Source organism: Crinia signifera, unplaced genomic scaffold (genome assembly GCF_055691185.1).
Source record: "Crinia signifera unplaced genomic scaffold, ASM5569118v1 HAP2_SCAFFOLD_131, whole genome shotgun sequence".
Classification (NCBI taxonomy): domain Eukaryota; kingdom Metazoa; phylum Chordata; class Amphibia; order Anura; family Myobatrachidae; genus Crinia; species Crinia signifera.
The window spans coordinates 64,585-352,942 of record NW_028142024.1 but is presented as its reverse complement, the minus strand read 5'-3'; the positions used below and the strand labels follow the sequence as shown (position 1 = coordinate 352,942).

General features: G+C 48.6%; 1 protein-coding gene, 1 long non-coding RNA gene and 1 pseudogene across 10 annotated transcripts; 2 read left to right on the top strand and 1 right to left on the bottom strand.

Moving 5' to 3' along the window:
* Positions 1-50,866: 50,866 nt before the first annotated feature.
* Positions 50,867-148,087, bottom strand: LOC146053253 (uncharacterized). 8 transcript variants are annotated; one of them, XM_083167961.1, is made up of 4 exons: positions 147,892-148,039; positions 146,612-146,680; positions 140,408-140,600; positions 50,867-52,959 (listed from the first exon to the last, which is right to left on the bottom strand). In XM_083167961.1, exons 3-4 carry the CDS (start codon positions 140,589-140,591, stop codon positions 51,260-51,262), a joined length of 1,884 nt encoding a protein of 627 aa, XP_083024087.1. In that variant the 5' UTR covers positions 140,592-140,600; positions 146,612-146,680; positions 147,892-148,039; the 3' UTR covers positions 50,867-51,259. The 8 variants fall into 8 exon arrangements, with proteins under 8 accessions (XP_083024087.1, XP_083024082.1, XP_083024083.1 ...); XM_083167956.1 differs by lacking the exons at positions 140,408-140,600; positions 146,612-146,680; positions 147,892-148,039 and adding exons at positions 56,384-56,618; positions 60,105-60,191; positions 62,876-63,584 and having other exon boundaries at positions 50,867-52,962; XM_083167957.1 differs by lacking the exons at positions 140,408-140,600; positions 146,612-146,680; positions 147,892-148,039 and adding exons at positions 56,384-56,618; positions 60,123-60,191; positions 62,876-63,584 and having other exon boundaries at positions 50,867-52,962.
* Positions 69,546-187,995, top strand: LOC146053256 (uncharacterized; annotated as a pseudogene). The gene is made up of 6 exons (XR_014467705.1): positions 69,546-70,297; positions 71,481-71,580; positions 156,255-156,352; positions 156,446-156,602; positions 182,223-183,704; positions 185,475-187,995. The product of XR_014467705.1 is annotated as an uncharacterized LOC146053256 (transcript).
* LOC146053257 (uncharacterized) lies at positions 147,729-153,885 on the top strand. Its single transcript, XR_014467706.1, has 3 exons — positions 147,729-148,129; positions 153,718-153,817; positions 153,872-153,885. It is a non-coding gene; the product is annotated as an uncharacterized LOC146053257 (long non-coding RNA).
* Positions 187,996-288,358: the final 100,363 nt, after the last annotated feature.

The following is a 288,358-nucleotide window of genomic DNA, read 5'->3' as shown; positions in this document are numbered from 1 at the left end:
GGCCCCCAAAGCGGAAGTGGGCGGGTCCAGGCCCCCTTAAAGCCCCCTGCCATGCCCAGGGTTGCCCTGGCAACTGTTGCTGGCCCCCAAAGCGGAAGTGGGCGGTTCCAGGCCCCCTTAACCCCCCTGCCATGCCCAGGGTTGCCCTGGCAACTGTTGCTGGCCCCCAAAGCGGAAGTGGGCGGTTCCAGGCCCCCTTAAGCCCCCTGAAATGCCCAGGGTTGCCATGGCAACTGTTGCTGGCCCCCAAAGCGGAAGTGGGCGGGTCCAGGCCCCCTTAAGCCCCCTGCCATGCCCAGGGTTGCCATGGCAACTGTTGCTGGCCCCCAAAGCGGAAGTGGGCGGGTCCAGGCCCCCTTAAGCCCCCTGCCATGCCCAGGGTTGCCCTTGCATTTGTTGCTGGCCCCCAAAGCGGAAGTGGGCGGGTCCAGGCCCCCTTAAGCACCCTGCCATGCCCAGGGTTGCCCTGGCAACTGTTGCTGGACCCCAAAACGGAAGTGGGCGGGTCCAGGCCACCTTGAGCCCCCTGCCATGCCCAGGGTTGCCCTGGCAACTGTTGCTGGCCCCCAAAGCGGAAGTCGGCGGGTCCAGGCCCCCTTAAGCCCCCTGCCATGCCCATGGTTGCCCTGGCAACTGTTGCTGGCCCCCAAAGCGGAAGTGGGCGGGTCCAGGCCCCCTTGAGCCGCCTGCCATGCCCAGGGTTGCCCTGGCAACTGTTTCTGGCCCCCAAAGCGGAAGTGGGCGGGTCCAGGCCCCCTTAAAGCCCCCTGCCATGCCCAGGGTTGCCCTGGCAACTGTTGCTGGCCCCCAAAACGGAAGTGGGCGGGTCCAGGCCCCCTTAAGCCCCCTGCCATGCCCAGGGTTGCACTGGCAACTGTTTCTTGCCCCCAAAGCGGAAGTGGGCGGGTCCAGGCCCCCTTGAGCCCCCTGCCATGCCCATGGTTGCCCTGGCAACTGTTGCTGCCCCCCAAAGCGGAAGTGGGCGGGTCCCCTTGAGCCCCCTGCCATGCCCAGGGTTGCCCTGGCAACTGTTGCTGGCCCCCAAAGCGGAAGTGGGCGGTTCCAGGCCCCCTTGAGCCCCCTGCCATGCCCAGGGTTGCCCTGGCAACTGTTTCTGGCCCCCAAAGCGGAAGTGGGCGGGTCCAGGCCCCCTTAAAGCCCCCTGCCATGCCCAGGGTTGCCCTGGCAACTGTTGCTGGCCCCCAAAGCGGAAGTGGGCGGGTCCAGGCCCCCTAAAAGCCCCCTGCCATGCCCAGGGTTGCCCTGGCAACTGTTGCTGGCCCCCAAAGAGGAAGTGGGCGGGTCCAGGCCCCCTTAGGCCCCCTGCCATGCCCAGGGTTGCCCTTGCAACTGTTGCTGGCCCCCAAAGCGGAAGTGGGCGGGTCCAGGCCCCCTTGAGCCCCCTGCCATGCCCAGGGTTGCCCTGGCAACTGTTGTTGGCCCCCAAAGCGGAAGTGGGCGGGTCCAGGCCCCCTTGAGCCCCCTGCCATGCCCAGGGTTGCCCATGCAACTGTTTCTGGCCCCCAAAGCGGAAGTGGGCGGGTCCAGGCCCCCTTAAAGCCCCCTGCCATGCCCAGGGTTGCCCTGGCAACTGTTGCTGGCCCCCAAAGCGGAAGTGGGCGGGTCCAGGCCCCCTTAAGCACCCTGCCATGCCCAGGGTTGCCCTGGCAACTGTTGTTGGACCCCAAAACGGAAGTGGGCGGGTCCAGGCCCCCTTAAGCCCCCTGCCATGCCCAGGGTTGCCCTGGCAACTGTTGCTGGCCCCCAAAGCAGAAGTGGGAGGGTCCAGGCCCCCTTAAGCACCCTGCCATGCCCAGGGTTGCCCTGGCAACTGTTTCTTGCCCCCAAAGCGGAAGTGGGCGGGTCCAGGCCCCCTTGAGCCCCCTGCCATGCCCAGGGTTGCCCTGGCAACTGTTGCTGGCCCCCAAAGCGGAAGTGGGCGGGTCCAGGCCCCCTTAAAGCCCCCTTCCATGCCCAGGGTTGCCATGGCAACTGTTGCTGGCCCCTAAAGCGGAAGTGGGCGGGTCCAGGCCCCCTTAAGCCCCCTGCCATGCCCAGGGTTGCCCTGGCAACTGTTGCTGGCCCCCAAAGCGGAAGTAGGCGGGTCCAGGCCCCCTTAAGCACCCTGCCATGCCCAGGGTTGCCCTGGCAACTGTTGCTGGACCCCAAAACGGAAGTGGGCGGGTCCAGGCCACCTTGAGCCCCCTGCCATGCCCAGGGTTGCCCTGGCAACTGTTGCTGGTCCCCAAAGTGGAAGTGGGCGATTCCAGGCCCCCTTAAGCCCCCTGCCATGCCCATGGTTGCCCTGGCAACTGTTGCTGGCCCCCAAAGCGGAAGTGGGTGGGTCCAGGCCCCCTTAAAGCCCCCTGCCATGCCCAGGGTTGCCCTGGCAACTGTTGCTGGCCCCTAAAGCGGAAGTGGGCGGGTCCAGGCCCCCTTAAAGCCCCCTGCCATGCCCAGGGTTGCCCTGGCAACTGTTGCTGGCCCCCAAAGCGGAAGTGGGCGGGTCCAGGCCCCCTTGAGCCGCCTGCCATGCCCAGGGTTGCCCTGGCAACTGTTTCTGGCCCCCAAAGCGGAAGTGGGCGGGTCCAGGCCCCCTTAAAGCCCCCTGCCATGCCCAGGGTTGCCCTGGCAACTGTTGGTGGCCCCCAAAGCGGAAGTGGGCGGGTCCAGGCCCCCTTAAAGCCCCTGCCATGCCCAGGGTTGCACTGGCAACTGTTTCTTGCCCCCAAAGCGGAAGTGGGCGGGTCCAGGCCCCCTTGAGCCCCCTGCCATGCCCATGGTTGCCCTGGCAACTGTTGCTGCCCCCCAAAGCGGAAGTGGGCGGGTCCCCTTGAGCCCCCTGCCATGCCCAGGGTTGCCCTGGCAACTGTTTCTGGCCCCCAAAGCGGAAGTGGGCGGTTCCAGGCCCCCTTGAGCCCCCTGCCATGCCCAGGGTTGCCCTGGCAACTGTTTCTGGCCCCCAAAGAGGAAGTGGGCGGGTCCAGGCCCCCTTAAGCCACCTGCCATGCCCAGGGTTGCCCTGGCAACTGTTGCTGGCCCCCAAAGCGGAAGTGGGCGGGTCCAGGCCCCCTTGAGCCCCCTGCCATGCCCAGGGTTGCCCTGGCAACTGTTGTTGGCCCCCAAAGCGGAAGTGGGCGGGTCCAGGCCCCCTTGAGCCCCCTGCCATGCCCAGGGTTGCCCATGCAACTGTTTCTGGCCCCCAAAGCGGAAGTGGGCGGGTCCAGGCCCCCTTAGAGCCCACTGCCATGCCCAGGGTTGCCCTGGCAACTGTTGCTGGCCCCCAAAGCGGTAGTGGGCGGGTCCAGGACCCCTTAAGCCCCCTGCCATGCCCAAGGTTGCCCTGGCAACTGTTGCTGGCCCCCAAAGCGGAAGTGGACGGGTCCAGGCCCCCTTAAGCCCCCTGCCATGCCCAGGGTTGCCCTGGCAACTGTTGCTGGCCCCCAAAGCGGAAGTGGGCGGGTCCAGGACCCCTTAAGCACACTGCCATGCCCAGGGTTGCCCTGGCAACTGTTTCTTGCCCCCAAAGCAGAAGTGGTCGGGTCCAGGCCCCCTTGAGCCCCCTGCCATGCCCAGGGTTGCCCTGGCAACTGTTGCTGGCCCCCAAAGCGGAAGTGGGCGGGTCCAGGCCCCCTTAAAGCCCCCTGCCATGCCCAGGGTTGCCCTGGCAACTGTTGCTGGCCCCCAAAGCGGAAGTGGGCGGGTCCAGGCCCCCTTAACCCCCCTGCCATGCCCAGGGTTGCCCTGGCAACTGTTGCTGGCCCCCAAAGCGGAAGTGGACGGGTCCAGGCCCCCTTAAGCCCCCTGCCATGCCCAGGGTTGCCCTGGCAACTGTTGCTGGCCCCCAAAGCGGAAGTGGGCGGGTCCAGGACCCCTTAAGCACACTGCCATGCCCAGGGTTGCCCTGGCAACTGTTTCTTGCCCCCAAAGCAGAAGTGGTCGGGTCCAGGCCCCCTTGAGCCCCCTGCCATGCCCAGGGTTGCCCTGGCAACTGTTGCTGGCCCCCAAAGCGGAAGTGGGCGGGTCCAGGCCCCCTTAAAGCCCCCTGCCATGCCCAGGGTTGCCCTGGCAACTGTTGCTGGCCCCCAAAGCGGAAGTGGGCGGTTCCAGGCCCCCTTAACCCCCCTGCCATGCCCAGGGTTGCCCTGGCAACTGTTGCTGGCCCCCAAAGCGGAAGTGGGCGGTTCCAGGCCCCCTTAAGCCCCCTGAAATGCCCAGGGTTGCCATGGCAACTGTTGCTGGCCCCCAAAGCGGAAGTGGGCGGGTCCAGGCCCCCTTAAGCCCCCTGCCATGCCCAGGGTTGCCATGGCAACTGTTGCTGGCCCCCAAAGCGGAAGTGGGCGGGTCCAGGCCCCCTTAAGCCCCCTGCCATGCCCAGGGTTGCCCTTGCATTTGTTGCTGGCCCCCAAAGCGGAAGTGGGCGGGTCCAGGCCCCCTTAAGCACCCTGCCATGCCCAGGGTTGCCCTGGCAACTGTTGCTGGACCCCAAAACGGAAGTGGGCGGGTCCAGGCCACCTTGAGCCCCCTGCCATGCCCAGGGTTGCCCTGGCAACTGTTGCTGGCCCCCAAAGCGGAAGTCGGCGGGTCCAGGCCCCCTTAAGCCCCCTGCCATGCCCAGGGTTGCCCTGGCAACTGTTGCTGGCCCCCAAAGCGGAAGTGGGCGGGTCCAGGCCCCCTTGAGCCGCCTGCCATGCCCAGGGTTGCCCTGGCAACTGTTTCTGGCCCCCAAAGCGGAAGTGGGCGGGTCCAGGCCCCCTTAAAGCCCCCTGCCATGCCCAGGGTTGCCCTGGCAACTGTTGCTGGCCCCCAAAACGGAAGTGGGCGGGTCCAGGCCCCCTTAAGCCCCCTGCCATGCCCAGGGTTGCACTGGCAACTGTTTCTTGCCCCCAAAGCGGAAGTGGGCGGGTCCAGGCCCCCTTGAGCCCCCTGCCATGCCCATGGTTGCCCTGGCAACTGTTGCTGCCCCCCAAAGCGGAAGTGGGCGGGTCCCCTTGAGCCCCCTGCCATGCCCAGGGTTGCCCTGGCAACTGTTGCTGGCCCCCAAAGCGGAAGTGGGCGGTTCCAGGCCCCCTTGAGCCCCCTGCCATGCCCAGGGTTGCCCTGGCAACTGTTTCTGGCCCCCAAAGCGGAAGTGGGCGGGTCCAGGCCCCCTTAAAGCCCCCTGCCATGCCCAGGGTTGCCCTGGCAACTGTTGCTGGCCCCCAAAGCGGAAGTGGGCGGGTCCAGGCCCCCTAAAAGCCCCCTGCCATGCCCAGGGTTGCCCTGGCAACTGTTGCTGGCCCCCAAAGAGGAAGTGGGCGGGTCCAGGCCCCCTTGAGCCCCCTGCCATGCCCAGGGTTGCCCTGGCAACTGTTGTTGGCCCCCAAAGCGGAAGTGGGCGGGTCCAGGCCCCCTTGAGCCCCCTGCCATGCCCAGGGTTGCCCATGCAACTGTTTCTGGCCCCCAAAGCGGAAGTGGGCGGGTCCAGGCCCCCTTAAAGCCCCCTGCCATGCCCAGGGTTGCCCTGGCAACTGTTGCTGGCCCCCAAAGCGGAAGTGGGCGGGTCCAGGCCCCCTTAAGCACCCTGCCATGCCCAGGGTTGCCCTGGCAACTGTTGTTGGACCCCAAAACGGAAGTGGGCGGGTCCAGGCCCCCTTAAGCCCCCTGCCATGCCCAGGGTTGCCCTGGCAACTGTTGCTGGCCCCCAAAGCAGAAGTGGGAGGGTCCAGGCCCCCTTAAGCACCCTGCCATGCCCAGGGTTGCCCTGGCAACTGTTTCTTGCCCCCAAAGCGGAAGTGGGCGGGTCCAGGCCCCCTTGAGCCCCCTGCCATGCCCAGGGTTGCCCTGGCAACTGTTGCTGGCCCCCAAAGCGGAAGTGGGCGGGTCCAGGCCCCCTTAAAGCCCCCTTCCATGCCCAGGGTTGCCAAGGCAACTGTTGCTGGCCCCTAAAGCGGAAGTGGGCGGGTCCAGGCCCCCTTAAGCCCCCTGCCATGCCCAGGGTTGCCCTGGCAACTGTTGCTGGCCCCCAAAGCGGAAGTAGGCGGGTCCAGGCCCCCTTAAGCACCCTGCCATGCCCAGGGTTGTCCTGGCAACTGTTGCTGGACCCCAAAACGGAAGTGGGCGGGTCCAGGCCACCTTGAGCCCCCTGCCATGCCCAGGGTTGCCCTGGCAACTGTTGCTGGTCCCCAAAGTGGAAGTGGGCGATTCCAGGCCCCCTTAAGCCCCCTGCCATGCCCATGGTTGCCCTGGCAACTGTTGCTGGCCCCCAAAGCGGAAGTGGGTGGGTCCAGGCCCCCTTAAAGCCCCCTGCCATGCCCAGGGTTGCCCTGGCAACTGTTGCTGGCCCCTAAAGCGGAAGTGGGCGGGTCCAGGCCCCCTTAAAGCCCCCTGCCATGCCCAGGGTTGCCCTGGCAACTGTTGCTGGCCCCCAAAGCGGAAGTGGGCGGGTCCAGGCCCCCTTGAGCCGCCTGCCATGCCCAGGGTTGCCCTGGCAACTGTTTCTGGCCCCCAAAGCGGAAGTGGGCGGGTCCAGGCCCCCTTAAAGCCCCCTGCCATGCCCAGGGTTGCCCTGGCAACTGTTGGTGGCCCCCAAAGCAGAAGTGGGCGGGTCCAGGCCCCCTTAAAGCCCCTGCCATGCCCAGGGTTGCACTGGCAACTGTTTCTTGCCCCCAAAGCGGAAGTGGGCGGGTCCAGGCCCCCTTGAGCCCCCTGCCATGCCCATGGTTGCCCTGGCAACTGTTGCTGCCCCCCAAAGCGGAAGTGGGCGGGTCCCCTTGAGCCCCCTGCCATGCCCAGGGTTGCCCTGGCAACTGTTTCTGGCCCCCAAAGCGGAAGTGGGCGGTTCCAGGCCCCCTTGAGCCCCCTGCCATGCCCAGGGTTGCCCTGGCAACTGTTTCTGGCCCCCAAAGAGGAAGTGGGCGGGTCCAGGCCCCCTTAAGCCACCTGCCATGCCCAGGGTTGCCCTGGCAACTGTTGCTGGCCCCCAAAGCGGAAGTGGGCGGGTCCAGGCCCCCTTGAGCCCCCTGCCATGCCCAGGGTTGCCCTGGCAACTGTTGTTGGCCCCCAAAGCGGAAGTGGGCGGGTCCAGGCCCCCTTGAGCCCCCTGCCATGCCCAGGGTTGCCCATGCAACTGTTTCTGGCCCCCAAAGCGGAAGTGGGCGGGTCCAGGCCCCCTTAGAGCCCACTGCCATGCCCAGGGTTGCCCTGGCAACTGTTGCTGGCCCCCAAAGCGGTAGTGGGCGGGTCCAGGACCCCTTAAGCCCCCTGCCATGCCCAGGGTTGCCCTGGCAACTGTTGCTGGCCCCCAAAGCGGAAGTGGACGGGTCCAGGCCCCCTTAAGCCCCCTGCCATGCCCAGGGTTGCCCTGGCAACTGTTGCTGGCCCCCAAAGCGGAAGTGGGCGGGTCCAGGACCCCTTAAGCACACTGCCATGCCCAGGGTTGCCCTGGCAACTGTTTCTTGCCCCCAAAGCAGAAGTGGTCGGGTCCAGGCCCCCTTGAGCCCCCTGCCATGCCCAGGGTTGCCCTGGCAACTGTTGCTGGCCCCCAAAGCGGAAGTGGGCGGGTCCAGGCCCCCTTAAAGCCCCCTGCCATGCCCAGGGTTGCCCTGGCAACTGTTGCTGGCCCCCAAAGCGGAAGTGGGCGGGTCCAGGCCCCCTTAACCCCCCTGCCATGCCCAGGGTTGCCCTGGCAACTGTTGCTGGCCCCCAAAGCGGAAGTGGGCGGTTCCAGGCCCCCTTAAGCCCCCTGAAATGCCCAGGGTTGCCATGGCAACTGTTGCTGGCCCCCAAAGCGGAAGTGGGCGGGTCCAGGCCCCCTTAAGCCCCCTGCCATGCCCAGGGTTGCCATGGCAACTGTTGCTGGCCCCCAAAGCGGAAGTGGGCGGGTCCAGGCCCCCTTAAGCCCCCTGCCATGCCCAGGGTTGCCCTTGCAACTGTTGCTGGCCCCCAAAGCGGAAGTGGGCGGGTCCAGGCCCCCTTAAGCACCCTGCCATGCCCAGGGTTGCCCTGGCAACTGTTGCTGGACCCCAAAACGGAAGTGGGCGGGTCCAGGCCACCTTGAGCCCCCTGCCATGCCCAGGGTTGCCCTGGCAACTGTTGCTGGCCCCCAAAGCGGAAGTGGGCGGGTCCAGGCCCCCTTAAGCCCCCTGCCATGCCCAGGGTTGCCCTGGCAACTGTTGCTGGACCCCAAAACGGAAGTGGGCGATTCCAGGCCCACTTAAGCCCCCTGCCATGCCCAGGGTTGCCCTGGCAACTGTTGCTGGCCCCCAAAGCGGAAGTGGGCGGGTCCAGGCCCCCTTAAAGCCCCCTGCCATGCCCAGGGTTGCCCTGGCAACTGTTGCTGGCCCTCAAAGCGGAAGTGGGCGGGTCCAGGCCCCCTTGAGCCGCCTGCCATGCCCAGGGTTGCCCTGGCAACTGTTTCTGGCCCCCAAAGCGGAAGTGGGCGGGTCCAGGCCCCTTAAGCCCCCTGCCATGCCCAGGGTTGCCCTTGCAACTGTTTCTGGCCCCCAAAGCGGAAGTGGGCGGGTCCAGGCCCCCTTAAAGCCCCCTGCCATGCCCAGGGTTGCCCTGGCAACTGTTGCTGGCCCCCAAAACGGAAGTGGGCGGGTCCAGGCCCCCTTAAGCCCCCTGCCATGCCCAGGGTTGCACTGGCAACTGTTTCTTGCCCCCAAAGCGGAAGTGGGCGGTTCCAGGCCCCCTTGAGCCCCCTGCCATGCCCAGGGTTGCCCTGGCAACTGTTTCTGGCCCCCAAAGCGGAAGTGGGCGGGTCCAGGCCCCCTTAAAGCCCCCTGCCATGCCCAGGGTTGCCCTGGCAACTGTTGCTGGCCCCCAAAGCGGAAGTGGGCGGGTCCAGGCCCCCTAAAAGCCCCCTGCCATGCCCAGGGTTGCCCTGGCAACTGTTGCTGGCCCCCAAAGAGGAAGTGGGCGGGTCCAGGCCCCCTTAGGCCCCCTGCCATGCCCAGGGTTGCCCTTGCAACTGTTGCTGGCCCCCAAAGCGGAAGTGGGCGGGTCCAGGCCCCCTTGAGCCCCCTGCCATGCCCAGGGTTGCCCTGGCAACTGTTGTTGGCCCCCAAAGCGGAAGTGGGCGGGTCCAGGCCCCCTTGAGCCCCCTGCCATGCCCAGGGTTGCCCATGCAACTGTTTCTGGCCCCCAAAGCGGAAGTGGGCGGGTCCAGGCCCCCTTAAAGCCCCCTGCCATGCCCAGGGTTGCCCTGGCAACTGTTGCTGGCCCCCAAAGCGGAAGTTGGCGGGTCCAGGCCCCCTTAAGCACCCTGCCATGCCCAGGGTTGCCCTGGCAACTGTTGTTGGACCCCAAAACGGAAGTGGGCGGGTCCAGGCCCCCTTAAGCCCCCTGCCATGCCCAGGGTTGCCCTGGCAACTGTTGCTGGCCCCCAAAGCAGAAGTGGGAGGGTCCAGGCCCCCTTAAGCACCCTGCCATGCCCAGGGTTGCCCTGGCAACTGTTTCTTGCCCCCAAAGCGGAAGTGGGCGGGTCCAGGCCCCCTTGAGCCCCCTGCCATGCCCAGGGTTGCCCTGGCAACTGTTGCTGGCCCCCAAAGCGGAAGTGGGCGGGTCCAGGCCCCCTTAAAGCCCCCTTCCATGCCCAGGGTTGCCATGGCAACTGTTGCTGGCCCCTAAAGCGGAAGTGGGCGGGTCCAGGCCCCCTTAAGCCCCCTGCCATGCCCAGGGTTGCCCTGGCAACTGTTGCTGGCCCCCAAAGCGGAAGTAGGCGGGTCCAGGCCCCCTTAAGCACCCTGCCATGCCCAGGGTTGCCCTGGCAACTGTTGCTGGACCCCAAAACGGAAGTGGGCGGGTCCAGGCCACCTTGAGCCCCCTGCCATGCCCAGGGTTGCCCTGGCAACTGTTGCTGGTCCCCAAAGTGGAAGTGGGCGATTCCAGGCCCCCTTAAGCCCCCTGCCATGCCCATGGTTGCCCTGGCAACTGTTGCTGGCCCCCAAAGCGGAAGTGGGTGGGTCCAGGCCCCCTTAAAGCCCCCTGCCATGCCCAGGGTTGCCCTGGCAACTGTTGCTGGCCCCTAAAGCGGAAGTGGGCGGGTCCAGGCCCCCTTAAAGCCCCCTGCCATGCCCAGGGTTGCCCTGGCAACTGTTGCTGGCCCCCAAAGCGGAAGTGGGCGGGTCCAGGCCCCCTTGAGCCGCCTGCCATGCCCAGGGTTGCCCTGGCAACTGTTTCTGGCCCCCAAAGCGGAAGTGGGCGGGTCCAGGCCCCCTTAAAGCCCCCTGCCATGCCCAGGGTTGCCCTGGCAACTGTTGGTGGCCCCCAAAGCGGAAGTGGGCGGGTCCAGGCCCCCTTAAAGCCCCTGCCATGCCCAGGGTTGCACTGGCAACTGTTTCTTGCCCCCAAGCGGAAGTGGGCGGGTCCAGGCCCCCTTGAGCCCCCTGCCATGCCCATGGTTGCCCTGGCAACTGTTGCTGCCCCCCAAAGCGGAAGTGGGCGGGTCCCCTTGAGCCCCCTGCCATGCCCAGGGTTGCCCTGGCAACTGTTTCTGGCCCCCAAAGCGGAAGTGGGCGGTTCCAGGCCCCCTTGAGCCCCCTGCCATGCCCAGGGTTGCCCTGGCAACTGTTTCTGGCCCCCAAAGAGGAAGTGGGCGGGTCCAGGCCCCCTTAAGCCACCTGCCATGCCCAGGGTTGCCCTGGCAACTGTTGCTGGCCCCCAAAGCGGAAGTGGGCGGGTCCAGGCCCCCTTGAGCCCCCTGCCATGCCCAGGGTTGCCCTGGCAACTGTTGTTGGCCCCCAAAGCGGAAGTGGGCGGGTCCAGGCCCCCTTGAGCCCCCTGCCATGCCCAGGGTTGCCCATGCAACTGTTTCTGGCCCCAAAGCGGAAGTGGGCGGGTCCAGGCCCCCTTAGAGCCCACTGCCATGCCCAGGGTTGCCCTGGCAACTGTTGCTGGCCCCCAAAGCGGTAGTGGGCGGGTCCAGGACCCCTTAAGCCCCCTGCCATGCCCAGGGTTGCCCTGGCAACTGTTGCTGGCCCCCAAAGCGGAAGTGGACGGGTCCAGGCCCCCTTAAGCCCCCTGCCATGCCCAGGGTTGCCATGGCAACTGTTGCTGGTCCCCAAAGCGGAAGTGGGCGGGTCCAGGCACCCTTAAGCCCCCTGCCATGCTCAGGGTTGCCATGGCAACTGTTGCTGGCCCCTAAAGCGGAAGTGGGCGGGTCCAGGCCCCCTTAAGCCCCCTGTCATGCCCAGGGTTGCCCTGGCAACTGTTGCTGGCCCCCAAAGCGGAAGTGGACGGGTCCAGGCCCCCTTAAGCCCCCTGAAATGCCCAGGGTTGCCATGGCAACTGTTGCTGGTCCCCAAAGCGGAAGTGGGCGGGTCCAGGCACCCTTAAGCCCCCTGCCATGCTCAGGGTTGCCATGGCAACTGTTGCTGGCCCCTAAAGCGGAAGTGGGCGGGTCCAGGCCCCCTTAAGCCCCCTGTCATGCCCAGGGTTGCCCTGGCAACTGTTGCTGGCCCCCAAAGCGGAAGTAGGCGGGTCCAGGCCCCCTTAAGCACCCTGCCATGCCCAGGGTTGCCCTGGCAACTGTTGCTGGACCCCAAAACGGAAGTGGGCGGGTCCAGGCCACCTTGAGCCCCCTGCCATGCCCAGGGTTGCCCTGGCAACTGTTGCTGGCCCCCAAAGCGGAAGTGGGCGGGTCCAGGCCCCCTTAAGCCCCCTGCCATGCCCAGGGTTGCCCTGGCAACTGTTGCTGGCCCCCAAAGCGGAAGTAGGCGGGTCCAGGCCCCCTTAAGCACCCTGCCATGCCCAGGGTTGCCCTGGCAACTGTTGCTGGACCCCAAAACGGAAGTGGGCGGGTCCAGGCCACCTTGAGCCCCCTGCCATGCCAAGGGTTGCCCTGGCAACTGTTGCTGGCCCCCAAAGCGGAAGTGGGCGGGTCCAGGCCCCCTTAAGGCCCCTGCCATGCCCAGGGTTGCCCTGGCAACTGTTGCTGGCCCCTAAAGCGGAAGTGGGCGGGTCCAGGCCCCCTTAAGCCCCCTGCCATGCCCAGGGTTGCCCTGGCAACTGTTGCTGGACCCCAAAATGGAAGTGGGCGATTCCAGGCCCCCTTAAGCCCCCTGCCATGCCCAGGGTTGCCCTGGCAACTGTTGCTGGTCCCCAAAGTGGAAGTGGGCGGGTCCAGGCCCCCTTAAGCCCCCTGCCATGCCCATGGTTGCCCTGGCAACTGTTGCTGGCCCCCAAAGCGGAAGTGGGTGGGTCCAGGCCCCCTTAAAGCCCCCTGCCATGCCCAGGGTTGCCCTGGCAACTGTTGCTGGCCCCCAAAACGGAAGTGGGCGGGTCCAGGCCCCCTTAAAGCCCCCTGCCATGCCCAGGGTTGCCCTGGCAACTGTTGCTGGCCCCCAAAGCGGAAGTGGGCGGGTCCAGGCCCCCTTGAGCCGCCTGCCATGCCCAGGGTTGCCCTGGCAACTGTTTCTGGCCCCCAAAGCGGAAGTGGGCGGGTCCAGGCCCCCTTAAAGCCCCCTGCCATGCCCAGGGTTGCCCTGGCAACTGTTGGTGGCCCCCAAAGCGGAAGTGGGCGGGTCCAGGCCCCCTTAAGCCCCCTGCCATGCCCAGGGTTGCCCTGGCAACTGTTTCTTGCCACCAAAGCGGAAGTGGGCGGCTCCAGGCCCCCTTGAGCCCCCTGCCATGCCCAGGGTTGCCCTGGCAACTGTTGCTGCCCCCCAAAGCGGAAGTGGGCGGGTCCAGGTCCCCTTGAGCCCCCTGCCATGCCCAGGGTTGCCCTGGCAACTGTTGCTGGCCCCCAAAGTGGAAGTGGGCGGTTCCAGGCCCCCTTGAGCCCCCTGCCATGCCCAGGGTTGCCCTGGCAACTGTTGCTGGCCCCCAAAGAGGAAGTGGGCGGGTCCAGGCCCCCTTAAGCCCCCTGCCATGCCCAGGGTTGCCCTGGCAACTGTTGCTGGCCCCCAAAGCGGAAGTGGGCGGGTCCAGGCCCCCTTAAGCACCCTGCCATGCCCAGGGTTGCCCTGGCAACTGTTGCTGGACCCCAAAACGGAAGTGGGCGGGTACAGGCCCCCTTAAGCCCCCTGCCATGCCCAGGGTTGCCCTGGCAACTGTTGCTGGCCCCCAAAGCGGAAGTGGGTGGGTCCAGGCCCCCTTAAGCCTCCTGCCATGCCCAGGGTTGCCCTGGCAACTGTTGTTGGCCCCCAAAGCGGAAGTGGGCGGGTCCAGGCCCCCTTGAGCCGCCTGCCATGCCCAGGGTTGCCCATGCAACTGTTTCTGGCCCCCAAAGCGGAAGTGGGCGGGTCCAGGCCCCCTTAAAGCCCCCTGCCATGCCCAGGGTTGCCCTGGCAACTGTTGCTGGCCCCCAAAGCGGAAGTGGGCGGGTCCAGGGTCCCTTAAAGCACCCTGCCATGCCCAGGGTTGCCCTGGCAACTGTTGCTGGCCCCCAAAGCGGAAGTGGGCGGGTCCAGGCCCCCTTAAGCCCCCTGAAATGCCCAGGGTTGCCATGGCAACTGTTGCTGGCCCCCAAAGCGGAAGTGGGTGGGTCCAGGCCCCCTTAAGCCCCCTGCCATGCCCAGGGTTGCCCTGGCAACTGTTGTTGGCCCCCAAAGCGGAAGTGGGCGGGTCCAGGCCCCCTTGAGCCGCCTGCCATGCCCAGGGTTGCCCATGCAACTGTTTCTGGCCCCCAAAGCGGAAGTGGGCGGGTCCAGGCCCCCTTAAAGCCCCCTGCCATGCCCAGGGTTGCCCTGGCAACTGTTGCTGGCCCCCAAAGCGGAAGTGGGCGGGTCCAGGGTCCCTTAAAGCACCCTGCCATGCCCAGGGTTGCCCTGGCAACTGTTGCTGGCCCCCAAAGCGGAAGTGGGCGGGTCCAGGCCCCCTTAAGCACCCTGCCATGCCCAGGGTTGCCCTGGCAACTGTTGCTGGACCCCAAAACGGAAGTGGGCGGGTCCAGGCCCCCTTAAGCCCCCTGCCATGCCCAGGGTTGCCCTGGCAACTGTTGCTGGCCCCCAAAGCAGAAGTGGGCGGGTCCAGGCCCCCTTAAGCACCCTGCCATGCCCAGGGTTGCCCTGGCAACTGTTTCTTGCCCCCAAAGCGGAAGTGGGCGGGTCCAGGCCCCCTTGAGCCCCCTGCCATGCCCAGGGTTGCCCTGGCAACTGTTGCTGGCCCCCAAAGCGGAAGTGGGCGGGTCCAGGCCCCCTTAAAGCCCCCTGCCATGCCCAGGGTTGCCCTGGCAACTGTTGATGGCCCCCAAAGCGGAAGTGGGCGGTTCCAGGCCCCCTTAAGCCCCCTGAAATGCCCAGGGTTGCCATGGCAACTGTTGCTGGTCCCCAAAGCGGAAGTGGGCGGGTCCATGCCCCCTTAAGCCCCCTGTCATGCCCAGGGTTGCCCTGGCAACTGTTGCTGGCCCCCAAAGCGGAAGTAGGCGGGTCCAGGCCCCCTTATGCACCCTGCCATGCCCAGGGTTGCCCTGGCAACTGTTGCTGGACCCCAAAACGGAAGTGGGCGGGTCCAGGCCCCCTTATGCACCCTGCCATGCCCAGGGTTGCCCTGGCAACTGTTGCTGGACCCCAAAACGGAAGTGGGCGGGTCCAGGCCACCTTGAGCCCCCTGCCATGCCCAGGGTTGCCCTGGCAACTGTTGCTGGCCCCCAAAGCGGAAGTGGGCGGGTCCAGGCCCCCTTAAGCCCCCTGACATGCCCAGGGTTGCCCTGGCAACTGTTGCTGGCCCCTAAAGCGGAAGTGGGCGGGTCCAGGCCCCCTTAAGCCCCCTGCCATGCCCAGGGTTGCCCTGGCAACTGTTGCTGGACCCCAAAATGTAAGTGGGCGATTCCAGGCCCCCTTAAGCCCCCTGCCATGCCCAGGGTTGCCCTGGCAACTGTTGCTGGTCCCCAAAGTGGAAGTGGGCGGGTCCAGGCCCCCTTAAGCCCCCTGCCATGCCCATGGTTGCCTGTTGCTGGCCCCCAATGCGGAAGTGGGTGGGTCCAGGCCCCCTTAAAGCCCCCTGCCATGCCCAGGGTTGCCCTGGCAACTGTTGCTGGCCCCCAAAGCGGAAGTGGGCGGGTCCAGGCCCCCTTAAAGCCCCCTGCCATGCCCAGGGTTGCCCTGGCAACTGTTGCTGGCCCCCAAAGCGGAAGTGGGCGGGTCCAGGCCCCCTTGAGCCGCCTGCCATGCCCAGGGTTGCCCTGGCAACTGTTTCTGGCCCCCAAAGCGGAAGTGGGCGGGTCCAGGCCCCCTTAAAGCCCCCTGCCATGCCCAGGGTTGCCCTGGCAACTGTTGGTGGCCCCCAAAGCGGAAGTGGGCGGGTCCAGGCCCCCTTAAGCCCCCTGCCATGCCCAGGGTTGCCCTGGCAACTGTTTCTTGCCACCAAAGCGGAAGTGGGCGGCTCCAGGCCCCCTTGAGCCCCCTGCCATGCCCAGGGTTGCCCTGGCAACTGTTGCTGCCCCCCAAAGCGGAAGTGGGCGGGTCCAGGTCCCCTTGAGCCCCCTGCCATGCCCAGGGTTGCCCTGGCAACTGTTGCTGGCCCCCAAAGCGGAAGTGGGCGGTTCCAGGCCCCCTTGAGCCCCCTGCCATGCCCAGGGTTGCCCTGGCAACTGTTGCTGGCCCCCAAAGAGGAAGTGGGCGGGTACAGGCCCCCTTAAGCCCCCTGCCATGCCCAGGGTTGCCCTGGCAACTGTTGCTGGCCCCCAAAGCGGAAGTGGGCGGGTCCAGGCCCCCTTAAGCACCCTGCCATGCCCAGGGTTGCCCTGGCAACTGTTGCTGGACCCCAAAACGGAAGTGGGCGGGTACAGGCCGCTTAAAGCCCCCTGCCATGCCCAGGGTTGCCCTGGCAACTGTTGCTGGCCCCCAAAGCGGAAGTGGGTGGGTCCAGGCCCCCTTAAGCCCCCTGCCATGCCCAGGGTTGCCCTGGCAACTGTTGCTGGCCCCCAAAGAGGAAGTGGGCGGGTCCAGGCCCCCTTAAGCCCCCTGCCATGCCCAGGGTTGCCCTGGCAACTGTTGCTGGCCCCCAAAGCGGAAGTGGGCGGGTCCAGGCCCCCTTAAGCACCCTGCCATGCCCAGGGTTGCCCTGGCAACTGTTGCTGGACCCCAAAACGGAAGTGGGCGGGTACAGGCCCCCTTAAGCCCCCTGCCATGCCCAGGGTTGCCCTGGCAACTGTTGCTGGCCCCCAAAGCGGAAGTGGGTGGGTCCAGGCCCCCTTAAGCCCCCTGCCATGCCCAGGGTTGCCCTGGCAACTGTTTCTGGCCCCCAAAGCGGAAGTGGGCGGGTCCAGGCCCCCTTAAAGTCCCCTGCCATGCCCAGGGTTGCCCTGGCAACTGTTGCTGGCCTCCAAAGCGGAAGTGGGCGGTTCCAGGCCCCTTGAGCCCCCTGCCATGCCTAGGGTTGCCCTGGCAACTGTTGCTGGCCCCCAAAGCGGAAGTGGGTGGGTCCAGGCCCCCTTAAGCCCCCTGCCATGCCCAGGGTTGCCCTGGCAAATGTTGCTGGCCCCCAAAGCGGAAGTGGGCGGGTCCAGGCCCCATTAAAGCCCCCTGCCATGCCCAGGGTTTCCCTGGCAACTGTTGCTGGCCCCCAAAGCGGAAGTGGGCGGGTCCAGGCCCCCTTGAGCCCCCTGCCATGCCCAGTTTTGCCCTTGCAACTGTTGCTGGCCCCCAAAGCGGAAGTGGGCGGGTCCAGGCCCCCTTGAACCCCTGCCATGCCCAGGGTTGCCCTGGCAACTGTTGCTGGCCCCCAAAGCGGAAGTGGGCGGGTCCAGGCCCCCTTGAGCCCCCTGCCATGCCCAGGGTTGCCCTTGCAACTGTTTCTGGCCCCCAAAGCGGAAGTGGGCGGGTCCAGGCCCCCTTAAAGCCCCCTGCCATGCCCAGGGTTGCCCTGGCAACTGTTGCTGGCCCCCAAAGCGGAAGTGGGCGGGTCCAGGCCCCCTTAAAGCCCCCTGCCATGCCCAGGGTTTCCCTGGCAACTGTTGCTGGCCCCCAAAGCGGAAGTGGGCGGGTCCAGGCCCCCTTGAGCCCCCTGCCATGCCCAGTTTTGCCCTGGCAACTGTTGCTGGCCCCCAAAGCGGAAGTGGGCGGGTCCAGGCCCCTTGAGCCCCCTGCCATGCCCAGGGTTGCCCTGGCAACTGTTGCTGGCCCCCAAAGCGGAAGTGGGCGGGTCCAGGCCCCCTTGAGCCCCCTGCCATGCCCAGGGTTGCCCTTGCAACTGTTTCTGGCCCCCAAAGCGGAAGTGGGCGGGTCCAGGCCCCCTTAAAGCCCCCTGCCATGCCCAGGGTTGTCCTGGCAACTGTTGCTGGCCCCCAAAACGGAAGTGGGCGGGTACAGGCCCCCTTAAGCCCCCTGCCATGCCCAGGGTTGCCCTGGCAACTGTTGCTGGCCCCCAAAGCGGAAGTGGGCGGGTCCAGGCCCCCTTAAGCACCCTGCCATGCCCAGGGTTGCCCTGGCAACTGTTGCTGGCCCCCAAAGCGGAAGTGGGCGGTTCCAGGGCCCCTTGAGCCCCCTGCCATGCCCAGGGTTGCCCTGGCAACTGTTTCTGGCCCCCAAAGCGGAAGTGGGCGGGTACAGGCCCCCTTAAAGCCCCCTGTCATGCCCAGGGTTGCCCTGGCAACTGTTGCTGGCCCCCAAAGCAGAAGTGGGCGGGTCCAGGCCCCCTTAAAGCCCCCTGCCATGCCCAGGGTTTCCCTGGCAACTGTTGCTGGCCCACAAAGAGGAAGTGGGCGGGTCCAGGCCCCCTTAAGCCCCCTGCCATGCCCAGGGTTGCCCTGGCAACTGTTGCTGGCCCCCAAAGAGGAAGTGGGCGGGTCCAGGCCCCCTTAAGCCCCCTGCCATGCCCAGGGTTGCCCTGGCAACTGTTGCTGGCCCCCAAAGTGGAAGTGGGCGGGTCCAGGCCCCCTTGAGCCCCCTGCCATGCCCAGGGTTGCCCTTGCAACTGTTTCTGGCCCCCAAAGCGGAAGTGGGCGGGTCCAGGCCCCCTTAAAGCCCCCTGCCATGCCCAGGGTTGCCCTGGCAACTGTTGCTGGCCCCCAAAGCGGAAGTGGGTGGGTCCAGGCCCCCTTAAGCCCCCTGCCATGCCCAGGGTTGCCCTGGCAACTGTTGCTGGCCCCCAAAGCGGAAGTGGGCGGGTCCAGGCCCCCTTAAGCCCCCTGCCATGCCCAGGGTTGCCCTGGCAACTGTTGCTGGCCCCCAAAGCGGAAGTGGGCGGGTCCAGGCCCCCTTAAGCCCCCTGCCATGCCCAGGGTTGCCCTGGCAACTGTTGCTGGCCCCCAAAGCGGAAGTGGGCGGGTCCAGGCCCCCTTAAGCACAGTGCCATGCCCAGGGTTGCCCTGGCAACTGTTTCTTGCCCCCAAAGCGGAAGTGGGCGGGTCCAGGCCCCCTTGAGCCCTCTGCCATGCCCAGGGTTGCCGTGGCAACTGTTGCTGGCCCCCAAAGCGGAAGTGGGCGGGTCCAGGCCCCCTTAACCCCCCTGCCATGCCCAGGGTTGCCCTGGCAACTGTTGCTGGCCCCCAAAGCGGAAGTGGGCGGTTCCAGGGCCCCTTAAGCCCCCTGAAATGCCCAGGGTTGCCATCGCAACTGTTGCTGGCCCCCAAAGCGGAAGTGGGCGGGTCCAGGCCCCCTTAAGCACCCTGCCATGCCCAGGGTTGCCCTGGCAACTGTTGCTGGACCCCAAAACGGAAGTGGGAGGGTCCAGGCCACCTTGAGCCCCCTGCCATGCCCAGGGTTGCCCTGGCAACTGTTGCTGGCCCCCAAAGCGGAAGTGGGCGGGTCCAGGCCCCCTTAAGCCCCCTGCCATGCCCAGGGTTGCCCTGGCAACTGTTGCTGGCCCCCAAAGCGGAAATGGGCGGGTCCAGGCCCCCTTAAGCCCCCTGCAATGCCCAGGGTTGCCCTGGCAACTGTTGCTGGACCCCAAAACGGAAGTGGGGGATTCCAGGCCCCCTTAAGCCCCCTGCCATGCCCAGGGTTGCCCTGGCAACTGTTGCTGGCCCCCAAAGCGGAAGTGGGCGGGTCCAGGCCCCCTTAAAGCCCCCTGCCATGCCCAGGGTTGCCCTGGCAACTGTTGCTGGCCCCCAAAGAGGAAGTGGGCGGGTCCAGGCCCCCTTAAGCCCCCTGCCATGCCCATGGTTGCCCTGGCAACTGTTGCTGGCCCCCAAAGCGGAAGTGGGTGGGTCCAGGCCCCCTTGAGCCCCCTGCCATGCCCAGGGTTGCCCTGGCAACTGTTGCTGGCCCCCAAAGCGGAAGTGGGCGGGTCCAGGCCCCCTTGAGCCCTTTGCCATGCCCAGGGTTGCCCTTGCAACTGTTTCTGGCCCCCAAAGCGGAAGTGGGCGGGTCTAGGCCCCCTTAAAGCCCCCTGCCATGCCCAGGGTTGCCCTGGCAACTGTTGCTGGCCCCCAAAGCGGAAGTGGGCGGGTCCAGGCCCCCTTAAAGCCCCCTGCCATGCCCAGGGTTGCCCTGGCAACTGTTGCTGGTCCCCTCAGTGGAAGTGGGCGGGTCCAGGCCCCCTTAAGCCCCCTGCCATGCCCATGGTTGCCCTGGCAACTGTTGCTGGCCCCCAAAGCGGAAGTGGGTGGGTCCAGGCCCCCTTAAAGCCCCCTGCTATGCCCAGGGTTGCCCTGGCAACTGTTGCTGGCCCCCAAAGCGGAAGTGGGCGGGTCCAGGCCCCCTTAAAGCCCCCTGCCATGCCCAGGGTTGCCCTGGCAACTGTTGCTGGCCCCCAAAGCGGAAGTGGGCGGGTCCAGGCCCCCTTAAGCACCCTGCCATGCCCAGGGTTGCCCTGGCAACTGTTGCTGGACCCCAAAACGGAAGTGGGCGGGTACAGGCCCCCTTAAGCCCCCTGCCATGCCCAGGGTTGCCCTGGCAACTGTTGCTGGCCCCCAAAGCGGAAGTGGGTGGGTCCAGGCCCCCTTAAGCCCCCTGCCATGCCCAGGGTTGCCCTGGCAACTGTTTCTGGCCCCCAAAGCGGAAGTGGGCGGGTCCAGGCCCCCTTAAAGTCCCCTGCCATGCCCAGGGTTGCCCTGGCAACTGTTGCTGGCCCCCAAAGCGGAAGTGGGCGGTTCCAGGCCCCCTTGAGCCCCCTGCCATGCCCAGGGTTGCCCTGGCAACTGTTTCTGGCCCCCAAAGCGGAAGTGGGCGGGTCCAGGCCCCCTGCCATGCCCAGGGTTGCCCTTGCAACTGTTTCTGGCCCCCAAAGCGGAAGTGGGCGGGTCTAGGCCCCCTTAAAGCCCCCTGCCATGCCCAGGGTTGCCCTGGCAACTGTTGCTGGCCCCCAAAGCGGAAGTGGGCGGGTCCAGGCCCCCTTAAGCCCCCTGCCATGCCCAGGGTTGCCCTGGCAACTGTTTCTGGCCCCCAAAGCGGAAGTGGGCGGGTCCAGGCCCCCTTAAGCCCCCTGCCATGCCCAGGGTTGCCCTGGCAACTGTTGCTGGCCCCCAAAGCGGAAGTGGGCGGGTCCAGGCCCCCTTAAAGCCCCCTGCCATGCCCAGGGTTGCCCTGGCAACTGTTGCTGGCCCCCAAAGCGGAAGTGGGCGGGTCCAGGCCCCCTTGAGCCCCCTGCCACGCCCAGTTTTGCCCTGGCAACTGTTGCTGGCCCCCAAAGCGGAAGTGGGCGGGTCCAGGCCCCCTTAACCCCCCTGCCATGCCCAGGGTTGCCCTGGCAACTGTTGCTGGCCCCCAAAGCGGAAGTGGGCGGGTCCAGGCCCCCTTAAGCCCCCTGCCATGCCCAGGGTTGCCCTGGCAACTGTTTCTTGCCACCAAAGCGGAAGTGGGCGGCTCCAGGCCCCCTTGAGCCCCCTGCCATGCCCAGGGTTGCCCTGGCAACTGTTGCTGGCCCCCAAAGCGGAAGTGGGCGGTTCCAGGCCCCCTTGAGCCCCCTGCCATGCCCAGGGTTGCCCTGGCAACTGTTGCTGGCCCCCAAAGAGGAAGTGGGCGGGTCCAGGCCCCCTTAAGCCCCCTGCCATGCCCAGGGTTGCCCTGGCAACTGTTGCTGGCCCCCAAAGCGGAAGTGGGCGGGTCCAGGCCCCCTTAAGCACCCTGCCATGCCCAGGGTTGCCCTGGCAACTGTTGCTGGACCCCAAAACGGAAGTGGGCGGGTACAGGCCCCCTTAAGCCCCCTGCCATGCCCAGGGTTGCCCTGGCAACTGTTGCTGGCCCCCAAAGCGGAAGTGGGTGGGTCCAGGCCCCCTTAAGCCCCCTGCCATGCCCAGGGTTGCCCTGGCAACTGTTTCTGGCCCCCAAAGCGGAAGTGGGCGGGTCCAGGCCCCCTTAAAGTCCCCTGCCATGCCCAGGGTTGCCCTGGCAACTGTTGCTGGCCCCCAAAGCGGAAGTGGGCGGTTCCAGGCCCCCTTGAGCCCCCTGCCATGCCCAGGGTTGCCCTGGCAACTGTTTCTGGCCCCCAAAGCGGAAGTGGGCGGGTCCAGGCCCCCTGCCATGCCCAGGGTTGCCCTTGCAACTGTTTCTGGCCCCCAAAGCGGAAGTGGGCGGGTCTAGGCCCCCTTAAAGCCCCCTGCCATGCCCAGGGTTGCCCTGGCAACTGTTGCTGGCCCCCAAAGCGGAAGTGGGCGGGTCCAGGCCCCCTTAAGCCCCCTGCCATGCCCAGGGTTGCCCTGGCAACTGTTTCTGGCCCCCAAAGCGGAAGTGGGCGGGTCCAGGCCCCCTTAAGCCCCCTGCCATGCCCAGGGTTGCCCTGGCAACTGTTGCTGGCCCCCAAAGCGGAAGTGGGCGGGTCCAGGCCCCCTTAAAGCCCCCTGCCATGCCCAGGGTTTCCCTGGCAACTGTTGCTGGCCCCCAAAGCGGAAGTGGGCGGGTCCAGGCCCCCTTGAGCCCCCTGCCACGCCCAGTTTTGCCCTGGCAACTGTTGCTGGCCCCCAAAGCGGAAGTGGGCGGGTCCAGGCCCCCTTAACCCCCCTGCCATGCCCAGGGTTGCCCTGGCAACTGTTGCTGGCCCCCAAAGCGGAAGTGGGCGGTTCCAGGTCCCCTTAAGCCCCCTGAAATGCCCAGGGTTGCCATGGCAACTGTTGCTGGCCCCCAAAGCGGAAGTGGGCGGGTCCAGGCCCCCTTAAAGCCCCCTGCCATGCCCAGGGTTGCCCTGGCAACTGTTGCTGGCCCCCAAAGCGGAAGTGGGCGGGTCCAGGCCCCCTTAAAGCCCCCTGCCATGCCCAGGGTTTCCCTGGCAACTGTTGCTGGCCCCCAAAGCGGAAGTGGGCGGGTCCAGGCCCCCTTGAGCCCCCTGCCATGCCCAGTTTTGCCCTGGCAACTTTTGCTGGCCCCTAAAGCGGAAGTGGGCGGGTCCAGGCCCCTTGAGCCCCCTGCCATGCCCAGGGTTGCCCTGGCAACTGTTGCTGGCCCCCAAAGCGGAAGTGGGCGGGTCCATGCCCCCTTGAGCCCCCTGCCATGCCCAGGGTTGCCCTTGCAACTGTTTCTGGCCCCCAAAGCGGAAGTGGGCGGGTCCAGGCCCCCTTAAAGCCCCCTGCCATGCCCAGGGTTGCCCTGGCAACTGTTGCTGGCCCCCAAAACGGAAGTGGGCGGGTACAGGCCCCCTTAAGCCCCCTGCCATGCCCAGGGTTGCCCTGGCAACTGTTGCTGGCCCCCAAAGCGGAAGTGGGCGGGTCCAGGCCCCCTTAAGCACCCTGCCATGCCCAGGGTTGCCCTGGCAACTGTTGCTGGCCCCCAAAGCGGAAGTGGGCGGTTCCAGGCCCCCTTGAGCCCCCTGCCATGCCCAGGGTTGCCCTGGCAACTGTTTCTGGCCCCCAAAGCGGAAGTGGGCGGGTACAGGCCCCCTTAAAGCCCAGTGCCATGCCCAGGGTTGCCCTGGCAACTGTTGCTGGCCCCCAAAGCGGAAGTGGGCGGGTCCAGGCCCCCTTAAAGCCCCCTGCCATGCCCAGGGTTTCCCTGGCAACTGTTGCTGGCCCCCAAAGAGGAAGTGGGCGGGTCCAGGCCCCCTTAAGCCCCCTGCCATGCCCAGGGTTGCCCTGGCAACTGTTGCTGGCCCCCAAAGAGGAAGTGGGCTGGTCCAGGCCCCCTTAAGCCCCCTGCCATGCCCAGGGTTGCCCTGGCAACTGTTGCTGGCCCCCAAAGCGGAAGTGGGCGGGTCCAGGCCCCCTTGAGCCCCCTGCCATGCCCAGGGTTGCCCTTGCAACTGTTTCTGGCCCCCAAAGCGGAAGTGGGCGGGTCCAGGCCCCCTTAAAGCCCCCTGCCATGCCCAGGGTTGCCCTGGCAACTGTTGCTGGCCCCCAAAGCGGAAGTGGGCGGGTCCAGGCCCCCTTAAGCCCCCTGCCATGCCCAGGGTTGCCCTGGCAACTGTTGCTGGCCCCCAAAGCGGAAGTGGGTGGGTCCAGGCCCCCTTAAGCCCCCTGCCATGCCCAGGGTTGCCCTGGCAACTGTTGCTGGCCCCCAAAGCGGAAGTGGGCGGGTCCAGGCCCCCTTAAGCCCCCTGCCATGCCCAGGGTTGCCCTGGCAACTGTTGCTGGCCCCCAAAGCGGAAGTGGGCGGGTCCAGGCCCCCTTAAGCACAGTGCCATGCCCAGGGTTGCCCTGGCAACTGTTTCATGCCCCCAAAGCGGAAGTGGGCGGGTCCAGGCCCCCTTGAGCCCCCTGCCATGCCCAGGGTTGCCCTGGCAACTGTTGCTGGCCCCCAAAGCGGAAGTGGGCGGGTCCAGGCCCCCTTAAAGCCCCCTGCCATGCCCAGGGTTGCCCTGGCAACTGTTGCTGGCCCCCAAAGCGGAAGTGGGCGGGTCCAGGCCCCCTTAACCCCCCTGCCATGCCCAGGGTTGCCCTGGCAACTGTTGCTGGCCCCCAAAGCGGATGTGGGCGGTTCCAGGTCCCCTTAAGCCCCCTGAAATGCCCAGGGTTGCCCTGGCAAATGTTGCTGGCCCCCAAAGCGGAAGTGGGCGGGTCCAGGCCCCCTTAAAGCCCCCTGCCATGCCCAGGGTTGCCCTGACAACTGTTGCTGGCCCCCAAAGCGGAAGTGGGCGGGTCCAGAGTCCCTTAAAGCCCCCTGCCATGCCCAGGGTTGCCCTGGCAACTGTTGCTGGCCCCCAAAGCGGAAGTGGGCGGGTCCAGGCCCCCTTGAGCCCCCTGCCATGCCCAGGGTTGCCCTGGCAACTGTTGCTGGCCCCCAAAGCGGAAGTGGGCGGGTCCAGGCCCCCTTAAAGCCCCCTGCCATGCCCAGGGTTGCCCTGGCAACTGTTGCTGGCCCCCAAAGCGGAAGTGGGCGGGTCCAGGCCCCCTTAACCCCCCTGCCATGCCCAGGGTTGCCCTGGCAACTGTTGCTGGCCCCCAAAGCGGAAGTGGGCGGTTCCAGGCCCCCTTAAGCCCCCTGAAATGCCCAGGGTTGCCAAGGCAACTGTTGCTGGCCCCCAAAGCGGAAGTGGGCGGGTCCAGGCCCCCTTAAGCCCCCTGCCATGCTCAGGGTTGCCATGGCAACTGTTGCTGGCCCCTAAAGCGGAAGTGGGCGGGTCCAGGCCCCCTTAAGCCCCCTGCCATGCCCAGGGTTGCCCTGGCAACTGTTGCTGGCCCCCAAAGCGGAAGTGGGCGGGTCCAGGCCCCCTTAAGCACCCTGCCATGCCCAGGGTTGCCCTGGCAACTGTTGCTGGACCCCAAAACGGAAGTGGGCGGGTCCAGGCCACCTTGAGCCCCCTGCCATGCCCAGGGTTGCCCTGGCAACTGTTGCTGGCCCCCAAAGCGGAAGTGGGCGGGTCCAGGCCCCCTTAAGCCCCCTGCCATGCCCAGGGTTGCCCTGGCAACTGTTGCTGGAACCCAAAGCGGAAGTGGGCGGGTCCAGGCCCCCTTAAGCCCCCTGCCATGCCCAGGGTTGCCCTGGCAACTGTTGCTGGACCCCAAAACGGAAGTGGGCGATTCCAGGCCCCCTTAAGCCCCCTGCCATGCCCAGGGTTGCCCTGGCAACTGTTGCTGGCCCCCAAAGCGGAAGTGGGCGTGTCCAGGCCCCCTTAACCACCCTGCCATGCCCAGGGTTGCCCTGGCAACTGTTGCTGGCCCCCAAAGCGGAAGTGGGCGGGTCCAGGCCCCCTTAAGCACCCTGCCATGCCCAGGGTTGCCCTGGCAACTGTTTCTTGCCCCCAAAGCGGAAGTGGGCGGGTCCAGGCCCCCTTGAGCCCCCTGCCATGCCCAGGGTTGCCCTGGCAACTGTTGCTGGCCCCCAAAGCGGAAGTGGGCGGGTCCAGGCCCCCTTAAAGCCCCCTGCCATGCCCAGGGTTGCCGTGGCAACTGTTGCTGGCCCCCAAAGCGGAAGTGGGCGTGTCCAGGCCCCCTTAACCCCCCTGCCATGCCCAGGGTTGCCCTGGCAACTGTTGCTGGCCCCCAAAGCGGAAGTGGGCGGTTCCAGGCCCCCTTAAGCCCCCTGAAATGCCCAGGGTTGCCATGGCAACTGTTGCTGGACCCCAAAACGGAAGTGGGCGATTCCAGGCCCCCTTAAGCCCCCTGCCATGCCCAGGGTTGCCCTGGCAACTGTTGCTGGCCCCCAAAGCGGAAGTGGGCGTGTCCAGGCCCCCTTAACCACCCTGCCATGCCCAGGGTTGCCCTGGCAACTGTTGCTGGCCCCCAAAGCGGAAGTGGGCGGGTCCAGGCCCCCTTAAGCACCCTGCCATGCCCAGGGTTGCCCTGGCAACTGTTTCTTGCCCCCAAAGCGGAAGTGGGCGGGTCCAGGCCCCCTTGAGCCCCCTGCCATGCCCAGGGTTGCCCTGGCAACTGTTTCTGGCCCCCAAAGCGGAAGTGGGCGGGTCCAGGCCCCCTTAAAGCCCCCTGCCATGCCCAGGGTTGCCCTGGCAACTGTTGCTGGCCCCCAAAGCGGAAGTGGGCGGGTCCAGGCCCCCTTAAGCCCCCTGCCATGCCCAGGGTTGCCCTGGCAACTGTTGCTGGCCCCCAAAGCGGAAGTGGGTGGGTCCAGGCCCCCTTAAGCCCCCTGCCATGCCCAGGGTTGCCCTGGCAACTGTTGCTGGCCCCCAAAGCGGAAGTGGGCGGGTCCAGGCCCCCTTAAGCCCCCTGCCATGCCCAGGGTTGCCCTGGCAACTGTTGCTGGCCCCCAAAGCGGAAGTGGGCGGGTCCAGGCCCCCTTAAGCACAGTGCCATGCCCAGGGTTGCCCTGGCAACTGTTTCATGCCCCCAAAGCGGAAGTGGGCGGGTCCAGGCCCCCTTGAGCCCCCTGCCATGCCCAGGGTTGCCCTGGCAACTGTTGCTGGCCCCCAAAGCGGAAGTGGGCGGGTCCAGGCCCCCTTAAAGCCCCCTGCCATGCCCAGGGTTGCCCTGGCAACTGTTGCTGGCCCCCAAAGCGGAAGTGGGCGGGTCCAGGCCCCCTTAACCCCCCTGCCATGCCCAGGGTTGCCCTGGCAACTGTTGCTGGCCCCCAAAGCGGATGTGGGCGGTTCCAGGTCCCCTTAAGCCCCCTGAAATGCCCAGGGTTGCCCTGGCAAATGTTGCTGGCCCCCAAAGCGGAAGTGGGCGGGTCCAGGCCCCCTTAAAGCCCCCTGCCATGCCCAGGGTTGCCCTGGCAACTGTTGCTGGCCCCCAAAGCGGAAGTGGGCGGGTCCAGAGTCCCTTAAAGCCCCCTGCCATGCCCAGGGTTGCCCTGGCAACTGTTGCTGGCCCCCAAAGCGGAAGTGGGCGGGTCCAGGCCCCCTTGAGCCCCCTGCCATGCCCAGGGTTGCCCTGGCAACTGTTGCTGGCCCCCAAAGCGGAAGTGGGCGGGTCCAGGCCCCCTTAAAGCCCCCTGCCATGCCCAGGGTTGCCCTGGCAACTGTTGCTGGCCCCCAAAGCGGAAGTGGGCGGGTCCAGGCCCCCTTAACCCCCCTGCCATGCCCAGGGTTGCCCTGGCAACTGTTGCTGGCCCCCAAAGCGGAAGTGGGCGGTTCCAGGCCCCCTTAAGCCCCCTGAAATGCCCAGGGTTGCCAAGGCAACTGTTGCTGGCCCCCAAAGCGGAAGTGGGCGGGTCCAGGCCCCCTTAAGCCCCCTGCCATGCTCAGGGTTGCCATGGCAACTGTTGCTGGCCCCTAAAGCGGAAGTGGGCGGGTCCAGGCCCCCTTAAGCCCCCTGCCATGCCCAGGGTTGCCCTGGCAACTGTTGCTGGCCCCCAAAGCGGAAGTGGGCGGGTCCAGGCCCCCTTAAGCACCCTGCCATGCCCAGGGTTGCCCTGGCAACTGTTGCTGGACCCCAAAACGGAAGTGGGCGGGTCCAGGCCACCTTGAGCCCCCTGCCATGCCCAGGGTTGCCCTGGCAACTGTTGCTGGCCCCCAAAGCGGAAGTGGGCGGGTCCAGGCCCCCTTAAGCCCCCTGCCATGCCCAGGGTTGCCCTGGCAACTGTTGCTGGAACCCAAAGCGGAAGTGGGCGGGTCCAGGCCCCCTTAAGCCCCCTGCCATGCCCAGGGTTGCCCTGGCAACTGTTGCTGGACCCCAAAACGGAAGTGGGCGATTCCAGGCCCCCTTAAGCCCCCTGCCATGCCCAGGGTTGCCCTGGCAACTGTTGCTGGCCCCCAAAGCGGAAGTGGGCGTGTCCAGGCCCCCTTAACCACCCTGCCATGCCCAGGGTTGCCCTGGCAACTGTTGCTGGCCCCCAAAGCGGAAGTGGGCGGGTCCAGGCCCCCTTAAGCACCCTGCCATGCCCAGGGTTGCCCTGGCAACTGTTTCTTGCCCCCAAAGCGGAAGTGGGCGGGTCCAGGCCCCCTTGAGCCCCCTGCCATGCCCAGGGTTGCCCTGGCAACTGTTGCTGGCCCCCAAAGCGGAAGTGGGCGGGTCCAGGCCCCCTTAAAGCCCCCTGCCATGCCCAGGGTTGCCGTGGCAACTGTTGCTGGCCCCCAAAGCGGAAGTGGGCGTGTCCAGGCCCCCTTAACCCCCCTGCCATGCCCAGGGTTGCCCTGGCAACTGTTGCTGGCCCCCAAAGCGGAAGTGGGCGGTTCCAGGCCCCCTTAAGCCCCCTGAAATGCCCAGGGTTGCCATGGCAACTGTTGCTGGACCCCAAAACGGAAGTGGGCGATTCCAGGCCCCCTTAAGCCCCCTGCCATGCCCAGGGTTGCCCTGGCAACTGTTGCTGGCCCCCAAAGCGGAAGTGGGCGGGTCCAGGCCCCCTTAAAGCCCCCTGCCATGCCCAGGGTTGCCCTGGCAACTGTTGCTGGCCCCCAAAGAGGAAGTGGGCGGGTCCAGGCCCCCTTAAGCCCCCTGCCATGCCCATGGTTGCCCTGGCAACTGTTGCTGGACCCCAAAACGGAAGTGGGCGATTCCAGGCCCCCTTAAGCACCCTGCCATGCCCAGGGTTGCCCTGGCAACTGTTGCTGGCCCCCAAAGCGGAAGTGGGCGGGTCCAGGCCCCCTTAACCCCCCTGCCATGCCCAGGGTTGCCCTGGCAACTGTTGCTGGCCCCCAAAGCGGAAGTGGGCGGTTCCAGGTCCCCTTAAGCCCCCTGAAATGCCCAGGGTTGCCATGGCAACTGTTGCTGGCCCCCAAAGCGGAAGTGGGCGGGTCCAGGTCCCCTTAAGCCCCCTGCCATGCCCAGGGTTGCCATGGCAACTGTTGCTGGCCCCCAAAGCGGAAGTGGGCGGGTCCAGGCCCCCTTAAGCACCCTGCCATGCCCAGGGTTGCCCTGGCAACTGTTGCTGGACCCCAAAACGGAAGTGGGCGGGTCCAGGCCACCTTGAGCCCCCTGCCATGCCCAGGGTTGCCCTGGCAACTGTTGCTGGCCCCCAAAGCGGAAGTGGGCGGGTCCAGGCCCCCTTAAGCCCCCTGCCATGCCCAGGGTTGCCCTGGCAACTGTTGCTGGCCCCCAAAGCGGAAATGGGCGGGTCCAGGCGCCCTTAAGCCCCCTGCCATGCCCAGGGTTGCCCTGGCAACTGTTGCTGGACCCCAAAACAGAAGTGGGCGATTCCAGGCCCCCTTAAGCCCCCTGCCATGCCCAGGGTTGCCCTGGCAACTGTTGCTGGCCCCCAAAGCGGAAGTGGGCGGGTCCAGGCCCCCTTAAAGCCCCCTGCCATGCCCAGGGTTGCCCTGGCAACTGTTGCTGGCCCCCAAAGAGGAAGTGGGCGGGTCCAGGCCCCCTTAAGCCCCCTGCCATGCCCATGGTTGCCCTGGCAACTGTTGCTGGCCCCCAAAGCGGAAGTGGGCGGGTCCAGGCCCCCTTGAGCCCCCTGCTATGCCCAGGGTTGCCCTGGCAACTGTTGCTGGCCCCCAAAGCGGAAGTGGGCGGGTCCAGGCCCCCTTGAGCCCCCTGCCATGCCCAGGGTTGCCCTTGCAACTGTTTCTGGCCCCCAAAGCGGAAGTGGGCGGGTCCAGGCCCCCTTAAAGCCCCCTGCCATGCCCAGGGTTGCCCTGGCAACTGTTGCTGGCCCCCAAAGCGGAAGTGGGCGGGTCCAGGCCCCCTTAAAGCCCCCTGCCATGCCCAGGGTTGCCCTGGCAACTGTTGCTGGCCCCCAAAGCGGAAGTGGGCGGGTCCAGAGTCCCTTAAAGCCCCCTGCCATGCCCAGGGTTGCCCTGGCAACTGTTGCTGGCCCCCAAAGCGGAAGTGGGCGGGTCCAGGCCCCCTTGAGCCCCCTGCCATGCCCAGGGTTGCCCTGGCAACTGTTGCTGGCCCCCAAAGCGGAAGTGGGCGGGTCCAGGCCCCCTTAAAGCCCCCTGCCATGCCCAGGGTTGCCCTGGCAACTGTTGCTGGCCCCCAAAGCGGAAGTGGGCGGGTCCAGGCCCCCTTAAGCCCCCTGCCATGCTCAGGGTTGCCATGGCAACTGTTGCTGGCCCCTAAAGCGGAAGTGGGCGGGTCCAGGCCCCCTTAAGCCCCCTGCCATGCCCAGGGTTGCCCTGGCAACTGTTGCTGGCCCCCAAAGCGGAAGTGGGCGGGTCCAGGCCCCCTTAAGCACCCTGCCATGCCCAGGGTTGCCCTGGCAACTGTTGCTGGACCCCAAAACGGAAGTGGGCGGGTCCAGGCCACCTTGAGCCCCCTGCCATGCCCAGGGTTGCCCTGGCAACTGTTGCTGGCCCCCAAAGCGGAAGTGGGCGGGTCCAGGCCCCCTTAAGCCCCCTGCCATGCCCAGGGTTGCCCTGGCAACTGTTGCTGGAACCCAAAGCGGAAGTGGGCGGGTCCAGGCCCCCTTAAGCCCCCTGCCATGCCCAGGGTTGCCCTGGCAACTGTTGCTGGACCCCAAAACGGAAGTGGGCGATTCCAGGCCCCCTTAAGCCCCCTGCCATGCCCAGGGTTGCCCTGGCAACTGTTGCTGGCCCCCAAAGCGGAAGTGGGCGTGTCCAGGCCCCCTTAACCACCCTGCCATGCCCAGGGTTGCCCTGGCAACTGTTGCTGGCCCCCAAAGCGGAAGTGGGCGGGTCCAGGCCCCCTTAAGCACCCTGCCATGCCCAGGGTTGCCCTGGCAACTGTTTCTTGCCCCCAAAGCGGAAGTGGGCGGGTCCAGGCCCCCTTGAGCCCCCTGCCATGCCCAGGGTTGCCCTGGCAACTGTTGCTGGCCCCCAAAGCGGAAGTGGGCGGGTCCAGGCCCCCTTAAAGCCCCCTGCCATGCCCAGGGTTGCCCTGGCAACTGTTGCTGGCCCCCAAAGTGGAAGTGGGCGGGTCCAGGCCCCCTTAACCCCCCTGAAATGCCCAGGGTTGCCATGGCAACTGTTGCTGGACCCCAAAACGGAAGTGGGCGATTCCAGGCCCCCTTAAGCCCCCTGCCATGCCCAGGGTTGCCCTGGCAACTGTTGCTGGCCCCCAAAGCGGAAGTGGGCGGGTCCAGGCCCCCTTAAAGCCCCCTGCCATGCCCAGGGTTGCCCTGGCAACTGTTGCTGGCCCCCAAAGAGGAAGTGGGCGGGTCCAGGCCCCCTTAAGCCCCCTGCCATGCCCAGGGTTGCCCTGGCAACTGTTGCTGGAACCCAAAGCGGAAGTGGGCGGGTCCAGGCCCCCTTAAGCCCCCTGCCATGCCCAGGGTTGCCCTGGCAACTGTTGCTGGACCCCAAAACGGAAGTGGGCGATTCCAGGCCCCCTTAAGCCCCCTGCCATGCCCAGGGTTGCCCTGGCAACTGTTGCTGGCCCCCAAAGCGGAAGTGGGCGTGTCCAGGCCCCCTTAACCACCCTGCCATGCCCAGGGTTGCCCTGGCAACTGTTGCTGGCCCCAAAAGCGGAAGTGGGCGGGTCCAGGCCCCCTTAAGCACCCTGCCATGCCCAGGGTTGCCCTGGCAACTGTTTCTTGCCCCCAAAGCGGAAGTGGGCGGGTCCAGGCCCCCTTGAGCCCCCTGCCATGCCCAGGGTTGCCCTGGCAACTGTTGCTGGCCCCCAAAGCGGAAGTGGGCGGGTCCAGGCCCCCTTAAAGCCCCCTGCCATGCCCAGGGTTGCCCTGGCAACTGTTGCTGGCCCCCAAAGCGGAAGTGGGCGGGTCCAGGCCCCCTTAACCCCCCTGCCATGCCCAGGGTTGCCCTGGCAACTGTTGCTGGCCCCCAAAGCGGAAGTGGGCGGTTCCAGGCCCCCTTAAGCCCCCTGAAATGCCCAGGGTTGCCATGGCAACTGTTGCTGGACCCCAAAACGGAAGTGGGCGATTCCAGGCCCCCTTAAGCCCCCTGCCATGCCCAGGGTTGCCCTGGCAACTGTTGCTGGCCCCCAAAGCGGAAGTGGGCGATTCCAGGCCCCCTTAAGCCCCCTGCCATGCCCAGGGTTGCCCTGGCAACTGTTGCTGGCCCCCAAAGCGGAAGTGGGCGGGTCCAGGCCCCCTTAAAGCCCCCTGCCATGCCCAGGGTTGCCCTGGCAACTGTTGCTGGCCCCCAAAGAGGAAGTGGGCGGGTCCAGGCCCCCTTAAGCCCCCTGCCATGCCCATGGTTGCCCTGGCAACTGTTGCTGGCCCCCAAAGCGGAAGTGGGCGGGTCCAGGCCCCCTTAGCCCCCTGCCATGCCCAGGGTTGCACTTGCAACTGTTTCTGGCCCCCAAAGCGGAAGTGGGCGGGTCCAGGCCCCCTTAAAGCCCCCTGCCATGCCCAGGGTTGCCCTGGCAACTGTTGCTGGCCCCCAAAGCGGAAGTGGGCGGGTCCAGGCCCCCTTAAAGCCCCCTGCCATGCCCAGGGTTGCCCTGGCAACTGTTGCTGGCCCCCAAAGCGGAAGTGGGCGGGTCCAGGCCCCCTTAACCCCCCTGCCATGCCCATGGTTGCCCTGGCAACTGTTGCTGGCCCCCAAAGCGGAAGTGGGCGGGTCCAAGCCCCCTTGAGCCCCCTGCTATGCCCAGGGTTGCCCTGGCAACTGTTGCTGGCCCCCAAAGCGGAAGTGGGCGGGTCCAGGCCCCCTTGAGCCCCCTGCCATGCCCAGGGTTGCCCTTGCAACTGTTTCTGGCCCCCAAAGCGGAAGTGGGCGGGTACAGGCCCCCTTAAAGCCCCCTGCCATGCCCAGGGTTGCCCTGGCAACTGTTGCTGGCCCCCAAAGCGGAAGTGGGCGGGTCCAGGCCCCCTTAAAGCCCCCTGCCATGCCCAGGGTTGCCCTGGCAACTGTTGCTGGCCCCCAAAGCGGAAGTGGGCGGGTCCAGAGTCCCTTAAAGCCCCCTGCCATGCCCAGGGTTGCCCTGGCAACTGTTGCTGGCCCCCAAAGCGGAAGTGGGCGGGTCCAGGCCCCCTTGAGCCCCCTGCCATGCCCAGGGTTGCCCTGGCAACTGTTGCTGGCCCCCAAAGCGGAAGTGGGCGGGTCCAGGCCCCCTTAAAGCCCCCTGCCATGCCCAGGGTTGCCCTGGCAACTGTTGCTGGCCCCCAAAGCGGAAGTGGGCGGGTCCAGGCCCCCTTAACCCCCCTGCCATGCCCAGGGTTGCCCTGGCAACTGTTGCTGGCCCCCAAAGCGGAAGTGGGCGGTTCCAGGCCCCCTTAAGCCCCGTGAAATGCCCAGGGTTGCCAAGGCAACTGTTGCTGGCCCCCAAAGCGGAAGTGGGCGGGTCCAGGCCCCCTTAAGCCCCCTGCCATGCTCAGGAATGCCATGGCAACTGTTGCTGGCCCCTAAAGCGGAAGTGGGCGGGTCCAGGCCCCCTTAAGCCCCCTGCCATGCCCAGGGTTGCCCTGGCAACTGTTGCTGGCCCCCAAAGCGGAAGTGGGCGGGTCCAGGCCCCATTAAGCACCCTGCCATGCCCAGGGTTGCCCTGGCAACTGTTGCTGGACCCCAAAACGGAAGTGGGCGGGTCCAGGCCACCTTGAGCCCCCTGCCATGCCCAGGGTTGCCCTGGCAACTGTTGCTGGCCCCCAAAGCGGAAGTGGGCGGGTCCAGGCCCCCTTAAGCCCCCTGCCATGCCCAGGGTTGCCCTGGCAACTGTTGCTGGAACCCAAAGCGGAAGTGGGCGGGTCCAGGCCCCTTTAAGCCCCCTGCCATGCCCAGGGTTGCCCTGGCAACTGTTGCTGGACCCCAAAACGGAAGTGGGCGATTCCAGGCCCCCTTAAGCCCCCTGCCATGCCCAGGGTTGCCCTGGCAACTGTTGCTGGCCCCCAAAGCGGAAGTGGGCGTGTCCAGGCCCCCTTAACCACCCTGCCATGCCCAGGGTTGCCATGGCAACTGTTGCTGGCCCCCAAAGCGGAAGTGGGCGGGTCCAGGCCCTCTTAAGCACCCTGCCATGCCCAGGGTTGCCCTGGCAACTGTTTCTTGCCCCCAAAGCGGAAGTGGGCGGGTCCAGGCCCCCTTGAGCCCCCTGCCATGGCCAGGGTTGCCCTCGCAACTGTTGCTGGCCCCCAAAGCGGAAGTGGGCGGGTCCAGGCCCCCTTAAAGCCCCCTGCCATGCCCAGGGTTGCCCTGGCAACTGTTGCTGGCCCCCAAAGCGGAAGTGGGCGGGTCCAGGCCCCCTTAAGCCCCCTGCCATGCCCAGGGTTGCCCTGGCAACTGTTGCTGGACCCCAAAACGGAAGTGGGCGATTCCAGGCCCCCTTAAGCCCCCTGCCATGCCCAGGGTTGCCAAGGCAACTGTTGCTGGACCCCAAAACGGAAGTGGGCGATTCCAGGCCCCCTTAAGCCCCCTGCCATGCCCAGGGTTGCCCTGGCAACTGTTGCTGGCCCCCAAAGCGGAAGTGGGCGGGTCCAGGCCCCCTTAAAGCCCCCTGCCATGCCCAGGGTTGCCCTGGCAACTGTTGCTGGCCCCCAAAGCGGAAGTGGGCGGGTCCAGGCCCCCTTGAGCCCCCTGCCATGCCCAGGGTTGCACTTGCAACTGTTTCTGGCACCCAAAGCGGAAGTGGGCGGGTCCAGGCCCCCTTAAAGCCCCCTGCCATGCCCAGGGTTGCCCTGGCAACTGTTGCTGGCCCCCAAAGCGGAAGTGGGCGGGTCCAGGCCCCCTTAAAGCCCCCTGCCATGCCCAGGGTTGCCCTGGCAACTGTTGCTGGTCCCCTAAGTGGAAGTGGGCGGGTCCAGGCCCCCTTAAGCCCCCTGCCATGCCCATGGTTGCCCTGGCAACTGTTGCTGGCCCCCAAAGCGGAAGTGGGTGGGTCCAGGCCCCCTTAAAGCCCCCTGCCATGCCCAGGGTTGCCCTGGCAACTGTTGCTGGCCCCCAAAGCGGAAGTGGGCGGGTCCAGGCCCCCTTAAAGCCCCCAGCCATGCCCAGGGTTGCCCTGGCAACTGTTGCTGGCCCCCAAAGCGGAAGTGGGCGGGTCCAGGCCCCCTTGAGCCGCCTGCCATGCCCAGGGTTGCCCTGGCAACTGTTTCTGGCCCCCAAAGCGGAAGTGGGCGGGTCCAGGCCCCCTTAAAGCCCCCTGCCATGCCCAGGGTTGCCCTGGCAACTGTTGGTGGCCCCCAAAGCGGAAGTGGGCGGGTCCAGGCCCCCTTAAGCCCCCTGTCATGCCCAGGGTTGCCCTGGCAACTGTTTCTTGCCACCAAAGCGGAAGTGGGCGGCTCCAGGCCCCCTTGAGCCCCCTGCCATGCCCAGGGTTGCCCTGGCAACTGTTGCTGCCCCCCAAAGCGGAAGTGGGCGGGTCCAGGTCCCCTTGAGCCCCCTGCCATGCCCAGGGTTGCCCTGGCAACTGTTGCTGGCCCCCAAAGCGGAAGTGGGCGGTTCCAGGCCCCCTTGAGCCCCCTGCCATGCCCAGGGTTGCCCTGGCAACTGTTTCTGGCCCCCAAAGCGGAAGTGGGCGGGTCCAGGCCCCCTTAAGCCCCCTGCCATGCCCAGGGTTGCCCTGGCAACTAATGCTGGCCCCCAAAGCGGAAGTGGGCGGGTCCAGGCCCCCTTAAGCACCCTGCCATGCCCAGGGTTGCCCTGGCAACTGTTGCTGGACCCCAAAACGGAAGTGGGCGGGTACAGGCCCCCTTAAGCCCCCTGCCATGCCCAGGGTTGCCCTGGCAACTGTTGCTGGCCCCCAAAGCGGAAGTGGGCGGGTCCAGAGTCCCTTAAATCCCCTTGCCATGCCCAGGGTTGCCCTGGCAACTGTTGCTGGCCCCCAAAGCGGAAGTGGGCGGGTCCAGGCCCCCTTGAGCCCCCTGCCATGCCCAGGGTTGCCCTGGCAACTGTTGCTGGCCCCCAAAGCGGAAGTGGGCGGGTCCAGGCCCCCTTAAAGCCCCCTGCCATGCCCAGGGTTGCCCTGGAAACTGTTGCTGGCCCCCAAAGCGGAAGTGGGCGGGTCCAGGCCCCCTTAACCCCCCTGCCATGCCCAGGGTTGCCCTGGCAACTGTTGCTGGCCCCCAAAGCGGAAGTGGGCGGTTCCAGGCCCCCTTAAGCCCCCTGAAATGTCCAGGGTTGCCAAGGCAACTGTTGCTGGCCCCCAAAGCGGAAGTGGGCGGGTCCAGGCCCCCTTAAGCCCCCTGCCATGCTCAGGGTTGCCATGGCAACTGTTGCTGGCCCCTAAAGCGGAAGTGGGCGGGTCCAGGCCCCCTTAAGCCCCCTGCCATGCCCAGGGTTGCCCTGCAACTGTTGCTGGCCCCCAAAGCGGAAGTGGGCGGGTCCAGGCCCCCTTAAGCACCCTGCCATGCCCAGGGTTGCCCTGGCAACTGTTGCTGGACCCCAAAACGGAAGTGGGCGGGTCCAGGCCACCTTGAGCCCCCTGCCATGCCCAGGGTTGCCCTGGCAACTGTTGCTGGCCCCCAAAGCGGAAGTGGGCGGGTCCAGGCCCCCTTAAGCCCCCTGCCATGCCCAGGGTTGCCCTGGCAACTGTTGCTGGAACCCAAAGCGGAAGTGGGCGGGTCCAGGCCCCCTTAAGCCCCCTGCCATGCCCAGGGTTGCCCTGGCAACTGTTGCTGGACCCCAAAACGGAAGTGGGCGATTCCAGGCCCCCTTAAGCCCCCTGCCATGCCGAGGGTTGCCCTGGCAACTGTTGCTGGCCCCCAAAGCGTAAGTGGGCGTGTCCAGGCCCCCTTAAGCACCCTGCCATGCCCAGGGTTGCCCTGGCAACTGTTGCTGGCCCCCAAAGTGGAAGTGGGCGGGTCCAGGCCCCCTTGAGCCCCCTGCCATGCCCAGGGTTGCCCTGGCAACTGTTGCTGGAGCCCAAAACGGAAGTGGGCGGGTCCAGGCCACCTTGAGCCCCCTGCCATGCCCAGGGTTGCCCTGGCAACTGTTGCTGGCCCCCAAAGAGGAAGTGGGCGGGTCCAGGCCCCCTTAAGCCCCCTGCCATGCCCATGGTTGCCCTGGCAACTGTTGCTGGCCCCCAAAGCGGAAGTGGGCGGGTCCAGGCCCCCTTGAGCCCCCTGCCATGCCCAGGGTTGCCCTGGCAACTGTTGCTGGACCCCAAAACGGAAGTGGGCGATTCCATGCCCAGGGTTGCCCTGGCAACTGTTGCTGGAGCCCAAAACGGAAGTGGGCGGGTCCAGGCCACCTTGAGCCCCCTGCCATGCCCAGGGTTGCCCTGGCAACTGTTGCTGGCCCCCAAAGCGGAAGTGGGCGGGTCCAGGCCCCCTTGAGCCCCCTGCCATGCCCAGGGTTGCCCTGGCAACTGTTGCTGGAGCCCAAAACGGAAGTGGGCGGGTCCAGGCCACCTTGAGCCCCCTGCCATGCCCAGGGTTGCCCTGGCAACTGTTGCTGGCCCCCAAAGAGGAAGTGGGCGGGTCCAGGCCCCCTTAAGCCCCCTGCCATGCCCATGGTTGCCCTGGCAACTGTTGCTGGCCCCCAAAGCGGAAGTGGGCGGGTCCAGGCCCCCTTGAGCCCCCTGCCATGCCCAGGGTTGCCCTGGCAACTGTTGCTGGACCCCAAAACGGAAGTGGGCGATTCCATGCCCAGGGTTGCCCTGGCAACTGTTGCTGGAGCCCAAAACGGAAGTGGGCGGGTCCAGGCCACCTTGAGCCCCCTGCCATGCCCAGGGTTGCCCTGGCAACTGTTGCTGGCCCCCAAAGCGGAAGTGGGCGGGTCCAGGCCCCCTTAAAGCCCCCTGCCATGCCCAGGGTTGCCCTGGCAACTGTTGCTGGCCCCCAAAGCGGAAGTGGGCGGGTCCAGGCCCCCTTAACCCCCTGCCATGCCCAGGGTTGCCCTGGCAACTGTTGCTGGCCCCCAAAGCGGAAGTGGGCGGTTCCAGGCCCCCTTAAGCCCCCTGAAATGCCCAGGGTTGCCATGGCAACTGTTGCTGGCCCCCAAAGCGGAAGTGGGCGGGTCCAGGCCCCCTTAAGCCCCCTGCCATGCTCAGGGTTGCCCTGGCAACTGTTGCTGGCCCCTAAAGCGGAAATGGGCGGGTCCAGGCCCCCTTAAGCCCCCTGCCATGCCCAGGGTTGCCCTGGCAACTGTTGCTGGCCCCCAAAGTGGAAGTGGGCGGGTCCAGGCCCCCTTAAGCACCCTGCCATGCCCAGGGTTGCCCTGGAAACTATTGCTGGACCCCAAAACGGAAGTGGGCGGGTCCAGGCCACCTTGAGCCCCCTGCCATGCCCAGGGTTGCCCTGGCAACTGTTGCTGGCCCCCAAAGCGGAAGTGGGCGGGTCCAGGCCCCCTTAAGCCCCCTGCCATGCCCAGGGTTGCCCTGGCAACTGTTGCTGGCCCCCAAAGCGGAAGTGGGCGGGTCCAGGCCCCCTTAAGCCCCCTGCCATGCCCAGGGTTGCCCTGGCAACTGTTGCTGGACCCCAAAACGGAAGTGGGCGATTCCAGGCCCCCTTGAGCCCCCTGCCATGCCCAGTGTTGCCCTGGCAACTGTTGCTGGCCCCCAAAGAGGAAGTGGGCGGGTCCAGGCCCCCTTGAGCCCCCTGCCATGCCCATGGTTGCCCTGGCAACTGTTGCTGGCCCCCAAAGCGGAAGTGGGCGGGTCCAGGCCCCCTTGAGCCCCCTGCCATGCCCAGGGTTGCCCTGGCAACTGTTGCTGGCCCCCAAAGCGGAAGTGGGCGGGTCCAGGCCCCCTTGAGCCCCCTGCCATGCCCAGGGTTGCCCTTGCAACTGTTGCTGGCCCCCAAAGCGGAAGTGGGCGGTTCCAGGCCCCCTTGAGCCCCCTGCCATGCCCAGGGTTGCCCTGGCAACTGTTGCTGGCCCCCAAAGCGGAAGTGGGCGGGTCCAGGCCCCCTTAACCCCCCTGCCATGCCCAGGGTTGCCCTGGCAACTGTTGCTGGCCCCCAAAGCGGAAGTGGGCGGTTCCAGGCCCCCTTAAGCCCCCTGAAATGCCCAGGGTTGCCAAGGCAACTGTTGCTGGCCCCCAAAGCGGAAGTGGGCGGGTCCAGGCCCCCTTAAGCCCCCTGCCATGCTCAGGGTTGCCATGGCAACTGTTGCTGGCCCCTAAAGCGGAAGTGGGCGGGTCCAGGCCCCCTTAAGCCCCCTGCCATGCCCAGGGTTGCCTTGGCAACTGTTGCTGGCCCCCAAAGCGGAAGTGGGCGGGTCCAGGCCCCCTTAAGCCCCCTGCCATGCCCAGGGTTGCCCTGGCAACTGTTGCTGGAACCCAAAGCGGAAGTGGGCGGGTCCAGGCCCCCTTAAGCCCCCTGCCATGCCCAGGGTTGCCCTGGCAACTGTTGCTGGACCCCAAAACGGAAGTGGGCGATTCCAGGCCCCCTTAAGCCCCCTGCCATGCCGAGGGTTGCCCTGGCAACTGTTGCTGGCCCCCAAAGCGTAAGTGGGCGTGTCCAGGCCCCCTTAAGCACCCTGCCATGCCCAGGGTTGCCCTGGCAACTGTTGCTGGCCCCCAAAGCGGAAGTGGGCGGGTCCAGGCCCCCTTGAGCCCCCTGCCATGCCCAGGGTTGCCCTGGCAACTGTTGCTGGAGCCCAAAACAGAAGTGGGCGGGTCCAGGCCACCTTGAGCCCCCTGCCATGCCCAGGGTTGCCCTGGCAACTGTTGCTGGCCTTCAAAGAGGAAGTGGGCGGGTCCAGGCCCCCTTAAGCCCCCTGCCATGCCCATGGTTGCCCTGGCAACTGTTGCTGGCCCCCAAAGCGGAAGTGGGCGGGTCCAGGCCCCCTTGAGCCCCCTGCCATGCCCAGGGTTGCCCTGGCAACTGTTGCTGGACCCCAAAACGGAAGTGGGCGATTCCATGCCCAGGGTTGCCCTGGCAACTGTTGCTGGCCCCCAAAGCGGAAGTGGGCGGGTCCAGGCCCCCTTAAGCCCCCTGCCATGCCCAGGGTTGCCCTGGCAACTGTTGCTGGCCCCCAAAGCGGAAGTGGGCGGGTCCAGGCCCCCTTGAGCCCCCTGCCATGCCCAGGGTTGCCCTGGCAACTGTTGCTGGCCCCCAAAGCGGAAGTGGGCGGGTCCAGGCCCCCTTAAAGCCCCCTGCCATGCCCAGGGTTGCCCTGGCAACTGTTGCTGGCCCCCAAAGCGGAAGTGGGCGGGTCCAGGCCCCCTTAACCCCCCTGCCATGCCCAGGGTTGCCCTGGCAACTGTTGCTGGCCCCCAAAGCGGAAGTGGGCGGTTCCAGGCCCCCTTAAGCCCCCTGAAATGCCCAGGGTTGCCATGGCAACTGTTGCTGGCCCCCAAAGCGGAAGTGGGCGGGTCCAGGCCCCCTTAAGCCCCCTGCCATGCTCAGGGTTGCCATGGCAACTGTTGCTGGCCCCTAAAGCGGAAATGGGCGGGTCCAGGCCCCCTTAAGCCCCCTGCCATGCCCAGGGTTGCCCTGGCAACTGTTGCTGGCCCCCAAAGTGGAAGTGGGCGGGTCCAGGCCCCCTTAAGCACCCTGCCATGCCCAGGGTTGCCCTGGAAACTATTGCTGGACCCCAAAACGGAAGTGGGCGGGTCCAGGCCACCTTGAGCCCCCTGCCATGCCCAGGGTTGCCCTGGCAACTGTTGCTGGCCCCCAAAGCGGAAGTGGGCGGGTCCAGGCCCCCTTAAGCCCCCTGCCATGCCCAGGGTTGCCCTGGCAACTGTTGCTGGCCCCCAAAGCGGAAGTGGGCGGGTCCAGGCCCCCTTAAGCCCCCTGCCATGCCCAGGGTTGCCCTGGCAACTGTTGCTGGACCCCAAAACGGAAGTGGGCGATTCCAGGCCCCCTTGAGCCCCCTGCCATGCCCTGTGTTGCCCTGGCAACTGTTGCTGGCCCCCAAAGAGGAAGTGGGCGGGTCCAGGCCCCCTTGAGCCCCCTGCCATGCCCATGGTTGCCCTGGCAACTGTTGCTGGCCCCCAAAGCAGAAGTGGGCGGGTCCAGGCCCCCTTGAGCCCCCTGCCATGCCCAGGGTTGCCCTGGCAACTGTTGCTGGCCCCCAAAGCGGAAGTGGGCGGCTCCAGGCCCCCTTGAGCCCCCTGCCATGCCCAGGGTTGCCCTTGCAACTGTTGCTGACCCCCAAAGCGGAAGTGGGCGGGTCCAGGCCCCCTTGAGCCCCCTGCCATGCCCAGGGTTGTCCTGGCAACTGTTGCTGGCCCCCAAAGCGGAAGTGGGCGGGTCAAGGCCCCCTTAAGCCCCCTGCCATGCCCAGGGTTGCCCTGGCAACTGTTGTTGGACCCCAAAATGGAAGTGGGCGATTCCAGGCCCCCTTAAGCCCCCTGCCATGCCCAGGGTTGCCCTGGCAACTGTTGCTGGCCCCCAAAGAGGAAGTGGGCGGGTCCAGGCCCCCTTAAGCCCCCTGCCATGCCCATGGTTGCCCTGGCAACTGTTGCTGGCCCCCAAAGCGGAAGTGGGCGGGTCCAGGCCCCCTTGAGCCCCCTGCCATGCCCAGGGTTGCCCTGGCAACTGTTGCTGGCCCCCAAAGCGGAAGTGGGCGGGTCCAGGCCCCCTTGAGCCCCCTGCCATGCCCAGGGTTGCCCTTGCAACTGTTGCTGGCCCCCAAAGCGGAAGTGGGCGGGTCCAGGCCCCCTTGAGCCCCCTGCCATGCCCAGGGTTTCCCTGGCAACTGTTGCTGGCCCCCAAAGCGGAAGTGGGCGGGTCCAGGCCCCCTTAAAGCCCCCTGCCATGCCCAGGGTTGCCCTGGCAACTGTTGCTGGCCCCCAAAGCGGAAGTGGGCGATTCCAGGCCCCCTTAAGCCCCCTGCCATGCCCAGGGTTGCCCTGGCAACTGTTGCTGGCCCCCAAAGAGGAAGTGGGCGGGTCCAGGCCCCCTTAAGCCCCCTGCCATGCCCATGGTTGCCCTGGCAACTGTTGCTGGCCCCCAAAGCGGAAGTGGCCGGGTCCAGGCCCCCTTGAGCCCCCTGCCATGCCCAGGGTTGCCCTGGCAACTGTTGCTGGCCCCCAAAGCGGAAGTGGGCGGGTCCAGGCCCCCTTGAGCCCCCTGCCATGCCCAGGGTTGCCCTTGCAACTGTTGCTGGCCCCCAAAGCGGAAGTGGGCGGGTCCAGGCCCCCTTGAGCCCCCTGCCATGCCCAGGGTTTCCCTGGCAACTGTTGCTGGCCCCCAAAGCGGAAGTGGGCGGGTCCAGGCCCCCTTAAAGCCCCCTGCCATGCCCAGGGTTGCCCTGGCAACTGTTGCTGGCCCCCAAAGCGGAAGTGGGCGGGTCCAGGCCCCCTTGAGCCGCCTGCCATGCCCAGGGTTGCCCTGGCAACTGTTTCTGGCCCCCAAAGCGGAAGTGGGCGGGTCCAGCCCCCTGCCATGCCCAGGCTTGCCCTGGCAACTCTTGCTGGGCCCCAAAGCGGAAGTGGGCGGGGCCTGGCACCCTATAGCCCCCTGCCATGCCCAGGGTTGCCCTGGCAACTGTTGCTGGCCTCCAAAGCGGATGTGGGCGGGGCCTGGCGCCCTCCAGCCCCCTGCCATGCCCAGGCTTTCCCTGGCAACTGTTGCTGGGCCCCAAAGCGGATGTGGGCGGGGCCTGTCGCCCTCCAGCCCCCTGCCATGCCCAGGCTTGCCCTGGCAACTGTTGCTGGGCCCCAAAGCGGAAGTGGGCGGGGCCTGGCGCCCTCCAGCCCCCTGCCATGCCCAGGGTTGCCCTGCAACTGTTGCTGGGCCCCAAAGCGGAAGTGGGCGGGGCCAGGCGCCCTCCAGCCCCCTGCCATGCCCAACCATGCCCAGGCTTGCCCTGGCAACTGTTGCTGGGCCCCAAAGCGGAAGTGGGCGGGGCCTGGCTCCCTACAGCCCCCTGCCATGCCCAGGGTTGCCCTGGCAACTGTTGCTGGCCCCAAAGCGGATTTGGGCGGGGCCTGGAGCCCTCCAGCATCCTGTCATGCCCAGGCTTGCCCTGGCAACTGTTGCTGGGCCCCAAAGCGGAAGTGGGCAGGGCCTGGCGCCCTCCAGCCCCCTGCCATGCCCAGGGTTGCCCTGCAACTGTTGCTGGGCCCCAAAGCGGAAGTGGGCGGGGCCTGGCGCCCTCCAGCCCCCTGCCATGCCCAACCATGCCCAGGCTTGCCCTGGCAACTGTTGCTGGGCCCCAAAGCGGAAGTGGGCAGGGCCTGGCGCCCTCCAGCCCCCTGCCATGCCCAGGGTTGCACTGCAACTGTTGCTGGGCTCCAAAGCGGGGGTGGGTGGGGCCTGGCGCTCTCAAGCCCCCTGCCGTGCCCAGCCATATATCTCCAACAAGTGAGGGAAAAATGCTGCCATGGTGGAGTAGAGGAAAGCATATTAACAGGTACGAATCTGTACTTTCCTTTACCTCCCCATAGCAGCCACACATGGGTTATGCCCCAGCAGTATAATTTTTTTGGGTGGTGCAATGAAATAATATAAGAAACAAGGTTACTTCAACTTTTTTTTTTATATAACAGCAACTTTCCTACCAAATTTTGCATCAGATGAAGCAACGTCCACTCTATAATGCTTAGATAATGTATGCACTGACGACCAACAAGCTGCTTTGCAGAGTTCTTCTATTGAAGCAGTCTCTTTCTCTGCCCAGGATGCCGACATAGCTCTAGTTGAATGGGCTTTGAGGCCTACAGGTGAGTCCTTAACACCACCTTGTCCTCAAAAAAGTTCAAAAAAGGCTGCTGTGCCCACATAGCCTGTAATTCCGAGACTCTCCGGGCTGAAGTAATTTCCATCAGGAATACCACTTTAATCGTCAACCATTTAATAGACACTTCTTCTAATTGCTCAAAAGGGCTGTCTACCAAAGTATTGAGCATTAAATTAAGATCCCATGGGGCCAAAGGACAATGGAACACTGGTTTTATTCGCCTGGCCGCTTGCACAAACCTTTGGGTACTTGTTTCCTAGTACGGCGCCCACTAAGCTAATTGCTTAGTGGGCTATTCCGCATAGGAAAATAAGATGCAATTTAATTTATTTACTGCTCTGTCCCAGGGGATCCCATCGCATCGCACCTCCCGCATTACATTAACTATACAATAATATGATTGTATGACATACAAAGAGGTTTTAGGCACCCCCCCGCCACTATCCACGCCACCCTGACGCGTCCTCCGACGTTTTCATACCCCCACTATCCATGTCGGCGTGGAGTTGATTTTATATAGTGTGGCGAGCCACCAAGCCCGAATCGTGGCGCAGCGGAATACATGTGAAGTAATCGGCGTCCGCTCGCCACGCTTTGGGCTCGGTGGCTCACCACACTATATAAAATCAACTCCACGCCGACGTGGATAGTGGGGGTATGAAAACGTCGGAGAACACGTTCCGCTGTGCTTGCTTGAAGTCCGATGTTTGATATCGAAAAGATCTATTGAACGTGCCTCTTCTTGCTTTGTCCTGAGGAAGCCAGACCGATTTTCCTCCTGACATTTTAGTAATAATTTCGTCCAACTTGCTTCCAAACAAATACTGACCTTGTGTTTTGACTGGGTGTCCGCAGCCCAGGGTTTAAGCCATATTGCCCTTCTGGCCACGGCTGTGGTAGCATTCGCCCTAGCTGCTAACCTGACTACATCCAATGAAGCGTTGCATAAAAATTAAACTGCAATTTGAATATTTGGTACTTGTTTCCTAGCACGGCCGCCATCGCATCGTGTACCAGAAACCTAAATATGGTATGCGATGCGATCGGACCCGATCTTGTACAATTAAAAATCGTATAGCATCGTATATGCCATACAATGCGATGGTATGCGATTTTAATTGTATAAGCACCCTAATGGGTGCTTACAATGTTAAAAGCACCTCCACTATCAACATCAACCCAGAGCGTGGCGGTACGCGTCCTCCGACCTTTTTATACACCCACTATCCACGTCGGCGTGGAGTTTACTTTAGATAGTGTGAGCCCCGGGGATGCGTAATACATGTAAAGTAATACGCTGCGCTCGCCACGCTTCAGACTCGGTGGCCTGCTGCACTCGCCACACTATCTACAGTCAACTCCACGCTGACGTGGATAGTGGGGGTATGAACAGGTCGGAGGACACGTACCGCTGCGCTTGCCACACTTCGGGTTGGCGTTGATAGTGGGCGTGGCATGGGGGTGCATTATACATTGTAAGCACCCATTAGGGTGTTTATACAATAAAAAATTGTATTGCATCGCATGCGGCTATATAGCATGCAATGCGATACGATGCATAAGATGCCATACGATGCAAATCGTGGACGCCGTGCTAGGTAACAATTACCGAATATTTGGAATAACTTTTACCAGCTCTGACCTTTTGATACCGTCTAGGGCAGGTGTGGCCAACCCGCGGCTCTCGAGCCGCATTCGGCTCTCCCCCTTGTAAGGTGCGGCTCCAGCTCCCACTGCTGCCCGCCGCCCGTCCCCCCGAATCCATATTTTATAATCCATATTATATATTGAGGGGAGTAGAGCGCGCATCGCGCATCTCTCCTACCCCTAACTGTGCATCCTTGTGACTGGGCCGTCCGCCAATCAGAGCTCGTGGGCCGGCAGCCAAATAGGAGCCGGCACGCAAGCTTTGATTGGTGGACGGCCCAGTCACAGGGAAGTGAGGGGGGAAGGAGACGTGCGGTGTCCTGTGCTGTGCTCTCCTCCCCTTGGTGACATGACAGGACTGCAGGGGGACGTCAGACTGTCCTCTCCCCGCCCTGCAGCAGCAGCAACAACGGTGAGTGCTGCTGCTGGGAAATTTGCACTGTGGGGGCATAGCAGATTGTGGCACTGTGGGGGCATAGCAGATTGTGGCACTGTGGGGGCATAGCAGTTTGTGGCACTGTGGGAGCATATCAGTTTGTGGCACTGTGGGGGCATAGCAGATTGTTGCACTGTGGGGCCATAGCAGATTGTGGCACTGTGGGGGCATATCAGTTTGTGGCACTGTGGGGGCATAGCAGATTGTGGCACTGTGGGGGCATACCCGGCACCGTGGGGGGCATATGTGTATCTGGCACTATTGGGGGCATATGTATATATGGCACTGCACTATCGGAGGCATATTTGTATCACACCCACCCAAGGGGTCAAAATAGACCATGCCGCCTTTTTGGCGCACGCACATGTTGTTGGCTCTTTAGCTTGACTAGATATTTTTCGGCTCTTTACCTCTGACCGGTTGGCCACCCCTGGTCTAGGGTATCAGACTCCAGATCTTTGCACCAGGATCTTAAAACCCTGGCTGTAATTGCCATGGCTGAGGAGGCCTTGATAGTAGCCCCTGTGGTGACATGTTTCCTCAGGCTGACTTCCACCTTTCTCTCCATAGCATCTTTAAAGATGTTTGCGTCCTCCAATGGTACAGTGTTTTTTCTGGAGACTCTAGCAATGGCTGCATCCACTTTTGGGGCTTCATCCCAATTGCGGACTTGATCCGCCTCAAAGGGTTACATCTTTGACACCCTCAACGGTACGGCTACATTTTTGTCCAGGTGCCTCCATTCCACTTCCACAACCTCCTTGAGAGTTTTTAAAAGAGGAAATGTTTTCCCCTCTTTACTTTTTATCTTTGAAAAGCAGATCCTGCAGTTTTTCTTCTTCTTGAGCCTCCTCAATGTTCAGCGATTTATATATAAGTACTAGAAGATTTTCCAGCAATACAGGATTAAAGTTCATATCTGCTTTATCCTGGCTAAGATCTCCTTCCTCCAAATCCTCGTCCCTTACACAGGGACCTTCCCCGGAACCATCTGATTCCTCAGATAGAACTGCTCTGCTTAGCTAATACTTGAACCATATCTTCCTTCGTCACAAACATATCTCCTAGTGCCGTTTTTAGCATGGCTACCAGCTCCGTCATATGTGGCGCTACCACTTGCTGTGTTTTACATTTATCACAAGGTTCCTGTGCATTTATCTGACAGCAATTTGTCACACATTGTACATTTGGCTGCATGATGTTTTTTGTGCTTAGCCTTTGAATCCGGTTTATCTTTACTGGTGTCTGATCTAAAAAGAATATACACCCATAGTTACAAGAATCCTTCCTTTATAGCATAATGCCTTCAAATTCCTGGCTTACCCTGACTTCTTCTGCTGTGTCTTATCCTCCTCCATTATGTCTGCCAGATGCTTTAATAGCTCTGGACGTCTCTGGATCCGTCCGCACCTCCTACCTGACGCGTGAACGAGAGCAGGCACCCGGAGGGCGACGGCGTCAAGCGTGTTTTCTTCCTCAAATGCTGCTTACGGCTCCTGGCCCACCAAGCACCCACGATGCCGCTCCAAGCTGCTCTGGAAGATATCTCTCAGCAGACCTACAGGTAACCCCTTACTGCACTCGACAGCGGGGACCATTGCCTTATATCCTGCCTTATCCCCGACTGTTTTAGGCAGTGGAGAAGGCTACAGTGTCAGCTTCACCTACTACTCTGGAAAGAAAAAAAAGACACCGAGACCCAGGAGGGAGGGGCTTATATAGGGTCAGGTGTTCTTTTTGTTTCCTTTCCAGAATACTACCCTGCGGGACTTAACCCATTTGTGGCTGCCATGGGGAGGTAGAGGAAGAACAACGTAGGCAAGCTAAACTTCCCGTTAGGGATCTTCCAAGCCTCCCTGATGACCTTAGTCAAGTTCTTTGGTTTAGGGAATAAAACCAGATTATTCTTAAGGTGTTCGAATATAGGCCCCAAAGGTGCAGGCGGTTCAGCAGGGTTCTCTAACTTAAGCACATCTTTCACATCTGTAACCAAGAGTGGCACATCATTGACCATATTTTTATTCCATCCAAGCAACAAGTTGGATGGTTGGAGGAAAGTTGGTCTGATCTGTGGCCAGCATTAGGATTCTCCCTGACTGCTCATAGGAAGCTCCATCTGTCCTACAGCAGTCATTAGGATACTCATTTCCTGACTGCTACTAGGAAGCTCCCTCTGTCCTACGATGGTCACTAGGATACTCCCTCCCTGACTGCTACTAGGAAGCTCCCTCTATCCTATGATGGTCACTAGGATACTCCCATCGTGACTGCTACTAGGAAACTCCCTCTATAAATAAACGTACTACTACTACTATGGTCACTAGGATACTCCCTTCCTGACTGCTACTAGGAGGCTCCATCTGTCCTATGCTGGTCACAAGGATACTCCCTTCCTGACTGCTACTAGGAGGCTCCCTCTATCCTAGGATGGTCACTAGGATACTCCCTCCCTGACTGCTACTAGGAAGCTCCCTCTATCCTTTGATGGTCACTAGGATTCTCCTTTCCTGACTGTTACTAGGAAGCTCCCTCTGTCCTACGATGGTCACTAGGATACTCCCTCCCTGACTGCTACTAGGAAGCTCCCTCTGTCCTACGATGGTCACTAGGATACTCCCTCCCTGACTGCTACTAGGAAGCTCCCTCTGTCCTACGATGGTCACTAGGATACTCCCTTCCTGACTGCTACTAGGAAACTCCCTCTATAAATAAATGTACTACTACTACTATGGTCACTAGGATACTCCCTTCCTGACTGCTACTAGGAGGCTCCATCTGTCCTATGCTGGTCACAAGGATACTCCCTTCCTGACTGCTACTAGGAGGCTCCCTCTATCCTAGGATGGTCACTAGGATACTCCCTCCCTGACTGCTACTAGGAAGCTCCCTCTATCCTTTGATGGTCACTAGGATACTCCCTTCCTGACTGCTACTAGGAAGCTCCCTCTGTCCTATGATGGTCTCTAGGATTCTCCTTTCCTGACTGTTACTAGGAAGCTCCCTCTGTCCTATGATGGTCACTAGGAATCTCCCTTCCTGACTGCTACTAGGAAGCTCCCTCTGTCCTATGATGGTCACTAGGATACTCCCTTGCTGACTGCTACTAGGAAGCTCCCTCTGTCCTATGCTGGTCACTAGGATACTCCCTTCCTGACTGCTACTAGGAAGATCCCTCTATCCTATGATGGTCACTAGGATACTCCCTTCCTGACTGCTACTAGGAAGCTCCCTCTGTCCTATGCTGGTCACTAGGATACTCCCTTCCTGACTGGTACTAGGAAGCTCCATCAGTCCTATGATGGTCACTAGGATACTCCCGCCCTGACTGCTACTAGGAAGCTCCCTCTATCCTATGATGGTCACTAGGATACTCCCTCCCCTGACTGCTACGAGGAAGCTCCCTCTATCCTACGATGGTCACTAGGATACTCCTTTCCTGACTGCTACTAGGAAGCTCCCTCTGTCCTATGCTGGTCACTAGGATACTCCCTTCCTGACTGCTACTAGGAAGCTCCCTCTGTCCTATGCTGGTCACTAGGATACTCCCTTCCTGACTGCTACTAGGAAGCTCCCTCTGTCCTATGATGGTCACTAGGATACTCCCTTCCTGACTGCTACTAGGAAGCTCCCTCTATCCTATGATGGTCACTAGGATACTCCCTTCCTGACTGCTACTAGGAAGCTCCCTCTATCCTATGATGGTCACTAGGATACTCCCTTCCTGACTGCTACTACAAATCTCCCTCTATCCTACAGTTGTCACTAGGATACTCCCTTCCTGACTGCTACTAGGAAGCTCCATCTGTCATATGCTGGTCACTAGGATACTCCCTCCCTGACTGCTACTAGGAAGCTCCCTCTATCCTATGATGGTCACTAGGATACTCCCTCCCTGACTGCTACTAGGAAGCTCCCTCTATCCTTTGATGGTCACTAGGATACTCCCTTCCTGACTGCTACTAGGAAGCTCCCTCTGTCCTATGATGGTCTCTAGGATTCTCCTTTCCTGACTGTTACTAGGAAGCTCCCTCTGTCCTATGATGGTCACTAGGAATCTCCCTTCCTGACTGCTACTAGGAAGCTCCCTCTGTCCTATGATGGTCACTAGGATACTCCCTTGCTGACTGCTACTAGGAAGCTCCCTCTGTCCTATGCTGGTCACTAGGATACTCCCTTCCTGACTGCTACTAGGAAGCTCCCTCTATCCTATGATGGTCACTAGGATACTCCCTTCCTGACTGCTACTAGGAAGCTCCCTCTGTCCTATGCTGGTCACTAGGATACTCCCTTCCTGACTGGTACTAGGAAGCTCCATCAGTCCTATGATGGTCACTAGGATACTCCCGCCCTGACTGCTACTAGGAAGCTCCCTCTATCCTATGATGGTCACTAGGATACTCCCTCCCCTGACTGCTACGAGGAAGCTCCCTCTATCCTACGATGGTCACTAGGATACTCCTTTCCTGACTGCTACTAGGAAGCTCCCTCTGTCCTATGCTGGTCACTAGGATACTCCCTTCCTGACTGCTACTAGGAAGCTCCCTCTGTCCTATGCTGGTCACTAGGATACTCCCTTCCTGACTGCTACTAGGAAGCTCCCTCTGTCCTATGATGGTCACTAGGATACTCCCTTCCTGACTGCTACTAGGAAGCTCCCTCTATCCTATGATGGTCACTAGGATACTCCCTTCCTGACTGCTACTACAAATCTCCCTCTATCCTACAGTTGTCACTAGGATACTCCCTTCCTGACTGCTACTAGGAAGCTCCATCTGTCATATGCTGGTCACTAGGATACTCCCTCCCTGACTGCTACTAGGAAGCTCCCTCTATCCTATGATGGTCACTAGGATACTCTCTCCCTGACTGCTACTAGGAAGCTCCCTCTATCCTATGATGGTCACTAGGATACTCCCTCCCTGACTGCTACTAGGAAGCTCCCCCTATCCTATGATGGTCACTAGGATACTCCCTCCCTGACTGCTACTAGGAGGCTCCCTCTATCCTATGACGGTCACTAGGATACTCCCTTCCTGACTGCTACTAGGAAGCTCCCTCTATCCTATGATGGTCACTAGGATACTCCCGCCCTGACTGCTGCTAGGAAGCTCCCTCTGTCCTACGATGGTCACTAGGATACTCCATTCCTGACTGCAACTAGGAAGCTCCCTCTGTCCTACGCTGGTCACTAGGATACTCCCTTCCTGACTGCTACTAGGAAGCTCCCTCTATCCTACGCTGGTCACTAGGATACTCCCTTCCTGACTGCTACTAGAAAGCTCCCTCTGTCCTATGATGGTCACTAGGATACTCCCTCCCTGACTGCTACTAGGAAGCTCCCTCTGTCCTATAATGGTCACTAGGATACTCCCTCCCTGACTGCTACTAGGAAGCTCCCTCTATCCTATGATGGTCACTAGGATACTCCCTACCTGACTACTACTAGGAAGCTCCCTCTATCCTACGATGGTCACTAGGATACTCCCTCCCTGACTACTACTAGGAAGCTCCCTCTGTCCTATGACGGTCACTAGGATACTCCCTTCCTGACTGCTACTAGGAAGCTCCCTCTGTCCTATGATGGTCACTAGGATACAAAGATAGTATCACATTAATTTCTATTTAAGATTACTGGGATCAAAAATTATAATTTGGTCCCAGCTCCCAAACTGCAATGATCTGCTGGATATAGTATCCCCGGGTAACCACAATCACTCTGACATCATACAATAGGGCCCGGAGTATAAAAGGGAAACCATGCAATTGTTAGGGGCCACACAGTGTTGTATAAAGTTGGTTATATTTTAGGTTTTTATTAAGTACAATAAAAAAAGAACGGTTCTAGTACAACATGTATAATACAGAGTAATAATAAGGAATAGGCAATATAACAGCTCATACCTAGAAGACTGCATACACAAGGTTCTACCTCTCTATCTGCTCTATATCATGGCTTTTAGAAGAGTTCCACAAATGGCTATGAGTGCACCCAAGTTGAAAGACAGGTGCCGGGTGCTTCGGGATATACACCAGATTTTCCTGAGAGACGTCTCCCAGCTGTTGGGAGGGATGCTGATGTCATCAGTGGCCCCAATCTCCGCACAGCCATCGCAATCACAGCTGTGCACATGTGCAGGATTTTACTAGTGCAGAGCGGAGTTTGCCTGATTGCTGGGCTCCAAAAACTTACAGCCCAGAGATCTGAATTGGGCCCTTAGAACATGGAAATGGTTTCTTACCTGTGTGACTTCTCTCATGTCGGACAATACCGTATTTCTTCCTAAACCGTTTCCCACATTCTGTACATGTAAATGGTTTCTCACTTGTGTGAGTTTTCTCATGCATAACTAGATCTGATTTCCTGAGAAAAGATTTCCCACACTCAGAACATGAAAACGGCTTCTCACCTGTGTGAGTTTTCTCATGTCGGACAAGTATGTATTTCTGCTTAAAACATTTTCCACATTCTGTACATAGAAACGGCTTCTCACCTGTGTGAATTCTTACATGTATAACTAGATCTGATTTCCTGATAAAAGATTTCTCACACTCAGAACATGGAAACAGATTCTCACCTGTGTGAGATCTCTCATGTGCAACTAGATCTGATTTCCTGATAAAAGTTTTTCCACACTCAGAACATGGAAATGGTTTCTCACCTGTGTGAGTTCTCACATGTATAACTAGATCTGATTTCCTGATAAAAGATTTCCCACACTCAGAACATAAAAACGGCTTCTCACCTGTGTGAGTTTTCTCATGTCGGACAAGTATGTAATTCTGCGTAAAACATTTTCCACATTCTGTACATGGAAACGGCCTCTCACCTGTGTGAATTCTTTCATGTATAACTAGATCTGATTTCCTCATAAAAGATTTCTCACACTCAGAACATGGAAACAGATTCTCACCTGTGTGAGATCTCTCATGTATAACTAGACCTGATTTCCTGATAAAAGTTTTTCCACACTCAGAACATGGAAATGGTTTCTCACCTGTGTGAGATCTCTCATGTATAACTAGACCTGATTTCCTGATAAAAGTTTTTCCACACTCAGAACATGGAAACGGCTTCTCACCTGTGTGAGTTCTCACATGTATAGCTAGATCTGTTTTCCTGATATAAGATTTCTCACACTCAGAACATGGAAATGGCTTCTCACCTGTGTGACTTCTCTCATGTCGGACAAGTACAGATTTCTGCGTAAAACATTTCCCACATGCTGTACATGGAAACAGCTTCCCATCTGTGTGAATTTTCACATGTTTAACGAGAGATGATTTCAAGGTAAAGGCTTGCCCACACTCAGAACATGTAAATGGATTCTCTCCTGTGTGAGTTTGATGATGTATTTCTAGAGATGATTTATTAGCGTAAGATTTTCCACACTCAGAACATGGAAATGGCTTCTCACCTGTGTGAGTTCTCTCATGTGTGACAAGCTGTGATTTCTGGGCAAAAGATTTCCCACACTCAGAACATGGAAAGGGCTTTTCACCTGTGTGAGTTCTCACATGTTTTACAAGATCTGAATTGCTGGTAAAACATTTCCCACACTCAGAACATGGAAATGGTTTCTTATCTGTGTGATTTCTCTGATGTCTATTAAAACCTGACTGATTTATAAAACACGTATCACACTCAGAACAGGTAAATATGTCAGCACCTGTATGAGCTGCTCTATGTGCAGCAGTATCTGAGGTACCAGGAGAACAGTCCTCAGGATTAGAGGTATCAGGTGATGTATCTGCACTGTGATGCACTGGCTGTATATTTAGGGTAATGGAGGTGTCTTCTGGAGAATCCTGTGTGATGTTATCTTCTGTTTTATAATCTGGAGACAGAATAAGACGTCCCTCCGAGGTATTCCTGCTTCTGTGTCCATCTGCTGGAAATAACATACAGATATAGAGATATCGCTCTTCCCCTTTCCCCTCACCCATTTCATACTATCAGTGAGTACAAGTTATTCCGTTATAAATACTTTCCTACAGTACTAAATATCATGCAGCAAATAATGGGATTTATGTAGACAAGGTAACCCTTATTATATTCGTGCATCTGGTGATGCTGGTTCTCCCTGGGCGCCTGCTGTACTGTGGATGACAGGTGCCAGTCTGAGTATGGCAACCATCTCATCCTTCTGCCTCCCATCTGCCCAGTGCCCATGGTGATGACCAGTGCTTCCCCTTCCTGGTACCAGTATAGGTGGTTCTGGCCCGGTCCCTGGTGGCAGCAGGGAGATGTGCGTTGCTCTGTGTAAGATTTATAGGGACAGGCAGAAAACATGTAACTTCATGTTGGTGCCACATTAGTACCACTCCCTATAAAAGGTAGTTTCCAGGCACTACCCTGTGTCAGGGTATTAATGTTACCTCCTGTACTACGGCCTCCATACTACAATAGTTCCGTTGTTAATCCCTGTGTTCTGATCTGACTTTGCTCTCTCCTATAATACTCCTCTTAGTGATTTCCCAGTGTGACCTCTGACCTCTCTCTGACCTGGTTCAGGCTGTCCACTGGTATTGTACTTCTCATTCTGACCCTATCCCATTACCTATGCTATAATATGCACCATGACCAGTTTCTGTCTGCCCACAATTCCTTCTTACCCACTTACCCGTACCATGGACCACAGTCAGAGACCCGTGACTTACACATCGGGTTGTTAGAAGCCCAAACCCCATTGTGTGAGTCAATGGGAAAGGCCAACAGCCCATTAGCCTACATAGTAGCCAACCACATTGCCCAGCCAGCGTCACACGACTGGAAGCCTCTCTCTTGTCTGTTACATTGTTACACTGCAAATCTGTATTCACGTACCTGCTAAATCCTGGTTATATTTATACTTATTGTATCCAGGGATATTATATCTGTATGATGACCGCCCAGCAGCACAGAATCTGTGGTACCCTATACATACTGTAACCAGGGATATTATATCTGTATGATGACTGCCCAGCAGCACAGAATCTGTGGTACCCTATACATACTGTAACCAGGGATATTATATCTGTATGATGACCGCCCAGCAGCACAGAATCTGTGACACCCAATACATACTGTAACCAGGGATATTATATCTGTATGATAACCTCCCAGCCGCACAGAATCTGTGGCACCCTATACATACTGTAACCAGGGATATTATATCTGTATGATGACCGCCCAGCAGCACAGAATCTGTGGCACCCTATACATACTGTAACCAGGGATATAATATCTGTATGATGACCGCCCAGCGGCACAGAATCTGTGGCCCCCTATACATACTGTAACCAGGGATATTATATCTGTATGATGACCGCCCAGCAGCACAGAATCTGTGGCACCCTATACATACTGTAACCAGGGATATTATATCTGTATGATGACCGCCCAGCGGCACAGAATCTGTGGCACCCTATACATACTGTAACCGGGTATATTATATCTGTATGATGACCGTCCAGCAGCACAGAATCTGTGGCCCCCTATACATACTGTAACCGGGGATATTATATCTGTATGATGACCGCCCAGCAGCACAGGATCTGTGGCACCCTATACATACTGTAACCAGGGATATTATATCTGTATGATGACTGCCCAGCAGCACAGAATCTGTGGCACCCTATACATACTGTAACCAGGGATATTATATCTGTATGATGAGAGCCCGGCAGCACAGAATCTGTGGCTCCCTATACATACTGTAACCAGGGATATTATATCTGTATGATGACCGCCCAGCAGCACAGAATCTGTGGCACCCTGTACATACTGTAACCACGGATATTATATCTGTATGATGACCGCCCAGCAGCACAGAATCTGTGGCACCCTATACATACTGTAACCAGGGATATTATATCTGTATGATGACCGCCCAGCAGCACAGAATCTGTGGCACCCTATACATACTGTAACCGGGGATATTATATCTGTATGATGACCGCCCAGCAGCACAGAATCTGTGGCACCATATAAATACTGTAACCCGGGATATTATATCTGTATGATGACCGCCCAGCAGCACAGAATCTGTGGCACCCTATACATACTGTAACCAGGGATATTATATCTGTATGATGACCGCCCAGCAGCACAGAATCTGTGGCACCCTATACATACTGTAACCGGGGATATTATATCTGTATGATGACCGCCCGGCAGCACAGGATCTGTGGCGTCCTATACATACTGTAACCAGGGATATTATATCTGTATGATGACCGCCCGGCGGCACAGGATCTGTGGCGTCCTATACATACTGTAACCAGGGAAATTATAACTGTATGATGACCGCCCGGCGGCACAGAATCTGTGGCACCCTATACATACTGTAACCAGGGATATTAGGTTAATTAGTTTTTTTATATTAGAGAGGCCGGGATTGAGCATTTTTCAATCCTGATTCCCGGGATTCAAAAAATGCTCCGGGATTTGCATCCCTAGTCTGTACTGAGAGGAGGGTGCAGGATAAGAGGCCGCTGTAGTGACAGAGGAGGGTGCGGGATAAGAGGCTGCTGTAGTGACAGAGGAGGGTGCGGGATAAGAGGCTGCTGTAGTGACAGAGGAAGGTGCGGGATAAGAGGCCGCTGTAGTGACAGAGGAGGGTGCGGGATAAGAGGTTGCTGTAGTGACAGAGGAAGGTGCAGGATAAGAGGCCACTGTAGTGACAGAGGAGGGTGCGGGATAAGAGGCTGCTGTAGTGACAGAGGAGGGTGCGGGATAAGAGGCTGCTGTAGTGACAGAGGAAGGTGCGGGATAAGAGGCCGCTGTAGTGACAGAGGAGGGTGCGGGATAAGAGGTTGCTGTAGTGACAGAGGAAGGTGCAGGATAAGAGGCCACTGTAGTGACAGAGGAGGGTGCAGGATAAGAGGCCGCTGTAGTGACAGAGGAGGGTGCGGGATAAGAGGCTGCTGTAGTGACAGAGGAGGGTGCGGGATAAGAGGCGGCTGTAGTGACAGAGGAGGGTGCGGGATAAGAGGAGGGTGCTGGATAAGAGGCTGCTGTAGTGACAGAGGAGGGTGCGGGATAAGAGGCCGCTGTAGTGACAAAGGAGGGTGCGGGATAAGAGGCCGCTGTAGTGACAGAGGATGGTGCAGGATAAGAGGCCGCTGAAGTGACAGAGGAGGGTGCAGGATAAGAGGCTGCTGTAGTGACAGAGGAGGGTGCAGGATAAGAGGCTGCTGTAGTGACAGAGGAGGGTGCAGGATAAGAGGCTGCTGTAGTGACAGAGGAGGGTGCAGGATAAGAGGCTGCTGTAGTGACATAACAAGGAGAATACAGTATGTGACGCTCTGTAATAAGTGACCATTACTCACCTGTGCTGGTATCTGTAGGGATTTCCTCCTCCTTACACTGATGATCCCTCCTCACATCAATCTCTTCTTCTACCTTAATATCCGTCACATCCGTTGCTTCTTTTCCCTCTGTATCTTCTACCTTGATATCAGTCACATCCGTCTCTTCTCCCTCTGTATCTTCTACCTTAATATCAGTCACATCCGTCTCTTCTCCCTCTGTATCTTCTACCTTAATATCAGTCATGCCTCGACCCTAAATAACAACAGTAAATATTAGTGTACAGATGGGGCAGGTCCCATCTTGGCAGGGGATGGCGATGGCGACGCCAGCCGCCATCCCCCGCCAGCGCCATATCGACTGTGAGAAGGGGACACGTGCGCACGAGATGCGCGCGCGTCCCCTTCTGACGTCGCTTCCAGGTGCTCCCCCGGGTCCCCGCCGTTTTGTCGGCGGTAACCCGGGGTCCCCGCTGACGGAGATTGAGGTGCCCGTGAGACACACGCGCGTCTCAGTCTGATGGCTGGCGAGGTTGCTGGCAGATCGCCAGCGGGGACGTTCTGGCGATTCGCCAGCCAGGATGAGGCCTGCCCCATCTGTATGAGACACACACAGCTTCTCTACAGATCATGAAGGAGACACGCAGTGACTGAGGACATGGTATATATGTGCTTATCCTGGGAATACAGAGGACGGGGACATCTCTCTGGGGTATCTCTGTTACTGGGCCCATCTGTAGGAGACACGCAGTGACTGAGGACATGGTATATATGTGATTATCCTGGGAATACAGAGGACGGGGACATCTCTCTGGGGTATCTCTGTTACTGGCCCCATCTATAGGAGACACGCAGTGACTGAGGACATTGTATATATGTGATTATCCTGGGAATACAGAGGACGGGGACATCTCTCTGGGGTATCTCTGTTACTGGCCCCATCTATAGGAGACACGCAGTGACTGAGGACATTGTATATATGTGATTATCCTGGGAATACAGAGGACGGGGACATCTCTCTGGGGTATCTCTGTTACTGGCCCCATCTGTAGGAGACACGCAGTGACTGAGGACATGGTATATATGTGATTATCCTGGGAATACAGAGGACGGGGACATCTCTCTGGGGTATCTCTGTTACTGGGCCCATCTGTAGGAGACACGCAGTGACTGAGGACATTGTATATATGTGATTATCCTGGGAATACAGAGGACGGGGACATCTCTCTGGGGTATCTCTGTTACCGGGCCCATCTGTAGGAGACACGCAGTGACTGAGGACATAGTATATATATGTGATTATCCTGGGAATACAGAGGACGGGGACATCTCTCTGGGGTATCTCTGTTACTGGGCCCATCTGTAGGAGACACGCAGTGACTGAGGACATTGTATATATGTGATTATCCTGGGAATACAGAGGACGGGGACATCTCTCTGGGGTATCTCTGTTACTGGGCCCATCTGTAGGAGACACACAGTGACTGAGGACATGGTATATATATGATTTTCTGGGAATACAGAGGACGGGGACATCTCTCTGGGGTATTCCTGTTACTGGGCCCTTCTGTAGGAGACACGCAGTGACTGACATTGTATATATGTGATTATCCTGGGAATACAGAGGACGGGAACATCTCTCTCTGGGGTATTCCTGTTGCTGGGCCATCTGTAAGATACACACAGCGACTGAGGACATGGTATATATGTGATTATCCTGGGAATACAGAGGACGGGGACATCTCTCTGGGGTATCTCTGTTACTGGGCCCATCTGTAGGAGACACGCAGTGACTGAGGACACGGTATATATGTGATTATCCTGGGAATACAGAGGACGGGGACATCTCTCTGGGGTATCTCTGTTACTGGGCCCATCTGTAGGAGACACGCAGTGACTGAGGACATGGTATATATGTGATTATCCTGGGAATACAGAGGACGGGGACATCTCTCTGGGGTATCTCTGTTACTGGGCCCATCTGTAGGAGACACGCAGTGACTTAGGACATGGTATATATTTGATTATCCTGGGAATACAGAGGACGGGGACATCTCTCTGGGGTATCTCTGTTACTGAGCCCATCTGTAAGAGACACGCAGTGACTGAGGACATTGTATATATGTGATTATCCTGGGAATACAGAGGATGGGGACATCTCTCTGGGGTATTCCTGTTACTGGGCCCATCTGTAGGAGACACGCAGTGACTGAGGACATGGTATATATGTGATTATCCTGGGAATACAGAGGACGGGGACATCTCTCTGGGGTATTCCTGTTACTGGGCCCATCTGTAGGAGACACGCAGTGACTGAGGACATGGTATATATGTGATTATCCTGGGAATACAGAGGACGGGGACATCTCTCTGGAGTATCTCTGTTACTGGGCCCATCTGTAGGAGACATGCAGTGACTGAGGACATGGTATATATGTGATTATCCTGGGAATACAGAGGACGGGGACATCTCTCTGGGGTATCTCTGTTACTGGGCCCATCTGTAGGAGACACGCAGTGACTGAGGACACGGTATATATGTGATTATCCTGGGAATACAGAGGACGGGGACATCTCTCTGGGGTATCTCTGTTACTGGGCCCATCTGTAGGAGACACGCAGTGACTGAGGACACGATATATATGTGATTATCCTGGGAATACAGAGGACGGGGACATCTCTCTGGGGTATCTCTGTTACTGGGCCCATCTGTAGGAGACACGCAGTGACTGAGGACATGGTATATATGTGATTATCCTGGGAATACAGAGGACGGGGACATCTCTCTGGTGTATCTCTGTTACTGGGCCCATCTGTAGGAGACACGCAGTGACTGAGGATATGGTATATATGTGATTATCCTGGGAATACAGAGGATAGGGACATCTCTCTGGGGTATCTCTGTTACTGGGCCCATCTGTAGGAGACACACAGTGACTGAGGACATGGTATATATGTGATTATCCTGGTAATACAGAGGATGGGGACATCTCTCTGGGGTATCTCTGTTACTGGGCCCATCTGTAGGAGACACGCAGTGACTTAGGACATGGTATATATGTGATTATCCTGGGAATACAGAGGACGGGGACATCTCTCTGGGGTATCTCTGTTACTGGGCCCATCTGTAGGAGACACACAGTGACTGAGGACACGGTATATATTTGATTATCCTGGGAATACAGAGGACGGGGACATCTCTCTGGGGTATTCCTGTTACTGGGCCCATCTGTAGGAGACACGCAGTGACTGAGGACATGGTATATATGTGATTATCCTGGGAATACAGAGGACAGGGACATCTCTCTGGAGTATCTCTGTTACTGGGCCCATCTGTAGGAGACATGCAGTGACTGAGGACATTGTATATATGTGATTATCCTGGGAATACAGAGGACGGGGACATCTCTCTGGGGTATCTTTGTTACTGGGCCCATCTGTAGGAAACAGACACAGTCCCCAACAGACCCTGTAGCTGCTATGCTGTCCCGAGACAACCTAAATGGCGCAGGATATTGCGTCCACTCCCCACCGCACACATATCATCACACTCCCCCACTGTGACAGGTTACTGGGAATCGTGTGATTGGCTTAGAGGACACCAGGCTGCACACTAACCGTCTTCCCTGCATAACTTACTGACAGGAGCCGGCTGGTACATTGGTGACCAATGTGATTACGCTCCCAGGTAACTAGCTCTGTATTAGCACAGTAATGACTGCTGCATCCGTGACATACTGACCCGCGGAGCGTACTGTACCTGCATTCCTGCTAGCATTATTCCTCCACTGCCACTGAGGAGACCTACTATAAAGGCTGGCGATTATTGCTGGGACAAAAAAACAAAGAGAAAAGATGACTCTCTTTTTGGGGCACTCTTTAAATATTTTATATATGATCTATTGATAAAATGTATTATGACATGATAATTGACAGTTTAATTACAGCTGGGTGCATTCATATTGCCAGCTCAACACTTGACCACATGAGAAAAGTGTATAAATGTATCAGCGGGGATATTTGATGTTCCTCAGATTGCGGGTTAACACAACCCTATGAGACATTCGTAATCCCCAGCTGAATTTAATGTGCAAGTGATACAAATCAAGAGAATTAAATCATAAAAATAAGACGATTTTTTTATATTTTTCTAATGCAATTAAAAACTCGGCGAAATCTTAACATGCTTATGCTTTTTCTGATGGGATAGCCATGTTCATGACCCTCTTAATAGAGACATTCATGTAGTCATGCTTAGGGATTGAGATGAGGTAAGAATAGAGATAAATACAGCTCACCAATAGATTTCCCTTGGTGGACCTTTTATACTCAGCCGTGTGTCCAAAGGACAGTGAACGGAACTGAGAGGTTTTCCTCCAATTACCGGGATCTCTATTGGATGAGTGAAGGAAGATATGGGGATCTGCTGTTGCTGACAGAACCCAGGGGCACCCCTGTTAGTTAACCCAGTGCAAGGGTACTTAATCTGGGACTGGCAGCAATGAGAGTCCCCTAGTTTGACGAGAGAAAAGAGGACAGTAAATATACTAAATTTATTGGATAATTTCCATGGATACACCGGAATTGTTCCCTTTAAATCTCGTTAACAAATATTCTCTATAAAGGCTAGCTAATCTGGTAATCTCTAATAAGGATGTGAAAGTTTCAACAATGTCATATATGTGACAAACTTTGGGCTTTTGGATAGTATTGGTAGTATCTACCTAATATTACACAATAATTAAACTGGCAACAATTTGAGAAGAGGGTTCGCTTATATAGTGTGTATGTTTTTCAACCAGGCAATCTCCTCAAAAAATTGCTCAGTGTGTACGCCGGGTATTAGCGAGTAGGTCATACAAGCCTGGAGTGCACTGACAGTATTTGCATATATAAAGAGGAGAAGTGTGCCAAGTCGTCAAGAATGTGCTGCCCATTCAGCTGGTCTAATAGATTTACAAAGTTCCACATGTAGTGTAAAAATTGCTCAGTGTGTATGCAGGCCTAAAATACACAGGCTCTGGTCTATATACATATATGGAAGACTCTGTTGCCTAGTCGGCGGAGGTATACTGCTTACGCCAGAAGAATTTAGGCAGCTCTATTGACAAAATCACAAATATGTGCCACACTTAGGTTGCTTGGGAACGCAGACCCAAGATACATAAATAAACATTCCATCCAATTGGAACAAATGTTGCCAAATAAATAGTAAGATATCACCAAAGAATGTATCAATGCAATATGAGGATTAGAGAAACATTTTTACATACAAGCTGGATGTAAGCGGCTAAATTATACTAGCCTGAGATATCCAGACACGGATACACTCTATCCACAAACAATGTTGCCAAATTCAATGAGACACTTTCAACATTCTATACATAAGGAGAATCACTTAGCCTTTCCGTGACCCTGTTACGAGGTCTCCTCCGTCCCAATTCATGTGTAGGATCCCATCAGAGTTTAGGCATTTGCGTGATGGACGCGCGTTTCGCCTTGAATACTAAGGCTTGTTCACCCTGGGCGGGAAGCGCTGCTGTGCTCATTTTGAAAAGACTGGCCAGATGCTGATTGGCCGGACGCTCAGCCAATCAGCGCCCAGCCAGTCTTTCCAAAATCTGCAACGCTTCCCAACCGGCGGCAAACAGCACTACATCAAGGTCTGAGTCGCCGATTCCTGGACGGACCCCTCCGCCCGCCGCTGCTGCACATAGGGAAGGAGAGGGGGGTTGTGAGGGGAGGGGGCCCTCAAAATATTTTGCCATGGGGCCCATTATATTCTTAAAATGGCCCTGGGCAGGTACAGGTGCTAGGCCAGTGATTTTCAACCTTTTTACCTTGCAGCACACTAAATAGGACTTTAAAATTGCCAAGGCACACCCTAAGATCCCCACAGGGCAAAACACATTGGCCACCACAGGGAAAAAACAAACCTATTGGCCCCCACATTAAAAACAATCACACTGATCCCCACAGGTAAAAAAAAAAAAAAAATACATTGGCCCTTTACATGAAAATAAGAGACCAGCAAATAACATTTGAACTGGTGGTGGCTGTAAATGGGTTTGGGCATCTCTAGATGTGGGGGCACACTTGAGAACAGCTCAAGGCACACTGGTTGAAAAACACTGGGCTAGGCACTGGGAGGAGAGGATTAGAGTCAAGCTGCTGGGGGAGGGGGTTCAGGGGATGCCAACATTGTTAATCTGACCCCCAGTCATCTGTGTATATCCCATATTTAACTCCATATACATATCACTATCTATATATCCATATCTTATCTAAATACATCTCTTACCTAAATACATCTATATTTCTATACATTCCGTATACATAGCTGAGCACTACCCCCCAGCTACATCACATAAGAGGAATGCAGTGGCCACAAAGTGGGATCTGACCATTGCACCACATGAGAAGTGTTACTGCGCAGCAATAGACAGTGCGATAGGGAATACATGGCATGCTGCACTGCTGCAGAGTGATCATAGGCACCGGGACACCACTCACCCGGGAACCCGCTGCCGCTCTCACCGCTTCCCCTGTCCCTGCTGCATGACGCCCCGGAAGCGAGGAGGGGGCGGGGCTGCACGGTGACGAGCGTGGTACTCAGAGCGACGGCAGAATACGGGGAAAGCCTAACCAGGAACGCAAATTCCGGAAGATGGGTGGAACGCATAACCCGGAAGCACGGAACGCATAACCTGGAAGTGTGTGTTAGCGGACGGCGGCGGGTGAGTGTATCCATAGACAGGGAGGGAGTGAAAGATGGCAAATAGCGTGTGACATAGGTACACAATGAGATTTGGGAGCTGCTGCTGGGGAAACGGCGCCTCCCGGCCTTACACGTGTGCTGTGGGGCTGTGGCTGAGGGGGAACATAATAGCTGTATATCCTAATACAGTGACTGGGGCCCTGTCCCACCCTCTGCCATAGGCTTGTTACCAGCAGTTAGGGATGGACATCGGAAGCCAACCATCAAATGATGGCAGTGCTTCCACCATTGAAACTTTCGATGCGATGGTAACTAACCATCGAATCAAAAGTATTCGATGGTGAAAACTAGTTATATGACTAGTGCATGCGCAAAAGCCTGTATTGCCATTTGTAAGGTAGTAATTGAGTTTGGTGGCAGGGCCCAGGCTCTGAGCAACATATTACTTTATCATTGGACATTGTGTGTATAATATACATATATAATATTCACACAATGCCCAGTGATGAAGTAGTATAATAATTTTGTACACATTATTAACACTTTAACAGCAAGTAATCAAAATGTAATAAAATTAGATAAATTGTAAACTAACTCGTTTTAGGTTTCACTATTTTTCCAGATAGGGAAATGTCTATTTATTAAGGCAAGTGTAACTACACACACACACAAATAAGGGAGATGACGGTATAGTGGTCATCACATCATTTATATGGTGAGATAAATATTGCAATGAGCAGGGCTGGCTCTACCATTAGGCAGCTGCCTAGGGTGCCAGGATCTGTGGGGGCACCACTATAATGCTACACACTAGGCGATTCTAGCTTCCATCGTCAGCTATATGGTCGCTCAGTGACCATATTGCCGGTGATACCTAGCGACCTTCGCCGTGTGTGCGCTCCCACCGCAGCCCAGCGACGGTCGCTGGTCGCAGGAACTTGCTGGAATCACTGGTCCCCAGTAAAATACTGATAACCAGCAATTCGGTCACTGAGCGACCAATCGCTAGCGACAAGGTCACGTAATATAAAAAATAGTTCACTATATATAAAAACAGTTAAGGTGCCCCTACACTGAGGCGATTTGGTCCGATTGTGGCCAATTGCGACCAATCGACCCCTTAAATCGGACCAAATCACCTCTCCCTGACATGCTGTTGGGTCCCGTGCGCATCGGACCCGACCAGGTGCTCAGACCGGCAGGCAGCCAACCGTTCCTCCTGGCGGTGAGGCGGTGGGAAGCAGGGATGCATGCAATCTATCACAACGGATCGCATGCGTTCCTGCCGCCGGGAAGGTCCCTGCAGCCTGCAGGCTGTCCTGTGTCCGTACACTGCTGCGAGGCGTCACAGCAGTGTATGGGCACCTTTATCTTGGTTCATTCCACTGGTACCCCAGGACTGTGTATATTGTTCCTCACTATCTCACTTTATTCACAGAAACAGACAATCTCTGACCAACACTTCACTGATGATCATATAGTGGTTGCTGCCTGGTAATACTAATGCAGTATATTAATGAGTGTTGTATGTGACTGACATTCACAAATATCTGTAGCTAGTTGTATTGTGTACCTATTATTATTATTGTAGCTTGCCTGAGCTGGTATAACATTCAGTGACTTCTCCTCCTCTCTGAATCCTCCAGAGCTCAGTGTGTCTGTGAAATTTGCTGCTGTTTGAGTGACTGGTGCTGCAGGGTGAGGTTTGTGCTCTGATTGGCTCTCTGAGTCAGGGAGAGCCAATCAGAACTAGCAGTGGGCCCTGTTGCCTAGCAACTACAGCAACCATAGAGAGGGAGAGGGAGGGAAGCAGAGAGAAAAAGACAGCCTCCAACGAACCTAGGAAGTTTCCCTGACACAGACACAGCAGCCAGGGGAGGCATAGCTTTTGGGAATTACAAAAAATAAGCCACCATCGGTACACCATCGAATGATTAGCATTCGATGGTGACAAACATCGGAAGGTCACCATTAAATGGTAAAAACACTAACATCGAAAGAAAAACATCGATGTTTCCGAAACATCGACCATCGATGTCCATCCCTACCAGCAGTGTGTGGCCTGCCCTATCCTGGCTGCAGCCCTTCCCCCTAGGACAGGCATGTCCAAACTGTGGCCCTCCAGTTGTTGTGAAACTACACATCCCAGGATGCCTTTACATAGTTTTAGAAATTCATAATAGAAAAACTGGCAAAGCATGATGGGACTCGTAGTTTTGCAACACCTGGAGGGCCATTGTTTGGACATGCTTGCCCTAGGGCATGGGTCTTCAACCTGTGGCCCTCCAGATGTTGTGAAACTACATGTTCCAACTTGAAATGCCACATTTTTTCCTATAAGAGCATGCCAAAACTGTCTGGGCATGCTGGGACATGTAGTTCCACAACATCTGGAGGGCTCATCTGGAGGGTTGAAGACCTGTGCCCTAGGGTATTAGGGCAACCCCCCCCCCCAGCGCATAGTTGCCTACCCTCCCTGAAATACGGTAGCAGCAATCTCCCTCTCCCTCATTAGTCTAGCAATCTCCCTCATGCCACCCAGCCCACGTTACACTTTACATTTTTTGGGGGAAAAAAAGGAATGAGAGTCAGATTCATTTACATTGAATCATCAGCACCATTTCCCAGCACTTTACCAAGTACAGTAGCTCTTACGAACTGCTTTGGGGCTCATCTACATTTGGATATAAGTCATTTTAAAAGATTCCACTCAGATATAGCAGTAAACATCCACGCTTCTAGGTGCCACGTTCACAATCTCACTTCACAATCTCTCCACCCTAATGCCGCCCTGCTGGCTGCATTTTGTTTATGGACAACACTCTGGGGGATGTGGCCAGAGAGGTGACTGTTGGGAATGGGACATTATACAGTAACACCGGGGGATGTGACAGGAGGGGTGACTGCTGGGAATGGGACATTATACAGTAACACCAGGGGATGTGAACGGAGAGGTGACTGCTGGGAATGGGACGTTATACAGTAACACCGGGGGGATGTGACCAGAGAAGTGACTGCTGGGAATGGGGCATTATACAGTAATACCGGGGGATGTGATCGGAGAGGTGACTGCTGGGAATGGGGCATTATACAGTAATACCGGGGGATGTGATCGGAGAGGTGACTGCTGGGAATGGGGCATTATACAGTAACACCGGGGGATGTGACGGGAGAGGTGACTTCTGGGAATGGGGTATTATACAGTAACACCGGGGGATGTGACCGGAGAGGTGACTGCTGGGAATGGGACATTATACAGTAACACCGGGAGATGTGACGGGAGAGGTGACTGCTGGGAATCGGGCATTATACAGTAACACCGGGGGATGTGACCGGAGAGGTGACTGCTGGGAATGGGACATTATACAATAACACTGGGGGATGTGACCGGAGAGGTGACTGCTGGGAATGGGGCATTATACAGTAACACCGGGGAATGTGATCGGAGAGGTGCCTGCTGGGATTGGGGCATTATACAGTAACACCGGGGGATGTGACAGGAGAGGTGACTGCTGGGAATGGGGTATTATACATTAACACCGGGGGATGTGATCGGAGAGGTGACTGCTGGGAATGGGGCATTATACAGTAATACCGGGGGATGTGATCGGAGAGGTGACTGCTGGGAATGGGGCATTATATAGTAACACCGGGGGATGTGACGGGAGAGGTGACTTCTGGGAATGGGGTATTATACAGTAACACCGGGGGATATGACCGGAGAGGTGACTGCTGGGAATGGGACATTATACAGTAACACCGGGGGATGTGACCGGAGAGGTGACTGCTGGGAATGGGGCATTATAGAGTAACACCAGGGGATGTGACCGGAGAGGTGACTGCTGGGAATGGGACATTATACAATAACACTGGGGGATGTGACGGGAGAGGTGACTGCTGGGAATGGGGCATTATACAGTAACACCGGGGGGATGTGATCGGAGAGGTGCCTGCTGGGAATGGGGCATTATACAGTAACACCGGGGGATGTGACAGGAGAGGTGACTGCTGGGAATGGGGTATTATACATTAACACCGGGGGATGTGATCGGAGAGGTGACTGCTGGGAATGGGGTATTATACATTAACACCAGGGGACGTGATCGGAGAGGTGACTGCTGGGAATGGGGCATTATACAGTAACACCGGGGGATGTGACCGGAGAGGTGACTGTTGGGAATGGGACAATATACAGTAACACCGGGGGATGTGACGGGAGAGGTGACTGCTGGGAATGGGGTATTATACAGTAACACCGGGGGATGTGACCGGAGAGGTGACTGCTGGGAATGGGGCATTATACAGTAACACCGGGGGATGTGACCGCAGAGGTGACTGTTGGGAATGGGACATTATACAGTAACACCGGGGGATGTGACCGCAGAGGTGACTGCTGGGAATGGGGCATTATACAGTAACACCGGGGAATGTGATCGGAGAGGTGACTGCTGGGAATGGGGCATTATACAGTAACACCGGGGAATGTGATCGGAGAGGTGACTGCTGGGAATGGGACATTATACAGTAACACCGGGGGATGTGACCGGAGAGGTGACTGCTGTGAATGGGACATTATAGAGTAACACCGGGGGATGTGACCGGAGAGGTGACTGCTGGGAATGGGACATTATACAGTAACACCGGGGGATGTGACGGGAGAGGTGACTGCTGGGAATGGGACATTATACAGTAACACCGGGGGATGTGACCGGAGAGGTGACTGCTGGGAATGGGGCATTATACAGTAACACCGGAGGATGTGACGGGAGAGGTGACTGCTGGGAATCGGGCATTATACAGTAACACCGGGGGATGTGACCAGAGAAGTGCCTGCTGGGAATGGGACATTATACAGTAACACCGGGGGATGTGACCGGAGAGGTGACTGCTGGGAATGGGACATTATACAGTAACACCGGGGGATGTGACCGGAGAGGTGACTGCTGGGAATGGGAAATAATACAGTAACACCGGGGGATGTGACCGGAGAGGTGACTGCTGGGAATGGGACATTATACAGTAACACCGGGGGATGTGACCGGAGAGGTGACTGCTGGGAATGGGACATTATACAGTAACACCGGGGGATGTGACCGGAGAGGTGACTGCTGGGAATGGGACATTATACAGTAACACCGGGGGATGTGACCGGAGAGGTGACTGCTGGGAATGGGACATTATACAGTAACACCGGGGGATGTGACCGGAGAGGTGACTGCTGGGAATGGGACATTATACAGTAACACCGGGGGATGTGACCGGAGAGGTGACTGCTGGGAATGGGACGTTATACAGTAACACCGGGGGATGTGACCGGAGAGGTGACTGCTGGGAATGGGACGTTATACAGTAACACCGGGGGATGTGACCGGAGAGGTGACTGCTGGGAATGGGACGTTATACAGTAACACTGGGGGATGTGACCGGAGAGGTGACTGCTGGGAATGGGACGTTATACAGTAACACCGGGGGATGTGACCGGAGAGGTGACTGCTGGGAATGGGACGTTATACAGTAACACCGGGGGATGGGACCGGAGAGGTGACTGCTGGGAATGGGGCGTTATACAGTAACACCGGGGGATGTGACCGGAGAGGTGACTGCCGGGAATGGGACGTTATACAGTAACACCGGGGGATGTGACCGGAGAGGTGACTGCCGGGAATGGGGCGTTATACAGTAACACCGGGGGATGTGACCGGAGAGGTGACTGCCGGGAATGGGACGTTATACAGTAACACCGGGGGAGGTGACCGGAGAGGTGACTGCTGGGAATGGGACATTATACAGTAACACCGGGGGATGTGTCTGGGTGATGACTGTATCACTTTGTGTGTCAGGTTCCTATAAAGTGTCAAGATGTCACTGTCTATCTGTCCATGGAGGAGTGGGACCATATAGAGCCTGGATGGGGAACCTTCAGCTGTTCAAATACATATCCCAGCATGCCCTGCTACTGTTCTGCTATTTGGCCAAGCTAAAACTGTTGCAGGGCATGCTGGGATGTGTAGTTTAACAACAGCTGCAGGACCGAAGGTTCCTCATCCCTGATATAGAGGAACACAAGTGTCTGTATAAGGACAAGCTGTCTGAGAATCACCAGCCCCTCACATCGCTGGGTAAAAGGAAACATTCATGTATTTTAAAGTGACAGCAGTTGTATGGTCCATACTGCTACTGCTCTCCAGGCCCCCCACCCATCGCTACTCCTCTCCTGACCCCCACCCCCCCACCCCACGCTAATCGCTAGTCCTCTCCCCTGCACTTTAACAATCACTGTGCTATAATGAAAAGTACTGAGGATCTAGGATCTAGGAGTCACTATGGGAAGCAATGTAACAAAGCAATGAGGAAGACCAGGCAGATGCTTCCTTCCATAGGGAGAGGAATGAGCTGCAGACATTTGGTGAGTGTTGCTCAGAGATGTGCAGACAAGGCGGGCACTAGGGGAGGGATTAGGGGTAGGTGCCTCCGCTAGAACTGACGGTCACATAAGTGCCAGAACCCACCGCTGGTGATACCTCAGAGACCAAATAAGCGACCGCTGGGCCACTAGGGATGATGCTGTAGGTCCACATTTTCTTCTCGGTTTTGTTGATGGCCTAATGTGTTGGTAGAAGTGGGCTCAGTAACATACAGGGGGTCTGTATAGGACTGACAGAGCGGAGCAGCAGTAGAACCTTGTGCTGGGAATTCCATCTAGACAGTGCAAGCGTAATAGGTGGTAGTGGTGACAGCCTGTATAGGAGGAGACCAGGCTGGTGGGCTAATGGCTGGTGGGAACATGTCTGATGCTCTATGGATTGTGTTGGTGATAGTGCAGCCAGGATGAGATGGCAGAACCTCAGTAATGCAGCTAACACTGATGGTGCCAGGTCCGGAGAGAACGTGTGTATTATCCACATAGGGATAATGCTGATATCCACAGGAGCTGATCAGTTTTCCATGGCACACACTATAGATGGAGAAGAGCAGAGGTCCTGGGATTAGGCCGTGTGAGACCCCAACTGAAGAAGGCAGCAGCGGGGAGGATGCAGAGAAGCACTTTATGCTAGATCAGCAGGATGGGGCCCAGGATCACCAGCCTCCGCTGCAGCAGAGAGGTCCTGGGGAGTATAAGGGAGCAATTACCATCACAGTCATCCTCACCTGAGGAAGTGCAGTCTCTGCGGAGTGTTGGGCAGGAAAGCCAGGCTGATGAGGATCCGGTACCACGTGTGAGTAAGTGTTAGGGAAATGTAGAAGACTAGGAGGCAAATCAGGTGAGAGATGGGGCAGTAACTTGTGAGAGCTGGGATCAGATCTGTGTGTTCTCAGTATAGGAGTAATCACTGCGTGCTCCCATAGTGATGGGATTATAGCAGCATAGAGAGACCATATGTGAGGCTGGGATGTGCACAGGAGACAGGGATGGACTGATATGTGAGGGTGCAGGATGGAGAGGACAGGTAGCACGGTAGGAAGTAGGCACTGATAGTAGGGGGATGTGGGAGTGCTGAGAGATGGCAGTGTGTTACTTTGTGGTGTCGGGGGTGTATCGGTAGCAGTGGTGGATGGCAGTGTATGTAAGGAGGTCATGAGTACAAGATGGCCACCAATGATTGCCTATCTTGCGTACATCTAAGGAGGCGTTGTGCTGCTTTAGTGGCCTGCCATGGCTTATACTCACACCAGTGAGGAGTGGGAAGAATAATGGGAACCACATGATGAGAGGCTGTTGCTGGGGTTTGGTGAAGCTGCGGCACTGATATATCAGTAGAGCAGGATGTGCACAATCACCCGGGAAGCTTTGGCAGAGAGGTGGGAACGTTGTTGTGTAATCACACAGAATTCTGCTGATCTGGGAGGGAGAAAAGTCTGTTCTAGAGATCAGAAATAAGTCATAGTCTACAGAATCAGGCAGTGGCCACCCCAATGTCTATAAGAGTCAGTCCATAGGGACTGTCCAAGAGTGGAGGTTACAGAGAGTAGTTTGCAGGCACAAGGAGAATATCGGGATCTTGCAAGTGCCCATTGTGAAGAACTATTCCAACCTGTCTGCTTCCAAACCTGGAGGTGTGAGTGAGGTGGAGATCACTGTGTGAGAGGGCTTCAGGTGAGGCAGTGTCTGATTAGTGTGCGCCATGTCTCTGCTATAGCCAGAGGGGTGAGGTTGTTTAAGGGAGAGAAAACCTAGATGGTTAGTTTGTTACAGGGTCTGCATTCCATCCTGCACAATTAAAGGGTTTTTAAAGTTATAGGAGAAGAGGGATGAGTTTTATGTTTGCTGAATTCCTGTAGTATTATTAGATTTTCATCTAATAAGGAGGACTTACAGATAAATCCCCAACTAATAGAAGCAGAGGGTGAGAGAGATTATATTTATAAATAGTGACTGTAAGATGTTTGTGATTTTATTAGGGGGAAGATCTGTGTGATATTACGGTAGAGGATATAGAGGGAGAAGAAGAGATGGATCAGCAGTGTAAGGAGGAGGAAATCCCTACAGATACCAGCACAGGTGAGGAATAATCACATATATACCATGTTCTCAGTCACTGCGTGTCTCCTGCAGATGGGCCCAGTAACAGAGATACCCCAGAGAGATGTCCCCGTCCTCTGTATTCCCAGGATAATCACATATATACCATGTCCTCAGTCACTGCGTGTCTCCTGCAGATGGGGCCAGTAACAGAGATACCCCAGAGAGATGTCCCCGTCCTCTGTATTCCCAGGATAATCACATATATACCATGTCCTCAGTCACTGTGTGTCTCCTACAGATGGGGCCAGTAACAGAGATACCCCAGAGAGATGTCCCCGTCCTCTGTATTCCCAGGATAATCACATATATACCATGTACTCAGTTACTGCGTGTCTCCTGCAGATGGGGCCAGTAACAGAGATACCCCAGAGAGATGTCCCTATCCTCTGTATTACCAGGATAATCACATATATACCATGTCCTCAGTCACTGCGTGTCTCCTACAGATGGGCCCAGTAACAGAGATACCCCAGAGAGATGTCCCCGTCCTCTGTATTCCCAGGATAATCACATATATACCATGTCCTCAGTCACTGTGTGTCTCCTACAGATGGGCCCAGTAACAGCGATACCCCAGAGAGATGTCCCCGTCCTCTGTATTCCCAGGATAATCACATATATACAATGTCCTAAGTCACTGCGTGTCTCCTACAGATGGGCCCAGTAACAGAGATACCCCAGAGAGATGTCCCCGTCCTCTGTATTCCCAGGATAACCACATATATAACATGTCCTCAGTCACTGTGTGTCTCCTACAGATGGGCCTAGTAACAGAGATACCCCAGAGAGATGTCCCTGTCCTCTGTATTCCCAGGATAATCACATATATACCATGTCCTCAGTCACTGCGTGTCTCCTACAGATGGGCCCAGTAACAGAGATACCCCAGAGAGATGTCCCCGTCCTCTGTATTCCCAGGATAATCACATATATACCTTGTACTCAGTCACTGTGTGTCTCCTACTGATGGGCCCAGTAACAGAGATACCCCAGAGAGATGTCCCCGTCCTCTGTATTCCCAGGATAATCACATATATACCATGTCCTCAGTCACTGCGTGTCTCCTACAGATGGGCCCAGTAACAGAGATACCCCAGAGAAATGTCCCCCCGTCCTCTGTATTCCCAGGATAATCACATATATACAGTGTTATCAGTCACTGTGTATCTCCTACAGATGGGCCCAGTAACAGAGATACCCCAGAGAGTTGTCCCCGTCCTCTGTATTCCCAGGATAATCACATATATACCATGTCCTCAGTCACTGTGTGTCTCCTACAGATGGGCCCAATAACAGAGATACCCCAGAGAGATGTCCCCGTTCTCTGGATTCCCAGGATAATCACATATATACCATGTCCTCAGTCACTGTGTGTCTCCTACAGATGGGCCCAGTAACAGAGATACCCCAGAGAGATGTCCCCGTCCTCTGTATTCCCAGGATAATCACATATATATACCATGTCCTCAGTCACTGCGTGTCTCCTACAGATGGGCCCAGTAACAGAGATACCCCAGAGAGATGTCCCCATCCTCTGTATTCCCAGGATAACCACATATATAACATGTCCTCAGTCACTGTGTGTCTCCTACAGATGGGCCTAGTAACAGAGATACCCCAGAGAGATGTCCCTGTCCTCTGTATTCCCAGGATAATCACATATATACCATGTCCTCAGTCACTGCGTGTCTCCTACAGATGGGCCCAGTAACAGAGATACCCCAGAGAGATGTCCCCGTCCTCTGTATTCCCAGGATAATCACATACTGTATATACCATTTCCTCAGTCACTGCGTGTCTCCTACAGATGGGCCCAGTAACACAGATACCCCAGAGAGATGTCCCCGTCCTCTGTATTCCCAGGATAATCACATATATACCATGTACTCAGTCACTGTGTGTCTCCTACTGATGGGCCAGTAACAGAGATAACCCAGACAGATGTCTCCGTTCTCTGTATTCCCAGCATAATCACATATATACCATGTCCTCAGTCACTGCGTGTCTCCTACAGATGGGCCCAGTAACAGAGATACCCCAGAGAGATGTCCCCGTCCTCTGTATTCCCAGGATAATCACATATATACAATGTCCTCAGTCACTGTGTGTCTCCTACAGATGGGGCCAGTAACAGAGATACCCCAGGGAAATGTCCCCCGTCCTCTGTATTCCCAGGATAATCACATATATACCGTGTTCTCAGTCACTGTGTGTCTCCTGCAGATGGGCCCAGTAACAGAGATACCCTAGAGAGATGTCCCCGTCCTCTGTATTCCCAAGGATAATCACATATATACCATGTACTCAGTCACTGCGTGTCTCCTATAAGTGGGCCCAGTAACAGAGATACCCCAGAGAGATGTCCCCGTCCTCTGTATTCCCAGGATAATCACATATATACCATGTCCTCAGTCACTGTGTATCTCCTACAGATGGGCCCAGTAACAGAGATACCCCAGAGAGATGTCCCCGTCCTCTGTATTCCCAGGATAATCACATATATACCATGTCCTCAGTCACTGCGTGTCTCCTACAGATGGTCCCAGTAACAGAGATACCCCAGAGAGATGTCCCCGTCCTCTGTATTCCCAGCACTGTACAGAGGAGTCTCACAGGACCCCACAGGAGGATCAGGTAGGTGGGATTTACCGCAGTGCTATATGATCTGTAGAGAAGCTGTGTGTGTCTCATATACTAATATATTACCGTTGTTATTCAGGGTGGAGGCCTGACTGATATTAAGGTAGAAGATAAAGAAGAAGAAGAGACGGATGTGACTGATATTAAGGTAGAAGATACAGAGAGAGAAGAGATGGATGTGAGAGGTGACCAGCAGTGTAACGAGGTGAAAATCCCTACAGATATCAGCACAGGTGAGTCATTATAACTTATTACAAAGAGTCACATACTCCTTGTTCTGTCACTACAGCAGCCTCTTATCCTGCACCCTCCTCTGTCACTACAGCAGCCTCTTATCCTACACCCTCCTCTGTCACTACAGCAGCCTCTTATCCTGCATCTTCCTCTGTCCCGACAGCGCAGCGGCCTCTTATCCCGCACCCTCCTCTGTCACTACAGCAGCCTCTTATCCTGCACCCTCCTCTGTCACTACAGCAGCCTCTTATCCTGCACCCTCCTCTGTCACTACAGCAGCCTCTTATCCTGCACCCTCCTCTGTCACTACAGCAGCCTCTTATCCTACATCTTCCTCTGTCCCTACAGCGGCCTCTTGTCCCGCACCCTCCTCTGTCACTACAGCGGCCTCTTATCCTGCACCCTCCTCTGTCACTACAGCGGCCTCTTATCCTGCACCCTCCTCTGTCACTACAGCGGCCTCTTATCCCGCACCCTCCTCTGTCACTACAGCGGCCTCTTATCCTGCACCCTCCTCTGTCACTACAGCGGCCTCTTATCCCGCACCCTCCTCTGTCACTACAGCGGCCTCTTATCCTGCACCCTCCTCTGTCACTACAGCGGCCTCTTATCCTGCACCCTCCTCTGTCACTACAGCGGCCTCTTATCCTGCACCCTCCTCTGTCACTACAGCGGCCTCTTATCCTGCACCCTCCTCTGTCACTACAGCGGCCTCTTATCCTACACCCTCCTCTGTCACTTCAGCGGCCTCTTATCCTACACCCTCCTCTGTCACTACAGCAGCCTCTTATCCCGCACCCTCCTCTGTCACTACAGCGGCCTCTTATCCCGCACCCTCCTCTGTCACTACAGCGGCCTTTTATCCTACACCCTCCTCTGTCACTACAGCACAGCGGCCTCTTATCCTGCACCCTCCTCTGTCACTACAGCAGCCTCTTATCCTACATCTTCCTCTGTCCCTACAGCAGCCTCTTATCCTGCACCCTCCTCTGTCACTACAGCAGCCTCTTATCCCGTACCCTCCTCTGTCACTACAGCGGCCTCTTATCCCGCACCCTCCTCTGTGACTACAGCAGCCTCTTATCCCGCACCCTCCTCTGTCACTACAGCAGCCTCTTATCCCGCACCCTCCTCTGTCACTACAGCAGCCTCTTATCCCGCACCCTCCTCTGTCACTACAGCAGCCTCTTATCCTGCACCCTCCTCTGTCACTACAGCAGCCTCTTATCCCGCACCCTCCTCTGTCACTACAGCGGCCTCTTATCCCGCACCTTCCACTGTCACTACAGCGGCCTCTTATCCTGCACCCTCCTCTGTCACTACAGCGGCCTCTTATCCCGCACCCTCCTCTGTCACTACAGCAGCCTCTTATCCTACACCCTCCTCTGTCACTACAGCAGCCTCTTATCCCGCACCCTCCTCTGTCACTACAGCGGCCTCTTATCCTACACCCTCCTCTGTCACTACAGCCGCCTCTTATCCTACATCTTCCTCTGTCACTACAGCAGCCTCTTATCCCGCACCCTCCTCTGTCACTACAGCGGCCTCTTATCCTGCACCCTCATCATGCAGATATAATATCCCTGGTTACAGTATGTAAAAGGTGCCACGGATTCTGTGCTGCTGGGTGATCATCATACAGATATAATATCCCTGGTTACAGTATGTATAGGGGGCCACAGATTCTGTGCTGCCGGGCGGTCATCATACAGATATAATATCCCTGGTTACAGTATGTATAGGGGGCCACAGATTCTGTGCTGCTGGGCGGTCATCATACAGATATAATATCCCTGGTTACAGTATGTATAGGGTGCCCCAGATTCTGTGCTGCTGGGCGGTCATCATACAGATATAATATCCCTGGTTACAGTATGTATGGGGGGCCACAGATTCTGTGCTGCTGGACGGTCATCATACAGATATAATATCCCTGGTTACAGTATGTATAGGGTGCCACAGATTCTGTGCTGGTGGGCGGTCATCATACCGATATAATATCCCTGGTTACAGTATGTATATGGTGCCACAGATTCTGTGCTGCTGAGCGGTCATCATACAGATATAATATCCCTGGTTACAGTATTTATATGGTGCCACAGATTCTGTGCTGCTGAGCGGTCATCATACAGATATAATATCCCCGGTTACAGTATGTATAGGGTACCACAGATTCTGTGCTGCTGGGCGGTCATCATACAGATATAATATCCCTGGTTACAGTATTTATATGGTGCCACAGATTCTGTGCTGCTGGGCGGTCATCATACAGATATAATATCCCTGGTTACAGTATGTATAGGGTGCCACAGATTCTGTGCTGCTGGGCGGTCATCATACAGATATAATATCCCTGGTTACAGTATGTATAGGGTGCCACAGATTCTGTGCTGCTGAGAGGTCATCATACAGATATAATACCCCTGGTTACAGTATGTATAGGGTGCCACAGATTCTGTGCTGCCGGGCGGTCATCATACAGATATAATATAGCTGGTTACAGTATGTATAGGGGGACACAGATTCTGTGCTGCTGGGCGGTCATCATACAGATATAATATCCCTGGTTACAGTATGTATATTGGGCCACAGATTCTGTGCTGCCGGGCGGTCATCATACAGATATAATATCCCTGGTTACAGTATGTATAGGGTGCCACAGATCCTGTGCTGCCGGGCGGTCATCATACAGATATAATATCCCTGGTTACAGTATGTATAGGGTGCCACAAATTCTGTGCTGCTGGGCGGTCATCATACAGATATAATATCCCTGGTTACAGTATGTATAGGGTGCCACAGATCCTGTGCTGCTGGGCAGTTATCGTACAGATATAATATCCCTGGTTACAGTATGTATAGGGAGCTACAGATTCTGTGGTGCTGGGCGGTCATCATACAGATATAATATCCCTGGTTACAGTATGTATAGGGTGCCACAGATTCTGTGCTGCTGGGCGGTCATCATACAGATATAATATCCCTGGTTACAGTATGTATAGGGCGACACAGATTTTGTGCTGCTGGGCGGTCATCATACAGATATAATATCCCTGGTTACAGTATGTATAGGGTGCCACAGATTCTGTGCTGCTGGGCGGTCATCATACAGATATAATATCCCCGGTTACAGTATGTATAGGGTGCCACAGATTCTGTGCTGCTGAGCAATCATCATACAGATATAATATCCCTGGTTACAGTATGTATAGGGTGCCACAGATTCTGTGCTGCTGGGCTGTCATCATACAGATATAATATCCCTGGTTACAGTATGTATAGGGTGCCACAGATTCTGTGCTGCTGTGCGGTCATCATACAGATATAATATCCCTGGTTACAGTATGTATAGGGTGCCACAGATTCTGTGCTGCTGGGCGGTCATTATACAGATATTATATCCCTGGTTACAGTATGTATATGGTGTCACAGATTCTGTGCTGCTGGGCGGTCATCATACAGATATAGTATCCCTGGTTACAGTATGTATAGGGTGCCACAGATCCTGTGCCGCTGGGCGGTCATCATACAGATATAATATCCCTGGTTACAGTATGTATAGGGTACCACAGATTCTGTGCTGCGGTGCGGTCATCATACAGATATAATATCCCTGGTTACAGTATGTATAGGGTGCCACAGATTCTGTGCTGCTGTGCGGTCATCATACAGATATAATATCCCTGGTTACAGTATGTATTGGGTTCTTACAGATTCTGTGCTGCTGGGCGGTCATCATACAGATATAATATCCATGGTTACAATATGTATAGGGTGCCACAGATTCTGTGCTGCCGGGCGGTCATCATACAGATATAATATCCATGGTTACAATATGTATAGGGTGCCACAGATTCTGTGCTGCTGGGCGGTCATCATACAGATATAATATCCATGGTTACAATATGTATAGGGTGCCACAGATTCTGTGCTGCCGGGCGGTCATCATACAGATATAATATCCATGGTTACAATATGTATAGGGTGCCACAGATCCTGTGCTGCTGGGCGGTCATCATACAGATATAATATCCCTGGTTACAGTATGTATAGGGTGCCACAGATTCTGTGCTGCCGGGCGGTCATCATACAGATATAATAGCCCTGGTTACAGTATGTATAAGATGCCGCAGATTCTGTGCTGCCGGGCGGTCATCATACAGATATAATATCCCCGGTTACAGTATGTATAGGGGGCCACAGATTCTGTGCTGCTGGGCGGTCATCATACAGATATAATATCCCTGGTTACAGTATGTATAGGGTGCCACAGATTCTGTGCTGCTGGGCGGTCATCATACAGATATAATATCCCCGGTTACAGTATGTATAGGGTGCCACAGATTCTGTGCTGCTGAGCAATCATCATACAGATATAATATCCCTGGTTACAGTATGTATAGGGTGCCACAGATTCTGTGCTGCTGTGCGGTCATCATACAGATATAATATCCCTGGTTACAGTATGTATAGGGTGCCACAGATTCTGTGCTGCTGGGCGGTCATTATACAGATATTATATCCCTGGTTACAGTATGTATATGGTGTCACAGATTCTGTGCTGCTGGGCGGTCATCATACAGATATAGTATCCCTGGTTACAGTATGTATAGGGTGCCACAGATCCTGTGCCGCTGGGCGGTCATCATACAGATATAATATCCCTGGTTACAGTATGTATAGGGTACCACAGATTCTGTGCTGCGGTGCGGTCATCATACAGATATAATATCCCTGGTTACAGTATGTATAGGGTGCCACAGATTCTGTGCTGCTGTGCGGTCATCATACAGATATAATATCCCTGGTTACAGTATGTATTGGGTTCTTACAGATTCTGTGCTGCTGGGCGGTCATCATACAGATATAATATCCATGGTTACAATATGTATAGGGTGCCACAGATTCTGTGCTGCCGGGCGGTCATCATACAGATATAATATCCATGGTTACAATATGTATAGGGTGCCACAGATTCTGTGCTGCTGGGCGGTCATCATACAGATATAATATCCATGGTTACAATATGTATAGGGTGCCACAGATTCTGTGCTGCCGGGCGGTCATCATACAGATATAATATCCATGGTTACAATATGTATAGGGTGCCACAGATCCTGTGCTGCTGGGCGGTCATCATACAGATATAATATCCCTGGTTACAGTATGTATAGGGTGCCACAGATTCTGTGCTGCCGGGCGGTCATCATACAGATATAATAGCCCTGGTTACAGTATGTATAAGATGCCGCAGATTCTGTGCTGCCGGGCGGTCATCATACAGATATAATATCCCCGGTTACAGTATGTATAGGGTGCCACAGATTCCGTGCTGCTGGGCGGTCATCATACAGATATAATATCCCCGGTTACAGTATGTATAGGGGGCCACAGATTCTGTGCTGCTGGGCGGTCATCATACAGATATAATATCCCTGGTTACAGTATGTATATGGTGTCACAGATTCCGTGCTGCTGGGCGGTCATCATACAGATATAATATCCCCGGTTACAGTATGTATAGGGGGCCACAGATTCTGTGCTGCTGGGCGGTCATCATACAGATATAATATCCCTGGTTACAGTATGTATAGGGTGCCACAAATTCTGTGCTGCTGGGCGGTCATTATACAGATATAATATCCCCGGTTACAGTATGTATAGGGGGCCACAGATTCTGTGCTGCTGGGCGGTCATCATACAGATATAATATCCCTGGTTACAGTATGTATAGGGTGCCACAGATTCTGTGCTGCTGGGCGGTCATCATACAGATATAATATCCCTGGTTACAGTATGTATAGGGTGCCACAAATTCTGTGCTGCTGGGCGGTCATTATACAGATATAATATCCCCGGTTACAGTATGTATAGGGGGCCACAGATTCTGTGCTGCTGGGCGGTCATCATACAGATATAATATCCCTGGTTACAGTATGTATAGGGTGCCACAGATTCTGTGCTGCTGGGCGGTCATTATACAGATATAATATCCCCGGTTACAGTATGTATATGGTATCACAGATTCTGTGCTGCTGGGCGGTCATCATACAGATATAATATCCATGGTTATAATATGTATAGGGTGCCACAGATCCTGTGCTGCTGGGCGGTCATCATACAGATATAATATCCCTGGTTACAGTATGTATAGGGGGCCACAGATTCTGTGCTGCCGGGCGGTCATCATACAGATATAATATCCCTGGTTACAGTATGTATAGGGTGCCACAGATCCTGTGCTGCTGGGCAGTTATCGTACAGATATAATATCCCTGGTTACAGTATTTATATGGTGCCGCTAATTCTGTGCTGCTGGGCGGTCATCATACAGATATAATATCCCTGGTAACCATGGGATGTAGTTGGGTCCAAGGCATCCCAGAAGACCTCAGTACATCTTCAAGAGCCCACTAGGATACATTACACAGCACACTGCCTGAATATATTAATATGCACAATCAAAGAGAGGTATCTCTGTGTCCCCAGGACTGAAAACGGATCCGAACCGTAATTTCCTTTTCCTTCCTTTTTCTCTATCGTCCATCCTGGTGACACAGCTAAACATAGGACGTTCAATAGCCAGTCCTTTGGGAGGGTACGCCCGGGTCCACAGCACGCAAGACTGTTCGCCCAAATGAAACGTCCTTCTATGCGAACTCATGGAAACAGTAAAATCTGGTAAATGTGTGAACAGAGGACCAGGTGGCAGCCCCGCATAACTGCTCTGCTAAAGCCCTGTGACGCACAGCCTAAGAAGAAGCAACCGATCTCGTGGTATGGGCATTAACTCTAGCTGGAACCAGTCTACCGACCTTTGTGTATGCAAAGGCAATCAGTGACCTAAACTACCTAGCAATGCTTTGTTTGTAGGCTGGCTACCCTTTCTTATGTACATCGGAAAGCACCAGCAGTGTATCTGTCTTACAAAAAGGTTTAACTCTGTCCAAATACACGCGCAAGGTGTGAACCACATCTAACCTTGCCAACCTGTCTTTATTATAGCCTCCTCTAGAGGACTAATCACTGGGAGAACGGGATCAGTATGAAATTCCGGCGGTCGAAATCCCGACAAGGGGGAGACGTGGATCGCCCCCACTTGCGGGCTCACTGAGCTTGTCACGCAGCGGGCCCGGTGCCACACTACGCTCGGCACACTAATTCTCCCTCTATGGGTGTCGTGGACACCCATAGAGGGACAAAGTGCCGGGATTTCGGCTGTCGGGATTTTGACCGCCGTGATTTCAACTGCATCCCGGGAGAACAATCTCCTGGTTCAAATGAAAATCCGAGACCACCTTTGGTTAAAAACTTAGCAACCGTCCGCAAGATGGCCCTATCTTCATGAAATACCAGAAAAATAGGCTAACAAGATAAGGCTCCCAATTCTGAAGCTCTCCAACTGATGCAATTGCTAGTAATAAAGTTAGCTTCCACGTCAGAAACTTGATGTCAGCAGACCCCTTCTTTTTCAACAAGGCGGTTTCCAAATCCAGGCCATCAAATTCACCCGAACAAGGGCCTAATGAAAGAATGGACATTGTCTTAGCAGATTCATACCCAACGGGAGCCGCCATGGTGGCACTATCGATAACTGAAGTATGTCCGAGTACCAAGCCCTCCTGGCTCAATCCGGTGCTATCAGAATGAACTGGGTCTTCTGTTTTACTTTCTTCAGCACTCAAGGCAACATGGGAAATGGAGTAAAGACATAAGCCAGTTGGAAACTCCAAGGCACAGTCATGGCATCCACTGCCCAAGCCATCGGATCCCTGCTTCTGGAGCAAAACCGTGGAACCTGACAATTGTGTCGAGATGCTATTAAATCCACTTGGGGAAGCCCCCAGCATTCTGTCAACTCCTGAAACACCTCTGAGTGTAAAGACCACTCCCCTTCCTGCAAGTAATTTCTGCTGAGAAAATCCGCTTCCACATTCCGGATCCCCGTAATGAATATAGCAGACCGAGCCGGATCATGAAGTTTCACCCACTTTAGTATCTGCGAGACCTCCCGCATAGCCATCCAGCTGCAAGTGCCGCCCTGATGATTTACATATGCCTCAGCCGTGGTATTGTGTGACTGGATTCTTACCGGTGAATTCTTCAACATGTCCTCTGCTTATTGGCGTGCCCTCAGTATCGCCCTGAGCTCCCAATGCATTTATGGGAAGAGACGACTCTGACACCTGAGGAGTACTTTGAAAGAAACCTATATATGAGGAGTCGTATACAGTTGGTGTAAGCATCCGTGTGAGCACTTATTGTGGTCTATCTGTACGTGTGACTTTTGTGAATAAGTCTAAAGAAAGCGTTATATGTTTTCACAATCCTGAATGAATGTAAGCTTGATGTAAGCAAGTTTTTAAGTCTGCACTGGGGTGACCCTATAAGATCAATAAAGACAACACCACCTGGAAGGGGAAGACCTATATCCCCCATCTCAGAATAATTTTGATCCGAGACCTACTACACTATATATGGTTTTCTCTTTTTTTCCTCTCTTTATGATCCACCTTGAGGAAAGAACTAAAAAGAAAGAATAACGCAAAGGGCGAACTTTACAAAGAGGGGACTGTTACATTGTTCGGATCCCAGGTGATAAGAGCGCCATTAAAGGGCCATCCATTTTGTGTTTTTGTGTTTCCGTGAGCATTGAGTTGGGCGGCACACCTACACCGTCCCCAACCACACAGCCGGGAAACAGGGACACAAGAGAGCCGGGCGCTGTGCATGGAGAGAACTCTCCCATGCCAAAGCACCAGAACTGCCGTTTCACAGCTCGGCCGCGGACACAGCACGCTAACATGGCGACTGCACCTTCCTCCACTGGTGTGCCCAGGACCTCGGCAGAGGCATCCAGACCATGGCAGCAACAACAGACAGACGTTCTGCATACACCGCTGGCAGGCCCATCTTCTCCTCCGCCCAGATAGCCTTATACAGGGGAATGATGGAGGGGACATGGACACTGTGGCATACCAGGACATGGTGCAGGCTATTAAAGCCACTATGGCCCCCATGTTCAGGGAACAGGCTGAATCTTTGAAACACAGCTTTGCTGAATTAAAGGGACATATGTCACAGCTTTCCCAGAGGGTCTCCTAGAATGAATCACAGTTGGGGACAGTTTTTCATGAGGTGCAGGATCTCAAGGCCCATAATGATGACCTTCAGAAATCTGTCTACACACTGACAAACAAGGTCGATGACCTTGAAAATCGGTCAAGAAGGAATAATTTGAGATTGGTGCTGGTTCCGGAGTCACTTAAGGGACCCACGCTAGAACAGTAAAGATAATTTAATAATTAAATCAGGCATGATATAGAGGCATATTAATAATAAAATAATGATGAAAAGACAATTACATATAGTAAAAATAAATATCAGATAAATCTTCCACTTGGGCTATCGTGGCTTCAGTTTGATGCCAACAGATAAATATCAGGCTTATAGTTAACACTTTTTGTATGAAAAAAGTGTAGTCCCAGCAGCCTTAGACACTTTCTGTAGAATAGGTACAGGTGGCCACTTGTTAATTGGAGATATTCCTGGGCTCCAGATTCCTGGTTCACAGCTTTACTCTGGTTAACACTCCAGACTGCTCATCTCAGGGTCCGCCCACCGGAAGGGTAATCTCCTGTGTATCTATGAAACTGGTACCGAAAAACACCGACCCAACGCATTTATCTGGAAATAACAAATATATTGCCTTTCGGCAATATTCAGGCGCTGCGTGTGTTCTCCCTTTACAAATCAAGCAGCAGTTACGTTTAGGGATTGTCAGTCCCAATAAAAAGCAAAAAAGAAGAAAGAAATGGAAACTGCGCTGTTTGAGGAATGATTCTACAATCAATTATTAGAAAGGTGTAAATTTAATCACGTATATATTTTACAAATAGGATACAATTAATAAAATAGCAATATATAAAATTTACATACAGTGTACACTTAATAACCGGTTGGGGGATTGTATCTGTGCATAACTGGCACTTAACGGCTCCACTTGTGGGGTGGGCCCTTTTTCTCTGAATAAGCGGCCCCTCTTTATCTACCTGTTGGTGGATATAATTGGCTTACTCCTCGGACTGTGTTAGTGGGAAATGGGGAGATGCAGTCAAATAAAGTCACTCACATATCTGGGATAGTGTCCACTTATCCGGATAGTGCTTTTATGTGGTCCCCGTGAGTCGATGGTTGCTGCTTAGTCTCCTTCTTGGATCCCAAATGATGTTTTCTTGGTCCGATGATTAAGGAGTCCCGGGTACAATGGAGTTTACCCGATTTGTAATCCACAATGTAGAGGTAGAGTGGGGGCGCTGTACCTAACGCGTTTCGCTGGGGGGCTCCCAGCTTTTTCAAAACGCGTTAGGTACAGCGCCCCCACTCTACCTCTACATTGTGGATTACAAATCGGGTAAACTCCATTGTACCCGGGACTCCTTAATCATCGGACCAAGAAAACATCATTTGGGATCCAAGAAGGAGACTAAGCAGCAACCATCGACTCACGGGGACCACATAAAAGCACTATCCGGATAAGTGGACACTATCCCAGATATGTGAGTGACTTTATTTGACTGCATCTCCCCATTTCCCACTAACACAGTCCGAGGAGTAAGCCAATTATATCCACCAACAGGTAGATAAAGAGGGGCCGCTTATTCAGAGAAAAAGGGCCCACCCCACAAGTGGAGCCGTTAAGTGCCAGTTATGCACAGATACAATCCCCCAACCGGTTATTAAGTGTACACTGTATGTAAATTTTATATATTGCTATTTTATTAATTGTATCCTATTTGTAAAATATATACGTGATTAAATTTACACCTTTCTAATAATTGATTGTAGAATCATTCCTCAAACAGCGCAGTTTCCATTTCTTTCTTCTTCAACGCATTTATCCGTCTATAAAAATCCGTCTATCCGCTTCCTATCCCTGAGGAAGAAGCTGAGATTTTATAGGCGGAGAAATGCGTAAGCCCTATCCCTGAGGAAGCCGCTGAGATTTTATAGGCGGAGGTACGTGTAAGACCTAGCCCCGGGGAAGCCGCTGAGATTTTATAGGCGGAGAAATGCGTAAGCCCTATCCATGAGGAAGCCACTGAGATTTTATAGGCAGAGAAACGTGTAAGACCTATCCCTGGGGAAGCCGCTGAGATTTTATAGGCGGAGAAACGCGTAAGCCCTATCCATGAGGAAGCCGCTGAGATTTTATAGGCGGAGGTACGTGTAAGACCTAGCCCCGGGGAAGATTTTATAGGCAGAGAAACGCGTTGGTCAGTGTTTTTTGGTACCAGTTTCATAGATACAGGGTTTATCTCTTATAGTACCTCCGGCGCCCTCCCCCGAACTCGTTGTCCCCCTTCTTTCACAATTTAAAATTAACGCCCATTCCATTAAGTACTTGGGATTAATATTCCCAGCAAATGTCTCTCAGTTGTATAGATGTAACTTTGATCATATAATTGCTAGTGTTGTGAGACAGCTTGAAGCATGGAGATCCCTTCCTCTCTCGTTGCTGGGGAGGGCGGCGGTATTGCAATCTATTGTGTTTCCAAAGATATCATATTGTATGCAAATGATCCTTATTAGTTTATACAGCTTTTTTTTTTTATTTCTATGGCGGACAAAAAACTCTGTATTTTTAGAGTGCGTGAGTGTGTGTGTGTATATATATATATATATATATATATATATAGATAGATTGCTGATTGTTCGGCACTCTGTATAAAGAGGCAACTGCGAGCTGGTGCCTTCCTGTATGTAACAATATATAGACAGGATCCAGGGGAGCCTTGAATAGGTTTAACCCAGGAAATGAGGCGGCACTCAGTCGACAAAAAAAGACTTTTATCTGGATTACAGATCAATGCATAGCGTTATCCGTAACGTTTCGAGACTGCTTGAGTCTCGTCTTCAAGACGTGCGCTGGAAAAGTGCAAAGTGCATGTGGTATAGAAAGAATACCGAGCCCGTGGGCTCTCTTACCTAAAGTATGCTGCATGTGTTTAGGAGATCGCGCTCCCCGTTGTCAGGACTGGACTGTCAGCTTCCGGGTGTGCGGCTCCGCCTCCATGACGTGGCCGTTGCCAAGGCACCCTTGGACGCTGAGTGTCTGAGTACACCGGCGTCTGGGGAAGGCTTTCTCTTAGGACCAGCCGAACTGCTGGAAAATAAGTGCAAAATGTGCAGATCAAAAAAACGATTAAAAGCAAGTGAGTTGCAGCAAATAAAATACATTGGCTACAATTAAGGTATATGCGGAAACCATATGAATCGACTTGGAGATAGTATATGAGTGGGTCTGTAGTCCTCACTCTGTTAGTGGGGGCAGGCATCTAGCGTCCTCTGCACTTTTCCGTTCACCTCCACAACACAATTTCAATGACAACAAACATCAAAGATAATGTAGAACAATACTTGTTATTATTTATGTGTGGTCTCGTTATCCAGCAGAATGTCATTATCTAGCTGCTATGTTCAGATTTTTTACATGACTGGGATGCTGTATGAACTAAGGTGGTTTTGGGCAGTGATTTTAACTGGGTTGACGGATTTGGACATGTTTAAATAAATGAGTTCCAGGCAATTTTTTCATTTAATCCTGTTGGTGCTAGTGCGTTGAGTCGGAATATCCATGCCGACTCACGCTGTGTCAACAGTTTCTGTCGGTCACCTCCCCGAGGGAGTGGAGGAATATGGTCTATGATCGTGCTTTTCAAGCTTTCCAATTTATGGCCACACTGTGTAAAATGCTTGGCCACTGGTTGCTCTATTTTTTCACCGCTGATACAGGCTTTTATGGCTGAGCGGTGTAGCGCCATGCGCTCCCTAAATGTCCTAATTGTTTGCCCCACATAATATTTGCCACAAGGGCATATAATTATGTATATAATGTATTGGGACTTGCAGGATACCACATGATTAATTCTGTATTTTTGATTTAAAAAAATCCCATTTGTGACTACCTATACCCCTGCCAGCCTGGCACTACCTAGAGCCACCAAAGCGGTATGGCCTCTTGTCACCACGGATAAAACTCTGCCCATTTTCAAAAACAAGACAATAATGCCGAGCTATAGACGTGGAAAAAATCTACGAGACATGTTGGTGAAAACCAACATCCCCCCCAAAACCACGGAACCCATTTTTAATGTGCAGAGAAAAAAAACCCGGGTGTTACAAATGCCCTACGTGCACCACATGTAGCACAATGATAGCAGGTTCAGAATTTAACCACCCCAATACAGGTCAAAAATACAGAATTAATCATGTGGTATCCTGCAAGTCCCAATACATTATATACATAATTATATGCCCTTGTGGCAAATATTATGTGGGGCAAACAATTAGGACATTTAGGGAGCGCATGGCGCTACACCGCTCAGCCATAAAAGCCTGTATCAGCGGTGAAAAAATAGAGCAACCAGTGGCCAAGCATTTTAAACAGTGTGGCCATAAATTGGAAAGCTTGAAAAGCACGATCATAGACCATATTCCTCCACTCCCTCGGGGAGGTGACCGACAGAAACTGTTGACACAGCGTGAGTCGGCATGGATATTCCGACTCAACGCACTAGCACCAACAGGATTAAATGAAAAAATTGCCTGGAACTCATTTATTTAAACATGTCCAAATCCGTCAACCCAGTTAAAATCACTGCCCAAAACCACCTTAGTTCATACAGCATCCCAGTCATGTAAAAAATCTGAACATAGCAGCTAGATAATGACATTCTGCTGGATAACGAGACCACACATAAATAATAACAAGTATTGTTCTACATTATCTTTGATGTTTGTTGTCATTGAAATTGTGTTGTGAGGTGAACGGAAAAGTGCAGAGGACGCTAGATGCCTGCCCCCACTAACAGAGTGAGGACTACAGACCCGCTCATATACTATCTCCAAGTTGATTCATGTGGTTTCCGCATATACCTTAATTGTAGCCAATGTATTTTATTTGCTGCAACTCACTTGCTTTTAATCGTTTTTTTTTTGATCTGCACATTTTGCACTTATTTTCCAGCAGTTCGGCTGGTCCTAAGAGAAAGCCTTCCCCAGACTCCGGTGTACTCAGACACTCAGCGTCCAAGGGTGCCTTGGCAACGGCCACGTCATGGAGGCGGAGCCGCACACCCGGAAGCTGACAGTCCAGTCCTGACAACGGGGAGCGCGATCTCCTAAACACATGCAGCATACTTTAGGTAAGAGAGCCCACGGGCTCAGTATTCTTTCTATACCACATGCACTTTGCACTTTTCCAGCGCACGTCTTGAAGACGAGACTCAAGCAGTCTCGAAACGTTACGGATAACGCTATGCATTGATCTGTAATCCAGATAAAAGTCTTTTTTTGCACAAGTCGACTGAGTGCCACCTCATTTCCTGGGTTAAACCTATCCAAGGCTCCCCTGGATCCTGTCTATATATATATATATATATATAGTCCAGGGGGATGGCGGCACTCTTGCAAAATAAGACTCCACACTCAGGCAGATATCACCAACGTTTCTGGGCAGATTCGCCCCTTTATCAAGGTGCAGGAAGAACACTTATAAAATACAAACAACACGTATAAATACCTTACCGGTCGTTCACGCCGCCCGCCGTCTCCCGCTCTGGCGTCCAAATGATGACATCACCGCGCTGGTTGACGCTACGGGAAGCATGAAGGACACCAGTGCACAGAAGTTGCTTAGCAACCGAGATCAACAATATGGCCGCCGGCTCCCCGGTGACCAAACACTGCAAATACATGTAAACAAAGGAAGCAACATTAAAATGTGAAAAGGACAGTTACTGTAAAAAGACAATTAATATAAAAAGACATCATACGTGTAGCAACATGCTGCAAATTCATCTTCCTGTATTAGGGCTCAATTATAACACTGCTGTCGACTCGCGTGTCTTCCCATGCTATGTCGACCTGTGTTAATCTGCTACTGTAAAGCGCAACTAATTATTGGAACTCGTAATTTAACTTACTCAGTTGGAACAGGGCTATTAGAAACTGCTAATCTATTCCAAAACTGACTGATCACAGGAAACAAGATAATCCTAGGTGTTCGTTGAGCCCTTTTGGGCTCAACGTATCTAAGGTAAAGATCCATCGGCTCTCCAATTGGAGAAGCCGAAGGGATCTATCCCCTCCTCTTTTAAGAGGGGGAACATGGTCGATGATCCTGTAGCGGAGCATCGCCATGTTGTGCCGTGCCTCGGCGAAGTGACGGGCCACCGGCTGATCGCTGTGGCCCGAGGAGATGGCTGATTTTATCGCTGAGCAGTGGGCAGCCGCTCTTTCTTTAAATGACCTTTCGGTCTTGCCCACATAATGGCGTCCGCACGGACAGCCTATCATGTATACCACAAATTTAGTGTGACAACTGACTCTGTGATGGATTTTAAACTTTTTGCCAGAAAAAGGATGGAAAAAAGATTCCCCTTGTATCATATAAGAACACGTAGTGCACCCACTACATCGAAAACAGCCAGTTTTGGCCTTACCCCAAAACGCTGTACTTGACTTGGGGAGAGGGAAAGAGACTTCACTCTTAACTACATAGTCTCTAATACTTTTTCCCTTGGTGTATAAGTGCATGAGTGACTTCTTTTTCAGGGAATGCAGCATCGGGTCAGATGTTAGCAGGGGCCAATGTTTTTTAGCTATTTTACTCAACGCTGGACTAGCTGGATGGTAAGAGTTGACCCATATCAGTTTGTCTGCTACTGTCTTGGATGCTGTTTTAGATTTTAAAGCTTCCTCTCTGGAAAGTCTAACCACTTTTTCTCTGGTATCTGCAAGAAGATCCTGGTCATAACCCCTGTCACTGAATTTGGTTACCATGGTTGATAGACTGTTCTCTAATTCTGTTGGTTCACTAATAATCCTCCGAGCCCGGAGCATTTGGGAAAAGGGGAGCCCTTTCTTTAGGGAGACTGGATGAAAACTGGAACTCAATAAAATGTTGTTCCTATCGGTGGGCTTGCTGTATAACGCCGTTTCAATCTGCCCCGCCACAATTTTGATGTTTACATCCAAATAGTGTACAGAATGCACATCCATGACATATGTGAACTTAATGGGGGAACAGGTGGAATTGTGATCATCAATCAAACGTTTCAGGCAGTTGCTTTCACCTACCCAGATCACCAGGAGGTCGTCTATGTACCATGTGTACAATAGTAACGACCCCCTGTTGACCGGGTTATTGGTGAACAAGGCCTGTTAAACAATGAACATATAAGAGTTCGCAAATGATGGGGCCACTGAGGACCCCATCGCACATCCTCTCAGTTGGAGAAAAAACTTGTCGTTGAACATAAAATAATTTCGTTTGAGCGTCAATTCCAAGAGTTGCAGGAACAAACTTACATCAGGGCCAGTGTACAAGGGATTTCCCGTGATAAGTGTTCTCACCGCATCCAAGCCTGCACCGTGTGGTATACACGTGTACAGGCTTGTCACGTCTACTGTACACAGGGTACAATCCGGGGGGCATAGTGCTGATAGCTTTTAATTTTGTTAATAGACACGTAGTGTCCTGTAAGTAACTTATATCACCTTGTACACAGGGTTGGAGAAAAAAAATCACGGCATCCCCACGATTAAATGGCACATGCAAAACACTGACATGGCTATGGTCGACAATGAAAAAGGTTGACAAGATTTATTTTTCACTTTTTCAATGTTTTCATATTCATTCTCATGTGTCGACATGGACACCAATGAAGTGCCACACTTATGTCAACATTTACATGTGTTGACCTTTCTGTGTTGATTTTTTCTTGTGACGATTTGCGGCACCCCCGGTGACTCCCGCGATTCGCGGCCCCACTCCGTGACACCCCCCCCCCTGCAATTCGCGGCACCCCGCGACCCCCCCTCCCACGATTTGCGCCAACCCCCGGGCCCCCCCTCCCACGGTTCACGGTGCCCCCCACGACCCCCCCCCTACCTCGATTACCCACCCCTGACCACCCTCCTGTCATTGCGGCAACCCCCCGCCTCCGCGACCCACCCTCCTGCGATTCACTGCAACCCCCCGCGCCCCGCCATCCCACGATTCGCGGCACCCCCGCCCCCTGGAATTCACGGCATCCACCCACGGCCGCTCCTCCCCTGATTCGCGGACACCCCTCACCTCCTCCCTCCCCCCCCCACCCTAGCGCGTGATTCACGGCAACCCCAGGATTGAATGGCACATGCAAAACACTGGCACGGCTATGGTCGACAATGAAAAAGGTTGACATGAGTTTTTGAAGATTTATTTTTCTTTTTTTGAATGTTTTCATATTCATTCTCATGTGTCGACATGGACACCGATGAAGTGCCACACTTATGTCAACATTTACATGTGTTAAACTTTCTGTGTTGATTTTTTCTTGTAGCAATTTTTTTCCAGTGACAACTATGAACTGCACATCATCAACCAATTCTTTGTCTAATATATAACACCTGTTCTGTTTTACTGTAGGTGTTTTAAGTCAGACCTTTTACTGCTACTTTTACTGTTTATGTAAATGCATTCTGAATGACAGCAACATCCTACCATCCTTCTACAAGAATATATAACCAACTAGGTGATTCATCGCGCCCCGTGCCCCCCCTCCCGCAATTCACGGACCCCCCACGCACCCCCCCTCCCGCGATTCGCAACCCCCCCTTGCGCAATTCACGCCCCCTCCCACGATTCGCCGACACCTGCGCCCCCTCCCTCCCTTAATTCACGGCACCCCCGCGCCCCTCCCGCAATTCACGGGACCCCTAAGCCCCTCTTTAGTCCCCCGTATACTCACACTCCCCTATCACTACCCAGCTTCCTGCTCTCCTGAACCGTACCTTCCACCACTGGGGAGTCGCTGACGCTGTTTTGCCCACATGCCCCTATCATCTCTCATAGCCCAGCCTCCTGCTCTCATGCACCCGAACTCCCACCCAGTAGGAGGAGACACTGACTAAGGGCCACCATCCTGTACTGCCACGCTGGACCCTCACCCACTGGCAGAAGCTGCACAGTATCTCCCACCCTCCTCTTTAGTCCCCCTTATGCCCACACACCCCTATCACTACCCAGCCTCCTGTTTTCCTGTGTCGTGACCTCCGCCAGTGGGGAGCCGCTGACTCAGAAACACCCTACTATACTATTGCACACACACACCTAAACAACATGCACACACAGCCCCCTCCCACACCCACAAATGTCACTGTACCCTCCACACTATCAATGTACATCTTACTCTGTAACCGCTTTTTAGTTAAACAAAACAATACACCCCCCCCCCCCTTCCACATCATATGCTCTCTATTTAACACATTTCACCTATAACTGAAGTTGCAATACAGGGCATCTTTCATACAATTCTAACCATCTTTCTCATATACAAATGTTCACAAATTAAGGGGGCGCAGCCCCTTACGCCGGTGTGAAGAGCGCCCGTAGGGTGCAATGAATCACCTAGTATATATATATATATGACTCTGATATATATATATTCGGGTTTGCTCCGTGTTGACCCTAAGGATATATGGTCAGTAGTGGCGAATTCGTGGCGGACTGATATCCCATTGGTCGTGTCACGGGACACCTTGCAAAAACTATGAAAATCCTCCAAACAGCAATGTTACAAGAGAACATTTGAAAATCCTACCTAGGGCATATATGTCACAGGCCCAACGCAAGCACTTTGTACCGGGGAAATTAGGTTTATGCTTGAAATGCAAGAGTACCAACTCGTCATTTTTTCATAGTCTATATGTCTACATATTTTTCATATGTGCTACATGATATTTAGAACTGTAAGAAAGTATTTATAACTGAATCACCTGTACTAACTAATAGTATGAAATGGGTGAGGGGAAAGGGGAAGAGCGATATTTCTATATCTGTATGTTATTTCCAGCAGATGGACACAGAAGCAGGAATACCTCGGAGGGACGTCTTATTCTGTCTCCAGATTATAAACCAGAAGATAACATCACACAGGATTCTCCAGAAGACACCTCCATTACCCTAAATATACAGCCAGTGCCTCACAGTGCAGATACATCACCTGATACCTCTAATCCTGAGGACTGTTCTCCTGGTAACTCAGATACTGCTACACATAGAACAGCTCATACAGGTGCTGACTTATTTACCTGTTCTGAGTGTGGTAAATGTTTTATAAATCAGTCAGATTTTATTATACATCAGATAACTCACACAGGTGAGAAGAGATTTCCATGTTCTGAGAGTGGTAAATCTTTTATCAGGAAATCACATCTTGTTGTACATGTGAGAACTCACACAGGTGAGAAACCGTTTCCATGTACAGAATGTGGAAAATATTTTACCAAGAAATCACATCTTATTCATCAGCAAATTCACACAGGTGAGAAACCATTTCCATGTACAGAATGTGGACAATATTTTACCCAGAAATCAAGTCTCGTTAAACATGAGAGAATTCACACAGGTGAGAAGCCGTTTCAATGTTCTGAGTGTGGGAAATGTTTTTCCTGGAAATCATATCTTGTTATACATGAGAGAACTCACACAGGTGAGAAGCCATTTCCATGTTCTGAGTGTGGAAAAACTTTTACCCAAAAATCGGGTCTCCTTAACCATGTGAGAACTCACACAGGTGAGAAGCAGTTACCATGTTCTGAGTGTGGGAAATATTTTATCCAGAAATCACAGCTTGTCCTACATGTGAGAACTCACACAGGTGAGAAGCCATTTCCATGTTCTGAGTGTGGTAAAGCCTTTACTACAAAATCAGATCTTGTCCTACATGAGAGAACTCACACAGGTGAGAAACCATTTCCATGTTCTGAGTGTGGGAAATCTTTTGCCCAGAAATCAAATCTCGTTAAACATGTGAGAACTCACACAGGTGAGAAGCCATTTCCATGTTCTGAGTGTGGGAAAGCCTTTCTTACAAAATCACAGCTTGTCTCACATGAGAGAACTCACACAGGTGAGAAGCCATTTCCATGTTCTGAGTGTGGGAAATCTTTTACCCACAAATCACATCTTGTCATACATGAGAGAAGTCACACAGGGGAGAAGCCATTTCCATGTTCTGAGTGTGGGAAATCTTTTATCCGGAAATTCCATCTTGTCCGACATGAGAGAACTCACAAAGGTGAGAAGCTGTTTCCATGTTCTGAGTGAGGGAAATGTTTTACCTGGAAATCATACCTTGTTATACATGTGAGAAGTCACACAGGTGAGAAGCCTTTCCATGTTCTGAGTTTGGGAAATGTTTTTTATCAGAACTCAGCCTTGTTAGACATCAGAGCACTCACAAAGGTGTGAAACCATAGTCATTTGCGTCTTCTGAGTGTGACTGTTTATGAGCTGCTTTTACGAGAAAATAAATGTTAATGAGCTGACAGGTGTGAATAATTGTTTCCATTATTTAAATATTCGTGTCTGCATAATGATAAAGAGGCATAAATACAGAGGGCCTGATTCAGAGTTCAATATAAAGCAGTCACAATTGCAGAAACTTTATGTTTGGGAATAAATGTCATTGTTCACCATTATACAGAATTTCCTTGGTGATGAAAGTGGTCATCGCTATCGCCATGCGTTTGCACCAGCGCTATCCTTGTGCAAGAGATATATCAGCAGCTCTGCATGCGCACCACCCTGAATAGCCCCAATTCATCCTACACTCCCACAGTACTCTACACCCACTCAGCAGCAAGAGGAGATCTGTCCGGCTGCTAACAGTATATAGTAGCTCGGAGTTGTGTATACCGACACATGCACAGCTGCCGAGCATCATGGGATCTGTGCAACTCTGAAGCAGGGGCCAGTGTGTACAACAAGGATTGTTAGCAACACTGATGGAATGGAGAGTAATTGGACACACAGGTGTATCTGCCTCCTGGACTGCCTCTCTAGGTTATTGGAGAGCGGCTTCAGGTGTGTCAAGCAGGAGGTGGAGTTTAGCAGACACAATTGATTGGTGGAGGTGTGTCAAGCAGGAGGTGGATCTCAGCAGACACAATTGATTGGTGGAGGTGTGTCAAATGTTGTAATAAAGACCCTTGTTATTTCATTGCCTTTGTTGACCCTTGAGTACATGAAGGTTTCCATCCCGCAACATGTTGGAATAAAGAACACGTTGTTCAAAGTCTGGAGAGTGCCGCTAGTTTTTTCATGTCAATCTAGAATGGAGTGGTTCGTGGAGGGCACCAGAGTTATTTACTATCTATCTATATATATATGCAGGAGGTGGGTACTGTCCTTCGCTGCAACCCCAAGGTAGGTCTGGATTAGAAATTATTCCTTTTCTTGAAGGATCGTTCCTCCCTCTAGAACACAGTCCTGAATGACAGGCGGCCGCCAAAAATTCTCCTAATGGGACGTTGCTGATCCGTCTTAATGTGGGTAAAATGTAAAAAGTGATGAGAATGGCGCTCTATAGTGTAATAGATTAGTGTGTTCACTGTGGTTTAATTAAGGTTCTACGTACCATATAATGAAGAATAAAGTGCTCATCAAAATACTGTTATCCCCCCTTTGTTGGGCTGGTTACCAGGATCTTCCCGGCTGCTATCCAGATTGGACCTTTTATTTTTGGTCCCCCCAGTGAGTTCACAGTTGTGCTCCAATTTTGTGCAGTGGTGATTGCAAAAAAAGAGGATAACTCCAATTAAATTTAAATGAGTTTTTTTTAATAAGGTGCGTATACATAAAATAGACACATAAAGTGATTAAGGTGTGCGAATGAAGGTTGGGTAGAGGCCTCTCTATGCATTTCGTCTCTTAGGCCTACAAATCCAGGCTGGACTTCATCAGGAGAGCATGCTCAGTGGGAAGCCTACCAGCCCACCCTGCCATCACCTCTGCTCTGGTCCGGCGTTAGTACGCTGGAGCTCGGAGCTTCCCTGACGCCGTTTGTGTCCCAGCCGCTGCCGGTGTCACATTGAGCAGTGACGTCGGCATCAGGCTGGGGGATAAAAAAGAGTTGGTACATATCCTTCCAGGCGCATAAGGGTTCAAGTTCTCTCTGTTCCTCTCCAATGTGTGGTTTTATGTGGAGGAAGAGAATATATGCACATTCATAGTGAAGTACAGTTTAATATGGCTGGGGGATGTTCGCTGCGGCTCGGGAGGACTCGGGTGTCCGAGCCGCCCCGTACATCCCTGCGCCTGCCGCCGACATCACTGCTACCAAAAGCAATCATGGGGGCAGGCGGAAGCAGCGGAGGAGGGGGAGCAGCATTAGAAGAGCTCCGGCGTGTGATCGCCAGAGCACAGGTGATGGGGGGTTTGGGTAGTGATTGGGGAGGGGGGCTCTAGAGGTGCTGCACCAGTGTTGCACACCTAGACACCACTGGCGTGCACCTATTTGTGGTATGCCCGGAAATTTTCCAGGCATACCACTCAAGGGGTTAAACCACAGTGAGCACACTAATCTATTACACTATAGAGCGCCATTCTCATCACTTTATATATATATGTATAGTCCGTGGTTTCCTCCAAAAATCAGTGTGGGATGTGGAACACTCGCCAATATAACAAATAGAAAACTTGTTATAAAACTTTATAAAGTTTTTATTCCAGCCAAGTCTTATATTATTTGGAGACAATTATTGGTTCTTATGTAGTAGCCAGGTGCCCAATTAACATACGTATGCTTGCGCAAGGAAATCGCATTGCATGTCCCGTTTTAGTGCCATGCGACGCGATCTCAGTTTATATGGAATATGGGTGGATGCTTGTCTGTTAAGGTGCTCATACACGTACCAATTACCCAGTACTTTTTGTGCTAAATCGCATCGCGTCTCATTGCATGCGATCAAAAGACAGTACAAAAAGCACGTGCAGCACATACTTTTTGTACTGTGCGATGAGATGCCGCGGGAGCGCGCATCTCATCGCATAGGATTGCACCGGGAAAATCGATGCGTGTATGGGCACCTTTACCGTAGCTATGCTTTCAGAATAAGCTTAAGCTACGGAAATAGCCTAGTCAGAACTTGCGTAAGTGTTCCCGATCACTGTCAGAATCATTCTGAGGTGATTGGCTGACAGTGATGGCTGCTTCAGTGAGTGCTCAGAACGTGACAGTCATGGTAGGTGAACAACTCACCATGTTCACATTGCCTAATTCTGAGGAGGAGGCTGTGATGTTTTTTCAGCGACACCAGTTGCTGCCTGTCAGTCAGAATTGCGTGAACGGCCATCCAATGCGGATGTCCATGAGGGAAAGCACGTGGCGCTGCCACATAAAGTCATGCAGGAAAAAGGTCGATCTTCAAGCGGACCACTGGTTCCCGGGGTTCCGGTTAGCCTTCATGACCCTGGTCCAGTTCATATACTCGTGGGCAGAGGAGATGACCAGTGTGCTGTACTGCGAAAGGAAACTGCACATGTCCATAAAAACAACTGTGCAGTACAACAGTTTAATGAGGGAGGCTTGTGCCATGGATTTGCTGTCCCAGCCGCAGAGGAAAATTGGCGGTCCTGGCATGGTGGTAGAGGTTGACGAAAACCTCTTTGTCAAGAGAAAAAACACGTGGGGAGGATGCTGCCTCAGCAATGGTTTTTCCACGGGATCTGCAGGGAGACAGGTGCCTGCTTTCTAACTACAGAGGAACAGAGAGACGCCAGTACGCTGATGGCTGATCAACTTACATGTCGCTCCCGGATCTGCAATATACTCTGATTGCTGGAGGTCATACAATACAGACCAACTACAGCAGGCAGGTTATGAGCATAACAACTCTGGTTCAGAAAGAACAAACCAATCGGGCGCAATCAGTGACCACACCCCCTTTTGGGGAAAAAAAGGGGAAGGGGGGGTGGAAAATAAAAAATAGTAAAAAAACTGGAAAATTACACAAAGATTATTGAATCAATTAGATAAATATGGATGTAAATATGGTTGGCTGCTCCCAAGTACAAATAGGTATATTTGTAAAAGGACAATATGTTGAGAGACAAGATATAAGCGATAATTCGCATATATCTAGAGAGCGCCACAGCTGGATGAATTCAATACAAATTTATTAATATAAAAATAACACACAATAAAATTGTACAGACAATATAAGCTCATAAAAATACAAAAAAGTAAAAAGAATTGATATATTCGCACACACTCCTATTGACGATTTCAAGGGCTGTAATAGACAGCTAATTGTCCTTTAAATTGATCCTTAAATGGATTTGGGGAAATATAAATGTCAGTGGCTTACTCAGAGTATTTATCAATGATTAACCGACCTCAGATCCTTTGAAATTTGAACAGCCGAGAGAAAGGTTATGAGCATGAAGGGTGAATCATTGATATCACTTTGTTGACCAAGACTCAAGGGTCCACACCCAAAACATTGAGCGGCTTTGGGGGGCCTGCAAATGGAGGAACAAATGCCACAGAGGAACCTCCCGGCAACATTTGGAGTCATACCTCCAAGAATTCATGTGGAGGAAGAGTTTGGGTGCTGGAAATCCCTTTGGCCGTATTCTGTACGCTCTAACACTCCTGCCAAAGGTGAATTCATTTGCTTCTTTCTTCTTTCATTATCATTGTTAATTATCTTCATTACTGTTTGTATATGTAATTAATTATTGCCTTTTATTGATTAATCATTACTAAGTAAATTTACAGTTTACCGTTAACACTTGTCCTCAATACTGTGTCAGATGTATGGTAGTAGTAGTAGTAGTACGGCTGGTGTGAATGTGTTCCTAAAAAACCCCCACTATCCACGCCAGCCAGAAGCATGGTGAGCAGCGGCGGAAGGCTTCCTCCCAACCTTTTCATACGCCCACTATCCCCGTCGGTGTGGAGTTGATTTTATATAGTGTGGCAAGCGCAGCGAGGGGACGTGGATGACTTTATATGTACTCCACATCCCCTCAAAGGGCTCGCTACGCTCGCCATGCTTTGGGCTCGGTGGCTCTTTTGTCCACAGGTTTGTCATCATATCCAGGGGTCTTTGCTGTGCAATTTGGAAACCATCTGTTCACTTCTGCACATGGCTTCAAATACATGTTTTATAACCACAGTTGATAACTTATTGCTGGTATATGCCACATATTTCAAACAAACACCAGAGGACTGCGTGTGAGAGAGTGATCACATAGGTACTAAATATGTCCAGGGGGAATCGTGTATTATCCTTAATACTATGTGCAGCGATTTTTAACCATATAACAATATTTTATTATTTATGAGTGTGAGATATGAAATTTTTGTAGTAGAATGGCTGCACATGGGGTTCACATAATTATTCCACTTGGTTCCTATACTCTATTTAGATAATTCTGCGAACCAAAATAGTGGCCATACTATAATGTGGTGTACATGCAACTCGACTTCTACAGTCCACCCTTTGACAGTAAAAATAAAACTACTTTCAAAAATACATGTACTGTATAGAGCGCTTATCAAGGCTGGTGTATCAATAAGAGCAGCTTTAAGAGGGACTAGTCAGATCCCTTATTATAGATAGCAAAAAAAAAAGGGAAGATGCAGTGCTCGATTTAATGATGGTGAAAATTATAACAATAAAAATGTGTGTGTATATATATATATATATATATATATATATAATTAAATAACAAACATAATTCATATATGGATAACATAAATTATGAAAAAACAATGACCTAAAAATAATATAAAAACAAAGATACTGGGACCTAAGTGAATGATGCTCTGGACCAACAAATTCCCAAGATGGAGTCCAATTGTAATCCACATAAACCACTGTGTTGTGAAATCGCTGGAGGTGTCCCAATTCAATAGTGGACTTTGTAATAGCAGGGGGATCCTCTCTAAACTGCGTCCAGGCTTGGAAATAAGTTAAATTGACGGCTGGAGGTGTCCCAGTCCAATGGAGGACTTGTGAATGGGGGGGATCCTCTCTAAAGTGCGTCTGTGCTTGAAAGTGGCAATGTGCTCCAATGGGAAGAAGAGGCAATACCAGGGTCCAGATGAGTGGGCAGGTGAAATATAGCAAGTTGGATTAGGTTCCAGATCAAACACCAATGCGTTTCGCTGTCTCTTAGGGGACAGCTTTTTCAAGGTGACTGAGTTTTCTGTACGCACCAAATCATTTGATGGTTGGTGATCGTCGAAAGATTTGGTCCTCCCACCAAAGGCTGCAAATGTATTTTCTTTTGCAAAACATCCATTTGCAGCCGTGCGGGGAACATGTTGAGCGGCATTTAAATCACACGCAGCGTTTAAACCAGAATAAGGTCTTATATGTACTGATAATGTATGTAGGCAGTAAGTTACTTAGATGTTCCAATTGTTTCCATTAATTCTGATGGGTTCCTTCTGAGCCTTAATACATTCTTAGTTATTTGTGTCACATCTAGGTGATACTATAAATACATAATTATATCTATATTATGTCATTTTTTTTCATTTAAGAATAAGCAGCTGGAATTACAGTATTGGGCACATACGGATTTAACAGAACACTAACACTTTATAAAATTAACTCCACACCCACGTGGATAATGGGGTATGAACCATTATGTCTTAGCACAGCTCCAACTCCGTAATTTACGTAAATTACGTAGTTAGCATAGTGGTGTATTGGTATTCTCAATACACCACTACGCAAACTACATAACGGGCGCCCTGCTAATACATAAGTACCGGATACAAAATTCCCCCCACACCATACCAAATATTTGGTAATCAGCCACCCAGCCTGCTACATATAAAGTTTTACTGTACAAGTACCAAATAGAATCTAAAAAGGCAGGAAGTAAAGATGAAACAAATAAAAAATAAAACACAGGCTATGTAAAAGGCAACCAAAACATACAAACACATCAATCTGGCCAAACTTCAGCCGGTCGCATAGCTAAAATAGTCATAAGGTGCCCACACACTAGAAAGATCTGCGATCGTAAAGGCCCCCATACACTACGCAATTTGGCCCCGATTTCACCCGATTCTGGAGGATTGGGCCGAGAAATCGGGTGAAACTGGGAAAATTGCGTAGGGTATGTCATCTGATCCGATGCGCGGTCCCGTGCGCATCGGATCAGATCCGAATGTCGGACGGTCTGCACATAAGATAAATCATGTGCAGCCATCTGGGGGATTGGCAGGAGCAGGCTGGGAGTGGGGACCGGTCCGGGGAAGCGGCTCGAGATGCACCTGCAGGCAGGGACCGCAGCGCAGCCTGCTCCTGCCACTCCCCGGATCGGTCCCCACTCCCTGACGCTGCCACTCCCCCCCCCTCGGACCGGTCGCAGCTCCCCTGATTTATACATGTGATAATCGCATCAGATTTATCACATGTAAAAAATGGCACATCAAGTGCCAAATCTTCTCAAGCTCCCCTGGGGAGCTGCCGGGGAAGCTCAGGGGAAATCAGGGCTGACTTGTCCTTAGGACAAGTCGCCCTAGTGTATGGGGGCCTTAAGATGTGCGCATAAATTAGCCTTATAATCTTTTGTCCGTCCTGGACAAAAGATTTCAGTCCAGCGCACATCTTTACCAAAGATTTTTTTTAAGATCCCGTGTGCGTTCCTATGGATCTTTTGTTAAATCTTCTGGTCTTTCGTGCAGCACGTAAGATCAGAAGATTTAGCGAAAGATCCACGGGAGCACGCGTCGGACCGAAATCGGGTGATTTTCGACCGATTATCGGAAAACATCGGACGATATATCGAAAAGGACAAGAAAAAACGGAGCCGTAAGATCAGCAATTGCGCATTCTCCCAGGGACAGAACCACACCATGAAAAATGTAGAACTGATCCCTGGAGGCACCAAAACAGAAGCAGGCCATTTACACATTAATGGATTTTTGGGTCAGTAGTAGATCCATCCTGTAATCTGGATAGGGCTGAAACTGGTTCTGTTGTAGGAGGTCTGTAAATAGTATACAAAGCACTTAGGGGTGCAGGCAGCATAATAACAATCGTAGTGGAAATCCCAACAGGAGCAGGCCGTGTGTGCATTGAGAGGATTTCAGGCTCAGGAGTATAATCATCCTTTACACTGGATAGTTCCCTTGATAGCTTTATTGCAGGAGACCCAGAAACATCATCCAAGGCACTTGGGAAAACAGGCAGCAGAGTATCACATTTAGTGAGAAGTCTCACAGCAATAGCGTGGATAATCTGCTGTGAGGAGTAAGTCATCTGTCGTGTGTTCAGCCCAGCAATGCACAATGACCGCACCATAGGACGGATATGAACACAAACTGGTGATTGCAGATATTTCACCAGAAAGTAGGAGGAGAGGCAAGGAGATGAAATAGCAGGCAGCCAGTATTCAGGAGAAGGCCCTCGAGTGCTTACCAGAACGAACCAGTAGGTTGCAGCTACCACCAAAAGTCTGAGCGGGAAGGATCCTCTGCAGCGAGATGGCGGCGGCTAGCACGCCGCTAAACTCACCAGCAGGAAGCACGGCAAAAATGAGTCACACACACCAGCGGTAAAGCCGGCCAACAGCTCCACTCACCACCCGGGGCTTGCTAAGGATGTGGAGATCTTGAAGATAAGCAGAGGGCAGCCAGCATCAGAATGGCGGCAGTCAGAGAGCCTCACGCTGCAGATGGAACTGGCGGGCTCCAGAAAAGCCAGACACAGGACCTCAGGGATCACGGCAGTGGTACAGGATGTAATAGTGGGTAAGTGTCGGTTGGCAGGGCATCCACAGAAGCAAGATGGACCGGAGATAGATGCACTTGGCCTCCAAGATAAGGGAATATTGAGCACTTTTAACGTCCAAAACCTTGCAGCAAAAAAGAGACCGGCAGTCTTCCACAGAGCCTCACCCGAACAGGAGTTGATATTAAAGACAATATGAGGGAGAAACAGCCATTTACATTTATTGTCATTCATTTTTTACAAGTCTGTTGGCGTGCAATTATTTCATCGTTTACCGTTATATTTAAGGGTTATAAAGTAATGATACATAACTACAGACAATACAAACCATAGCAAGTACACACATGTTAATAATATAATGTCTAACAGGCATGTCCAAACTGTGGCACTCCAGCTGTTGCAAAACTACACATCCCAGCATGCCTTGCCATAGTTTTAGCATTCCCCAATAGAAAAACGGTGGCAAGGCATGATGGGACTTGTAGTTTCACAACAGCTGGAGGGCCATAGTTTGGACATGCCTGGTCTAGTAGATGCATCTAGAACTTCTTCATCACTTGCTGATAAAATACATACTAATGGTGTAAGGACATCACACGGGACACCTGTAGTTACCAATGTACTGATAACACCATTCCAAAGCAAAGTTACCCGAGGGCAGGACCAAGTCAAGTGCCAGTGACTTACCCCTAACTATAGTGATATGGGATTTGTCCCAGTTAGTCCAGAATAATGACCAAATGTATTAATGCTCTTAAGGACCTTGGGCGTAGACTAAGCATAGTCTCTTGTGCCCATTCACAGCCCTTGACTTTCAGTACTAGCCTGTATTAGGCAGGCCAGGGGTTTCATGGCAAGAGGGAACAAGGTAGGAGAAAGTGGAAAAGATAGAGAATTGTAGCCATTCACTGATACCCTTGCCACTGGGGTAAAGTAACCAAATAAATTGAATTTAATTTGGACCTATGCAAAATATGTTCATTGTTTTCCCCATGGTCGGGATGTATGATTTGGGTTATGACCTGATTGAATCTGGTAGATAAACCTTTGACCACGATTTTACTGTCTGTGGGAAGAAGTGATATATAGAGTGATACGAGTCAGGGTTTCTAGGGTCCTTTTCAGGCAAAGGTAAGACATGATGAATGCTTCCACCATTGCACAGGGCAGATTATATTTGGTTATAACTGTTATGCAAAAGTGGAAATTGCACCAAAACTGAGCGGAAGTTCACCTTATGAATGTATGGCCATTCTACCCATTGTATTTCCTGTGGGATACAAAGAATGTATAGAGGCATCTAGAGTGCAGTGTGCCCACCAAACAGTCTTTCCAAAACTTCTGAGCAGAAAACCATGCCGATTTAGAAGTATCTAAATACTGTATCTGCCAATTAGTTTGATTTTAAGATAGAAATCCTCTTACTCTGGGTTCCTCAGTGGTGGTGTCAAACTCATGGTCCTCCAGCTGTTGTGCAACTACAGGTCCTAGCATGCCCTGCCACAGGTTTTATATAATGGATTGCTAAAACTGTGGCAGGGCATGCTGGGACATGTAGTTCCACAACAGCTGGAGGGCCATGAGTTTGACACCACCGCTCTTCATACCAACACACTTGGACTTCCCCACTACTGGTGGACACTTAAAGGTTGACTATTCGTGTGCTTACATCATTGCACTGAGCAGACATTAATATGAATTTTTCTTAATTTTTTTAACTTGTTATTTTTCTCCCCTCTCATTAATTGTCATTTATGATCATTTTAATCTATTGCATGCATTGTTTATTGATGTTCTGTTTATCTATTCAATGCTATCAATTTTAACAGAAAGTCAATATATCTTGAATATATATCTATCGCAGTTTTACCCTTCCTGAACCTTTTTTTCAGCAGCTCCCTGTGGCCCCTGGCGCCCTTGAGAAAAGAAATTTACCAGGTAAGACATAAATATCTTTTTATTCATTGGGACACGTCAGGGGCCACAGGCTTTGCAGCAGGACGTCCTAAAGCAGCCACATAAGGGTGGGGACGTGCCTGTGCTGCAGCAAACACACTCTTGCAAACCTGTCAAAAGCATAAGAAAGTATCGGCGGATGACCAAGTCACCACCCTGCAAATTTTCTCAGCTGTTGCACAGCCCCTAACAGCCCAAGATGCCCCCACAGACCTAGTGTAATGTGCCCATACACCCGCCGGATCCGGGAGGGAGGCGCCCAAGTAAGCCTGCCTGATGACAGAGCAAATCCAGCGGGCAATAGTCTGATTAGTGGCAAGCCACCCTCTCTTCTGAAATGCATAAAGTACGGAGAGAGTATGACTTGCGGAATGTCCTAGTGCGGCACACAAAGATGCGCAATGCCCAGACAATATCCCAGCAGTGCCGTTCAAGAGAAGCATCCAACTGTCTAAAGGCTGCCCTGGTTGACATGAACGCTGGAACCACCTTTGGTAGGTGAGTAGGGATGGTATGAAGAAGTGCTCGGTCAGAATGGAAGACCATGAATGGGGACTTACAGGACAGAGCTGACAGGTCAGACTCATCTGGCCAAAGCTATCTCTAACAAGAAAACAGTCTTCCAGGTGAGCCAACACAGGTCCACAGACCACAAGGGCTCAAAAAGGTGGGCCCTGAAGAGCAGACAGGACTAGGGAGAGGACCCATGGGGCAACCAGGGAACAAAGGGAGGCTGGATATCCAAGACACCTTGCAGGAATGTGCACACATCTGGCAACAATCGCCAACCGTCGACGGAACAAGATGGACAAGGCCGAAATTTGAACCTTCAAGGAAGATAGGTGCAACCCAGCCTCCAGGCCCTTCTGCAAGAATGACAGAACCCGAGCCAGGAGGTAAATCCTGGGATTGAAGCGGCGAGTCTGACACCAGTTAAAGTAAGCCCTCCAAATTCGATCATAAGCCCCCACTGATGAAAGTTTCCTTGCCTTGAGCATGGTGGAGACCACTCTTGAGTTAAAGCCCCTAGCTCTTAACAGGGAAGTCTCAACAGCCACCCCGTCAAAGTAAGATGCCTCAAATCTGGGTGTAGACACGGACCCTGAGAGAGCAGGTCTGGAATAGGGGTAGATGAATCGGAGGGGACACTGACAGGGCCTGCAGATCCGAGAACCAGATCTGTCTGAGCCAATGTGGAGCCACCAGAATCAAGGTGCCAACATCCGCCTCCAGCTTGCGGATCACTCGCAGGAGGAGTGAAATCAGCTAAAATGCGTAAATCATTGTGAACGGTCAAAGGGCAGATAGAGCGTCCACTAGGCAAGACCCTGGGTTGTAAGACCTGGATCCATACAGGGGTATTTTGTGGTTGTGGTGAGAGGCCATCAAGTCCGACTCGGGTAGGCCCCACTGTCACACCAACATCTGTAACACCTCCGGATAGAGGGCCCATTCGCTGCCTTCCAGGGTCTGGTGGCTGAGGAAGTCCACTTCCCAATTCTGGACTCCCGTGATAAAGATTACTGAGAGAGCAATGATCTTCTTCTCCGCCCATTGAAAGATGCAGGATGCTTCCACCATGGCGGCCCAACTGCGAGGGCTGCCCTGGTGTCTGATATAAGTCACCGTCATTGAATTGTCCGATTGGACTTGCACCAGGCGACCCCTCATCCAAGGTTCCACCAGGCAGAGGGCCCGAAAGACTGCCCTCAGTTTGAGTATGTTGATGGACAGCTGGGCCTCCACAGCAGTCCAGAGGCCCTGGAACGACCTCTGACAAATACCCCCCCAACCACGGAGGCTGGCATCCGTGGTGAGAAGTGTCCACTGGTGGATCCAGAAAGGTCTTCTCCCACAGTGAGGTTCTGGTCCAAGAGCCACCAGAAAAGAGAGATGTACCATTGGAGACAAAGCTAATGTCGTGGTAGGATCCTAACCACTTAGAAAGAATCTCCAGCGGGCAGGAGTGGAACTGAGCATATTCTGCCATGTCGAAGGTTGATACCATCAAACCCAGGACCCCCATGCAGGCATGCACAGACATCTGCTGGGGAGAGAGGAGATGCCGGATTCGGGACTGCAGAGCCAGATGGCGTAGCTCCCGAAGGTACAGTAGATCCTCTGATGAACTGTATCTAACCTGGTTCCCAGATCAAACATAGACTGAGCCGGAAGTAGGGAAGCCTTGGGCCAATTGATGACCCAGCCATGATGCTCCAGGAGCTGCACCACTATGGTCAGGTGGTACTGGAGAACATCTACAGATTGCGCCAGAAGTAACAGATCATCCAGATAAAGGAGTATTCGGAAATCCTGGTTGCGCAGACTGCTGCCCATCACGGCCATGACTTTTGTTAACACGCAAGGAGCAGCAAACAGGCCAAAGTACTGAAAATGACGGTCCTGGAGGCCAAACCGCAGAAACCACTGATGTTCTGGCCAGATGGGGATATGCAGATAAGCTGAGGGCTAAGACTATGGAGTGCAAGGTTTCCATCCTGAATTTTTGGGACTCAAACAAACCTGTTGAGCCTGGGTCATAAGGATCTGTTGGGAATTTTGTCAAGAAAAAGGCCGGCATAGAAAACGGAACCCCTTTGAGCTAAGGGGATGGTAACATGACTTCTGACAGGTGAAGCTTTTGAATGGACTATTCCAAAATCCTGCACTAGAGGAGGCCTGTCCCAAGCCCTGAAAGCAAAAGGACTGGAAGGGAACCCGGGGCTATAGGGTAGAGGCAGAGGGCAGGAAAGCAGCCTTAGAAGCTGCTACCATAGCTAACAGTTTATCCAGCTCGTCCAAATAAGAGGGAACCCTCGAAGGGTAGAACTTCTAAAGTTCTTTAGAGTCTTGGTCCACCATCCAAGAGCGCAGCCATAGGGATCTGTTTGCAGTCACAGCCAAAGCTGACATTCTGGAGGTGAGAGTGGCAGAATTCAGAGCTGTCTCTCCCAGATAAAGTGCAGCCTGATGCACCAAATCAATAGTAGGTGGCAAGGTTTCTGCAGGCACCCCCTTCTGCCGCGAGGGTAGTTGTCGACTCAACAAAAGCCTTAGCCACCCAGGCAGATGCTAGGGCATGCCGATCCCCTGCACCGGAACTGGTGTAAATGAGCTTTAGGAAGTTCTCCAACTTCTGATCAGCTGGGTCCATAAGATATGCAGTAGAAATGGGCAGCGTACAGGATTTTACTAACTTTACCACATGTTCGTCTACTTTAGGGACCATTTCCCAGGGGAATCTGTCCTTCTGGTGGAGGGGGTAGAGAGGAAAGTACAGATTCTTACCTGTTAATATGCTTTACTCTACTCCACCATAGCAGCCACAAATGGTTTAAGTTCCGCAGGGAAGTATTCTGGAAAGGAAACATAAAGAACACCTGACCCAATATAAGCTCCTCCCTCCTGGGTCTCAGTGTCTTTATTTTCCTTTCTAGCTTAATAATACACATGTATCTCCAACAAGCAGTAGGGCACGCAGGGGAGGTTTCTGAGTACCCAGAAACCTCCCCTAGGCTGAAAGCTGAGGGTCTACCTTTTCCAAGGGTACAAAATTTGTAAAAATCCGCCCTTGGGAACCGGAGATATCTGACTGCAAAGCAGTGGTCCCCATCCAAGCATAATAATTGCTCTTCCCAGTCAGATATTTCAGGTTCTGTCTGACTTAGAGTTTTTCTGAGGGTATATTCCAAAAGCTGGACTCTCCCACCTTTGATGGACACTAGTAGCTTGTCTCTACTATTCCCAGAACCAGAGATATCAGCCTTCCAGCAGCTGGTTACTGCTCCAGCTCCACACACCTGGTATGTAGTTTTATATACTCATTGGCAGATTGCTCTGCCTCCTGACCTCTGATCTCCTAGTCCCCAATACGATTTGGTAGGTGGGATTTTCTAGTTTTTAATTCCATTAAATTCTAAGTAATCTATTTCCGGGAACTGGAGATATCTGCAGTCACGAAAGCTGTCCTCCCACCAGAAAATTATGGATAATAAGCCCACTCCACTATACAACCCTCTTCTGCATATTAAACTTCCTTTACCACCATGGAAGTTATGTATCAGGAGCTCTTCATTCAGCCCAATGCCCCCTTCTCCCACTTTATCGCCCACCATCTGTGCAGCAAAGGGGTAATCAGTGGAAATTACTGATCCAGGCCCTATATGCTGAGCAGTTGCTATAATACCCCCTACCACTCGCCCCCTGGACATCAAAGCTTCCCCCACCGCTACCGCTGGAGGATCAGTAGGGGCCCCAATACATTGCTATGACCAAGGGTCTACACTGCTGTTGACACCCCTGTATGTATTTATATGTATATATATATATATATATATATATATATATATATATAATTATTATTATTAATATACATTTGGTCTAGCATATACTGGGTCACCTAAGTGTCCATCTCTGTGCTTTGCTCCGCCCCCTTGGAAACCCCCTTCTGAAAATCCTGCGTTTGCCCCTGACAAGGGAGAAAAAAATGCTGCCATGGTGGAGTAGAGGAAAGCATATTAACAGCTAGGAATCTGTACTACCTCCCCATGGCAGCCACAAATGGGTTATGCCCCAGCAGTATCATTTTTTTGGGGTGGTGCAATGAAATAATCTAATAAACAAGGTTACTTCAACTTTTTTTTTTTTTGAGAATTTTTTTTATTGAATTTTTCAAATCAAGAATCCAATAAACATTACAACCAATAAAACAGATACAATGTTAAATATCAATGGGTGCTGGTTGATATTTGAGAAAGGTCTGAGAAGATACAATTCTATAAGAAGCTAAATAGACTTCTTTGCGTATAAAGACCTAAAGGTTGATCATGGGTAGGAAGGAGGGAGGGGACGAGCTGTGGGGAAAAAGGGAATGGGGGGGGGGGGGGACCTGAGGCAGGGACAGGGGGCGAAAAGGTGGAAGAAATGAAAGGGGGAGTGAAGGAAGAAGGAAAGTTAATCCAGTACATTAAAGATATCAACTTTTTTTTATATATAACAGCACTTAGAACTTTTCCTACCAAATTTTGCATCAGATGATGAAGCAACGTCCACTCTATAATGCTTGTATTGTATGCACTGACGACCAACAAGCTGCTTTGCAAAGTTCTTCTATTGAAGCAGTCTCTTTCTCTGCCCAGGATGCCGACACAGCTCTAGTTGAATGGGCTTTGAGGCCTACAGGTGCTGTCACGATCCGAGGTGTCAGACAGACTTTCCTACCGGCTAAGTGCCTCCGCAGGTTCAGCTTGCGGTCCAGACGTCATCTCTGCCAGCGTCCTGTCTCCCAGTGACAGTCCCCAGTGCACGGCAATCCACCTGTCTGCCGCCATTGCTCCCAGTATCCAGCATGGTGTGCACAAACACACTTTCCCGCCATAGCAGACATGGGGGCTGCCATGTTCTTCCCAGTCACATGTCTGTGCTGTCCAATCCTGTTGGTTCTGATCTCCCTGTCATACTTCCTCGGCCAATCCTGGCCACCCAGTGGGGATAAGTATGCTGGGAGCTCTCAGAACCATTGCTAGTGCTTCAGTTGTCTCCAGTGTATGGTCAGCTGTCCTTGTCTCCGTGCAAGTGTATTTCTCTGCTGGTGTTGTCTTCCATGCTGCAGTGTATTCCAGGTTATTCCATCTCCTGTGAAGTCCAGGTTATTTCATCGCCTGTGATCCTGCCTCGTCAGCCCAGCGACCAAGCCTAGCTCCGGGACTCTGGTCCTTCCGATGCTCCAGCATCATCCACCATCGATGTTTCATCGCTAGTCCGATATTCCGGATCTCCTGCTTCCGTCCGTCATTCCGGACCCACAGTCATCTCCCGTCCGTCATTCCGGACCCACAGTCATCTTCCATATCCGATACCCGGATCCGATGTTCCCACATCATCATCGATAGTCCGATATTCCGGATTTCCAAGCCAAGCTTCCGTCCGTCATTCCGGACCCACAGTCAAGCTCAAGTCTTCCGTCCGTCATTCCGGACCCACAGTCTCCACATCCGATGTTCCACCATCGATCCCACATATCATCACATCTGTAAAGTATTGCAATCTGCATGAACTGTCATTTCTCCTGCATACTTTACTGTCTGTTAATATTACAACCATCTGCAAATAAACTCCGGTTGTATTTTACCTCTGACTGCTTATTGGCTCTGGGTGCACTGTTGCGCACTCCATGCGCAAGGGTCCTCTCCAACCTCCCCGGTCCAGGTCCCCACCAGAGGTCTCAGTCTCGTCGACTGAGCCCCCTGGTGTGACAGTAAGCACTAGCCAAATGGATCCAGCCGCAAACCAAGCATCTCCACCCAGCCCTGTACAGCAACTGGCTGTTCGCTTGGATCAGCAAGAGGCTGCGCAGAGCCAAGTGATTCATTGTCTGCAAGATCTGTCTTCCCGGCTGGATAAGCTACAGACCACTCTCAGTGACCCTGAGCCTGTCAGAGAACTTCCAAGTCCCGTTCATCCTCCTGTAATGGCTGCTGCACCTCGCCTTCATCTCGCTGTCCCCACCAAGTATGATGGGAACCCCAAGACCTGCCGAGGTTTTCTCAATCAGTGTGAGATTCACTTTGAGCTGCAACCCAGCAACTTCCCTACTGAAAGGGTCAAGATCGCCTACATCATCTCCCTCCTGTGTGGAGCAGCGTTAGAATGGGCGTCTCCCTTATGGGAAAGATCTGATGCCATCCTGTCCAACTACAAGGACTTCGTGTCAACATTCCGGCGTATCTTCGATGAGCCTGGGCGATCAGCATCTGCCTCCACTGAACTCTTCCGTCTCAGACAGGGATCCCGCTCCGTCGGGCAATATCTGGTCCAGTTCCAGATTCTGGCGTCTGAACTCTCCTGGTGTGATGGGGCCTTATACGCAGCTTTCTGGCATGGCCTATCTGATCATATTAAGGATGAACTCGCTACCAGAGACTTACCCTCAGGTCTAAGTGACCTTATTTCATTGTGTATCAAAGTAGACCTACGCTTCCGAGAAAGGGCTGTAGAACGTCACAAGAGCGCTCCAGTTAAAGTGCCAAATTCTCCGCCTTCTTTACCCACTGCTCCTGCGGTCCATTCCAAAGAAGAACCAATGGAGATAAACCGTTTCCGTTTGTCTCCAGGAGAACGTCGACGTCGACGGTTGGCACAGCTCTGCCTGTATTGTGCCGATCCTGCACATCAAATTACTGCATGCCCAAAGCGTCAAGGAGAACTCCTCCTCCTAGCCCGTCAAGGAGAGGGTAGGCTAGGAGTAATTAAGTCCTCTCCATCAGCAACTGATTGTGTCCTTCCAGTTTCCCTACAAGTTGGTCAGCATTTCAAGACTGTCTCCGCACTTCTTGATTCCGGTGCCGCTGGCAACTTCGTTACTGCAGAACTGGTCCGCAAGTGGGGGTTACCCACTGAAAGTCTTTCCAAGACTGTCTTCCTTACTGCTGTGGATGGCAGTAGGATTCCTGATGCGACAGTCTCCCGCAGAACTTTGCCACTTACAGTAAAAGTGGGAGTCCTGCACACTGAACTTTTGTCCTTCCTGGTTTTACCCCGAGCCACTCATGCTCTGGTTCTGGGTTTACCCTGGCTCCGTCTTCACAATCCTCGTCTTGATTGGAAGACATCGGAAATCCTTTCCTGGGATCCTTCCTGCTCCGGTACCTGTCTCCAAAAGGTACTCCCAGCTCGTCATTCTTCAGCCGATGCAGCAGACCTTCCGCCTCTTCCCTACCAAGAGTACTCAGATGTATTCAGCAAGTCTGGCGCTGATGTCCTACCTCCTCACAGACCGTGGGATTGCCCTATCGAACTTATCCCAGGCAAAGAACCACCCAGAGGTAGAACCTATCCTCTCTCTCTTCCAGAGACTCAAGCCATGACCAATTACATCAGGGAAAATCTGGCAAAGGGATTCATCCGTCCTTCGACTTCTCCTGCTGGCGCAGGATTCTTCTTCGTCAAGAAGAAGGATGGAGGCCTACGTCCCTGCATTGATTATCGCGGCCTCAATGACATTACAGTAAAGAACCGATATCCGTTGCCCCTCATCACCGAGCTGTTTGACCGTGTCAGCGGTGCAACCATCTTTACGAAACTCGATCTGAGGGGTGCATACAATCTCATCCGCATACGAGAGGGCGACGAGTGGAAGACAGCGTTTAATACCAGAGACGGCCACTATGAGTACCTCGTCATGCCCTTCGGGCTCAGCAATGCCCCAGCCGTGTTCCAGCACTATGTCAATGAGATTTTTCGGGACATTCTGTATCGTCATGTAGTTGTATATCTCGATGACATTTTAATCTACGCCAATAACATCACAGAACATCGTTATTGGGTCAAAGAGGTTCTGTCCCGGCTGCGAGCTAATCATCTCTACTGTAAACTGGAGAAGTGTGTCTTCGAGGTGAAGTCTATACCCTTCCTAGGGTACATTGTCTCCGGTTCTGGTCTTCAAATGGATCCAGGAAAACTGCAGGCCATCCAAGATTGGCCAATTCCCTCTTCGCTGAAAGGTATTCAACGTTTCCTGGGTTTTGCCAATTATTACAGAGAATTCATTCGTAATTTCTCGTCTATTGTGGCTCCCATCACTGCCTTAACGAAAAAGGGGTCTAATCCAGCGAAGTGGCCGGCAGAAGCCATCGAAGCCTTCCATCTGTTGAAACAGAGGTTCACTTCCGCTCCTGTTTTAAGACAACCTGATACGACCTTGCCCTTTATTCTCGAGGTTGATGCCTCCTCCGTTGGTGTTGGGGCAGTCCTCTCGCAGAAAGCGCCCGATGGTCGTCTTCATCCCTGTGGGTTCTACTCCCGTAAGTTCTTGCCTGCAGAGCGTAACTATGCCATCGGTGACCAAGAGCTCCTCGCCATCAAGTTGGCATTAGAAGAATGGAGATATCTTCTAGAGGGCGCTGTTCATGAGATCACAATTATCACAGACCATAAGAATCTTCTGTATCTCAAGTCTGCTCAATGTTTAAATCCCCGTCAAGCCAGATGGACACTTTTCTTTTCCAGGTTCCATTTCAAGCTGTCGTTCTGTCCAGGGACACAAAACCGAAAAGCTGATGCCCTTTCCCGCTCATGGGAGCAAGAAAGTGAGTCTAAGTCCACACATCAACATTTCATTATTGATCCAGTGGCCTTCTCCGCAACGAGAGTTTCAAATCTCACGCCCCCTACAGGGAAAAGATATGTAAAGCCAGCTCTAAGAAAGAAGTTGCTCTGTTGGCGCATTCTTCAAAATTCGCTGGTCATGCAGGCATTCAGAAAACTTACGAGTTTATCACCAGGTCCTACTGGTGGCCGTCCCTCAAACAGGATGTACAGGACTTTGTTTCATCTTGTGCTAAATGTGCTCAGCACAAGACCAGTCGTCAGTCTCCTCCTGGGCAATTGATGCCACTGTCAGTGCCACATCGTCCTTGGACGCATATCTCTATGGACTTTGTAACTGATCTTCCAGAGTCTGACAAGTTCACCACCATCTGGGTGATTGTTGACCGGTTCACCAAGATGGCTCACTTCGTTCCCCTCACCGGTCTTCCGTCAGCTTCCAAGCTGTCCCAGCTCTTCATCAAAGAGATATTCAAGCTTCATGGACTGCCTCTTGAAATCATCTCCGATAGAGGAGTCCAATTCATAGCCAAATTCTGGCGAAGCCTGTGCTCCCTGCTTCAAATCAAGTTAAAGTTTTCCACAGCCTATCACCCTCAAACCAATGGCCAAACGGAGAGGGTGAATCAGGACCTTGAAGCATTTCTCCGCACATATGTCTCTTCTTCCCAAGATGACTGGGCTCAACTCCTTCCATGGGCAGAGTTCTGCCATAATAACCAATATCATTCTTCATCCAATGTCACTCCATTCCTTGCCAATTATGGGTTTCATCCTCGAGTTCCTGACTTCACTATGCAACCTGTGTCCTCTGTTCCAGCGGTCGACACGACCATCCGGCAATTCGTCAAATCCTGGAAGCTCATTCGTACTTCACTTCTGAAGGCTTCAAGCAGGTACAAAAAATTTGCCGACAGGAAACGCAGAGCTGTGCCAGCCCTCCGTCCAGGAGATCGTGTCTGGTTGTCAACCAAGAATCTTCGATTGAGAGTGCCATCGATGAAGTTCGCTCCCCGATATATATTGGTCCTTTCCCAGTTGAGCGAGTCGTCAATCCAGTAGCTTACAAGCTCAAATTGCCGCCCTATTTGAAAGTGCCAGCTACATTCCACATTTCGCTGCTCAAGCCGCTGGTTCTGAATCGCTTTCATTCCAAGCTCCCCAAGGCTCCTAAGGTTTGCACCCAGCGTGGAACAGAATATGAGGTCAGTAAGATCTTGGACTCTCGCATCCGATATGGTCGTCTGCAATATCTGATCGATTGGAAGGGCTACGGCCCCGAAGAGCGATCATGGACCAATGCCATCGATGTCCATGCTCCCAGACTCATCCGGGCGTTCCACTCCAAGTTTCCCCGCAAGCCTAAAAGGTGTCCTGGGGCCACCCTTAAAGGGGGGGTGCTGTCACGATCCGAGCTGTCAGACAGACTTTCCTACCAGCTAAGTGCCTCCGCAGGTTCAGCTTGCGGTCCAGACGTCATCTCTGCCAGCGTCCTGTCTCCCAGTGACAGTCCCCAGTGCACGGCAATCCACCTGTCCGCTGCCATTGCTCCCAGTATCCAGCATGGTGTGCACAAACACACTTTCCCGCCATAGCAGACATGGGGGCTGCCATGTTCTTCCCAGTCACATGTCTGTGCTGTCCAATCCTGTTGGTTCTGATCTCCCTGTCATACTTCCTCGGCCAATCCTGGCCACCCAGTGGGGATAAGTATGCTGGGAGCTCTCAGAACCATTGCTAGTGCTTCAGTTGTCTCCAGTGTATGGTCAGCTGTCCTTGTCTCCGTGCAAGTGTATTTCTCTGCTGGTGTTGTCTTCCATGCTGCAGTGTGTTCCAGGTTGTTCCATCTCCTGTGAAGTCCAGGTTATTCCATCGCCTGTGATCCTGCCTCGTCAGCCCAGCGACCAAGCCTAGCTCCGGGACTCTGGTCCTTCCGATGCTCCAGCATCATCCACCATCGATGTTTCATCGCTAGTCCGATATTCCGGATCTCCTGCTTCCGTCCGTCATTCCGGACCCACAGTCATCTCCCGTCCGTCATTCCGGACCCACAGTCATCTTCCATATCCGATACCCGGATCCAATGTTCCCACATCATCATCGATAGTCCGATATTCCGGATTTCCAAGCCAAGCTTCCGTCCGTCATTCTGGACCCACAGTCAAGCTCAAGTCTTCCGTCCGTCATTCCGGACCCACAGTCTCCACATCCGATGTTCCACCATCGATCCCACATATCATCACATCTGTAAAGTATTGCAATCTGCATGAACTGTCATTTCTCCTGCATACTTTACTGTCTGTTAATATTACAACCATCTGCAAATAAACTCCGGTTGTATTTTACCTCTGACTGCTTATTGGCTCTGGGTGCACTGTCGCGCACTCCATGCGCAAGGGTCCTCTCCAACCTCCCCGGTCCAGGTCCCCACCAGAGGTCTCAGTCTCGTCGACTGAGCCCCCTGGTGTGACAGGTGGTAGTTGATTCCTGATCTTATAAGCCTCTAAGATGCATGTTCTTATCCATCTTGATATGGTGACTTTACTGGTCCCCTGTCCTTTGTTTTCACCTTCTGTTAAAAGAAAGAGTCTCTCCGACTTCCTATATATCTTTGTTCTGTCTAGGTATATTTTGAGTGCTCTCACCACGTCCAATTTATGTAGTCTTTCTTCTTTACTGTTAGATGGGTTTGAACAAAGAGAAGGCAAAATATTTTATTGGTTGATGTGGAATGTTGAGACTACCTTGGGCAGGAACTCCGGGTTAGTCCTTAACAACACCTTGTCCTCAAAAAAGGCTGTTGTGCCCACAAAAGCCTGTAATTCCGAGACTCTCCTGGCTGAAGTAATTGCCACCAGGAATACCACTTTAATTGTCAACCATTTAATAGACACTTCTTCTAATTGCTCAAAAGGGCTGTCTACCAAAGTATTGAGCACTAAATTAAGATCCCATGTGGCCAAAGGACAATGGAACACCGGTTTTATTCATCTGGCCGCTTGCACAAACCTTTGGGTACTTGTTTTCTAGCACGGCGCCCACTAAGCTAATTGCTTAGTGAGCTATTCTGCGTAGGAAAATTGCATAGACTCGTATGGGCCATTTTAGTGCCGTGCGATGCGATGCAATTTTTTTAATATAATTTATTCACTGCTCTGTATGTCCCAGTGGATCCCATTGCATCGCACCTCCCGCAAAATCGCATGCGATTTTATAGGGTGTGCGATGCCATTACATTAACTATACAATAATATGATTGTATAACATACAGAGGTTTTAGGCACCCCCCCCCCCCACTATCCACGCCACCCCGACGCATCCTGCGACATTTTCATACCCCCACTATCCACGTTGGTAGTTGATTTTATATAGTGTGGCGAGAGTGGCGAGCCACCGAGCCCGAAGCGTGGCGAGTCCCACGAGGCACCGCGGAATAAATGTGAAGTAATCGGCGTCCGCTCACCAGGCTTTGGGCTCGGTGGCTCACCACACTATATAAAATCAACTCCACTCCAACGTGGATAGTGGAGGTATGAAAACGTCGGAGGACGCGTTCCGCTGCGCTCGCTTGAAGTCCGATGTTTGATATCGAAAAGATCGATTGAACGTGCCTCTTCTTGTTTTGTCCTGAGGAAGCCAGACCGATTTTCCTCCTGACATTTTCGTATTAATTTCGTCCAACTTGCTTCCAAACAAATACTGATCTTGAAATGGCAATGCCACTAACTTCTGTTTTGATTGGGTGTCCGCAGCCCAGGGTTTAAGCCATATTGTCCTTCTGGCCACCGCTGTGGTAGCATTCGTCCTAGCTGCTAACCTGACTACATCCAATGATGCGTTGCATAAAAATTAAACTGCAATTTGAATATTTGGTACTTGTTTCCTAGCACGGCCGCCATCGCATTGTATACCATAAACCTAAATATAATATGCGATGCAATCGGACCCGATCTTGTACAGTTAAAAATCGTATAGCATAGTATATGCCATACAATGGCATACAATGCGATGGTATACGATTTTTAATTGTATAAGCACCCTAATGGGTGCTTAGAATGTTAAATGCCCCCCCCTATACAATTTTTTATTGTTTAAGCACCCTAATGGGTGCTTACAATGTTAAAAGCACTATCAACGTCAACCCAGAGCGTGGCGAGCACAGCAAGGGGCGGCGGTACGCATCCTCTGACCTTTTCATACCCCTGTTATACACGTTGGCGTGGAGTTGAGTTTAGATAGTGTGGCGAGCGCAGTGAGCCACCGAGCCCGAAGCGAGCCCGAGGTGACGCGTAATACATGTAAAGTAATATGCTGTGCTCGCCACACTATCTACAATCAACTCCACACCGAGGTGGATAGTGGGGGTATGAAAAGGTCGGAGGATGCATACCGCTGCGCTCGCCACTCTTCGGGTTGGCGTTGATAGTGGGGGTGGCATGGGCATTTAACATTGTAAGCACCCATTAGGGTGCTTATAACAATTAAAAATCGTATCGCATCTCATGCGGCTATATGGCAAACAATGCGATACGATGCATAAGATGCCATACGATGCAATCGTGGGCGCCGTGCTAGGAAACAAGTATTGAAAATTTTGAATAACTTTTACCAGCTCGGACCTTTTGATACCGTCTAGGGTATCAGACTCCAGATCTTGGCACCAGGATCTTAAAACCCTGGCTGTAATTGCCATGGCTGAGGAGGCCTTAATAGTAGCCCCTGTGGTGACATGTTTCCTCAGGCTGACTTCCACCTTTCTCTCCATAGCATCTTTAAAGATGTTTGCGTCCTCCAATGGTACGGTGGTTTTTCTGCAGATTCTAGCAATGGCTACATCCACTTTTTGGGGCTTCATCCCAATTGCGGACTTGATCCGCCTCAAAGGGGTACATCTTTGACACCCTCAACGGTACGGCAACATTTTTGTCCGGGTGCCTCCATTCCTCTTCCACAACCTCCATGAGAGTTTTTGAAAGAGGAAGGGGGAAATTTACTAATATGGATTCGTAGAAAAAAGGTGTATTCGTAGGGAGAAATACACCTTTTTTTTACGAATTTGTATTTTCGGGATTTACTATCCCGAAAATACAACAATTCGTAGTCCTAGGGATGGAACATTCGTATTTGTATTTACAAATACGAATGTCCTACACCATCGATAGGATACGACAGGAATCACCATTCAAAAGAATGGTGGTTCCTGATTTACTAAGCAGCCGTATAGAAAATACGGCTGCTTTTGCCCACGAAAATACGGCAGAAAAATAGAACACCATTGTCCTGTCGTATTCTCGTTGTAGCCTGCACGGATCAGTCAGATCCGTGTAGGCTGCGGTGTAAAAATAAATAAAAATAAATAAATAAATAACAAAACGGCGTGGGGTCCCCCCCACAGCCGAAACCAGCACCAGAGCCTGAAGCCGGTAATTAAAAATCAGGGAACCCGACAAATAGGGGTTCCCTGATTTTTAATATCCAGCCCCAGGCTCCTGCTCTGGGGCTGGTTCCCAAAATACGGGGGACAAGTAAAGTCGGCTCCTGCTTGGCTAGAATTCATTCTTAGTCCAGACGTTGAGGAGGAGACATCTCTCCAGCTCTGAAAGTCCCGGGAGCCCGGCAGCGTAAAGAAAGAAGATAAAGAAATAAGCCCTGGAAAAGAAGACAGAAGACACAAGACCATCCATGGAGGACCTGGTGAGTAGGATTTCCTTCCACAGGTCCAACATGGATTAAATTCAGACAGGACGCCCACCCCGGAGCCGCCGACCCCGGAGCCAGCAACCTACCGACGGGATCAAGATAGGTAAGTATCAGTGTGTGTGTGATGTGTGTATTAAACTTTTATTTAAAAGTTGTGTCAGTGTGTTTTGTGTACTATTTTTTTAACTGTGGAACTACAAGTGCCAGCGGGCCCTTTAATGCCCTGCAGGCTGGGACTTGTGGTTCTTCAAGTCCCAGCTTGCTGGCACTTGTAGTGCCACAGTAAAAACCAATAGTTTAATCTTATTTTTACACTTGAATCAGTCCGATGCCCACCGCCCAGGGGCATCGGGGACAGTACCAGGCTTCAGCCTGGTCAGGTAAGTCTGGAGGGGCGGGGGACCCCTTTATTGGGGGTCCCCATTCCCCCAGGGCCCCTGGCCAGGCTGACTGGTCGGTAGGGTTAATGCTTTGGACGGGGGTACTTGCATAAAAAGTTTCCCCCCGGCTGTGGCATTACCCTGCTGGCTGGTTTTGCCTGAGGCTGGTTCTTAAAATACGGGGGACCCCCCAGTCATTTTGTCCCCCTTATTTTGGGAACCAGCCCCAGAGCAGGAGCCTGGGGCTGGTTGTTACAAATTAGGGAACCCCTATTTGTCGGGTTCCCTGATTTTTAATTACCGGCTCCAGCTGTCAGCCCGGTGCTGGTTTCGGCTGTGGGGGGGACCCCACGCCGTTTTTTTTAAATATTTATTTTTCTATTTTTTTTACACTCTGCAGCCTGCACAGATCTGAGTGATCCGTGCAGACTGCCTACACTCATTTGTATTAGCGGCCGTATATACGGCCGCTAATACGAATTCCTACGACATTGGTGGATTACAAAGCAGTCGTATATGACTGCTTTGTAAATGACCCTCCGGAACACGACTTTGCATACGACTGAAACAGTCGTATGCAGTCGTAGGGAAAATACTAATACGAAAAACTCTGTTTTTTATATGAGTAAATTTCCCCCGAAAGGTTTTCCCCTCTTTTCTTTTTATCTTTGAAAAGCAGATCCTGCAGTTTTTCTTCTTTTTGAGCCTCCTCAATGTTCAGCGATTTATATATAAGTACTAGAAGATTTTCCAGCAATACAGGATTAAAGTTCATATCTGCTTTATCCTGGCTAAGATCTCCTTCCTCCAAATCCTCGTCCCTTACACAGGGACCTTCCCCGGAACCATCTGATTCCTCAGATAGAACTGCTTAGCTAATACTTGAACCATATCTTCCTTCGTCACAAACATATCTCCTAGTGCCGTTTTTAGCATGGCTACCAGCTCCGTCATATGTGGCGCTACCACTTGCTGTGTTTTACATTTATCACAAGTGGTTCCTGTGCATTTATCTGACAGCAATTTGTCACACATTGTACATTTGGCTGCATGATGTTTTTTGTGCTTAGCCTTTGAATCCGGTTTATCTTTACTGGTGTCTGATCTAAATAGAATATACACCCATAGTTACAAGAATCCTTCCTTTATAGCATAATGCCTTCAAATTCCTGGCTTACCCTGACTTCTTCTGCTGTGTCTTATCCTCCTCCATTATGTCTGCCAGATGCTTTAATAGCTCTAGGCTAAAAGCGATACACAGTATAAGCATATACATAAGGCTGTCTCTGGAGTCTTACCCGGTCTGCTGAGATATCCACAACAATGTGCAACGGTCACTTCACCCAGTCTGACGTCAGACGCCGGCTTTCTTCTGGTGTGCAGCCAAATTTATTCCCCCATGCTCCGGCCGCGCCTCCTACCATACGCTCCCTTTGTGTCCTGCATGTCTCTGGGACCGTCCGCGCCTCCTACCTGACGCGTGAACGAGAGCAGGCACCCGGAGGGCGACGGCGTCAAGCGTGTTTTCTTCCTCAAATGCTGCTTACGGCTCCTGGCCCACCAAGCACCCACGATGCCGCTCCAAGCTGCTCTGGAAGATATCTCTCAGCAGACCTACAGGTAACCCCTTACTGCACTCGACAGCGGGGACCATTGCCTTATATCCTGCCTTATCCCCGACTGCTCTAGGCAGTGGAGAAGGCTACAGTGTCAGCTTCACCTACTACTCTGGAAAGGAAAAAAAAAAGACACGAGACCCAGGAGGGAGGGGCTTATATAGGGTCAGGTGTTCTTTTTGTTTCCTTTCCAGAATACTACCCTGCAGGACTTAACCCATTTGTGGCTGCCATGGGGAGGTAGAGGAAGAATAGGCAATGTACAATGTAGGCAAGCTAAACTTCCCGTTAGGGATCTTCCAAGCCTCCCTGATGACCTTAGTCAAGTTCTTTGGTTTAGGGAATAAAACCAGATTATGCTTAAGGTGTTCGAATATAGGCCCCAAAGGTGCAGGTGGTTCAGCAGGGTTCTCTAACTTAAGCACATCTTTCACATCTGTAACCAAGAGTGGCACATCATTGACCATATTTTTATTCCATCCAAGCAACAAGTTGGATGGTTGGAGGAAAGTTGGTCTGATCTGTGGCCAGCATTAGGATTCTCCCTGACTGCTCATAGGAAGCTCCATCTGTCCTACAGCAGTCATTAGGATACTCATTTCCTGACTGCTACTAGGAAGCTCCCTCTGTCCTACGATGGTCACTAGGATACTCCCCTCCTCACTGCTACTAGGAAGCTCCCTCTATCCTACGATGGTCACTAGGATACTCCCTTCCTGACTGCTACTAGGAAACTCCCTCTATAAATAAACGTACTACTACTACTATGGTCACTAGGATACTCCCTTCCTGACTGCTACTAGGAGGCTCCCTCTATCCTAGGATGGTCACTAGGATACTCCCTCCCTGACTGCTACTAGGAAGCTCCCTCTATCCTTTGATGGTCACTAGGATACTCCCTTCCTGACTGCTACTAGGAAGCTCCCTCTGTCCTATGATGGTCTCTAGGATTCTCCTTTCCTGACTGCTACTAGGAAGCTCCCTCTGTCCTATGATGGTCACTAGGATACTCCCTTCCTGACTGCTACTAGGAAGCTCCCTCTGTTATATGCTGGTCACTAGGATACTCCCTTCCTGACTGCTACTAGGAAGCTCCCTCTATCCTATGATGGTCACTAGGATACTCCCTTCCTGACTGCTACTAGGAAGCTCCCTCTGTCCTATGCTGGTCACTAGGATACTCCCTTCCTGACTGGTACTAGGAAGCTCCATCAGTCCTATGATGGTCACTAGGATACTCCCGCCCTGACTGCTACTAGGAAGCTCCCTCTATCCTATGATGGTCACTAGGATACTCCCTCCCCTGACTGCTACGAGGAAGCTCCCTCTATCCTACGATGGTCACTAGGATACTCCCTTCCTGACTGCTACTAGGAAGCTCCCTCTGTCCTATGCTGGTCACTAGGATACTCCCTTCCTGACTGCTACTAGGAAGCTCCCTCTGTCCTATGCTGGTCACTAGGATACTCCCTTCCTGACTGCTACTAGGAAGCTCCCTCTGTCCTATGATGGTCACTAGGATACTCCCTTCCTGATTGCTACTAGGAAGCTCCCTCTATCCTATGATGGTCACTAGGATACTCCCTTCCTGACTGCTACTAGGAAGCTCCCTCTGTCCTATGCTGGTCACTAGGATACTCCCTCTATCCTATGATGGTCACTAGGATACTCCTTTCCTGACTGCTACTAGGAAGCTCCCTCTATCCTATGATGGTCACTAGGATACTCCCTTCCTGACTGCTACTACAAATCTCCCTCTATCCTACAGTTGTCACTAGGATACTCCCTTCCTGACTGCTACTAGGAAGCTCCATCTGTCATATGCTGGTCACTAGGATACTCCCTCCCTGACTGCTACTAGGAAGCTCCCTCTATCCTATGATGGTCACTAGGATACTCCCTCCCTGACTGCTACTAGGAAGCTCCCTCTATCCTATGATGGTCACTAGGATACTCCCTCCCTGACTGCTACTAGGAAGCTCCCCCTATCCTATGATGGTCACTAGGATACTCCCTCCCTGACTGCTACTAGGAGGCTCCCTCTATCCTATGACGGTCACTAGGATACTCCCTTCCTGACTGCTACTAGGAAGCTCCCTCTATCCTACGCTGGTCACTAGGATACTCCCGCCCTGACTGCTACTAGGAAGCTCCCTCTATCCTATGATGGTCACTAGGATACTCCCGCCCTGACTGCTGCTAGGAAGCTCCCTCTGTCCTACGATGGTCACTAGGATACTCCATTCCTGACTGCTACTAGGAAGCTCCCGCTGTCCTACGCTGGTCACTAGGATACTCCCTTCCTGACTGCTACTAGGAAGCTCCCTCTATCCTACGCTGGTCACTAGGATACTCCCTTCCTGACTGCTACTAGGAAGCTCCCTCTGTCCTATGATGGTCACTAGGATACTCCCTCCCTGACTGCTACTAGGAAGCTCCCTCTGTCCTATATTGGTCACTAGGATACTCCCTCCCTGACTGCTACTAGGAAGCTCCCTCTATCCTATGATGGTCACTAGGATACTCCCTACCTGACTACTACTAGGAAGCTCCCTCTATCCTACGATGGTCACTACGATACTCCCTCCCTGACTACTACTAGGAAGCTCCCTCTGTCCTATAATGGTCACAAGGATACTACCTTCCTGACTGCTACTAGGAAGCTCCCTCTGTCCTATGATGGTCACTAGGATACAAAGATAGTATCACATTAATTTCTATTTAAGATTACTGGGATCAAAAATTATAATTTGGTCCCAGCTCCCAAACTGCAATGATCTGCTGGATATAGTATCCCCGGGTAACCACAATCACTCTGACATCATACAATAGGGCCCGGAGTATAAAAGGGAAACCATGCAATTGTTAGGGGCCACACAGTGTTGTATAAAGATGGTTATATTTTAGGTTTTTATTAAGTACAATAAAAAAAGAACGGTTCTAGTACAACATGTATAATATACAGAGTAATAATAAGGAATAGGCAATATAACAGCTCATACCTAGAAGACTGCATACACAAGGTTCTACCTCTCTATGGCCCTTATTCTGATCTGGGCGGTACGGCCCGCGTGCGGCCGTACCGCCGATGTTTTCGCTCTGCACATGCGCAGAGGTCACTCTGCGCATGTGCAGGGGAAATCGCCGCACAAAAATTTTATACGCCGCAAAGGGGGCGTATAGGGGCGTGAGGGGCTTAATAGCCTCATTTACCTATGAATACGCCCAGCGTTTCATGGGCGTTCCCATGCAAACGCGGGGCGTATGCATGGTAATGAGGCTATGACGCCAGTGATGGGGGCCGAAAGCTGACATCGCCGGATGTCAGCTCTCCGCCCCCATACAAGCTTTCACACGGACGATTGTCCGTGTGGTCTAAGCTTGCGGGAGCTGCTGGAGCGTGCGGCCCTGCCTTCGATGGTCGCCGACCATCGAATGCAGGGGGCAGCTCCCACCATGGTGGAGGCGTACGCCCCACCATTTTCATGCGGATCGCCAGCCGTCCGCGTACGGACGGCCGTGGCAATCCGTATTGTAGGCGGGGATTGGTTTGTGCGGCCGGAGCAACGTATGCGGCTCCGGCCGCACAGACCAGAATAAGGGCCTATCTGCTCTATATCATGGCTTTTAGAAGAGTTCCACAAATGGCTATAGGTGCACCCAAGTTGATAGACAGGTGCCGGGTGCTTCGGGATATACACCAGATTTTCCTGAGAGACGGCTCCCGGCTGTTGGGAGGGATGCTGATGTCATCAGTGGCCACAATCTCCGCACAGCCATCGCAATCACAGCTGTGCACATGTGCAGGATTGTACTAGTGCAGAGCGGAGATTGCCTGATTGCTGGGCTCCAAAAACTTACAGCCCAGAGATCTGAATTGGGCCCTTAGAACATGGAAATGGTTTCTTACCTGTGTGACTTCTCTCATGTCGGACAATACCGTATTTCTTCCTAAACTGTTTCCCACATTCTGTACATGTAAATGGTTTCTCACTTGTGTGAGTTTTCTCATGCATAACTAGATCTGATTTCCTGAGAAAAGATTTCCCACACTCAGAACATGAAAACGGCTTCTCACCTGTGTGAGTTTTCTCATGTCGGACAAGTATGTATTTCTGCTTAAAACATTTTCCACATTCTGTACATAGAAACGGCTTTTCACCTGTGTGAATTCTTACATGTATAACTAGATCTGATTTCCTGATAAAAGATTTCTCACACTCAGAACATGGAAACAGATTCTCACCTGTGTGAGATCTCTCATGTGCAACTAGATCTGATTTCCTGATAAAAGTTTTTCCACACTCAGAACATGGAAATGGTTTCTCACCTGTGTGAGTTCTCACATGTAGAACTAGATCTGATTTCCTGATAAAAGATTTCCCACACTCAGAACATGAAAACGGCTTCTCACCTGTGTGAGTTTTCTCATGTCGGACAAGTATGTAATTCTGCGTAAAACATTTTCCACATTCTGTACATGGAAACGGCCTCTCACCTGTGTGAATTCTTTCATGTATAACTAGATCTGATTTCCTCATAAAAGATTTCTCACACTCAGAACATGGAAACAGATTCTCACCTGTGTGAGATCTCTCATGTATAACTAGACCTGATTTCCTGATAAAAGTTTTTCCACACTCAGAACATGGAAATGGTTTCTCACCTGTGTGAGATCTCTCATGTATAACTAGACCTGATTTCCTGATAAAAGTTTTCCCACACTCAGAACATGGAAACGGCTTCTCACCTGTGTGAGTTCTCACATGTATAGCTAGATCTGTTTTCCTGATATAAGATTTCTCACACTCAGAACATGGAAATGGCTTCTCACCTGTGTGACTTCTCTCATGTCGGACAAGTACAGATTTCTGCGTAAAACATTTCCCACATGCTGTACATGGAAACAGCTTCCCATCTGTGTGAATTTTCACATGTTTAACGAGAGATGATTTCAAGGTAAAGGCTTGCCCACACTCAGAACATGTAAATGGATTCTCTCCTGTGTGAGTTTGATGATGTATTTCTAGAGATGATTTATTAGCGTAAGATTTTCCACACTCAGAACATGGAAATGGCTTCTCACCTTTGTGCGTTCTCTCATGTGTGACAAGCTGTGATTTCTGGGCAAAAGATTTCCCACACTCAGAACATGGAAACGGCTTTTCACCCGTGTGAGTTCTCACATGTTTTACAAGATCTGAATTGCTGGTAAAACATTTCCCACACTCAGAACATGGAAATGGTTTCTTACCTGTATGATTTCTCTGATGTCTATTAAAACCTGACTGATTTATAAAACACGTATCACACTCAGAACAGGTAAATATGTCAGCACCTGTATGAGCTGCTCTATGTGCAGCAGTATCTGAGGTACCAGGAGAACAGTCCTCAGGATTAGAGGTATCAGGTGATTTATCTGCACTGTGAGGCACTGGCTGTATATTTAGGGTAATGGAGGTGTCTTCTGGAGAATCCTGTGTGACGTTATCTTCTGGTTTATAATCTGGAGACAGAATAAGACGTCCCTCCGAGGTATTCCTGCTTCTGAGTCCATCTGCTGGAAATAACATACAGATATAGAGATATCGCTCTTCCCCTTTCCCCTCACCCATTTCATACTATCAGTGAGTACAAGTTACTCCGTTATAAATACTTTCCTACAGTACTAAATATCATGCAGCAAATAATGGGATTTATGTAGACAAGGTAACCCTTATTATATTCGTGCATCTGGTGATGCTGGTTCTCCCTGGGCGCCTGCGGTACTGTGGATGACAGGTGCCAGTCTGAGTATGGCAACCATCTCATCCTTCCGCCTCCCATCTGCCCAGTGATGACCAGTACTTCCCCCTTCCTGGTGCCAGTATACGGTGGCTCTGGCCCGTTCCCTGGTGGCAGCAGGGAGATGTGCGTTGCTCTGTGTAAGATTTATAGGGACAGGCAGAAAACATGTAACTTCATGTTGGTGCCACATTAGTACCACTCCCTATAAAAGGTAGTTTCCAGGCACTACCCAGTGTCAGGGTATTAATGTTACCTCCTGTACTACGGCCTCCATTCTACAATAGTTCCGTTGTTAATCCCTGTGTTCTGATCTGACTTTGCTCTCTCCTATAATACTCCTCTTAGTAACTTCCCAGTGTGACCTCTGACCTCTCTCTGACCTGGTTCAGGCTGTCCACTAGTATTGTACTTCTCGTTCTGACCCTATCCCATTACCTATGCTATAATTTGCACCATGACCAGTTTCTGTCTGCCCACAATTCCTTCTTACCCACTTACCCGTACCATGGACCACAGTCAGAGACCCGTGACTTACACATCGGGTTGTTAGAAGCCCAAACCCCATTGTGTGAGTCCCTGGTAAAGACCAACAGTCCATTAGCCTACATAGTAGCCAACCACATTGCCCAGCCAGCGTCACACGACTGGAAGCCTCTCTCTTGTATGTTACATTGTTACACTGCAAATCTGTATTCACGTACCTGCTAAATCCTGGTTATATTTATACTTATTGTATCCAGGGATATTATATCTGTATGATGACCGCCCGGCAGCACAGAATCTGTGGCCCCCTATACATACTGTAACCAGGGATATTATATCTGTTTGATGACCGCCCAGCAGCACAGAATCTGTGCCCCCCTATACATACTGTAACCAGGGATATTATATCTGTATGATGACCGCCCGGCAGCACAGAATCTGTGGCACCCTATACATACTGTAACCGGGGATATTATATCTGTATGATGAACGCCCAGCAACACAGAATCTGTGACCCCTTATACATACTGTAACCAGGGATATTATATCTGTACGATGACCGCCCAGCAGCACAGAATCTGTGGCACCCTATACATACTGTAACCGGGGATATTATATCTGTACGATGACCGCCCAGCGGCACAGAATCTGTGGCCCCCAATACATACTGTAACCAGGGATATTATATCTGTATGATGACCGCCCAGCGGCACAGAATCTGTGGCCCCCTATACATACTGTAACCAGGGATATTATATCTGTACGATGACCGCCCAGCAGCACAGAATCTGTGGCACCCTATACATACTGTAACCAGGGATATTATATCTGTATGATGACCGCCCAGCAGCACAGAATCTGTGGCCCCCTATACATACTGTAACCGGGTACATTATATCTGTATGATGACCGCCCAGCAGCACAGAATCTGTGGCCCCCTATACATACTGTAAACAGGGATATTATATCTGTATGATGACCGTCCGGCAGCACAGAATCTGTGACCCCCCTATACATACTGTAACCAGGGATATTATATCTGTATGATGACCGCCCAGCAGCACAGAATCTGTGCCCCCCTATACATACTGTAACCGGGGATATTATATCTGTATGATGACCGCCCGGCAGCACAGAATCTGTGGCACCCTATAAATACTGTAACCGGGGATATTATATCTGTATGATGACCGCCCAGCAGCACAGAATCTGTGGCACCCTATACATACTGTAACCGGGGATATTATATCTGTACGATGACCGCCCAGCGGCACAGAATCTGTGGCCCCCAATACATACTGTAACCAGGGATATTATATCTGTATGATGACCGCCCAGCGGCACAGAATCTGTGGCCCCCTATACATACTGTAACCAGGGATATTATATCTGTATGATGACCGCCCAGCAGCACAGAATCTGTGGTACCCTATACATACTGTAACCAGGGATATTATATCTGTATGATGACCGCCCAGCAGCACAGAATCTGTGGCCCCCTATACATACTGTAACCGGGTATATTATATCTGTATGATGACCGTCCAGCAGCACAGAATCTGTGGCACCCTATACATACTGTAACCGGGGATATTATATCTGTATGATGACCGCCCAGCAGCACAGAATCTATGGCCCCCTATACATACTGTAAACAGGGATATTATATCTGTATGATGACCGCCCAGCAGCACAGAATCTGTGGCACCCTATACATACTGTAACCAGGGATATTATATCTGTATGATGACCGCCCAGCAGCACAGAATCTGTGGCACCCTATACATAGTGTAACCGGGGATATTATATCTGTATGATGACCGCCCAGCAGCACAGAATCTGTGGTACCCTATACATACTGTAACCAGGGATATTATATCTGTATGATGACCGCCCAGCAGCACAGAATCTGTGGCTCCCTATACATACTGTAACCAGGTATATTATATCTGTATGATGACCGTCCAGCAGCACAGAATCTGTGGCACCCTATACATACTGTAACCAGGGATATTATATCTGTATGATGACCGCCCAGCGGCACAGAATCTGTGGCCCCCTATACATACTGTAACCGGGTATATTATATCTGTATGATGACCGTCCAGCAGCACAGAATCTGTGGCACCCTATACATACTGTAACCGGGGATATTATATCTGTATGATGACCGCCCAGCAGCACAGAATCTATGGCCCCCTATACATACTGTAAACAGGGATATTATATCTGTATGATGACCGTCCGGCAGCACAGAATCTGTGACCCCCCTATACATACTGTAACCAGGGATATTATATCTGTATGATGACCGCCCAGCAGCACAGAATCTGTGCCCCCCTATACATACTGTAACCGGGGATATTATATCTGTATGATGACCGCCCGGCAGCACAGAATCTGTGGCACCCTATAAATACTGTAACCGGGGATATTATATCTGTATGATGACCGCCCAGCAGCACAGAATCTGTGGCACCCTATACATACTGTAACCGGGGATATTATATCTGTACGATGACCGCCCAGCGGCACAGAATCTGTGGCCCCCAATACATACTGTAACCAGGGATATTATATCTGTATGATGACCGCCCAGCGGCACAGAATCTGTGGCCCCCTATACATACTGTAACCAGGGATATTATATCTGTATGATGACCGCCCAGCAGCACAGAATCTGTGGTACCCTATACATACTGTAACCAGGGATATTATATCTGTATGATGACCGCCCAGCAGCACAGAATCTGTGGCCCCCTATACATACTGTAACCGGGTATATTATATCTGTATGATGACCGTCCAGCAGCACAGAATCTGTGGCACCCTATACATACTGTAACCGGGGATATTATATCTGTATGATGACCGCCCAGCAGCACAGAATCTATGGCCCCCTATACATACTGTAAACAGGGATATTATATCTGTATGATGACCGCCCAGCAGCACAGAATCTGTGGCACCCTATACATACTGTAACCAGGGATATATCTGTATGATGACCGCCCAGCAGCACAGAATCTGTGGCACCCTATACATACTGTAACCGGGGATATTATATCTGTATGATGACCGCCCAGCAGCACAGAATCTGTGGTACCCTATACATACTGTAACCAGGGATATTATATCTGTATGATGACCGCCCAGCAGCACAGAATCTGTGGCTCCCTATACATACTGTAACCAGGTATATTATATCTGTATGATGACCGTCCAGCAGCACAGAATCTGTGGCACCCTATACATACTGTAACCGGGGATATTATATCTGTATGATGACCGCCCTGCAGCACAGAATCTGTGGCCCCCTATACATACTGTAAACAGGGATATTATATCTGTATGATGACCGCCCAGCAGCACAGAATCTGTGGCACCCTATACATACTGTAACCAGGGATATTATATCTGTATGATGACCGCCCAGCAGCACAGAATCTGTGGCACCCTATACATACTGTAACCAGGGATATTATATCTGTTTGATGACCGCCCAGCAGCACAGAATCTGTGCCCCCCTATACATACTGTAACCAGGGATATTATATCTGTATGATGACCGCCCAGCGGCACAGAATCTGTGGCCCCCTATACATACTGTAACCGGGGATATTATATCTGTATGATGACCGCCCAGCAACACAGAATCTGTGACCCCCTATACATACTGTAACCAGGGATAATATATCTGTATGATGACTGACCGGCAGCACAGAATCTGTGGCACCCTATACATACTGTAACCGGGGATATTATATCTGTATGATGACCGCCCAGCAGCACGGAATCTGTGGCCCCCTATACATACTGTAACCAGGGATATTATATCTGTATGATGACCGCCCAGCAGCACAGAATCTGTGGCCCCCTATACATACTGTAAACAGGGATATTATATCTGTATGATGACCGCCCAGCAGCACAGAATCAGTGGCACCCTATACATACTGTAACCAGGGATATTATATCTGTATGATGACCGCACAGCAGCACAGAATCTGTGGCACCCTATACATACTGTAACCGGGGATATTATATCTGTATGATGACCGCCCAGCAGCACAGAATCTGTGGCACCCTATACATACTGTAACCAGGGATATTATATCTGTATGATGACCGCCCAGCAGCACAGAATCTGTGGCTCCCTATACATCCTGTAACCAGGTATATTATATCTGTATGATGACCGTCCAGCAGCACAGAATCTGTGGCACCCTATACATACTGTAACCGGGGATATTATATCTGTATGATGACCGCCCAGCAGCACAGAATCTGTGGCCCCCTATACATACTGTAAACAGGGATATTATATCTGTATGATGACCGCCCAGCAGCACAGAATCTGTGGCACCCTATACATACTGTAACCAGGGATATTATATCTGTATGATGACCGCCCAGCAGCACAGAATCTGTGGCACCCTATACATACTGTAACCAGGGATATTATATCTGTTTGATGACCGCCCAGCAGCACAGAATCTGTGCCCCCCTATACATACTGTAACCAGGGATATTATATCTGTATGATGACCGCCCAGCGGCACAGAATCTGTGGCCCCCTATACATACTGTAACCGGGGATATTATATCTGTATGATGACCGCCCAGCAACACAGAATCTGTGACCCCCTATACATACTGTAACCAGGGATATTATATCTGTATGATGACCGCCCAGCAGCACAGAATCTGTGGCCTCCTATACATACTGTAACCGGGTATATTATATCTGTATGATGACCGTCCAGCAGCACAGAATCTGTGGCACCCTATACATACTGTAACCGGGGATATTATATCTGTATGATGACTGACCGGCAGCACAGAATCTGTGGCACCCTATACATACTGTAACCGGGGATATTATATCTGTATGATGACCGCCCAGCAGCACGGAATCTGTGGCCCCCTATACATACTGTAACCAGGGATATTATATCTGTATGATGACCGCCCAGCAGCACAGAATCTGTGGCCCCCTATACATACTGTAAACAGGGATATTATATCTGTATGATGACCGCCCAGCAGCACAGAATCAGTGGCACCCTATACATACTGTAACCAGGGATATTATATCTGTATGATGACCGCACAGCAGCACAGAATCTGTGGCACCCTATACATACTGTAACCGGGGATATTATATCTGTATGATGACCGCCCAGCAGCACAGAATCTGTGGCACCCTATACATACTGTAACCAGGGATATTATATCTGTATGATGACCGCCCAGCAGCACAGAATCTGTGGCTCCCTATACATCCTGTAACCAGGTATATTATATCTGTATGATGACCGTCCAGCAGCACAGAATCTGTGGCACCCTATACATACTGTAACCGGGGATATTATATCTGTATGATGACCGCCCAGCAGCACAGAATCTGTGGCCCCCTATACATACTGTAAACAGGGATATTATATCTGTATGATGACCGCCCAGCAGCACAGAATCTGTGGCACCCTATACATACTGTAACCAGGGATATTATATCTGTATGATGACCGCCCAGCAGCACAGAATCTGTGGCACCCTATACATACTGTAACCAGGGATATTATATCTGTTTGATGACCGCCCAGCAGCACAGAATCTGTGCCCCCCTATACATACTGTAACCAGGGATATTATATCTGTATGATGACCGCCCAGCGGCACAGAATCTGTGGCCCCCTATACATACTGTAACCGGGGATATTATATCTGTATGATGACCGCCCAGCAACACAGAATCTGTGACCCCCTATACATACTGTAACCAGGGATATTATATCTGTATGATGACCGCCCAGCAGCACAGAATCTGTGGCCTCCTATACATACTGTAACCGGGTATATTATATCTGTATGATGACCGTCCAGCAGCACAGAATCTGTGGCACCCTATACATACTGTAACCGGGGATATTATATCTGTATGATGACCGCACAGCAGCACAGAATCTGTGGCCCCCTATACATACTGTAAACAGGGATATTATATCTGTATGATGACCGCCCAGCAGCACAGAATCTGTGGCACCCTATACATACTGTAACCAGGGATATTATATCTGTATGATAACCGCCCAGCAGCACAGAATCTGTGGCACCCTATAAATACTGTAACCGGGGATATTATATCTGTATGATGACCGCCCAGCAGCACAGAATCTGTGGCACCCTATACATACTGTAACCAGGGATATTATATCTGTATGATGACCGCCCAGCAGCACAGAATCTGTGGTACCCTATACATACTGTAACCAGGGATATTATATCTGTATGATGACCGCCCAGCAGCACAGAATCTGTGGCACCCTATACATACTGTAACCAGGGATATTATATCTGTATGATGACCGCCCAGCAGCACAGAATCTGTGGCACCCTATACATACTGTAACCAGGGATATTATATCTGTATGATGACCGCCCAGCGGCACAGAATCTGTGGCCCCCTATACATACTGTAACCAGGGATATTATATATCTGTATGATGACCTCCCAGCAGCACAGAATCTGTGTCACCCTATACATACTGTAACCACGGATGTTATATCTGTATGATGACAGCCCGGCAGCACGGAATCTGTGTCACCCTATACATACTGTAACCAGAGATATTATATCTGTATGATGACAGCCCGGCAGCACAGAATCTGTGGCACCCTATACATACTGTAACCAGGGATATTATATCTGTATGATGACCGCCCAGCAGCACGGAATCTGTGGCCCCCTATACATACTGTAACCAGGGATATTATATCTGTATGATGACCGCCCAGCGGCACAGAATCTGTGGCCCCCTATACATACTGTAACCGGGGATATTATATCTGTATGATGACAGCCCGGCAGCACAGAATCTGTGGCACCCTATACATACTGTAACCAGGGATATTATATCTGTATGATGACCGCCCAGCAGCACGGAATCTGTGGCCCCCTATACATACTGTAACCAGGGATAATATATCTGTATGATGACTGACCGGCAGCACAGAATCTGTGGCACCCTATACATACTGTAACCGGGGATATTATATCTGTATGATGACCGCCCAGCAGCACAGAATCTGTGGCACCCTATACATACTGTAACCAGGGATATTATATCTGTATGATGACCGCCCAGCAGCACAGGATCTGTGGCACCCTATACATACTGTAACCAGGTATATTATATCAGTATGATGACCGCCCAGCAGCACAGAATCTGTGGCACCCTATACATACTGTAACCAGGGATATTATATCTGTATGATGACCGCCCGGCAGCACAGAATCTGTGGCACCCTATACATACTGTAACCAGGGATATTATATCTGTATGATGACCGCCCAGCAGCACAGAATCTGTGGCACCCTATACATACTGTAACCGGGGATATTATATCTGTATGATGACCGCCCAGCAGCACAGAATCTGTGGCCCCCTATACATACTGTAACCAGGGATATTATATCTGTATGATCTCTATCCAGCAGCACAGAATCTGTGGCACCCTATACATACTGTAACCAGGGATATTATATCTGTATGATGACCGCACAGCAGCACAGAATCTGTGGCACCCTATACATACTGTAACCAGGGATATTATATCTGTATGATGACCGCCCAGCAGCACAGAATCAGTGACATCCTATACATACTGTAACCAGGGATATTATATCTGTATGATGACCGCCCACTAGCACAGAATCTGTGGCACCCTATACATACTGTAACCGGGGATATTATATCTGTATGATGACCGCCCAGCAGCACAGAATCTGTGGCACCCTATACATACTGTAACCAGGGATATTATATCTGTATGATGACCGCCCAGCAGCACAGAATCTGTGGTACCCTATACATACTGTAACCAGGGATATTATATCTGTATGATGACCGCCCAGCAACACAGAATCTGTGACCCCCTATACATACTGTAACCAGGGATATTATATCTGTATGATAACCGCCCAGCAGCACAGAATCTGTGGCCTCCTATACATACTGTAACCGGGTATATTATATCTGTATGATGACCGTCCAGCAGCACAGAATCTGTGGCACCCTATACATACTGTAACCAGGGATATTATATCTGTATGATGACCGCACAGCAGCACAGAATCTGTGGCCCCCTATACATACTGTAAACAGGGATATTATATCTGTATGATGACCGCCCAGCAGCACAGAATCTGTGGCACCCTATACATACTGTAACCGGGGATATTATATCTGTATGATGACCGCCCAGCAGCACAGAATCTGTGGCACCCTATAAATACTGTAACCGGGGATATTATATCTGTATGATGACCGCCCAGCAGCACAGAATCTGTGGCACCCTATACATACTGTAACCAGGGATATTATATCTGTATGATGACCGCCCAGCAGCACAGAATCTGTGGTACCCTATACATACTGTAACCAGGGATATTATATCTGTATGATGACCGCCCAGCAGCACAGAATCTGTGGCACCCTATACATACTGTAACCAGGGATATTATATCTGTATGATGACCGCCCAGCAGCACAGAATCTGTGGCACCCTATACATACTGTAACCAGGGATATTATATCTGTATGATGACCGCCCAGCGGCACAGAATCTGTGGCCCCCTATACATACTGTAACCAGGGATATTATATATCTGTATGATGACCTCCCAGCAGCACAGAATCTGTGTCACCCTATACATACTGTAACCAGGGATATTATATCTGTATGATGACAGCCCGGCAGCACGGAATCTGTGTCCCCCTATACATACTGTAACCAGATATATTATATCTGTATGATGACAGCCCGGCAGCACAGAATCTGTGGCACCCTATACATACTGTAACCAGGGATATTATATCTGTATGATGACCGCCCAGCAGCACGGAATCTGTGGCCCCCTATACATACTGTAACCAGGGATATTATATCTGTATGATGACCGCCCAGCAGCACAGAATCTGTGGCCCCCTATACATACTGTAACCGGGGATATTATATCTGTATGATGACAGCCCGGCAGCACAGAATCTGTGGCACCCTATACATACTGTAACCAGGGATATTATATCTGTATGATGACCGCCCAGCAGCACGGAATCTGTGGCCCCCTATACATACTGTAACCAGGGATAATATATCTGTATGATGACTGACCGGCAGCACAGAATCTGTGGCACCCTATACATACTGTAACCGGGGATATTATATCTGTATGATGACCGCCCAGCAGCACGGAATCTGTGGCCCCCTATACATACTGTAACCAGGGATATTATATCTGTATGATGACCGCCCAGCAGCACAGAATCTGTGGCCCCCTATACATACTGTAAACAGGGATATTATATCTGTATGATGACCGCCCAGCAGCACAGAATCAGTGGCACCCTATACATACTGTAACCAGGGATATTATATCTGTATGATGACCGCACAGCAGCACAGAATCTGTGGCACCCTATACATACTGTAACCGGGGATATTATATCTGTATGATGACCGCCCAGCAGCACAGAATCTGTGGCACCCTATACATACTGTAACCAGGGATATTATATTTGTATGATGACCGCCCAGCAGCACAGAATCTGTGGCTCCCTATACATACTGTAACCAGGTATATTATATCTGTATGATGACCGTCCAGCAGCACAGAATCTGTGGCACCCTATACATACTGTAACCGGGGATATTATATCTGTATGATGACCGCCCAGCAGCACAGAATCTGTGGCCCCCTATACATACTGTAAACAGGGATATTATATCTGTATGATGACCGCCCAGCAGCACAGAATCTGTGGCACCCTATACATACTGTAACCAGGGATATTATATCTGTATGATGACCGCCCAGCAGCACAGAATCTGTGGCACCCTATACATACTGTAACCAGGGATATTATATCTGTTTGATGACCGCCCAGCAGCACAGAATCTGTGCCCCCCTATACATACTGTAACCAGGGATATTATATCTGTATGATGACCGTCCAGCAGCACAGAATCTGTGGCACCCTATACATACTGTAACCGGGGATATTATATCTGTATGATGACCGCCCAGCAGCACAGAATCTGTGGCCCCCTATACATACTGTAACCAGGGATATTATATCTGTATGATGACCTCCCAGCAGCACAGAATCTGTGGCACCCTATACATACTGTAACCAGGGATATTATATCTGTATGATGACCGCACAGCAGCACAGAATCTGTGGCACCCTATACATACTGTAACCAGGGATATTATATCTGTATGATGACCGCCCAGCAGCACAGAATCAGTGACATCCTATACATACTGTAACCAGGGATATTATATCTGTATGATGACCGCCCACTAGCACAGAATCTGTGGCACCCTATACATACTGTAACCAGGGATATTATATCTGTATGATGACCGCACAGCAGCACGGAATCTGTGGCACCCTATACATACTGTAACCAGGGATATTATATCTGTATGATGACCGCACAGCAGCACGGAGTCTGTGGCACCCTATACATACTGTAACCAGGGATATTATATCTGTATGATGACCGCCCAGCAGCACAGAATCTGTGGCACCCTATACATACTGTAACCAGGGATATTATATCTGTATGATGACCGCCCAGCGGCACAGAATCTGTGGCACCCTATAAACAGACAATGATGATTATAGTAGGGAGACAGAGGTGATAATAGACAAAAGGTGGTAGGGCAAAGGGAGAACCATGGGTAATGTCGCATGACCTTCCATACCATTGTACCCTGTACACTGCTATTATTCCTGTCCCTTCTACTGATGAAGTAGGGGAGTCCCTGGAGAACATGGGAGGATTGGTCAGATCTCTGGGCTGGTGGCAGACAATGATCTAATGTCCAGAGGAGAAGAGGACAATAATAGGGGCTGACTCCCCCACTGGGCAGATACATTCCCCTCATTAGTCTGTACTAGGGAGCTAAAATCGGTGGGATTTGAATCCCGGGATTGTCTGGAGTTGGGGGTGGGTAGGCATTTATGACATGTGCAGGGTGGGCAGTTTAGGGGGCGGGTTAATTTGTTTTTTATATTAGAGAGGCCGGGATTGAGCATTTTTCAATCCTGATTCCCGGGATTCACAAAATGCCCCGGGATTTGCATCCCTAGTCTGTACTGACAGAGGAGGGTGCAAGATAAGAGGCCGCTGTAGTGACAGAGGAGGGTGCAGGATAAGAGGCCGCTGTAGTGACAGAGGAGGGTGCAGGATAAGAGGCCGCTGTAGTGACAGAGGAGGGTGCGGGATAAGAGGCCGCTGTAGTGACAGAGGAGGGTGCGGGATAAGAGGCCGCTGTAGTGACAGAGGAGGGTGCAGGATAAGTGGCTGCTGTAGTGACAGAGGAGGGTGCGGGATAAGAGGCCGCTGTAGTGACAGAGGAGGGTGCGGGATAAGAGGCCGCTGTAGTGACAGAGGAGGGTGCGGGATAAGAGGCCGCTGTAGTGACAGAGGAGGGTGCGGGATAAGACGCCTCTGTAGTGACAGAGGAGGGTGCGGGATAAGAGGCCGCTGTAGTGACAGAGGAGGGTGCGGGATAAGAGGCCACTGTAGTGACAGAGGAGGGTGCGGGATAAGAGGCCGCTGTAGTGACAGAGGAGGGTGCAGGATAAGAGGCTGCTGTAGTGACAGAGGAGGGTGCAGGATAAGAGGCTGCTGTAGTGACAGAGGAGGGTGCGGGATAAGAGGCCGCTGTACTGACAGAGGAGGGTGCGGGATAAGAGGCCGCTGTAGTGACAGAGGAGGGTGCGGGATAAGAGGCCGCTGTACTGACAGAGTAGGGTGCGGGATAAGAGGCCGCTGTAGTGACAGAGGAGGGTGCAGGATAAGAGGCCGCTGTAGTGACAGAGGAGGGTGTAGGATAAGAGGCCGCTGTAGTGACAGAGGAGGGTGTAGGATAAGAGGCCGCTGTAGTGACAGAGGAGGGTGCGGGATAAGAGGCTGCTGTAGTGACAGAGGAGGGTGCAGGATAAGAGGCCGCTGTAGTGACAGAGGAGGGTGCGGGATAAGAGGCCGCTGTAGTGACAGAGGAGGGTGCGGGATAAGAGGCCGCTGTAGTGACAGAGGAGGGTGCGGGATAAGAGGCCGCTGTAGTGACAGAGGAGGGTGCGGGATAAGAGGCTGCTGTAGTGACAGAGGAGGGTGCGGGATAAGAGGCCGCTGTAGTGACAGAGGAGGGTGCGAGATAAGAGGCCGCTGTAGTGACAGAATAAGGAGAATACAGTATGTGACGCTCTGTAATAAGTGATCATTACTGACCTGTGCTGGTATCTGTAGGGATTTCCTCCTCCTTACACTGCTGCTGACCCCTAACATCAATCTCTTCTTCTACCTTAATATCAGTCACATCCGTCTCTTCTCCTCCCTCTGTATCTTCTTCCTTAATATCAGTCACATCCGTCTCTTCTTCTCCTTCTTTATCTTCTACCTTAATATCAGTCATGCCTCCACCCTAAATAACAATAGTAAATATTAGTGTACAGATGGGGCAGGTCCCATCTTGGCAGGGGATGGCGATGGCGACGCCAGCCGCCATCCCCCGCCAGCGCCATATCGACTGTGAGAAGGGGACACGTGCGCACAAGATGCGCGCGCGTCCCCTTCTGACGTCGCTTCCAGCTGCTCCCCTGGGTCCCCGCCGGCTTGCCGGCGGTAACCCGGGGGTCCCGCCGATGGAGATTGAGGTGCGGTTGAGACGCACGCGCATCTCAGTCTGATGGCTGGCGAGGCTGCTGGCGGAACGCCAGCGGGGACGTTCTGGCGATTCGCCAGCCAGGATGAGGCCTGCCCCATCTGTATGAGACACACACAGCTTCTCTACAGTGACTGAGGACATGGTATATATGTGATTATCCTGGGAATACAGAGGACGGGGACATCTCTCTGGGGTATCTCTGTTACTGGGCCCATCTGTAGGAGACACACAGTGACTGAGGACATTGTATATATGTGATTATCCTGGGAATACAGAGGACGGGGACATCTCTCTGGGGTATCTCTGTTACTGGGCCCATCTGTAGGAGACACAGTGACTGAGGACATGGTATATATGTGATTATCCTGGGAATACAGAGGACGGGGACATCTCTCTGGGGTATTCCTGTTACTGGGCCCATCTGTAGGAGACACACAGTGACTGAGGACATTGTATATATGTGATTATCCTGGGAATACAGAGGACGGGGACATCTCTCTGGGATATCTCTGTTACTGGGCCCATCTGTAGGAGACACACAGTGACTGAGGACATGGTATATATGTGATTATCCTGGGAATACAGAGGACCGGGACATCTCTCTGGGGTATTCCTGTTACTGGGCCCATCTGTAGGAGACACACAGTGACTGAGGACATTGTATATATGTGATTATCCTGGGAATACAGAGGACGGGGACATCTCTCTGGGGTATCTCTGTAACTGGCTCCATCTGTAGGAGACACACAGTGACTGAGGACATTGTATATATGTGATTATCCTGGGAATACAGAGGACCGGGACATCTCTCTGGGGTATCCCTGTTACTGGCCCCATCTGTAGGAGACACACAGTGACTGAGGACATGGTATATATGTGATTATCCTGGTAATACAGAGGACGAGGACATCTCTCTGGGGTATCTCTGTTACTGGGCCCATCTGTAGGAGACACACAGTGACTGAGGGTATATATGTGATTATCCTGGGAATACAGAGGACGGGGACATCTCTCTGGGGTATCTCTGTTACTGGGCCCATCTGTAGGAGACACGCAGTGACTGAGTACATGGTATATATGTGATTATCCTGGGAATACAGAGGACGGGGACATCTCTCTGGGGTATCTCTGTTACTGGGCCCATCTGTAGGAGACACGCAGTGACTGAGGACATGGTATATATGTGATTATCCTGGGAATACAGAGGACGGGGACATCCCTCTGGGGTATCTCTGTTACTGGGCCAATCTGTAGGAGACACACAGTGACTGAGGACATGGTATATATGTGATTATCCTGGGAATACAGAGGACGGGGACATCTCTCTGGGGTATCTCTGTTACTGGGCCCATCTGTAGGAGACACGCAGTGACTGAGGACATGGTATATATGTGATTATCCTGGGAATACAGAGGACGGGGACATCTCTCTGGGGTATCTCTGTTACTGGGCCAATCTGTAGGAGACACACAGTGACTGAGGACATGGTATATATGTGATTATCCTGGGAATACAGAGGACGGGGACATCTCTCTGGGGTATATCTGTTATGCCCATCTGTAGGAGACACGCAGTGACTGAGGACATGGTATATATGTGATTATCCTGGTAATACAGAGGACGAGGACATCTCTCTGTGGTATCTGTTACTGGGCCCATCTGTAGGAGACACGCAGTGACTGAGGACATGGTATATATGTGATTATCCTGGGAATACAGAGGACGGGGACATCCCTCTGGGGTATCTCTGTTACTGGGCCAATCTGTAGGAGACACACAGTGACTGAGGACATGGTATATATGTGATTATCCTGGGAATACAGAGGACGGGGACATCTCTCTGGGGTATCTCTGTTACTGGGCCCATCTGTAGGAGACACGCAGTGACTGAGGACATGGTATATATGTGATTATCCTGGGAATACAGAGGACGGGGACATCTCTCTGGGGTATATCTGTTATGCCCATCTGTAGGAGACACGCAGTGACTGAGGACATGGTATATATGTGATTATCCTGGGAATACAGAGGACGGGGACATCCCTCTGGGGTATCTCTGTTACTGGGCCAATCTGTAGGAGACACACAGTGACTGAGGACATGGTATATATGTGATTATCCTGGGAATACAGAGGACGGGGACATCTCTCTGGGGTATCTCTGTTACTGGGCCCATCTGTAGGAGACACGCAGTGACTGAGGACATGGTATATATGTGATTATCCTGGGAATACAGAGGACGGGGACATCTCTCTGGGGTATCTCTGTTACTGGGCCAATCTGTAGGAGACACACAGTGACTGAGGACATGGTATATATGTGATTATTCTGGGAATACAGAGGACGTGGACATCTCTCTGAGGTATCTCTGTTACTGGCACCATCTGTAGGAGACACGCAGTGACTGAGTACATTGTATATATGTGATTATCCTGGGAATACAGAGGATGGGGACATCTCTCTGTGGTATCCCTGTTACTGCGCCCATCTGTAGGAGACACACAGTGACTGAGGACATGGTATATATGTGATTATCCTGGGAATACAGAGGACGGGGACATCTCTCTGGGGTATCTGTTACTGGGCCCATCTGTAGGAGGCACACAGTGACTGAGGACATGGTATATATGTGATTATCATGGGAATACAGAGGACGGGGACATCTCTCTGGGGTATCTCTGTTACTGGGCCCATCTGTAGGAGACACGCAGTGACTGAGGACATTGTATATATGTGATTATCCTGGGAATACAGAGGATGGGGACATCTCTCTGGGGGATCTATGTTACTGGGCCCATCTGTAGGAGACACGCAGTGACTGAGGACATTGTATATATGTGATTATCCTGGGAATACAGAGGACGGGGACATCTCTCTGGGGTATCTCTGTTACTGGGCCCATCTGTAGGAGACACACAGTGACTGAGGACATGGTATATATATGTGATTATCCTGGGAATACAGAGGACGGGGACATCTCTCTGGGGTATCTATGTTACTGGGCCCATCTGTAGGAGACACGCAGTGACTGAGGACATTGTATATATGTGATTATCCTGGGAATACAGAGGACGGGGACATCTCTCTGGGGTATTCCTGTTACTGGGCCCATCTGTAGGAGACACACAGTGACTGAGGACATGGTATATATGTGATTATCCTGGGAATACAGAGGACAGGGACATCTCTCTGGGGTATCTCTGTTACTGGGCCCATCTGTAGGAGACACGCAGTGACTGAGGACATCTCTTATATATTTTGCTACATCTGTCACTCAAAGTGTGTCTGGAGCTAACACTCACATGACTGACTCACATGACAGAGAACCAGCCCAGTGAGCCCACAGACAGTGCCAGACACCCTCTGCCTCTCCATGTTACACAGCAAAGACACAGCTACACACCAGACACACCAGGTGAACGCCCCACACCTCCATACCTCCCAACATGACCCTCTCCAGGAGGGACAGAATGCTCTGTTTGTGGACTTCCATCTTAATTTATGTTTGTCATCACCTGTCATTTTAAACAGGGTAATTGATAAGAAAGGTGTTTAAGCACAGGTGATGGTAATCCATAATTTAAGAAGAAAGTCCAGAAACAGAGCAATGTGTCCCTCCTGGAGAGGGTCATGTTGGGTATGCACCCCCGCACCCCCCCCTCCCCCCATTCACGGCATCCCCACGATTAAATGGCACATGCAAAACACTGACATGGCTATGGTCGACAATGAAAAAGGTTGACAAGATTTATTTTTCCATTTTTCAATGTTTTCATATTCATTCTCATGTGACGACATGGGCACCAATGAAGTGCCACACTTATGTCAACATTTACATGTGTTGACCTTTCTGTGTTGATTTTTCTTGTGGCGATTCGCGGCACCCCCCGCGACCCCCCTCCCGCGATTTGCAGCACACCCCCCGCAATTCGCGGCACCCCGCGACCCCCCCTCCCACAATTCACGCCAACCCTCCGGGCCCCCCCTCCCGCGGTTCACGGTGCCCCCCACAACCCCCCCTACCGCGATTCCCCACCCCTGACCCCCCTCCTGTCATTGTGGCAACCCCCCGCAACCCACCCTCCCGCGATTCACTGCAACCCTCCGCGCCCCCCCATCCCACGATTCACGGCACCCACACCCCCCCCCGTGACCCATCCTCCCGCAATTCACGGCATCCACCCACGACCCCTCCTCCCGTGATTCGCGGACACCCCTCACCTCCCTCCCCCACCCCCGCGCGTGATTCACGGCAACCCCAGGATTAAATGGCACATGCAAAACACTGGCATGGCTATGGTCGACAATGAAAAAGGTTGACATGAGTTTTTGAAGATTTATTTTTCTTTTTTTGAATGTTTTCATTTTCATTCTCATGTGTCGACATGGACACCGATGAAGTGCCACACTTATGTTAACATTTACATGTGTTGAACTTTCTGTGTTGATTTTTTCTTGTAGCAATTTTTTGAACTATGAACTATGTGCACGTCAACCTACACATCATCAACCAATTCTTTGTATAATATATAACACCTGTTCTGTTATACTGTAGGTGTTTTAAGTCAGATCTTTTACTGCTACTATTACTGTTTATGTAAATGCATTCTGAATGACAGCAACATCCTACCATCCTTCTACAAGAATATATAACCAACTAGGTGATTCATCGCGACCCGCGCACCCCCCCTCCCGCAATTCACGCCCCCTCCCACGCTTTGCGGACCCCCGCCCTCTCCCGCGATTCGCCGACACCTGCGCCCCCTCCCTCCCTTGATTCACAGCACCCCCCGTGCCCCTCCCGCAATTCACAGCACCCCTAAGCCCCTCTTTAGTCCCCCGTATACTCACACACCCCTATCACTACCCAGCTTCCTGCTCTCCTGAACCGTAACTTCCACCACTGGGGAGTCGCTGACGCTGTTTTGTCCACATGCCCCTATCATGCCTCATAGCCCAGCCTCCTGCTCTCATGCACCCGAACTCCCACCCAGTAGGAGGAGACACTGACTAAGGGCCGCCATCCTGTACTCCTGTGCTGCCACGCTGGACCCTCACCCACTGGCAGAAGCAGCACAGTATCTCCCACCCTCCTCTTTAGTCCCCCTTATGCCCCCACACCCCTATCACTACCCAGCCTCCTGTTTTCCTGTGTCGTGACCTCCGCCAGTGGGGAGCCGCTGACTCAGAAACACCCTACTATACTATTGCACACACACACAAACACACCTAAACAACAAGCACACACAGCCCCTCCCACACCCACAAATGTCACCATACTCTCCACACTATCAATGTACATCTTACTCTGTAACCGCTTTTTAATTAAACAAAACAATACACACCCCCTTCCACATCATATGCTCTCTATTTAACACATTTCACCTATAACTCAAGTTGCAATACAGGCCATCTTTCATACAATTCTAACCATCTTTCTCATATACAAATGTTCACAAATTAAGGGGGCGCAGCCCCTTACGACGGTGTGAAGAGCGCCCGTAGGGCGCGATGAATCACCTAGTTACCATATATTACCACACGTTACCATACATTACTCTACAAGAAAGTGTGAAGCTTAGGAGCTGGGAACTGTGTCCCTGTGCGAAAGGTCCTGTATGTGGGTCTGGTATTACAGTCACAGAGCACAACAGTCTGATCTACATCGGAACACCAGAGTCTGCTCCACCTGCATTATACCACAGAGCACCACAGTCTGCGCCACCTATATAACAGTAATAGAATATAATAATACTAGATGTGATTACCTGACGCTGCCGGACACAACACTGGATCCTCCCCGCTGCCTCCACCGCAACTTATCAGTGCTGGCAACTCTGAAATGAGAAACAGGCAACCGTTGTGTGAACATACAAGCCAAAACCAATCATAAAACCCCCCCTCCCCCCAAAAGAAAGTATGCGGGGAGAGTGCATGTGGGGGGTTATGCACTAGTGGTGGGATTATTGGGTGATAGGTTGGGGTTAGGCTGGGGCGGGTACAGAGCTGTCTTTCCCATTGGGCTTAATGGGCAGTTGCCCAGGGGCCCAAGGATAGTAGGGGCCCACCACAATGGGGAAGATGGCACTGTCCTAGGGAAAGGCGGCGAGCGGAGGGGATCCCGGCAGCGGCGGGTGGAGGGGACCCGGGCGGCTTGTGGGGTGCGCAGGGGACCCAGGCAGCGTGTGCAGGGGACCCGGGCAACGGGCGGCATGTGCGGGGGACCCGGGCGGCGTGTGCGGGGGACCCGGGCGGCGTCGTGTGGCGGGGTCCGTCTGGGAAGTGGAGACCTTTATGTTGTGCTGTCTGCCGTCGGGCGGGAAGCGCTGCTGTGCTGATTTTGAAAAGACTGCAACGCTTCCCACCCGGCGGCAAACCGCAGTACATCAAGGTCTGAGTCACCGATTCCTGGACGGACCACTCCACCCACCGCAGCTGCACATAGAAGAGGGGGGTTGTGAGGGGGGCCCTCAAAATATTTTGCCCAGGAGCCCATTATATTCTTAAAACGGCCCTGGGCAGGTACAGAGGTTAGGCCATAGGTTCCCAAACGCGGTCTTCAAGGCACCCCAGCGGTCCAGGTATTAAGTATATCCATGCTTGCCCACAGGTGACTTAATTAGTAACTCAATCAGTCTGATTTAACCATCTGTGCTGAGCCATGGATATACCTAAAACCTGGACTGTTGGGGTGCCTTTAGAGAACCTCTGGGTTAGGCACTTGGGGGGGGGGGGGGGGGAATTAGAGTCAAGCTGCTGGGGGAGGGGGATGCCAACATCGTTAAACTGACCCCCAGTCATCTGTATATCCCAGATTTAACTCCATATACATATAGCTATATATCCATATCTTATCTAAATACATCTATATTTCTATACATTCCGTATACAGAGCTGAGCACTACACCCCAGCTACATCACATAAGAGGAATGCAGTGGCCACATGAGAAGTGTTACTGCGCAGCAATAGACAGTGCAATAGGGAATACATGGCATGCTGCACTGTGCACTGCTGCAGAGTGATCATAGGCACCGGGACACCACTCACCCGGGAACCCGCTGCCGCTCTCACCGCTTCCCCTGTCCCTGCTGCATGATGCCCCAGAAGAGAGGAGGGGGCGGGGCTGCACGGTGACGGGTGTGGAACTCAGAGCGACGGCAGAATACGGGGAACGTCTAACCAGGAAGTATGCTGGAACACAAATTCCGGAAGATGGGTGGAACGCATAACCCGGAAGCACGGAACGCATAACCTGGAAGTGTGCGGTAGCGGACGGCGGCGGCGGGTGAGTGTCTCCATAGAAAGGGAGTGAAAGATGGCAAATAGCGTGTGACAGATACACAATGAGACTCGGGAGCTGCTGCTGGGGAGACGCTGCCTCCCGGCCTTACACGGGGGCTGTGGCTGTGGCTGTGGCTGAGGGGGGACATAATAGCTGTATATCCTAATACAGTGACTTGGGCCCTGTCCCACCCTCTGCCATAGGCTTGCTACCAGCAGTGTGTGCGGCCTGCCCTATCCTGCAGCCCTTCCCCCTAGGACAGGCATGTCTAAACTGTGGCCCTCCAGTTGTTGTGGAACGACACATCCCAGCATGCCTTTACATAGTTTTAGAATTCCATAATAGAAAAACTGGCAAGGCATGATGGGACTCGTAGTTTACAATACCTGGAGGGCCATAGTTTGGACATGCTTGCCCCTAGGGTATAAGGGGAACCCCCCAGCGCATACTTGCTTACCCTCCTGCATTTTGCAGGAGACTCGCTGAAATACGGTAGCAGCAATCTCCCTCATTAGTCTAGCAATCTCCCTCATGCCACGCAGCCCACGTTATACTGTTACATTTTTTTGGGAAAAAGGAATGAGAGACAGATTCATTTACATTGAATCATCAGCACTATTTCCCAGCACGTTACCAAGTATAGTAGCTCTTACTAACTGCTTTGGGGCTCATCTACATTTGGATATGTAATTTTAAAAGATTCCACTCAGATATAGCAGTAAACATCCACGCTTCTAGGTGCCACCTTCACAATCTCTCCACCCTAATGCCCCCCTGCTGGCTGCATTTTGTTTATGGATAACACTCTGGGGATGTGACCAGAGAGGTGACTGCTGGGAATGGGACGTTATACAGTAACACCGGGGGATGTGACAGGAGAGGTGACTGCTGGGAATGGGACATTATACAGTAACACCGGGGGATGTGACCGGAGACGTGACTGCTGGGAATGGGACGTTATACAGTAACACCGGGGGGATGTGACCGTAGAGGTGACTGCTGGGAATGGGACATTATACAGTAACACCGGGGGATGTGACTGGAGAGGTGACTGCTGGGAATGGGACATTATACAGTAACACTGGGGGAGGTGACTGCTGGGAATGGGACATTATACAGTAACACTGGGAGAGGTGACCGGAGAGGTGACTGCTGGGAATGGGACGTTATACAGTAACACCGGGGGATGTGACCGGAGAGGTGACTGCTGGGAATGGGGCATTATACAGTAACACCGGGGGATGTGACCGGAGAGGTGACTGCTGGGAATGGGACATTATACAGTAACACCGGGGATGCGACCGGAGAGGTGACTGCTGGGAATGGGACATTATACAGTAACACCGGGGGGATGTGACCGGAGAGGTGACTGCTGGGAATGGGACGTTATACAGTAACACCGGGGGGATGTGACCGGAGAGGTGACTGCTGGGAATGGGGCATTATACAGTAACACCGGGGGATGTGACAGGAGGGGTGACTGCTGGGAATGGGACATTATACAGTAACACTGGGGGAGGTGACCGGAGAGGTGACTGCTGGGAATGGGACATTATACAGTAACACTGGGGGAGGTGACCGGAGAGGTGACTGCTGGGAATGGGACGTTATACAGTAACACCGGGGCATGTGACCGGAGAGGTGACTGCTGGGAATGGGACGTTATACAGTAAGACCGGGGGGATGTGACCGTAGAGGTGACTGCTGGGAATGGGACATTATACAGTAACACTGGGGGAGGTGACCGGAGAGGTGACTGCTGGGAATGGGGCATTATACAGTAACACCGGGGATGCGACCGGAGAGGTGACTCCTGGTAATGGGACATTATACAGTAACACCGGGGGATGTTACTGGAGAGGTGACTGCTGGAAATGGGACGTTATACAGTAAGACCGGGGGGATGTGACCGTAGAGGTGACTGCTGGGAATGGGACATTATACAGTAACACTGGGGGAGGTGACCGGAGAGGTGACTGCTGGGAATGGGGCATTATACAGTAACACTGGGGGAGGTGACCGGAGAGGTGACTGCTGGGAATGGGGCATTATACAGTAACACCGGGGATGCGACCGGAGAGGTGACTCCTGGGAATGGGACATTATACAGTGACACCTGGGGATGTGACAGGAGAGGTGACTGCTGGGAATGGGACATTATACAGTAACACCGGGGGATGTGACCGGAGAGGTGACTGCTGGGAATGGTTCATTATACAGTAACACCGTGATGTGTCTGGAGAGGTGACTGCTGGGAATGGGACATTATACAGTAACACCGGGATGTGACCGGAGAGGTGACTCCTGGTAATGGGACATTATACAGTAACACCGGGAGATGTGACCGGAGAGGTGACTGCTGGGAATGGGACGTTATACAGTAACACCGGGGGATGTGACAGGAGAGGTGACTGCTGGGAATGGGACGTTATACAGTAACACCGGGGGATGTGACGGGAGAGGTGACTCCTGGTAATGGGACATTATACAGTAACACCGGGGGATGTGACCGGAGAGGTGACTGCTGGGAATGGGACATTATACAGTAACACTGGGGGATGTGACCGGAGAGGTGACTGCTGGGAATGGGACGTTATACAGTAACACTGGGGGTGTGACCGGAGAGGTGACTGCTGGGAATGGGGCATTATACAGTAACACCGGGGGATGTGACCGGAGAGGTGACTGCTGGGAATGGTATATTATACAGTAACACCGGGGGATGTGACCGGAGAGGTGACTGCTGGGAATGGGACATTATACAGTAACACCGGGGGATGTGACCTGAGAGGTGACTGCTGGTAATGGGACAGTATACAGTAACACCGGGGGATGTGTCTGGGTGATGACTGTATCACTTTGTGTGTCAGGTTCCTATAAAGTGTAAAGATGTCACTATCTGTCCATGGAGGAGTGGGACCATATAGAGCCAGGATGGGGAACCTTCAGCTGTTCAAATACATATCCCAGCATGCACTGCTACTATTTTGCTATTTGGCCAAGCTAAAACTGTTGCAGGGCATGCTGGGATGTGTAGTTTAACAACAGCTGCAGGACCGAAGGTTCCTCATCCATGATATAGAGGAACACAAGTGTCTGTATAAGGACAAGCTGTCTGAGAATCACCAGCCCCTCACATCGCTGGGTAAAAGGAAACATTCATGTATTTTAAAGTGACAGCAGTTGTATGGACCCGTCGCTACTGCTCTCCTGGCCCCCCCTCGCCCATCGATTCTCCTCTCCAGGCCCCCCACCCATCGCTACTCCTCTCCTGACCCCCCCACCCCCACCCCACGCTAATCGCTAGTCCTCTCCCCTGCACTTTAACAATCACTGTGCTATAATGAAAAGTACTGAGGAGGAAAGGGATCTAGGAGTCACTATGGGAAGCAATGTAACAAAGCAATGAGGAAGACCAGGCAGATGCTTCCTTCCATAGGGAGATGAATGAGCCGCAGACATTTGGTGAGTGTTCCTCAGAGATGTGCAGACAAGGCAGGCACTAGGGGAGGGATTAGGGGTAGGTGCCTCCGCTAGAACTGACGGTCACATAAGTGCCAGAACCACGGCTGGTGATACCTCAGAGACCAAATAAGCGACCGCTGGGCCACTAGGGATGATGCTGTAGGTCCACATTCTCTTCTCGGTTTTGTTGATGGCCTAATGTGTTGGTAGAAGTGGGCTCAGTAACATACAGGGGATCTGTATAGGACTGACAGAGCGGAGCAGCAGTAGAACCTTGTGCTGGGAATTCCATCTAGACAGTGCAAGCACAATAGGTGGTAGTGGTGACTGCCTGTATAGGAGGAGACCAGGCTGGTGGGCTAATGGCTGGTGGGAACATGTCTGATGCTCTATGGATTGTGTTGGTGATAGTGCAGCCAGGAGGAGATGGCAGAACCTCAGTAATGCGGCTAACACTGATGGTGACAGGTCCAGAGAGAACGTGTGTATTATCCACATAGGGATAATGCTGATATCCACAGGAGCTTATCAGTTTTCCATGGCACACACTATAGATGGAGAAGAGCAGAGGTCCTGGGATTGGGCCCTGTGAGACCCCAACTGAAGAAGACAGCAGCGGGGAGGATGCAGAGAAGCACTTTATGCTAGATCAGCAGGATGGGGCCCAGGATCAGGCTGTGTCCTGAGGACCTCGGCGATGTAGTGTATGTATGAGAACAGAGAGGTCACCAGCATCCGCTGCAGCAGAGAGGTCCTGGGGAGTATAAGGGAGCAATGGCCTTACCATCCCAGTCATCCTCACCTGAGGAAGTGCAGTCTCTGCGGAGTGTTGGGCAGGAAAGCCAGGCTGATGAGGATCCGGTATCACGTGTGAGTAAGTGTTAGGGAAATGTAGAAGACTAGGAGGCAAATCAGGTGAGAGATGGGGCAGTAACTTGGGAGAGCTGGGATCAGATTTGTGTGTTCTCAGTATAGGAGTAATCACTGCGTGCTCCCATAGTGATGGGATTATAGCAGCATAGAGAGACCATAGGTGAGGCTGGGATGTGCACAGGAGACAGGGATGGACTGATATGTGAGGGCACAGGACGGAGAGGACAGGTAGCATAGTAGGAAATAAGCACTGATAGTAGGGGGATGTGGGAGGGCTGAGAGATGGCACGGTGTGACTGTGGTTTCGGAGGCTTATTTGTAGCAGTGGTGGATGGCAGTGTATGTAAGGAGGTCAGGAGTACAAGATGGCCGCCAATGATTCTCTATCTTGCGTACACGTAAGGAGGCGTTGTGCTGCTTTGGTGGCCAGCCATGGCTTATACTCACACCAGTGAGGAGTGAGAAGAATAAGGGGAACCACATGATGAGAGGCTGTTGCTGGGGTTTGGTGAAGCTGCGGCACTGATATATCACTAGAGCAGGATGTGCACAATCACCGGGAAGCTTTGGCAGAGAGGTGGGAACGTTGTTGTGTAATCACACAGAGTTCTGCTGATATGAGGGTTCTTCCGCAGAGAGGTTCTAGTAATGGAGGAGACATTGCAGGTGATAAGATGCTGATCTGGGAGGGAGAAAAGTCTGTTCTAGAGATCAGAAATAAGTCCTAGTCTACAGAAACAGGCAGTGACCACCCCAATGTCTATAAGAGTCAGTCCATAGGGACTGTCCAAGAGCGGAGGTTACAGAGAGTAGTTTGCAGGCACAAGGAGAATATCGGGATCTTGCAATTAGCCCATTGTGAAGAACTATTCCAACCTGTCTGCTTCCAAACCTGGAGGTGTGAGTGAGGTGGAGAGCACTGTGTGAGAGGGCTTCAGGTGAGGCAGTGTCTGATTAGTGTGCGCCATGTCTCTGCTATAGCCAGAGGGGTGAGGTTGTTTAAGGGAGAGAAAACCTAGATGGTTAGTTTGTTACAGGGTCTGCATTCCATCCTGCACAATTAAAGGGTTTGTAAAGTTATAGGAGAAGGGGGATGTGTTTTATGTTTGCTGAATTCCTGTAGTATTCTGAATTAGATTTTCATGTCGCCTGGACTTAGAGATAAATCCCCTACTAATAGAAGCAGAAGGTGAGAGAGATTACATTTATAAATAGTGACTGTAAGATGTGTGTGATTTTATATATTTAATTAGGGGGAAGATCTGTGTGATATTACGGTAGAGGATATAGAGGGAGAAAAAGAGATGTATCATCAGTGTAAGGAGGAGGAAATCCCTACAGACACCAGCACAGGTGAGTAATAATCACATATATACCATGTCCTCAGTCACTGCGTGTCTCCTACAGATGGGCCCAGTAACAGAGATACCCCAGAGAGATGTCCCCGTCCTCTGTATTCCCAGGATAATCACATATATACCATGTCCTCAGTCACTGCGTGTCTCCTACAGATGGGCCCAATAACAGAGATACCCCAGAGAGATGTCCCCGTCCTCTGTATTCCCAGGATAATCACATATATACATGTCCTCAGTCACTGCGTGTCTCCTACAGATGGGCCCAGTAACAGAGATACCCCAGAGAGATGTCCCTGTCGTCTATTCCCAGGATAATCACATATATACCATGTCCTCAGTCACTGCGTGTCTCCTACAGATGGGGCCAGTAACAGAGATACCCCAGAGAGATCTCCCCGTCCTCTGTATTCCCGGGATAATCACATATATACAATGTCCTCAGTCACTGTGTGTCTCCTACAGATGGGGCCAGTAACAGAGATACCCCAGAGAGATGTCCCCGTCCTCTGTATTTCCAGGATAATCACATATATACCATGTCCTCAGTCACTGCGTGTCTCCTACAGATGGGCCCAGTAACAGGGATACCACAGAGAGATGTACCCGTCCTCTGTATTCCCAGGATAATCACATATATACAATGTCCTCAGTCACTGCGTGTCTCCTACAGATGGGCCCAGTAACAGGGATACCACAGAGAGATGTCCCCGTCCTCTGTATTCCCAGGATAATCACATATATACCATGTCCTCAGTCACTGCGTGTCTCCTACAGATGGGGCCAGTAACAGAGATACCCCAGAGAGATGTCCCCGTCCTCTGTATTCCCAGGATAATCACATATATACCATGTCCTCAGTCACTGTGTGTCTCCTACAGATGGGGCCAGTAACGGAGATACCCCAGAGAGATGTCCCCGTCCTCTGTATTCCCAGGATAATCACATATATACCATGTCCTCAGTCACTGTGTGTCTCCTACAGATGGGCCCAGTAACAGAGATACCCCAGAGAGATGTCCCCGTCCTCTGTATTCCCAGGATAATCACATATATACAATGTCCTCAGTCACTGTGTGTCTCCTACAGATGGGCCCAGTAACAGAGATACCCCAGAGAGATGTCCCCGTCCTCTGTATTCCCAGGATAATCACATGTATACCATGTCCTCAGTCACTGTGTGTCTCCTACAGATGGAGCTAGTAACAGAGATACCCCAGAGAGATGTCCCCGTCCTCTGTATTCCCAGGATAATCACATATACACCATGGCCTCAGTCACTGCGTGTCTCCTACAGATGGGCCAGTAACAGAGATACCCCAGAGAGATGTCCCCGTCCTCTGTATTCCCAGGATAATCACATATACACCATGGCCTCAGTCACTGCATGTCTCCTACAGGTGGGCCAGTAACAGAGATACACCAGAGAGATGTCCCCGTCCTCTGTATTCCCAGGATAATCACATATATACCATGTCCTCAGTCACTGCGTGTCTCCTACAGATGGGGCCAGCAACAGAGATACCCCAGAGAGATGTCCCCATCCTCTGTATTCCCAGGATAGTCACATATATACAATGTCCTCAGTCACTGTGTCTCCTACAGATGGGCCCAGTAACAGAGATACCCCAGAGAGATGTCCCCATCCTCTGTATTCCCAGGATAATCACTTATATACAATGTCCTCAGTCACTGCGTGTCTCCTACAGATGGGCCCAGTAACAGAGATACCCCAGAGAGATGTCCCCGTCCTCTGTATTCCCAGGATAATCACATATATACCATGTCCTCAGTCACTGCGTGTCTCCTACAGATGGGCCAGTAACAGAGATACCCCAGAGAGATGTCCCCGTCCTCTGTATTCCCAGGATAATCACATATATACCATGTACTCAGTCGCTGCGTGTCTCCTACAGATGGGCCCAGTAACAGAGATACCCCAGAGAGATGTCCCCGTCCTCTGTATTCCCAGGATAATCACATATATACAATGTCCTCAGTCACTGCGTGTCTCCTACTGATTGGCCCAGTAACAGAGATACCCCAGAGAGATGTCCTTGTCCTCTGTATTCCCAGGATAATCACATATATAGAATGTCCTCAGTCACTGCGTGTCTCCTACGGATGGGCCCAGTAACAGAGATACCCCAGAGAGATGTCCCCGTCCTCTGTATTCCCAGGATAATCACATATATACCATGTCCTCAGTCACTGTGTGTCTCCTACAGATGGGCCAGTAACAGAGATACCCCAGAGAGATGTCCCCGTCCTCTGTATTCCCAGGATAATCACATATACACAATGTCCTCAGTTACTGTGTGTCTCCTACAGATGGGGCCAGTAACAGAGATACCCCAGAGAGATGTCCCCGTCCTCTGTATTCCCAGGATAATCACATATACACCATGTCCTCAGTCACTGCGTGTTTCCTACAGATGGGCCCAGTAACAGGAATACCCCAGAGAGATGTCCCAGTCCTCTGTATTCCCAGCACCGTACAGAGGAGACTCACAGGACCCCACAGGAGGATCAGGTAGGTGGGATTTACCGCAGTGAGTTCTCACTATATGATCTGTAGAGAAGCTCTGTGTGTCTCATACACTAATATGTTACCGTTGTTATTTAGGGTGGAGGCCTGACTGATATTAAGGTAGAAGATAAAGAAGGAGAAGAAGAGACGGATGTGACTGATATTAAGGTAGAAGATACAGAGAGAGAAGAGATGGATGTGAGGGGTGACCAGCAGTGTAAGGAAGTGGAAATCCCTACAGATATCAGCACAGGTGAGTCATTATAACTTATTACAAAGAGTCACATATTCTCCTTATTCTGTCACTACAGCAGCCTCTTATCCTGCACCCTCCTCTGTCACTACAGCAGCCTCTTATCCTGCACCCTCCTCTGTCACTACAGCAGCCTCTTATCCCGCACCCTCCTCTGTCACTACAGCCGCCTCTTATCCGGCACCCTCCTCTGTCACTACAGCAGCCTCTTATCCCGCACCCTCATCTGTCACTACAGCGGCCTCTTATCCTACAACTTCCTCTGTCACTACAGCGGCCTCTTATCCCGCACCCTCCTCTGTCACTACAGCAGCCTCTTATCCCACACCCTCCTCTGTCACTACAGCAGCCTCTTATCCCGCACCATCCTCTGTCACTACAGCAGCCTCTTATCCCACACCCTCCTCTGTCACTACAGCGGCCTCTTATCCTGCACCCTCCTCTGTCACTACAGCGGCCTCTTATCCTACACCCTCCTCTGTCACTACAGCGGCCTCTTATCCCGCACCCTCCTCTGTCACTACAGCGGCCTCTTATCCCGCACCCTCCTCTGTCACTACAGCAGCCTCTTATCCCGCACCCTCCTCTTTCACTACAGCAGCCTCTTATCCCGCACCCTCCTCTGTCACTACAGCAGCCTCTTATCCTGCACCCTCCTCTGTCACTACAGCAGCCTCTTATCCTGCACCCTCATCATGCAGATATAAGGGGGGAAATTTACCAAAATGGATTCGTAAAAAATAGGTGTATTCGTAGGCAGAAATACACCTATTTTTTTACACATTTGTATTTTTGGGATTTACAATCCCGAAAATACAACAATTCGTATTCCTAATGATGGGACATTCGTATTTGTATTTACAAATACGAATGTCTACACCATCGATAGAATACAACAGAAATCACCATTCAAAAGAATGGTGGTTCCTGATGTACTAAGCAGCCGTACTGATAATACGGCTGCTAAGTGGTGTGAAACACCCACGCAAATACGACAGGAAAATACACCTTGATTGTCCTGTCGTATTTGCTTTAAGCCTGCACGGATCAGTCAGATCCATGCAGGCTTTAGTGTAAAAAAATTGAAAAAAATATAAATATAAAAAATAAAACCAGCGTGGGGTCCCCCCCCACAGCTGTAACCAGCACCAGGCTGACGGAGCCGGGGCCGGTAATTAAAAATCAGGGAACCCGACAAATAGGGGTTCCCCGATTTTTAACAACCAGCCCCAGGCTCCAGGTCCGGGGCTGGTTCCCAAAATACGGGGGACAAAATGACTAGGGGTCCCCCGTATTTTAAGAACCAGCCCAAGGCCAAACCAGCCAGCAGGGTAATGTCACAGCCGGGGGGAGACTTTTTATACAAGTCCCCCCGGCCAAAGCATTAACCCTACCGACCAGTCAGCCTGGCCAGGGGCCCTGGGGGAGTGGGGACCCCCCCAATAAAGGGGTCCACCTCTAGGACTTACCTGACCAGGCTGAAGCCTGGTGCTGTCCTCGATGCCCCTGGGCGGTGGGCATCAAGCTGATAGTGGTGTAAAAATTAGAATAATCTATTGTCTAATACTGGGGCACTATGAGTCCCAGCAAGCCTCCTCCGCAAGCTGGGACTTGGAGAACCACAAGTCCCAGCCTGCGGGGCATTAAAGGGCCCGCTGGGTCTTGTAGTTCCACAGTATTTAAAAATAGTAAAATAAAACACACTGACACACACTTAAAATAAAACTTTAATACATCCAAAGCCCTTACATACTGATACTTACCTATCTTCTTCCCGTAGGTAGCCCTGGTCCTGATGTCCTGTGTCGTCTTCTGGTCCATGTCGACGTCGCTGTCCATGTCGGCGATGGCGTCGGCGTCCGGAGTCCGACGAAATCCATGGAGGAAGCTGTGGAAGGAAACCATACTCACCTGTCCCAGGGCGACGTAGTCCAGGTAAGGGTCTTTGCAAAAAAACAAACCGACACGCGAAACCAGATGGACAGCTGAGCCGCACGGTGTTTGTGTACATCGTGCGGCTCCGCCTCCCGAATGCTCAGCTGTTCGGCTGGTTTCGCGTGTCGGTTTGTTTTTTTGCAAAGACCCTTACCTGGACTACGTCGCCCTGGGACAGGTGAGTATGGTTTCCTTCCATAGGTTCCCACATGGATTTCGTCGGACTTCGGACGCCGACGCCATCGCCGACATGGACAGCGACGTCGACATGGACCAGAAGACGACACAGGACATCAGGACCAGGGCTACCTACGGGAAGAAGATAGGTAAGTATCAGTATGTAAGGGCTTTGGATGTATTAAAGTTTTATTTTAAGTGTGTGTCAGTGTATTTTATTTTACTATTTTTAATACTGTGAAACTACAAGACCCAGCGGGCCCTTTAATGCCCCGCAGGCTGGGACTTGTGGTTCTCCAAATCCCAGCTTGCGGGGGAGGCTTGCTGGGACTCATAGTGCCCCAGTATTAGACAATAGATTATTCTATTTTTTTACACCACTGCCCAGGGGCAACGAGGACAGCACCAGGCTTCAGCCTGGTCAGGTAACTCCTGGAGGGGGGGGGGGGACCCCTTTATTGGGGGGGTCCCCACTCCCCCAGGGCCCCTGGCCAGGCTGACTGGTCGGTAGAGTTAATGTTTTGGCCACTGGACCTTATATAATAAGTGTCCCCCGGCTGTGACATTACCCTGCTGGCTGGTTTGGCCTGGGGCTGGTTCTTAAAATACGGGGGACCCCTAGTCATTTTGTCCCCCGTATTTTGGGAACCAGCCCCGGACCTGGAGCCTGGGGCTGGTTGTTAAAAATCGGGGAACCTCTATTTGTCGGGTTCCCTGATTTTTAATTACCGGCCCGTCTCCTTCAGCCTGGTGCTGGTTAAGGCTGTGGGGGGGACCCCACGCTGTTTTTTTTTTCTGTTTTTTTTACACTCTGCAGCCTGCACGGATCTGACTGATCCGTGCAGACTGCCTGTACGAATTCGTATTAGCGGCCGTATATATGGCCAGCTAATACGAATTCCTACGACATCGGTGGGTATATGACTGCTTTGTACATTCCCCTCCGGAACACGACTTTGCATACGACTGAAACAGTCGTATGCAGTCGTAGGGGAAATACCAATACGAAAAACTAGGTTTTTCATATTGGTAAATTTCCCCCAATATCCCTGGTTACAGTATGTATAGGGTGCCACAGATTCTGTGCTGCTGGGCGGTCATCATACAGATATAATATCCCTGGTTACAGTATGTATAGGGTGCCACAGATTCTGTACTGTTAGGTAGTCATCATACAGATATAATATCCCTGGTTACAGTATGTATAGGGTGCCACAGATTCTGTGCTGCTGGGCGGTCATCATACAGATATAATATCCCTGGATACAGTATGTATAGGGTGCCACAGATTCTGTGCTGCTGGGCGGTCATCATACAGATATAATATCCCTGGTTACAGTATGTATAGGGTGCCACAGATTCTGTGCTGCTGGGCGGTCATCATACAGATATAATATCCCCGGTTACAGTATGTATAGGGTACCACAGATTCTGTACTGTTAGGTAGTCATCATACAGATATAATATCCCTGGTTACAGTATGTATAGGGTGCCACAGATTCTGTGCTGCTGGGCGGTCATCATACAGATATAATATCCCTGGATACAGTATGTATAGGGTGCCACAGATTCTGTGCTGCTGGGCGGTCATCATACAGATATAATATCCCTGGTTACAGTATGTATAGGGTGCCACAGATTCTGTGCTGCTGGGCGGTCATCATACAGATATAATATCCCTGGTTACAGTATGTATAGGGTGCAACAGATTCTGTGCTGCTGGGCGGTCATCATACAGATATAATATCCCTGGTTACAGTATGTATAGGGTGCCACAGATTCTGTGCTGCTGGGCGGTCATCATACAGATATAATATCCCTGGTTACAGTATGTATAGGGTGCCACAGATTCTGTGCTGCCGGGCGGTCATCATACAGATATAATATCCCTGGTTACAGTATGTATAGGGTGCCACAGATTCTGTGCTGCCGGGCGGTCATCATACAGATATAATATCCCTGGTTACAGTATGTATAGGGGGCCACAGATTCTGTGCTGCTGGGCGGTCATCATACAGATATAATATCCCTGGTTACAGTATGTATAGGGGGCCACAGATTCTGTGCTGCCGGGCGGTCATCATACAGATATAATATCCCTGGTTACAGTATGTATACGGTGCCACAGATCCTGTGCTGCCGGGCGGTCATCATACAGATATAATATCCCTGGTTACAGTATGTATAGGGTGCCACAGATTCTGTGCTGCCGGGCGGTCATCATACAGATATAATATCCCTGGTTACAGTATGTATAGGGTGCCACAGATTCTGTGCTGCTGGGCAGTCATCATACAGATATAATATCCCTGGTTACAGTATGTATAGGGTGTCACAGATTCTGTGCTGCTGGGCGGTCATCATACAGATATAATATCCCTGGTTACGGTATGTATAGGGTGCCACAGATTCTGTGCTGCTGGGCGGTCATCATACAGATATAATATCCCTGGTTATAGTATGTATAGGGTGCCACAGATTCTGTGCTGCTGGGCGGTCATCAATCAGATATAATATCCCTGGTTACAGTATGTATAGGGTGCCACAGATTCTGTGCTGCTGGGCGGTCATCATACAGATATAATATCCCTGGTTACAGTATGTATAGGGAGCCACAGATTCTGTGCTGCTGGGCTGTCATCATACAGATATAATATCCCTGGTTACAGTATGTATAGGGGGCCACAGATTCTGTGCTGCTGGGCGGTCATCATACAGATATAATATCCCCGGTTACAGTATGTATAGGGTGCCACAGATTCTGTGCTGCCGGGCAGTCATCATACAGATATAATATCCCTGGTTACAGTATGTATAGGGGGCCACAGATTCTGTGCTGCTGGGCGGTCATCATACAGATATAATATCCCTGGTTACAGTATGTATAGGGGGCCACAGATTCTGTGCTGCCGGGCGGTCATCATACAGATATAATATCCCTGGTTACAGTATGTATACGGTGCCACAGATCCTGTGCTGCCGGGCGGTCATCATACAGATATAATATCCCTGGTTACAGTATGTATAGGGTGCCACAGATTCTGTGCTGCTGGGCGGTCATCATACAGATATAATATCCCTGGATACAGTATGTATAGGGTGCCACAGATTCTGTGCTGCTGGGCGGTCATCATACAGATATAATATCCCTGGTTACAGTATGTATAGGGTGCCACAGATTCTGTGCTGCTGGGCGGTCATCATACAGATATAATATCCCCGGTTACAGTATGTATAGGGTGCCACAGATTCTGTACTGTTAGGTAGTCATCATACAGATATAATATCCCTGGTTACAGTATGTATAGGGTGCCACAGATTCTGTGCTGCTGGGCGGTCATCATACAGATATAATATCCCTGGATACAGTATGTATAGGGTGCCACAGATTCTGTGCTGCTGGGCGGTCATCATACAGATATAATATCCCTGGTTACAGTATGTATAGGGTGCCACAGATTCTGTGCTGCTGGGCGGTCATCATACAGATATAATATCCCTGGTTACAGTATGTATAGGGTGCAACAGATTCTGTGCTGCTGGGCGGTCATCATACAGATATAATATCCCTGGTTACAGTATGTATAGGGTGCCACAGATTCTGTGCTGCTGGGCGGTCATCATACAGATATAATATCCCTGGTTACAGTATGTATAGGGTGCCACAGATTCTGTGCTGCCGGGCGGTCATCATACAGATATAATATCCCTGGTTACAGTATGTATAGGGTGCCACAGATTCTGTGCTGCCGGGCAGTCATCATACAGATATAATATCCCTGGTTACAGTATGTATAGGGGGCCACAGATTCTGTGCTGCTGGGCGGTCATCATACAGATATAATATCCCTGGTTACAGTATGTATAGGGGGCCACAGATTCTGTGCTGCCGGGCGGTCATCATACAGATATAATATCCCTGGTTACAGTATGTATACGGTGCCACAGATCCTGTGCTGCCGGGCGGTCATCATACAGATATAATATCCCTGGTTACAGTATGTATAGGGTGCCACAGATTCTGTGCTGCCGGGCGGTCATCATACAGATATAATATCCCTGGTTACAGTATGTATAGGGTGCCACAGATTCTGTGCTGCTGGGCAGTCATCATACAGATATAATATCCCTGGTTACAGTATGTATAGGGTGTCACAGATTCTGTGCTGCTGGGCGGTCATCATACAGATATAATATCCCTGGTTACGGTATGTATAGGGTGCCACAGATTCTGTGGTGCTGGGCGGTCATCATACAGATATAATATCCCTGGTTATAGTATGTATAGGGTGCCACAGATTCTGTGCTGCTGGGCGGTCATCATACAGATATAATATCCCTGGTTACAGTATGTATAGGGTGCCACAGATTCTGTTCTGCCGGGGGGTCATCATACAGATATAATATCCCTGGTTACAGTATGTATAGGGGCCACAGATTCTGTGCTGCTGGGCGGTCATCATACAGATATAATATCCCTGGTTACGGTATGTATAGGGTGCCACAGATTCTGTGCTGCTGGGCGGTCATCATACAGATATAATATCCCTGGTTACGGTATGTATAGGGTGCCACAGATCCTGTGCTGCTGGGCGGTCATCATACAGATATAATATCCCTGGTTACGGTATGTATAGGGTGCCACAGATTCTGTGCTGCTGGGCGGTCATCATACAGATATAATATCCCTGGTTACAGTATGTATAGGGTGCCACAGATTCTGTGCGGCTGGGCGGTCATCATACAGATATAATATCCCTGGTTACAGTATGTATAGGGTGCCACAGATTCTGTGCGGCTGGGCGGTCATCATACAGATATAATATCCCTGGTTACAGTATGTATACGGTGCCACAGATTCTGTGCTGCTGGGCGGTCATCATACAGATATAATATCCCTGGTTACAGTATGTATAGGGTGCCGCAGATTCTGTGCTGCTGTGCGGTCATCATACAGATATAATATCCCTGGTTACAGTATGTATAGGGTGCCACAGATTCTGTGCTGCCGGGCGGTCATCATACAGATATAATATCCCTGGTTACAGTATGTATAGGGTGCCGCAGATTCTGTGCTGCTGTGCGGTCATCATACAGATATAATATCCCTGGTTACAGTATGTATAGGGTGCCACAGATTCTGTGCTGCCGGGCGGTCATCATACAGATATAATATCCCTGGTTACAGTATGTATAGGGTGCCACAGATTCTGTGCTGCCGGGCGGTCATCATACAGATATAATATCCCTGGTTACAGTATGTATAGGGGGCCACAGATTCTGTGCTGCTGGGCGGTCATCATACAGATATAATATCCCTGGTTACAGTATGTATAGGGGGCCACAGATTCTGTGCTGCCGGGCGGTCATCATACAGATATAATATCCCTGGTTACAGTATGTATACGGTGCCACAGATCCTGTGCTGCCGGGCGGTCATCATACAGATATAATATCCCTGGTTACAGTATGTATAGGGTGCCACAGATTCTGTGCTGCCGGGCGGTCATCATACAGATATAATATCCCTGGTTACAGTATGTATAGGGTGCCACAGATTCTGTGCTGCTGGGCAGTCATCATACAGATATAATATCCCTGGTTACAGTATGTATAGGGTGTCACAGATTCTGTGCTGCTGGGCGGTCATCATACAGATATAATATCCCTGGTTACGGTATGTATAGGGTGCCACAGATTCTGTGCTGCTGGGCGGTCATCATACAGATATAATATCCCTGGTTATAGTATGTATAGGGTGCCACAGATTCTGTGCTGCTGGGCGGTCATCAATCAGATATAATATCCCTGGTTACAGTATGTATAGGGTGCCACAGATTCTGTGCTGCTGGGCGGTCATCATACAGATATAATATCCCTGGTTACAGTATGTATAGGGAGCCACAGATTCTGTGCTGCTGGGCTGTCATCATACAGATATAATATCCCTGGTTACAGTATGTATAGGGGGCCACAGATTCTGTGCTGCTGGGCGGTCATCATACAGATATAATATCCCCGGTTACAGTATGTATAGGGTGCCACAGATTCTGTGCTGCCGGGCAGTCATCATACAGATATAATATCCCTGGTTACAGTATGTATAGGGGGCCACAGATTCTGTGCTGCTGGGCGGTCATCATACAGATATAATATCCCTGGTTACAGTATGTATAGGGGGCCACAGATTCTGTGCTGCCGGGCGGTCATCATACAGATATAATATCCCTGGTTACAGTATGTATACGGTGCCACAGATCCTGTGCTGCCGGGCGGTCATCATACAGATATAATATCCCTGGTTACAGTATGTATAGGGTGCCACAGATTCTGTGCTGCTGGGCGGTCATCATACAGATATAATATCCCTGGATACAGTATGTATAGGGTGCCACAGATTCTGTGCTGCTGGGCGGTCATCATACAGATATAATATCCCTGGTTACAGTATGTATAGGGTGCCACAGATTCTGTGCTGCTGGGCGGTCATCATACAGATATAATATCCCCGGTTACAGTATGTATAGGGTGCCACAGATTCTGTACTGTTAGGTAGTCATCATACAGATATAATATCCCTGGTTACAGTATGTATAGGGTGCCACAGATTCTGTGCTGCTGGGCGGTCATCATACAGATATAATATCCCTGGATACAGTATGTATAGGGTGCCACAGATTCTGTGCTGCTGGGCGGTCATCATACAGATATAATATCCCTGGTTACAGTATGTATAGGGTGCCACAGATTCTGTGCTGCTGGGCGGTCATCATACAGATATAATATCCCTGGTTACAGTATGTATAGGGTGCAACAGATTCTGTGCTGCTGGGCGGTCATCATACAGATATAATATCCCTGGTTACAGTATGTATAGGGTGCCACAGATTCTGTGCTGCTGGGCGGTCATCATACAGATATAATATCCCTGGTTACAGTATGTATAGGGTGCCACAGATTCTGTGCTGCCGGGCGGTCATCATACAGATATAATATCCCTGGTTACAGTATGTATAGGGTGCCACAGATTCTGTGCTGCCGGGCAGTCATCATACAGATATAATATCCCTGGTTACAGTATGTATAGGGGGCCACAGATTCTGTGCTGCTGGGCGGTCATCATACAGATATAATATCCCTGGTTACAGTATGTATAGGGGGCCACAGATTCTGTGCTGCCGGGCGGTCATCATACAGATATAATATCCCTGGTTACAGTATGTATACGGTGCCACAGATCCTGTGCTGCCGGGCGGTCATCATACAGATATAATATCCCTGGTTACAGTATGTATAGGGTGCCACAGATTCTGTGCTGCCGGGCGGTCATCATACAGATATAATATCCCTGGTTACAGTATGTATAGGGTGCCACAGATTCTGTGCTGCTGGGCAGTCATCATACAGATATAATATCCCTGGTTACAGTATGTATAGGGTGTCACAGATTCTGTGCTGCTGGGCGGTCATCATACAGATATAATATCCCTGGTTACGGTATGTATAGGGTGCCACAGATTCTGTGGTGCTGGGCGGTCATCATACAGATATAATATCCCTGGTTATAGTATGTATAGGGTGCCACAGATTCTGTGCTGCTGGGCGGTCATCATACAGATATAATATCCCTGGTTACAGTATGTATAGGGTGCCACAGATTCTGTTCTGCCGGGGGGTCATCATACAGATATAATATCCCTGGTTACAGTATGTATAGGGGCCACAGATTCTGTGCTGCTGGGCGGTCATCATACAGATATAATATCCCTGGTTACGGTATGTATAGGGTGCCACAGATTCTGTGCTGCTGGGCGGTCATCATACAGATATAATATCCCTGGTTACGGTATGTATAGGGTGCCACAGATCCTGTGCTGCTGGGCGGTCATCATACAGATATAATATCCCTGGTTACGGTATGTATAGGGTGCCACAGATTCTGTGCTGCTGGGCGGTCATCATACAGATATAATATCCCTGGTTACAGTATGTATAGGGTGCCACAGATTCTGTGCGGCTGGGCGGTCATCATACAGATATAATATCCCTGGTTACAGTATGTATAGGGTGCCACAGATTCTGTGCGGCTGGGCGGTCATCATACAGATATAATATCCCTGGTTACAGTATGTATACGGTGCCACAGATTCTGTGCTGCTGGGCGGTCATCATACAGATATAATATCCCTGGTTACAGTATGTATAGGGTGCCGCAGATTCTGTGCTGCTGTGCGGTCATCATACAGATATAATATCCCTGGTTACAGTATGTATACGGTGCCACAGATTCTGTGCTGCTGGGCAGTCATCATACAGATATAATATCCCTGGTTACAGTATGTATAGGGGGCCACAGATTCTGTGCTGCTGGGCGGTCATCATGCAGATATAATATCCCTGGTTACAGTATGTATAGGGTGCCACAGATTCTGTGCGGCTGGGCGGTCATCATACAGATATAATATCCCTGGTTACAGTATGTATACGGTGCCACAGATTCTGTGCTGCTGAGCGGTCATCATACCGATATAATATCCCGGGTTACAGTATGTATAGGGTGCCGCAAATTCTGTGCTGCTGGGCGGTCATCATACAGATATAATATCCCTGGATACAGTATGTATAGGGTGCCACAGATTCTGTGCTGCTGGGCGGTCATCATACAGATATAATATCCCTGGTTACAGTATGTATAGGATGCCACAGATTCTGTGCTGCTGGGCGGTCATCATACAGATATAATATCCCTGGTTACAGTATGTATAGGGTGCCACAGATTCTGTGCTGCCGGGCGGTCATCATACAGATATAATATCCCTGGTTACAGTATGTATAGGGGGACACGGATTCTATGCTGCTGGACGGTGATCATACAGATATAATATCCCTGGTTACAGTATGTATAGGGTGCCACAGATTCTGTGCTGCTGAGCGGTCATCATACAGATATAATATCCCCGGTTACAGTATGTATAGGGTGCCACAGATTCTGTGCTGCTGAGCGGTCATCATACAGATATAATATCCCCGGTTACAGTATGTATAGGGTGCCACAGATTCTGTGCTGCTGGGCGGTCATCATACAGATATAATATCCCCGGTTACAGTATGTATAGGGTGCCACAGATTCTGTGCTGCTGGGCGGTCATCATACAGATATAATATCCCCGGTTACAGTATGTATAGGGTGCCACAGATTCTGTGCTGCTGGGCGGTCATCATACCGATATAATACCCCCGGTTACAGTATGTATAGGGTGCCACAGATTCTGTGCTGCTGGGCGGTCATCATACAGATATAATATCCCTGGTTACAGTATGTATAGGGTGCCACAGATTCTGTGCTGCCGGGCGGTCATCATACAGATATAATATCCCTGGTTACAGTATGTATAGGGGGACACGGATTCTATGCTGCTGGACGGTGATCATACAGATATAATATCCCTGGTTACAGTATGTATAGGGTGCCACAGATTCTGTGCTACTGAGCGGTCATCATACAGATATAATATCCCCGGTTACAGTATGTATAGGGTGCCACAGATTCTGTGCTGCTGGGCGGTCATCCTACAGATATAATATCCCTGGTTACTGTATGTATAGGGTGCCACAGATTCTGTGCTGCTGGGCGGTCATCATACAGATATAATATCCCTGGTTACAGTATGTATAGGGTGCCACAGATTCTGTGCTGCTGAGCGGTCATCATACAGATATAATATCCCCGGTTACAGTATGTATAGGGTGCCACAGATTCTGTGCTGCTGGGCGGTCATCATACAGATATAATATCCCCGGTTACAGTATGTATAGGGTGCCACAGATTCTGTGCTGCTGGGCGGTCATCATACCGATATAATATCCCTGGTAACCATGGGATGTAAACTGAGGAAGCGTGAGTACCGCGAAACGGCCTTTTGTCCACTCTTTACCTACTAATCAGCTGAGAGATACCAATCTCATCTGAATTCAGAGACCCCTGAGGGAGCGCTAATCTTCAGCATTTGTTACCACACAAAGAATACCTGATATCACCTACTTATCCTAGCAGGAGGTGGTAAGACCCCCCCTAGTGGGGACCAAAAGAAAAACTTTTTTTCTCACATGTTATGATCCAGAAATATATTCTATTGTAAATTACAAATCAATGGATTACAGACTACATTAATGGTGTAACAGTTATGTGATGTCCCCTTCTTTTTCATCATTTTTTTCATTAGAAAATTAGTTGCGAGGTATATCATGTCCCTGTTTTCTCTTTAAAAAATTATTATATCATACTGTTTTTTTCAAAAAAACTCTTTATATGGCACTGTCCTCTCTAAATTAACCCTATTTTTCTGGTTCACCTGAGACAAGACACATCGCTCATCGCCCATCAATGCAAAAACGGCACATGGGAGAAAGCAGCATGATGAGGAATCTATAGGTGTTTCCAATCTAATCTTTGTCTCATTATCACCTTTCCGGGTATACCTGTTTATGATTGAAGTGATATCTCCCTGCAAGGGTGGCAGCCAACCAGGGAGGTCTCTTCTCTAACGTAAATAGGAACAACCCACTGCCTAATATCCATATCTGCTACTGTCACACGGATCCAACCCGCTCAATTGTGGGGATTGATATAATCAATCCACAACGACAATCAGCAGCAGTTGCCGTGTAAACAAACACATTGCAGGGATATACTGACACATCTTTCTGTAAAAATAATCCTTTCTAATTTTTCTAATTCCATCTCTCTTTAGCTTTCACTATAACCTAATCTTATATTGACCCCTTGGCAAAATATAAAAACCAGCCTGCTCCAATATAAGAATAAATGTAACACAACCTCAAGACCTTTGGGTAGTGTAGCATAAAGCAGAGAAAACAGGTCAATACCATATTCATGCTGAAATTTCCTGTAAAATTCAAAGCATAACAGGGGTACTCTGTATTTGTTTGCAAATGTCATAGATGGAAATAGGACATTGACAAACCATAGAATATATTCGCCAAACTCACCCATTATATAGAGGTGTCCTCTAGTAAATTTTCTCACTTCTACCGTCCAATACAACCATTCTGCCCTATAGAAAAGAATTGACCAGGGAACATGACTGATATTCCAAGTCATACCCTGAGAAGGCAGTAAGATACCGTTTTTACCAGGCGGGGATTTTTTCAGAATAAGAAATTACAATTTTTATGTATATATGTTTTGTGTGTCATGTATGTCCTGTGCTACATTTGAGTCATCTTTTTTATGAATATATAATTAAACGTTAAGTTTTAAATAATTAAAGCGTGCCCCCAAACTAAGAGAGTACTTTTTCTTTCCCTACTTTGACCATATCTTACTCTCGGGGGAGCACCTCCACACGTTCTATCTCTGTGCCGAGGCACAATATTTTAATTACCGTGGATATTCTATCAATGAATTGAAAAATCATATTTGGTGGGTGTTAGTGCATAGGTAAATCTGTCCCAGTCCCCGTACCCCTTTCTTTCTAACCATGGGATGTAGTCGGGTCCAAGGCATCCCAGAAGACCTCAGTACATCTTCAAGAGCCCACTAGGATACATTACTCAGTACACTGCCTGAACATATTAATATGCACAATCCAAGGGAGGGATCTCTGTGTCACCAGGATGGACTCAGCGAAAAGGATCCGAAAGGTAAGTTCTTAGAAAAATCCTTTTACTTCTTCCTACTTCATGGCAGCCATACCATTGGGTTTTAACCCCTCCTCCTCCTTCTAGACAGGTACATTTTTTGCCTAGGATCTGCCCTCACCCAGCGGCGGCTCGTACCTTATTGGGGAGTATGGCCTCCTTTCCCGTTCTGGTCCCGGTGCCTGTGCTGTGATGAGTGACAGGCGCCGGGACTGGCGCATGCGCAGTACACACGTGTACCGTGCATGCAGCCAACTTGTTGCTTGGGCAACAGCCCATAGAAGCAATCTTGGTCCCAGCGCCTGTACAATGTAAGTTACAGGCTCCGAGACCAGCACGTGCACAGTACCTATATAGGTAACACTTCCCAATGGGACTGCCTTTGTGACTGGCAGGTCGAACTTCCAATAGGAAGTCACTGCCAGTCACAGTGAAGCCAGTGCAGTCTCACAGGCTGCATCTGGCTTCACTACAGTGGCGGATTTTACCTGGGGGGGCTGCAGCCCTGCAGCCCATAGGTAAAATCCGCCACTGTTCACCACTTATATAAGCAGGCTCCACCCTGTTACCCTCAGTCTTTTTCCTGTCTCCTCTGGAGAGCTAGGTATAGGTTTGTTGTTTTTACTCACAGTAGGCAAGTTGCTGCTGTGGCTGGACGGTAGATGGGGTTGGCGGCGCCTTACCCAGTTTGTCAGGCCTGGCCGGAGGTTGGGCTTGGATTGGAACCTGTGCTGCAGTCTCCCTCCTTCATTCTACCTGGATGGTAGTGGAGTGGAGGCTGGCCGGGAGAGGCTGGCAGGAGTTGGACACGCGTGCCGGGCATTTCTGGATATACGGCAGGTAACGCCGGGCGGGAGGCCTTACATTGCACGCAGAAGCATCCTGCACTCCACGTGACGCACTTTCGGCGCGACGGAGGACTGTGTGTCCTAATATGTGTGGGTCACTCAGCGGCTGCATGCGTTCCACATGACGCCCTTCCGGGTGCGCGGCTGCGTCCTGTGTGCTATTTAGGAACGTGGGAGTTGTTTGTAGCTGCAGTCGTGAGACATGTCGGTAGAAAGGGAAGATGCCTTTGTTGCTAAGAGTAATACTCTGCTGTCCAGGTAGGTCCTCTCTGAGGACTGGGTTTTTACTTATTGTGCCTTATATCAGTAAGGTAGTTTTTCTTTTATTGTTTTTATTTTAGTGTTCCGCCCGGCCCTAAGAAAAAAACATACTTCTAACACTTGCCTTTTCATGTGATAAGGTGTTTACAGCTATAGAGGAAGAGAATGTCTGCAAGGCCTGTTCTTAGGATATTAATCCTGGATTGGATGCACCCTTACAAATATCTGATTTAATGAATTGGATGAAAAAGACTTTCTTTTCTAAGGAGGAATTTCCTAACAGTGGAAAGAGGTCTAGATCTTAAACCAGTATTGATCATGACCTGGATACCTATTCCCCAGTATTTATGTCTGAAGATGAGGGGTCTCTTTCTGATACTGAGTCAGGAGAGATTCTGGGAGAAGACCGTTCATTTAAGCTTGATTTGGTTTAAATGGTTTTAAAGAAGTTGTATAAAACGATCAATTATAGAGAGGCAGTTAAAGATGATAAAGATACCTTGTTTGAAGACAGGTCAAAAAAGGGTAGATGCTTTCCTGTACACAAAGTAGTAAAGGAATGGATTAATGCAGATAAATATGTTGGCAGCTTCAAAAGAGTGGATAGGATGTACCCCATTCAAGATGAGGTGTTTCGCAAGTGGTGCTCTATCCCTAAAGTTGATGCGGCGGTAGCCGAAATCACTACAAAAACTACCATTCCTGTAGAAGATGGGGCATCCCTTAAGGACGCTATGGAGAAGAAGATGGAGAGTGCATTCAAGAGGCTTCACATTTCTAGTTCTATAGCATTCAAATCTGGCGTAGCTATTGCCTCTGTATCCAGAGCACTCCGATTATGGTGTCCGTCCTTACAGGAGGATGTTCATGAGAGATTCTCTAGGGAGCAGATTAGTAAAAATCTGGATTCTATTCTAGTGGCCTTTGACCACATGTGTGAGGCCTCTCTAGATATGTTGGATTTGTCTGCAAAATCAATGACATCTGGTATTCTAGCTAGAAGAGCGTTATGGGTGAAAGCCTGGGCAGCAGATACTCATTCTAAAAACCGACTGGTAACCTTGCCATTTGAAGGTGCATGTTTGTTTGGAGGAAAACTAGATGCCGTTATACAAAAAGTTTATAGTGGTATATCAGTCAGACTGCCACAAGACAAGAGGGGTGAACTCCCTGAATATTCTTCCAGACAAGCGAGAAGTTACAGACCAGGGCGTCTGTTTAGGGATAGATACTCTTCCGGACCAAGGGCACTTTTTCACCAATCTGGGAGAAGAGGGTCCCAAAGATAGTGACGTGTTCAAACCGGGGTAACGGGTCCAGTGGCAGGAAGACTCAGGAAGTTTGCAACCACCTTGGCCCACACAATTCAGGACAAGTGGGCACTGGAAGTAGTGACCCTCAGTTACCAGTTAGTGTGGTCAAGCCAACTGTAAACAGATTTTTAATTAAAAAAATTCCAATGTTTCTGGAAGAAAGTTTAGCTCTGGATCAGAGTGTAAGGGAGCTGGTCAATTCCAAGGCAGTGGAAAGAGTTCCAAGATCTGAAGAAGGAACCGTTTTTTCCTCCCGTATTTTTGTTGTACCAAAAGCAACTGGTGGATTCCGTACTATTCTAGACCTAAGAGATTTAATCCGAAAGATATGGAAGAGGAAATTCCATATGGAGACAATGAAAACCATTCTCTTAGGAATAAAGAAGGGAGATAATTTAGTCTCAGTCGATCTGAAAGATGCATATTTCCACATTCCGATAAGAATTACAGACAGAAAATACCTCAGGTTTTGCATAAGGGGGGCTCATTTCCAATTCACCTGCCTCCCATTTGGTCTTACGTCTTCCCCAAGGGTGTTTACCAAAGTACTGGTGACATATCTCAGGAATAGAGGTATAGCAGTATGGGCCTACCTAGACGATTTACAGATCACAGGAAGCTCGAAAGAAGAGGCTTCAGCGGCAGCAGAAAGTGTAATGCTATGTCTGCAAGACCATGGCTGGTTAATCGGCTGGAAGAAAAGTCATCTAGATCCAGTGCAGATGGTTCAGTTTCTAGTAGTCTTGGATTCAAGAAAATTCCAGATTTCATTGTCCAAGGAAAGATGCGAAAAAAATTAAAACGTTGATCTTGTTGGTGCAGTCTCAAGATCAGATACTGTTAAGAAAGGCATCAAATCTGTTAGGGATGATGTCTTCAACTATAGACATAGTGCCATGGGCGAGATGGAGGATGCGTCCATTTCAGATGGAAATTATAAAATATGCCCTGACACCAGTGTCCTATTGGGTGAAAGTTTTGCAAGGAGTAAAAGAGTCCCTAAATTGGTGGGCCAGCGAGGGCTTGCCTCTGAGGGCTACATCTTTATAAAATCTGCAATTTCTAATTCTCACGACAGATGCAAGTTCGTTCAGATGGGGGCTCGTATGCAGACAAAATCCTGTCAAGTAATTTGGTCTCTAATAGAAAGTCAAATGTCGTCCAATCAAAGAGAATTAAGAACAGTGTGGCTAGCAATACGTCGATTCCACACAGAAACTCCCATCTAAGAATATATTTAGACAATGTAGCCACGGTCGCGTACAAGAAGGCGAGTACTCCTAAAAGAGATGGAAAATATAATGACTTGCGCAGAAGGTCTTCTAAAGTCTCTATCAGCCTTCTACGTTCCGGGAAAGGACAACATTATAGCAGATTTCTTAAGCAGAAACCAAGTTTTTCCGGGAGAATGGGAACTGGAGGAATCCTTGTTCCATCAAGTAATCAGGAGGTTCGGCACGCCAAGTTTTTCCGGGAGAATGGGAACTGGAGGAATCCTTGTTCCATCAAGTAATCAGGAGGTTCGGCACACCAGAAGTATATCTGATGGCATCTTCCTGCAACACGAAGCTTCCACAATTCTTCTCAAAGGACAGAATCTAGGGGTCCGCAGGAGTAAGTAGATGCTCTGTCCCAGAGATGGGATTTCAATCTAGCATACATATTTCCTCAATTTGCTCTAATTCCCAGAGTTCTCAAAAAGTTCAGAGAAGAGAAAGCCCAGGTGGTAATTCTACTTCCATATTGGCCACAAAGACCGTGGTTTCCTCTCGTGCAGAGAATGACAGTGGAGTATCCAATTCAATTGCCAGTTCATCCAGGGATGATACATCAGGGGCTGCTCCATTGCGCGGATCCTCAAAAACTAAATTTAACGGCTTGGAAGTTGAGCGGAGAATATTAAAGAACAAAGGGTTGTCACCAGAGGTTCTATTACAAGCCAGGAAGAAGGTATCTTCAAAAGCTTACTATAGAATTTGGGAAATTTTTTCCAGATGGACAGAAGATAAATGTCATGCCCCTACGGCTGGTATTCCACATATTTTGCAGTTTTTATTAGGGATGCCAATCCCGGGGCATTTTTTCAATCCCGGGAATCGGGATTGAAAAATGCTCAATCCCGGGATTCCCGGGATCCCGGGATTGGCATCTCTAATCAGTTCAGGCAAAAAAAAATGCTACAGAGAAGCCCTGTCCCCCCCGCTACAGCCGCCGCGCACATTCATTTACTCACAAGTCACAACGGCGGCCGGGAGCAGGGAAGACAGGGCAGGAGGCGTCAGCGGCGGTAGGCGGCCGGGAGCAGGGCAGGAGCAGGAGGCGTCAGCGGCGGTAGGCGGCCGGGAGCAGGGCAGGAGCAGGAGGCGTCATCGGCGGTAGGCGGCCGGGAGCAGAGCAGGAGGCGTCAGCGGCGGTAGGCGGCCGGGAGCAGGAGGCATCAGCGGCGGTAGCAGCAGCAGCAGAGCCGCCCGGAGGGCGGGCGGCCGACGCTGCCAGGTCCGGTCCAGGTCAAAGATGATTCTGGAGCGGGTATGGGCAGTCCGACCTGCGCAGCGTGATGGTCAGAGGTCACGCTGCGCAGGTCGGACTGCCCATACCCGCTCCAGACTGCAGTCTGGGGATCAGGAGTGCTGCACGACGATCCCCCCCAGACTCTTGCAGCCTGCTGCTGCCTGTCACACTCACGCGGCTCCGGCGTCCTCCTCCGCGCTTAAGATGGCGGGCGGGGGAGCAGCTGAAGGGGCGGACTGTCATGACACGTTCTGAGGCTGCGCCGCGTGACCTCTGACGTCACGCAGAGCACGCAGCGCTCAGCCCGCCCCGCCGCGTAGCGCGGCAGCAGCATCTCTCTGCAGAACGGAGCCTCTGATGGCGGCGCAGGTAACATACATAATTAAAGGTACAGCAAATCCCGAAATCCCGGGATTGGGGACTACAATCCCGGGATTCAAATCCCGCACATTTTGGCCTTAAATCCCGGGATCCCGCCGATCCCGATCCCGGGATTGGCCTCCCTAGTTTTTATGTGATGAATTCTCAAAAGGATTGGTGGTAGCCACGCTTAAAGTGCATATCTCAACTCTTAGTGTATTCTTGGATAAAAGATTGTCAGACAATGAACTCATAAAGAGGTCCTGTCAGGCTATTAACAGGATGAGGCCTCAAGTCAGCTCAATTGTTCTCCAATGGGACCTCAACTTGGTATTAAATGTCCTTATGTCACCACCGTTTGAGCCGTTGGATAGGATCAAGTTGAAATTCCTAACATGGAAAATTGTTTTCCTGGTTGCAGTCACTTTGGCTAAAAGAGTTAGTGAGCTTCAGGCGCTATGGGCCCAGGAACCTTACCTGAAATTCTTTCCAGATAGATTGGTACATATAAACTAATCCTCAATTTCTTCCAAAAATGGTGTCCTCTTTTCATATCAATCAAGAAATAATTATGCCATCTTTTTATCCAGAACCAAAGAATTCAGGGGAAGAAAGATTACATACTTTATATATTGTTAGAGCTGTTTCTATTTATTTGAAAAGAGTTGAGCGTTTCAGGAAAACCAAGTCTTTCTTTGTCATTCCGATGGGAGCCAAGAAAGGATTGTCTCCATCGAAGCAGACCATTTCCAGATGGGTAAAGGAAATTATATCATTTGCATACAAGAAAGTGGGAAGAGACGTTCCGTATGATTAAAGCACATTTTACGAGAGCAATGGCTGTGTCCTGGGCAAAAGAGGCCGAGGGTATCAGTCAAGAAGATCTGTGTGACAGCAACATGGTCTTTGATGCATACATTTACGAAACATTGCGCCCTGGATGTGAATCGGAAACATTTCGGAGAGCGTATTCTGAGCCATGTAATGGCATGAGGTATTGTAGCCCACCTGTTATTATGCTTTGGTATGTCCCAATGTTATGGCTTCCATGAAGTAGGAAGAAGTAAATTGCGGATTCTACTTAAAATGATTCCTTTTCTTCAGAATACTTCATGGCAGCCTATGATTTCCCACCCTCTTCTGTGTTTTTTCCTAGGACCAAGGAAGGAGACAATCTAAGACTGAGGGTAACAGGGTGGAGCATGCTTATATAAGTGGTGAGGGCAGATCCTAGACAAAAAACTTACCTGTCTAGAAGGAGGAGGAGGGGTTAAAACCAATGCTATGGCTGCTATGAAGTATTCCGAAGAAAAGGACTTATCGTAAGTATATGCCGAAGAAAAGGACTTATCGTAAGTATAATTTTCTCTATCGTCCATCCTGGTGACACAGCTAAACATTGGACGTTTAATAGCCGGTCCTTTGGGAGGGTACGCTCGGGTCCGCTCGGTTCCGCAGCACGCAAGACTTCGCCCAAAAGAAGCGCCCTCCAACGCGAACTCATGGAAACTGTAAAATCTGGTAAATGTGTGAACAGAGGACCAGGTGGCAGCCCTGCATAACTGCTCTGCTAAAGCCCCGTGACGCACAGCCTAAGAAGAAGCAACCGATCTTGTGTTATGGGCATTAACTCTAGCTGGAACCAGTCTACTGACCTTTTGTGTAGGCAAAGGCAATCATTGACCTAATCCACCTAGCAATGGTTTGTTTGGGGGCTGGCCACCCTTTCTTATGTACGTCAGAAAACACCAGCAGTGTATCTGTCTTAAGAAAAGGTTTAACTCTGTCCAAATACACGCGCAAGGCGTGAACCACCTCTAACCTTGCCGATCTGTCTTTATTTCTAGCCAGGTTCTAAATCCAGGCCATCAAATTCACCCGAACAAGATCCTAATGAAAGAATGGACATTGTCTTAGCAGATTCATACCCAACGGGAGCCGCCATGGTGGCACTATCGATAACCAAAGTATGTCCGAGTACCAAGCCCTCCTGGGCCAATCTGGTGCTATCGGAATGAACTGGATCTTCTGTTTTATTTTTCTTCAGCACTCGAGGCAACATGGGAAATGGAGTAAAGATATAAGCCAGTTGGAAACTCCAAGGCACAGTCATGGCATTCACTGCCCAAGCCAACGGATCCCTGCTTCTGGAGCAAAACCGTGGAACCTGACAATTGTATCGAGATGCTATTAAATCCAGCCCCCAGCATTCTGTCTACTCCTGAAACACCTCTGGGTGTAAAGACCACTCCCCTTCCTGCAAGTCAGTTCTGCTGAGAAAATCCGCTTCCACATTCCGGATCCCCGGAATGAATATAGCAGACCGAGCCGGATCATGAAGTTTCACCCACTTTAGTATCTGCGACACCTCCCGCATAGCCATCCGGCTGCAAGTGCCGCCCTGATGATTTACATATGCCTCAGCCGTGGTATTGTGTGACTGGATTCTTACCGGTGAATTCTTCAACATGTCCTCTGCTTATTGGAGTGCCCTCAGTATCGCCCTGAGCTCCCAATGCATTTATGGGAAGAGACGACTCTGACACCTGAGGAGTACTTTGAAAGAAACCTATATATGAGGAGTCGTATACAGTTGGTGTAAGCATCCGTGTGAGCACTTATTGTGGTCTATCTGTACGTGTGACTTTTGTGAATAAGTCTAAAGAAAGCATTATATATGTTTTCACAATCCTGAATGAATGTAAGCTTGATGTAAGCAAGTTTTTAAGTCTGCACTGGGGTGACCCTATAAGATCAATAAAGACAACACCACCTGGAAGGGGAAGACCTATATCCCCCATCTCAGAATATTTTTGATCCGAGACCTACTACGCTAAATATGGTTTTCTCTTTTTATTCCTCTCTTTATGATCCACCTTGAGGAACAAAGAACTAAAAAGAAAAAATAACGCAAAGGGCGAACTTTACAAAGAGGGGACTGTTACATTGTTCGGATCCCAGGTGATAAGAGCGCCATTAAAGGGCCATCCATTTTGTGTTTTTGTGTTTCCGTGAGCATTGAGTTGGGCGGCACACCTACACCACCGCTACACTGTCCCCAACTACACAGCCGGGAAACGGACACAAGAGAGCCGGGCGCTGTGCATGGAGAGAACTCTCCCATGTCAAAGCACCAGAACTGCCGTTTCACAGCTCGGCCGCGGACACAGCATGCCAAGATGGCGACTGCACCTTCCTCCCCTGGTGTGTCTGGGACCTCGGCAGAGGCATCCAGATCACCATGGCAGCAACAACAGGCAGACGTTCTGCATACACCGCTGGCAGCCCCATTTTCTTTTGCGCCCAGATAGCCTTATACGGGGGAATGATGGAGGGGACATGGACACTGTGGCATACCAGGACATGGTGCAGGCTATTAAAGCCACTATGGCCCCCATATTCAGGGAACAGGCTGAATCTTTCAAACACAGCTTTGCTGAATTAAAGGGACATATGTCACAGCTTTCCCAGAGGGTCTTCTAGAATGAATCACAGTTGGGGACAGTTTTTCATGAGGTGCAGGATCTCAAGGCCCATAATGATGACCTTCAGAAATCTGTCTACGCACTGACAAACAAGGTCGATGACCTTGAAAATCGGTCAAGAAGGAATAATTTGAGATTGGTGCTGGTTCCGGAGTCACTTAAGGGACCCACGCTAGAACAGTAAAGATAATTTAATAATTAAATCATGCATGATATAGAGGCATATTAAGAATAAAATAATACAAACCTGATGAAAAGACAATTACATATAGTAAAAATAAATATCAGATAAATCTTCCACTTGGTCTATCGTGGCTTCAGTTTGATGCCAACAGATAAATATCAGGCTTATAGTTAACACTTTTTGTATGAAAAAGGTGTAATCCCAGGAGCCTTAGACACTTTCTGTAGAATACGTACAGGTGGCCACTTGTTATTTGAAGATATTCCTGGGCTCCAGATTCCTGGTTCACAGCTTTACTCTGGTTAACACTCCAGACTGCTCATTTCAGGGTCCGCCCACCGGAAGGGTAATCTCCTGTGTATCTATGAAACTGGTACCGAAAAACACAGACCCAACGCATTTATCCATCTATAAAAATCCGTCTATCCGCTTCCTATCCCTGAGGAAGAAGCTGAGATTTTATAGGCGGAGAAACGCGTAAGCCCTATCCATGAGGAAGCCGCTGAGATTTTATAGTCGGAGAAACGCGTTGGAGGTGTTTTTTGGTACCAGTTTCATAGATACAGGGTTTAACTCTTATAGTACCTCCGGCACCCTCACCCAAACTCGTCCCCCTTCTTTCACAATTTAAAATTAACGCCCATTCCATTAAGTACTTGGGATTAATATTCCCAGCAAATGTCTCTCAATTGTATATATGTAACTATGATCATATAATTGCTAGTGTTGTGAGACAGCTTGAAGCATGGAGATCCCTTCCTCTCTCGTTGCTGGGGAGGGCGGCGGTATTGCAATCTATTGTGTTTCCAAAGATATCATATTGTATGCAAATGATCCTTAAATTTCTATGGTTGGACAAAAAACTCTGTATTTCTAGATTCAAGTTCTATTCTAGAAGGGCAGAGGGGGGCCTGGGAATACTGCATTTAGACGCCTTTACCCAATCAGTTTTTTTTTACACTACATTTTAGACTGGATGCAATGATCTGATCCTTATACCCACAAAGCTTTATAATCTGAATTATTCCCAACATTCTCCACTGCTGCATTGCTACAACCCCCTGAATCCTCCTTGCCTCCTTTGGCTATGCAGGATATCTTATTTACACACACATACTTAGCGTGGCCATAAACAAAAAATTGGGGCATAGGCACGGTGTGACGCGCTACTTTACTTTCTGGGGTGACCCCAAATTTTTTCACAGGATCACTTAATGCCACATATCTGACATGGAAGTCTAGGGGGGTCTTGGCCATCAGGGATGTGTTCAACCTGAGGGGAGTGGGGGATTTGTTACCCTTTCAACAATGCATCCCTCTGTTATATTTTATTTCATAGTATTGTTTGTAATACTTTTACAATTTTTATTTTGGAAAATGAGCGTTATGCTGTATTATCACTGACGCTTAATAAAAAAAAAAAATTACAAAAAAAAGCTTTCCCCCCCCCCCCCCCTTGTATAAGGAGGGCTTTAGCTTTGGACAAACGAGCAACAGGAGCGTCCACTATAGGAACCTTTTCACACAACTTAACCTGGTCCTCCAGCTTTGAATTTTCTAGGCATAACAACCCTTTTTATCAGGAGTTTTCCGATCCTCACTGTTCAAATCAGACAAACTGCAATCTGCAGGAAAAGTCACCCCAGACTTGCGCTGCCTTCTGAAAACACCTTCTGACTGAGCTGGATTTACATCAGCCAAATCCAGAGCCTGGCGAACAGCCATGATTAAATCCTCCACTCCAGGGGTAGAGGAATCACTCTCCTCCTTTTGCCCCCACAGATTTATCCTCAGAAAATTCACCCTCTTCCTCATCGGAATCAGGTCTAAAGGAGGGGTAACAAGGGGCGCTTTGTAGCCTGCGAGTCAGGAACACTCAGAAATTGTTCCACAAAGGAACTCATTTTATGTACACTTTGAGCAGTGTGCTGCATCACCTGCAGTAAGCCAAGTTACCTTAGCTGATTCTTCTAACTCATGGGTCTTCAAACTGTGGCCCTCCAGATGTTGTGGAACTACATGTCCCAGCATGCCCTGACAGTTTTTGCATGCTCTTATAGGAAAGAATGTGGCAATGCATGTTGGAACATGTAGTTTCACAACATCTGGAGGGCCACAGTTTGAAGACCCATGTTCTAACTCCTAGTGACTCCCGTTGGAAAGGGGTCACTTTGGAGCGCCCCGCTGCGCAGGGCTCCTGTAACTGACATGTCCTCCAGTGGAGTGAGCCAGCAAGCCCTGTAAAATGGCGGCACCATAACGGGGAGTCTGTCACCTGAGACCTTCCTCTAGCAGGGAGCCTGTGAAGTGTCCCCCAGGGCCCAGGAGACCTTGCCATGCAAAAAGCAGAGAGGTCTCAGCACTGAGCTGGAGGAAAGCAATGCTTTCTCACCAGCTTACAGGACAGGAAAGTGCCTCTGTCAGCCCCTGCAGCACTAAATACCAGTGTAATGTGCGTTCTAATTAAATCCCACACTGAGGCTGAAACTAGCTAAAAGAAATTAATCAAATAAAAAATCCTAACTAACTGTAATCTGGCTGCTTCACGCAGCCCCATAGCATATGCACCCACTTCTGTGGGCACCTAAACGAAACTGAGGTATTCTGGGATACAGCAGGGGAGGAGCCTGCCTCTTAAAGTGATAGCATAGGTGTCTTGGGTCCTCTGGAACTGACTACATCCCATGGTTAGCTGTGTCACCAAAATGAACTATAGAGAAAAAATTATTTACCGGTAAGTAATTTAAAATCCTATTATTTTGCTACACGATATTTAGAACTGGTAGAAAATATTTAGAACTTAATAACTTGTACTCACTAATAGTATGAAATGGGTGAGGGGAAAGGGGAAGAGCGATATTTCTATATCTGTATGTTATTTCCAGCAGATGGACACAGAAGCAGGAATACCTCGGAGGGACGTCTTATTCTGTCTCCAGATTATAAAACAGAAGATAACATCACACAGGATTCTCCAGAAGAAACCTCCATTACCCTAAATATACAGCTAGTGCCTCACAGTGCAGATACATCACCTGATACCTCTAATCCTGAGGACTGTTCTCCTGGTAACTCAGATACTGCTACACATGGAGCAGCTCATACAGGTGCTGACATATTTACCTGTTCTGAATGTGATACATGTTTTATAAATCACTCAGATTTTATTACACATCAGAGAACTCACACAGGTGAGAAGCCATTTCCATGTTCTGAGTGTGGGAAATGTTTTACTCGGAAATCAGATCTTGTTAAACATGAGAGAATTCACACAGGTGAGAAACCATTTCCATGTTCTGAGTGTGGGAAATGTTTTACTCAGAAATCAGCTCTTGTTATACATGAGAGAACTCACACAGGTGAGAGGCCATTTCCATGTTCTGAGTGTGATAAAGCCTTTCCTTCAAAATCACAGCTTCTCCTACATGAAAGAAATCACACAGGTGAGAAGCCATTTCCATGTTCTGAGTGTGGGAAATCTTTTACCCACAATTCACATCTTGTCCTCCATGAGAGAACTCACACAGGTGAGAGGCCATTTCCATGTTTTGAGTGTGGGAAATCTTTTACCCACAAATCACATCTTGTCCAACATGTGAGAACTCACACAGGGGAGAAGCCATTTCCATGTTTTGAGTGTGGGAAATCCTTTACCCAGAAATCATTTCTCATTAATCATGTGAGAACTCACACGGGGGAGAAGCCATTTCCATGTTCTGAGTGTGGTAAAGCCTTTACTACAAAATCACAGCTTCTCCTACATGAGAGAACTCACACGGGGGAGAAGCCATTTCAATGTTCTGAGTGTGGTAAAGCCTTTACTGGAAAATCAGATCTTGTCCTACATGTGAGAAGTCACACAGGTGAGAAGCCATTTCCATGTACAGAATGTGGACAATATTTTACCTCAAAATCACAGCTTGTCCTACATGAGAGAACTCACACAGGTGAGAAGCCATTTCCATGTTCTGAGTGTGGTAAAGCCTTTCCTACAAAATCACAGCTTGTCCGACATGAGAGAACTCACACAGGAGAGAAACCATTTCCATGTTCTGAGTGTGAGAAAAATTTTGCCCGGAAATCACAGCTTGTCCAACATGAGAGAACTCACACAGGTGAGAAGCCGTTTCCATGTTCTGAGTGTGGGAAATCTTTTAGCCAGAAATCAGTGCTTGTCCGACATAAGAGAACTCACACAGGTGAGAAGCCGTTTCCATGTTCTGAGTGTGGGAAATCTTTTAGACAGAAATCAGTGCTTGTCACACATGAGAGAACTCACAAAGGTGAGAAGCTGTTTCCATGTTCTGAGTGAGGGAAATGTTTTACCTGGAAATCATACCTTGTTATACATGTGAGAAGTCACACAGGTGAGAAGCCTTTCCATGTTCTGAGTTTGGGAAATGTTTTTTATCAGAACTCAGCCTTGTTAGACATCAGAGCACTCACAAAGGTGTGAAACCATAGTCATTTGCGTGTTCTGAGTGTGACTGTTTATGAGCTGCTTTTAAGAGAAAATAAATGTTAATGAGCTGACAGGTGTGAATAATTGTTTCCACTATTTAAATATTCGTGTCTGCATAATGATAAAGAGGCATAAATACAGAGCGCCTGATTCAGAGTTGAATATAAAGCAGTCACAATTGCAGACACTTTATGTTTGGGAATAAATGTCATTATTCACCATTATGCAGAATTTTCTTGGTGATGAAAGTGGTCATCACTATCGCCATGCGTTTGCACCAGCGCTATCCTTGTGCAAGAGATATGTCAGCAGCTCTGCATGCGCACAACCCTGAATAGCCCCAATTCATCCTACTCTCCCACAGTACTCTACACCCACTCAGCAGCAAGAGGAGATCTGTCCGGCTGCTAACAGTATATAGTAGCTCGGAGTTGTGTATACCGACACATTCACAGCTGCTGAGCATCATGGGATCTGTGCAACTCTGAAGCAGGGGCCAGTGTGTACAACAAGGATTGTTAGCAACACTGATGGAATGGAGAGTAATTGGACACACAGGTGTATCTGCCTCCTGGACTGCCTCTCTAGGTTATTGGAGAGCGGCTTCAGGTGTGTCAAGCAGGAGGTGGATCTCAGCAGACACAATTGATTGGTGGAGGTGTGTCAAATGTTGTAATAAAGACCCTTGTTATTTCATTGCCTTTGTTGACCCTTGAGTACATGAAGGTTTCCATCCCGCAACATGTTGGAATAAAGAACACATTGTTCAAAGTCTGGAGAGTGCCGCTAGTTTTTTCATGTCAATCTAGAATGGAGTGGTTCGTGGAGGGCACCAGAGTTATTTACTATCTATATATATATATATATATGCAGGAGGTGGGTACTGTCCTTCGCTGTGCCTCTGTCAGCCCCTGCAGCACTAAATACCAGTGTAATGTGCGTTCTAATTAAATCCCACACTGAGGCTGAAACTAGCTAAAAGAAATTAATCAAATAAAAAATCCTAACTAACTGTAATCTGGCTGCTTCACGCAGCCCCATAGCATATGCACCCACTTCTGTGGGCACCTAAACGAAACTGAGGTATTCTGGGATACAGCAGGGGAGGAGCCTGCCTCTTAAAGTGATAGCATAGGTGTCTTGGGTCCTCTGGAACTGACTACATCCCATGGTTAGCTGTGTCACCAAAATGAACTATAGAGAAAAAATTATTTACCGGTAAGTAATTTAAAATCCTATTATTTTGCTACACGATATTTAGAACTGGTAGAAAATATTTAGAACTTAATAACTTGTACTCACTAATAGTATGAAATGGGTGAGGGGAAAGGGGAAGAGCGATATTTCTATATCTGTATGTTATTTCCAGCAGATGGACACAGAAGCAGGAATACCTCGGAGGGACGTCTTATTCTGTCTCCAGATTATAAAACAGAAGATAACATCACACAGGATTCTCCAGAAGAAACCTCCATTACCCTAAATATACAGCTAGTGCCTCACAGTGCAGATACATCACCTGATACCTCTAATCCTGAGGACTGTTCTCCTGGTAACTCAGATACTGCTACACATGGAGCAGCTCATACAGGTGCTGACATATTTACCTGTTCTGAATGTGATACATGTTTTATAAATCACTCAGATTTTATTACACATCAGAGAACTCACACAGGTGAGAAGCCATTTCCATGTTCTGAGTGTGGGAAATGTTTTACTCGGAAATCAGATCTTGTTAAACATGAGAGAATTCACACAGGTGAGAAACCATTTCCATGTTCTGAGTGTGGGAAATGTTTTACTTGGAAATCAGCTCTTGTTATACATGAGAGAACTCACACAGGTGAGAGGCCATTTCCATGTTCTGAGTGTGATAAAGCCTTTCCTTCAAAATCACAGCTTCTCCTACATGAAAGAAATCACACAGGTGAGAAGCCATTTCCATGTTCTGAGTGTGGGAAATCTTTTACCCACAATTCACATCTTGTCCTCCATGAGAGAACTCACACAGGTGAGAGGCCATTTCCATGTTTTGAGTGTGGGAAATCTTTTACCCACAAATCACATCTTGTCCAACATGTGAGAACTCACACAGGGGAGAAGCCATTTCCATGTTTTGAGTGTGGGAAATCCTTTACCCAGAAATCATTTCTCATTAATCATGTGAGAACTCACACGGGGGAGAAGCCATTTCCATGTTCTGAGTGTGGTAAAGCCTTTACTACAAAATCACAGCTTCTCCTACATGAGAGAACTCACACGGGGGAGAAGCCATTTCCATGTTCTGAGTGTGGTAAAGCCTTTACTGGAAAATCAGATCATGTCCTACATGTGAGAAGTCACATAGGTGAGAAGCCATTTCCATGTACAGAATGTGGACAATATTTTACCTCAAAATCACAGCTTGTCCTACATGAGAGAACTCACACAGGTGAGAAGCCATTTCCATGTTCTGAGTGTGGTAAAGCCTTTCCTACAAAATCACAGCTTGTCCGACATGAGAGAACTCACACAGGAGAGAAACCATTTCCATGTTCTGAGTGTGAGAAAAATTTTGCCCGGAAATCACAGCTTGTCCAACATGAGAGAACTCACACAGGTGAGAAGCCGTTTCCATGTTCTGAGTGTGGGAAATCTTTTAGCCAGAAATCAGTGCTTGTCCGACATAAGAGAACTCACACAGGTGAGAAGCCGTTTCCATGTTCTGAGTGTGGGAAATCTTTTAGACAGAAATCAGTGCTTGTCACACATGAGAGAACTCACAAAGGTGAGAAGCTGTTTCCATGTTCTGAGTGAGGGAAATGTTTTACCTGGAAATCATAGCTTGTTATACATGTGAGAAGTCACACAGGTGAGAAGCCTTTCCATGTTCTGAGTTTGGGAAATGTTTTTTATTAGAACACAGCCTTGTTAGACATCAGAGCACTCACAAAGGTGTGAAACCATAGTCATTTGCGTGTTCTGAGTGTGACTGTTTATGAGCTGCTTTTAAGAGAAAATAAATGTTAATGAGCTGACAGGTGTGAATAATTGTTTCCACTATTTAAATATTCGTGTCTGCATAATGATAAAGAGGCATAAATACAGAGCGCCTGATTCAGAGTTGAATATAAAGCAGTCACAATTGCAGACACTTTACAGTATGTTTGGGAATAAATGTCATTATTCACCATTATGCAGAATTTTCTTGGTGATGAAAGTGGTCATCACTATCGCCATGCGTTTGCACCAGCGCTATCCTTGTGCAAGAGATATGTCAGCAGCTCTGCATGCGCACAACCCTGAATAGCCCCAATTCATCCTACTCTCCCACAGTACTCTACACCCACTCAGCAGCAAGAGGAGATCTGTCCGGCTGCTAACAGTATATAGTAGCTCGGAGTTGTGTATACCGACACATTCACAGCTGCTGAGCATCATGGGATCTGTGCAACTCTGAAGCAGGGGCCAGTGTGTACAACAAGGATTGTTAGCAACACTGATGGAATGGAGAGTAATTGGACACACAGGTGTATCTGCCTCCTGGACTGCCTCTCTAGGTTATTGGAGAGCGGCTTCAGGTGTGTCAAGCAGGAGGTGGATCTCAGCAGACACAATTGATTGGTGGAGGTGTGTCAAATGTTGTAATAAAGACCCTTGTTATTTCATTGCCTTTGTTGACCCTTGAGTACATGAAGGTTTCCATCCCGCAACATGTTGGAATAAAGAACACATTGTTCAAAGTCTGGAGAGTGCCGCTAGTTTTTTCATGTCAATCTAGAATGGAGTGGTTCGTGGAGGGCACCAGAGTTATTTACTATCTATATATATATATATATATATATATATGCAGGAGGTGGGTACTGTCCTTCGCTGCAACCCCAAGGTAGGTCTGGATTAGAAATTATTCCTTTTCTTGAAGGATCGTTCCTCCCTCTAGAACACAGTCCTGAATGACAGGCGGCCGCCAAAAATTCTCCTAATGGGACGTTGCTGATCCGTCTCAATGTGGGTAAAATGTAAAAAGTGATGAGAATGGCGCTCTATAGTGTAATAGATTAGTGTGTTCACTGTGGTTTAATTAAGGTTCTACGTACCATATAATGAAGAATAAAGTGCTCATCAAAATACTGTTATCCCCCCTTTGTTGGGCTGGTTACCAGGATCTTCCCGGCTGCTATCCAGATTGGACCTTTTATTTTTGTTCCCCCCAGTGAGTTCACAGTTGTGCTCCAATTTTGTGCAGTGGTGATTGCAAAAAAAGAGGATAACTCCAATTAAATTTAAATGAGTTTTTTTTAATAAGGTGCGTATACATAAAATAGACACATAAAGTGATTAAGGTGTGCGAATGAAGGTTGGGTAGAGGCCTCTCTATGCATTTCGTCTCTTAGGCCTACAAATCCAGGCTGGACTTCATCAGGAGAGCATGCTCAGTGGGAAGCCTACCAGCCCACCCTGCCATCACCTCTGCTCTGGTCCGGCGTTAGTACGCTGGAGCTCGGAGCTTCCCTGACGCCGTTTGTGTCCCAGCCGCTGCCACATTGAGCAGTGACATCGGCAACAGGCTGGGGGATGTTCGCTGCGGCTCGGGAGGACTCGGGTGCCCGAGCCGCCCCGTACATCCCCGCGCCTGCCGCCGACGTCACTGCTACCAAAAGCAATCATGGGGGCAGGCGGAAGCAGCGGGGGGGGGAGCAGCATTAGAAGAGCTCCGGCGTGTGATCGCCAGAGCACAGGTGATGGGGGGTTTGGGTAGTGATTGTGGAGGGGGGCTCTAGAGGTGCTGCGCCAGTGTTGCACACCTGGACACCACTGGCGTGCACCTATTGTGGTATGCCCGGAAATTTTCCAGGCATTACCACTCAAGGGGTTAAACCACAGTGAGCACACTCTATTACACTATAGAGCGCCATTCTCATCACTTTATATATATATATATATATATGTATAGTCCGTGGTTTCCTCCAAAAATCAGTGTGGGATGTGGAACACTCGCCAATATAACAAATAGAAAACTTGTTATAAAACTTTATGAAGTTTTTATTCCAGCCAAGTCTTATATTATTTGGAGACAATTATTGGTTCTTATGTAGTAGCCAGGTGCCCAATTAACATACGTATGCTTGCGCAAGGAAATCGCATTGCATGTCCCGTTTTAGTGCCATGCGACGCGATCTCAGTTTATATGGAATATGGGTGGATGCTTGTCTGTTAAGGTGCTCATACACGTACCAATTACCCAGTACTTTTTGTGCTAAATCGCATCACGTCTCATTGCATGCGATCAAAAGACAGTACAAAAAGCACGTGCAGCACATACTTTTTGTACTGTGCGATGAGATGCCGCGGGAGCGCGCATCTCATCGCATAGGATTGCACCGGGAAAATCGATGCGTGTATGGGCACCTTTACCGTAGCTATGCTTTCAGAATAAGCTTAAGCTACGGAAATAGCCTAGTCAGAACTTGCGTAAGTGTTCCCGATCACTGTCAGAATCATTCTGAGGTGATTGGCTGACAGTGATGGCTGCTTCAGTGAGTGCTCAGAACGTGACAGTCATGGTAGGTGAACAACTCACCATGTTCACATTGCCTAATTCTAAGGAGGAGGCTGTGATGTTTTTTCAGCAACACCAGTTGCTGCCCGTCAGTCAGAATTGCGTGAACGGCCATCCAATGCGGATGTCCATGAAGGAAAGCACGTGGCGCTGCCACATAAAGTCATGCAGGAAAAAGGTCGGTCTTCGAGGGGACCACTGGTTCCCGGGGTTCCGGTTAGCCTTCATGACCCTGGTCCAGTTCATATACTCGTGGGCAGAGGAGATGACCAGTGTGCTGTACTGCGAAAGGAAACTGCACATGTCCATAAAACCAACTGTGCAGTACAACAGTTTAATGAGGGAGGCATGTGCCATGGATTTGCTGTCCCAGCCGCAGAGGAAAATTGGCGGTCCTGGCATGATGGTAGAGGTTGACGAAAACCTCTTTGTCAAGAGAAAAAACATGTGGGGAGGATGCTGCCTCAGCAATGGTTTTTCCACGGGATCTGCAGGGAGACAGGTGCCTGCTTTATAACTACAGAGGAACAGAGAGACGCCAGTATGCTGATGGCTGATCAACTTACATGTCGCTCCCGGATCTGCAATATACTCTGATTGCTGGAGGTCATACAATACAGACCAACTACAGCAGGCAGGTTATGAGCATAACAACTCTGGTTCAGAAAGAACAAACCAATCGGGCGCAATCAGTGACCACACCCCCTTTTGGGGAAAAAAAGGGGAGGGGGAGGGTGGAAAATAAAAAACTGGAAAATTACACAAAGATTATTGAATCAATTAGATAAATATGGATGTAAATATGGTTGGCTGCTCCCAAGTACAAATAGGTATATTTGTAAAAGGACAATATGTAGAGAGACAAGATATAAGCGATAATTCGCATATATCTAGAGAGCGCCACAGCTGGATGAATTCAATACAAATTTATTAATATAAAAATAACACACAATAAAATTGTACAGACAATATAAGCTCATAAAAATACAAAAAAGTAAAAAGAATTGATATATTCGCACACACTCCTATTGACGATTTCAAGGGCTGTAATAGACAGCTAATTGTCCTTTAAATTGATCCTTAAATGGATTTGGGGAAATATAAATGTTAGTGGCTTACTCAGAGTATTTATCAATGATTAACCGACCTCAGATCCTTTGAAATTTGAACAGCCGAGAGAAAGGTTATGAGCATGAAGGGTGAATCATTGATATCACTTTGTTGACCAAGACTCAGGGGTCCACACCCAAAACATTGAGCGGCTTTGGGGGGCCTGCAAATGGAGGAACAAATGCCACAGAGGAACCTCCCGGCAACATTTGGAGTCATACCTCCAAGAATTCATGTGGAGGAAGAGTTTGGTGCTGGAAATCCCTTTGGCCGTATTCTGTACGCTCTAACACTCCTGCCAAAGGCGAATTCACTTGCTTCTTTCTTCTTTCATTATCATTGTTAATTATCTTCATTACTGTTTGTATATGTAATTAATTATTGCCTTTTATTGATTAATCATTACTAAGTAAATTTACAGTTTACCGTTAACACTTGTCCTCAATACTGTGTCAGATGTATGGTAGTAGTAGTAGTAGTACGGCTGGTGTGAATGTGTTCCTAAAAACCCCCCACTATCCACGCCAGCCAGAAGCATGGTGAGCAGCGGCGGAAGGCTTCCTCCCAACCTTTTCATACGCCCACTATCCACGTCGGTGTGGAGTTGATTTTATATAGTGTGGCGAGCGCAGCGAGGGGACGTGGATTACTTTATATGTACTCCACATCCCCTCACAGGGCTCGCTGCGCTCGCCATGCTTTGGGCTCGGTGGCTCTTTTGTCCACAGGTTTGTCATCATGTCCAGGGGTCTTTGCTGTGCAATTTGGAAACCATCTGTTCACTTCTGCACATGGCTTCAAATACATGTTTTATAACCACAGTTGATAACTTATTGCTGGTATATGCAGCATATTTCAAACAAACACCAGAGGACTACTAAATCTGTCCAGGGAGAATCGTGTATTATCCTTAATACTATGTGTAGCGATTTTTAACCATATAACAATATTTTATTATTTATGAGTGTGAGATATGAATTGATTTGTAGTAGACTGACTGCGCATGGGGTTTGCATAATTATTCCACCTGGTTCCTATACTCTATTTACGTAACTCTCCGAACCAAAATGGTGGCCATACTATATTGTGGTGTACATGCAACTCAACTTCCACAGTCCACCCTTTGACAGTAAAAATAAAACTCATTTCAAAAATACATGTACTGTATAGAGCGCTTATCAAGGCTGGTGTCTCAATAAGAGCAGCTTTAAGAGGGACTAGTCAGATCCCTTATTATAGATAGCAAAAAAGAAAAGGGAAGATGCAGCGCTCGATTTAATGATGTGGACAATTATAACAATAAAAATGTATATATATTTAATTAAATAACACACATATATGCATAACATAAATTATGAAAAAACAATGACATAAAAATAATATAATATAAAAACAAAGATACTGGGACCTGAGTTAATGATGCTCTGGACCAACAAAGTCCCAAGATGGACTGCGTCCAGGCTTGGAAATAAGTTAAATTGACGGCTGGAGGTGTCCCAGTCCAATGGAGGACTTGTGAATGGGGGGGATCCTCTCTAAAGTGCGTCTGTGCTTGAGAGTGGCAATGTGCTCCAATGGGAGGAAGAGGCAATAGCAGGGTCCAGATGAGTGGGCAGGTGAAATATAGCAAATTGGATTAGGTTTCAGATCAAACACCAATGCGTTTCGCTGTCTCTTAGGGGACAGCTTTTTCAAGGTGACTGTTAGAGGCCCAGGGCTGGGTTTAAATACCCTCATTGATTGACACTGAGTGACCTCATGGAGAATAATATTGGCTGACTGAGACAGACCAATACCACGGGGGACTGATGTTTGGCATCTGTGCATGTGCAGATGCCAGGTGTGAATGGGCACAGTTTTTTCGCCATCTCATTTGCACCCACCAGAGCAGAGGTCATGGAGCGATGGCGGATGGACGCGGCTATGGGAGCGCCCATCGTTTCATGGGTGTCAGCTTCCCACCCTGTTCCCGTACAGGGACATGCAAAACTACGGCTCCTGAGAGTGTATCAGTTTCGATCATCGAAAGATTTGGTCCACCCACCAAAGGCTGCAAATGTATTTTTTTGCAAAACATCCATTTGCAGCCGTGCGGGGAACATGGCGAGCGGCATTTAAATCACACACAGCGTTTAAAGCAGAATAAGGTCCTATATGTACTGATAATGTATGTAGGCAGTAAGTTACTTAGATGTTCCAAATGTTTCCATTAATTCGGATGGTTTCCTTCCTTCTGAGCCTTAATACATTCTTAATTATTTGTGTCACATCTAGGTGATACTATAAATACATCATTATATCTATATTATGTCATTTTTTTCATTTAAGAATAAGCAGCTGGAATTACAGTATAGGGCACATATGGATTTAACACAACACTAACACTTTATAAAATTAACTCCACGCCCACGTGGATAATGGGGGTATGAACCATTACGTATTCGCACAGCTCCAACTCCGTAATTTACGTAAATTACGTAGTTTATGTAGCCAGCATATTGGTATTCTCTATACACCACTACGCAAACTACGTAACGGGTGCCCTGCTAATACATAAGTACCGGATACAAAATTCCCCACACACAATACCAAATATTTGGTAATCAGCCACCCAGCCTGCTACATATAAAGTTTTATTGTACAAGAATGACATACAGTATAAAAAGGCAGCAAGTAAAGATGAAACAAATAAAAAAATAAAACACAGGCTATGTAAAAGGCAACCAAAACATACAAACACATCAATCTGGCCAAAGTTCAACCGGTCGCATAGCTAAAATAGTCATAGTGCCCCCATTTATCCAGATTCACAGAAAAGGACAAGAAAAAACTGAGCAGTAAGATCAGCAATTGCGCATTCTGCCAGGGACAGAACCGCACCATGAAAAATGTAGAACTGATCCCTGGAGGCACCAAAACAGAAGCAGGCCATTTACACATTAAAGGATTTTTGGGTCAGTAGTAGATCCATCCTGTAATCTGGATAGGGCTGAAACTGGTTCTGTTGTAGGAGGTCTGTAAATGGTATACAAAGCACTTAGGGGTGCAGGCAGCATAATAACAATCGTAGTGGAAATCACAACAGGAGCAGGCCGTGTGCGCATTGAGAGGATTTCAGGCTCAGGAGAATAATCATCCTTTACACTGGATAGTTCCCTTGATAGCTTTATTGCAGGAGACCCGGAAACATCATCCAAGGCACTTGGGAAAACAGGCAGCAGAGTATCACATTTAGTGAGAGTCTCACAGCAATAGCCTGAATAATCTGCTGTGAGGAGTAAGTCATCTGTCGTGTGTTCAGCCCAGCAATGCACAATGACAGCACCATAGGAAGGATATGAACACAAACTGGTGATTGCAGATATTTCACCAGAAAGTAGGAGGAAAGGCAAGGAGATGAAATAGCAGGCAGCCAGTATTCAGGAGAAGGCCCTCGAGCGCTAGACCAGAACGATCCAGTAGGTTGCAGCTACCACCAAAAGTCTGAGCGGGAAGGATCCTCTGCAGCGAGATGGCGGCGGCTAGCACGCCGCTAAACTCACCAGCAGGAAGCACGGCAAAAATGAGTCACACACACCAGCGGTAAAGCCGGCCAACAGCTCCACTCACCACCCGGGGCTTGCTAAGGATGTGGAGATCTTGAAGATAAGCAGAGGGCAGCTAGCATCAGAATGACGGCAGTCAGAGAGCCTCACGCTGCAGATGGAACTGGCGGGCTCCAGAAAAGCCAGACGCAGGACCTCAGGGATCACGGCAGTGGTACAGGATGTAATAGTGGGTAAGTGTCGGTTGGCAGGGCATCCACAGAAGCAAGATGGACCGGAGATAGATGCACTTGGCCTCCAAGATAAGGGAATATTGAGCACTTGTAACGTCCAAAACCTTGCAGCAAAAAAGAGACAGGCCATCTTCCACAGAGCCTCACCCGAACAGGAGTTGATATTAAAGACAATATGAGGGAGAAACAGCCATTTACATTTATTGTCATTCATTTTTTACAAGTCTGTTGGCGTGCAATTATTTCATCGTTTACCGTTATATTTAAGGGTTATAAAGTAATGATACATAACTACAGACAATACAAACCTTAGCAAGTACACACATGTTAATAATATAATGTCTAACAGGCATGTCCAAACTGTGGCCCTCCAGCTGTTGCAAAACTACACATCCCAGCATGCCTTGCCATAGTTTTAGCATTCCCTAATAGAAAAACGGTGGCAAGGCATGATGGGACTTGTAGTTTCACAACAGCTGGAGGGCCATAGTTTGGACATGCCTGGTCTAGTAGATGCATCTAGAACCTCTTCATAAATTGCTGATAATGTACATACTAACGGTGTAAGGACATCACACGGGACACCTGTAATTACCAATGTACTGATAACACCATTCCAAAGCAAAGTTACCCGAGGGCAGGACCAAGTCAAGTGCCAGTGACTGACCCCTAACCATAGTGATATGGGATTTGTGCCAGTTAGTCCAGAATAACGACCAAATGTATTAATGCTCTCAAGGACCTTGGGCGTAGACCAAGCATAGTCTCTTGTGCCCATTCACAGCCCTTGACTTTCAATACTAGCCTGTATTAGGCAGGCCATGGGTTTCATGGCAAGAGGGAACACGGTAGGAGAAAGTGGAAAAGATAGAGAAATGTAGCCATTCACTGATACCCTTGCAACTGGGGTAAAGTAACCAAATAAATTGAATTTAATTTGGACCTATGCAAAATCTGTTCATTGTTTTTTCCCATGTTCGGGATGTATGATTTGGGTTATGACCTGATTGAATCTGGTAGATAAACCTTTGACCACGATTTTACTGTCTGTGGGAAGAAGTGATATAAAGTGATAGGAGTCAGGGTTTCTAGGATCCTTTTCAGGCAAAGGTAAGACTTGATGAATGCTTCCACCATTGCACAGGGCAGATTATATTTGATTATAACTGTTATGCAAAAGTGTAAATTGCACCAAAACTGAGCGGAAGTTCACCTTATGAATGTCTGGCCTGATAGTTACCCATTGTATTTCCTGTGGGATACAAAGAATGTATAGAGGTATCTAGAGTGCAGTGTGCCCACCAAACAGTCTTTCCAAATCTTCTGAGCAGAAAACCATGCCGATTTAGAAGTATCTAAATATCTGCCTATTAGTTTGATTTTAAGATAGAAATCCTCTTACTCAGGGTTCCTCTAAGACAGTGGTGTCAAAGTTATGGTCCTCCAGCTGTTGTGGAACTACACGTCCCAGCATGCCCTGCCACAGGTTTTACATAATGGATTGCTAAAACTGTGGCAGGGCATGCTGGGACATGTAGTTCCACAACAGCTGGAGGGCCATGAGTTTGACACCACTGCTCTAAGAAAAGTATTAAACAACCCATAATTCCGATACTTCCTCACTGATGCGCTAATAACAATCATGCCATGCAGCCTCTGAATCCGAGCCCACGGCCATATGTGCCAGCCAGAAATGATCTAGCTTCCAAACCATCTGGCCATGCTGACAATTCAGATCTTCACTAATCGTTATGGGGGAATGATCAGAGATACCGCTAGCGTCATATGTAACCCGGTGTGTGAGAAACAAGTATGCTGCTTCAAATTTGGAAGTCTCCACCTCTAGGCACTGACCAGTCCCAAATCAGAAATGGCAGAGACCTGTTCCCCTCGTGTGTATACCTGAGATCAATGTAGACAATCTATCCTGATATGGGTCTAGAACAGTGATGACTAACCTTGACACTCCAGCTGTTGTTCAACTATACATTCCAGAATGCCCTGCTACAGTTTTACTATTTGGCCATGCTAAAACATGCAGGGCATGCTGGGATGTGTAGTTCAAAAACAGCTGGAGTGTCAAGGTTAGCCATCACTTGTCTAGAACATTGTTAAAGTTTTTGAGATACAGAATGGAAGATCTCGGAGAAGAGGCCATAACCCGGCCACCTTTTATAAGAGTAGGAAGGTGGTATGTACACAGCCATTAGCAGCAGAGGAATACAGCTGATTTTACATGTCATATACATATCAGTTTGTACACAATCCAAGCAGAAAGGGACTTAATGAGAACCAATTCCCATCTGGATGTAGATGGTTTCCACCCATGGTTAAGTGACAGTACCTTACTACCTACAAGGGGCGTCTTCATAAGACAAACTATATTAGTGGTATAGGGGGACATTTACTAAGCCTACCGATTATGGGCAATATGGCCTAGTATGGGCAATCCGCGATTATGGGCAATCCGCGGTATGAACAGGTTTGACTGGGATCGGCCGAAAATACAAACAGAGAATATGGCAAATTTACTAAGCTGCTGTATTCTCCGGATTCGTATATTACGATGGCGATTGGACTCATTTTTGGCTGTCGTATTTACCAGCAGCCACTTACGTATGATGCAGCAGCATCCCATGGATCAGTCAGATACGTGCAATGCTGCCCTGTGTAACAGATAGAAGAAATAAATAAACAAATCTAAAAACTGGCGTGCGGTCCCCAGGCCTGCCAATAACCAGCCCTGGGGCTCATTGAGCTGGTCCTGGCTACAGAAATACAAGGGGGGAAAAGCTGGGGTCCCCCTGTATTTCTATAACCAGTACCAGGCTCATGGCCTGGTCCTAATTCCAAAAATATGGGGAACAAAATGACTAGGGGGCAGCACCAGGCTCAAACAACCAGCGGTGTCATGTCCCAGCTGGGGGACACTTATTATATAAGAAAAACAAGATTTTTCCCACAGAACTTTCTGTGCCTTGTGCAGTAATTCCAATAACACCAAAGGAGGAATAGTTTGAGTCCTCAAAAAATATACAATTCATACAAAAAATGGGAATTTATAATTGCGCTCAATAAGTGTAATATAATAAAGATATAATTACATATACAAATGTAGTGGACAAATGCTGAGGGGTGCGTATATATTTGCTCTATAATCCTCTAATGCATGTCACATGTAAAAGAAACAAAAAATATACATAGTGTAATACTGTATTGGACAAAAAAGTCTATTGATATCCTGATCCCCAGGTGGATTTTTTCTTCCTTTTACAGGATTTGTGATCGTAGATCGTTAAGGGGTCACCCTTTGTGTTGAGAATAGTAACGAGTGCTTACAATAAGCTTACATTCATTGAATAAACACCAAACATATAAAGGTATCTTTCATATAAGCTCACATGTTCTTACTTCATCATAGCAGTGTATCCTCCTATAGAGGTTTCTTTTTCCAAAAAAAGGGCAAGTACCAAGCGAATTAAAAAAACAGTATTTATTGTAAAAAAAATGGTAGAAGTATTAAAAAAGGAAGGTCATTTCCAACAGATGGAACAACTCATGGATACCAAGACTGTGGAGTGAAAGGGCGCTCAAATTCAACTCACCATAGATAGCTCCACTGTAGTTGTGGAAAATGCCTCTGTTGTAGCAGATAAACACCAACGCGTGTCAACAATATTCATTCTTTCTCAAGGTGTAAAATACAGATGTCCTTGGTGCTGTTTTTATACCCAGAATAAGACATAAACCTCCCCTTCCTGGGTGTGGTTTGAAATCTTAATTACAAGCTTCATAATAGTAAAATTAGCATACATATAAACCATAACGATGTATCATTTAAAATTGCCCTTAATATACTTAACATCATTCATCACATAATTCATAAATTACAACTTGTATAATGCATATAAGAGTTAATTGGTCTTAATAGATTAATTGCACAGAGTGCGTTCCATCGCAGTGTAATGCAGAAACTTCCGCCGGAAGTAAATCCCGTATATTGTGCTGAGATACAAAGAAATAATTAATGTTTCCAATAACCACATATGAATGATGTTCTCTCCCTTACTGAGATGCTTACTTCAAATGCCGGCTCCAGGAGTGTGCCTCATTCGGCATCTCTGGGATGCTCCAAAACTGGAAGTTTATGCACGAATTCGCATCATCCTACTTATCCGGAAGGTGGAAGTTGTATTCTCCGCCTTCTACGAATGTGGTGTGTTACTTCTGCATAACTATATGTGCCAAGACGGCGGAAGTGTCCCTTCTTAATAATGGCAGTGCGTTCCACCATAAAAGATTGACCATATGCATTCCATACATTATAATTTATGCAGTATATCCGGGATTCGCTGCATTCCACTTGCAATATGGATGTACCGCACATTCTAAGGCCAATACATATAAAACATAATATGGAAAAAAAGATTTATGATATCAGCAGATAAAATCAGAGGAAAGAGGGTATCAAAGAAACCATTTTACCTCAAAATCGAGGTTTAACCCTCCAGGGTGTAATGTGCCAAAATTAAAAATGGTTCTCATCTCACTTCTGGCCAACATTTCCTCTAAGTTATCTTTGCTCCAATTTGTTGTTAACATTTGTAGGCCACAGGAAAGTCAAATGTTTGGGGTCACATTCACGGGCTTCTTTGAATTGTGCTGACACACTGTGTTCAGACCCTTTTTGATGTTTCGGATGTGCTCCGCCATTCTATCCTTCAGTTTTCTAGTGGTTCTCCCTATATATTGCTTATTACATGAGCATTGCAATAAATTAATTATATTCTTACTGTGACGTGATAAATTGATCAATCCTATACTCCTTGCCCCATTTGGTGAAGGTCACTTCAGTTATTTTTCTACTGGGGCTCTTGCAGTTCCTACACATACTGCATGACCCACATCTATAAAAAGCTTTGGAGTTTATAACTCCTGATGTTTTGGGGTTATTTATTACACTTGTAACAACATTGTTTTGGATAGTCTTGGCTCTTCTATGTACAAATTTGTGTTTTTCTACTAATACTTTGTTTAAAGTGTTGTCACACAATAAGAAGTTCCAATGCCTCCTAACTATATTCTCCATCTGTTTATATTGACTATTGTATTTCGTGATAAACGGATAGATTTATACAGTTTTTTTGTTTTTCTTTACTAATAATTCCTTTCTATTACATTTCTTATACCTTTCGTAAGGTTTTTGTACTGTATCTGATGTATAACCTTTAGCCAGAAATTGTTTCTTTAAGGTCTCCCCTTGTGTTTCATAGACATCCAGATTCATAGTACAAGATTAGTACGGTTTCTTCAAATTCTATGAAACTGAGTATTTGGTACAGATGTGAGCCAGTTACTATGGTTATTGCTATCAAAGGGTATCAGTGAATTGCAATCTTTCGGTTTTATATATGTCTTAGTTTTTATTTGTCCTAGTGTTATTAGTGAGATAAGAAAAAAAATTCCTTGAGAGTATTTTCATCTCCTTTTCATATAAAGAGAATGTCATCAATATATCTGGACCAGAGGACCAGGTTCGCCCCGAGGTCATGCCCACCATTGACAACCTGGGATTCCCAGTGTGACATAAATAGGTTGGCATACCCCAGGGCAAACCTAGTCCCATTGGCTGTGCACATTAATTTGGACTCATTGTAACAAAAGAAGTTGTTCTTCAGGATGAACTCTATTCCTAAGAATAAAGTTCCCCTCCTCATCAGGAGTTTCATCCTTTCTTAGAAAATGTGATACTGAATCCAAGTCATCCGTATGGTCAGTGATTGTATATAATAACGACACCTCGGCTGTTACTAAAAAAATAAGTCAGTTTCCATTTGATGTTTTTCAATTTTTTGATGACTTTTGATGAAGCAATCATTGGGCGCAACGCGACCCCCACCCCTTCAAAAGTGGCTTTAAGGCACCCTTCTGTCTATCAACCAGATCCTTAATAGGGAGGGCTGTAGCTTTGGACAGGTGGGCCACAGGAGCATCCACTATGGGAACCTTTTCCCGCAACTTAACATGGCCCTCCAGTATGCGGTACAAACTATCAAATTTCCTAGGCATAACAACCCTTTTGTATCAGGAGTTTTCCATGCCTCACTGATCAAATCAGACCTTGAGCAGTGTGCTGCATTACCTACAGTAAAGCAGGGTCCTCCTGTTTAGGTGAGCTCAGGGTAGGCTGAGATGAAGGCAATAACCTAGGGGAACTGCTAAGGTCATTCCTCTGCTTGTTAAGAGCCTGCACTTGGTCTACCACAGATCTGCCCATGGCGGACACCCACACAGGCTCAGGCTGTTCCACTCTCTGCCCCTGAGCCCCACTGGGAACAGCTTTGCAGGCAGGGCACAGATCCCCCTGGGCCAACTGTTCACTGGTTAATTTAACACCACAAAATTAGTAAATCACCATGGCAGGTGCCCCCTCAGCAACAGCAGGATTACACCTTTCTGTCATTGTAATTAACACAGAGATATAGACAGGCGCTATACAGAGTAATAAACCAGTGGTACTTACTGTAGTAACAGTGGTCACAGGCCAGGCACTGCACAGAAGAATCACAGGCTGCTGACTGTAACATTTGAAACTCTCAGCTCAGCTGTTCAGAGGGAGTAGAGCACCAGACTGCAGCCAGGAAGAGATCAAGTCCCTGCTTCAGTGGGGAGGCTCTGAATTTCCGTGCCCTTCCCTTTCATTTGCTACAGGTAATTATTCTGTCTCCTAGTAATTCCCTTTGAAAGGGAACACTTTGAAGTGCCCCAGTGCATAGGGCTCCTGTAACTGACATGTCCTCCAGTGGAGTGAGCCAGTAGCCTTGTACAATGGCAGTGCCAAAACAGGGGTCTTCCACCTGAGACCTCCCTCTAGCAGGGAGCCAGTGAAGTGTCCCCCCCAGGGCTCAGGAGAACTCTCCATGCAAAAAGCAGAGGCGCCTTAGTGCTGAGCTGGAGGAAAGCAATACTTTCTCCCCAGCTTACAGGACTTTTGACAGTAAAGTGCCTCTGTCAGCCCCTGCAGCACTAAATACCAGTGTAATGAGGTTTCTAAAGAAACCCCACACTGAGCCTGCAGCTAGCTAACAGTCATTAATAAAATAAAAAGATCCTAACTAACTCTAATCTGGCTGCTTCACGCAGCCCCATAGCATATGCACCCACTCCTGTGGGCACCTAATCTTCTGGCATGTAGCAGGGATGGAGCCTGCCTCTTAAATTCATAGCATAGGTGTCTTGGCTCCTCTGGACCAGACTACATGCCATGGTTAGCGGTTTCATGATAGAGAAATAGTATTTTGATATTTGGGCTAAATGGATTCTCCTTATTCAGCCAGAACAAAACAGCCGACCACGGCCATTGGGATGGCGAGTATAGCGTCTGGAGGTAGAAGCTCATATACAGTAACATTGGTAATCTCCCCCTAACATGGTAAGGGGATCTGTAACTTACTATTGTCTGTAGCTAACAGTTTGCAGCCAAGTCCTGTGCTAGAATTACACCCAGAATTTGTTAGAATTATCTGTATATTGATGGTACAATATATATTTTAGAATGTCTGTATTGTATGAATTACATCACACACTGATTTGCTTGTTGTCATTTGCTTGTTGTCATAATGTTTATTGGATGCACTTGGTTATGTATCACGACAGAATTAATAAAAACTAGATTTATGTCTTACCTGGTAAATCTCTTTTTTTTCGAGGATGTCAGGTGCCACAGGCTTTACAGTGGGTAGTGGAGTGGGACAGAGCTTCCAGAACCCTAGAGGTTAAATTTAACTGCCCCCCCCCCCCCCAGGCAGCCAGGCTCCTCCCCTCCTCTACCCCACCTCCAGGCCAAGGGAGTTTTTTAACAAGCCAAGGCAGGACACAAGAGAGAAGAAAGAGAAGCACCACAAAGGACACAATCTGAACACGTTAGTAGCCTCAACAGGAGAACAATATAACATAATTGTAACTTAACTGTAATGAAAGTAAAGCAGGCTCGGCAGGAAGGGATGGCAGAGTATAAAATTGGCAAAGCAGCTCATTTCAGCAGCCTAAATCGACTATTGCCTATCCACAGCTCCATTTACAGGAACAGTCACCCATCTTATGTCCGGAAGTGTCTGACGTTTAATCCAGCGGAGGTATACCACTGCAATACCATCTCGTTCATCGATATTGACTCCTTCCTTCTACCTTGGCAAGCAAATGGTTTGGAGGCATGCCACCTCCATAAGGACCCGGTGACATTTTCATAAAGATATGGAAGAGAACTTTTCCTCCTTATTTACTGGATCAACTCTTCAGCCCCCTGCCATGCACAGGGTTGCCCTGGCAACTGTTGCTGGCCCCCAAAGTGGAAGTGGGCGAGGCCAGGCGCCCTCAAGCCCCCTGCCATGCCCAGGCTTGTTGCTGGGCCCCAAAGCGGAAGTGGGCGGGGCCTGGCGCCCTCCAGCCCCCAACCATGCCCAGGATTGCCCTGGCAACTGTTGCTGGGCCCCAAAGCGGAAGTGGGCGGGGCCTGGCGCCCTCCAGCCCCCTGCCATGCCCGGCCATGCCCAGGCTTGCCCTGGCAACTGTTGCTGGGCCCAAAAGCGGAAGTGGGCGGGGCCTGGCACCCTCCAGCCCCCTGCCATGCACAGGCTTGCCCTGGCAACTGTTGCTGGGCCCCAAAGCGGAAGTGGGCGGGGCCTGGCGCCCTCCAGCCCCAGCCATGCCCAGGCTTGCCCTGGCAACTGTTGCTGGGTCCCAAAGCGGAAGTGGGCGGGGCCTGGCGCCCTCCAGCCCCCTGCCATGCACAGGCTTGCCCTGGCAACTGTTGCTGGACCCCAAAGCGGAAGTGGGCGGGGCCTGGCGGCCTCCAGCCCCCTGCCATGCCCAGGCTTGCCCTGGCAACTGTTGCTGGCCCCCAAAGCGGAAGTGGGCGGGGCCAGGCGCCCTCAAGCCCCCTGCCATGCCCAGGCTTGCCCTGGCAACTGTTGCTGGCCTCCAAAGCGGATGTGGGCGGGGCCTGGCGCCCTCCAGCCCCCTGCCATGCCCTGGCAACTATTGCTGGGCCCTAAAGCGGAAGTAGGCGGGGCCTGGTGCCCTCCATCCCCCTGCCATGCCCAGGCTTGCCCTGGCAACTGTTGCTGGGCCCCAAAGCAGAAGTGGGCGGGGCCTGGCGCCCTCCAGCCCCCTGCCATGCCAAGGCTTGCCCTGGCAACTGATGCTGGGCCCCGAAGCGGAAGTAGGCGGGGCCTGGCGCCCTTAAGCCCCCTGCCATGCCCAGGGTTGCCCTGACAACTGTTGCTGGCCCCCAAAGCGGAAGTGGGCGGGGCCAGGCGCCCTCAAGCCCCCTGCCATGCCCAGGCTTGCCCTGGCAACTGTTGCTGGGCCCCAAAGCGGAGGTGGGCGGGGCCAGGAGCCCTCCAGCCCCCTGCCATGCCCAGCCATGCCCTGGCAACTATTGCTGGGCCCTAAAGCGGAAGTGGGCGAGGCCTGGCACCCTCCAGCCCCCTGCCATGCCCAGCCATGCCCAAGCTTGCCCTGGCAACTGTTGCTGGGCCCAAAAGAGGAAGTGGGCGGGGCCTGGCGCCCTCCAGCCCCCTGCCATGCCCAGGGTTGCCCTGGCAACTGTTGCTGGCCTCCAAAGCGCATGTGGGCGGGTCCTGGCACCCTCCAGCCCCCTGCCATGCCCAGGCTTGCCCTGGCAACTTTTGCTGGGCCCCAAAGCTGAAGAGGGCGGAGCCTGGCGCCCTCCAGCCCCCTGCCATGCCCAGCCATGCCCAGGCTTGCCCTGGCAACTGTTTCTGGGCCCCAAAGCGGAAGTGGGCGGAGCCTGGCGCCCTCCAGGACCCTGCCATGCCCAGGCTTTCCCTGGCAACTGTTGCTGGGCTCCAAAGCGGAAGTGGGCGGGGCCTGGCGCCCTCCAGCCCCCTGCCATGCCCAGGCTTGCCCTGGCAACTGTTGCTGGGCCCCGAAGCGGAAGTGGGCGGGTCCTGATGCTCTCCAGCCCCCTGCCATGCCCAGGCTTGCCCTGGCAACTGTTGCTGGGCCTCGAAGCGGAAGTGGGCGGGTCCTGGCGCCCTTAAGCCCCCTGCCATGCCCAGGCTTGCACTGGCAACTTTTGCTGGCCCCCAAAGCGGAAGTGGGCGGGGCCAGGCGCCCTCCAGCTCCAGCCATGCCCAGGCTTGCCCTGGCAACTGTTGCTGGGCCCAAAAGAGGAAGTGGGCGGGGCCTGGCGCCCTCCAGCCCCCTGCCATGCCCAAGCTTGCCCTGGCAACTGTTGCTGGCCCCAAAATCGGATGTGGGCGGGGCCTGGAGGCCTCCAGCATCCTGCCATGCCCTGGGTTACCCTGGCAACTGTTGCTGGCCCCAAAAGCGGAAGTGGGCGGGGCCTGGCGCCCTCCAGCCCCCTGCCATGCCCAGTCTTGCCCTGACAACTGTTGCTGGGCCCCAAAGCGGAAGTGGGCGGGGCCTGGCGCCCTCCAGCCCCCTGCCATGCTCAGGCTTGCCCAGGCAACTGTTGCTGGGCCCAAAAGCGGAAGTGGGCGTGGCCTGGCACCCTCCAGCCCCCAGCCATGCCCAGGCTTGCCCTGGCAACTGTTGCTGGGTCCCAAAGCGGAAGTGGGCGGGGCCTGGCGCCCTCCAGCCCCCTGCCATGCACAGGCTTGCCCTGGCAACTGTTGCTGGACCCCAAAGCGGAAGTGGGCGGGGACAGGCGGCTTCCAGCCCCCTGCCATGCCCAGGCTTGCCCTGGCAACTGTTTCTGGCCTCCAAAGCGGAAGTAGGCGGGGCCTGGCGCCCTCAAGCCCCCTGCCATGCCCAGGGTTGCCCTGGCAACTGTTGCTGGGCCCCAAAGCGGATGTTGGCGGGGCCTGGCACCCTCCAGCATCCTGCCATGCCCTGGGTTGCCCTGGCAACTGTTGCTGGCTCCCAAAGCGGAAGTGGGCGGGGCCTGGCTCCCTCCAGCCCCCTGCCATGCCCAGGCTTGCCCTGGCATCTGTTGCTGGCCTACAAAGCGGAAGTGGGCGGGGTCTGGCACCCTCCAGTCCCCTGCCATGCCCAGGGTTTCCCTGGCAACTGTTGTTGGGCCCCAAAGCGGATGTGGGCGGGGCTTGGCGCCCTCCAGCATCCTGCCATGCCCTGGGTTGCCCTGGCAACTGTTGCTGGGCCCCAAAGCGGAAGTGGGCGGGGCCTGCCCCCCTCCAGCCCCCTGCCATGCCCAGGCTTGCCCTGGCAACTGTTGCTGGGCCCCAAAGCGGAAGTGGGCGGGGCCTGCCCCCCTCCAGCCCCCTGCCATGCCCAGGCTTGCCCTGGCAACTGTTGCTGGGCCCCAAAGCGGAAGTGGGCGGGGCCTGGCTTCCATCAGCCCCCTGCCATGCCCAGGCTTGCCCTGGCAACTGTTGCTGGGCCCCAAAGCGGAAGTGGGCGGGACCTGGCGCCCTCCAGCCCCCTGCCATGCCCATGCTTGCCCTGGCAACTGTTGCTGGGCCCCAAAGCGGAAGGGGGCGGGGCCAGGCGCCCTCAAGCCCCCTGCCATGCCCAGGGTTGCCCTGGCAACTGTTGCTGGGCTCCAAAGCGGATGTGGGCAGGGCCTGGTGCCCTCCAGCCCCCTGCCATGCCTTTGGTCGCCCAGGCTTGCCCTGGCAACTGTTGCTGGGCCCCAAAGCGGAAGTGGGTGGGGCCTGGCGCCCTCCAGCCACCTGCCATGCCCAGCCATGCCCAGGCTTGCCCTGGCAACTGTTGCTGGGCCCAAAAGCGGAAGTGGGCGGGGCCTGGCACCCTCAAGCCCCCTGCCATGCCCAGGGTTTCCCTAACAACTGTTGCTGGGCCCCAAAGCGGAAGTGGGCGGGGCCATGCGCCCTCCAGCCCCCTGCCATGCCCAGGCTTGCCCTGGCAAATGTTGCTGGCCCCCAAAGCGGAAGTGGGCGGGGCCTAGCGCCCTCAAGCCCCCTGCCGTGCCCAGGGTTGCCCTGGCAACTGTTGCTGGCCTCCAAAGCGGATGTTGGCGGGGCCTGGCGCCCTCCAGCCCCCTGCCATGCCCAGCCATGCCCAGGCTTGCCCTGGCAACTGTTGCTGGGCCCAAAAGCGGATGTGGGCGGGGCCTGGCGCCCTCCAGCCACCTGCCATGCCCAGCCTTGCCCATGCTTGCCCTCGCAACTGTTGCTGGGCCCCAAAGCGGAAGTCTGCGGGGCCTGGCGCCCTCCAGCCCCCTGCCATGCCCAGCCATGCCCATGCTTGCCCTGGCAACTGTTGCTGGGCCCCAAAGCGGAAGTCGGTGGGGCCTGGCACCCTCAAGCCCCCTGCCATGCCCAGGCTTGTTGCTGGGCCCCAAAGCGGAAGTGGGCGGGGCCTGGCGCCCTCCAGCCCCCAACCATGCCCAGGATTGCCCTGGCAACTGTTGCTGGGCCCAAAAGCAGAAGTGGGCGGGGCTAACCACCCTCCAGCCCCCTGCCATGCCCAGGCTTGCCCTGGCAACTGTTGCTGGTCCCCAAAGTGAAAGTGGGCGGGGCCTAGCGCCCTCAAGCCCCCTGGCATGCCCAGGGTTGCCCTGGCAACTGTTGCTGGCCCCCAAAGCGGACGTGGGCGGGGCCAGGCGCCCTCAAGCCCCCTGCCATGCCCAGGATTGCCCTGGCAACTGTTGCTGGCCTCCAAAGCGGATGTGGGCGGGGCCTGGCGCCCTCCAACCCCCTGCCATGCCCAGCCATGCCCTGGCAACTGCTGCTGGGCCCCAAAGCGGAAGTGGCCGGGGCCTTGTGCCCTCCAGCCCCCTGCCATGCCCAGGCTTGCCCTGGCAACTGTTGCTGGGCCCCAAAGCGGAAGTGGGCGGGGCCTTGTGCCCTCCAGCCCCCAGCCATGCCCAGGCTTGCCCTGGCAACTGTTGCTGGGCCCCAAAGATGAAGTGGGCGGGGCCTGGCGCCCTCCAGCCCCCTGCCATGCCCAGTCTTGCCCTAACAACTGTTGCTGGGCCCCAAAGCGGAAGTGGGCGGGGCCTGGCGCCCTCCAGCCCCCTGCCATGCCCGGCCATGCCCAGGCTTGCCCTGGCAACTGTTGCTGGGCCCAAAAGCGGAAGTGGGCGGGGCCTGGCACCCTCCAGCCCCCTGCCATGCACAGGCATGCCCTGGCAACTGTTGCTGGGCCCCAAAGCGGAAGTGGGCGGGGCCTGGCGCCCTCCAGCCCCCTGCCATGCCCAGCCATGCCCAGGCTTGCCCTGGCAACTGTTGCTGGGCCCAAAAGCGGAAGTGGGCGGGGCCTGGCACCCTCCAGCCCCCTGCCATGCACAGGCTTGCCCTGGCAACTGTTGCTGGGCCCCAAAGCGGTAGTGGGCGGTGCCTGGCGCCCTCCAGCCCCCTGCCATGCCCAGCCATGTCCAGGCTTGCCCTGGCAACTGTTGCTGGGCCCAAAAGAGGAAGTGGGCGGGGCCTGGCGCCCTCCAGCCCCCTGCCATGCCCAAGCTTGCCCTGGCAACTGTTGCTGGCCCCAAAATCGGATGTGGGCGGGGCCTGGAGGCCTCCAGCATCCTGCCATGCCCTGGGTTACCCTGGCAACTGTTGCTGGCCCCAAAAGCGGAAGTGGGCGGGGCCTGGCGCCCTCCAGCCCCCTGCCATGCCCAGTCTTGCCCTGACAACTGTTGCTGGGCCCCAAAGCGGAAGTGGGCGGGGCCTGGCGCCCTCCAGCCCCCTGCCATGCTCAGGCTTGCCCTGGCAACTGTTGCTGGGCCCAAAAGCGGAAGTGGGCGGGGCCTGGCACCCTCCAGCCCCCTGCCATGCACAGGCTTGCCCTGGCAACTGTTGCTGGGCCCCAAAGCGGAAGTGGGCGGGGCCTGGCGCCCTCCAGCCCCCTGCCATGCCCGGCCATGCCCAGGCTTGCCCTGGCAACTGTTGCTGGGCCCAAAAGCGGAAGTGGGCGGGGCCTGGCACCCTCCAGCCCCCTGCCATGCACAGGCATGCCCTGGCAACTGTTGCTGGGCCCCAAAGCGGAAGTGGGCGGGGCCTGGCGCCCTCCAGCCCCCAGCCATGCCCAGGCTTGCCCTGGCAACTGTTGCTGGGTCCCAAAGCGGAAGTGGGCGGGGCCTGGCGCCCTCCAGCCCCCTGCCATGCACAGGCTTGCCCTGGCAACTGTTGCTGGACCCCAAAGCGGAAGTGGTCGGGGCCTGGCGGCCTCCAGCCCCCTGCCATGCCCAGGCTTGCCCTGGCAACTGTTGCTGGCCCCCAAAGCGGAAGTGGGCGGGGCCAGGCGCCCTCAAGCCCCCTGCCATGCCCAGGCTTGCCCTGGCAACTGTTGCTGGCCTCCAAAGCGGATGTGGGCGGGGCCTGGCGCCCTCCAGCCCCCTGCCATGCCCAGCCATGCCCTGGCAACTGTTGCTGGGCCCCCAAGCGGAAGTGGGCGGGGCCTGGCGCCCTCCAGCCCCCTGCCATGCCCAGCCATGCCAAAGCTTGCCCTGGCAACTGTTTCTGGGCCCAAAAGAGGAAGTGGGCGGGGCCTGGCGCCCTCCAGCCCCCTTCCATGCCCAGGGTTGCCCTGGCAACTGTTGCTGGCCTCCAAAGCGGATGTGGGCGGGTCCTGGCACCCTCCAGCCCCCTGCCATGCCCAGGCTTGCCCTGGCAACTTTTGCTGGGCCCCAAAGCTGAAGAGGGCGGAGCCTGGCGCCCTCCAGCCCCCTGCCATGCCAAGCCATGCCCAGGCTTGCCCTGGCAACTGTTTCTGGGCCCCAAAGCGGAAGTGGGCGGGGCCTGGCGCCCTCCAGGACCCTGCCATGCCCAGGCTTTCCCTGGCAACTGTTGCTGGGCTCCAAAGCGGAAGTGGGCGGGGCCTGGCGCCCTCCAGCCCCCTGCCATGCCCAGGCTTGCCCTGGCAACTGCTGCTGGGCCCCGAAGCGGAAGTGGGCGGGTCCTGATGCTCTCCAGCCCCCTGCCATGCCCAGGCTTGCCCTGGCAACTGTTGCTGGGCCTCGAAGCGGAAGTGGGCGGGTCCTGGCGCCCTTAAGCCCCCTGCCATGCCCAGGCTTGCCCTGGCAACTTTTGCTGGCCCCCAAAGCGGAAGTGGGCGGGGCCAGGCGCCCTCCAGCTCCAGCCATGCCCAGGCTTGCCCTGGCAACTGTTGCTGGGCCCAAAAGAGGAAGTGGGCGGGGCCTGGCGCCCTCCAGCCCCCTGCCATGCCCAAGCTTGCCCTGACAACTGTTGCTGGCCCCAAAATCGGATGTGGGCGGGGCCTGGAGGCCTCCAGCATCCTGCCATGCCCTGGGTTACCCTGGCAACTGTTGCTGGCCCCAAAAGCGGAAGTGGGCGGGGCCTGGTGCCCTCCAGCCCCCTGCCATGCCCAGTCTTGCCCTGACAACTGTTGCTGGGCCCCAAAGCGGAAGTGGGCGGGGCCTGGCGCCCTCCAGCCCCCTGCCATGCTCAGGCTTGCCCTGGCAACTGTTGCTGGGCCCAAAAGCGGAAGTGGGCGGGGCCTGGCACCCTCCAGCCCCCAGCCATGCACAGGGTTGCCCTGGCAACTGTTGCTGGGCCCCAAAGCGGAAGTGGGCGGGGCCTGGCGCCCTCCAGCCCCCTGCCATGCCCAGGCTTGCCCTGGCAACTGTTGCTGGGCCCAAAAGCGGAAGTGGGCGGGGCCTGGCACCCTCCAGCCCCCTGCCATGCACAGGCTTGCCCTGGCAACTGTTGCTGGGCCCCAAAGCGGAAGTGGGCGGGGCCTGGCGCCCTCCAGCCCCCAGCCATGCCCAGGCTTGCCCTGGCAACTGTTGCTGGCCTCCAAAGCGGATGTGGGCGGGGCCTGGCGCCCTCCAGCCCCCTGCCATGCCCAGCCATGCCCTGGCAACTATTGCTGGGCCCTAAAGCGGAAGTGGGCGGGGCCTGGTGCCCTCCAGCCCCCTGCCATGCCCAGGCTTGCCCTGGCAACTGTTGCTGGGCCCCAAAGCAGAAGTGGGCGGGGCCAGGCGCCCTCAAGCCCCCTGCCATGCCCAGGCTTGCCCTGGCAACTGTTGCTGGGCCCCAAAGCGGAGGTGGGCGGGGCCAGGAGACCTCAAGCCCCCTGCCTTGCCCAGGGTTGCCCTGGAAACTGTTGCTGGCCCCCAAAGCGAAAGTGGGCGGGGCCTGGCGCCCTCAAGCCCCCTGCCATGCCCAGGGTTGCTCTGACAACTGTTGCTGGCCCCCAAAGCGGAAGTGGGCGGGGACAGGCGCCCTCAAGCCCCCTGCCATGCCCAGGGTTGCCCTTGCAACTGTTGCTGGGCCCCAAAGCGGAAGTGGGCGGGGACAGGCGCCCTCAAGCCCCCAGCCATGCCCAAGATTGCCCTGGCAACTGTTGCTCGCCCCCAGAGCATAAGTGGGCAGGGCCTGGCGCCCTCCAGCCCCCTGCCATGCCCAGGCTTGCCCTGGCAACTGTTGCTGGGCCCCAAAGCGGAAGTGGGCGTGGCCAGGCGCCCTCCAGCCCCCTGCCATGCCCAGGTTTGCCCTGACAACTGTTGCTGGCCCCCAAAGCGGAAGTGGGCGGGGCCAGGCGCCCTCAAGCCCCCTGCCATGCCCAGGCTTGCCCTGAGAACTATTGCTGGCCTCCAAAGCGGATGTGGGCGGGGCCTGGCGCCCTCCAACCAGTGTTCCCTCTAAGCTGTGCGCACGTGCGCGCGCACACAACTCGACAAGCGTGCGCACAGACATTACAACAGAGCGCACAAAGCAGCAGTGGTCCCTTTTTGCAGTTGTGGACTCAATTAATGTGTGTTTCACCCATTAACTACATTGTGTGCTGTGTTTTGAATGTTTAAATGTTTAATATCATTTTGAAGTAAAGTTAACACAAATGCTGAACGTCATTTTCCAGTTATATATAAGTGACGCACAAAAATGTAAATTTCCTTCCAAAGTTGCACAGCCAAAATCTTTTGCCGCACACAGCCTTCATAAAATAAGAGGGAACATTGCCTCCAACCCCCTGCCATGCCCAGCCATGCCCTGGCAACTGCTGCTGGGCCCCAAAGCGGAAGTGGCCGGGGCCTTGTGCCCTCCAGCCCCCTGCCATGCCCAGGCTTGCCCTGGCAACTGTTGCTGGGCCCCAAAGCGGAAGTGGGCGGGCCTTGTGCCCTCCAGCCCCCAGCCATGCCCAGGCTTGCCCTGGCAACTGTTGCTGGGCCCCAAAGCGGAAGTGGGCGGGGCCTGGCGCCCTCCAGCCCCCTGCCATGCCCAGTCTTGCCCTAACAACTGTTGCTGGGCCCCAAAGCGGAAGTGGGCGGGGCCTGGCGCCCTCCAGCCCCCTGCCATGCTCAGGCTTGCCCTGACAACTGTTGCTGGTCCCAAAAGCGGAAGTGGGCGGGTCCAGGCCCCCTTAAGCCCCCTGCCATGCCCAGGGTTGCCCTGGCAACTGTTCCTGGCCCCCAAAGCGGAAGTGGGCGGGTCCAGGCCCCCTTAAGCACCTTGCCATGCCCAGGGTTGCCCTGGCAACTGTTTCTGGCCCCCAAAGCGGAAACAGAGGGTACAGTAAACGCCACATTAAAAGAGCTGCTAAAGAGGCCAGGAATTACAATCGAGATGACCTACTCATTCCTCACCCTAAAGATCCGGAAGAGAATAACAACACGGTCAGATACATAGGTACGTATTGTAAGGAATGGAAAGACATACGCCATATCCTGAATAAACATACTGACGTACTTAAAACTGATAAGGATCTGAAAAGCATCATGACAGACCACATTGACATAAGTTGTAGACGAAGTAGCAACTTAAGAGATATGTTGGTCCATAGTCACTTAGGGAAAATCGGACCCCCAAGGATCCAGAAAAAAGGTTCATACAAATGTGGCCACTGCAAAGCATGCTCTATCATGGTCACCACCACGTCCTTCCAAGACAAATTTGCGAAAAATTGGCAAATAAGAGACTACATCACATGTGACACCCCAGGAGTCATATACAGCCTAACATGTCCATGCAATCTGACATATATAGGTAAAACTCTCAGACCTCTCAAACATCGAATACTTGAACACCTTGCCAGCATTAGGAACGCCCCAAGAGATAAGCAGAATATGAAGATACTAACACCTATCGCAAAACACTTTCTGCGATTCCATCAGAGTAAATGTGGAGGACTCAAGGCCTTTGGCATGCATAAGGTTGATTTGGGTATCAGACGGGGCAACAAAGATAAGGAATTGCTCCGACAAGAGACCAAATTCATCTTTCTTATGAACACCATGGTCCCCACAGGTCTAAACGAAGAAAATTGCTTTGCAGCTTTTCTGTAAAGTGATACCTCAATACAGTTTTTCTTCATAGAGACCAGCTAGAATAAATACACACTCAGTGAAGGATACGCTGAGACAGCAGAAGTAACTGCATCAGGGTGATACAGATCACCCTATCAAAAGACACTTCATTTACCATTATCATAATACTGAGAAGATACTTACTACACCTCCTTTCCCACACGTGTTCTTTATTGGGTTTTTTTGTCTATTTTTTTGCTGTTTATTACAGAGTGTCACTAAATTTTTTTTGTTGTTTTTACCTCACCTTATTCACTACTATCTTTTCCTCAATTCACGATAAGCACTATACCCAAAAACATTACTCATGAGTGATCTAGCTCATGAGGCATAGGGACATCACGATCCAACCACATCCTAAACCTTATCTTCACCCACACCCCAAAGTGGGGCCACACTTAGAGGTGTCAACACCAAAACACATCATCCCTGGGTCAGCACCTAAGGACACAAGCACGCCATATATTGGTTACAACTTTGGATCCCATCCCCAACACTCTAATATAAATCTAGTACTAAACCCTAACCCTAATCCTAACCCTAACCCTAACCCTAACCCTAACCCTTAAACCCTAACCCTAACCCTAACCCTTAAACCCTAACCCTAACCCTAATCCTAACCCTAACCCTAACCCTAACCTTAACTCCTATTTCTATTACCATGATCCAATTACACTAGAAACTTATTCTTTACCCACACTCTAGTGTGGGGTAATATTTAGACATCTCTATATCCAGCACGGAATTTTGGTATTAATTCACAAGGATGCTAACACACCACACAAGGATTACACGACTCTTTAGCCCCAGTACTATAATTGAGTACTTATCAACACACCTATAATTTTCTCATAATTATTAAACAATTCCTCAGTAGATATCCGAATTTATGTCTAAATTCACCTTATTTCATTACACTAATTATATGAAACCCATAATAAATAGATAATAAATAGAAAATAATCCATTAAATTGGCGGATTTGAGCATATCAAAATCGCTCAGTGTGTATGCAGCAATTAACCGAATGGAATTAACAAGAGAGATGTTATAGACATCAATATTCCTACAAACTGCTTATCTCCAATTTTAGTTGTGATCTTATTCTTCTCCAAGTATGCATATTACATGCTTGCTTACCAGGAGTTATTTCCAAACGAATAAATAAATACAAACACAAAACAAAAAATAATTAAAAACATTTCTACTTACCTGAGAATGTGACAATCCAAAAATCTCCCGGTGTGTACATAGTGATTACTATGAAGGAACACACCCATCAGCAACCAATGGGAGGAGACTCCCACACACCAGCTAAGGCCATTGGACGATGTTAAATTTGAATCTAGAATTTAAACCCCATCAAGGCAGCAGAGCGGCTTGCCTTGAAAAAGCGGGGAGCGAAACGCGCGCGCCGGCAGCACGGCCGTGTGGGTGTACTTGTGTGTACACTGTCTCTAACTTAACGCATAATTTTGAACTTAGCGTCTATTACTGTTAGCCCTTTTCAGGGCTGTACTCATACTTTATATGTGACACTACCTAGCACTCAGTAACTATAAGAAACAGGGACATATACTGTCCTGATATTACTACTGTCATATTGCAAAACCACTGGCAGGCACGCTGACGATCAGCGCTACCTTATTCATTTACAGCCTCTTGATTTGCGAATTAGCGGCATCTTTGGCTATTCATATGAATGACTGCTTTAAATGCACAAGCATAGCAGCATTACACAGTTTGATGAGCCTAATTAGCCACTGTATATTTGCACCAGTATTAAACTACTTGCATAAAGGCAGGCTTGCCATCCTAATTGCCTCACTGCTAAAAAAACGGACAGATACGCTAAGTGCTAGCGCTGTCCCATCTATACCTTATATGTGACACTATATAGCACTCAGTGATTGTAAAAGCAGGGATATATACTGTCCTGATATTACTACTGTCTTATTGCCAAATCACTAGTAGGCACACTGACGATCAGCGCTACCTTATCCATTGACAGCCTCTTGATTTGCGAATTAGCGGCGTTTTGGGCTGTTCATATGAATGACTGCTTTAAATGCACAAGCATAGCAGCATTACACAGGTTAATGAGCCCAAAATAGCCACTGTATATTTGCACCAGTATTAAACTACTTGCATAAAGGCAGGCTTGCCATCCTATTTGCCTTACTGCTTAAAAAACGGACAGACACGCTAAGTGCTAGCGCTGTCCCATCTATACCTTATATGTGACACTATATAGCACTCAGTGACTGTAAAAGCAGAGACATATACTGTCCTGATATTTCTACTGTCTTATTGCTAAATCACTGCTAGGCACACTGACGATCAGCGCTACCTTATCCATTGACAGCCTCTTGATTTGCGAATTAGCGGCATTTTGGGCTGTTCATATGAATGACTGCTTTAAATGCACAAGCATAGCAGCATCACACAGTTTGATGAGCCTAAATAGCCACTGTATATCTATCTATACCAGTACCAAACTGCTTGCATAAACAGCGAACAGCGTAATTATCAGATAAATATTTACAAATCAGCGCTGTTTCACACGCTGATCCATAAAAATTGAGGATCTTTGAGGCTGTAAATTAATACCTGTTTGCATATTACAAATGTAACAGCAGTATATTATCAAACCAGCCTTGCAGTAACAAAGTACCTGCATAATCGCTACAATTGTTTCTATTACACGCTGTTTAGCCACTAAATGCTGATAAACTGAAATAGGAATAAGGAATTGGAGGGAATTAAAACCCCTAAAACCAGGTCATTTCAAGATCAGCTCAAGTGGTCAACTTGGTCTACATCACAAGTGTCAACACACTGTCAATTAACATTCAGAAACCAGCGTGACCATCAGACTAATATTCACAAATCGGTGCTGCCTCACACACTGACAGTTTGGTTCATAAGGATTAAAGATAATTGGGGCTGCAATCAGCACTTGTCTGTATGTTGTAACCTAACAGCATCATATTATCAACCAGCCTTGCAGTAACAAAGTACCTGCACAATTACTACAAATGTCTTCATAATATGCTGCTTAAATTCTTGGTACTTATGTAGTATCTGGGCTGCCGATTTTTTGATTGTATGCCTTAAGTTAAGGCATACAATCAGATGCGATGCGATGCGATATCGCATCGCATCGCATACGACCATGCGATGCGATGCGATGCGATGACCCGATTTTTCCATAGGATTCAATGTTAAAATGGACTGAGTCCATTTTAACATGGAATTCAATGGAAAAAAGGGGTCCTTTTCATACCCCTACTATCCAAGTGGGCATGGAGTTGGATATAAACCTGTGGCGAGCGTAGCGAGCCACCGAGCCCGAAGCGTGGCGAGCGAAGCGAGCCCCGCGAGGGGACGGTATTCTGTGTCCCCTCGCGGGGCTCGCTACGCTCGCCACGCTTCGGGCTCGGTGGCTCGCTACGCTCGCCACAGGTTTATATCCAACTCCATGCCCACTTGGATAGTAGGGGTATGAAAAGGACCCCTTTTCCCATTGAATTCTATGTTAAAATGGACTCAGTCCATTTTAACATTGAATCCTATGGAAAAATCGGGTCCATCGCATCGCATCGCATCGCATCGCATGCGATATGGTTGGGTGCGATGCGATGCGATGGACCCGATTTCAAAATCGGCAGCCCAGTTACTACATAAGTACCAAATTCTTAAATGCTGACAGATTGAAATAGGAAAAAGGTAATTAGAGGGAATTAAAGCCCCATACCAGGTCATTTCAACATCAGCTCAAGTGTCTAAACATTGTCCATATATCCAAGACAATTGAGGCTGCAAACAATACCTGCCTACATATTATAATTGAATCTTATTACAAGCTGCTTGGTTGCTAATTAACAAATAAATTGTATCAAGAAAAGGTAATTGGAGGCAATTAAAGCCCCTAACCAGGTTATTTCAAATGTCAGATTATATCGACATCAAAATGTCGACACACAGATAAATTAGCAACCAGCGGCAAGTGATACCAAAAGACAGGTGTCAACACACTAAGAGATTTGGCAACATATATAAAGAATAAGTTCTCACTTCAAGTGCTAGGAGTGTATTTATAAAACAGCCACAAGTGTATATGAGGTTTTTCCCACACTTTGTGACAAGAAACTGTTTCCAAAGACGCTAACAACAAATCAATATATCATTAAAGAGACTCATTAAAACACACAAGCAAGTCCCCACATGTGCTGTTTTTAAACACGCACTATTTTGCACTTTGTTTGTCAATTTTTATGTTTTGGTTTTATATTTCGCGTTTTTTTAAATAAACAAATTAAAGGTTAATTTTTACTGACTCTAATTAATTCTCTCTGGTGCACCACAAACAAAGACACACGTTCTCTTTTTCCATATTCCGATACATCATTTTTGTGTCAGTGGTAGCACACCCCTAAGAAGCACTACAATATCAAGTAATTATTTCAATAAGAGGGGGCCTTCATTCTTATCTAAATACATAACTACCAATCCTGTGCGGAAGACTACCCAACTCCGTCTTTTGCACATTCCTTGTTGAGCTTGCCTCAAATTCCAAGTCATCCAGCACGGATTGTACAATACATAATATCTTGAGTGACATACAAACTAAACTAGTACCGCTCTGCTGTTTTAGTGGGACATTAATTTTCAAATATGTCCAACACAGAGACCTCAACAACTGGTGTGCCTAACTCTAGTTTCAGTCTTAGTCAAGACATTAATGAAAGACAACTTAAATTAAAAAACTGCATGGATAATCTCCTGACAGGGGACATAACGCAGGTTCAAGTAGCAGATGACTGGGTCAATGACCTACACTCATTAAAATTCAATCTCATCAAACAGACAAAATCCTTCTGGAATAAGGCAATATTTGACAGTTACACAAAACAACGTGTGACCCCTAGAGGCTTACGCCCCAGGGTGTTCCCCTCATTTGACCTGGCATCAGAAAATCTTAAAGGAGAATGGGAACAGACTCTAACCAATTGTTCACTGAAACTCATAAATATCTTAACCAAACATGAGGAATTAAAATTAGAACAATATGCCACCGAAATCTCCAGACTCAGCACCAAACTGAAAAACTTTGAAGGTCTAGAAAAATTTCAAAAGATCTATCAGAAATATAAAACTGAAATAGATGTAATGGAGAGAGAGTTAATAAATCGTAAGAAATCCAAACTCCAAAGGGACATACAGGATTTCTCATCTGGGAATATTTATAGATGGAACAATACAAGGCGGAGGATACCTCAGAATCCCAATATGCCATACAACACATCAGAGAATGACTCTTCAGGGAGTGACTCTTCCTATGAACAGGCCCCTGTTAGACGCACACCCCAGGATTTTTTAGGGGTTACCCCCAGGGAAATCAGGGATGGCATAGGAAGGTTCCCCGAAAGATCAGGAGGGGGAACAAGACGAAAAAAGCAAACAAAAGATTGGAGGGAAGACAACAGGGATCAGAGAAGGCACAGGTATTAGATGACCAAGACACACTGAAAGTCATCAACCTGACAGAACATATTCTCACCCCAACACAAATACAGATCCTTGGCAAAGGATTATCATTCAGTCCATCTCAGTCATTCAATCGATTTGACTGTGAAAGAGACTTACACTTGTTTGCAAGAAAACTCCTTCTTAAAAAAATCTTCCATAAAAGAGATGACATACTTGTCACCAGTGCAAATCAGGACGCAAATACTGATGGACAAACTATGATTACCAATTACTTCTCTGTGGAAGAACAAAGAGTCATCTCCATGATGGAGGAATTATCCAATGAAAATGTCACGGATTCCAATGATAGTGAAGGCCCAGGTAATAAGGGCTCCAAACTACTAACCCCTAAGAAAAAGTCACAATTTTACCCAGACTTTAACATGTGTCCCCAAATCAAAGTATACCTGGACTTAGTGAGCAGGGATCTAGATGAACTGGAAAGATGCAAGCATACTAGATTCCCTCATGATAACCTCACGTCGCAGGAAAGACATGCTTTGGATGAAATCAAAAAATGGGATGACACGATAATAAAGCCATCTGATAAAGGGGGCAATGTAGTCCTATGGCCTCGTTCCGGATATATCAAGGAACTGGAACGCCAACTAAATGATAAAACATGCTATCAGAGATTATACTTCAATCCGATGGACAACTTCTTGGAGATATACAATAACATCCTACAAAGAGCTCTGAGAGATAACACCATCACCAAAAAACAATACGAGTTCCTAAAAACAGATGAACCAAGGGTGGCAACCCTGTATCTCCTACCCAAGATACATAAGAATGAAACAAACCCACCAGGGAGACCAATAGTCTCAGGGGTAGGGAGTTTAACAGAAAATGCCAGCAAATTTGTGGACCACTTCTTGATAGATTATGTATGTACCCTACCATCTTACATCCGAGATACGATGGACGTATTGAATAAGATTCAAGATGTCGTATTGAATAACCAAAGTTGGTTAATCACATGTGATGTAGAGAGCCTCTATACCAGTATAATCCATCAATACGGTATAGAGGCTACCAAATACTTTCTGAGCATGGAAAGAACTGACCCCTTTAACGATTTCATTGTGAAATTACTGCACTTCGTTCTCACGAAAAACTTTTTTGTATGCAACGATATATTCTACCTCCAGGTACAGGGGACTGCGATGGGTAGCGTTTGTGCACCCACGTATGCGAACCTGTACCTGGGGTGGTGGGAGAGAGAGCACGTGTTTGTTGAGTCTAATGAGGAGTATACAGGACACATACTTATGTGGTTGAGATATATTGATGATCTCCTGATCATCTGGGAGGGAGATATAGACCTATTCACCCAATTCATCAATAAACTCAACAACAACAAGCTGAACCTCAGACTCACGACAGACATGAGCCAGGAGACAGTGACCTTCCTAGATCTTAAATTAACAATAGAACAAGATGGTCACATATCCTCGGATGTCTTTCGAAAGAAGACAGCTACTAACTCCATTTTACACCATGACAGCTCCCACTTCCCTCCAGTTCTGAAGGGTCTACCCAAGGGTGAGTTCCTAAGAACTAAGAGGAACTGCTCCCAAATAGAGACATATGACCTGAGAGCAGAACAACTGGGAAATAGACTGGTTAACAGAGGGTACAGTAAACGCCACATTAAAAGAGCTGCTAAAGAGGCCAGGAATTACAATCGAGATGACCTACTCATTCCTCACCCTAAAGATCCGGAAGAGAATAACAACACGGTCAGATACATAGGTACGTATTGTAAGGAATGGAAAGACATACGCCATATCCTGAATAAACATACTGACGTACTTAAAACTGATAAGGATCTGAAAAGCATCATGACAGACCACATTGACATAAGTTGTAGACGAAGTAGCAACTTAAGAGATATGTTGGTCCATAGTCACTTAGGGAAAATCGGACCCCCAAGGATCCAGAAAAAAGGTTCATACAAATGTGGCCACTGCAAAGCATGCTCTATCATGGTCACCACCACGTCCTTCCAAGACAAATTTGCGAAAAATTGGCAAATAAGAGACTACATCACATGTGACACCCCAGGAGTCATATACAGCCTAACATGTCCATGCAATCTGACATATATAGGTAAAACTCTCAGACCTCTCAAACATCGAATACTTGAACACCTTGCCAGCATTAGGAACGCCCCAAGAGATAAGCAGAATATGAAGATACTAACACCTATCGCAAAACACTTTCTGCGATTCCATCAGAGTAAATGTGGAGGACTCAAGGCCTTTGGCATGCATAAGGTTGATTTGGGTGTCAGACGGGGCAACAAAGATAAGGAATTGCTCCGACAAGAGACCAAATTCATCTTTCTTATGAACACCATGGTCCCCACAGGTCTAAACGAAGAAAATTGCTTTGCAGCTTTTCTGTAAAGTGATACCTCAATACAGTTTTTCTTCATAGAGACCAGCTAGAATAAATACACACTCAGTGAAGGATACGCTGAGACAGCAGAAGTAACTGCATCAGGGTGATACAGATCACCCTATCAAAAGACACTTCATTTACCATTATCATAATACTGAGAAGATACTTTCTACACCTCCTTTCCCACACGTGTTCTTTATTGGGTTTTTTTGTCTATTTTTTTGCTGTTTATTACAGAGTGTCACTAAATTTTTTTGTTGTTTTTACCTCACCTTATTCACTACTATCTTTTCCTCAATTCACGATAAGCACTATACCCAAAAACATTACTCATGAGTGATCTAGCTCATGAGGCATAGGGACATCACGATCCAACCACATCCTAAACCTTATCTTCACCCACACCCCAAAGTGGGGCCACACTTAGAGGTGTCAACACCAAAACACATCATCCCTGGGTCAGCACCTAAGGACACAAGCACGCCATATATTGGTTACAACTTTGGATCCCATCCCCAACACTCTAATATAAATCTAGTACTAAACCCTAACCCTAATCCTAACCCTAACCCTAACCCTAACCCTTAAACCCTAACCCTAACCCTAACCCTTAAACCCTAACCCTAACCCTAATCCTAACCCTAACCCTAACCCTAACCTTAACTCCTATTTCTATTACCATGATCCAATTACACTAGAAACTTATTCTTTACCCACACTCTAGTGTGGGGTAATATTTAGACATCTCTATATCCAGCACGGAATTTTGGTATTAATTCACAAGGATGCTAACACACCACACAAGGATTACACGACTCTTTAGCCCCAGTACTATAATTGAGTACTTATCAACACACCTATAATTTTCTCATAATTATTAAACAATTCCTCAGTAGATATCCGAATTTATGTCTAAATTCACCTTATTTCATTACACTAATTATATGAAACCCATAATAAATAGATAATAAATAGAAAATAATCCATTAAATTGGCGGATTTGAGCATATCAAAATCGCTCAGTGTGTATGCAGCAATTAACCGAATGGAATTAACAAGAGAGATGTTATAGACATCAATATTCCTACAAACTGCTTATCTCCAATTTTAGTTGTGATCTTATTCTTCTCCAAGTATGCATATTACATGCTTGCTTACCAGGAGTTATTTCCAAACGAATAAATAAATACAAACACAAAACAAAAAATAATTAAAAACATTTCTACTTACCTGAGAATGTGACAATCCAAAAATCTCCCGGTGTGTACATAGTGATTACTATGAAGGAACACACCCATCAGCAACCAATGGGAGGAGACTCCCACACACCAGCTAAGGCCATTGGACGATGTTAAATTTGAATCTAGAATTTAAACCCCATCAAGGCAGCAGAGCGGCTTGCCTTGAAAAAGCAGGGAGCGAAACGCGCGCGCCGGCAGCACGGCCGTGTGGGTGTACTTGGGTGTACACTGTCTCTAACTTAACGCATAATTTTGAACTTAGCGTCTATTACTGTTAGCCCTTTTCAGGGCTGTACTCATATTTTATATGTGACACTACCTAGCACTCAGTAACTATAAGAAACAGGGACATATACTGTCCTGACATTACTACTGTCATATTGCAAAACCACTGTCAGGCACGCTGACGATCAGCGCTACCTTATTCATTTACAGCCTCTTGATTTGCGAATTAGCGGCATCTTTGGCTATTCATATGAATGACTGCTTTAAATGCACAAGCATAGCAGCATTACACAGTTTGATGAGCCTAATTAGCCACTGTATATTTGCACCAGTATTAAACTACTTGCATAAAGGCAGGCTTGCCATCCTAATTGCCTCACTGCTAAAAAAACGGACAGATACGCTAAGTGCTAGCGCTGTCCCATCTATACCTTATATGTGACACTATATAGCACTCAGTGATTGTAAAAGCAGGGATATATACTGTCCTGATATTACTACTGTCTTATTGCCAAATCACTAGTAGGCACACTGACGATCAGCGCTACCTTATCCATTGACAGCCTCTTGATTTGCGAATTAGCGGCGTTTTGGGCTGTTCATATGAATGACTGCTTTAAATGCACAAGCATAGCAGCATTACACAGGTTAATGAGCCCAAAATAGCCACTGTATATTTGCACCAGTATTAAACTACTTGCATAAAGGCAGGCTTGCCATCCTATTTGCCTTACTGCTTAAAAAACGGACAGACACGCTAAGTGCTAGCGCTGTCCCATCTATACCTTATATGTGACACTATATAGCACTCAGTGACTGTAAAAGCAGAGACATATACTGTCCTGATATTTCTACTGTCTTATTGCTAAATCACTGGTAGGCACACTGACGATCAGCGCTACCTTATCCATTGACAGCCTCTTGATTTGCGAATTAGCGGCATTTTGGGCTGTTCATATGAATGACTGCTTTAAATGCACAAGCATAGCAGCATCACACAGTTTGATGAGCCTAAATAGCCACTGTATATCTATCTATACCAGTACCAAACTGCTTGCATAAACAGCGAACAGCGTAATTATCAGATAAATATTTACAAATCAGCGCTGTTTCACACGCTGATCCATAAAAATTGAGGATCTTTGAGGCTGTAAATTAATACCTGTTTGCATATTACAAATGTAACAGCAGTATATTATCAAACCAGCCTTGCAGTAACAAAGTACCTGCATAATCGCTACAATTGTTTCTATTACACGCTGTTTAGCCACTAAATGCTGATAAACTGAAATAGGAATAAGGAATTGGAGGGAATTAAAACCCCTAAAACCAGGTCATTTCAAGATCAGCTCAAGTGGTCAACTTGGTCTACATCACAAGTGTCAACACACTGTCAATTAACATTCAGAAACCAGCGTGACCATCAGACTAATATTCACAAATCGGTGCTGCCTCACACACTGACAGTTTGGTTCATAAGGATTAAAGATAATTGGGGCTGCAATCAGCACTTGTCTGTATGTTGTAACCTAACAGCATCATATTATCAACCAGCCTTGCAGTAACAAAGTACCTGCACAATTACTACAAATGTCTTCATAATATGCTGCTTAAATTCTTAAATGCTGACAGATTGAAATAGGAAAAAGGTAATTAGAGGGAATTAAAGCCCCATACCAGGTCATTTCAACATCAGCTCAAGTGTCTAAACATTGTCCATATATCCAAGACAATTGAGGCTGCAAACAATACCTGCCTACATATTATAATTGAATCTTATTACAAGCTGCTTGGTTGCTAATTAACAAATAAATTGTATCAAGAAAAGGTAATTGGAGGCAATTAAAGCCCCTAACCAGGTTATTTCAAATGTCAGATTATATCGACATCAAAATGTCGACACACAGATAAATTAGCAACCAGCGGCAAGTGATACCAAAAGACAGGTGTCAACACACTAAGAGATTTGGCAACATATATAAAGAATAAGTTCTCACTTCAAGTGCTAGGAGTGTATTTATAAAACAGCCACAAGTGTATATGAGGTTTTTCCCACACTTTGTGACAAGAAACTGTTTCCAAAGACGCTAACAACAAATCAATATATCATTAAAGAGACTCATTAAAACACACAAGCAAGTCCCCACATGTGCTGTTTTTAAACACGCACTATTTTGCACTTTGTTTGTCAATTTTTATGTTTTGGTTTTATATTTCGCGTTTTTTTAAATAAACAAATTAAAGGTTAATTTTTACTGACTCTAATTAATTCTCTCTGGTGCACCACAAACAAAGACACACGTTCTCTTTTTCCATATTCCGATACATCATTTTTGTGTCAGTGGTAGCACACCCCTAAGAAGCACTACAATATCAAGTAATTATTTCAATAAGAGGGGGCCTTCATTCTTATCTAAATACATAACTACCAATCCTGTGCGGAAGACTACCCAACTCCGTCTTTTGCACATTCCTTGTTGAGCTTGCCTCAAATTCCAAGTCATCCAGCACGGATTGTACAATACATAATATCTTGAGTGACATACAAACTAAACTAGTACCGCTCTGCTGTTTTAGTGGGACATTAATTTTCAAATATGTCCAACACAGAGACCTCAACAACTGGTGTGCCTAACTCTAGTTTCAGTCTTAGTCAAGACATTAATGAAAGACAACTTAAATTAAAAAACTGCATGGATAATCTCCTGACAGGGGACATAACGCAGGTTCAAGTAGCAGATGACTGGGTCAATGACCTACACTCATTAAAATTCAATCTCATCAAACAGACAAAATCCTTCTGGAATAAGGCAATATTTGACAGTTACACAAAACAACGTGTGACCCCTAGAGGCTTACGCCCCAGGGTGTTCCCCTCATTTGACCTGGCATCAGAAAATCTTAAAGGAGAATGGGAACAGACTCTAACCAATTGTTCACTGAAACTCATAAATATCTTAACCAAACATGAGGAATTAAAATTAGAACAATATGCCACCGAAATCTCCAGACTCAGCACCAAACTGAAAAACTTTGAAGGTCTAGAAAAATTTCAAAAGATCTATCAGAAATATAAAACTGAAATAGATGTAATGGAGATAGAGTTAATAAATCGTAAGAAATCCAAACTCCAAAGGGACATACAGGATTTCTCATCTGGGAATATTTATAGATGGAACAATACAAGGCGGAGGATACCTCAGAATCCCAATATGCCATACAACACATCAGAGAATGACTCTTCAGGGAGTGACTCTTCCTATGAACAGGCCCCTGTTAGACGCACACCCCAGGATTTTTTAGGGGTTACCCCCAGGGAAATCAGGGATGGCATAGGAAGGTTCCCCGAAAGATCAGGAGGGGGAACAAGACGAAAAAAGCAAACAAAAGATTGGAGGGAAGACAACAGGGATCAGAGAAGGCACAGGTATTAGATGACCAAGACACACTGAAAGTCATCAACCTGACAGAACATATTCTCACCCCAACACAAATACAGATCCTTGGCAAAGGATTATCATTCAGTCCATCTCAGTCATTCAATCGATTTGACTGTGAAAGAGACTTACACTTGTTTGCAAGAAAACTCCTTCTTAAAAAAATCTTCCATAAAAGAGATGACATACTTGTCACCAGTGCAAATACTGATGGACAAACTATGATTACCAATTACTTCTCTGTGGAAGAACAAAGAGTCATCTCCATGATGGAGGAATTATCTAATGAAAATGTCACGGATTCCAATGATAGTGAAGGCCCAGGTAATAAGGGCTCCAAACTACTAACCCCTAAGAAAAAGTCACAATTTTACCCAGACTTTAACATGTGTCCCCAAATCAAAGTATACCTGGACTTAGTGAGCAGGGATCTAGATGAACTGGAAAGATGCAAGCATACTAGATTCCCTCATGATAACCTCACGTCGCAGGAAAGACATGCTTTGGATGAAATCAAAAAATGGGATGACACGATAATAAAGCCATCTGATAAAGGGGGCAATGTAGTCCTATGGCCTCGTTCCGGATATATCAAGGAACTGGAACGCCAACTAAATGATAAAACATGCTATCAGAGATTATACTTCAATCCGATGGACAACTTCTTGGAGATATACAATAACATCCTACAAAGAGCTCTGAGAGATAACACCATCACCAAAAAACAATACGAGTTCCTAAAAACAGATGAACCAAGGGTGGCAACCCTGTATCTCCTACCCAAGATACATAAGAATGAAACAAACCCACCAGGGAGACCAATAGTCTCAGGGGTAGGGAGTTTAACAGAAAATGCCAGCAAATTTGTGGACCACTTCTTGAAAGATTATGTATGTACCCTACCATCTTACATCCGAGATACGATGGACGTATTGAATAAGATTCAAGATGTCGTATTGAATAACCAAAGTTGGTTAATCACATGTGATGTAGAGAGCCTCTATACCAGTATAATCCATCAATACGGTATAGAGGCTACCAAATACTTTCTGAGCATGGAAAGAACTGACCCCTTTAACGATTTCATTGTGAAATTACTGCACTTCGTTCTCACGAAAAACTTTTTTGTATGCAACGATATATTCTACCTCCAGGTACAGGGGACTGCGATGGGTAGCGTTTGTGCACCCACGTATGCGAACCTGTACCTGGGGTGGTGGGAGAGAGAGCACGTGTTTGTTGAGTCTAATGAGGAGTATACAGGACACATACTTATGTGGTTGAGATATATTGATGATCTCCTGATCATCTGGGAGGGAGATATAGACCTATTCACCCAATTCATCAATAAACTCAACAACAACAAGCTGAACCTCAGACTCACGACAGACATGAGCCAGGAGACAGTGACCTTCCTAGATCTTAAATTAACAATAGAACAAGATGGTCACATATCCTCGGATGTCTTTCGAAAGAAGACAGCTACTAACTCCATTTTACACCATGACAGCTCCCACTTCCCTCCAGTTCTGAAGGGTCTACCCAAGGGTGAGTTCCTAAGAACTAAGAGGAACTGCTCCCAAATAGAGACATATGACCTGAGAGCAGAACAACTGGGAAATAGACTGGTTAACAGAGGGTACAGTAAACGCCACATTAAAAGAGCTGCTAAAGAGGCCAGGAATTACAATCGAGATGACCTACTCATTCCTCACCCTAAAGATCCGGAAGAGAATAACAACACGGTCAGATACATAGGTACGTATTGTAAGGAATGGAAAGACATACGCCATATCCTGAATAAACATACTGACGTACTTAAAACTGATAAGGATCTGAAAAGCATCATGACAGACCACATTGACATAAGTTGTAGACGAAGTAGCAACTTAAGAGATATGTTGGTCCATAGTCACTTAGGGAAAATCGGACCCCCAAGGATCCAGAAAAAAGGTTCATACAAATGTGGCCACTGCAAAGCATGCTCTATCATGGTCACCACCACGTCCTTCCAAGACAAATTTGCGAAAAATTGGCAAATAAGAGACTACATCACATGTGACACCCCAGGAGTCATATACAGCCTAACATGTCCATGCAATCTGACATATATAGGTAAAACTCTCAGACCTCTCAAACATCGAATACTTGAACACCTTGCCAGCATTAGGAACGCCCCAAGAGATAAGCAGAATATGAAGATACTAACACCTATCGCAAAACACTTTCTGCGATTCCATCAGAGTAAATGTGGAGGACTCAAGGCCTTTGGCATGCATAAGGTTGATTTGGGTATCAGACGGGGCAACAAAGATAAGGAATTGCTCCGACAAGAGACCAAATTCATCTTTCTTATGAACACCATGGTCCCCACAGGTCTAAACGAAGAAAATTGCTTTGCAGCTTTTCTGTAAAGTGATACCTCAATACAGTTTTTCTTCATAGAGACCAGCTAGAATAAATACACACTCAGTGAAGGATACGCTGAGACAGCAGAAGTAACTGCATCAGGGTGATACAGATCACCCTATCAAAAGACACTTCATTTACCATTATCATAATACTGAGAAGATACTTACTACACCTCCTTTCCCACACGTGTTCTTTATTGGGTTTTTTTGTCTATTTTTTTGCTGTTTATTACAGAGTGTCACTAAATTTTTTTTGTTGTTTTTACCTCACCTTATTCACTACTATCTTTTCCTCAATTCACGATAAGCACTATACCCAAAAACATTACTCATGAGTGATCTAGCTCATGAGGCATAGGGACATCACGATCCAACCACATCCTAAACCTTATCTTCACCCACACCCCAAAGTGGGGCCACACTTAGAGGTGTCAACACCAAAACACATCATCCCTGGGTCAGCACCTAAGGACACAAGCACGCCATATATTGGTTACAACTTTGGATCCCATCCCCAACACTCTAATATAAATCTAGTACTAAACCCTAACCCTAATCCTAACCCTAACCCTAACCCTAACCCTAACCCTTAAACCCTAACCCTAACCCTAACCCTAACCCTTAAACCCTAACCATAACCCTAACCCTAATCCTAACCCTAACCCTAACCTTAACTCCTATTTCTATTACCATGATCCAATTACACTAGAAACTTATTCTTTACCCACACTCTAGTGTGGGGTAATATTTAGACATCTCTATATCCAGCACGGAATTTTGGTATTAATTCACAAGGATGCTAACACACCACACAAGGATTACACGACTCTTTAGCCCCAGTACTATAATTGAGTACTTATCAACACACCTATAATTTTCTCATAATTATTAAACAATTCCTCAGTAGATATCCGAATTTATGTCTAAATTCACCTTATTTCATTACACTAATTATATGAAACCCATAATAAATAGATAATAAATAGAAAATAATCCATTAAATTGGCGGATTTGAGCATATCAAAATCGCTCAGTGTGTATGCAGCAATTAACCGAATGGAATTAACAAGAGAGATGTTATAGACATCAATATTCCTACAAACTGCTTATCTCCAATTTTAGTTGTGATCTTATTCTTCTCCAAGTATGCATATTACATGCTTGCTTACCAGGAGTTATTTCCAAACGAATAAATAAATACAAACACAAAACAAAAAATAATTAAAAACATTTCTACTTACCTGAGAATGTGACAATCCAAAAATCTCCCGGTGTGTACATAGTGATTACTATGAAGGAACACACCCATCAGCAACCAATGGGAGGAGACTCCCACACACCAGCTAAGGCCATTGGACGATGTTAAATTTGAATCTAGAATTTAAACCCCATCAAGGCAGCAGAGCGGCTTGCCTTGAAAAAGCAGGGAGCGAAACGCGCGCGCCGGCAGCACGGCCGTGTGGGTGTACTTGGGTGTACACTGTCTCTAACTTAACGCATAATTTTGAACTTAGCGTCTATTACTGTTAGCCCTTTTCAGGGCTGTACTCATATTTTATATGTGACACTACCTAGCACTCAGTAACTATAAGAAACAGGGACATATACTGTCCTGACATTACTACTGTCATATTGCAAAACCACTGTCAGGCACGCTGACGATCAGCGCTACCTTATTCATTTACAGCCTCTTGATTTGCGAATTAGCGGCATCTTTGGCTATTCATATGAATGACTGCTTTAAATGCACAAGCATAGCAGCATTACACAGTTTGATGAGCCTAATTAGCCACTGTATATTTGCACCAGTATTAAACTACTTGCATAAAGGCAGGCTTGCCATCCTAATTGCCTCACTGCTAAAAAAACGGACAGATACGCTAAGTGCTAGCGCTGTCCCATCTATACCTTATATGTGACACTATATAGCACTCAGTGATTGTAAAAGCAGGGATATATACTGTCCTGATATTACTACTGTCTTATTGCCAAATCACTAGTAGGCACACTGACGATCAGCGCTACCTTATCCATTGACAGCCTCTTGATTTGCGAATTAGCGGCGTTTTGGGCTGTTCATATGAATGACTGCTTTAAATGCACAAGCATAGCAGCATTACACAGGTTAATGAGCCCAAAATAGCCACTGTATATTTGCACCAGTATTAAACTACTTGCATAATGGCAGGCTTGCCATCCTATTTGCCTTACTGCTTAAAAAACGGACAGACACGCTAAGTGCTAGCGCTGTCCCATCTATACCTTATATGTGACACTATATAGCACTCAGTGATTGTAAAAGCAGGGACATATACTGTCCTGATATTAATACTGTCTTATTGCCAAATAACTAGTAGGCACACTGACGATCAGCGCTACCTTATCCATTGACAGCCTCTTGATTTGCGAATTAGCGGCATTTTGGGCTGTTCATATGAATGACTGCTTTAAATGCATAAGCATAGCAGCATTACACAGGTTAATGAGCCTAAATTAGCTACTGTAGATTTGCACCAGTATTAAACTACTTGCATAAAGGCAGGCTTGCCATCCTAATTGCCTTACTGCTTAAAAAACGGACAGACACGCTAAGTGCTAGCGCTGTCCCATCTATACCTTATATGTGACACTATATAGCACTCAGTGACTGTAAAAGCAGAGACATATACTGTCCTGATATTTCTACTGTCTTATTGCTAAATCACTGCTAGGCACACTGACGATCAGCGCTACCTTATCCATTGACAGCCTCTTGATTTACGAATTAGCGGCATTTTGGGCTGTTCATATGAATGACTGCTTTAAATGCACAAGCATAGCAGCATCACACAGTTTGATGAGCCTAAATAGCCACTGTATATCTATCTATACCAGTACCAAACTGCTTGCATAAACAGCGAACAGCGTAATTATCAGATAAATATTTACAAATCAGCGCTGTTTCACACGCTGATCCATAAAAATTGAGGATCTTTGAGGCTGTAAATTAATACCTGTTTGCATATTACAAATGTAACAGCAGTATATTATCAAACCAGCCTTGCAGTAACAAAGTACCTGCATAATCGCTACAATTGTTTCTATTACACGCTGTTTAGCCACTAAATGCTGATAAACTGAAATAGGAATAAGGAATTGGAGGGAATTAAAACCCCTAAAACCAGGTCATTTCAAGATCAGCTCAAGTGGTCAACTTGGTCTACATCACAAGTGTCAACACACTGTCAATTAACATTCAGAAACCAGCGTGACCATCAGACTAATATTCACAAATCGGTGCTGCCTCACACACTGACAGTTTGGTTCATAAGGATTAAAGATAATTGGGGCTGCAATCAGCACTTGTCTGTATGTTGTAACCTAACAGCATCATATTATCAACCAGCCTTGCAGTAACAAAGTACCTGCACAATTACTACAAATGTCTTCATAATATGCTGCTTAAATTCTTAAATGCTGACAGATTGAAATAGGAAAAAGGTAATTAGAGGGAATTAAAGCCCCATACCAGGTCATTTCAACATCAGCTCAAGTGTCTAAACATTGTCCATATATCCAAGACAATTGAGGCTGCAAACAATACCTGCCTACATATTATAATTGAATCTTATTACAAGCTGCTTGGTTGCTAATTAACAAATAAATTGTATCAAGAAAAGGTAATTGGAGGCAATTAAAGCCCCTAACCAGGTTATTTCAAATGTCAGATTATATCGACATCAAAATGTCGACACACAGATAAATTAGCAACCAGCGGCAAGTGATACCAAAAGACAGGTGTCAACACACTAAGAGATTTGGCAACATATATAAAGAATAAGTTCTCACTTCAAGTGCTAGGAGTGTATTTATAAAACAGCCACAAGTGTATATGAGGTTTTTCCCACACTTTGTGACAAGAAACTGTTTCCAAAGACGCTAACAACAAATCAATATATCATTAAAGAGACTCATTAAAACACACAAGCAAGTCCCCACATGTGCTGTTTTTAAACACGCACTATTTTGCACTTTGTTTGTCAATTTTTATGTTTTGGTTTTATATTTCGCGTTTTTTTAAATAAACAAATTAAAGGTTAATTTTTACTGACTCTAATTAATTCTCTCTGGTGCACCACAAACAAAGACACACGTTCTCTTTTTCCATATTCCGATACATCATTTTTGTGTCAGTGGTAGCACACCCCTAAGAAGCACTACAATATCAAGTAATTATTTCAATAAGAGGGGGCCTTCATTCTTATCTAAATACATAACTACCAATCCTGTGCGGAAGACTACCCAACTCCGTCTTTTGCACATTCCTTGTTGAGCTTGCCTCAAATTCCAAGTCATCCAGCACGGATTGTACAATACATAATATCTTGAGTGACATACAAACTAAACTAGTACCGCTCTGCTGTTTTAGTGGGACATTAATTTTCAAATATGTCCAACACAGAGACCTCAACAACTGGTGTGCCTAACTCTAGTTTCAGTCTTAGTCAAGACATTAATGAAAGACAACTTAAATTAAAAAACTGCATGGATAATCTCCTGACAGGGGACATAACGCAGGTTCAAGTAGCAGATGACTGGGTCAATGACCTACACTCATTAAAATTCAATCTCATCAAACAGACAAAATCCTTCTGGAATAAGGCAATATTTGACAGTTACACAAAACAACGTGTGACCCCTAGAGGCTTACGCCCCAGGGTGTTCCCCTCATTTGACCTGGCATCAGAAAATCTTAAAGGAGAATGGGAACAGACTCTAACCAATTGTTCACTGAAACTCATAAATATCTTAACCAAACATGAGGAATTAAAATTAGAACAATATGCCACCGAAATCTCCAGACTCAGCACCAAACTGAAAAACTTTGAAGGTCTAGAAAAATTTCAAAAGATCTATCAGAAATATAAAACTGAAATAGATGTAATGGAGAGAGAGTTAATAAATCGTAAGAAATCCAAACTCCAAAGGGACATACAGGATTTCTCATCTGGGAATATTTATAGATGGAACAATACAAGGCGGAGGATACCTCAGAATCCCAATATGCCATACAACACATCAGAGAATGACTCTTCAGGGAGTGACTCTTCCTATGAACAGGCCCCTGTTAGACGCACACCCCAGGATTTTTTAGGGGTTACCCCCAGGGAAATCAGGGATGGCATAGGAAGGTTCCCCGAAAGATCAGGAGGGGGAACAAGACGAAAAAAGCAAACAAAAGATTGGAGGGAAGACAACAGGGATCAGAGAAGGCACAGGTATTAGATGACCAAGACACACTGAAAGTCATCAACCTGACAGAACATATTCTCACCCCAACACAAATACAGATCCTTGGCAAAGGATTATCATTCAGTCCATCTCAGTCATTCAATCGATTTGACTGTGAAAGAGACTTACACTTGTTTGCAAGAAAACTCCTTCTTAAAAAAATCTTCCATAAAAGAGATGACATACTTGTCACCAGTGCAAATCAGGACGCAAATACTGATGGACAAACTATGATTACCAATTACTTCTCTGTGGAAGAACAAAGAGTCATCTCCATGATGGAGGAATTATCCAATGAAAATGTCACGGATTCCAATGATAGTGAAGGCCCAGGTAATAAGGGCTCCAAACTACTAACCCCTAAGAAAAAGTCACAATTTTACCCAGACTTTAACATGTGTCCCCAAATCAAAGTATACCTGGACTTAGTGAGCAGGGATCTAGATGAACTGGAAAGATGCAAGCATACTAGATTCCCTCATGATAACCTCACGTCGCAGGAAAGACATGCTTTGGATGAAATCAAAAAATGGGATGACACGATAATAAAGCCATCTCATCAAACAGACAAAATCCTTCTGGAATAAGGCAATATTTGACAGTTACACAAAACAACGTGTGACCCCTAGAGGCTTACGCCCCAGGGTGTTCCCCTCATTTGACCTGGCATCAGAAAATCTTAAAGGAGAATGGGAACAGACTCTAACCAATTGTTCACTGAAACTCATAAATATCTTAACCAAACATGAGGAATTAAAATTAGAACAATATGCCACCGAAATCTCCAGACTCAGCACCAAACTGAAAAACTTTGAAGGTCTAGAAAAATTTCAAAAGATCTATCAGAAATATAAAACTGAAATAGATGTAATGGAGAGAGAGTTAATAAATCGTAAGAAATCCAAACTCCAAAGGGACATACAGGATTTCTCATCTGGGAATATTTATAGATGGAACAATACAAGGCGGAGGATACCTCAGAATCCCAATATGCCATACAATACATCAGAGAATGACTCTTCAGGGAGTGACTCTTCCTATGAACAGGCCCCTGTTAGACGCACACCCCAGGATTTTTTAGGGGTTACCCCCAGGGAAATCAGGGATGGCATAGGAAGGTTCCCCGAAAGATCAGGAGGGGGAACAAGACGAAAAAAGCAAACAAAAGATTGGAGGGAAGACAACAGGGATCAGAGAAGGCACAGGTATTAGATGACCAAGACACACTGAAAGTCATCAACCTGACAGAACATATTCTCACCCCAACACAAATACAGATCCTTGGCAAAGGATTATCATTCAGTCCATCTCAGTCATTCAATCGATTTGACTGTGAAAGAGACTTACACTTGTTTGCAAGAAAACTCCTTCTTAAAAAAATCTTCCATAAAAGAGATGACATACTTGTCACCAGTGCAAATCAGGACGCAAATACTGATGGACAAACTATGATTACCAATTACTTCTCTGTGGAAGAACAAAGAGTCATCTCCATGATGGAGGAATTATCCAATGAAAATGTCACGGATTCCAATGATAGTGAAGGCCCAGGTAATAAGGGCTCCAAACTACTAACCCCTAAGAAAAAGTCACAATTTTACCCAGACTTTAACATGTGTCCCCAAATCAAAGTATACCTGGACTTAGTGAGCAGGGATCTAGATGAACTGGAAAGATGCAAGCATACTAGATTCCCTCATGATAACCTCACGTCGCAGGAAAGACATGCTTTGGATGAAATCAAAAAATGGGATGACACGATAATAAAGCCATCTGATAAAGGGGGCAATGTAGTCCTATGGCCTCGTTCCGGATATATCAAGGAACTGGAACGCCAACTAAATGATAAAACATGCTATCAGAGATTATACTTCAATCCGATGGACAACTTCTTGGAGATATACAATAACATCCTACAAAGAGCTCTGAGAGATAACACCATCACCAAAAAACAATACGAGTTCCTAAAAACAGATGAACCAAGGGTGGCAACCCTGTATCTCCTACCCAAGATACATAAGAATGAAACAAACCCACCAGGGAGACCAATAGTCTCAGGGGTAGGGAGTTTAACAGAAAATGCCAGCAAATTTGTGGACCACTTCTTGAAAGATTATGTATGTACCCTACCATCTTACATCCGAGATACGATGGACGTATTGAATAAGATTCAAGATGTCGTATTGAATAACCAAAGTTGGTTAATCACATGTGATGTAGAGAGCCTCTATACCAGTATAATCCATCAATACGGTATAGAGGCTACCAAATACTTTCTGAGCATGGAAAGAACTGACCCCTTTAACGATTTCATTGTGAAATTACTGCACTTCGTTCTCACGAAAAACTTTTTTGTATGCAACGATATATTCTACCTCCAGGTACAGGGGACTGCGATGGGTAGCGTTTGTGCACCCACGTATGCGAACCTGTACCTGGGGTGGTGGGAGAGAGAGCACGTGTTTGTTGAGTCTAATGAGGAGTATACAGGACACATACTTATGTGGTTGAGATATATTGATGATCTCCTGATCATCTGGGAGGGAGATATAGACCTATTCACCCAATTCATCAATAAACTCAACAACAACAAGCTGAACCTCAGACTCACGACAGACATGAGCCAGGAGACAGTGACCTTCCTAGATCTTAAATTAACAATAGAACAAGATGGTCACATATCCTCGGATGTCTTTCGAAAGAAGACAGCTACTAACTCCATTTTACACCATGACAGCTCCCACTTCCCTCCAGTTCTGAAGGGTCTACCCAAGGGTGAGTTCCTAAGAACTAAGAGGAACTGCTCCCAAATAGAGACATATGACCTGAGAGCAGAACAACTGGGAAATAGACTGGTTAACAGAGGGTACAGTAAACGCCACATTAAAAGAGCTGCTAAAGAGGCCAGGAATTACAATCGAGATGACCTACTCATTCCTCACCCTAAAGATCCGGAAGAGAATAACAACACGGTCAGATACATAGGTACGTATTGTAAGGAATGGAAAGACATACGCCATATCCTGAATAAACATACTGACGTACTTAAAACTGATAAGGATCTGAAAAGCATCATGACAGACCACATTGACATAAGTTGGAGACGAAGTAGCAACTTAAGAGATATGTTGGTCCATAGTCACTTAGGGAAAATCGGACCCCCAAGGATCCAGAAAAAAGGTTCATACAAATGTGGCCACTGCAAAGCATGCTCTATCATGGTCACCACCACGTCCTTCCAAGACAAATTTGCGAAAAATTGGCAAATAAGAGACTACATCACATGTGACACCCCAGGAGTCATATACAGCCTAACATGTCCATGCAATCTGACATATATAGGTAAAACTCTCAGACCTCTCAAACATCGAATACTTGAACACCTTGCCAGCATTAGGAACGCCCCAAGAGATAAGCAGAATATGAAGATACTAACACCTATCGCAAAACACTTTCTGCGATTCCATCAGAGTAAATGTGGAGGACTCAAGGCCTTTGGCATGCATAAGGTTGATTTGGGTATCAGACGGGGCAACAAAGATAAGGAATTGCTCCGACAAGAGACCAAATTCATCTTTCTTATGAACACCATGGTCCCCACAGGTCTAAACGAAGAAAATTGCTTTGCAGCTTTTCTGTAAAGTGATACCTCAATACAGTTTTTCTTCATAGAGACCAGCTAGAATAAATACACACTCAGTGAAGGATACGCTGAGACAGCAGAAGTAACTGCATCAGGGTGATACAGATCACCCTATCAAAAGACACTTCATTTACCATTATCATAATACTGAGAAGATACTTACTACACCTCCTTTCCCACACGTGTTCTTTATTGGGTTTTTTTGTCTATTTTTTTGCTGTTTATTACAGAGTGTCACTAAATTTTTTTTGTTGTTTTTACCTCACCTTATTCACTACTATCTTTTCCTCAATTCACGATAAGCACTATACCCAAAAACATTACTCATGAGTGATCTAGCTCATGAGGCATAGGGACATCACGATCCAACCACATCCTAAACCTTATCTTCACCCACACCCCAAAGTGGGGCCACACTTAGAGGTGTCAACACCAAAACACATCATCCCTGGGTCAGCACCTAAGGACACAAGCACGCCATATATTGGTTACAACTTTGGATCCCATCCCCAACACTCTAATATAAATCTAGTACTAAACCCTAACCCTAATCCTAACCCTAACCCTAACCCTAACCCTAACCCTTAAACCCTAACCCTAACCCTAACCCTAACCCTTAAACCCTAACCCTAACCCTAACCCTAATCCTAACCCTAACCCTAACCCTAACCTTAACTCCTATTTCTATTACCATGATCCAATTACACTAGAAACTTATTCTTTACCCACACTCTAGTGTGGGGTAATATTTAGACATCTCTATATCCAGCACGGAATTTTGGTATTAATTCACAAGGATGCTAACACACCACACAAGGATTACACGACTCTTTAGCCCCAGTACTATAATTGAGTACTTATCAACACACCTATAATTTTCTCATAATTATTAAACAATTCCTCAGTAGATATCCGAATTTATGTCTAAATTCACCTTATTTCATTACACTAATTATATGAAACCCATAATAAATAGATAATAAATAGAAAATAATCCATTAAATTGGCGGATTTGAGCATATCAAAATCGCTCAGTGTGTATGCAGCAATTAACCGAATGGAATTAACAAGAGAGATGTTATAGACATCAATATTCCTACAAACTGCTTATCTCCAATTTTAGTTGTGATCTTATTCTTCTCCAAGTATGCATATTACATGCTTGCTTACCAGGAGTTATTTCCAAACGAATAAATAAATACAAACACAAAACAAAAAATAATTAAAAACATTTCTACTTACCTGAGAATGTGACAATCCAAAAATCTCCCGGTGTGTACATAGTGATTACTATGAAGGAACACACCCATCAGCAACCAATGGGAGGAGACTCCCACACACCAGCTAAGGCCATTGGACGATGTTAAATTTGAATCTAGAATTTAAACCCCATCAAGGCAGCAGAGCGGCTTGCCTTGAAAAAGCGGGGAGCGAAACGCGCGCGCCGGCAGCACGGCCGTGTGGGTGTACTTGTGTGTACACTGTCTCTAACTTAACGCATAATTTTGAACTTAGCGTCTATTACTGTTAGCCCTTTTCAGGGCTGTACTCATACTTTATATGTGACACTACCTAGCACTCAGTAACTATAAGAAACAGGGACATATACTGTCCTGATATTACTACTGTCATATTGCAAAACCACTGTCAGGCACGCTGACGATCAGCGCTACCTTATTCATTTACAGCCTCTTGATTTGCGAATTAGCGGCATCTTTGGCTATTCATATGAATGACTGCTTTAAATGCACAAGCATAGCAGCATTACACAGTTTGATGAGCCTAATTAGCCACTGTATATTTGCACCAGTATTAAACTACTTGCATAAAGGCAGGCTTGCCATCCTAATTGCCTCACTGCTAAAAAAACGGACAGATACGCTAAGTGCTAGCGCTGTCCCATCTATACCTTATATGTGACACTATATAGCACTCAGTGATTGTAAAAGCAGGGATATATACTGTCCTGATATTACTACTGTCTTATTGCCAAATCACTAGTAGGCACACTGACGATCAGCGCTACCTTATCCATTGACAGCCTCTTGATTTGCGAATTAGCGGCGTTTTGGGCTGTTCATATGAATGACTGCTTTAAATGCACAAGCATAGCAGCATTACACAGGTTAATGAGCCCAAAATAGCCACTGTATATTTGCACCAGTATTAAACTACTTGCATAATGGCAGGCTTGCCATCCTATTTGCCTTACTGCTTAAAAAACGGACAGACACGCTAAGTGCTAGCGCTGTCCCATCTATACCTTATATGTGACACTATATAGCACTCAGTGATTGTAAAAGCAGGGACATATACTGTCCTGATATTAATACTGTCTTATTGCCAAATAACTAGTAGGCACACTGACGATCAGCGCTACCTTATCCATTGACAGCCTCTTGATTTGCGAATTAGCGGCATTTTGGGCTGGTCATATGAATGACTGCTTTAAATGCATAAGCATAGCAGCATTACACAGGTTAATGAGCCTAAATTAGCTACTGTAGATTTGCACCAGTATTAAACTACTTGCATAAAGGCAGGCTTGCCATCCTAATTGCCTTACTGCTTAAAAAACGGACAGACACGCTAAGTGCTAGCGCTGTCCCATCTATACCTTATATGTGACACTATATAGCACTCAGTGACTGTAAAAGCAGAGACATATACTGTCCTGATATTTCTACTGTCTTATTGCTAAATCACTGCTAGGCACACTGACGATCAGCGCTACCTTATCCATTGACAGCCTCTTGATTTGCGAATTAGCGGCATTTTGGGCTGTTCATATGAATGACTGCTTTAAATGCACAAGCATAGCAGCATCACACAGTTTGATGAGCCTAAATAGCCACTGTATATCTATCTATACCAGTACCAAACTGCTTGCATAAACAGCGAACAGCGTAATTATCAGATAAATATTTACAAATCAGCGCTGTTTCACACGCTGATCCATAAAAATTGAGGATCTTTGAGGCTGTAAATTAATACCTGTTTGCATATTACAAATGTAACAGCAGTATATTATCAAACCAGCCTTGCAGTAACAAAGTACCTGCATAATCGCTACAATTGTTTCTATTACACGCTGTTTAGCCACTAAATGCTGATAAACTGAAATAGGAATAAGGAATTGGAGGGAATTAAAACCCCTAAAACCAGGTCATTTCAAGATCAGCTCAAGTGGTCAACTTGGTCTACATCACAAGTGTCAACACACTGTCAATTAACATTCAGAAACCAGCGTGACCATCAGACTAATATTCACAAATCGGTGCTGCCTCACACACTGACAGTTTGGTTCATAAGGATTAAAGATAATTGGGGCTGCAATCAGCACTTGTCTGTATGTTGTAACCTAACAGCATCATATTATCAACCAGCCTTGCAGTAACAAAGTACCTGCACAATTACTACAAATGTCTTCATAATATGCTGCTTAAATTCTTAAATGCTGACAGATTGAAATAGGAAAAAGGTAATTAGAGGGAATTAAAGCCCCATACCAGGTCATTTCAACATCAGCTCAAGTTTCTAAACATTGTCCATATATCCAAGACAATTGAGGCTGCAAACAATACCTGCCTACATATTATAATTGAATCTTATTACAAGCTGCTTGGTTGCTAATTAACAAATAAATTGTATCAAGAAAAGGTAATTGGAGGCAATTAAAGCCCCTAACCAGGTTATTTCAAATGTCAGATTATATCGACATCAAAATGTCGACACACAGATAAATTAGCAACCAGCGGCAAGTGATACCAAAAGACAGGTGTCAACACACTAAGAGATTTGGCAACATATATAAAGAATAAGTTCTCACTTCAAGTGCTAGGAGTGTATTTATAAAACAGCCACAAGTGTATATGAGGTTTTTCCCACACTTTGTGACAAGAAACTGTTTCCAAAGACGCTAACAACAAATCAATATATCATTAAAGAGACTCATTAAAACACACAAGCAAGTCCCCACATGTGCTGTTTTTAAACACGCACTATTTTGCACTTTGTTTGTCAATTTTTATGTTTTGGTTTTATATTTCGCGTTTTTTTAAATAAACAAATTAAAGGTTAATTTTTACTGACTCTAATTAATTCTCTCTGGTGCACCACAAACAAAGACACACGTTCTCTTTTTCCATATTCCGATACATCATTTTTGTGTCAGTGGTAGCACACCCCTAAGAAGCACTACAATATCAAGTAATTATTTCAATAAGAGGGGGCCTTCATTCTTATCTAAATACATAACTACCAATCCTGTGCGGAAGACTACCCAACTCCGTCTTTTGCACATTCCTTGTTGAGCTTGCCTCAAATTCCAAGTCATCCAGCACGGATTGTACAATACATAATATCTTGAGTGACATACAAACTAAACTAGTACCGCTCTGCTGTTTTAGTGGGACATTAATTTTCAAATATGTCCAACACAGAGACCTCAACAACTGGTGTGCCTAACTCTAGTTTCAGTCTTAGTCAAGACATTAATGAAAGACAACTTAAATTAAAAAACTGCATGGATAATCTCCTGACAGGGGACATAACGCAGGTTCAAGTAGCAGATGACTGGGTCAATGACCTACACTCATTAAAATTCAATCTCATCAAACAGACAAAATCCTTCTGGAATAAGGCAATATTTGACAGTTACACAAAACAACGTGTGACCCCTAGAGGCTTACGCCCCAGGGTGTTCCCCTCATTTGACCTGGCATCAGAAAATCTTAAAGGAGAATGGGAACAGACTCTAACCAATTGTTCACTGAAACTCATAAATATCTTAACCAAACATGAGGAATTAAAATTAGAACAATATGCCACCGAAATCTCCAGACTCAGCACCAAACTGAAAAACTTTGAAGGTCTAGAAAAATTTCAAAAGATCTATCAGAAATATAAAACTGAAATAGATGTAATGGAGATAGAGTTAATAAATCGTAAGAAATCCAAACTCCAAAGGGACATACAGGATTTCTCATCTGGGAATATTTATAGATGGAACAATACAAGGCGGAGGATACCTCAGAATCCCAATATGCCATACAACACATCAGAGAATGACTCTTCAGGGAGTGACTCTTCCTATGAACAGGCCCCTGTTAGACGCACACCCCAGGATTTTTTAGGGGTTACCCCCAGGGAAATCAGGGATGGCATAGGAAGGTTCCCCGAAAGATCAGGAGGGGGAACAAGACGAAAAAAGCAAACAAAAGATTGGAGGGAAGACAACAGGGATCAGAGAAGGCACAGGTATTAGATGACCAAGACACACTGAAAGTCATCAACCTGACAGAACATATTCTCACCCCAACACAAATACAGATCCTTGGCAAAGGATTATCATTCAGTCCATCTCAGTCATTCAATCGATTTGACTGTGAAAGAGACTTACACTTGTTTGCAAGAAAACTCCTTCTTAAAAAAATCTTCCATAAAAGAGATGACATACTTGTCACCAGTGCAAATCAGGACGCAAATACTGATGGACAAACTATGATTACCAATTACTTCTCTGTGGAAGAACAAAGAGTCATCTCCATGATGGAGGAATTATCTAATGAAAATGTCACGGATTCCAATGATAGTGAAGGCCCAGGTAATAAGGGCTCCAAACTACTAACCCCTAAGAAAAAGTCACAATTTTACCCAGACTTTAACATGTGTCCCCAAATCAAAGTATACCTGGACTTAGTGAGCAGGGATCTAGATGAACTGGAAAGATGCAAGCATACTAGATTCCCTCATGATAACCTCACGTCGCAGGAAAGACATGCTTTGGATGAAATCAAAAAATGGGATGACACGATAATAAAGCCATCTGATAAAGGGGGCAATGTAGTCCTATGGCCTCGTTCCGGATATATCAAGGAACTGGAACGCCAACTAAATGATAAAACATGCTATCAGAGATTATACTTCAATCCGATGGACAACTTCTTGGAGATATACAATAACATCCTACAAAGAGCTCTGAGAGATAACACCATCACCAAAAAACAATACGAGTTCCTAAAAACAGATGAACCAAGGGTGGCAACCCTGTATCTCCTACCCAAGATACATAAGAATGAAACAAACCCACCAGGGAGACCAATAGTCTCAGGGGTAGGGAGTTTAACAGAAAATGCCAGCAAATTTGTGGACCACTTCTTGAAAGATTATGTATGTACCCTACCATCTTACATCCGAGATACGATGGACGTATTGAATAAGATTCAAGATGTCGTATTGAATAACCAAAGTTGGTTAATCACATGTGATGTAGAGAGCCTCTATACCAGTATAATCCATCAATACGGTATAGAGGCTACCAAATACTTTCTGAGCATGGAAAGAACTGACCCCTTTAACGATTTCATTGTGAAATTACTGCACTTCGTTCTCACGAAAAACTTTTTTGTATGCAACGATATATTCTACCTCCAGGTACAGGGGACTGCGATGGGTAGCGTTTGTGCACCCACGTATGCGAACCTGTACCTGGGGTGGTGGGAGAGAGAGCACGTGTTTGTTGAGTCTAATGAGGAGTATACAGGACACATACTTATGTGGTTGAGATATATTGATGATCTCCTGATCATCTGGGAGGGAGATATAGACCTATTCACCCAATTCATCAATAAACTCAACAACAACAAGCTGAACCTCAGACTCACGACAGACATGAGCCAGGAGACAGTGACCTTCCTAGATCTTAAATTAACAATAGAACAAGATGGTCACATATCCTCGGATGTCTTTCGAAAGAAGACAGCTACTAACTCCATTTTACACCATGACAGCTCCCACTTCCCTCCAGTTCTGAAGGGTCTACCCAAGGGTGAGTTCCTAAGAACTAAGAGGAACTGCTCCCAAATAGAGACATATGACCTGAGAGCAGAACAACTGGGAAATAGACTGGTTAACAGAGGGTACAGTAAACGCCACATTAAAAGAGCTGCTAAAGAGGCCAGGAATTACAATCGAGATGACCTACTCATTCCTCACCCTAAAGATCCGGAAGAGAATAACAACACGGTCAGATACATAGGTACGTATTGTAAGGAATGGAAAGACATACGCCATATCCTGAATAAACATACTGACGTACTTAAAACTGATAAGGATCTGAAAAGCATCATGACAGACCACATTGACATAAGTTGTAGACGAAGTAGCAACTTAAGAGATATGTTGGTCCATAGTCACTTAGGGAAAATCGGACCCCCAAGGATCCAGAAAAAAGGTTCATACAAATGTGGCCACTGCAAAGCATGCTCTATCATGGTCACCACCACGTCCTTCCAAGACAAATTTGCGAAAAATTGGCAAATAAGAGACTACATCACATGTGACACCCCAGGAGTCATATACAGCCTAACATGTCCATGCAATCTGACATATATAGGTAAAACTCTCAGACCTCTCAAACATCGAATACTTGAACACCTTGCCAGCATTAGGAACGCCCCAAGAGATAAGCAGAATATGAAGATACTAACACCTATCGCAAAACACTTTCTGCGATTCCATCAGAGTAAATGTGGAGGACTCAAGGCCTTTGGCATGCATAAGGTTGATTTGGGTATCAGACGGGGCAACAAAGATAAGGAATTGCTCCGACAAGAGACCAAATTCATCTTTCTTATGAACACGATGGTCCCCACAGGTCTAAACGAAGAAAATTGCTTTGCAGCTTTTCTGTAAAGTGATACCTCAATACAGTTTTTCTTCATAGAGACCAGCTAGAATAAATACACACTCAGTGAAGGATACGCTGAGACAGCAGAAGTAACTGCATCAGGGTGATACAGATCACCCTATCAAAAGACACTTCATTTACCATTATCATAATACTGAGAAGATACTTACTACACCTCCTTTCCCACACGTGTTCTTTATTGGGTTTTTTTGTCTATTTTTTTGCTGTTTATTACAGAGTGTCACTAAATTTTTTTTTGTTGTTTTTACCTCACCTTATTCACTACTATCTTTTCCTCAATTCACGATAAGCACTATACCCAAAAACATTACTCATGAGTGATCTAGCTCATGAGGCATAGGGACATCATGATCCAACCACATCCTAAACCTTATCTTCACCCACACCCCAAAGTGGGGCCACACTTAGAGGTGTCAACACCAAAACACATCATCCCTGGGTCAGCACCTAAGGACACAAGCACGCCATATATTGGTTACAACTTTGGATCCCATCCCCAACACTCTAATATAAATCTAGTACTAAACCCTAACCCTAATCCTAACCCTAACCCTAACCCTAACCCTAACCCTTAAACCCTAACCCTAACCCTAACCCTAACCCTTAAACCCTAACCCTAACCCTAACCCTAATCCTAACCCTAACCCTAACCCTAACCTTAACTCCTATTTCTATTACCATGATCCAATTACACTAGAAACTTATTCTTTACCCACACTCTAGTGTGGGGTAATATTTAGACATCTCTATATCCAGCACGGAATTTTGGTATTAATTCACAAGGATGCTAACACACCACACAAGGATTACACGACTCTTTAGCCCCAGTACTATAATTGAGTACTTATCAACACACCTATAATTTTCTCATAATTATTAAACAATTCCTCAGTAGATATCCGAATTTATGTCTAAATTCACCTTATTTCATTACACTAATTATATGAAACCCATAATAAATAGATAATAAATAGAAAATAATCCATTAAATTGGCGGATTTGAGCATATCAAAATCGCTCAGTGTGTATGCAGCAATTAACCGAATGGAATTAACAAGAGAGATGTTATAGACATCAATATTCCTACAAACTGCTTATCTCCAATTTTAGTTGTGATCTTATTCTTCTCCAAGTATGCATATTACATGCTTGCTTACCAGGAGTTATTTCCAAACGAATAAATAAATACAAACACAAAACAAAAAATAATTAAAAACATTTCTACTTACCTGAGAATGTGACAATCCAAAAATCTCCCGGTGTGTACATAGTGATTACTATGAAGGAACACACCCATCAGCAACCAATGGGAGGAGACTCCCACACACCAGCTAAGGCCATTGGACGATGTTAAATTTGAATCTAGAATTTAAACCCCATCAAGGCAGCAGAGCGGCTTGCCTTGAAAAAGCGGGGAGCGAAACGCGCGCCGGCAGCACGGCCGTGTGGGTGTACTTGTGTGTACACTGTCTCTAACTTAACGCATAATTTTGAACTTAGCGTCTATTACTGTTAGCCCTTTTCAGGGCTGTACTCATACTTTATATGTGACACTACCTAGCACTCAGTAACTATAAGAAACAGGGACATATACTGTCCTGATATTACTACTGTCATATTGCAAAACCACTGTCAGGCACGCTGACGATCAGCGCTACCTTATTCATTTACAGCCTCTTGATTTGCGAATTAGCGGCATCTTTGGCTATTCATATGAATGACTGCTTTAAATGCACAAGCATAGCAGCATTACACAGTTTGATGAGCCTAATTAGCCACTGTATATTTGCACCAGTATTAAACTACTTGCATAAAGGCAGGCTTGCCATCCTAATTGCCTCACTGCTAAAAAAACGGACAGATACGCTAAGTGCTAGCGCTGTCCCATCTATACCTTATATGTGACACTATATAGCACTCAGTGATTGTAAAAGCAGGGATATATACTGTCCTGATATTACTACTGTCTTATTGCCAAATCACTAGTAGGCACACTGACGATCAGCGCTACCTTATCCATTGACAGCCTCTTGATTTGCGAATTAGCGGCGTTTTGGGCTGTTCATATGAATGACTGCTTTAAATGCACAAGCATAGCAGCATTACACAGGTTAATGAGCCCAAAATAGCCACTGTATATTTGCACCAGTATTAAACTACTTGCATAATGGCAGGCTTGCCATCCTATTTGCCTTACTGCTTAAAAAACGGACAGACACGCTAAGTGCTAGCGCTGTCCCATCTATACCTTATATGTGACACTATATAGCACTCAGTGATTGTAAAAGCAGGGACATATACTGTCCTGATATTAATACTGTCTTATTGCCAAATAACTAGTAGGCACACTGACGATCAGCGCTACCTTATCCATTGACAGCCTCTTGATTTGCGAATTAGCGGCATTTTGGGCTGGTCATATGAATGACTGCTTTAAATGCATAAGCATAGCAGCATTACACAGGTTAATGAGCCTAAATTAGCTACTGTAGATTTGCACCAGTATTAAACTACTTGCATAAAGGCAGGCTTGCCATCCTAATTGCCTTACTGCTTAAAAAACGGACAGACACGCTAAGTGCTAGCGCTGTCCCATCTATACCTTATATGTGACACTATATAGCACTCAGTGACTGTAAAAGCAGAGACATATACTGTCCTGATATTTCTACTGTCTTATTGCTAAATCACTGCTAGGCACACTGACGATCAGCGCTACCTTATCCATTGACAGCCTCTTGATTTGCGAATTAGCGGCATTTTGGGCTGTTCATATGAATGACTGCTTTAAATGCACAAGCATAGCAGCATCACACAGTTTGATGAGCCTAAATAGCCACTGTATATCTATCTATACCAGTACCAAACTGCTTGCATAAACAGCGAACAGCGTAATTATCAGATAAATATTTACAAATCAGCGCTGTTTCACACGCTGATCCATAAAAATTGAGGATCTTTGAGGCTGTAAATTAATACCTGTTTGCATATTACAAATGTAACAGCAGTATATTATCAAACCAGCCTTGTAGTAACAAAGTACCTGCATAATCGCTACAATTGTTTCTATTACACGCTGTTTAGCCACTAAATGCTGATAAACTGAAATAGGAATAAGGAATTGGAGGGAATTAAAACCCCTAAAACCAGGTCATTTCAAGATCAGCTCAAGTGGTCAACTTGGTCTACATCACAAGTGTCAACACACTGTCAATTAACATTCAGAAACCAGCGTGACCATCAGACTAATATTCACAAATCGGTGCTGCCTCACACACTGACAGTTTGGTTCATAAGGATTAAAGATAATTGGGGCTGCAATCAGCACTTGTCTGTATGTTGTAACCTAACAGCATCATATTATCAACCAGCCTTGCAGTAACAAAGTACCTGCACAATTACTACAAATGTCTTCATAATATGCTGCTTAAATTCTTAAATGCTGACAGATTGAAATAGGAAAAAGGTAATTAGAGGGAATTAAAGCCCCATACCAGGTCATTTCAACATCAGCTCAAGTGTCTAAACATTGTCCATATATCCAAGACAATTGAGGCTGCAAACAATACCTGCCTACATATTATAATTGAATCTTATTACAAGCTGCTTGGTTGCTAATTAACAAATAAATTGTATCAAGAAAAGGTAATTGGAGGCAATTAAAGCCCCTAACCAGGTTATTTCAAATGTCAGATTATATCGACATCAAAATGTCGACACACAGATAAATTAGCAACCAGCGGCAAGTGATACCAAAAGACAGGTGTCAACACACTAAGAGATTTGGCAACATATATAAAGAATAAGTTCTCACTTCAAGTGCTAGGAGTGTATTTATAAAACAGCCACAAGTGTATATGAGGTTTTTCCCACACTTTGTGACAAGAAACTGTTTCCAAAGACGCTAACAACAAATCAATATATCATTAAAGAGACTCATTAAAACACACAAGCAAGTCCCCACATGTGCTGTTTTTAAACACGCACTATTTTGCACTTTGTTTGTAAATTTTTATGTTTTGGTTTTATATTTCGCGTTTTTTTAAATAAACAAATTAAAGGTTAATTTTTACTGACTCTAATTAATTCTCTCTGGTGCACCACAAACAAAGACACACGTTCTCTTTTTCCATATTCCGATACATCATTTTTGTGTCAGTGGTAGCACACCCCTAAGAAGCACTACAATATCAAGTAATTATTTCAATAAGAGGGGGCCTTCATTCTTATCTAAATACATAACTACCAATCCTGTGCGGAAGACTACCCAACTCCGTCTTTTGCACATTCCTTGTTGAGCTTGCCTCAAATTCCAAGTCATCCAGCACGGATTGTACAATACATAATATCTTGAGTGACATACAAACTAAACTAGTACCGCTCTGCTGTTTTAGTGGGACATTAATTTTCAAATATGTCCAACACAGAGACCTCAACAACTGGTGTGCCTAACTCTAGTTTCAGTCTTAGTCAAGACATTAATGAAAGACAACTTAAATTAAAAAACTGCATGGATAATCTCCTGACAGGGGACATAACGCAGGTTCAAGTAGCAGATGACTGGGTCAATGACCTACACTCATTAAAATTCAATCTCATCAAACAGACAAAATCCTTCTGGAATAAGGCAATATTTGACAGTTACACAAAACAACGTGTGACCCCTAGAGGCTTACGCCCCAGGGTGTTCCCCTCATTTGACCTGGCATCAGAAAATCTTAAAGGAGAATGGGAACAGACTCTAACCAATTGTTCACTGAAACTCATAAATATCTTAACCAAACATGAGGAATTAAAATTAGAACAATATGCCACCGAAATCTCCAGACTCAGCACCAAACTGAAAAACTTTGAAGGTCTAGAAAAATTTCAAAAGATCTATCAGAAATATAAAACTGAAATAGATGTAATGGAGAGAGAGTTAATAAATCGTAAGAAATCCAAACTCCAAAGGGACATACAGGATTTCTCATCTGGGAATATTTATAGATGGAACAATACAAGGCGGAGGATACCTCAGAATCCCAATATGCCATACAACACATCAGAGAATGACTCTTCAGGGAGTGACTCTTCCTATGAACAGGCCCCTGTTAGACGCACACCCCAGGATTTTTTAGGGGTTACCCCCAGGGAAATCAGGGATGGCATAGGAAGGTTCCCCGAAAGATCAGGAGGGGGAACAAGACGAAAAAAGCAAACAAAAGATTGGAGGGAAGACAACAGGGATCAGAGAAGGCACAGGTATTAGATGACCAAGACACACTGAAAGTCATCAACCTGACAGAACATATTCTCACCCCAACACAAATACAGATCCTTGGCAAAGGATTATCATTCAGTCCATCTCAGTCATTCAATCGATTTGACTGTGAAAGAGACTTACACTTGTTTGCAAGAAAACTCCTTCTTAAAAAAATCTTCCATAAAAGAGATGACATACTTGTCACCAGTGCAAATCAGGACGCAAATACTGATGGACAAACTATGATTACCAATTACTTCTCTGTGGAAGAACAAAGAGTCATCTCCATGATGGAGGAATTATCCAATGAAAATGTCACGGATTCCAATGATAGTGAAGGCCCAGGTAATAAGGGCTCCAAACTACTAACCCCTAAGAAAAAGTCACAATTTTACCCAGACTTTAACATGTGTCCCCAAATCAAAGTATACCTGGACTTAGTGAGCAGGGATCTAGATGAACTGGAAAGATGCAAGCATACTAGATTCCCTCATGATAACCTCACGTCGCAGGAAAGACATGCTTTGGATGAAATAAAAAAATGGGATGACACGATAATAAAGCCATCTGATAAAGGGGGCAATGTAGTCCTATGGCCTCGTTCCGGATATATCAAGGAACTGGAACGCCAACTAAATGATAAAACATGCTATCAGAGATTATACTTCAATCCGATGGACAACTTCTTGGAGATATACAATAACATCCTACAAAGAGCTCTGAGAGATAACACCATCACCAAAAAACAATACGAGTTCCTAAAAACAGATGAACCAAGGGTGGCAACCCTGTATCTCCTACCCAAGATACATAAGAATGAAACAAACCCACCAGGGAGACCAATAGTCTCAGGGGTAGGGAGTTTAACAGAAAATGCCAGCAAATTTGTGGACCACTTCTTGAAAGATTATGTATGTACCCTACCATCTTACATCCGAGATACGATGGACGTATTGAATAAGATTCAAGATGTCGTATTGAATAACCAAAGTTGGTTAATCACATGTGATGTAGAGAGCCTCTATACCAGTATAATCCATCAATACGGTATAGAGGCTACCAAATACTTTCTGAGCATGGAAAGAACTGACCCCTTTAACGATTTCATTGTGAAATTACTGCACTTCGTTCTCACGAAAAACTTTTTTGTATGCAACGATATATTCTACCTCCAGGTACAGGGGACTGCGATGGGTAGCGTTTGTGCACCCACGTATGCGAACCTGTACCTGGGGTGGTGGGAGAGAGAGCACGTGTTTGTTGAGTCTAATGAGGAGTATACAGGACACATACTTATGTGGTTGAGATATATTGATGATCTCCTGATCATCTGGGAGGGAGATATAGACCTATTCACCCAATTCATCAATAAACTCAACAACAACAAGCTGAACCTCAGACTCACGACAGACATGAGCCAGGAGACAGTGACCTTCCTAGATCTTAAATTAACAATAGAACAAGATGGTCACATATCCTCGGATGTCTTTCGAAAGAAGACAGCTACTAACTCCATTTTACACCATGACAGCTCCCACTTCCCTCCAGTTCTGAAGGGTCTACCCAAGGGTGAGTTCCTAAGAACTAAGAGGAACTGCTCCCAAATAGAGACATATGACCTGAGAGCAGAACAACTGGGAAATAGACTGGTTAACAGAGGGTACAGTAAACGCCACATTAAAAGAGCTGCTAAAGAGGCCAGGAATTACAATCGAGATGACCTACTCATTCCTCACCCTAAAGATCCGGAAGAGAATAACAACACGGTCAGATACATAGGTACGTATTGTAAGGAATGGAAAGACATACGCCATATCCTGAATAAACATACTGACGTACTTAAAACTGATAAGGATCTGAAAAGCATCATGACAGACCACATTGACATAAGTTGTAGACGAAGTAGCAACTTAAGAGATATGTTGGTCCATAGTCACTTAGGGAAAATCGGACCCCCAAGGATCCAGAAAAAAGGTTCATACAAATGTGGCCACTGCAAAGCATGCTCTATCATGGTCACCACCACGTCCTTCCAAGACAAATTTGCGAAAAATTGGCAAATAAGAGACTACATCACATGTGACACCCCAGGAGTCATATACAGCCTAACATGTCCATGCAATCTGACATATATAGGTAAAACTCTCAGACCTCTCAAACATCGAATACTTGAACACCTTGCCAGCATTAGGAACGCCCCAAGAGATAAGCAGAATATGAAGATACTAACACCTATCGCAAAACACTTTCTGCGATTCCATCAGAGTAAATGTGGAGGACTCAAGGCCTTTGGCATGCATAAGGTTGATTTGGGTATCAGACGGGGCAACAAAGATAAGGAATTGCTCCGACAAGAGACCAAATTCATCTTTCTTATGAACACCATGGTCCCCACAGGTCTAAACGAAGAAAATTGCTTTGCAGCTTTTCTGTAAAGTGATACCTCAATACAGTTTTTCTTCATAGAGACCAGCTAGAATAAATACACACTCAGTGAAGGATACGCTGAGACAGCAGAAGTAACTGCATCAGGGTGATACAGATCACCCTATCAAAAGACACTTCATTTACCATTATCATAATACTGAGAAGATACTTACTACACCTCCTTTCCCACACGTGTTCTTTATTGGGTTTTTTTGTCTATTTTTTTGCTGTTTATTACAGAGTGTCACTAAATTTTTTTTGTTGTTTTTACCTCACCTTATTCACTACTATCTTTTCCTCAATTCACGATAAGCACTATACCCAAAAACATTACTCATGAGTGATCTAGCTCATGAGGCATAGGGACATCACGATCCAACCACATCCTAAACCTTATCTTCACCCACACCCCAAAGTGGGGCCACACTTAGAGGTGTCAACACCAAAACACATCATCCCTGGGTCAGCACCTAAGGACACAAGCACGCCATATATTGGTTACAACTTTGGATCCCATCCCCAACACTCTAATATAAATCTAGTACTAAACCCTAACCCTAATCCTAACCCTAACCCTAACCCTAACCCTTAAACCCTAACCCTAACCCTAACCCTTAAACCCTAACCCTAACCCTAATCCTAACCCTAACCCTAACCTTAACTCCTATTTCTATTACCATGATCCAATTACACTAGAAACTTATTCTTTACCCACACTCTAGTGTGGGGTAATATTTAGACATCTCTATATCCAGCACGGAATTTTGGTATTAATTCACAAGGATGCTAACACACCACACAAGGATTACACGACTCTTTAGCCCCAGTACTATAATTGAGTACTTATCAACACACCTATAATTTTCTCATAATTATTAAACAATTCCTCAGTAGATATCCGAATTTATGTCTAAATTCACCTTATTTCATTACACTAATTATATGAAACCCATAATAAATAGATAATAAATAGAAAATAATCCATTAAATTGGCGGATTTGAGCATATCAAAATCGCTCAGTGTGTATGCAGCAATTAACCGAATGGAATTAACAAGAGAGATGTTATAGACATCAATATTCCTACAAACTGCTTATCTCCAATTTTAGTTGTGATCTTATTCTTCTCCAAGTATGCATATTACATGCTTGCTTACCAGGAGTTATTTCCAAACGAATAAATAAATACAAACACAAAACAAAAAATAATTAAAAACATTTCTACTTACCTGAGAATGTGACAATCCAAAAATCTCCCGGTGTGTACATAGTGATTACTATGAAGGAACACACCCATCAGCAACCAATGGGAGGAGACTCCCACACACCAGCTAAGGCCATTGGACGATGTTAAATTTGAATCTAGAATTTAAACCCCATCAAGGCAGCAGAGCGGCTTGCCTTGAAAAAGCGGGGAGCGAAACGCGCGCGCCGGCAGCACGGCCGTGTGGGTGTACTTGTGTGTACACTGTCTCTAACTTAACGCATAATTTTGAACTTAGCGTCTATTACTGTTAGCCCTTTTCAGGGCTGTACTCATACTTTATATGTGACACTACCTAGCACTCAGTAACTATAAGAAACAGGGACATATACTGTCCTGATATTACTACTGTCATATTGCAAAACCACTGTCAGGCACGCTGACGATCAGCGCTACCTTATTCATTTACAGCCTCTTGATTTGCGAATTAGCGGCATCTTTGGCTATTCATATGAATGACTGCTTTAAATGCACAAGCATAGCAGCATTACACAGTTTGATGAGCCTAATTAGCCACTGTATATTTGCACCAGTATTATACTACTTGCATAAAGGCAGGCTTGCCATCCTAATTGCCTCACTGCTAAAAAAACGGACAGATACGCTAAGTGCTAGCGCTGTCCCATCTATACCTTATATGTGACACTATATAGCACTCAGTGATTGTAAAAGCAGGGATATATACTGTCCTGATATTACTACTGTCTTATTGCTAAATCACTGGTAGGCACACTGACGATCAGCGCTACCTTATCCATTGACAGCCTCTTGATTTGCGAATTAGCGGCATTTTGGGCTGTTCATATGAATGACTGCTTTAAATGCACAAGCATAGCAGCATTACACAGGTTAATGAGCCCAAAATAGCCACTGTATATTTGCACCAGTATTAAACTACTTGCATAAAGGCAGGCTTGCCATCCTATTTGCCTTACTGCTTAAAAAACGGACAGACACGCTAAGTGCTAGCGCTGTCCCATCTATACCTTATATGTGACACTATATAGCACTCAGTGACTGTAAAAGCAGAGACATATACTGTCCTGATATTTCTACTGTCTTATTGCTAAATCACTGGTAGGCACACTGACGATCAGCGCTACCTTATCCATTGACAGCCTCTTGATTTGCGAATTAGCGGCATTTTGGGCTGTTCATATGAATGACTGCTTTAAATGCACAAGCATAGCAGCATCACACAGTTTGATGAGCCTAAATAGCCACTGTATATCTATCTATACCAGTACCAAACTGCTTGCATAAACAGCGAACAGCGTAATTATCAGATAAATATTTACAAATCAGCGCTGTTTCACACGCTGATCCATAAAAATTGAGGATCTTTGAGGCTGTAAATTAATACCTGTTTGCATATTACAAATGTAACAGCAGTATATTATCAAACCAGCCTTGCAGTAACAAAGTACCTGCATAATCGCTACAATTGTTTCTATTACACGCTGTTTAGCCACTAAATGCTGATAAACTGAAATAGGAATAAGGAATTGGAGGGAATTAAAACCCCTAAAACCAGGTCATTTCAAGATCAGCTCAAGTGGTCAACTTGGTCTACATCACAAGTGTCAACACACTGTCAATTAACATTCAGAAACCAGCGTGACCATCAGACTAATATTCACAAATCGGTGCTGCCTCACACACTGACAGTTTGGTTCATAAGGATTAAAGATAATTGGGGCTGCAATCAGCACTTGTCTGTATGTTGTAACCTAACAGCATCATATTATCAACCAGCCTTGCAGTAACAAAGTACCTGCACAATTACTACAAATGTCTTCATAATATGCTGCTTAAATTCTTAAATGCTGACAGATTGAAATAGGAAAAAGGTAATTAGAGGGAATTAAAGCCCCATACCAGGTCATTTCAACATCAGCTCAAGTGTCTAAACATTGTCCATATATCCAAGACAATTGAGGCTGCAAACAATACCTGCCTACATATTATAATTGAATCTTATTACAAGCTGCTTGGTTGCTAATTAACAAATAAATTGTATCAAGAAAAGGTAATTGGAGGCAATTAAAGCCCCTAACCAGGTTATTTCAAATGTCAGATTATATCGACATCAAAATGTCGACACACAGATAAATTAGCAACCAGCGGCAAGTGATACCAAAAGACAGGTGTCAACACACTAAGAGATTTGGCAACATATATAAAGAATAAGTTCTCACTTCAAGTGCTAGGAGTGTATTTATAAAACAGCCACAAGTGTATATGAGGTTTTTCCCACACTTTGTGACAAGAAACTGTTTCCAAAGACGCTAACAACAAATCAATATATCATTAAAGAGACTCATTAAAACACACAAGCAAGTCCCCACATGTGCTGTTTTTAAACACGCACTATTTTGCACTTTGTTTGTCAATTTTTATGTTTTGGTTTTATATTTCGCGTTTTTTTAAATAAACAAATTAAAGGTTAATTTTTACTGACTCTAATTAATTCTCTCTGGTGCACCACAAACAAAGACACACGTTCTCTTTTTCCATATTCCGATACATCATTTTTGTGTCAGTGGTAGCACACCCCTAAGAAGCACTACAATATCAAGTAATTATTTCAATAAGAGGGGGCCTTCATTCTTATCTAAATACATAACTACCAATCCTGTGCGGAAGACTACCCAACTCCGTCTTTTGCACATTCCTTGTTGAGCTTGCCTCAAATTCCAAGTCATCCAGCACGGATTGTACAATACATAATATCTTGAGTGACATACAAACTAAACTAGTACCGCTCTGCTGTTTTAGTGGGACATTAATTTTCAAATATGTCCAACACAGAGACCTCAACAACTGGTGTGCCTAACTCTAGTTTCAGTCTTAGTCAAGACATTAATGAAAGACAACTTAAATTAAAAAACTGCATGGATAATCTCCTGACAGGGGACATAACGCAGGTTCAAGTAGCAGATGACTGGGTCAATGACCTACACTCATTAAAATTCAATCTCATCAAACAGACAAAATCCTTCTGGAATAAGGCAACATTTGACAGTTACACAAAACAACGTGTGACCCCTAGAGGCTTACGCCCCAGGGTGTTCCCCTCATTTGACCTGGCATCAGAAAATCTTAAAGGAGAATGGGAACAGACTCTAACCAATTGTTCACTGAAACTCATAAATATCTTAACCAAACATGAGGAATTAAAATTAGAACAATATGCCACCGAAATCTCCAGACTCAGCACCAAACTGAAAAACTTTGAAGGTCTAGAAAAATTTCAAAAGATCTATCAGAAATATAAAACTGAAATAGATGTAATGGAGAGAGAGTTAATAAATCGTAAGAAATCCAAACTCCAAAGGGACATACAGGATTTCTCATCTGGGAATATTTATAGATGGAACAATACAAGGCGGAGGATACCTCAGAATCCCAATATGCCATACAACACATCAGAGAATGACTCTTCAGGGAGTGACTCTTCCTATGAACAGGCCCCTGTTAGACGCACACCCCAGGATTTTTTAGGGGTTACCCCCAGGGAAATCAGGGATGGCATAGGAAGGTTCCCCGAAAGATCAGGAGGGGGAACAAGACGAAAAAAGCAAACAAAAGATTGGAGGGAAGACAACAGGGATCAGAGAAGGCACAGGTATTAGATGACCAAGACACACTGAAAGTCATCAACCTGACAGAACATATTCTCACCCCAACACAAATACAGATCCTTGGCAAAGGATTATCATTCAGTCCATCTCAGTCATTCAATCGATTTGACTGTGAAAGAGACTTACACTTGTTTGCAAGAAAACTCCTTCTTAAAAAAATCTTCCATAAAAGAGATGACATACTTGTCACCAGTGCAAATCAGGACGCAAATACTGATGGACAAACTATGATTACCAATTACTTCTCTGTGGAAGAACAAAGAGTCATCTCCATGATGGAGGAATTATCCAATGAAAATGTCACGGATTCCAATGATAGTGAAGGCCCAGGTAATAAGGGCTCCAAACTACTAACCCCTAAGAAAAAGTCACAATTTTACCCAGACTTTAACATGTGTCCCCAAATCAAAGTATACCTGGACTTAGTGAGCAGGGATCTAGATGAACTGGAAAGATGCAAGCATACTAGATTCCCTCATGATAACCTCACGTCGCAGGAAAGACATGCTTTGGATGAAATCAAAAAATGGGATGACACGATAATAAAGCCATCTGATAAAGGGGGCAATGTAGTCCTATGGCCTCGTTCCGGATATATCAAGGAACTGGAACGCCAACTAAATGATAAAACATGCTATCAGAGATTATACTTCAATCCGATGGACAACTTCTTGGAGATATACAATAACATCCTACAAAGAGCTCTGAGAGATAACACCATCACCAAAAAACAATACGAGTTCCTAAAAACAGATGAACCAAGGGTGGCAACCCTGTATCTCCTACCCAAGATACATAAGAATGAAACAAACCCACCAGGGAGACCAATAGTCTCAGGGGTAGGGAGTTTAACAGAAAATGCCAGCAAATTTGTGGACCACTTCTTGAAAGATTATGTATGTACCCTACCATCTTACATCCGAGATACGATGGACGTATTGAATAAGATTCAAGATGTCGTATTGAATAACCAAAGTTGGTTAATCACATGTGATGTAGAGAGCCTCTATACCAGTATAATCCATCAATACGGTATAGAGGCTACCAAATACTTTCTGAGCATGGAAAGAACTGACCCCTTTAACGATTTCATTGTGAAATTACTGCACTTCGTTCTCACGAAAAACTTTTTTGTATGCAACGATATATTCTACCTCCAGGTACAGGGGACTGCGATGGGTAGCGTTTGTGCACCCACGTATGCGAACCTGTACCTGGGGTGGTGGGAGAGAGAGCACGTGTTTGTTGAGTCTAATGAGGAGTATACAGGACACATACTTATGTGGTTGAGATATATTGATGATCTCCTGATCATCTGGGAGGGAGATATAGACCTATTCACCCAATTCATCAATAAACTCAACAACAACAAGCTGAACCTCAGACTCACGACAGACATGAGCCAGGAGACAGTGACCTTCCTAGATCTTAAATTAACAATAGAACAAGATGGTCACATATCCTCGGATGTCTTTCGAAAGAAGACAGCTACTAACTCCATTTTACACCATGACAGCTCCCACTTCCCTCCAGTTCTGAAGGGTCTACCCAAGGGTGAGTTCCTAAGAACTAAGAGGAACTGCTCCCAAATAGAGACATATGACCTGAGAGCAGAACAACTGGGAAATAGACTGGTTAACAGAGGGTACAGTAAACGCCACATTAAAAGAGCTGCTAAAGAGGCCAGGAATTACAATCGAGATGACCTACTCATTCCTCACCCTAAAGATCCGGAAGAGAATAACAACACGGTCAGATACATAGGTACGTATTGTAAGGAATGGAAAGACATACGCCATATCCTGAATAAACATACTGACGTACTTAAAACTGATAAGGATCTGAAAAGCATCATGACAGACCACATTGACATAAGTTGTAGACGAAGTAGCAACTTAAGAGATATGTTGGTCCATAGTCACTTAGGGAAAATCGGACCCCCAAGGATCCAGAAAAAAGGTTCATACAAATGTGGCCACTGCAAAGCATGCTCTATCATGGTCACCACCACGTCCTTCCAAGACAAATTTGCGAAAAATTGGCAAATAAGAGACTACATCACATGTGACACCCCAGGAGTCATATACAGCCTAACATGTCCATGCAATCTGACATATATAGGTAAAACTCTCAGACCTCTCAAACATCGAATACTTGAACACCTTGCCAGCATTAGGAACGCCCCAAGAGATAAGCAGAATATGAAGATACTAACACCTATCGCAAAACACTTTCTGCGATTCCATCAGAGTAAATGTGGAGGACTCAAGGCCTTTGGCATGCATAAGGTTGATTTGGGTATCAGACGGGGCAACAAAGATAAGGAATTGCTCCGACAAGAGACCAAATTCATCTTTCTTATGAACACCATGGTCCCCACAGGTCTAAACGAAGAAAATTGCTTTGCAGCTTTTCTGTAAAGTGATACCTCAATACAGTTTTTCTTCATAGAGACCAGCTAGAATAAATACACACTCAGTGAAGGATACGCTGAGACAGCAGAAGTAACTGCATCAGGGTGATACAGATCACCCTATCAAAAGACACTTCATTTACCATTATCATAATACTGAGAAGATACTTACTACACCTCCTTTCCCACACGTGTTCTTTATTGGGTTTTTTTGTCTATTTTTTTGCTGTTTATTACAGAGTGTCACTAAATTTTTTTTGTTGTTTTTACCTCACCTTATTCACTACTATCTTTTCCTCAATTCACGATAAGCACTATACCCAAAAACATTACTCATGAGTGATCTAGCTCATGAGGCATAGGGACATCACGATCCAACCACATCCTAAACCTTATCTTCACCCACACCCCAAAGTGGGGCCACACTTAGAGGTGTCAACACCAAAACACATCATCCCTGGGTCAGCACCTAAGGACACAAGCACGCCATATATTGGTTACAACTTTGGATCCCATCCCCAACACTCTAATATAAATCTAGTACTAAACCCTAACCCTAATCCTAACCCTAACCCTAACCCTAACCCTTAAACCCTAACCCTAACCCTAACCCTTAAACCCTAACCCTAACCCTAACCCTAATCCTAACCCTAACCCTAACCCTAACCTTAACTCCTATTTCTATTACCATGATCCAATTACACTAGAAACTTATTCTTTACCCACACTCTAGTGTGGGGTAATATTTAGACATCTCTATATCCAGCACGGAATTTTGGTATTAATTCACAAGGATGCTAACACACCACACAAGGATTACACGACTCTTTAGCCCCAGTACTATAATTGAGTACTTATCAACACACCTATAATTTTCTCATAATTATTAAACAATTCCTCAGTAGATATCCGAATTTATGTCTAAATTCACCTTATTTCATTACACTAATTATATGAAACCCATAATAAATAGATAATAAATAGAAAATAATCCATTAAATTGGCGGATTTGAGCATATCAAAATCGCTCAGTGTGTATGCAGCAATTAACCGAATGGAATTAACAAGAGAGATGTTATAGACATCAATATTCCTACAAACTGCTTATCTCCAATTTTAGTTGTGATCTTATTCTTCTCCAAGTATGCATATTACATGCTTGCTTACCAGGAGTTATTTCCAAACGAATAAATAAATACAAACACAAAACAAAAAATAATTAAAAACATTTCTACTTACCTGAGAATGTGACAATCCAAAAATCTCCCGGTGTGTACATAGTGATTACTATGAAGGAACACACCCATCAGCAACCAATGGGAGGAGACTCCCACACACCAGCTAAGGCCATTGGACGATGTTAAATTTGAATCTAGAATTTAAACCCCATCAAGGCAGCAGAGCGGCTTGCCTTGAAAAAGCGGGGAGCGAAACGCGCGCGCCGGCAGCACGGCCGTGTGGGTGTACTTGTGTGTACACTGTCTCTAACTTAACGCATAATTTTGAACTTAGCGTCTATTACTGTTAGCCCTTTTCAGGGCTGTACTCATACTTTATATGTGACACTACCTAGCACTCAGTAACTATAACAAACAGGGACATATACTGTCCTGATATTACTACTGTCATATTGCAAAACCACTGGCAGGCACGCTGACGATCAGCGCTACCTTATTCATTTACAGCCTCTTGATTTGCGAATTAGCGGCATCTTTGGCTATTCATATGAATGACTGCTTTAAATGCACAAGCATAGCAGCATTACACAGTTTGATGAGCCTAATTAGCCACTGTATATTTGCACCAGTATTAAACTACTTGCATAAAGGCAGGCTTGCCATCCTAATTGCCTCACTGCTAAAAAAACGGACAGATACGCTAAGTGCTAGCGCTGTCCCATCTATACCTTATATGTGACACTATATAGCACTCAGTGATTGTAAAAGCAGGGATATATACTGTCCTGATATTACTACTGTCTTATTGCCAAATCACTAGTAGGCACACTGACGATCAGCGCTACCTTATCCATTGACAGCCTCTTGATTTGCGAATTAGCGGCGTTTTGGGCTGTTCATATGAATGACTGCTTTAAATGCACAAGCATAGCAGCATTACACAGGTTAATGAGCCCAAAATAGCCACTGTATATTTGCACCAGTATTAAACTACTTGCATAAAGGCAGGCTTGCCATCCTATTTGCCTTACTGCTTAAAAAACGGACAGACACGCTAAGTGCTAGCGCTGTCCCATCTATACCTTATATGTGACACTATATAGCACTCAGTGACTGTAAAAGCAGAGACATATACTGTCCTGATATTTCTACTGTCTTATTGCTAAATCACTGGTAGGCACACTGACGATCAGCGCTACCTTATCCATTGACAGCCTCTTGATTTGCGAATTAGCGGCATTTTGGGCTGTTCATATGAATGACTGCTTTAAATGCACAAGCATAGCAGCATCACACAGTTTGATGAGCCTAAATAGCCACTGTATATCTATCTATACCAGTACCAAACTGCTTGCATAAACAGCGAACAGCGTAATTATCAGATAAATATTTACAAATCAGCGCTGTTTCACACGCTGATCCATAAAAATTGAGGATCTTTGAGGCTGTAAATTAATACCTGTTTGCATATTACAAATGTAACAGCAGTATATTATCAAACCAGCCTTGCAGTAACAAAGTACCTGCATAATCGCTACAATTGTTTCTATTACACGCTGTTTAGCCACTAAATGCTGATAAACTGAAATAGGAATAAGGAATTGGAGGGAATTAAAACCCCTAAAACCAGGTCATTTCAAGATCAGCTCAAGTGATCAACTTGGTCTACATCACAAGTGTCAACACACTGTCAATTAACATTCAGAAACCAGCGTGACCATCAGACTAATATTCACAAATCGGTGCTGCCTCACACACTGACAGTTTGGTTCATAAGGATTAAAGATAATTGGGGCTGCAATCAGCACTTGTCTGTATGTTGTAACCTAACAGCATCATATTATCAACCAGCCTTGCAGTAACAAAGTACCTGCACAATTACTACAAATGTCTTCATAATATGCTGCTTAAATTCTTAAATGCTGACAGATTGAAATAGGAAAAAGGTAATTAGAGGGAATTAAAGCCCCATACCAGGTCATTTCAACATCAGCTCAAGTGTCTAAACATTGTCCATATATCCAAGACAATTGAGGCTGCAAACAATACCTGCCTACATATTATAATTGAATCTTATTACAAGCTGCTTGGTTGCTAATTAACAAATAAATTGTATCAAGAAAAGGTAATTGGAGGCAATTAAAGCCCCTAACCAGGTTATTTCAAATGTCAGATTATATCGACATCAAAATGTCGACACACAGATAAATTAGCAACCAGCGGCAAGTGATACCAAAAGACAGGTGTCAACACACTAAGAGATTTGGCAACATATATAAAGAATAAGTTCTCACTTCAAGTGCTAGGAGTGTATTTATAAAACAGCCACAAGTGTATATGAGGTTTTTCCCACACTTTGTGACAAGAAACTGTTTCCAAAGACGCTAACAACAAATCAATATATCATTAAAGAGACTCATTAAAACACACAAGCAAGTCCCCACATGTGCTGTTTTTAAACACGCATTATTTTGCACTTTGTTTGTCAATTTTTATGTTTTGGTTTTATATTTCGCGTTTTTTTAAATAAACAAATTAAAGGTTAATTTTTACTGACTCTAATTAATTCTCTCTGGTGCACCACAAACAAAGACACACGTTCTCTTTTTCCATATTCCGATACATCATTTTTGTGTCAGTGGTAGCACACCCCTAAGAAGCACTACAATATCAAGTAATTATTTCAATAAGAGGGGGCCTTCATTCTTATCTAAATACATAACTACCAATCCTGTGCGGAAGACTACCCAACTCCGTCTTTTGCACATTCCTTGTTGAGCTTGCCTCAAATTCCAAGTCATCCAGCACGGATTGTACAATACATAATATCTTGAGTGACATACAAACTAAACTAGTACCGCTCTGCTGTTTTAGTGGGACATTAATTTTCAAATATGTCCAACACAGAGACCTCAACAACTGGTGTGCCTAACTCTAGTTTCAGTCTTAGTCAAGACATTAATGAAAGACAACTTAAATTAAAAAACTGCATGGATAATCTCCTGACAGGGGACATAACGCAGGTTCAAGTAGCAGATGACTGGGTCAATGACCTACACTCATTAAAATTCAATCTCATCAAACAGACAAAATCCTTCTGGAATAAGGCAATATTTGACAGTTACACAAAACAACGTGTGACCCCTAGAGGCTTACGCCCCAGGGTGTTCCCCTCATTTGACCTGGCATCAGAAAATCTTAAAGGAGAATGGGAACAGACTCTAACCAATTGTTCACTGAAACTCATAAATATCTTAACCAAACATGAGGAATTAAAATTAGAACAATATGCCACCGAAATCTCCAGACTCAGCACCAAACTGAAAAACTTTGAAGGTCTAGAAAAATTTCAAAAGATCTATCAGAAATATAAAACTGAAATAGATGTAATGGAGAGAGAGTTAATAAATCGTAAGAAATCCAAACTCCAAAGGGACATACAGGATTTCTCATCTGGGAATATTTATAGATGGAACAATACAAGGCGGAGGATACCTCAGAATCCCAATATGCCATACAACACATCAGAGAATGACTCTTCAGGGAGTGACTCTTCCTATGAACAGGCCCCTGTTAGACGCACACCCCAGGATTTTTTAGGGGTTACCCCCAGGGAAATCAGGGATGGCATAGGAAGGTTCCCCGAAAGATCAGGAGGGGGAACAAGACGAAAAAAGCAAACAAAAGATTGGAGGGAAGACAACAGGGATCAGAGAAGGCACAGGTATTAGATGACCAAGACACACTGAAAGTCATCAACCTGACAGAACATATTCTCACCCCAACACAAATACAGATCCTTGGCAAAGGATTATCATTCAGTCCATCTCAGTCATTCAATCGATTTGACTGTGAAAGAGACTTACACTTGTTTGCAAGAAAACTCCTTCTTAAAAAAATCTTCCATAAAAGAGATGACATACTTGTCACCAGTGCAAATCAGGACGCAAATACTGATGGACAAACTATGATTACCAATTACTTCTCTGTGGAAGAACAAAGAGTCATCTCCATGATGGAGGAATTATCCAATGAAAATGTCACGGATTCCAATGATAGTGAAGGCCCAGGTAATAAGGGCTCCAAACTACTAACCCCTAAGAAAAAGTCACAATTTTACCCAGACTTTAACATGTGTCCCCAAATCAAAGTATACCTGGACTTAGTGAGCAGGGATCTAGATGAACTGGAAAGATGCAAGCATACTAGATTCCCTCATGATAACCTCACGTCGCAGGAAAGACATGCTTTGGATGAAATCAAAAAATGGGATGACACGATAATAAAGCCATCTGATAAAGGGGGCAATGTAGTCCTATGGCCTTGTTCCGGATATATCAAGGAACTGGAACGCCAACTAAATGATAAAACATGCTATCAGAGATTATACTTCAATCCGATGGACAACTTCTTGGAGATATACAATAACATCCTACAAAGAGCTCTGAGAGATAACACCATCACCAAAAAACAATACGAGTTCCTAAAAACAGATGAACCAAGGGTGGCAACCCTGTATCTCCTACCCAAGATACATAAGAATGAAAAAAACCCACCAGGGAGACCAATAGTCTCAGGGGTAGGGAGTTTAACAGAAAATGCCAGCAAATTTGTGGACCACTTCTTGAAAGATTATGTATGTACCCTACCATCTTACATCCGAGATACGATGGACGTATTGAATAAGATTCAAGATGTCGTATTGAATAACCAAAGTTGGTTAATCACATGTGATGTAGAGAGCCTCTATACCAGTATAATCCATCAATACGGTATAGAGGCTACCAAATACTTTCTGAGCATGGAAAGAACTGACCCCTTTAACGATTTCATTGTGAAATTACTGCACTTCGTTCTCACGAAAAACTTTTTTGTATGCAACGATATATTCTACCTCCAGGTACAGGGGACTGCGATGGGTAGCGTTTGTGCACCCACGTATGCGAACCTGTACCTGGGGTGGTGGGAGAGAGAGCACGTGTTTGTTGAGTCTAATGAGGAGTATACAGGACACATACTTATGTGGTTGAGATATATTGATGATCTCCTGATCATCTGGGAGGGAGATATAGACCTATTCACCCAATTCATCAATAAACTCAACAACAACAAGCTGAACCTCAGACTCACGACAGACATGAGCCAGGAGACAGTGACCTTCCTAGATCTTAAATTAACAATAGAACAAGATGGTCACATATCCTCGGATGTCTTTCGAAAGAAGACAGCTACTAACTCCATTTTACACCATGACAGCTCCCACTTCCCTCCAGTTCTGAAGGGTCTACCCAAGGGTGAGTTCCTAAGAACTAAGAGGAACTGCTCCCAAATAGAGACATATGACCTGAGAGCAGAACAACTGGGAAATAGACTGGTTAACAGAGGGTACAGTAAACGCCACATTAAAAGAGCTGCTAAAGAGGCCAGGAATTACAATCGAGATGACCTACTCATACCTCACCCTAAAGATCCGGAAGAGAATAACAACACGGTCAGATACATAGGTACGTATTGTAAGGAATGGAAAGACATACGCCATATCCTGAATAAACATACTGACGTACTTAAAACTGATAAGGATCTGAAAAGCATCATGACAGACCACATTGACATAAGTTGTAGACGAAGTAGCAACTTAAGAGATATGTTGGTCCATAGTCACTTAGGGAAAATCGGACCCCCAAGGATCCAGAAAAAAGGTTCATACAAATGTGGCCACTGCAAAGCATGCTCTATCATGGTCACCACCACGTCCTTCCAAGACAAATTTGCGAAAAATTGGCAAATAAGAGACTACATCACATGTGACACCCCAGGAGTCATATACAGCCTAACATGTCCATGCAATCTGACATATATAGGTAAAACTCTCAGACCTCTCAAACATCGAATACTTGAACACCTTGCCAGCATTAGGAACGCCCCAAGAGATAAGCAGAATATGAAGATACTAACACCTATCGCAAAACACTTTCTGCGATTCCATCAGAGTAAATGTGGAGGACTCAAGGCCTTTGGCATGCATAAGGTTGATTTGGGTATCAGACGGGGCAACAAAGATAAGGAATTGCTCCGACAAGAGACCAAATTCATCTTTCTTATGAACACCATGGTCCCCACAGGTCTAAACGAAGAAAATTGCTTTGCAGCTTTTCTGTAAAGTGATACCTCAATACAGTTTTTCTTCATAGAGACCAGCTAGAATAAATACACACTCAGTGAAGGATACGCTGAGACAGCAGAAGTAACTGCATCAGGGTGATACAGATCACCCTATCAAAAGACACTTCATTTACCATTATCATAATACTGAGAAGATACTTACTACACCTCCTTTCCCACACGTGTTCTTTATTGGGTTTTTTTGTCTATTTTTTTGCTGTTTATTACAGAGTGTCACTAAATTTTTTTTGTTGTTTTTACCTCACCTTATTCACTACTATCTTTTCCTCAATTCACGATAAGCACTATACCCAAAAACATTACTCATGAGTGATCTAGCTCATGAGGCATAGGGACATCACGATCCAACCACATCCTAAACCTTATCTTCACCCACACCCCAAAGTGGGGCCACACTTAGAGGTGTCAACACCAAAACACATCATCCCTGGGTCAGCACCTAAGGACACAAGCACGCCATATATTGGTTACAACTTTGGATCCCATCCCCAACACTCTAATATAAATCTAGTACTAAACCCTAACCCTAATCCTAACCCTAACCCTAACCCTAACCCTAACCCTTAAACCCTAACCCTAACCCTAACCCTAACCCTTAAACCCTAACCCTAACCCTAACCCTAATCCTAACCCTAACCCTAACCCTAACCTTAACTCCTATTTCTATTACCATGATCCAATTACACTAGAAACTTATTCTTTACCCACACTCTAGTGTGGGGTAATATTTAGACATCTCTATATCCAGCACGGAATTTTGGTATTAATTCACAAGGATGCTAACACACCACACAAGGATTACACGACTCTTTAGCCCCAGTACTATAATTGAGTACTTATCAACACACCTATAATTTTCTCATAATTATTAAACAATTCCTCAGTAGATATCCGAATTTATGTCTAAATTCACCTTATTTCATTACACTAATTATATGAAACCCATAATAAATAGATAATAAATAGAAAATAATCCATTAAATTGGCGGATTTGAGCATATCAAAATCGCTCAGTGTGTATGCAGCAATTAACCGAATGGAATTAACAAGAGAGATGTTATAGACATCAATATTCCTACAAACTGCTTATCTCCAATTTTAGTTGTGATCTTATTCTTCTCCAAGTATGCATATTACATGCTTGCTTACCAGGAGTTATTTCCAAACGAATAAATAAATACAAACACAAAACAAAAAATAATTAAAAACATTTCTACTTACCTGAGAATGTGACAATCCAAAAATCTCCCGGTGTGTACATAGTGATTACTATGAAGGAACACACCCATCAGCAACCAATGGGAGGAGACTCCCACACACCAGCTAAGGCCATTGGACGATGTTAAATTTGAATCTAGAATTTAAACCCCATCAAGGCAGCAGAGCGGCTTGCCTTGAAAAAGCGGGGAGCGAAACGCGCGCGCCGGCAGCACGGCCGTGTGGGTGTACTTGTGTGTACACTGTCTCTAACTTAACGCATAATTTTGAAATTAGCGTCTATTACTGTTAGCCCTTTTCAGGGCTGTACTCATACTTTATATGTGACACTACCTAGCACTCAGTAACTATAAGAAACAGGGACATATACTGTCCTGATATTACTACTGTCATATTGCAAAACCACTGTCAGGCACGCTGACGATCAGCGCTACCTTATTCATTTACAGCCTCTTGATTTGCGAATTAGCGGCATCTTTGGCTATTCATATGAATGACTGCTTTAAATGCACAAGCATAGCAGCATTACACAGTTTGATGAGCCTAATTAGCCACTGTATATTTGCACCAGTATTAAACTACTTGCATAAAGGCAGGCTTGCCATCCTAATTGCCTCACTGCTAAAAAAACGGACAGATACGCTAAGTGCTAGCGCTGTCCCATCTATACCTTATATGTGACACTATATAGCACTCAGTGATTGTAAAAGCAGGGATATATACTGTCCTGATATTACTACTGTCTTATTGCCAAATCACTAGTAGGCACACTGACGATCAGCGCTACCTTATCCATTGACAGCCTCTTGATTTGCGAATTAGCGGCGTTTTGGGCTGTTCATATGAATGACTGCTTTAAATGCACAAGCATAGCAGCATTACACAGGTTAATGAGCCCAAAATAGCCACTGTATATTTGCACCAGTATTAAACTACTTGCATAATGGCAGGCTTGCCATCCTATTTGCCTTACTGCTTAAAAAACGGACAGACACGCTAAGTGCTAGCGCTGTCCCATCTATACCTTATATGTGACACTATATAGCACTCAGTGATTGTAAAAGCAGGGACATATACTGTCCTGATATTAATACTGTCTTATTGCCAAATAACTAGTAGGCACACTGACGATCAGCGCTACCTTATCCATTGACAGCCTCTTGATTTGCGAATTAGCGGCATTTTGGGCTGGTCATATGAATGACTGCTTTAAATGCATAAGCATAGCAGCATTACACAGGTTAATGAGCCTAAATTAGCTACTGTAGATTTGCACCAGTATTAAACTACTTGCATAAAGGCAGGCTTGCCATCCTAATTGCCTTACTGCTTAAAAAACGGACAGACACGCTAAGTGCTAGCGCTGTCCCATCTATACCTTATATGTGACACTATATAGCACTCAGTGACTGTAAAAGCAGAGACATATACTGTCCTGATATTTCTACTGTCTTATTGCTAAATCACTGCTAGGCACACTGACGATCAGCGCTACCTTATCCATTGACAGCCTCTTGATTTGCGAATTAGCGGCATTTTGGGCTGTTCATATGAATGACTGCTTTAAATGCACAAGCATAGCAGCATCACACAGTTTGATGAGCCTAAATAGCCACTGTATATCTATCTATACCAGTACCAAACTGCTTGCATAAACAGCGAACAGCGTAATTATCAGATAAATATTTACAAATCAGCGCTGTTTCACACGCTGATCCATAAAAATTGAGGATCTTTGAGGCTGTAAATTAATACCTGTTTGCATATTACAAATGTAACAGCAGTATATTATCAAACCAGCCTTGCAGTAACAAAGTACCTGCATAATCGCTACAATTGTTTCTATTACACGCTGTTTAGCCACTAAATGCTGATAAACTGAAATAGGAATAAGGAATTGGAGGGAATTAAAACCCCTAAAACCAGGTCATTTCAAGATCAGCTCAAGTGGTCAACTTGGTCTACATCACAAGTGTCAACACACTGTCAATTAACATTCAGAAACCAGCGTGACCATCAGACTAATATTCACAAATCGGTGCTGCCTCACACACTGACAGTTTGGTTCATAAGGATTAAAGATAATTGGGGCTGCAATCAGCACTTGTCTGTATGTTGTAACCTAACAGCATCATATTATCAACCAGCCTTGCAGTAACAAAGTACCTGCACAATTACTACAAATGTCTTCATAATATGCTGCTTAAATTCTTAAATGCTGACAGATTGAAATAGGAAAAAGGTAATTAGAGGGAATTAAAGCCCCATACCAGGTCATTTCAACATCAGCTCAAGTGTCTAAACATTGTCCATATATCCAAGACAATTGAGGCTGCAAACAATACCTGCCTACATATTATAATTGAATCTTATTACAAGCTGCTTGGTTGCTAATTAACAAATAAATTGTATCAAGAAAAGGTAATTGGAGGCAATTAAAGCCCCTAACCAGGTTATTTCAAATGTCAGATTATATCAACATCAAAATGTCGACACACAGATAAATTAGCAACCAGCGGCAAGTGATACCAAAAGACAGGTGTCAACACACTAAGAGATTTGGCAACATATATAAAGAATAAGTTCTCACTTCAAGTGCTAGGAGTGTATTTATAAAACAGCCACAAGTGTATATGAGGTTTTTCCCACACTTTGTGACAAGAAACTGTTTCCAAAGACGCTAACAACAAATCAATATATCATTAAAGAGACTCATTAAAACACACAAGCAAGTCCCCACATGTGCTGTTTTTAAACACGCACTATTTTGCACTTTGTTTGTCAATTTTTATGTTTTGGTTTTATATTTCGCGTTTTTTTAAATAAACAAATTAAAGGTTAATTTTTACTGACTCTAATTAATTCTCTCTGGTGCACCACAAACAAAGACACACGTTCTCTTTTTCCATATTCCGATACATCATTTTTGTGTCAGTGGTAGCACACCCCTAAGAAGCACTACAATATCAAGTAATTATTTCAATAAGAGGGGGCCTTCATTCTTATCTAAATACATAACTACCAATCCTGTGCGGAAGACTACCCAACTCCGTCTTTTGCACATTCCTTGTTGAGCTTGCCTCAAATTCCAAGTCATCCAGCACGGATTGTACAATACATAATATCTTGAGTGACATACAAACTAAACTAGTACCGCTCTGCTGTTTTAGTGGGACATTAATTTTCAAATATGTCCAACACAGAGACCTCAACAACTGGTGTGCCTAACTCTAGTTTCAGTCTTAGTCAAGACATTAATGAAAGACAACTTAAATTAAAAAACTGCATGGATAATCTCCTGACAGGGGACATAACGCAGGTTCAAGTAGCAGATGACTGGGTCAATGACCTACACTCATTAAAATTCAATCTCATCAAACAGACAAAATCCTTCTGGAATAAGGCAATATTTGACAGTTACACAAAACAACGTGTGACCCCTAGAGGCTTACGCCCCAGGGTGTTCCCCTCATTTGACCTGGCATCAGAAAATCTTAAAGGAGAATGGGAACAGACTCTAACCAATTGTTCACTGAAACTCATAAATATCTTAACCAAACATGAGGAATTAAAATTAGAACAATATGCCACCGAAATCTCCAGACTCAGCACCAAACTGAAAAACTTTGAAGGTCTAGAAAAATTTCAAAAGATCTATCAGAAATATAAAACTGAAATAGATGTAATGGAGATAGAGTTAATAAATCGTAAGAAATCCAAACTCCAAAGGGACATACAGGATTTCTCATCTGGGAATATTTATAGATGGAACAATACAAGGCGGAGGATACCTCAGAATCCCAATATGCCATACAACACATCAGAGAATGACTCTTCAGGGAGTGACTCTTCCTATGAACAGGCCCCTGTTAGACGCACACCCCAGGATTTTTTAGGGGTTACCCCCAGGGAAATCAGGGATGGCATAGGAAGGTTCCCCGAAAGATCAGGAGGGGGAACAAGACGAAAAAAGCAAACAAAAGATTGGAGGGAAGACAACAGGGATCAGAGAAGGCACAGGTATTAGATGACCAAGACACACTGAAAGTCATCAACCTGACAGAACATATTCTCACCCCAACACAAATACAGATCCTTGGCAAAGGATTATCATTCAGTCCATCTCAGTCATTCAATCGATTTGACTGTGAAAGAGACTTACACTTGTTTGCAAGAAAACTCCTTCTTAAAAAAATCTTCCATAAAAGAGATGACATACTTGTCACCAGTGCAAATCAGGACGCAAATACTGATGGACAAACTATGATTACCAATTACTTCTCTGTGGAAGAACAAAGAGTCATCTCCATGATGGAGGAATTATCTAATGAAAATGTCACGGATTCCAATGATAGTGAAGGCCCAGGTAATAAGGGCTCCAAACTACTAACCCCTAAGAAAAAGTCACAATTTTACCCAGACTTTAACATGTGTCCCCAAATCAAAGTATACCTGGACTTAGTGAGCAGGGATCTAGATGAACTGGAAAGATGCAAGCATACTAGATTCCCTCATGATAACCTCACGTCGCAGGAAAGACATGCTTTGGATGAAATCAAAAAATGGGATGACACGATAATAAAGCCATCTGATAAAGGGGGCAATGTAGTCCTATGGCCTCGTTCCGGATATATCAAGGAACTGGAACGCCAACTAAATGATAAAACATGCTATCAGAGATTATACTTCAATCCGATGGACAACTTCTTGGAGATATACAATAACATCCTACAAAGAGCTCTGAGAGATAACACCATCACCAAAAAACAATACGAGTTCCTAAAAACAGATGAACCAAGGGTGGCAACCCTGTATCTCCTACCCAAGATACATAAGAATGAAACAAACCCACCAGGGAGACCAATAGTCTCAGGGGTAGGGAGTTTAACAGAAAATGCCAGCAAATTTGTGGACCACTTCTTGAAAGATTATGTATGTACCCTACCATCTTACATCCGAGATACGATGGACGTATTGAATAAGATTCAAGATGTCGTATTGAATAACCAAAGTTGGTTAATCACATGTGATGTAGAGAGCCTCTATACCAGTATAATCCATCAATACGGTATAGAGGCTACCAAATACTTTCTGAGCATGGAAAGAACTGACCCCTTTAACGATTTCATTGTGAAATTACTGCACTTCGTTCTCACGAAAAACTTTTTTGTATGCAACGATATATTCTACCTCCAGGTACAGGGGACTGCGATGGGTAGCGTTTGTGCACCCACGTATGCGAACCTGTACCTGGGGTGGTGGGAGAGAGAGCACGTGTTTGTTGAGTCTAATGAGGAGTATACAGGACACATACTTATGTGGTTGAGATATATTGATGATCTCCTGATCATCTGGGAGGGAGATATAGACCTATTCACCCAATTCATCAATAAACTCAACAACAACAAGCTGAACCTCAGACTCACGACAGACATGAGCCAGGAGACAGTGACCTTCCTAGATCTTAAATTAACAATAGAACAAGATGGTCACATATCCTCGGATGTCTTTCGAAAGAAGACAGCTACTAACTCCATTTTACACCATGACAGCTCCCACTTCCCTCCAGTTCTGAAGGGTCTACCCAAGGGTGAGTTCCTAAGAACTAAGAGGAACTGCTCCCAAATAGAGACATATGACCTGAGAGCAGAACAACTGGGAAATAGACTGGTTAACAGAGGGTACAGTAAACGCCACATTAAAAGAGCTGCTAAAGAGGCCAGGAATTACAATCGAGATGACCTACTCATTCCTCACCCTAAAGATCCGGAAGAGAATAACAACACGGTCAGATACATAGGTACGTATTGTAAGGAATGGAAAGACATACGCCATATCCTGAATAAACATACTGACGTACTTAAAACTGATAAGGATCTGAAAAGCATCATGACAGACCACATTGACATAAGTTGTAGACGAAGTAGCAACTTAAGAGATATGTTGGTCCATAGTCACTTAGGGAAAATCGGACCCCCAAGGATCCAGAAAAAAGGTTCATACAAATGTGGCCACTGCAAAGCATGCTCTATCATGGTCACCACCACGTCCTTCCAAGACAAATTTGCGAAAAATTGGCAAATAAGAGACTACATCACATGTGACACCCCAGGAGTCATATACAGCCTAACATGTCCATGCAATCTGACATATATAGGTAAAACTCTCAGACCTCTCAAACATCGAATACTTGAACACCTTGCCAGCATTAGGAACGCCCCAAGAGATAAGCAGAATATGAAGATACTAACACCTATCGCAAAACACTTTCTGCGATTCCATCAGAGTAAATGTGGAGGACTCAAGGCCTTTGGCATGCATAAGGTTGATTTGGGTATCAGACGGGGCAACAAAGATAAGGAATTGCTCCGACAAGAGACCAAATTCATCTTTCTTATGAACACGATGGTCCCCACAGGTCTAAACGAAGAAAATTGCTTTGCAGCTTTTCTGTAAAGTGATACCTCAATACAGTTTTTCTTCATAGAGACCAGCTAGAATAAATACACACTCAGTGAAGGATACGCTGAGACAGCAGAAGTAACTGCATCAGGGTGATACAGATCACCCTATCAAAAGACACTTCATTTACCATTATCATAATACTGAGAAGATACTTACTACACCTCCTTTCCCACACGTGTTCTTTATTGGGTTTTTTTGTCTATTTTTTTGCTGTTTATTACAGAGTGTCACTAAATTTTTTTTTGTTGTTTTTACCTCACCTTATTCACTACTATCTTTTCCTCAATTCACGATAAGCACTATACCCAAAAACATTACTCATGAGTGATCTAGCTCATGAGGCATAGGGACATCACGATCCAACCACATCCTAAACCTTATCTTCACCCACACCCCAAAGTGGGGCCACACTTAGAGGTGTCAACACCAAAACACATCATCCCTGGGTCAGCACCTAAGGACACAAGCACGCCATATATTGGTTACAACTTTGGATCCCATCCCCAACACTCTAATATAAATCTAGTACTAAACCCTAACCCTAATCCTAACCCTAACCCTAACCCTAACCCTAACCCTTAAACCCTAACCCTAACCCTAACCCTAACCCTTAAACCCTAACCCTAACCCTAACCCTAATCCTAACCCTAACCCTAACCCTAACCTTAACTCCTATTTCTATTACCATGATCCAATTACACTAGAAACTTATTCTTTACCCACACTCTAGTGTGGGGTAATATTTAGACATCTCTATATCCAGCACGGAATTTTGGTATTAATTCACAAGGATGCTAACACACCACACAAGGATTACACGACTCTTTAGCCCCAGTACTATAATTGAGTACTTATCAACACACCTATAATTTTCTCATAATTATTAAACAATTCCTCAGTAGATATCCGAATTTATGTCTAAATTCACCTTATTTCATTACACTAATTATATGAAACCCATAATAAATAGATAATAAATAGAAAATAATCCATTAAATTGGCGGATTTGAGCATATCAAAATCGCTCAGTGTGTATGCAGCAATTAACCGAATGGAATTAACAAGAGAGATGTTATAGACATCAATATTCCTACAAACTGCTTATCTCCAATTTTAGTTGTGATCTTATTCTTCTCCAAGTATGCATATTACATGCTTGCTTACCAGGAGTTATTTCCAAACGAATAAATAAATACAAACACAAAACAAAAAATAATTAAAAACATTTCTACTTACCTGAGAATGTGACAATCCAAAAATCTCCCGGTGTGTACATAGTGATTACTATGAAGGAACACACCCATCAGCAACCAATGGGAGGAGACTCCCACACACCAGCTAAGGCCATTGGACGATGTTAAATTTGAATCTAGAATTTAAACCCCATCAAGGCAGCAGAGCGGCTTGCCTTGAAAAAGCGGGGAGCGAAACGCGCGCCGGCAGCACGGCCGTGTGGGTGTACTTGTGTGTACACTGTCTCTAACTTAACGCATAATTTTGAACTTAGCGTCTATTACTGTTAGCCCTTTTCAGGGCTGTACTCATACTTTATATGTGACACTACCTAGCACTCAGTAACTATAAGAAACAGGGACATATACTGTCCTGATATTACTACTGTCATATTGCAAAACCACTGTCAGGCACGCTGACGATCAGCGCTACCTTATTCATTTACAGCCTCTTGATTTGCGAATTAGCGGCATCTTTGGCTATTCATATGAATGACTGCTTTAAATGCACAAGCATAGCAGCATTACACAGTTTGATGAGCCTAATTAGCCACTGTATATTTGCACCAGTATTAAACTACTTGCATAAAGGCAGGCTTGCCATCCTAATTGCCTCACTGCTAAAAAAACGGACAGATACGCTAAGTGCTAGCGCTGTCCCATCTATACCTTATATGTGACACTATATAGCACTCAGTGATTGTAAAAGCAGGGATATATACTGTCCTGATATTACTACTGTCTTATTGCCAAATCACTAGTAGGCACACTGACGATCAGCGCTACCTTATCCATTGACAGCCTCTTGATTTGCGAATTAGCGGCGTTTTGGGCTGTTCATATGAATGACTGCTTTAAATGCACAAGCATAGCAGCATTACACAGGTTAATGAGCCCAAAATAGCCACTGTATATTTGCACCAGTATTAAACTACTTGCATAATGGCAGGCTTGCCATCCTATTTGCCTTACTGCTTAAAAAACGGACAGACACGCTAAGTGCTAGCGCTGTCCCATCTATACCTTATATGTGACACTATATAGCACTCAGTGATTGTAAAAGCAGGGACATATACTGTCCTGATATTAATACTGTCTTATTGCCAAATAACTAGTAGGCACACTGACGATCAGCGCTACCTTATCCATTGACAGCCTCTTGATTTGCGAATTAGCGGCATTTTGGGCTGGTCATATGAATGACTGCTTTAAATGCATAAGCATAGCAGCATTACACAGGTTAATGAGCCTAAATTAGCTACTGTAGATTTGCACCAGTATTAAACTACTTGCATAAAGGCAGGCTTGCCATCCTAATTGCCTTACTGCTTAAAAAACGGACAGACACGCTAAGTGCTAGCGCTGTCCCATCTATACCTTATATGTGACACTATATAGCACTCAGTGACTGTAAAAGCAGAGACATATACTGTCCTGATATTTCTACTGTCTTATTGCTAAATCACTGCTAGGCACACTGACGATCAGCGCTACCTTATCCATTGACAGCCTCTTGATTTGCGAATTAGCGGCATTTTGGGCTGTTCATATGAATGACTGCTTTAAATGCACAAGCATAGCAGCATCACACAGTTTGATGAGCCTAAATAGCCACTGTATATCTATCTATACCAGTACCAAACTGCTTGCATAAACAGCGAACAGCGTAATTATCAGATAAATATTTACAAATCAGCGCTGTTTCACACGCTGATCCATAAAAATTGAGGATCTTTGAGGCTGTAAATTAATACCTGTTTGCATATTACAAATGTAACAGCAGTATATTATCAAACCAGCCTTGCAGTAACAAAGTACCTGCATAATCGCTACAATTGTTTCTATTACACGCTGTTTAGCCACTAAATGCTGATAAACTGAAATAGGAATAAGGAATTGGAGGGAATTAAAACCCCTAAAACCAGGTCATTTCAAGATCAGCTCAAGTGGTCAACTTGGTCTACATCACAAGTGTCAACACACTGTCAATTAACATTCAGAAACCAGCGTGACCATCAGACTAATATTCACAAATCGGTGCTGCCTCACACACTGACAGTTTGGTTCATAAGGATTAAAGATAATTGGGGCTGCAATCAGCACTTGTCTGTATGTTGTAACCTAACAGCATCATATTATCAACCAGCCTTGCAGTAACAAAGTACCTGCACAATTACTACAAATGTCTTCATAATATGCTGCTTAAATTCTTAAATGCTGACAGATTGAAATAGGAAAAAGGTAATTAGAGGGAATTAAAGCCCCATACCAGGTCATTTCAACATCAGCTCAAGTGTCTAAACATTGTCCATATATCCAAGACAATTGAGGCTGCAAACAATACCTGCCTACATATTATAATTGAATCTTATTACAAGCTGCTTGGTTGCTAATTAACAAATAAATTGTATCAAGAAAAGGTAATTGGAGGCAATTAAAGCCCCTAACCAGGTTATTTCAAATGTCAGATTATATCGACATCAAAATGTCGACACACAGATAAATTAGCAACCAGCGGCAAGTGATACCAAAAGACAGGTGTCAACACACTAAGAGATTTGGCAACATATATAAAGAATAAGTTCTCACTTCAAGTGCTAGGAGTGTATTTATAAAACAGCCACAAGTGTATATGAGGTTTTTCCCACACTTTGTGACAAGAAACTGTTTCCAAAGACGCTAACAACAAATCAATATATCATTAAAGAGACTCATTAAAACACACAAGCAAGTCCCCACATGTGCTGTTTTTAAACACGCACTATTTTGCACTTTGTTTGTCAATTTTTATGTTTTGGTTTTATATTTCGCGTTTTTTTAAATAAACAAATTAAAGGTTAATTTTTACTGACTCTAATTAATTCTCTCTGGTGCACCACAAACAAAGACACACGTTCTCTTTTTCCATATTCCGATACATCATTTTTGTGTCAGTGGTAGCACACCCCTAAGAAGCACTACAATATCAAGTAATTATTTCAATAAGAGGGGGCCTTCATTCTTATCTAAATACATAACTACCAATCCTGTGCGGAAGACTACCCAACTCCGTCTTTTGCACATTCCTTGTTGAGCTTGCCTCAAATTCCAAGTCATCCAGCACGGATTGTACAATACATAATATCTTGAGTGACATACAAACTAAACTAGTACCGCTCTGCTGTTTTAGTGGGACATTAATTTTCAAATATGTCCAACACAGAGACCTCAACAACTGGTGTGCCTAACTCTAGTTTCAGTCTTAGTCAAGACATTAATGAAAGACAACTTAAATTAAAAAACTGCATGGATAATCTCCTGACAGGGGACATAACGCAGGTTCAAGTAGCAGATGACTGGGTCAATGACCTACACTCATTAAAATTCAATCTCATCAAACAGACAAAATCCTTCTGGAATAAGGCAATATTTGACAGTTACACAAAACAACGTGTGACCCCTAGAGGCTTACGCCCCAGGGTGTTCCCCTCATTTGACCTGGCATCAGAAAATCTTAAAGGAGAATGGGAACAGACTCTAACCAATTGTTCACTGAAACTCATAAATATCTTAACCAAACATGAGGAATTAAAATTAGAACAATATGCCACCGAAATCTCCAGACTCAGCACCAAACTGAAAAACTTTGAAGGTCTAGAAAAATTTCAAAAGATCTATCAGAAATATAAAACTGAAATAGATGTAATGGAGAGAGAGTTAATAAATCGTAAGAAATCCAAACTCCAAAGGGACATACAGGATTTCTCATCTGGGAATATTTATAGATGGAACAATACAAGGCGGAGGATACCTCAGAATCCCAATATGCCATACAACACATCAGAGAATGACTCTTCAGGGAGTGACTCTTCCTATGAACAGGCCCCTGTTAGACGCACACCCCAGGATTTTTTAGGGGTTACCCCCAGGGAAATCAGGGATGGCATAGGAAGGTTCCCCGAAAGATCAGGAGGGGGAACAAGACGAAAAAAGCAAACAAAAGATTGGAGGGAAGACAACAGGGATCAGAGAAGGCACAGGTATTAGATGACCAAGACACACTGAAAGTCATCAACCTGACAGAACATATTCTCACCCCAACACAAATACAGATCCTTGGCAAAGGATTATCATTCAGTCCATCTCAGTCATTCAATCGATTTGACTGTGAAAGAGACTTACACTTGTTTGCAAGAAAACTCCTTCTTAAAAAAATCTTCCATAAAAGAGATGACATACTTGTCACCAGTGCAAATCAGGACGCAAATACTGATGGACAAACTATGATTACCAATTACTTCTCTGTGGAAGAACAAAGAGTCATCTCCATGATGGAGGAATTATCCAATGAAAATGTCACGGATTCCAATGATAGTGAAGGCCCAGGTAATAAGGGCTCCAAACTACTAACCCCTAAGAAAAAGTCACAATTTTACCCAGACTTTAACATGTGTCCCCAAATCAAAGTATACCTGGACTTAGTGAGCAGGGATCTAGATGAACTGGAAAGATGCAAGCATACTAGATTCCCTCATGATAACCTCACGTCGCAGGAAAGACATGCTTTGGATGAAATCAAAAAATGGGATGACACGATAATAAAGCCATCTGATAAAGGGGGCAATGTAGTCCTATGGCCTCGTTCCGGATATATCAAGGAACTGGAACGCCAACTAAATGATAAAACATGCTATCAGAGATTATACTTCAATCCGATGGACAACTTCTTGGAGATATACAATAACATCCTACAAAGAGCTCTGAGAGATAACACCATCACCAAAAAACAATACGAGTTCCTAAAAACAGATGAACCAAGGGTGGCAACCCTGTATCTCCTACCCAAGATACATAAGAATGAAACAAACCCACCAGGGAGACCAATAGTCTCAGGGGTAGGGAGTTTAACAGAAAATGCCAGCAAATTTGTGGACCACTTCTTGAAAGATTATGTATGTACCCTACCATCTTACATCCGAGATACGATGGACGTATTGAATAAGATTCAAGATGTCGTATTGAATAACCAAAGTTGGTTAATCACATGTGATGTAGAGAGCCTCTATACCAGTATAATCCATCAATACGGTATAGAGGCTACCAAATACTTTCTGAGCATGGAAAGAACTGACCCCTTTAACGATTTCATTGTGAAATTACTGCACTTCGTTCTCACGAAAAACTTTTTTGTATGCAACGATATATTCTACCTCCAGGTACAGGGGACTGCGATGGGTAGCGTTTGTGCACCCACGTATGCGAACCTGTACCTGGGGTGGTGGGAGAGAGAGCACGTGTTTGTTGAGTCTAATGAGGAGTATACAGGACACATACTTATGTGGTTGAGATATATTGATGATCTCCTGATCATCTGGGAGGGAGATATAGACCTATTCACCCAATTCATCAATAAACTCAACAACAACAAGCTGAACCTCAGACTCACGACAGACATGAGCCAGGAGACAGTGACCTTCCTAGATCTTAAATTAACAATAGAACAAGATGGTCACATATCCTCGGATGTCTTTCGAAAGAAGACAGCTACTAACTCCATTTTACACCATGACAGCTCCCACTTCCCTCCAGTTCTGAAGGGTCTACCCAAGGGTGAGTTCCTAAGAACTAAGAGGAACTGCTCCCAAATAGAGACATATGACCTGAGAGCAGAACAACTGGGAAATAGACTGGTTAACAGAGGGTACAGTAAACGCCACATTAAAAGAGCTGCTAAAGAGGCCAGGAATTACAATCGAGATGACCTACTCATTCCTCACCCTAAAGATCCGGAAGAGAATAACAACACGGTCAGATACATAGGTACGTATTGTAAGGAATGGAAAGACATACGCCATATCCTGAATAAACATACTGACGTACTTAAAACTGATAAGGATCTGAAAAGCATCATGACAGACCACATTGACATAAGTTGTAGACGAAGTAGCAACTTAAGAGATATGTTGGTCCATAGTCACTTAGGGAAAATCGGACCCCCAAGGATCCAGAAAAAAGGTTCATACAAATGTGGCCACTGCAAAGCATGCTCTATCATGGTCACCACCACGTCCTTCCAAGACAAATTTGCGAAAAATTGGCAAATAAGAGACTACATCACATGTGACACCCCAGGAGTCATATACAGCCTAACATGTCCATGCAATCTGACATATATAGGTAAAACTCTCAGACCTCTCAAACATCGAATACTTGAACACCTTGCCAGCATTAGGAACGCCCCAAGAGATAAGCAGAATATGAAGATACTAACACCTATCGCAAAACACTTTCTGCGATTCCATCAGAGTAAATGTGGAGGACTCAAGGCCTTTGGCATGCATAAGGTTGATTTGGGTATCAGACGGGGCAACAAAGATAAGGAATTGCTCCGACAAGAGACCAAATTCATCTTTCTTATGAACACCATGGTCCCCACAGGTCTAAACGAAGAAAATTGCTTTGCAGCTTTTCTGTAAAGTGATACCTCAATACAGTTTTTCTTCATAGAGACCAGCTAGAATAAATACACACTCAGTGAAGGATACGCTGAGACAGCAGAAGTAACTGCATCAGGGTGATACAGATCACCCTATCAAAAGACACTTCATTTACCATTATCATAATACTGAGAAGATACTTACTACACCTCCTTTCCCACACGTGTTCTTTATTGGGTTTTTTTGTCTATTTTTTTGCTGTTTATTACAGAGTGTCACTAAATTTTTTTTGTTGTTTTTACCTCACCTTATTCACTACTATCTTTTCCTCAATTCACGATAAGCACTATACCCAAAAACATTACTCATGAGTGATCTAGCTCATGAGGCATAGGGACATCACGATCCAACCACATCCTAAACCTTATCTTCACCCACACCCCAAAGTGGGGCCACACTTAGAGGTGTCAACACCAAAACACATCATCCCTGGGTCAGCACCTAAGGACACAAGCACGCCATATATTGGTTACAACTTTGGATCCCATCCCCAACACTCTAATATAAATCTAGTACTAAACCCTAACCCTAATCCTAACCCTAACCCTAACCCTAACCCTTAAACCCTAACCCTAACCCTAACCCTTAAACCCTAACCCTAACCCTAACCCTAATCCTAACCCTAACCCTAACCTTAACTCCTATTTCTATTACCATGATCCAATTACACTAGAAACTTATTCTTTACCCACACTCTAGTGTGGGGTAATATTTAGACATCTCTATATCCAGCACGGAATTTTGGTATTAATTCACAAGGATGCTAACACACCACACAAGGATTACACGACTCTTTAGCCCCAGTACTATAATTGAGTACTTATCAACACACCTATAATTTTCTCATAATTATTAAACAATTCCTCAGTAGATATCCGAATTTATGTCTAAATTCACCTTATTTCATTACACTAATTATATGAAACCCATAATAAATAGATAATAAATAGAAAATAATCCATTAAATTGGCGGATTTGAGCATATCAAAATCGCTCAGTGTGTATGCAGCAATTAACCGAATGGAATTAACAAGAGAGATGTTATAGACATCAATATTCCTACAAACTGCTTATCTCCAATTTTAGTTGTGATCTTATTCTTCTCCAAGTATGCATATTACATGCTTGCTTACCAGGAGTTATTTCCAAACGAATAAATAAATACAAACACAAAACAAAAAATAATTAAAAACATTTCTACTTACCTGAGAATGTGACAATCCAAAAATCTCCCGGTGTGTACATAGTGATTACTATGAAGGAACACACCCATCAGCAACCAATGGGAGGAGACTCCCACACACCAGCTAAGGCCATTGGACGATGTTAAATTTGAATCTAGAATTTAAACCCCATCAAGGCAGCAGAGCGGCTTGCCTTGAAAAAGCGGGGAGCGAAACGCGCGCGCCGGCAGCACGGCCGTGTGGGTGTACTTGTGTGTACACTGTCTCTAACTTAACGCATAATTTTGAACTTAGCGTCTATTACTGTTAGCCCTTTTCAGGGCTGTACTCATACTTTATATGTGACACTACCTAGCACTCAGTAACTATAAGAAACAGGGACATATACTGTCCTGATATTACTACTGTCATATTGCAAAACCACTGTCAGGCACGCTGACGATCAGCGCTACCTTATTCATTTACAGCCTCTTGATTTGCGAATTAGCGGCATCTTTGGCTATTCATATGAATGACTGCTTTAAATGCACAAGCATAGCAGCATTACACAGTTTGATGAGCCTAATTAGCCACTGTATATTTGCACCAGTATTATACTACTTGCATAAAGGCAGGCTTGCCATCCTAATTGCCTCACTGCTAAAAAAACGGACAGATACGCTAAGTGCTAGCGCTGTCCCATCTATACCTTATATGTGACACTATATAGCACTCAGTGATTGTAAAAGCAGGGATATATACTGTCCTGATATTACTACTGTCTTATTGCTAAATCACTGGTAGGCACACTGACGATCAGCGCTACCTTATCCATTGACAGCCTCTTGATTTGCGAATTAGCGGCATTTTGGGCTGTTCATATGAATGACTGCTTTAAATGCACAAGCATAGCAGCATTACACAGGTTAATGAGCCCAAAATAGCCACTGTATATTTGCACCAGTATTAAACTACTTGCATAAAGGCAGGCTTGCCATCCTATTTGCCTTACTGCTTAAAAAACGGACAGACACGCTAAGTGCTAGCGCTGTCCCATCTATACCTTATATGTGACACTATATAGCACTCAGTGACTGTAAAAGCAGAGACATATACTGTCCTGATATTTCTACTGTCTTATTGCTAAATCACTGGTAGGCACACTGACGATCAGCGCTACCTTATCCATTGACAGCCTCTTGATTTGCGAATTAGCGGCATTTTGGGCTGTTCATATGAATGACTGCTTTAAATGCACAAGCATAGCAGCATCACACAGTTTGATGAGCCTAAATAGCCACTGTATATCTATCTATACCAGTACCAAACTGCTTGCATAAACAGCGAACAGCGTAATTATCAGATAAATATTTACAAATCAGCGCTGTTTCACACGCTGATCCATAAAAATTGAGGATCTTTGAGGCTGTAAATTAATACCTGTTTGCATATTACAAATGTAACAGCAGTATATTATCAAACCAGCCTTGCAGTAACAAAGTACCTGCATAATCGCTACAATTGTTTCTATTACACGCTGTTTAGCCACTAAATGCTGATAAACTGAAATAGGAATAAGGAATTGGAGGGAATTAAAACCCCTAAAACCAGGTCATTTCAAGATCAGCTCAAGTGGTCAACTTGGTCTACATCACAAGTGTCAACACACTGTCAATTAACATTCAGAAACCAGCGTGACCATCAGACTAATATTCACAAATCGGTGCTGCCTCACACACTGACAGTTTGGTTCATAAGGATTAAAGATAATTGGGGCTGCAATCAGCACTTGTCTGTATGTTGTAACCTAACAGCATCATATTATCAACCAGCCTTGCAGTAACAAAGTACCTGCACAATTACTACAAATGTCTTCATAATATGCTGCTTAAATTCTTAAATGCTGACAGATTGAAATAGGAAAAAGGTAATTAGAGGGAATTAAAGCCCCATACCAGGTCATTTCAACATCAGCTCAAGTGTCTAAACATTGTCCATATATCCAAGACAATTGAGGCTGCAAACAATACCTGCCTACATATTATAATTGAATCTTATTACAAGCTGCTTGGTTGCTAATTAACAAATAAATTGTATCAAGAAAAGGTAATTGGAGGCAATTAAAGCCCCTAACCAGGTTATTTCAAATGTCAGATTATATCGACATCAAAATGTCGACACACAGATAAATTAGCAACCAGCGGCAAGTGATACCAAAAGACAGGTGTCAACACACTAAGAGATTTGGCAACATATATAAAGAATAAGTTCTCACTTCAAGTGCTAGGAGTGTATTTATAAAACAGCCACAAGTGTATATGAGGTTTTTCCCACACTTTGTGACAAGAAACTGTTTCCAAAGACGCTAACAACAAATCAATATATCATTAAAGAGACTCATTAAAACACACAAGCAAGTCCCCACATGTGCTGTTTTTAAACACGCACTATTTTGCACTTTGTTTGTCAATTTTTATGTTTTGGTTTTATATTTCGCGTTTTTTTAAATAAACAAATTAAAGGTTAATTTTTACTGACTCTAATTAATTCTCTCTGGTGCACCACAAACAAAGACACACGTTCTCTTTTTCCATATTCCGATACATCATTTTTGTGTCAGTGGTAGCACACCCCTAAGAAGCACTACAATATCAAGTAATTATTTCAATAAGACGGGGCCTTCATTCTTATCTAAATACATAACTACCAATCCTGTGCGGAAGACTACCCAACTCCGTCTTTTGCACATTCCTTGTTGAGCTTGCCTCAAATTCCAAGTCATCCAGCACGGATTGTACAATACATAATATCTTGAGTGACATACAAACTAAACTAGTACCGCTCTGCTGTTTTAGTGGGACATTAATTTTCAAATATGTCCAACACAGAGACCTCAACAACTGGTGTGCCTAACTCTAGTTTCAGTCTTAGTCAAGACATTAATGAAAGACAACTTAAATTAAAAAACTGCATGGATAATCTCCTGACAGGGGACATAACGCAGGTTCAAGTAGCAGATGACTGGGTCAATGACCTACACTCATTAAAATTCAATCTCATCAAACAGACAAAATCCTTCTGGAATAAGGCAACATTTGACAGTTACACAAAACAACGTGTGACCCCTAGAGGCTTACGCCCCAGGGTGTTCCCCTCATTTGACCTGGCATCAGAAAATCTTAAAGGAGAATGGGAACAGACTCTAACCAATTGTTCACTGAAACTCATAAATATCTTAACCAAACATGAGGAATTAAAATTAGAACAATATGCCACCGAAATCTCCAGACTCAGCACCAAACTGAAAAACTTTGAAGGTCTAGAAAAATTTCAAAAGATCTATCAGAAATATAAAACTGAAATAGATGTAATGGAGAGAGAGTTAATAAATCGTAAGAAATCCAAACTCCAAAGGGACATACAGGATTTCTCATCTGGGAATATTTATAGATGGAACAATACAAGGCGGAGGATACCTCAGAATCCCAATATGCCATACAACACATCAGAGAATGACTCTTCAGGGAGTGACTCTTCCTATGAACAGGCCCCTGTTAGACGCACACCCCAGGATTTTTTAGGGGTTACCCCCAGGGAAATCAGGGATGGCATAGGAAGGTTCCCCGAAAGATCAGGAGGGGGAACAAGACGAAAAAAGCAAACAAAAGATTGGAGGGAAGACAACAGGGATCAGAGAAGGCACAGGTATTAGATGACCAAGACACACTGAAAGTCATCAACCTGACAGAACATATTCTCACCCCAACACAAATACAGATCCTTGGCAAAGGATTATCATTCAGTCCATCTCAGTCATTCAATCGATTTGACTGTGAAAGAGACTTACACTTGTTTGCAAGAAAACTCCTTCTTAAAAAAATCTTCCATAAAAGAGATGACATACTTGTCACCAGTGCAAATCAGGACGCAAATACTGATGGACAAACTATGATTACCAATTACTTCTCTGTGGAAGAACAAAGAGTCATCTCCATGATGGAGGAATTATCCAATGAAAATGTCACGGATTCCAATGATAGTGAAGGCCCAGGTAATAAGGGCTCCAAACTACTAACCCCTAAGAAAAAGTCACAATTTTACCCAGACTTTAACATGTGTCCCCAAATCAAAGTATACCTGGACTTAGTGAGCAGGGATCTAGATGAACTGGAAAGATGCAAGCATACTAGATTCCCTCATGATAACCTCACGTCGCAGGAAAGACATGCTTTGGATGAAATAAAAAAATGGGATGACACGATAATAAAGCCATCTGATAAAGGGGGCAATGTAGTCCTATGGCCTCGTTCCGGATATATCAAGGAACTGGAACGCCAACTAAATGATAAAACATGCTATCAGAGATTATACTTCAATCCGATGGACAACTTCTTGGAGATATACAATAACATCCTACAAAGAGCTCTGAGAGATAACACCATCACCAAAAAACAATACGAGTTCCTAAAAACAGATGAACCAAGGGTGGCAACCCTGTATCTCCTACCCAAGATACATAAGAATGAAACAAACCCACCAGGGAGACCAATAGTCTCAGGGGTAGGGAGTTTAACAGAAAATGCCAGCAAATTTGTGGACCACTTCTTGAAAGATTATGTATGTACCCTACCATCTTACATCCGAGATACGATGGACGTATTGAATAAGATTCAAGATGTCGTATTGAATAACCAAAGTTGGTTAATCACATGTGATGTAGAGAGCCTCTATACCAGTATAATCCATCAATACGGTATAGAGGCTACCAAATACTTTCTGAGCATGGAAAGAACTGACCCCTTTAACGATTTCATTGTGAAATTACTGCACTTCGTTCTCACGAAAAACTTTTTTGTATGCAACGATATATTCTACCTCCAGGTACAGGGGACTGCGATGGGTAGCGTTTGTGCACCCACGTATGCGAACCTGTACCTGGGGTGGTGGGAGAGAGAGCACGTGTTTGTTGAGTCTAATGAGGAGTATACAGGACACATACTTATGTGGTTGAGATATATTGATGATCTCCTGATCATCTGGGAGGGAGATATAGACCTATTCACCCAATTCATCAATAAACTCAACAACAACAAGCTGAACCTCAGACTCACGAC

Excerpts from the sequence above, each read along its gene's own strand:
- LOC146053253 (XM_083167954.1), bottom strand. The coding sequence starts at position 140,464 with ATGTTAGGGGTCAGCAGCAGTGTAAGGAGGAGGAAATCCCTACAGATA. Across the intron at positions 56,619-140,407 it reads CCCTACAGATACCAGCACAG|GGTCGAGGCATGACTGATAT; the intron begins GTCAGTAATGAT and ends GTTGTTATTTAG. Across the intron at positions 52,963-56,383 it reads CCCTACAGATACCAGCACAG|CAGATGGACACAGAAGCAGG; the intron begins GTGAGTAATGGT and ends TGTTATTTCCAG.